The sequence below is a fragment of the Thamnophis elegans genome, chromosome 9, assembly GCF_009769535.1.
Source record: "Thamnophis elegans isolate rThaEle1 chromosome 9, rThaEle1.pri, whole genome shotgun sequence".
Taxonomy (NCBI): domain Eukaryota; kingdom Metazoa; phylum Chordata; class Lepidosauria; order Squamata; family Colubridae; genus Thamnophis; species Thamnophis elegans.
Genome location: NC_045549.1, coordinates 27258205 through 27546562, shown reverse-complemented (window position 1 = coordinate 27546562; position 288358 = coordinate 27258205). Strand labels below are relative to the sequence as shown.

At 39.5% G+C, this 288358-nt stretch overlaps 3 protein-coding genes and 1 non-coding gene across 14 annotated transcripts; all 4 read left to right on the top strand.

Annotated features, from left to right (window-relative positions):
• The first annotated feature begins 79796 nt into the window (after positions 1-79796).
• On the top strand, positions 79797-130826 carry TRIM2 (tripartite motif containing 2). Of its 2 annotated transcripts, none has more exons than XM_032224697.1 (12): positions 79797-79930; positions 99046-99224; positions 102362-102599; positions 106300-106451; positions 108852-109032; positions 110691-111414; positions 113628-113731; positions 114877-115044; positions 116713-116881; positions 122802-122872; positions 125285-125425; positions 126335-130826. In XM_032224697.1, the coding sequence occupies exons 2-12, from the start codon at positions 99091-99093 to the stop codon at positions 126485-126487; spliced, it is 2235 nt and encodes a 744-aa protein (XP_032080588.1). In that variant the 5' UTR covers positions 79797-79930; positions 99046-99090; the 3' UTR covers positions 126488-130826. The 2 variants fall into 2 exon arrangements, with proteins under 2 accessions (XP_032080588.1, XP_032080587.1); XM_032224696.1 differs by having other exon boundaries at positions 99043-99224.
• A 7453-nt stretch (positions 130827-138279) lies between these two features.
• Positions 138280-177675, top strand: MND1 (meiotic nuclear divisions 1). 4 transcript variants are annotated; one of them, XM_032224537.1, is made up of 9 exons: positions 138284-138416; positions 138526-138628; positions 142574-142639; positions 143766-143871; positions 145803-145951; positions 161016-161090; positions 162734-162848; positions 175058-175102; positions 177449-177675. In XM_032224537.1, the coding sequence occupies exons 3-9, from the start codon at positions 142616-142618 to the stop codon at positions 177553-177555; spliced, it is 621 nt and encodes a 206-aa protein (XP_032080428.1). In that variant the 5' UTR covers positions 138284-138416; positions 138526-138628; positions 142574-142615; the 3' UTR covers positions 177556-177675. The 4 variants fall into 4 exon arrangements, with proteins under 4 accessions (XP_032080429.1, XP_032080428.1, XP_032080427.1 ...); XM_032224539.1 differs by having other exon boundaries at positions 138285-138416; positions 143814-143871; XM_032224538.1 differs by lacking the exon at positions 138526-138628 and having other exon boundaries at positions 138280-138416; positions 143814-143871.
• A 16075-nt stretch (positions 177676-193750) lies between these two features.
• Positions 193751-280184, top strand: TMEM131L (transmembrane 131 like). Of its 7 annotated transcripts, none has more exons than XM_032223749.1 (35): positions 193751-193998; positions 194918-194988; positions 201684-201727; positions 222818-222886; positions 223617-223740; positions 227209-227325; positions 231673-231783; positions 234085-234162; positions 236204-236354; positions 236462-236520; positions 237308-237416; positions 238791-238887; positions 240482-240635; positions 241423-241593; positions 245980-246049; positions 247110-247227; positions 258656-258794; positions 259096-259205; positions 260983-261055; positions 262121-262251; positions 263190-263332; positions 263716-263902; positions 265258-265443; positions 266107-266253; positions 267610-268226; positions 268810-268964; positions 269883-270007; positions 270575-270714; positions 271566-271745; positions 272490-272568; positions 273095-273180; positions 275614-275731; positions 275976-276046; positions 277942-278084; positions 279758-280184. In XM_032223749.1, exons 1-35 carry the CDS (start codon positions 193875-193877, stop codon positions 280034-280036), a joined length of 4776 nt encoding a protein of 1591 aa, XP_032079640.1. In that variant the 5' UTR covers positions 193751-193874; the 3' UTR covers positions 280037-280184. The 7 variants fall into 7 exon arrangements, 6 of the variants coding, with proteins under 6 accessions (XP_032079640.1, XP_032079638.1, XP_032079639.1 ...); XM_032223747.1 differs by having other exon boundaries at positions 262103-262251; positions 269886-270007; XM_032223748.1 differs by having other exon boundaries at positions 262103-262251; positions 273098-273180.
• LOC116513608 lies at positions 233257-233387 on the top strand. Its single transcript, XR_004256013.1, has one exon. It is a non-coding gene; the product is annotated as a small nucleolar RNA SNORA66 (small nucleolar RNA).
• Positions 280185-288358: the final 8174 nt, after the last annotated feature.

The window sequence follows — 288358 nt, the reverse complement described above, 5'->3', positions numbered from 1 at the left end:
TCAGAACCCGAGACCTCCTTCTTCTTCTATGTCTTCTACCCTTCCGATGACGAGCCAACCACCTGCCGGCCGCCAACAAACCCCAGGATCCGCCTCAGGCCGGATGACCTGTTACACTGTGTCCACTCCAGGAACCAACGATGCCCGACTGGCAAACCGACCCGGCTGCTGCTTCATCGTACGGCGGCCAGGGTAAAATGCACCTCCGCATATTACTTGCAGGCCGCCCCTGCACGATGGAGCTTGATACAGGCTTAGCCTGCACCATAATATCCTGGGACACCTTGAGGGCACTTATACCAACCCTCCGGCTCTCACAATTGAGTCCCGCAAACTGTTTCCTACGGGACTATCAAGGACATGCCATCCCTATTCTGGGTTGCGGCACATTCCCTGTGTCCTTTCGCAAATTTCAGGGTCGTTTACCTATCATAGTGGTCAAACCCCCATTAGCCTCATTATTAGGCATGGATTGGTTTAGAGTCCTAGGGCTAGGAATCTCTGGCATAAATTCCTTACAGGTAGCCCCTCCCTGGAGTCCCTACTAGCGGAATACAATGACGTCTTTTCAAATGCCTTAGGGTGCTACAATGGCACCCCCATTACACTAAATCTGGACCCCTTGGTGGCGCCCATCCGTTTGAAGGCCAGACGGGTTCCCTTAGCTCTGAGGGATTGCGTGGATGCCGAGCTCGACAAGCTCGTCATGCAAGGCGTCCTAGAGCCCGTTGACCACGCCCCCTGGGAGACACCCATCGTTCTACCCCTCAAATCCGACGGCTCACTTAGGGTGTGCGCAGACTATAAGGCCACGCTCAACAAGGCTTTGCAAGCCCACCCTTACCCCGTGCCGGTAGTACAGCATGTACTGCATTCCTTGGGCCAGGGCCAGACTTTTGCAAAACTGGACCTGGCCCAAGTTTACCAACAACTGCCAGTGGACGAGGCGTCCGCCACCGTACAAACCATTGTTATGCACAGAGGCGCATTCAAATGTCGCCGCTTCCAGTTTGGGGTTAGCGTCGCACCAGGAATTTTTCAGGGCCTTATGGAGCGAGTGCTCCATGGCATCCCCGGGTTCGTCCCTTATTTTGACAATGTCCTGATCGCCGCTAAGGACCGATCAGGACTCGTCAATACACTAAGGGACGTCCTCTCCAGGTTCCGCGCAGCCGGACTGCACTTAAAGCGATCTAAGTGCAAGTTCGGCATCCCTTCAGTCAAATTTTTAGGCTTTTTGGTGGATTCCAAGGGAATCCACCCCACCCCCTCCAAGGTGGAAGCCATCGCTTCCGCTCCTACTCCCAGACTGCGCATGTGCGAGAACGGAAGATGGCGCCCAGGCGTTTTGCTCCAGACGATAAGGAGAGCAAACGCCGGAAAAACATCTGAAAACTTTGAAATTTATGCGCCCGAAGAAGGTCCCGGGGATGTCCGGAATCCAGGGGACCCGAGGAGCCCAAACCTTTGTGGGGGTCGCCATTTCTGAGCGACCCTGGACAGTGCGATCTCGAAGGTCTGTGAATGGCGAGCCGCCCGCGTTATCCGACAGTGGGGGGGGCGGCGTCGTGTCAGCGTTTTTCGATCCAGGCGATTTCCTTTGGACTATTGAGCCACAGCACTGGGGTTCTATGGGACTATTGCCGCCTTGGAAGGAGAGAAAATTGATAGGACCAGCCCAGCCCCTTGCAGGGGTCGCCGTTTCTAGACGCCCCCGGGCTTTACAACTTTGGGGTTTTGGGCTCCGCAAGTTGTTTGCATTACTTGGCGGTGGGAGGAGTAACATCACGCCGGCTGCAACGGTGGTGGCTTTTCGCCTTTCTACCTGGCTTCTCTGCCTGGCTTATCGAACTTTTTCTACCAGGCTTATTGAACTGCCTCATTGGGGCTGTGTGAGACCATCATCATCTTGGAGGGAGAGAGAACGTATCGGAGCAGTGGGGGGACTGAGCAGAGTGGATGGGTGGTTTCCCCCGATGCTGCACCAGCCCCTCCGGATGGCCCCTTTCTCCATCCAGCCTTACTTCCCTCCCAGCATTGCCTCCTCCCTTCTTTATCCCTGCCCAGTCAGGTGGCTCCCTGGACGTATTTTATTTCCTGCCTCCCTTTGCTTCGGTGAGGCTCTGCCTTGTGTCTTCCACGTACCATCTGTCGCCCCCTTATGGTGGGTTACTAACCTCCAGCCACATCTGATTGTGGTGTTTGGTTACCCAGACTTGCTAGCTAGGTTCCATCTGCCTTTGGTCCTGCTATCTCAGTTTCATCTGGCTCCAGACCTGCTAGCTCAGCTTTATCGGACTTTGAGTACCATCAGTAACATCACTCACCACTATTATCCTGGGAACTCTATTTGGAGCAGCACTGGTGGAAGACTACCTCCTATCCCCTTTATTTATTCCAGACTCTTTGGACTTATCCAGACCAATAGAAGAGGGGAATACGATCTACCCCACCGTATACCTTCTTCGGACTATAACTGGACGCTAATCACACCACCTATTTTACTTACTTTAATTATGGAGAGCCATTTGGCTCTATCTGGACTCGCTTTTTAACAACGTAATAAGTGCGCAATTCTATTTTTTTTTCTCCCTTTTTCTATCTTTCTATCTTTTCTCTTTTTTCTTACTGTGTTTGGGATATGTTAGGAGTATGTATGAGATTGAATGAATGATCCCACTTTTATCATTATTACTGTTGTATTTTTTGTGTTTTAATTACTATGTGGGGACTGTTTGAGTGAGTGAATGAGTATGTATGATTCGGAGGACCTGGTGGGATTTGCGGGGGCCACCGGGGTGGTTGGGGGAACTACATCCACGGGAGAGGGTCGGAGCATTGCGGTCATAACAGGGAGGGGCAGATACGGCGGGGACTTTAGGGCTGGCCATTACCGGGGAAGGAGGGTTCGCTATATCACAGAGATCCCTCCTTCCGGCCCTATGAGTCCCACTCCAAGGTCAGATGGCGCGAGCAGTCAGGACCCTGGTCTCAGGCTGCTGTCGCTAAATGCCAGGTCTGTTGTTCACAAGGCTCCCCTCGTCCGGGACTTGATAACAGACGAGGGCGCAGACCTGGCATGTATTACTGAGACCTGGCTGGGCACAGAAGGAGGAGTCCCCCTCGTAGAGATGTGCCCAGACGGATTTCAGGTGCTTCATCAGCCGAGAGCCCAGGGAAGGGGTGGCGGTGTGGCTATTGTAATCCGGGAGTCTTTAGTACCTCGTAGGATCCCTGCTCCGGAGCTTGTCGGGTGTGAGTCCCTACTGGTGACGCTGGACCTCAAGGGTCAAGTGGGTTTGCTGCTCACGTACCTGCCTCCCAACTGCGTTGCAGCAGCCCTCCCCTCGCTCCTCGAGTCAGTAGCCGAGCTGGCAGTTGAGTTCCCTAGGCTTATGGTTCTGGGGGACTTCAATTTGCCTTCGCTCGGTGAACACTCTGATGGAGCGCAGGAGTTCATGGCTTCCATGACAGCCATGGGCTTGACCCAAGTAATTCGAGGCCCAACCCACTCAGCGGGTCACACGCTCGACCTCGTATTCCTCTCGGAGCAGTGGAGTTATGATCTTGGTCTGAGGGGAAATGAGACCATTCCCCTGTCGTGGTCAGACCACTGCCTACTGAGGCTAGACTTCCGGAGGCCAAACCCCCACCGTAGGGAGGAGGAACCAACCAGGTGGTTCCGCCCCAGGCGACTTATGGACCCAGTAAGGTTCCAGACAGAGCTTGGGGTTATTCCAGATGCTCTCGCCCACAGTTCGGCGGAGACTCTTGCTGCTGCCTGGCACTCGGCAGCATCAGAGTCTCTTAACCGGATTGCGCCACTACGGCCCCTCCGGGTCAGCGGCCCACGGAGGCCTCCTTGGTTCACCGAGGAGCTCCGTGAGACAAAGCGCCGGAGGAGACGCCTAGAGCACCTGTGGAGGTCTGATAGGTCCGAGTCGAGCCTGGCACTGTTGACAGCTTGCACCAAGGAGTATATTCGGGCTCTAAGAACAGCCAAAAGATCTCACATTGCCTCCTTGGTAGCGTCCGCCGAGTCCCGCCCAGCCGCCCTGTTTAGGATAACCCGCTCCCTCCTAAATAGGAGGGAGACGGAGAACCCTTTACAGGGTAAGGCTGAGGAATATGTACAGTTCTTGGCGGACAAAGTTGCTCGGTTTCGATCGGACCTGGACTCCACTCTTGCAGATCCAGCCGAGACACAAGGGAATGATCTGGCAGACCATCTCTGGGTTGAGTTTCAGGATGTTGCCTCCGGGGATGTGGACAAGGCTATGCGAGCTGTGAGCGCCTCCACCTGTATACTGGACCCGTGTCCCTCCTGGCTGGTTGCCAACAGCAGTGAGGTGACACGAGGCTGGATCCAGGCGGTTGTTACCACCTCTCTTCGGGAGGGACACCTCCCCACCGCGCTGAAGGCGGCGGTGGTGAGACCCCTCCTGAAGAAACCGTCCTTGGATCCAGCAATTCTTAACAACTACCGTCCAGTCTCCAACCTCCCCTTTGTGGGGAAGGTTGTTGAGAAGGTGGTGGCCTTCCAGCTTCAGCGTACCTTGGAGGAAGCTAACTATCTTGACCCCTTCCAGTCTGGCTTCAGGCCCGGTTACAGCACAGAAACCGCTTTGGTCGCATTGACCGATGATCTCTGGAGAGCCAGAGATGGAGGCCATGCGTCCATCCTGGTTCTCCTTGACCTCTCAGCGGCTTTCGATACCATCGACCATGGTATCCTTCTGCGACGACTGCGGGAGGTGGGAGTGGGAGGCACTGTTCTGCAGTGGTTCTCCTCCTACCTCTCGGACAGGTTGCAGTCGGTGTTGGTGGGGGGGCAGAGATCGTCCCCGAGGCCCCTTACTTGTGGGGTGCCGCAGGGTTCGGTCTTATCCCCCCTGCTATTTAACATATACATGAAACCGCTGGGCGAGATCATTCGGAGGCACGGGATAAAATACCACCAATATGCGGACGATACACAGTTGTATCTGTCCGCCCCGTGCCAACTCAATGAAGCGGTGGAAGTGATGAACCGGGGCCTTGAGGCTGTTAAAGACTGGATGAGAGCTAACAAACTGGTGCTCAACCCGGAAAAGACCGAGTGGCTGTTGTGTTTTCCTCCCAAAAATTTGGTTAATGTTCCATCAATCAGGCTGGGGGGACAAAATTTATACCCCTCAGACAGGGTCCGCAACTTGGGAGTCCTCCTGGACCCACAGCTGAGTTTCGACCATCATTTGTCAGCTGTGACCAGGGGGGCATTTGCTCAGGTTCACCTGATGCGCCAGTTGCGGCCCTACCTGAACCGGGAGGCTCTCACAACAGTCACTCGAGCCCTTGTGACCTCTAGGCTGGAATACTGCAACGTGCTCTACATGGGGCTGCCCTTGAAGAGCACCCGGAGACTTCAGCTAGTCCAGAATGCGGCCGCGCGAGTGATTGTGGGCGCACCACGGTTCGCCCACATAACACCGATCCTCCGTGAGCTGCGCTGGCTACCTGTTGATCTCCGGGTGCACTTCAAGGTCCTACTTACCACTCACAAAGCGCTCCATGGTAGTGGATCTGGCTATTTGAGAGACCGCCTTCTGCCAATTACCTCCCTGCGTCCCATCAGATCGCACAGGGTAGGCCTCCTCCGAATCCCATCCGCCAGTCAGTGCCGACTGGCGACTACTCGGAGGAGAGCCTTCTCAGTTGCAGCTCCGACGCTATGGAACAATCTCCCCGTGGAGATTCGCACCCTCACCACCGCCCAGGCCTTCCGCACAGCCCTCAAGAACTGGCTAGCCCGTCAGGCCTGGGGATGAAAAATCTTAGTTTGTCCCCTCCCGAATGATGAATGAATGTTGTGCTCTATTTTTAATATTATGTATTGTCTTATGTCTTTTGTCTTTGTACCCCCTTTCCCGTGTTTTGTAAGCCGCCCTGAGTCCCCTCAGGGAAAAGGGCGGCCTATAAATTATAATAAACATTCCAAACATTCCATTCCAAACACTACCAAACAAGAGCTCCAGGCTTTTCTAGGCCTCCTAAATTTCTACTCCCCATTCATCCCCCACAAAGCCACAGTGGCAGAACCTCTACACCGGCTCCTGGACACATCTACCCCTTGGGTCTGGACAGACCGTGAAGCTCAAGCACTCGCGGCTGTCAAAGCACTATTAACCAACGCCCCGGTGCTAGTACAATATGATGAGCACTTACCCCTACTACTGGCATGCGATGCCTCCCCCTACGGGATTGGAGCCGTCCTCAGCCACTCATACCCCGATGGAACCGAAAGACCCATCGCCTTTTACTCCCGCACCTTGTCCAAACCAGAGCGAAATTATAGCCAGTTGGACAAGGAGGCCCTCGCAGCCGTAGCGGGAGTAAAACGGTTCCACCCTTACCTATATGGCCACCCCTTCACACTGGTAACTGATCACAAGCCATTACTAGGCATAATTGCAGGGGACCGCCCCACCCCACCCATCTTGTCCCCTAGGATGGGTCGTTGGTCGGAGTTTCTCTCCACATACTTCTATACCCTATTGTACAGACTGGGCAAGCAGCTAGGGCATCCTCCCGTGCCAGGTGACGGGAGGGGCTGGAGCAGCCGACAGCCGATTGGCTGCGACGCACCTGCCAGCTGGAGGGAGACGCGCCGATCGTCTATTGGCTGGCCAACTGACAGCTCGAGTATATAAAGAGCTGTCAGTTGGTCCGAAGCTGTCCATGTTCTGAATTCTCCAAGTTAACAGACCTGTTCATAATAAACCGAGGAAAACCGTTACTGTTAAAGATGACTCTCGCCTCGTTATTTAAAAATTATGTCCAGCTATTTGTTAAATAACATAGAATGATAATGAAAATATAATGAACTATTTGTATGAATAAAAATTTTAGATGTATTTATGTGAGGGATTAAACTCTTGCAGACTACTATTCAGAACACCCTATTTTTAATATTTATAAGAGGATTATTAACCTCAGTATCTGAGCCTTTTTAAGACTGCTCCTTGTTTCAGTTTCATTTTTGTGGAATAAGTCAGATGTTCATGTCAGAGAAAAGAATGTAAAAGTTGCTTTATTATGCATTTAGTAAATATCAAATCATTTTGTCTCTTAACATAAATATTGGTTTTAGGTTATAATAGACAATTCCATTTATTGTCTATTTTTTTCTTTCTACCAATAAAATTTAACTTGTTTTTCCATGGTAATTTGTCTATTCAAGACTGAAATGTATGTTTGATTATTCAAATACATTTCTTGCGCACAAGTAAAACTTCCACCTAACAACTGCTAGCAATTTTCCATTGGCAATTTATAAATCCATTTTTGCATACTTTTTCATGATGTTTGCATTTTAATGCACAGTGTTCCTTAACAGCACACATTTTCTCCTGCATTTTAAGTGGAAAACTTCATCAAATTCTAACTTCTGATTTCATTGTGCAATTTTGTTTTGGATTCCTTTCTACTTTGGGAAAAAGGGCTGGAAGATACATTTGAAGGAAAATAGGAGATTTGGCTATTGCAGGTTCTGAAACCCTCATTAAAGATGTAAACCATGTTTTAACTATGGTTTATTGAGTGAATCTAATTGGCTGAATCTGTACAACATGCTGAGGAATAAAAAACAAATTACAAATACAATCCAAAGTGGATGGGTTCAGGCACCATGATAAACCCAAACCAAACTATTTCCATTTTTACCTATGTATCTAAAGTATGAAATCTACAGGTAGTCCTCCACTTACAACAGTTTGTTCAATGACTGTTACAATGGCACTGAAAAATGTGGGTTATAACCATTTTTCATAGTTACAACCTTTGCAGCATCCCCATGATCATGTGATCAAAATTCAGATGCTTGGCAACTGGTTCATCCTTATGATAGTTGCAGTGTTCCGGAGTCATGTGATCAACAAGTGTTTCACTTAACAACAGAAATTTTGAGCTCAATTGTGGTCTTAAGTCGAATATTACCTGTAGTGTTTCAAAAAAATAGTCTCAGTATAATTTGGGAAGGAGGGGTGCTAATGACACTATCAAGAATCGCACTTAATACAGACTCTGACAGTCCTGGAAGCCCATCTTGGGCATTGAATTGTCAGGCCTGCAACATTTAGTCTGTGGGAAACTGGGAAGGGAGATTGTATGGAGCTGGGGTCCATACAATCCTCCCTCCCAGTTATATATAGTCATAATAACATTCCTTTCCTCGAGAATCAAGGACATTCTGCCCTGCACCTGGAGGGGTATGACTGGGAGGCATCTCCAGTTGGGATGATGCCCGATTGGGCCATGTGACAGGTGCTGGGTAGGTGCTTGGACTTTCTTTTGGGTGGTGAAAAACTTTCAGATTTGGGTTTTCCCAGATGTGCCAATATGACATCTCTAATAAAATAGAACTTCAAGCCTCAGAGTATTCTTTCATTAGGGGTATTATTTGGAACCCTGACATTTTCTGTCCCATTGGCCAGGACTTTATGCCCACATGAGATATCACTGTATTGGAGTAAAACAAATGTTAGTCTTGCTTTGCATGGGACATTTATGTTATTGGCACTACATTGTACCTTTCAAAGCTATTTCATCAAACCACATACTTGCAGGCAGTCCTTGACTTACAACCACAATTTATGTTGCTAAGTGAGAAATTTGTTAAGTGAGTCGTACAACTATTATTGTCACATTTGTTAACTGAATAGCTGCAGTTGCTAAATTAGTCACATGGTCGTTAAGTGAGTCTGGTTTCTCTTTTGACTTTGCTTGTCAGAAGGTTGAAAAGGGGATCATATGACACCCCCCCTCCCCATGACACAGCAAACATCATAAATAGGAGCCAGTTGTCAAGTATCCAAATATAAACCATGTGACCATGGGGAAGCTGCAGTGGTCGTAAGTGTGAAAATGGTCAAAGTCACTTTTCCAGAGTCATCGTAACTTTGAACAGTCACTAAGTGAACTATTGTAGGTCAAGGACTAACTTATATTTTCCAAACGTGACCCAACTCCAAAAAGTTTTACATTAACTCACTAGCTATGGTGGGGTTCTGCCTTTGTTTTGATTTGTGAAATGCTTAAAATGTTGTTTTTGTAGATTATGTAGAGGGAGAATTATTCACAAAGCCAGAGATATATTTGTGGATATCACACAACCTGAGGAACAACATTCGGATTGTTGTAGGCATCACTCTCAATGACAGAACACTTGGGCGACAACTTTTAGGCAAGACTGTGCGAGCCTTTCTCCTCAGCTTCTCTTTCATGTAAAAACAAACAACAGTGAGCTGATTGACAAGTTTCTGTGGGAAATAACAAATGTTTTGTTCACTTCAATTCATGCTTTTTATTTCCCTAACACAGTTGTCTGGTCTATCCAGTCATTTTTTAAAAAAATCTGTGTTGCTGCTAACTTTGCTCGCTCCCTCCCCGTCTTTTACTTCTTTGATTTTGCTCGTGTTTTACCTATCCCTTGTCATAGTCTTTTTTCCCTTCACTGATTTTTTTCCCCTCATTTCCTATGCGCCCTTAGGTCTGACACACTTGTACAAGCAACTCCCAAGACCTTTGATGATTGCTGCAGAGATGCTCCAGAAATGCAAAACCAAGTTTCCTGAATCAGCAACCTACAGTCCTGGCACCAAAGGGAGAGAGTGTCCAGCGAAGTCCTTAGGGAGTTAAGATACGCATGCAAGCATTTTACACACCTAGCATTTCATGTGTGCACGCTGCATACATTTTATAACATACAGTTGCGGCACAAATATTTGTTAAAGAGCTACTAAACATCTGAACGTATATAAAAAAAAGATCCATTCAAAATACTCCTTGCCTGTTGATGGTTTTAGATCTGAAAATGGGTAGGATCATTTTTCAGGATTAAGGGCTCACTTCATAGTATTGAATGCCATGCTGGCAGCTACATTCCACAAAACCATGTGAAAGAAACTGGAGGGCAAAAATTAAAATTGATTGTATTTCATTTGCATTGATTTAAAATTTAATTAAGTCTAGGCAGTTAATAATTTTCAACTTACAATTCAGTGGCACCCTGTAGTACAGCACTGAAGAAATGTTTGGGGAACTCCATGAAATCTTGAACCCTTAAGAAGGGAAAATTTGTAACACAGACATAAGCACACTGACACTATTAATGGGCTATAACTCGTATCAGGTAGTAGTTCGGTAAAATCTAAAGATCTATCAGTATCCTAATTACTTAGTCTAAGGATTTAGTAAACCAGTTTCTTTTTAAGATACATTGACTAAAGCTCCTGATGTGTACGTGCTTCAAATTAAAATGTAATTTGAGAAATAAAGAATGCCCCACTAGGCAAGCCAGCATGGTGGATTGTGAACCATGATTTCTAGTTTAGTTTAGTGTAACTAGAAATTACACTTTTAGTGGAATTTAGTTTAGGGCATAAACCCAGGTGGTTATAATTTCAATAAACTAATATTAAACAAAGCATCTCCAAGCAGTTTTTAAAGTCACAATAAAGACATAAATAAAACATTTATTGTTCTTAAGTCTAGATTACAAGCACATGTGTAAGCAGGATGTTTCTTCAGCTGATTAAGGGTACTATGTGAAAGACAATGAAGGAAAACATGCTAGGGCAAGGATCAAGGCAGTAAAAGACTGTTTCGTGTGCTGCATCTGGCATAAGGGTTGACTGCTTTATGGATCACCAACCTCCACATCTGCACTGTGTCAGAGAAAGGTTGATCTCTTTAATATTAGCAAAGCTGCTGCAATCCAATTCTTCCAGAAACACTTCAGTGCAATCAAATAAAACATGGAAGGTTCTTATCCCATAAAGGCCACTTCTAAGCATTTGAAGGGTCTTACTAGTTTCTTGGCCTCCCCAGTCACTGCTGAAGCAGCTGTAGAGAAGTGAAGGATTGGTGACTGGTGGATGGATCATCAAGATTCCTTGATTTTTATCTACAAAGAAAAGGCAGAAGAAGTTTACCTGCTATTTGCACCAGCAGGACATTTAGAAAGTTATCCTTATGATCAAAAGAAATCATATTGCTCTCTTCAGTGTTGGTTAAGTGGCCTGCTAAGAGAGCTAGTATAACTAAACAAACCCCTTATTGACTTAGTTCCAACAGAGAAAATGTGACAGTTTGATGGTTGGCTAATTCCCATTGTCCCATTATCTGTTCAATCCCAACTTTTCCACTTTGGGTTTACCCTTAAACAACTGGAGAAAAATATTTAATTACCATCTGAGTGAAGAGACTGTAATCTTTCTTTTCTTGAAAGTTAACATAAAAGTGTTCCGTGGAACAATGACGAGTTGCTCTATGTAGTCCAGAGCTGGAATACTTGGGCAGTACAGTGAATGACACAAGTTCCTGATTGCACACGATTCCAGCAACATAGCCACTTTTTATCCAGTGATCTACTACTTGTATTTACAGTTGAGTTGGGTGAAGTTATGATTGCTAATTCTCAAGATTAGCAAGGTTTTCACATAGTTCCAAGCCACAGGATGGGTTTTCACAGCTATAACCAAACTCAATCAACCATTTTAGCTACTATATTATGGCAGAACCCAGCCTGAATGTTTAATTTATGGTTTACTATATCATATAATAACCCATGGGTGACAAGTTATTTGAGAAAGCTATGTTTGAGTTCACAGTATATAAGTGAACTATGTACATAATGGGTGTCAAACTCGCAGTGTCATGTTGTCACATGACATTTCAAACATTTTCCCCCTTCAACAAAACTAGGATGAGTGTGGGCTATGCCCATCAAATAACAAATATCACCTATCAAAATTTGTGAGTTTGTTGGAATATTTTATACATTATAGTATTAGAAAATTCACCTCAGCATTTACACTTTTATTAAGCTCAGAAACCATGTATCCTTTTGTTGACTTTAAGATTTATTGGCCATCTTACATTTTATTGTTCACGGACAATTGTTCATTCGCTGGCTGGGGAATTCTGGGAGTTGAGGTCCGGACATCTTCAAGTTGCCAAGGTTGAGAAACACTGACTTGAGGGGCTGATACAGAGAAGAAATGGTCAACTTATTATCAAAGGCATCAGAGGGTAGGATAAAAAACAGTGGATAGAAATTCATTAAAGAGAAATACAACCCAGAACTAAGTAGAAATTTCCTGACAGTCAGAAAAATTAATCAGTAAAACAGCTTGCCTAACATCTGTTGTTTTTGTCACAATCACTTTTGCCCATGATCCACCCCCAATATTTACAATTTTACATTCTGCATTTCATTTTCATATTCTCATTAATTCTCTTAATCTTTCATCATAAACAATCAAATCAATTATACGTATATTTATATTCATTTTAATTGATTAATTAAACAGCCATGAATATGTATAGATTTTTAGATTTGAAACATTTTTATTTTCTAAGTACTCTCCTTTATTACTGAATTTCCAAATTGCCTGATTTTTCTGTAACCTCTACTTTTTTTCCTACCTATTCATTCATGTCACTTAACAAAAAAAAGCTTTTTTGTTCTGGAGTGCATTCACTCAAAATATTGCACATTTTTTTCTGAAAATTCTTATCTTCTTCTTCCATTATTACTGGAATTCAAGTATATATTTATCACCTACCTGTTGTTTCCTACTTTTATACATGCTCAAAGGGACCACAGTGGCTCGTGTAGTTAGGATGTCTGGCTGACAATTTGCAAGCCTGCGTTTGAAGCTGGAGTGCAGCTGCGTGATGGGGCAAGCTGAGCTTCTGTCATTTGCTCTACCTGCTGCCCACCAAGCAATTCGAAAGTATGCAAATAGATAAGTAGGTACCACTTTGATGGACTCATTAACAGGAACATTAAAAGAATGCCCAACTGGGCCCTTGGCAACAGTGATGTCACTGGTTAATCCTTTCATCACAGAAGTGCTTCAGAAGTGCTTCAGTGCACAGAAGTACACTGAAGTGTAATATACATATTCATAACAGTCTAGATAACACCAGTTCATAGTTTCTGGCATTTTATCTTTTTCTTTCATAATTATTTTTATGTGTTTATCAACTTTACTCCACATCACTTTCAAACAGATGTAACACATTTTCTTCTTTTCCCTTAGTTTCACTGGTACAACATACATATTATTTCTTTCATTTTGTTAATTCATTATCTTTAACAATTATTTCTCTTATATTCTAAGTCATAATCTTTCATGTGCATAGTCATCAGCAGATGGGATCATAGTTATCTACCATCAACTTGTTAAATCAAGGCTTTGGGGGAAAGTAGAGAAGGCATATTAAGTAGAAGTATAGTCATACCAATGACGCATGCAGCATTCCCTGGCTAAGACCAGATCCACAGTTCCTGTTTGCCCCACTGTCAGTACAGGCCACCCACTATTTCATGAGCGCAGGAACAAATGATCTCATCTTTCATTCATATGCACTATCTGTGTTTTGATGCTTTGCTGTTTTTTGTCTAGAGCTGTCTAAGGCCCTTCCAAGTGTTTAATCTACTGCGCTTCATTCCAGTCTAGTGCAGGGGTGGTATTCACTTATCTTCGCTACCGGTTCACAAATGTGAGCGCATGCGCGGAGCCTCAATAACAGAATGTGATGATGTCCAAGTGGATGGGCAGAGCATCCTGCCGCTGCCTGAACTGGATAGAACTGGCTGAATAGCACCACTGATCCTACCTCTGATTGTCTATAACATATCCCCTCTTTTCCAGTTAATGATGACTACCCAACCTGGGGTCTTCTCAGCTGATTAGCAGCTTCCTCTTTCTTTTCTACTTGATTCAATAACTCTGTAAAGGCCAAGCTGTCCAGAAGAGTCCCAAAGGTGCTTTTTCAAGAGGCAACTTGACTTTCTGTTTTTCTTTGAAGATGTTTTGCTTCTTGGATGAGAAGTGAAATGTCTTCAAAGGAAAACCAGAAAGTCCAGTTGCCTCTTGTAAAAGCACTTTTGGTGCAACCATGACCTGGATGACTGAGTATCTCCATAGATGTCCAGAAGAGTGCTTTGGCCACCAAGTTTTTCTTACATTTTTTCAGTGAGCATCCTTTGGATTTCTGCCTGGCCTGATGAAATAATCTCCTTTCTTTCTCACCATATGCTCACTATACTGCAATGGTTTCATCCCTCTATGATTGCTGTTCCTTTGCTTCTATTAACCTGATCTATGAATTCTTCAAAGCCACGTAGTGAAGTTCTACAGAATAAAGGAAAGAGGGAGAATAACATGATTAAATCACAATGTTACAATGGGGGAGAAGGAAGGGAGGGAGGGTGGGTGGAAGGAAGGAGCAGTTAAGGGGGAAGGACTGGTTAGTTTCAAATGAAAAAAAAACACACAAGAATGTGAAGGGGATCTGTGTGTCCAAATAACCAGGAAACCAAAGGACAAGGACAGGGATTAATGAGAAAGGAACATCTCTAAAATTAAATAAATAAATAAATATAGTACTGATAAACTCACTCACAGATAGAACAGATAGAAAGGCTTTCTTTTTTGCATAGAGGGGAAAAAGCAAGCAAATGACTAATCAAAGTTTATGGTTACCATAATCTGAACTGATTTCCTGTCTAGCCCCATTGCTAAACCATTGCAATGCAGACTGGAATTCAACTTCAGGTACAACTAGGAGAAGAGTTCCTGCTCTTAAGTCCCCAATTAATTTTTATGAGTTTGGCCATATTTTGAGCAATATACCACAAGGGCAAGCAAACATCCATTTTTTATTTTAAAACTACTCTATGCAAATTAGAATGTCTAAACTAGAAACTATCTTGCAAGCCAACATAGCTCACATTCTACTAACTAGGAAGTATGTGGAATGTGCTTACGCACCCTTATGGTGAATGGGAGTCCTTATTCATCAATATTTTGCTACCAGAAAGTGGTGCATTTTCTTTTCTTTTTTTTTCATTTTACTTTATTTGTATGCCGCCCTTTTCCCTGAAAGGGACTCAGGGCGGCTCACAACTCAAGGGAGGGGAAAAACAGACAAAGTTACAAAACATAAAGACCATACACAGTTAAAAAAAAGCACAACAATCATACCATTCGAAGTGGGGCTGCAAGTCTTTAGCCCCAGGCCTGTCGGAACAGCCAGGTTTTAAGGGCTATGCGGAAGGCCTGGAGGGTGGTGAGGGTACGAATCTCCAGCAGCCAACATTGCAGCTCATTGTTTAACTATTGAGAGCAAAGATAATACATTAAAGAGTGATTTGTTAGAGGTGGCTGTGTGCAATTTCTAAGAAAGGATAAGAGGGCATAATAATTTTTGGAAAAGATGATACAGCTGAAGAGCTTGAGTCCAGAAAGTGTCAAATCTTCTTTCCTACTGGATAACCTTCTTTTTGGTATAAGCCAGAGGTGGGTTCCTACCAGTTCGCACCTATTCGGTACATGGGTACCGAACTGGTTAGAAGAGGTTCCACCAGTGGACCTGGAAAGCAGGCCACACCTATCGAAGAGGTTCCAAACTTTTTTGAAACCCACCACTGGTCCTTGGATATGATTATTCTACACTATCATGCATATTTATAAAACTCAGTGCCTCTGTGAAAGGTAAGGACGACTACTGCGTTTGTGGTGCAATCAGAACATTGCGTGTGTTGAAGTTGTTTTAACGCAAACCAAAGATGTCTTTTAAAAAACAAGTTTACATCATATTCTTATGCATGCCAGGGCTGTGTGTGAGGTAATTTAAGGTGATTCTGACAAGTGTCGTTGACATCTTCATATCCAGTCACATGGGTGGCAAGCCACTCCCATCCAGTCACATGGGCAGCAAGCCACTCCCACAAAGGAGGCCACACCCACAGAGTAGATTCGAACAATTTTTGAAACCCACCACTGGTATAAGCCACTTGGAAACAATGGTGTCTCCACCAGCTTTCTATTGTAACTGTGTATATATGTAAAAATATGCAAACATTTACATATAACTTGAGAATGCTCCAACACTGGACATTTTTATGAAGATGTTGAATATTCATTTGTCTGATATAGGGTTTGCTGCCTAAGCAGACGGTTGGACTAGAAGACCTTCAAGGTCCCTTCCAACTCTGCTATTCTATCCAATTATATCTTATCTTATTTTATCCTATCCTATCCTATTCTATCTTGGCAGGTGAAAAGGTAGAATAGGGATGGGGCAAGGCAAAGGGATAATATAGCTAAAAACATTTAGATCATTTATTGAGCCATGATTTCCTGAAAGATGCTGCAGTCACTCATGCCCTCATCCTTTCTCGCCTGGACTACTGTAAACAAGTTATATGTAAACTGTAACGCTCTCTTCATGGTGCTGCCCTTGAAGAGCACCCGGAGGCTTCAACTGGTCCAGAATGCGGCTGCGCGGATTATCATGGGGGCACCTAGGTGCTCCCATGTTACACCCCTTTTAGGCGGCCTGCACTGGTTGCCAGTTGTCTTCCGGGTGCGATTCAAGGTACTAATTATGACCTTTAAAGCGCTCCATGGCTTAGGCCCAGGGTACCTGCGGAGACCACCTACTGCCACCGGTAGCCGCCCACCGTCCAGTGCAATCCCACAGAGTTGGCCTCCTCAGGGTGCCGTCGGCTAGACAGTGTTGACTAGCGACCCCCAAGGGGAGAGCCTTCTCTGTGGGAACGCCTTCCCTCTGGAATGAGCTGCCTCCGGAGCTTCGTATAATCCCCAACCTCCGGTCCTTCCGACGCGCCCTAAAAAGTTGGCTTTTCCAGCAAGCCAGCCTGGCCTAAACAAAACAAAATTAATTATTGATCATTGTTAATTTTAATTTGAATTTTTTAAAAAATGTTATTGTCAATTCTAATTGGGTTTGTTTGGGATATTCTATTTTTTTTTAACTTTTGTATTATGTGTTTCTTTTACTGTTGTAAAAGTCCTTGGGAGAAGGGCGGCATATAAATCTAATAAACCAAACCAAACCAAACCAAATTGGTCAATGGACAAGCAGTTATACGTTGTTCCCTGGAAGTAGTCTGTATTTACAGATCTTGTACAACTGTTTGCCATGTACATAAATGCAAGTTAAAGTAGGGTTAAGTTCACAATCTTATGATCTATGAACGAAAGTTCCTTAGCATTTATTTGAAGTAGCATACAGGGAGTGTGTCACACGTTACTCCATTAGGGTTACAGAAGTCTTTCTCAACCAGGGGTCCTTTATATGATTAAGACTGTTAACTCCCAAATTTCCAAATCTGAAAGTAGAATAGACCTTACATGAAACAGAGATCACAGTTATTACCTATTTACTACAGGTTGGAAATATGACTGAAGCTAGAATGTAGAAATATGCTGCCACTCATCTTCTACCTGAGTAGCAGAAAGGAGCTTTTGTAGTTCAGAAATTACTGTTTGCAATTAGACTTTGAGGTTTCACCTCTACTTACAACTAGATTGTTATATTTTTATGGTATAGAAAAGTTCTTTACTCTGAAAAATAAATGATCAGAAGAAGTTCAGTCTGATAACTGATGGGTGGCCAATACATTTTATAAATAGTATAACTCCGTGATGGTGAACTGGTGGCACACAGAGCCATATCAGCTGGCACATGAGCTGTCAGTTCCAGCGTGCATGCGTGTGCCAGGCAACTGATTTTTGGCCTTCCAGAGGGCCGGAAGAGGCCAATATTCGCCCTCTCCAGGCTCCGGAGGCTTTCCTGAGGGCCCCCTGGAGGAAATACCAAACTCAGCTTGGAGACAAATAGTGCAGCACACATGGGGAGAGAGCGTATGGGTGGTTGTGTGTGCATGCGCATGTGGGGGTGCAATTTGCATTATGGGTGCCAGTACACGCATGTGCTATCAAGTGCGCACCATCACATTTTTGGCACGCAACAACAAAAAGGTTAGCCATCACTGGTATAGCCTTTATTGTCATCGTACATCATGTATACAACGAAATTGGTTAAAATAAATAAATAAACAACAGCAAGGGGAAATGGTAGAAAACACCTTTTCAAAAGAAAGAGGAAAACCAAGGAAAACGTTACACTTAATTCCAAATGCTTTACTTACGTTCTATTCTGAGTTCCCTTATTACGATTCCAAAACTGAACAAACTGAAGCATAGTTCCTGAAACTGAAGGATGGCATTATTTTCTGAAAGCAACAATCTTTTGTTCATATATTTAAGGCTGATTTTCATTGAAAGCAACTGAATTGATTTCTTAGTAGATAGGTGTCTCTCCTGCAATTTTTTTTCAGGAGCCTTACATGCTGACATGTACATTCTTCATGTGTAAATAAATAAATTGGTATGATAATTGCTACTCCCCAATCTCTAGGCATTCTTCATGTGTAGAAACTGGGTTTGTCTCAAATATTTTGCAATAACAATTAATGCTGTCACCCAGTGATCTGCAATTAGTGGCTGACAAGGCATTGCAATACCATTTGTGAACAGTAGCAAAGGTAAGAAAGGATCAACATCCAATAACTTCTCGGCAATTATTTTCCACATCTGTAAACATAAAGTCATTTTCACAACAAATAAACATTTTACTCACTTTAATACTTCTTAAATAAAAGCCAGTATTATTATTTTTCCTATAGGTAAGGGTTCGGGTTAAGTAAGCAAAAAGAACTTAAATAGTTATTTAATTAATTCATTGTTACACTAGTTTTAATCTATAGCACCATTCTCACTAGTATTTAAATCTTTTACCTTTTACTCCAATAATTTAGCATTTATTAAAAATAATTAGGCAAATTAGAGAAAGCAAATTAAAGATAAGACTTTAATTTCTCCTGTAACCAGACTAATGTGATTAACAAAAGTAAAGCTTCACTGAATTTAAGAATTGATTGAATTGGTTTTATAGTAACAAGACTGAGTAAGGTATGTTCAGTAATGTCACTAATACTGAGTGGAGTTGGAACACAGAGAGGGTCTTTGGACAAATCCAGACAACCATATAGGAAGTTCACATAGGGCCAATGATGGAGGTTCTCCACTCTGTATTTCGTAATATTTCTTCTTCCAAGCACATGTTTGATTATTATCAAGTAAAAGTTATATTCTTCTATATGAAAAAGCTCATCAAATATCACCTATCAAAATTTGTGAGTTTGTTGGAATATTTTATACATTATAGATTAGAAAATTCACCTCAGCATTTACACTTTAATTAAGGCTCAGAAACCATGTATCCTTTTGTTGACTTTAAGATTTATTGGCCATCTTACATTGTATTGTTCACCAACTTTGAAAGTACTTTACCAGGGAAGTGAGTGGGATAAAGTGTACATTCCAAGGGTAGAGTCTCCTTAGGTAAATATTCTCAAGAAACCTAGAAGACCTGGCAAAGAAGGAAGGAAATCCCTTATATGGAATGATGCGAGGAGGGATATGAGTGTTTGGTAAAGATGGTGTTGAAAGAAATGTCCTTCTAGGTTCAGTTCCAAGTGGGGAAAAAGACACTTGAAACATGATGGCTGCTTGGAAATATGGTTTAATGGTGAACAGGATCACGTAGCTTGAGCTTCTCATTTTGGAAAGGGGGGTACTACAACTAAAATCTTTAGAGGTATTAAAAGAGGAGAAGGTAGTTCAAACATGGTTCCAGTATGGGCAATTACAGGCCAGGTGGAAAATAGATCAAAAAATTGGTTTTATCCAAGTTGAGGATAATCTGTTTAAACAAATAAGAGATCAAAGCTTAATGCATATAAAGAGGATATATAATGTATTAATATAGATGGATTCGGAAACAGAATTAGTTAAAGATTGTATGATAAAGTGGGCTCAAAATATCGAAGAACCAATAATGTTGGATACATGGGAAAGAATCTGGGTAAGAAATGTGAAATTTACACAAGCTCAAAACCTGAGAGAAAATTTTTATAAGATGTTCTATAGATGGCATTTAGATCCTAAAAAGTTGGCTTCTATGTATCCGAATTTACAGCCTAAATGTTGGAGATGTGGTTCTCTCGATGTTACATATTTTCATATATGGTGGACCTGCCAAAAGATTAAGGCATTTTGGATAAAAATATGGTGGATTATGCAAAATATCTTTAAAAGAAGGATAAAGTTTACTCCTCAGTTATTTTTTACTAGGTATAAGTACTGACTTTACAGTGGTAGGTATTTAGGTATTTAGGTATTTATTGAACATTTATAGGCCGCCCTTTTCCCTGAGGGGACTCAGGGCGGCTTACAACAATGAGGGAAGGGAGTGCAAGACAAGACATAAAAGAAAAACGTGAGTAAAAAATTAACCATAAAACACAACATTCGGGCGGGGAGAGAGTAAAATCCTATCCCCAGGCCTGACGGGATAGCCAGATCTTGAGGGCCGTGCGGAAGGCCTGGACTGTGGTGAGGGTGCGGATCTCCACGGGGGAGGTTGTTCCATAGCGTCGGAGCTGCAACTGAGAAGGCTCTCCTCCGCGTAGTCGCCAGTCGGCACTGACTGGCGGATGGAATTCGGAGAGGAGGCCTACCCTGTGCGATCTGATGGGACGCAGGGGAGGTAATTGGCAGAAGGCGGTCTCTCAGATAGCCAGATCCACTACCATGGAGCGCTTTATAGGTGGTAAGTAGGACCTTGAAGTGCACCCGACGCTCAACAGGTAGCCAGCGCAGCTCACGGAGGATCGGTGTTATGTGGGCGAACCGTGGTGCGCCCACGATCACTCGCGCGGCCGCATTCTGGACTAGCTGAAGTCGCCGGATGCTCTTCAAGGGCAGCCCCATGTAGAGCACATTGCAGTATTCCAGCCTAGAGATCACAAGGGCTCGAGTGACTGTTGTGAGGGCCTCCCGGTTCAGGTAGGGCCGCAACTGGCACACCAGGCGAACCTGGGCAAATGCCCCCCTGGTCACAGCTGACAAATGATGGTCAAAACTCAGCTGTGGGTCCAGGAGGACTCCCAAGTTGCGGACCCTGTCTGAGGGGTATAAATTTTGCCCCCCCAGCCTGATTGATGGACGTTAGCCGAATTTTTGGGAGGAAAACACAACAGCCACTCGGTCTTTTCCGGGTTGAGCACCAGTTTGTTAGCTCTCATCCAGTCTTTAACAGCCTCAAGGCCCCGGTTCATCACGTCCACCGCTTCATTGAGTTGGCACGGGGCGGACAGATACAACTGTGTATCGTCCGCATATTGGTGGTATTAATCCCGTGCCTCCGAATGATCTCGCCCAGCGGTTTCATGTATATGTTGAATAGCAGGGGGGACAAGACCGAGCCCTGCGGCACCCCATAGGTTAGGGGCCTCGGGGACGATCTATTCCCCCCCCACCAACACGACTGCGACCTGTCCGAGAGGTAGGAGGAGAACCACTGTAGAACAGTGCCGCCCACCCCCACCTCCCGCAGTCGTCGCAGAAGGATACCATGGTCGATGGTATCGAAAGCGCTGAGAGGTCAAGGAGAACCAGGATGGACGCATGGCCTCCCATCTCTGGCTCTCAGAGATCATCGGTCAATGCGACCAAAGCGGTTTCTGTGCTGTAACCGGGCCTGAAGCCAGACTGGAAGGGGTTCAAGATAGTTAGCTTCCTCCAAGGTACGCTGAAGCTGGAAGGTAGAGACTAACTTGATTCTGCACCTAATAACGGCAGCAAGACTGTTGGTGGTGCAATACTGGAGAAGGAAGACTTGCCTACAACTCAAGAATGGACATTGAAAGTTACAAATTTAGCCGAGATGGCTAAAATATCGGCATATCTTAAAGATCATTCAAATGAGAGATATAAATGAGACTGGAAAAAATGGATTGACTATATACAAAACAAATATGGGACTAAGAAATTCCAGATAGCCTATGCTTAAGATCAGGAATGATTTTAAACTGTTCAAAGTTAGCGTAGCAAGAAGAAGCTAAGATCACTGTAGAGATGTTATTAACCCTTTTTTTAATTTCTTTTTTCTCAATATATTTTAGACTGTGTTTGTTAAAAATCTATACCGTGTATGGGCTCTGGGAAGTCAGGGGGGGAGGGAGGTGGGGTGTTGGGGGGGGAGGGTGGGGGGAGGGAGGGATATATACTAGGTTAGATACGATGTGTTAGATTTCAATGTAATGGGACTTCACATGTATACTGTTTTTCTTTAATTTCTCTGTAAAAATAGGATAAGTTAAATACATTGACATATAATGGAAATACACTAAGGGGAGGAGGAGTGGGATAGAAGAAAGATGGGTAGAGAGGGCGGGGGAGAGGATGGGAGGGAGGGTGAGAAGGAAGGGAGGGAGTGGATCGGGAGAGAGGAGTGGTAGAGGGGGAGGGGAAGTAGGGTATGAGGGGGATGATGGAGGGAAGATAGAAAGTTGGAGGGGGTGGAAAGAAAGAGGTATACGGAGAGTGGAAGAGGTATATTGGGTTTCTATTTTGGGGGGGTATTGTTGACAAGAGGAATTGCTGCGATTATTGTTTAATGGTTGTATGGCTCCGGCTATGCACAGTATATATGTGAGTGTATGAAAATGAAAAAATGGAAAATAAAAAATGTTTAAAAGAAGATGTGTTGGCCATCTACATTGTATTGTTCACCGACTTTGAAAGTACTTTACCCAGGGAAGTAAGTGAGATAAGGTGTACATTCCAAGGATAGAGTCTCCTTAGGTAAATATTCTCAAGAAACCTAGAAGACCTGGCAAAGAAGGAAGGAAATCCCTTATATGGAATGATGCGAGGAGGGATAGAATGTTTGGTAAAGGTGGTGTTGAAAGAAATGTCCTTCTAGGTTCAGTTCCAAGTGGGGAAAAAGACACTTGAAACATGATGGCTGCTTTGAAATATGATTTAATGGTGAACAGGATCACGTAGCTTGAGCTCCTGAACAAAAAAGGGAGATCACCTGCTGCAAGATGTTGGATGAAGAAGAAAAAGAAACAGAGATGCTGAAAATCCCTGGTTTTACGCCCTCCCTGGGCTTTGAACCTGAGCTTGTATTCTGATTGGTTGTCAGACACCCATGGGGCCATGCAGGGGAAACTCTGTAGCCTGTGTTTTGAGTCCAAGTTTGGTTGAGCATTGCTTCTTCCCAGGTGCCCTGTGGTGAGATTGGTAAAGGGCTAATACTATCATGCCTTAATCCCATCACCATGAAGCTGAAGATGGAAGATCTTCATTATATAGAATAGACTGGCTCAGGCCTTTTAATGGCCCATTTGCAAAGATGGGGGGTATTAAGAGTATGTTTCCTGCCTAAAAACATGTTTTTCCATTTCTTATCCAGGAAAATATAATATTCTGCCTTTTCAATATTTCCTCGTATATTTCATTCTTCGGGAGAGGGGTGGGTACTAATTTCCTACAGTGGCATTCTGTATGAGGGACTGATTGTAATGAATATAACCTGTGCAGGATGGCAGGCATCTTTGGCATCACCCACCCAACAGCTTATTGTCATGGCTATTGGGTGAAGAATAAAGAATTTAATTTCATGCAACTGCCTGTTTTTCTGATCCATCTCAAAAACAAACTTGCTAAGGAATAAATATTCCAACAGGTTGTACAGTTATGCTAAGGAGGGCAATTTCAGTAAATTTTCCTGTATGATTTTAACTTAATTTATTAGATATGCTGGTAGATGAAAAGAAAGAAGGGGTAAGAATAAGTGTACCAGAAGGATTAACAGCCAATTGATGCTGCTTCCTTCAACCCTGATGTTCTTGATATGGAATGAAAACCATTCACTCAGTCTCACCCACACTTACAAAATTCACAGAAGAATGCAAACTTGCATACAAAATTTCAAGTGAGACTGCAATGGTGATGTAAAAAAGTTAAATTTCTGGCTGTCAATTTTAGATCCTAATCCAAAGGCAAGTGGACCCCTGTTATATTTGGTAGGAAAATTAATCAATGAGGGGATTCTATGCATGTTTGAATATCATTTGGCCCTGATCATATTGGCAAGATTCATAGCAAATTCATCATGTGATTTAGATATCATATTTGACTTGGACATAAGCTTAAGGTGACCAGATTTTCAGATTGGAAAACGAGGGACGCCCTTGACCCCGGGGGGGGGGGGGGGGGCTTGATTAAAAAAATTTTTTTGTCAAAAGGTCACCCCAGGACACTGAAACCAGCATAAATACGAATCTGTTGCCAAACAAAATTTTGATCACGTGACCATGAGGATGCTGCAACGGTCGCTAAGTGTGAAAATGGTCGCAACGGTCGCTAAGTGTGAAAAATGGTCATCAGTCACTTTTTTCAATGCCATTGTAACTTTGGTCACTAAATGTTTTCCCCCTCCTCGAGACTCCTCACTTAGCGACCATCAGAAATACGAATCTGTTGCCAAACATCAACATTTTGATCGCGTAACCATGAGGATGCCATAACGGTCGCTAAGTGTGAAAATGGTCGCTAAGTGTGAAAAATGGTCATCAGTCACTTTTTTCAATGCCATTGTATCTTCCTGATTATTAAAAGTGCAAATTCACTCAGTGTCAATCATGACTCCTGAGTCCATTTCAAAGTATTGTGCATAGAAATTTTTAAAATGGCTTGTTTCAATTTATTTGGATAGAATCTTTTTTTAAATAGTCTAAGACAATTTAAAAAAAGAATCAACACAGAATACCACTATTTTAAAAAATCATATGCACAATAAATAAAATATTATTTTAAAATACATTGAGCCTATACTCCTTACAGTAAATGACTCATCTGGAAACAAGCCAATAGCAGTTTTGTGCTTTAAAATTTACAGATTTTCCAAAATCAGCTTAAAGTCCAAATATTTAAAGACCACCCCCCTCAAAGCTATCTTACCAGAGCTTTAAATATCTTCTGGGGAGGCCCTGCTAGTAATCCCATTCATGACAAAGGTAGGGCTTTCTCAGGAGGAAGGTCTCAGCTGGTGCCCATCCTTTGGAAACCTCCTCCAGAGCAGGGAGCCCTAACCTGCTGTCCATTCAGGAAGGCTGTACAAATTATTCTGTCTTCTAGAATCTAGAGCCATTGGGATTTAATATGGTTTTATCACTGGATTTTCTTTTTATTGTTTTTGTGGAATTGTTACAATGATTTTATAATAAATTTTATTTGGCATTTTTGTTCCTGTAAACTGCTGAAAGCCCCTGATAGAATACAAATTATTTAATAATAAATTAGGAAATGTGTAGCTGTTTTCTACACATTGGTTTGTTTGAACAGCTGAAATCAAGCCTGTTCACCCAAGGCAATTCTAGAGTAACATATGCTTCAGGACAACCTCCCTCTTAGACTGCTTTTTAAAAATGAATTATGCCTTGCTTTTCTATATTATCTTCACTGACACTGTTAGTTTTATTGTTTTCTTGAAGAGATATTTTATTATTCTTTTGTAAATCCTTTTGGATTTTTTCATGAAGAATTCCAGTATAAAAAAAAACAACACCATAGAGTAAGCTATCTTTTTCAAATACACTTGCAGTGGCAACCTATTACATATTACCTGGCAAAAGAAATCAGTGTTTCTTAAAATCTCTCCTTGGAATCCAGAGGGTCAGACCCAATCAAGGGTACTCAAAATTCAAATTTGCCAGCCTATGTTGAAATCCCATCAAACAATTGTGAGAATCCACAGTAGCAGTGAATACTTAGATTTCAATATTTAATGCAATACATATTGATAAATATAACCCATACAAACAAATACCATTTTGGGATCCTGAGAGAAATTTTTTAAAACAAAGACAGTAATATAGATTCAGGCGGCTAACACATACAACTGTAATGTTTTGAACATATTTTTCTCTCTACACTATACAGCCTTCTGATGCATGAATGAAACTCTTACTCTTAACTCTATAGGCACACAATCTTTCCAGTAGTTCACATACTAGTTGGTAACATCTTAATTTAAGGCTTGATTGGAACATTATACAGTTATTGAAGACAGTAAAATGGACATCACAATCTCACACCCTGCTCAAAGTTGTGACAGCAAGTTTAAATTTTTGACCTTAACTATCAAGAAAAAAAACAATTTTAAAACTGGCATGTCAGTGACTTCTTAAAAGTCAGGATGCCTGGTCAAGATTAAATTGCAGGTAGATTTCTTATCACTTTCTAAAAAGAGAAAAATTCAGAACATAACAAATAAAAGGTTGTGAATTTCACAGATGAGACAGAAACCACAAATGGGCAAATATGACCTACAAAGGCCATAAATGGGAATCCCATAACCCTGCAGATGTTCATAATGAAATTATATTTAACTATTTGGGACAGAAAGACAACACAGACTATTTTTTTAAAAATTCACCAATATCACACCATAAGATTCTTTATCTTTTCTTTGCAACAATTCCTAATGGCACAAGAAATCTCCATCAATATCTATCCCCAAGAAGAAAACTCTTCTTTAACAGCAAAATAATGTAGAAAATTACAAACAATAACTCTTTTCAGCTTTATGCACCCCCCAGTAAACACAAATGTTTGATCAGAAAAATATGTCCAAGATAGGAGCAATAAGCTATACACCATGATTTAGGAGTTTGATTTTTTTCAAAAATAAATGCTAAAATACTAAACTGTATATATGCACATTTAGGTAAATAGTGTTCTGTATACCCTCTCGGAGGCGGCGATGGATCCCAATCACGAACGGACGCCGCCAGCAGATAACTTCCACGCAATTCAGGGCTTCTGCCAGGCGGCGGGACCCCCGAAAGCGAGAGGAAATTGTCTGCGGGCGGCTGGCAGCGCCCCAACCTCTCCTCCTGCCGCGCGGATCCATTTTGATTCACGAACGGATTCCGCGGCGGTTCAGGGGCTTCTGCCAGGCGGCGGGACCCCCGAAAGCAGAGGAAATTGTCTGCGGGCGGCTGGCAGCGCCCCAACCTCTCCTCCTGCCGCGCGGATCCATTTTGATTCACGAACGGATTCCGCGGCAGTTCAGGGGCTTCTGCCAGGCGGCGGGACCCCCGGTGAGAGGAAGTTCCGGAAGCGAGAGGCTGCCCCGGCGATCGATCCCAATCACGAACGGACGCCGCCCGCAGATAACTTTCCATAACTTTCCGGGCGGCGGGACCCCTGGCGAGAGGATGTTCTGTGCGGGCGGCAGCCGCTGCGCCCATGCTCTCGGAGGCGGCGATCCCATTCACGAAGAGGCAGCTCCTCGTGGGCGCAGCGGCTGCCGCCCGCACAAAGTGAATTCAATTGGGATCGCCTGCGGCCGCGAGGACCCTTGCACAAATGGATTCCTCGCGGCCGCAGGCGATCCCAATTCACTCAGCCGGGGCGGGCAATTTCTGCACGAACGGACTACTCCTCGCGGCCGCAGGAGGAGAGGGAGGAGGAGGGGCAGCCGAGCCACCGGCACAGAGTGAATTCAATTGGGATCGCCTGCGGCCGCGAGGACTCCTGCACGAATGGAGTATTCCTCGCGGCCGCAGGCGATCCCAATTCACTCAGCCAGGGCAGGCAATTTCTGCACGAATTGCCCGCCCCGGCTGAGTGAATTGGGATCGCCTGCGGCCGCGGAATAATCCATTCGTGCAGAAATTGCCCGCCCCGGCTGAGTGAATTCAACTGGGATCGCCTGCGGCCGCGAGGAGTCCTCACCCGCAGGCATCCCAATTCACTCAGCCGGGGCGGGCAATTTCTGCACGAACGGACTACTCCGCGGCCGCAGGAGGACAGGGAGGAGAGGGGCAGCCGCCCGCAGACAACTTCCAAGAGGTTGAGGGGCTTCTGCTGGCGGCGGGAGCCCCTGAATCGCGTGGAACTTCTCTGCCGCGGCGGCTGCAGCTGCCCCCACCCTCTCCTCCTGCCGCGGCGAGCGGAAAATTCTATTAGAATTAGATTACTCACCAGTCAGCGCAGCTGCAACCTCTTTCGTCTTTTGTCGAAAGGAAATGGAGACTCGCGCAAGCGTGCTGAAAATTTCCCATCCCAGCCAGCTCACTGATTGGCTGGAGTCCAGGCCAATCCAATCAGTGAGCGGCAGGCTGGGCTGGCTTAAATTTGTAGGTAGTAGGTAAAGGCTAAAGCACGCTTTTTTGGCGCTCGCAGCTCCCGCCCATCAGCTGCTAGCTTGCTGGGCTGGCTCATCTGGTAGGATAGAGAACAGAACGATGAGCCAGCCCAGCAAGCTAGCAGTGATGGGCGGGAGCTGCGAGCGCCAAAAAAAGCGTGCCTTTTAAAAAGGTGGGCGGGACGCGGGAAAATGCATTGTAAAGCGGGTGTCCCGCCAAAAGCGGGACGTCTGGTCACCTTACATAAGCTTCATGTTTAAGCATGCATTGTAATTGCTACTTCCACCTGTAAAAAAAACACTTTAAACTGCAAGTTCAGACATGTTTTATGAAAATTGGTTTGTGGTGCCACCAACTGGAATTATTCTCTCATGACAAGAGCAAGGTACTAATGAGAAGAGATTTAATTATTCACATCTAAAAATTAAATAGCCACAATTAAATAATCCTCATAGTATTAAAAACCTTGCTCTCTACTGTTCTTAAAATGACAAGAACGTTATATGAAATATTTAGAATTAGAACTTTACTAATTAGCTCACATTGTTCATGTTTGTTTTCCAGATTAAATATGATTGCTGGCCCTTAGCCTAGACTATTCCTATATCTTTAAGAATTTTGCCCTACTTGCTGCTTTCTAGATATGCTGGGCTATGGTGCCAATCATCCTAGCCATTTTAACTATTATTTCTGGAAATAATGGCAATCGGGCAAATTTTGAGGTCATTAGATGGGGCAAGAGAGCTGTTAATGTTACAGTGCCTCAAGAGATGCCGTTTTCCTGAATTATACACTTTATCTGCTCATGAGGCACTTCCTTTGCTCACTTCCTTTGTTCTAGAAGTGGTTTCTGTGGTGTGGGAGCTGTATTGTTGGTCTGGCAATAAGAGGCTACAGGAATCAAGTGATGAAGAAAGCCTATCTATAAAGATCTCCTTTTTTTAAAGCTTTCTCATATTGTAGCCTGAAGCTGCTGTATTCCCCTATGCAAACTGGTTGGAAATGAAACTGTCTTAAATCCCTTCCTGATTTCAACTCTTTCTGCCTCTTTGGCTATGATAATGGACTGATATTCTGCTTGGACCTCATTGTCTATAGTCCTGATTTTGAGTTCCTTTCTTCTTTACCCATTCTGAACTGAACAAAGAAGGAATTATCAAACTGTTCTGACCTAGGCTTCCTGATACAGTAAAAAGCACACACTTAGTCCCAAAAGCCCTCTTTTTATTTCAAAGGCTGTGAATTATGTTCATCCACAGCCCATAATGAGTCACAAATAGTTTGTAAAGAGTCCAACAGAAGTCTGCCAACATCTTTCAGGATAAGGCTGATAAGCACCCACCTTTATCTACCCTGAAACACTGCCAAAGACCTAACTGGCAATTAGCTTGGCAAGGCCACACAGAGCAAAGAGTCAAAACGGAGCTTCAGAATGTAAACTGACCAGCATGAACAAATTTGCTTCCTGCAAAGGCTCACATGCCTTTGCTCCTCCTTTATGTCCTATGGGAGGGGCCAATCACCTCCAAGCCTTACTCCTGAGTCATCCCTTTTGTTCTTGCCTTCTGGCAGTTCTGCGCAAGCGCACACTGGGAACTGGCTCCCCCTGTTCCTCTGCCTCGCTGATGTCACTCTGGAGGCTCCGGAGGCAGCACATAAGTAACTCCCAGTTGGTCCTGGCTCCCTCTCTGCCTCCGATGCAGAGCCCGCCTCAGAGTCTTCCCCAGACTCCAGGACTGGCCCATGTTCCTCCCCAACCTCTTAACTGTCTGACTCTGCTGCCAGCTACGTAGGCTGCCGGTGGACCACAGCATACACTTTTACCATTTGGGTTGCCAGGACATTTCCCCACCTCCCCAATTTTTGTCTCTTTTTTAAAAAAAAATTTTTTTAATTGTTTTAAGTAAATTTGTAAGACAACTGCAGCTACATTGTTTCAGTTTAATTTCTCAAAAGCCAAACATTCCTAACCCAGCTTTTCACTATTTGACTAGTAAACCTGTAAAACAAAATGGCTGTGAAAATGTTTGTGAAAGGCAATATAGTCAATGACTGGAAGGGAAGGGCAGTTCCTGCTACAATGCATGGCAGCCAATTACAGGGAGAGGTTTGTATAATGAAGCAGAGCAGATGCATCGCTTAGCACATTTGAGCCAGTAGAAGTCAGAAAACTTCTGGCTTTTGATTTGTAGCAATAAAATATAGACATAGGTTGCCTTCCCTGTAGACTGATAATGAGAAAAGGTTATCATTGTGACCAGATCCATTGTAATCTGTACTTATTCTAGAGAAAACATAGGGTAAGGATTTTACATACTATTTATTCAAAGACAGGAGAAATAAACCCTGTGGCCAATTAGAACAAATCTCTTCAGCATAATAAGTTCCATTGCTAACAAAATATGGATAGGATTGCATCAAAAGGTAAATTCCATTATGCATGTTCTTTCTAGTTAAGTAAAAGCATATTAATACAATACAATAATACAATAGCAGAGTTGGAAGGGACTTTGGAGGTTTTCTAATCCAACCCTAGGCAGGAAACCCTATACCGTTTCAGACAAATGGCTATCCAACATCTTCTTAAAGACTTCCAGTGTTGGGGCATTCACAACTTCTGGAGGCAAGCTGTCCCACTGATTAATTGTTCTGTCAGGAAATTTCCTCAGTTCTAAGTTGCTTATCTCCTTGATTAGTTTCCACCCATTGCTTCTTGTTCTACCCTCAGCTGCCTTGGAGAAGTTTGATTCCCTCTTCTTTGTGGCAACCCCTGAGATATTGGAACACTGCTATCATGTCTCCCTAGTCCTTCTTTCTATTTAACTAGACATGCCCAGTTCCTGCAACCGTTCTTCATATGTTTTAGTCTCCAGTTCTCTGATCATCTTTGTTGCTCTTCTCTGCACTCTTTCTAGAGTCTCCACATCTTTTCTACATCGTGGCGACCAAAAGTGAATGCAGTATTCCATGTGTGGGCTTACCAAGGCATCATAAAGTGGTATTAACACTTCACGTGATCTTGATTCTATCCCTCTGATTATGCAGTCTAGAACTGTGTTGGCTTTTTTGGCAGCTGCTGCACACTGCTGGCTCATATTTAAATGGTTGTCCACTAGGACTCCAAGATCTATCTCACAGTTTCTATTATTGAGCAAGGTACCATCTATACTGTACCTGTGATTTCATTTTTATTGCCTAAATGTAGAACCTTACTTATTGAATATCATTTTTTTAAAAAAACACAGCCAATTGGAGTAACTTATTGCCCTCTGGTTCTCTCACAAATTGAACTTAAGTTAATAAAAATATTGATCCTACAGTCTATTTTGCATAACTGAATTGGCTAAGACATTGCCGTGCTACAGCCACACAACAAACTACCTACATTATGGCACCGGCAAATCGTGCAACCTGTCATGTGGAAATGTCGCTTCAGTCAGATGTGGTCAGACATGTAAGCCTTACATTATTGCAATGATTCAATTGTATGTCCACTTTACAGAGAGCGTACAACTTTTTTTTTGTGCCAAAAGAATAATAAATCATTTAACATAGTATGATTAGGTTTGGAGCAGTTTTTGATTAGAACTTTTAATTGTAAAATGCTTTGTTTCCAGGAATAAGCTTGACAAACACAGTTGTGCTGTGGTGCATGTCACTTTTCTTTTTTTTAATATATATATATATATAATATAATATATATATTATATTTATATGTATATGTATATGTATATGTATATGTATATGTATATGTATATGTATATGTATATGTATATGTAGTATGTATGTATGTATGTATGTTGTATGTTGTATATATATATATATATATATATATATATATATATAATATATATATATATAATATATATATATATATTTTTTAAAACCAACAAAAACAAAACAACACATATAAAAAACTTTCCTCAATTTCGTCAAGCATGTCATTTGGTTACAAACTTTTGTGCATCCGTTTTTACAATTAAAAATAAGATCACTGGTTATCCATCAAACATAACTAAACATCATTATCATTGAGCATTATGTGTTCACGTTACTGCTAATATTAATCATCCATAGAGTATACAATACTTATAGTGTGGCATATTCAACTGCAGAAATAGTTTCCCATTGCTAATCCAAGTAGTTATTGAACATTTCAACTCATATATGTATCAATTATTCATTACATCGTCATTAGTCCATTTAACATATAAAAATCTTTCCAGTATAACATGGTCAATACTTACAATTATACATAGGATTCAAATCATCCCGTTCTTATACATTGAACACATTATTGTCCTTTATATATCATATGATCAAACACTCTATTTCATAGCAAAAAAAAAAAACTTTCATAACAATGACTATAACTTTCTGGTAGTACATTAATAAACAATTTCATTTCCAGGATGTCACTTTTCTTATCAATCCTTTAGCTGTATTTCAAAATTTATAAGTTCGAGCAAGAATGATTGTTCCTTTGCTTACCTTTACTAATGATCCAGGATTTGGGAGCATAGAAGTGGTTGTAGAAGTCAGTCTGATCTTTTGTACATTGATGATGCAAGATTTGGAAGAGCCAGGCTAGACTAAGATGAATGACAAAAATATTGTTCTGTTCAAACTCTTGGAATGTTGCTGAATGACAGCAAAAAATCTTGATATTTTGGTTGATGAAGGAGTCTAAAGAAAGTTTAGACTCATAAAATTCTAAAGGAATAAGATCATTATTGCTTGAGATGTATTAGAAAAAGTTGAACATCTGGAAAATGTAAAGTCAATAAAACCATCTTGATTTTTATTAGAAAATATGCAAATTGTAGAGTAAAATTATCTATTTGTGACATTATAAAATTAATAAAAAATAGTTTATCTGGTCTCAAATCAGTATCAATATGGGGTTCACACAGTCACCTGCAGAAGGAGATAACACATATTTCATTCACTTTCTTCCACTTCTAATTTTTCATTATTATATTTGTTAAATTCTTTTCTTATTAATAATTCTTACTTGTTTTTTTATTTTCCTTGGCTTCTCTTCTGATTATATATCTCATGAAATCCCAGGATATAGTATGGATAGATTTTAATATTACTATTTGTAATATAATTCTTAGAACAGGAAGAAAATTTACATAGACTCCACAGAGTTTTGGAAGAAAGATATATTTAATTATTATCCCATTTTATGTTCAATGTATGCAAAATTCCTTCTCAAACTTCAGTGAGTGCTTTATCACTAAATTCTAGTCTAAATATTTGTTTTACATATTACTTTTAAATGTGCAATATATATCTTCTGAAGAAAATTTTACTAAATTTGTCTTCTCTTTAGAATATTTTTATTAAAAATATAGTACTTTAAGGTACTATTTTACAGTGTTAATAAATTGATTCCAATAAAATATTAAATTTATGAACTTTGGTATTGCTTATGGATTCCAAACTAGAATTAGGCCAATGCACCAGTAATTGGCACCAAGCTATAAAAAGCATCTATTTACAGTTATTTCAAGCTTGTTCTGTGAGCTAAAGTAGTTTGCCTTGTAGTTTAACTAATTAAGTGTTTTATAAAATGTTTTGAAGTAAAGGTTACATATTTAAGTGTTCTTGGCATGGAGTGCTTGCTCCTGGCAGATAGCAAAACTTTTCATTTCCATTTGTAATGGGAATTTTTTTCCCTTTTTAATTGAAAAGTATAAGTATTTTTTTAGAAGCATAGATGAACAAACTTAAAATAAGGGAAGGGGGAAAAGAATAGAAATGATCTGATGGCACGCTTTTTGCCTGGCATTGCATAAGGATACTTAAATATTTGCCTGCATTTAATGGATTTAGTGTTCTCAGCTCCTGATTCCTGAATCTATAATTTTCTTCAAAATATAAAGTATTGATCAGAAATCAAATCTAAGATCCTTGGAATCTTGTCTTAATTAAAAACTACTGTATATGGTAGAAAGAAACAAATAAATACCAATACTATATGTAATTGTAGCTATTCTTTTGGAAGTCAAAGATTCCAAAGAGATTGAAATTATATAATAAAATCTGTGCATCAAATATAGCAATATTAATCTCATATGAAAATGAGATTAATCTAGGACAGGACATTTTTCATAACTTTAATATATATGCATTTTTCAGCTACAAAAAAAATTAAAAGCCAGTGATTTTAATTTAGTTATAAAAATAGAATTGAGATAGAATCCTAATTGAATAGAAAGTATTATGGAATATGCTGGCATTCCATCATATAAGCATTGCTATGTGACACAACTCATACGAGGGAGAGTGAAATTATGACAATAAGCTAGTATTTCTGCAGATATATTCGGTTCCATACAATAAAGCAAATACAATATGTATTGAAACACCTAATTTTGGTTCAAAACAATAATTCACATGGTTTTGAAACTTTTGATACACAATTGTCTCTACATTTGTATTCATATTTGTATGTATGTGCCCAAAAATATGTTGCTCCTCTTCCATTCCGCACATCTATTATACATATTAGTTAATTTAACGATAAATTTACTGTTTTAATTGGGGGCTAATAAAAGAGTAAGATGCTTATATTTTGATTGCAATTATATGAGCCTCCCAATTACTGTGTTTTCTACATTAGTAGAATTTATTACTTCTAATAAATTCAGAAACAAAATTTTAAAAAATTAAAAGTATATAAAGTATAAGAAATATTCCTTGCTTGTATCCCACCTGTAAAAAGAACCTGTATTTATCCAATTATATGCTCAATTGTGCCTTTATCATTTGGATAAAAGAATAATTGAGCAGTGTTGATTACTGCACAGATTTTCTTTCAAATCATGAATACCAAAACAGTGTTGTCTCATTGGTGATAAGGCTACCAATTTATCCTCATGGTACATGTTTTGATCTCTCTCAGCAGCATCCTGATTCATCATTACAGGAATCCACATAATGGATGTTTTAGGCTCACCCAAATATATACCATATCACATGGCAATATTTCTCAACCTTGGTAACTTGAAAATGTGTGGCCTTCTATTCCCAGAATTCTCCAACCAGCATGGCAACATATCTTCAAGTTGCCAGGGTTATCAAACATTACCATATGAAGTTCCTTTTCATTAAACATCACACTTTTATCCTTGTGGTTAACTTGGAAGTTGCTTATGAGGAATTACAGATCTGGTGACCTTGCCTTGGTTGTGTTGGTATTGTGCAGTTTATCAAGTCCTGGTCATGAATAGGTACAGACATTAATAGCATTGCATGTTTGTGCCAACAACAAAAAAAAAACCTTATCATAATCAAGTCATACTTTCCTGGTTATATCAAGACTATTTTCTAAAATGTGTAGAAATAGATGGACCAGTGCTTGCCTTTAGCAAAGGACCAGACCTTTATTTCCACTGATGATAGTTTTTAGTTTATGCTAACAAAAATGATTCCAGACAAGGATTTTACTTGCACAATTCTTCTGCCTTATTCAGAGAATTCCAGCATTGAATTGAGATGATTTATGCCTGTGTTTGTCATTTACAATTATTTCTTCTGTTATTTTCTTCCATGAAAAACGAATGGCATGGCCTGGCATGGCAGGGCATGGTAGGGCAGGGCAGGGCAGGCAGGGCAGGGAATAGAATAGAATAGAATAGAATAGAACAGCTTTATTGGCCAGGTCTGATTGGACACACAAGGAATTTGTCTCCATTGCGTAAGCTCACAGTGTATATATAAACAGCAAGTAATAGGACATAGGTCATAAATCGTACTTACAATCATTAATCATAAGTTACCAACAACAATTGGGAAATCATAAGAAACCAATAGAAGATACTGGTAGTAAGAAAGTAAGTAGTAAGATACTGGTGAGAAAAGATGAGAAATGAGTAGTGCTGTGGGAATTAAGTGTTCAGCAGAGTGATGGCATGCAGGAAAAACTATCTATGTTGTTGTTTTGGCATGCAATGCTCTATAGCGGATCCTGAAAGGAGACATTGAAATAGAAGTTGAGGATGGAATGACTGCAGAATGCCTTTGAGTATCTAATATCAGGAAGTAGAGCCTGGGGGGAAATTTGGATAAATCTTTTAGCTGGTCCTTAAAATGACAAACATCTTAAATATCTCACATAAAAGTATAAGGGAGCTGAAAGAGAAAAAAACAAAAACAAATGAAGATATGTTTATGGTTGGGACACATGAGGACAGAATGGAAGGAGGATGGAATTGGTTGAGAACATTTTTCATTACCCTGTGATAGCTTTCATCTTGCTTGCCATTCTGATGAGCAAGGACACAGCTTGCTTTATTTGATCCCCCTTCCCCAAAGCAAGGCTGTGATAATCTCATTTTGGAGCCAAGATGTAGGTAACTAGCAACTGTTTCTGCAATTTTGTATGGTGTGCAATGGCAGCTGTTTCAAAGTCTTGCTTCTCAACTTGTCGCCTTTCCTTTTAATTAGTGTTGCTCTATCGTGTGTGTGTGTGTGTGTGTGTGTGTGTGTGTGTGTGTGTGTGTGTTTAAAGTCAATTACATGAAAGCTCTGCTTGCCAAAAGTGAGACAATAAATATTTAGGTTGGTAACTAAGCTGGGCAAGTGCTCTTTGAAGTAAAACATGACTTTTACTTGTTTGCTTCTGTTGTACTCAGTTTTAACTTTCTTGGTAAGTTATATAACTGTTCCCTTTGGCCTGTTGTCAAGGTCTCAAATTAATGATAGCTCTGCTGCACATGGTTGAGGAATGACACATAGGGTGCCCACGTGCCAATTCCCAGCTACAGAATATTTTGTTAGCTAAGTGTATCTGTAGAAGAAGGTGGAATACTCTGCATAGAGTTGTAAGAATACTCATGAGGAGGCCATTACCTAACATAGAAAATAAGGGGTTTTTTTGGGGGGGGGTGTTTAAATTTTAAAAAGTCACTTTGCACCATAGCAGCAGGAAGAAGGTACTTTCTTGTAACTCAGTTTGCTTTCCCATCTCACTGAGGACCCTGCATATCTCCCAGCATGTCTCTGTCTGGCAGCCTTCGTCTCTGAGGAAGGGCAGGGTGGAGAACCGGCAGAAGAGTTCATCATTGCCGATACTTTCTTGCATCAAAAATATTTAGTTGCATCTTTCCTTTTATTCATGCATTGGCACTCCCATATTTGCCAATAACATAGCATAAGCCCTGAAGACATCTAAGACAGAAAAACTATTTAATGTCTGTCTAGGTGACTCTGGACACATGATCTTAAGTTACTTTTACTTTATTCCTGGATGAGGTGGATTCACCAGAAATACAGAACAGGTTTGTATTCAAGCCAGTGGTGAAATTCAATTTTTTTTTACTACCGATTCTGTGGGCGTGGCAGGGGAAGGATACTGCAAAATCTCCATTCCCTCCCACTCAAGGGGAAGGTTGTAATATGTATTTGTTTTTAAGAGATGTGCAACATAGTTGGTTTGATTTCCTTTCTAAAGGCTTTATACACTCATACACATATTTATTGCAAGTAACTTTTTAAAAGACCAACAAAACTTGAAATATTACTGCTATTATTTATCATATAATCCTCATATTTAGGCAGATATCTGAAATATAAATTTTCCTTTTTGTATGCAACTGCTACATCATCTCAATATCCTTTCTTCATCCCCTCTGATTTTTGTAAAACCTTAAATTGATTTTTGTTTAAATATCACTGATTGCTAGTTAGTTCATCTCACCAAATTATCCTTTAAAAAAAAACATTTTTACTCATTCTGTTTGGCAGCAAACTGTCTTGAAAAGCACCTTGATAAATGTGCATTTTCACCCCCCCCCCCCCAGGCACTAAGAATAAATTGCAGATACTTTTCTGAGCCACATAATGTGGGGGGGAAATTGCTGATACCATTGAGGCACATGACGCGGAAACAATTTGCTGATATGTATTCTAAGATCTGATAAATGTTAAACTTGAGCAATCTGTATGGAATTGGAAAGGTATTCCATAATCTTGAACAAGGTAAATATATGGTTAAGTGCCAAGAAGTTAAATCTCTATCTAACATATGCTTCAGAATATGCTTGCATGTGTTTATAAGCTTTAATTTAATTCACAGGAAATCCCATTATCTTTTGATAAGCATTGCATGAGTCAATTCATGTTTCACCTGTACTAGAACTATTCAATCTGTGTCGTATTTTTTTCAATCTTTAGCTAGAATAACTCTCTCCACCACCGTCTATTGAAATAATGTCTACAACTCCTAAAATTTCCAGACACGCTCTGCTGGCAGTGCTCCTTGGTTCTATATAAACTCTAGCAGGGGGTGGGATTCTGCCGGTTTAACAACTGGTTCGCTAAGCGCACGTTTCGCTTCGCTCGCACCTGTTCCTGACATGCCTTTTGCGCACTGCGTACACATGCACAGTTCACAGGAAAACAGCTGAGGTGCAGCAATTCACTCTGCCCACCAATCAGCTGGGCTACAAAATAAGGAAATATAGGTGAGTATAAACCAGGGGCAGGCAGGTGGGCCCACCCGAAGGTCAGAGAGAACCGGTTCACTTTCAACTGATCTTTGGAGCTAACGGTTTGTCCGAACCAGGCCGAACTGGTAGAACCCCACCGCTGAACTCTATGGCTGCTAAACTATAATTCGGTGCCATGAATTTTCTTTTGGATGTTGAGTGAATTTAGCTTTGTTATTTAAAATCCATATCTTAGACCAAAATGGGAATCCAGCCCATATTTCTACTGAATGTTTTGTGAATTTCTATTCCATTCCCTTCCTTAGAAATTTTTGGGTTTACACAAGATGCAAGCTAAAGCCAAACTGTAAAAGATAGGTAACGTTACAGAATAAAAGTTGATCTCAGGCCAACCTCCAAGAAGACCTGTATTTTCACACTCTAGCTTTGCTCTTAGATAGCAGCTGGTAGTTCCTATCTTTCAGAGACTGTATACCTGAAATCCTCCACTAACACTTATATAGGAGAATCTTAACCACTGCCTTCCTGGGATTAAAAATTTAGAGCATAATAGTGGAAATAATTTCTACAGTGTCACCTGCTGGTCAGGGAGTGTAGTTGCAGGAAATATAGAGGATTAAATTTTCCTTCAAACCTTTGGGAGATAACCAATTTTGCAAAAGAAAAAATAATTCTTTAAATGCAAAAGATATAAATTGCAGAACTGCCCAAACTAATTTTTTTAAAAAAAATGAAATACAAAAGAAAAAATACTCTTATTCTATTATAAAATGGTGATCATCTACTGTAAATACAATATTTTTGAGTACTTCTATAGAAATATTTGAGAGAGAGAATACCCAGCATTATTACAAATTTCAAACACTTTTTAAACTATCTACACCAGTATGGAATAACAGCTGACATTTCAAAATTCCTTAACTTAAGGAATAAAAGAAATAAGACATATAAAAGGTGTCTTTGCCCTGTGCAGCAAACAATTGTTGTGAAAAACAGTAAAACCATAGCTTTGGTCCAGTAATGCATGGTTCTTGTTTTAAAATTACCAAGTTTTTAAAAAAAATAATACTGTGTTTCCCCGAAAATATGACCTGTCCTGAAACTAAAGCCTTGCCACATTTTTCGCATGGGCAAAAATATAAGTCCACCCCCGAAAATAAGCCCCTTGGACAATCCCCCCCCCCGGCCAGGCATAGCACCACTCACCAACCTAGTGGTATCCCAAAGGCGCCAAGCCACGGGAACGAGGTGGGGGGCAAAGGCACTCACATTACTTGGTGCTTTCAGGGTACCGCTAGGTCGGTCAGAGGCGCTGTCCCCAGCTGAAGATGGGGGGTTGCCAGCAACTGCTCTCTTGCAAGCAGGCTCCCAAAGAGCTGGGCACAGTCTCAAGTTCGAATGGCTGAGTTGCGCTGTTGCAGCAGCAACACAGCAGCCATAAGGTGACCACGCTCACGAGCAGCTGCCCAGCAACCCCCCTTTCCAGCTAGGCACAGCACTGCTGACCAATCTAGCAGTACCCAAAAGGCACCAAGCTCGCCACCCTCTGCCTCCCATGGCTCAGTGCCTTCGGAATGCCCCTAGGTGAGTGAATGGGGCTCTGCATGGCTGGAGCGGGGGTGGAAGCCACAGCAGAAGATGGATGCCCCTCTGAGAGTACACTCTATGGTTATATGCTCTGCAGCCCACAACCATAGAGCGTACTCCCAGAGTGGCATCCGTCCTCCGTGCTTTGAAAGCCAAAAAGAAAACCCAAGCGGTGGGCGGCACCAGCAACGGAGATGCCCTGGCTCTGCAGGTACTGTAGAGTTAGCCAAAGGCATCGTGAGCCTGCGAGTCATGCGAGCGGGGAGTGGAAAAGCTGCTTGAGCAACCCCCCTCTCCAGCCATGCAGAGCCCCATTCACTCACCAGCGGTATTCCAAAGGCACTAAGCCACAAGAGGTGGGGGGTGGCGAACAGGCGCTCACAGATTGCTGGATGCCTGCTGTGTACCGCTAGATCGGTCAGTGGCGCTGTGCCTGCTGGAAAGGGGGTTGCTGGGCAGCTGCTTGCAAGTGTGGTCACCTCATGGCTGTGTGTTTTGCTGCAACAACGCAACATAGCCATTCGACCCTCACACTGTGCCGGCTCTTCGGGAGCCAGGTCGCAAGGGAGCAGCTGCCTGGCAACCCAAAAACAATAAGCCCTCCCCTTTAATAAGCCCAAGGCCATATTTCGTGGGTCAAAAAATATAAGACCCTGTCGTATTTTCGGGGAACATGGTAAATCCAGCCTGAAGGGAGAGAAGTTGTGACAAACAACCTCCCCCCCACCCACTCTCCATTGTATATAAGTACCTCTTTATTTTTAAATGAAACTTGCAGCCTGGCAGCAGGCTACAATCACAATAGAAATAAACAATATCATACTTTAGTATGTTCTGAGAATTAAGTTTATGTTTAGTATAGTGTATATTTGATTACAAAAATCCACTTATTTACTGAGTTGTTCTCTTAAAAATAATGATATGCAAAAAGCTCCTTGAATTATCTCTTGCTGATACTAGAATCAATGTTCGGGTCGTCTCAGTTACAGTACAATCGTCTTGGACAAAAAGGCACGTGTTTGATAAGAGCTGACATGACGTTGGTGGCATATAATGAATCAATGTGATGCCGAACTATGGTTTTCTTTGACTCAAACTTTTACCTGTAAAAGAACAGAACATAATAACATCGGTTAAGGTTAGTAGATATGAGTTCAATCCATAGAACAGTGTCTTTCAAAAAGATTTTTTAAAAGCCACACGATCTCCACTAGGGATTATAAAAGTTTTTGAATTTGTCGCACAGTGACAATTTAGTTTTTGAATTTGTCACACACTGCATTAAAATTGATAAAAGGAGTATTTTAGCAGTTGTGCTGAACTGCTCCTTTTCTTTAGGTTTTTGCTCTTTCCATATCCATAAAGATTGCGTGTAGCAAAACCTGTGACTTTCTTAGCATTAGTGGTTACACCTACTTCTGGTGTGGTCCTGTAACTGAGCTTTTGGCAACCACTGTCAAAAATATTTATGTTTATGTGCAGTTTGAGGTCTAAACCCTCTTCCTCAAGGCAAGAAAGGCCTTCAGTCTAGTTCTATAAAAGCAGGCAGTAAATAAATTTTCATGATGTCTCTTCATTCAAATATAAATCAGTGAAACTTCAGTTTATGTACACTTTGCCTGCAGCTGGTAGGAGCAGAACAAAATGTTACCAATTATTATTAAGGTAAGCTTAACAGAAGAAAGAAATGGGAGAATATTATTATTTTTATATCCTAATGAACATTCCATGTCTCTTAAATTGCATGGTTTTAGTTAGTAGAAGAATTACCTATACACTGGTCAATCAACTACTTCCTACTTAAGCTCTGCGCACACAATTCTCACACAATTTTAAAAAAGGCGTTTATTTGCATTTGATGAGTATGGAGATACATAGTTCAATTCAACAGACTGACTTTGATGTTTGATTATATTAGAATTACAATACCTCTGATGTTCATTTATCAGAGGGCAATGGCATAAAATGGAAGTATTTATTAAGATCTAAGCAGTATCAACTTGGAATATATATATCTTATATTGCAAGGAACCTAAGATTGCTGCCTATAGTATGAGAAAAGCTTCGGGTAAATATCAGTGTCGTTATATCCCTATATTTCTAAATTCATGTATTTACTTAAGCATCTTTCAATTAGCCTGTTTGGTTTCTTGACCTGATCTGTGTGACTTCTAGCAGTGGTGGGATATTGCCAGTATAACAACTGGTTCGGTGAGCGCATGCTTTGTGCTTGCACGCACCTAAAGCACTTGCATGGGTTTGCAAGTTTTGCAAAAAATTCACTCATGTCAGGGTGTATGCTTTCTTTTAATACATTGGTTTAATTCGGGGGGCAGCATCTAGAGAAGTTCTCAGAGTTTCATATTTCTTGTGATATTTTTAAAAACCCTACTCACTTGATTCTTCCGCATGGAAGCTAGTTTTCCTGTCCAGTCTGGCTTTCAGTTTTGTTCTCAGTACTCCTGGTACATGCCCTACTGATAATCTGAGAAAGATCACAAATACCATGAAATATATTTAGGTATCTGTCAGCATTCCAAATAGCATGCAGAATTAAATCAGAGTCCAAGGCAGAGCTATCCTTAAAGTTCCAATTTAATAAGACAGACATGTTGGCAACAAACTGTGGAATCCCAAATCTAAAAGCTTCCTGGGATTCCACCCAGTTGAAAGTTCATGATCTTATCCCCACACCCATAAATCCATCACATGGTCCAATCTTCTTCGTGATATGTATGTGTGTGGTATTTTCTCTGTGAGAAAATATAATTTTTGTGACTTTTCAGAGGTTTCTATAACTGAGATGGTTCTTTGAACATTTCATATTACAATTTTTATAGCATTTAATTGTTATTTTTTAAGGTTATTATTTATATCTTTTCTTTTTCTGTTGTTTATTCAACGTGCTAATTTTTTTTAAATGTAGCTTAATAGAGATGTGCCTTGATTAGAAATTGGGTACGAAATCATTAAGTCATTAATAATGTATTAGAATATATTAGAGAATACAGAGCTGTGGTGGCGCAGTGGTTAGAATGCAGTACTGCAGTGCAGGCTACTTCTGCTGACTACCAGCAGTTCGCCAGTTCGATTCTGACCGGCTCAAGGTTGACTCAGCATTCCATCCGTCCGAGGCTAGTAAATTAGGACCCAGATTGTTGGAGGCTGTATGTTGACTCTGTAATTGTTTGGAGAGGGTTGTAAAGCACTGTGAAGTGGATATAAGTCTAAGTGCTATTTGGAAACTTCACATTTTATGATTGTTCAAGAATTGTTAATTTTCCAGCTGTACTTCATTGCAGATATTGGTTTAAAATAAATACTTTAAAAATACTGTATAGAAGGTATTTCCATTACAAATTGAGTACATACTCACCCACTGTGCCTATTGGGTCTTCAGTATAAATGTTTGTTTATTGGGTAATGGTCTGTCTTAGGTTTCACTCTGATGCATTTTATTAGATTGACCTGTGAACACCAACCACTTCAAAGTATCTAGGCTGCCAGAATCCAGTGGAGTTTTCCGTATTCATTACATCTTTATGTATCTGGATTTTTTCATCCAGGATTTGCTAGTCCTATTTGTATGATATCAGAAAGAGAATACAAGTTGCTGTGGCAAAAAGATTCATTGATTGTTGCCCATACAATAATTATGCAGTATAACGGTTTTCAAAGTGTTGCAAGAGTATACAACTTATTTCTGGGTTTACATGCACATTCATGTTTATATAATATACTAGCCGATAACCTGGCATTGCCAGGTATTTATTTATATATCTATATCTATATCTATATCTATATCTATATCTATATCTATATCTATATCTATATCTATATCATATCTATATCTATAATCTATCTATCTATCTATCTATCTATCTATCTATCTATCTATCTATATATTATATATATATATATATAGTGTGTGTGTGTGTGTGTGTGTGTGTGGTGTGTGAGGAGAGAGAGAGAGAGAGAGAGAGGGAGAGAGAGGAGAGAGAGAGAGAGATATTGTTAGATAAATCATGAGCTAATCTCAGTTTATAACTCTTAAGTTAGTTTCAGTTTGGTTATTCCACAGACTTCTGACTGAATTTCAATGGATTCACTTTTCCCCCCATTCATCATGACCAGTTTTCAGAAACTCCCTGGATGACTCCCTGCAGTTTTCCTGTCAGGTTTTTAGAATTACTTTGCCATTGACTCCTTCCTAAGGCTGAGAGATAGTGACTAGCTCAAGGTCACCAAGCGGGCTTTGTGGAACTAGAAATCAGACTTCCTGTTTCTAGCCTGACTCCTTAACTACTACACCAAATTGTATCTCATGACTACTTTATTAAATCCAAATGTAAACCATATGGAATACTGAATTGTTTAGAATTATTTGCTATCAGTTGTTGGATGTCTTTTGATTTCTGCATTCTTTTTTTCTTTTTCTTTTTTTTTCTTTTTTTTCTTTTTTTTTTCTTAGTTTTAAGAAATAAAATATCTTCACACTTTGGATATCTTGAAAGCAGACTGTTCAATGTAGAAATTGAATTTACGATACAAAAACTTTTTATTGTTTTTGTATCGTAATTCAATTTCTACATTGAACAGTCTGCTTTCAAGATATCCAAAGTGTGAAGATATAAACATCATCATAATCATTATAATCATTTCAACATGCAAACAGTACATTAGTATATCAATTGTTATTAAAAGTATACTGTCTTTCATATTGACATCAATTATATAACCTTCCAAGTATTTACTTATCAATTTTTCTTCCCATGTAGTCCATATTTTCACATATCCACTCATCTAACTTCTGTATCTATCACCTAGCCATCTGAAAAAATTCCCATGTCATAAAATATTCCACGTCTTCTTCTTCTTTAATTTTTAGAGTTAACCTACCCATTTCTGTGCATTCCAGTATTATTTGATTATATTGTCATCAGTAGGAGTTTCTTTCATTTTTCCAGGATTACTTATACAATCCTGGCTGCTATTAAATTGCATTCTTGAATGAAAAAAAATGTAAAAATAGAAACTTAAATGGGCATTTAAGATTAATAAATTATGCTATCCCAAGTATTGTTTACTTAAATTACTATAATATACAGCTTTATCTCATTTACTAGGCATTCACAGAATTCCAAACACAATATATTCAGTTAGCTGAATGGAGTTGCTTTTTCCCCCCATAAATTATGACATAACCTTCTTTATTTCTATGTTCCTTCAAATGTCATCAGCACCTAGACTGAATAGTGCCAAAATATGTTTGTAAACATTAGATAATGGAAATGTATGAAACAGTAAAAGCTTATTCATGCCTGAGCAGATCTTTTGCTCATTTGGGCACTGAGGTATTTGCAGATATAATCAGAAGAGAGTGAAATATGAAATTCCATCTCTGTAAACACACAAGTATTATTCAGAGTTTCAGAACTTAGTTACAGAACTCCAGATAACATGGACTCCTTGCAAAATCAAGATAAAAACCTTGTTTGGAATAGCTAATACAAAATTAAATTCAGTTTCCACCAGAGGCACCAGAAACTGCTAGTTCAAATCAATTCCCACTTTTCTTACTTAAAGGCATAGAATCATAGAATCATAATGGCTGGTGATTAGGGGCTAGTCATTCTGTCTCAACCCATGTGGCAAGCCAGTCAGTCAATTCAATATTTTGTCACAAACAAATGGATCAGCACTTAGTTGATTTGGGGGAAAAGTAGACCTTGCACTTTTGGGGAAACACTAAGAATAAAAAAATTGGAGTAGTAAAAATACAAAAACATCTCAGAAAATAACTTATTTTTTTCTTTTATTATATATTTCTATATTGTAGCATCAGTCAACCTTCCTTCCAATTGGCAACTTTAACATATGCAATCAATAAATAATAGAAATGCAGGAAAATAATCAAATACTTAATATATGCCTCCATAATGAACAGAGAATAAGATAAGGATGTGTGAATATCCCTTTGATTTTTTAAAACATATTAATAAACAAATGTATAAGACATGCTTGTAAAGTTAGAAATGTTGATGGAGATATGAACATGGCATACAATTTGCATGCAGATGATACCATATTGTTGGCCGAAAACCAAATGTCATGATGTAATGATGAATATAGAATTGAAATTTAATTCATAAAAGACTAATATTATTGTGCTCGACAGGAAAAATTGGAGTAAACAAGTTATACTTAAATTATGAAAAATAACAAGAGGTGGATGAATTTGGATATTTTGGAAGAATGTACATTAATGGATAGAGGAAATGGATAGAGAAGTATTAAGTACTTATAGAAAGATATATGGTAGGATGTGGCCTATTCCAAGGAATGGTTTTTTGTTTAAAAAATCAAGAGTAGCTACCTGAAAATGAACGTTGGATTTCATTTTCCAAACTGAAAATAAAGCATAAAAGCAAAGTAGAGTGTATTTTGAAAGAGTTATTTAAGAAATGAGGCAGAGGTGGTTTTAAACAAGAATTTGGATCAAAAGTGAATATGAACACAGTTTGAATACAAAAGAAACCAGGGTGGAAGGTGTGCTTTGAGACATTTTCATCAAATATTGAACGAATAAATCCCACAACAAATATATGAAAGAAAAATATATTGTTCAAGAAAATGATATGAAAATAATTTGATGCATATGAAGGTCAACATTGGCTAAAGAACTGTCAGTTATGATCTCACATTGTTGTGAAATAATCATAAATATATAATAAGTCCTGATGGGGCTCGACTTAGCCTTCCATTCTTCCGAATCGGTAAAATGAGGACCCATATTGTTGGGGGCAATATGCTGTAATATGGTAATTATAGCATATTGCCCTCAATATGGTAAACCACTCAGAGAATGCTGTCAAGCACTGTGAGGTGGTATATAGGTTTAAGTGTAATTGCTATAAATAACATAATATCAATAATACAACAATGATGCATTGGAATATCTGAAAGAAATACTATTTTCCTGAAAGCAGGAACTGGTAAGAAAACAAAACAGACCAAGTAATAGGAAATGAAGAAGATAAATGCTCTAGGACTATTCTTTCACAAAATCTATTTATCTTGCCTTGGCTTGCCTTGCCCTTTTCTGCCCTGCCCTTTTCTGCCCTTTTCTGCCCTTTTCTGCCCTGCCCTGCCCTGCCCTGCCCTGCCCTGCCCTGCCTTGCCTTGCCTTGCCCTTTCCTGCACTGTCCTGTCCGCCTGCTGTGTCCTGTCCTGCCTTGTTTTTGTCTTGTCTTGGGATAGACAAGGTGTAACAAAGAAAAGGATGGGACTTCCTAGTGTAAATGGAAGAGCTTCTTGTGTAGATAGGTAGTAGAGGGATAGAGAAAGAGAAATAGAGAGATGGAGAGAGAAATATAGTAGATAGGGAGGGAGAGGAATAGAGAGAGTAGGTAGGTTGGTAGGTAGAGGGATAGAGAGAGAGAAATAGAGAGAGAGAAATACAGTAGATAGGTACGGAGAGAGTAAGTAGGTACGTAGGTAGAAAGAGGGGGAGAAAGAGAAATACAGTAGGTAGTTAGGGACAGAGAGAGAGTAGGTAGGAAGATAGAGGGAGAGAGAGAGAGAGAGAGAGAGAGAGGTACAGTAGGTAGGTAAGGGGACAGAGAGAGTAGGTAGGTAAGTAGATGTTTCCAGGTGTATTTATCTATGTGCTGGAGAAGAAAATCGTTGACAATCTGCAGCATCTAAGACTTTGTTTCTGCTGGCACAGCACTTGATCAATGTAATTTTCGTCAATTAGTTAAAAAGCTTTCCAAAAGGAAAAAAAAATGTTTTGCACTCTGTAAACCTCCCAAAAACGGCGCGTTTTTTTGTCAAAAAAATTGCATGCATAGCCTTATGGAGGCTTATAGAGTGCTGCTGGGGACTGGGGGAGGGAGACAAAAAACGGTCCATTTTTTGCTCATTTCTGCCCTCCCTAGGCCCCAGGAACTCTCTGAAAGCCTCCATAAGGGTATGCACGGCCATTTTGAGGAAGGGGCGGGGCTTTGGGAGGCTAAAAATGCGGTATTCGATTTATAAGACGCGCCCAAATTATGGAGGCTTTCATTCTCCCTAAGTTTGGTTGTTTGCTTGCAGACATTTCATTACCCAACCAGGCAACATCATAAGTGCCATCAAGGCCAACATATATTATGAAATTGTGAATGCTCCAACACTAGGAGTTTTTAAGAAGAGATTGGACAACCATTTTTCTGAAATGGTATAGGGCTTCTTGCCTGGGTGGGGGGTTGGACTAGAAGACCTCCAAGGTCCCTTCCAAATTTGTTACTCTGTTATTCTGTTATTACCTAATTGGGTAATGAAACATCTACAAGTTAAAAAAACAACAAGCTGATGGAGCACCAAGAACTGCACAGTTATAACATTTACATGGGAAATTGCTGGGAGTCTGCTTAAAAACTAAAGTCAAGTTAACTGGTTTTGGTTATCAGATTTGAATTTTATCAAAGCTAACATATGTTTAACTACTTATAGAAAAGAAATAAAATTGTTCTTCTTGTTGAAGTTCTGATTTAAATGTGGCTTTACATGGCAATATCTGATGCAACATGCATTTTTAATTGTTATATTACAAAAGCATTTCAGTAACATTACTCTCTTAATATGTTTGCTATGAAACCTATACTTACTTATCTCATATTTATGGCATATACTCCATTGCTGAAATTCATTCTGAAAGTCGCTAGGCTAGTTAATTTGTATGTGAGGAAAATACAGAATGTATTGTCCTAACAGGGATAAGGAAAATAAGAGAAATATAAATTAGTTGTACAGTCTGACAATGATCTTGTACAACAGACCAATTAAAATCTTTTGATTTTTTTGCCAAAGAATGCAGAACTTCCACAAGCCTTCAGTAACATTCTTTAGATGTTGTTGACATAATTTAAAAGAAACTCCTAGATAAGGTTTAATTATACATATTTCAAGACTAGTCATATATTGGTGGCAAAAAAATAGCTTTTGATTAAAGTATGTGAATAACAATGAAAGACAGTAAGTGGTAGTTGTAATTGTAGTTATAGCCTTATAGTTGTTATACTATTAACAAACATTTAATTCAGGGGGAAGCATTATTATTCTATGGTGGCAAAAAAAATAATCATAAGAATTCTGGTAGCATCTTCTCTGACCAAAAAAGACAAGCTTTTATTAAAGACAAGCTTTTGTAAGCTACTGCACACAACTGATGAAGTATACTGCAGCTAATGAAAATGTATGCTTTTTGGTAACATTTATTAATAAAAAAGGTACTACCAAACTCATTCTGAATTAACTCTGACAATTAAAGATAGTTCTTGTTTAGCAACTGTCCCATTGAGCAACTGTTTGCCATTATGATGATAATGGAAAACTAACTTGGTGAGCAATTCTTACATTTGCAACCATCATAGTTCAGTAAAGGCAAGGAAAGCTGAAGTAAGATTATAAGCATAGTTGTGATTTCATTTAGCAACCATTTCATTTAATGACCAGGTTGTTTGTTCCAGTTGTGGTTGCTAAACAAGTACTATGTATAAATGAAATTAAAGATATAATAGTCATTCCATAAAAATACTAAATCCGCACTGTATATCAGACATTAAAACAATTGAGCTAGTCCAGAGATATTTCATAAGAAAAGTACTCCACTCCTCTGCTCACTATAGAATACCTCATGCCACCAGGCTTGAAATTTGGTCTTGGACAACATAAACTATGGTCTGACCTAAGCATCGTATACAAAATTATCTGCTACAACATCCTAATTGTCAATGGGGCTTCAAATCATGAGCACACAATAGATACAAACTCAAGGTAAACCACTCCAAACTCGATTGCAGAAAATATGACTTCAATAACAGAGTGATCAATGCCTGGAATGCACTACCTGACTCTGTTGTTATATCCTCAAACCCCCATAACGTTAACCTTAAACTGTCTACTGTTGACCTCACCCCATTCCTAAGAGGTCACTAGAGGTGTGCATAAGCGCACCAGTGTGTCTAACGTTCCTGTCCTTGTGTCCCCATTTATTTGTACCCATTTCCTGTGTTCTTATTCATTTATTCTTATTCCTGTTATCTTGTATCATTTAATTATTGATAAGAGCAGAATTGATGGGAGCAACCCTATGTACATTTACCCAGGTACCAAATATGTTCAAAAGTATTTATTTAGAGTTGCAGCATAAATTTCCAAGCCCAAAAATTTTCTAACTTCATTTGTAAGAAAGATTTTGTCTAACTGATCAAGAGATAGAGCATCAAAAGGCATGTATGCCTTTCTGAACATAGAAGTCAGCAGCTACCCCAAGCCAAAACAGATGTCACTTCTCACTCATGCTTCACATAATGGCACCGGGTGCTTAAGCTGTTTTTCAACCCTCATAATCTGTGTGGCATTTGAGATTCTTGGAGGCATTCTGCTTGTAATTATCTAGGCTGTATTACTGAAACATTCATCTTTTCAGTTATTAGTACCCATAAATTTTCTGCATATCAAAACAAATCAAGCATTATCTACATATGCTATATGTACTAATTACTTATTATACTAATTACTTTGCATTCCAAAGATCAACCAGATGCACCATAGTGCTGTCTCATAAGCCCAGGGAAATTTTTCCCAATCACCTGCTTAGAACCAAGTTAGTTTTTTTTATCTCTATAAAAATCAGTTATGAACATAAATCTAAAAGTGAACAGATAGATATTTTGTCCATGACAATAGATTGATGTTAATGTTGCCTGCATACAGATCACAAATAATTGTTCTGAGCTGAAAATAAGATCTAGTATTGTGTAGTGGACTTTAGTAGGCAAGAAGCAGACCAACATAGACACAACAGCATTTATTGATTCAAACTTGAACTGAGGAACAGCAGGCAATTGCCTATAATTTATACTCTGGGCCCATAGGGCCTTAACCAATCATCACACATGAAAAAGCCCGCCCAAATATTAATGTTCAAAGTTTCCCTCCAAAACAGTTGGAGTTAACAGTTAGGGTCATCCAAAGGTTAGTTTCACTTTAGATAAAGGGAACAGTTCCCCTCACACATATGTGCTAATCATTCCCGACTCTATGGGGCAGTGCTCATCTCCGTTTCAAAGCCGAAGAGCCGTTCCAAAAACATCTCCGTGGTCATGTGGCCTGCATGACTAAACGCTGAAGGTGCACAGAACCCTGTTACCTTCACACCAAAGGTAGTCCCTATTTTTCTACTTGCATTTTTAGGTACTTTCGAACTGCTAGGTTTGCAGAAGCTGGGACAAGTAACAAAAGCTCACTCCGTTACGCAGCGCTAAGGATTTGAACTGCTGACCTTTCTTATTGACAAGCTCAGCGTCTTAGCCACTGACCCACCGCGTCCCCAGTTTCACTTTAGCAACGAGTTAACACAAATGTATGTATGTATGTATGTATGTATGTATGTATGTATGTATGTATATTCAATATATAACTTCTAGCATATAGTCTCTCACATGAGTTGGTATCACTATGACTTGGGACAAGTCTATTATGATAGGAATACATTTGAAAGCTTCTCCTTATCTCCTTTCTTCAAGACGCAACACTAAAATATCCCAGTACACAGAGATTTGAGGAATACTCCCATGCAATAACTTAACTAGGAAGCTGATTGAGCAACAATGGGTAGGAACTCCCAGCTTAACCCAAATATATACACTCCTACTAATGCTTATCAGGAGTTTTTAGCTCTGTTTTTGAATGCTTATGTATACTAAAAAACCATTGCAGAAAAAAATTAGATATTGCAAAATGTTTCAGGTCTGCTTTTAGAAGATGTGTAAGAAAAAAAGAAAAGTTGATTCCTAGCTCCAAATCCAAAGTTAGGGGATGCACAAAATAGCATATTAAATCAGTTTATAGCTAAAAGTAGTTATTTTCTATCTTTCTATCTAAGAAATCAATTGTGGCCCTTTTTTTCTTCCTCTTCATCAAACAACAGAATCAACAAGACAAGGAAAAATCATTTGGACCAGCTTAATATTCTTTTTTGAATAGTCTATACCTAAAAATATCTAATTGAACTGGAAATAATGATAAGAATAAGTATTTTAAATATACGGTAAGTTTTCCTATTTTCCATCTTTCTTAGACTTTTGAGAACAGATTCTTATTCAAAGAGAAGATTAATATGAAATCACTCTCCTCTCACATTAGAGAGTGGCTTGCTTTCATTGCTTTCTTTATTTAACTCCTTATACTATAGAAGTTACATAAGACACGAATCAAGTTCTATAGTAGCCGGAGGCTATGACACACAGGGCATGTAGTCAAGTAGTAGTACATTTGATTACTACGTATGTATTTAAACAATAGCCATGTGTTTATTTAAAAAATGAACTTCAGAAATTAATCTACTATAACAATTCTGAAACTCATGGTATATCTTCTGTAGTTATCTGCTTTTGGATTTTAAAACCAAAATCAAGGAATCTGTCCTTAAGTAAGGATGCACAATCCCTTTGAGAAGGGAATGATATCATAAAGAGATGCCAAAATAAGAATATGTTTGAAGTGGAGAATGAGAGATACTGTAGGCAGTTACTAAACCCCCTCCTACAAAAAATGAAATAGTCTAGGAAATATTGAAAAAGGCAGAATATTATATGTCCTGGATGAGAAATGAAGAAACGTGTTGGAAGAAATGTCCTTCTGGGTTCGGCTTCAAGTGGGGAAAAAGACACTGGAGACACGGAGGCTGCTAGGAAAGATAGTTTTAATGGTGGACAGGACCTCATGGCTTGAGTCCTGAACAGAAAAGGTGATCACATGCTTCAATGTTGGTGGAGAAGAGAAGGGAAGGCAGGGAAGGAAGAGAAGCTGAGTTTTATGCCCTCTCTGGCCTTTGATCTTGAGCTTATATTCTGATTGGTTGTCAGACTCCCATGGGCCCATGCAGGGGCAACTCTCTAGGCTGCATTTTGAATCCAGGTTTGGTTGAGTTCTCAGATGCCATGTGGCGAGTTGGGTAAAAGGGCAAATATTATGCCTTAATCCCATCACTCTGAAGCTCAGGCTTTAATGGCTCATTGACAAAGGGGGATGGGCAGGAAGCTGCAGGCAGCTATTCTGTCTTTTAAAACATGTTTCTTCCTTTTCACATCCAGAGAAATATTCTGCCTTTTCAATATTTCCTAGGATATTTCATTTTTCTGGCAGAGGCCTGGGTGATAACTTCCTACACATGTTTTTTTAAGGCAGGAAGCAGACTCACTCTTAAAAGCCCCACCATCCTCAGTAGCCCACAGCAGATGTCAGCACTTAAGAGATAAAGAGATAGCTAGGTCTAATCATAGGCAAATGCCCTTAGCCAAGATCCAACAAAGGTAGGATTAGCCCGTTACCCATCTCACCACATGGAACCTGGGAAGATTACATCATCATCCAGCAAGGCTCAACCAAGCTTGGGACTCAGGACAGCCTATAGAGTTGCCCTTGCATGGCCCCTGGGAGTCTGACAGCCAATAGGATACATTTCTTGTACAGGAACAGGAAACTAAGGCGGAGCCCAAGAGAGTGTATAAATATATCCCTCTCTCCACTCCATGTGCCTTTTCCCCCAGGACCTTAAACCATATGGTTCTGTCCACCATTAAAAAAAAAATCTTTCCAAGCAATCTCCATGTTTGCAGTGTCTCTCTTCCCACTTGGAACTGAACCCAGATGGACATTTCTTCCAACATTCGACAGCACGGGGTTAAGTATCATCAGTATATCTCTCTGCCCCGTGCCAGCTCAGTGTAGTGGTGGACGTGATGTGCCGGTGCCTGGAGGCTGTTAGGATCTGGATGGGGGCAAAAAAACTCGTGCTCAATCCCGACAAGACTGAGTGGCTATGGATGTTCCCCCCGAAAGACAGCCCACATAGTCCATCCTTGATCCTGGGGGGTGAAAACTTACACCCCTCAGAGAGGGCACGCAATTTGGGGGTCCTCCTGGATTCACATCTGACACTGGAACATCATCTGTTGGTTGTGACCAGGGGAGCCTTTGCCCAGGTTCACCTGGTGCACCAATTGCGGCCCTACTTGGATCGGGAGGCACTTCAAACTGTCACTCATGCCCTAGTCACCTCAAGGCTGGATTACTGCAACGCACTCTACATGGGGCTACCCTTGAAAAGCGTTCGGAGACTGCAACTAGTCCAGAATGCAGCCGCGCAAGCGATATTGGGTGTACCTAGGTACACTCATGTTACACCTATCCTCCGCGAGCTGCACTGGCTACCCATTGGTCTCCAGACGCAATTCAAGGTGTTGGTTATTACCTTTAAAGCCCTACATGGCTTAGGACCAGCATACCTGCGAGACCACCCACTGCCACATTCCTCCCAGTGGCCGGTAAGATCCCACAGGGTTGGCCTCCTTCAGATGCCGTCAGCCGGACAATGTCGGCTGGCGGCTCCCCGGAGGAGAGCCTTCTCTGTGGCTGCCCCGACCCTTTGGAACGAACTACCCCCAGAAATCCAGACCTCACCCACTCTCATGGCCTTCAGAAAAGCTGTCAAGACCTGGCTTTTCCGGCAGGCCTGGGGCTGTTGACCTCATTGTTGAGGTCCAGCCCCGACTGAAATGAATGTATCTGTGCCTTATTTTTTATTTTTATTTTTTATTTTTCTTTTTTATTTTTCTTTTCCCTTCTGTAAGCCACCCAGAGTCCTTCGGGATTGGGTGGCCTATAAATAAAATTAAACATACAAACTTACAAACTTACAACAATACTATGAGAGGACTACTTAACTTTATAATTGGGCAATTTGAACTATATGTTTTATGGAGATATTATACAAGGTTCTTCTGACAAATCTTTTCAAAAGCAGCCTCAAGAGACTTACATTTGATCAAAAGAAATGAAAAAGACTCCTTGTTTTTCTGAGGAGTGTATTTTATGCAACAAGTCCCTCCACCTATCGCTTTTTATTTATTGTATGTTTTCCACTGTAGATGGAAAAATTGTTAATAGACACGGTGCAACTTACAAAAAATGTGGTTAATCAGCTCCTCCATTTCTCTTCCATTATGATGAATAATACTTCAAAGCTGCTTCTCATTAAATGAAAAAAGGTATTGCAGGAAAAATAATAGTTATTTGACCATCAAGGAGGAGTATGGACAGGCTAAATACATGCTTTATGTATTTGTTTTCTGAGACATATGCTTAAATAATTTTCACAACATTTCAGTCATGTTCACATTTGGGTCTGGCTTCCAATAATATGTAAACAAATTTGTGGTGGGAATCCTGGTTTTGAAATGATGCTAACACAGGTACGGTGGATTAACAAGTTCCATTTCTTTTTTGTTTCACTAATCTCTGCTTTTCCTCTTTGTCCCAGTAGTTCATGCTGCTGAGCAGCTTTTATGAACAATTGCTAAAGAATTACTCAGTAACTGACATAATCAGTTTTGCATCTTGGAGCGAAGGGAAGGGGACGCGACAAGCGGGTATGCAACAGCAACCTTTATTGAGAACAGAGTGACTACGATTCAACGTGGCGTGGTTCGCGCCAAACATTTATACCCCCGGGTTTGAACGAGGAGCCAATGGGGCGTCGAATAGCTCGACCAATCGGGGCGAGGATTGAACCGGCTCCACCCGGGAACCAATCAGAAGGGGAGTCCTTTATCCCCGCGCTTGTATTTCCCGCGCTAGTATTCAACACCCCTCCCCCCCTAGTCAAAGAGTTCCCTTAGGAAGGGCAAACATAGTCTTGTAGATAGGTGGGACGGCGACGTTCTCGTCCCGACCTTCGTAGCTCCCCGGCGGTTGTCGTCGGGGGGGGGGGGCGCCGGCGGAGGTGTGTCTGTGGCGGGGCGGTGAATCTGCGATGCGGCCTCGTGAGATGGCGCTGGCCCCGGGACCCGTGCCCAATGTCCATTTATCCGGGGTGGCGTCTCCGTGGCAACAGGAGTGTCCGGCAGCGGCCCCGCGCAGTCTGGTTGGGGTGTAGGTTCAGAGTCTCGATAAGGGCTTCGAGGAAGGGAGTAGCCGGGTGAGGCGCGTCTGTCCGAAAGGTTCGTATCGGCTGGTCCCCCGTTCCCCGGGTGGAGGCGGTCCGTTGGGGGGGAGGTCATCGAGGGTGGCTCGTGCTGAGAGTGGGTGTCTGAGAGGCTCGGGCCGTCTGTTTCCGTGGGGAGGCGTCGCCTTAATTGGTCCACGTGGCGCCTCCATTGTGTTCCGTCGGCCAGACCGACCCTGAAGGAACAGGGGCCGGTCAGAGCTGTGATGGTTGCGGGAACCCACCGAGGATCCCCAGAAAAGGAGCGGGCCCATACAGGATCCCCTAACTTAAACGCGTGGGAAGGGAGGGCCCCCAGGTTGCTCGGCAGATCCCCTGCGTAAAGTGGATGGAGCCTGTCTAGGGAGGTACGCAGTCTCCTACCCATCAAGAGCTCCGCGGGACTTTTATTAGTCGTTGGGCAGGGTATGGAGTGCTGGCTCAAGAGGTAAGCTGCCACTCTTTCTTGCCAGTCGCCCTGGTCCATGCGGCCCAAGGCTTCTTTGGCTGAGCGAACTGCGCGCTCCGCCCGGCCGTTACTAGCTGGGTGATAAGGGGCTGTGGCTGCGTGTCTGATTCCTTGTTCGGCCAGGAATTCTTGGAACGTGTTGGAGGTAAACTGGGGCCCATTATCTGAGACTATCACATCCGGTAACCCATGGGTGGCGAACATCTTACGAAGGGCCCTCACTGTACTCTCTGCTGTGGTGGAGGTCATGATTACCAGCTCCACCCACTTGGAGTAAGCATCGACTACTATCATGAAGTTTCGGCCGTGGAAGGGGCCGGCGAAGTCAATGTGTAAACGGGACCATGGGCCTCTAGGGATTTCCCACTCCCGGGGGGCGGCTGTGGGGGGATTCGGCCTAGAGTTTTGGCAGATCCTGCAGCGGCCTACGTAGTCTGCAATTTCTGAATCTAGCAAGGGCCACCACACATAGCTACGGGCTAAGGCTTTCATTCGCGCTATGCCTGGGTGGTTTTTGTGGAGTGCGGGCAGGATTCGTGCCCGCAGGGCTGTGGGGATCACTACCCTGTCCCCCCAGACAAGACAACCCCCGTGTAGGGCGAGTTCTGCTTGTCGTGCTTTAAATGGTCGGAATCCTTCCGCTACCTTTTCCGTGGGCCAACCCCTCAAGACCCATGAAGCTACTTGGGATAGGACGGGGTCGGCCTTTGTGCAAGGTGCGACGTCCGCGGCAGAGACGGGGAGGTCGGATTCGGCGATGGACAAAATAGAGAGAGCGGGCACGTGGGCTGTGTCCGTCTCTGGCAAGGGGCAACGGCTCAGGGCGTCTGCGTGCCCTAGCTGCTTACCCGGACGGTATAACAGCGTATACGAATACGCCGTTAGGAACTCCGTCCAGCGTGTCATGCGGGGAGACAAAATGGGGGGGGTTGGCTTGTCGCCTGCCAGTAGCCCCAGGAGTGGCTTGTGATCCGTGACAAGGGTGAAATTCCTACCATAGAGGTAGTCATGGAACCGCTTAATGCCGGACACTGCAGCCAGGGCTTCTTTATCGATTTGGCTGTAGTTCCGCTCCGTGGAGGAGAGTGTCCGGGAATAGAAGGCTATGGGGGCCTCTGAGCCGTTCGGGAGGGCATGGCTCAGGACCGCCCCTATGCCATAGGGAGAGGCGTCGCAAGTCAGAACTAGGGGCATCCTGTCGCTATATTGAATTAGAACTGCCGACGAGGTCAAAATGTCTTTTATAGCCGCGAACGCGTGCGCTTCACGGCTACCCCATTGCCAGGCCGCTGACCGGTCAAGCAGTCGGTGTAGCGGCTCAGCTAGCGACGCCTTGTGGGGAATAAACGGGGCGTAGAAATTTAAAAGCCCCAGGAACGCCTGCAATTCCGCCCTAGAGGTGGGTGCAGGTGCGTTTTTGATGGCGGCAACTTTGGAAGGAGTGGGGTGGATGCCTTGGGCATCAATGAGGAAACCCAAAAATTCTACTTTGGGAACAGCAATTTCGCATTTGCTGCGCTTTAGTTTCAGTCCTGCCTCCCTAAAACGTGTGAGGACCTCCCGCAGTATTTTCAGGAGTTCCGAGTGGCTGGGGGCTGCGACCAGGACGTCGTCGAAGTAGGGAACGACGCCTGGGAGCCCGTGGAGCAACCGCTCCATGAGGCTCTGAAAAATCCCCGGGGCAACCGAAACGCCGAATTGGAGGCGGCGGCAACGGAAGGCCCCGCGGTGGGTGACGATGGTCTGGGCTGTAGCCGCATCGTCGTCTACGGGAAGCTGCTGGTAGGCCTGTGCCATATCTAGCTTGGCGAAAATGCGGCCTTGCCCTAAGGAGTGGAGTAGGTGTTGCACTACGGGGACCGGATATGGATTTGCCTGCAGGGCCAAATTGATGGTCGACTTATAGTCGGCACATATTCTCACCGATCCGTCGGGTTTGACCGGGAGGACTATGGGGGTTTCCCAACGGGCGTGATCTACGGGCTCGATTACCCCCTGCTCTATAAGCTTATCAAGTTCAGCGTCTACCTTTGCTCTCAATGCGAAGGGGACCCTGCGTGCCTTCAGCCTAATGGGAGCGACCTGGGGATCGAGGCAGAGGGAAATGGGGGTGCCCTTATAACAGCCCAATTTCCCATCGAACACATCTGCGAACTCGTCTAGAACGCTATCTACGGTGAGGGGAACTACTCTGTGCACCCCCTCTATGGTGAGGCCCAAGGCGGGAAACCAATCCAACCCAAGGAGAGCGGGCAGATCGTTCCTGACGATTAGAACGGGGAGTTTCCCCTTAAAGTCTCCGTATTCCACTCGGATGTGGAATATTCCTGCCGTGGGAATCCCCTTTCCCTGGTAGTCTAGGAGGGAGACCCCGACGGGGCGCAATTTGCTCTGGGGAACCCCGGGACAAAGGCGGGAAAACAGGGCCCAAGATAGGAGAGAACGGGAAGACCCGGAGTCCACCTCCATTCGACAAAGCTGACCTTCGAGACGGACGGCGGTGCTGATTTTGCGATCGCCGGCGGGAACGTGGGAAGCCTGGTAGACCACGCAGTCGGCGCTGGAGGGCTGGTAGGTTGAGTGGCAGTCCTCAGCTCGCCTCGCGGGACGTGGCTGTTGGCGGCGTTGCGGTGCCTGGCGCTGGTCGCTGGGCTGCATGAACGATGGGGCTGGCACGAGAGCCCGGCAGACCCTGGCGAGGTGTCCTTCTCCTCGGCAGCGGCGGCAGACGGCAGAACGGAACGGGCAGGATGTGCGGATGTGGCGGCCGCCGCATCCGCGGCAAGGTGCGTTTGAGGCTGGCTGAGCTGGCGTCGGTGGTTGCTGGTGTGGCCTCCGCTTCGGCTGCGTCCTCATTTGTCTGACGGTTTCCTCCTCCTCGTCTTCAGCAGGAGAGAGGTCGTCGACGAGGTTCGTCTGGGTGGAAGGCCCCGCGGCGGGTTGCGCGGGGGTTTTCAGCTGGAGGCGTTCGATGTCGGCCGTGGATTGTTCGGAGAGCTCCGCTGCTCGCGCGGTCTCCACGGCTTGCACCAAGGTGATTTTGTGGTTCCGGAGCATTCGGCTGCGCAGATGCGCGTCGCGGACCCCGCATACAAACTGCTCTACGAGGTTCTCCTCCAGGTCTGCAAAATCGCACTGGGCGGCCACGGTGCGCAAAGCCTCTAGAAACTGGCTGATGGATTTGTTGGGCTTCTGCACTCGGCGGCGGAAGGTGAAGCGGCGTGCGATCAGAGAGGGTGAGGGAGCGTAATGGTTCCTCAGCCTGGACATCAGCTCGTCCCACCCGAGTTTGTAGGCTGGCCTCGGGGCGGCCAGGGCTCTCGCAGAGGCGAACATGGAGGGCTCACAGCAAGACAAGAAGAAACTGCATTTCTCCTCGTCGGTCTGTGCCTGGTTCCTCGATGCGATTAAGTAGCACTCGAAACGCTCCATGAAGCCGTCCCATGATTCTCCGGCGGATCCGAATGGCGCGAAAGGAGGAAGTGCCGATGCCATCGTGGTGTGGAGCCAGAGAGGGGGGAGGAAGAGGGCGGAGAAAATTTTGCGTTCGCTGCCGGAGTTCTCAGCCTGAGGTAACGTTCGTGCTGATTCAGACGCGGTGGCAGCTGGCTTGTTCTACTCCGTGGTCGCGGGAATCGGAATCCCACCCTCGTCGCCAGTTTTGCATCTTGGAGCGAAGGGAAGGGGACGCGACAAGCGGGTATGCAACAGCAACCTTTATTGAGAACAGAGTGACTACGATTCAACGTGGCGTGGTTCGCGCCAAACATTTATACCCCCGGGTTTGAACGAGGAGCCAATGGGGCGTCGAATAGCTCGACCAATCGGGGCGAGGATTGAACCGGCTCCGCCCGGGAACCAATCAGAAGGGGAGTCCTTTATCCCCGCGCTTGTATTTCCCGCGCTAGTATTCAACAATCAGCATCAAACATACCAGGGCTTACAAATCTATTTATGTAACACAGTTGTTTTCTCCACAGTTGTTTTATTCATGTGGCAGCATGTGGGGTTTATTGCAAAAACAACAAAGTCGGGGGTTTCTTACAATTCCACAGCTGAAATTTGATATGAAATTTGTCCTTAATAGGAAAAAGCAGATTCCACAATGGATGCAGTAGTTCCTATTCAAGCTTTTGCTAAAAATTGGAATGCTCTGAATGCTGCTTAACTAATAATATTCTTGTCTTTTTCTTGTCTGAATTTATGTCTGTTCCACTAAAAAAAAAAAAAAACAACTGCGCTGAGCAGTTCAGCTCTTTCAAAGCATTCCAAGAGATTATTTTCTAATCACTTTTTTCCTCTTGCAAACAGCTGTATTTTAAAATCTATACTCTATAAATTAATTCAATGCAGATTGCTTCTATTGGGAGAAACAGAAAAAAAATGACATTAATGGAACAAAATGTGCTTAGGTCACATCCTCAGTATTTTCTAATAGTTTATTCTTAAAGACGATCATTTATGTTAAATTCCTTAAATAATTCAATTGAAAAAGGAAGGTTAATTTATCTTCAATGCCTTCATATCAGTGGTGAAATTCATTTTTTTTTACTACTGGTTCTGTGGGCGTGGCTTGGTGGGAGTGGTGTGGCTTGGTGGGCATGGCAGGGGAAGGATACTGCAAAATCTCCATTCCCACCCCACTCCAGGGGAAGTTTTCTGCAAAATCTCCATTCCCACCCCACTGTGGGGCCAGCCAGAGGTGGGATTTGCCGGTTCTCTGAACTACTCATAATTTCTGCTACCAGTTGTCCAGAACTTGTCAGAACCTGCTGGATTTCACCCCTGCTTCATATACATATATTTATTTACATAACAGTTATTCCAATATATTTTAGTAGAGGATGAGCAGCTTCATTGTAATTATGGCTTGCACTTTATTTTGCTCCTAAAAGCAGCAGAGTGGTCAGGTTCACATTGCTTAAAAAGAGCAAAGTCATGTTTTTCAGCCAGTTTTTATTATAATAAATGATGAGGAAGATGATGATGATGATATCCATTCAGTTGAGTCCAACTCTTGGCAACTCTATGGGCCCGATTGCCACATCTTTTTAGTAGAAGAAAGATTTAAAGGAGGAAATCGACCTCTTACAATATCAAAGATATTTTCCCCAAAATTCATACCCAAAGTGCCATTCTGCTTTCATTTTGGAGCTAGAGAAAGATATTGGGGTTGCATATAATCTTAGGTAACAAGCTCCCATTTATGACTTAATGGACCTAATGGCCAGGTGTCTACAGTAGATCAACTGTCAGAGAGCACTATTCTATTTAAGGCATTGTGGCTGGCAAGAAGATGCAGAAAGCATCAAGGATGAGAAGGAACAGTTAATTTTTCATAGCAAGATGGAGGCTGTGGACAGGACCACATGATTTTAGGTCCTGGAGAGAGAGGGGGGAGGAAGGGAGGGAGGGAGAGAGGGGGGCTCTGTGTCAGAGGCAGAGAGGAAGCTAGACAGCATTGAGGCAGAGGAACAGCTGGAGCCTGTTCCCAGTGTGCGCATGTGCAGAGCTGAAAAAGCAGGGTCGACTTGGGAGTAAAGCCATACCTTGGAGGTGATTGGCCCCTCCCATAGGAAATAAAAGAGGAGCGAACAGGGAATGGGCTTTTGCAGGAAATAATTCATTCCTTCAGTCCTTTCAAGAGTGGAAAGTTTTGTTTGTGACTATAACAGACTCTGTGCCAAATGTTGCCTTGCCCTGCGTTTGGCAACTAGTTCTGGCAGCTCTACAAGCGAGATAAAGTTCGTGTTGATAAATATTCCTCTGAAAGACTGTTTGCCAAGCATTGCTGACTGTGAATGAAAGGAAATCACAGCCATGTAAATAAAAGAGGTTTTGCCAGGATGAAGACTCTGTTTCATGCTTTTTAAGGATGCCTAGGTCAGAACAGCTGAGATTGTTTGTGTCCCAGCCTTAGTTGAATCTTGCTGGATGATGCAATGAAGGGCAATTTCCTATTGTGGCTGAATGGCTTTGCCCTGAAGGATAATCCCATCATCCTGGAGCTGAGGTCTTTTGTTTTGTAGACAGACTGGCCCAGTCTTTTCTCTTGTATATAAACTGGCATCAAAATATCTATCTACTTTCCCTTCCTTCCTTTCTTCCTTCTCTTTTCCTTCATCCTTCCCTCCTTTTCTTCCCTATCTACCTTCCCTTCTTTCTTTCCTTCCTTTCTTCCTTCCTTCTTCTCCCTCCCTCCTTTCCTCCTTCTTTGCTTCCCTACCTTATCTTCCTTCTTTCCTTTCTTCTCCTCCCTCCCCTTTTCCTCCCTTCCTTCTTTCCTGCTTTCTTTCCTTTTCTACCTTACTTTTTTCCTTTCCATTCCTTTTCTTGCCCTCCCTCCCTTTCTTCTTTCCTTGTTTCTTTTCTTCACTACCTCCCTACCCTTCCTTCCTTCTCCTCCCCTCCCTCCAGCCTAGAGGAGAAGCAGCTGCTTCTGGAACTTCCTGAGAAGTTTCCTTGCCTGCTTTTCTCCTTCTCAAACGCCTTCCAATGACTGGCCAAGTTCTCCTCCCCGGAGTCTCTTTCTTCTGCCTGGGAATGGAATGGGTGTGTGTGTGTTCTTGATTAAAACTTTTGCCACCCGGCGCTGCGGCTGAGGTGAAGCTGCCAAAGCTCCCGCTAGTGCCCCTGCCCGTGGCAACGGCGCCTCCCCCTCCGCTCGGAGCACCTGAGCTGGGCACCGCATTACCCTTGCCCCCTCCTCCTCCGCCATGCTTTTGAGGAGCCATGAGGAAAGCGGCGGGAGCCAGTAGGAAGGCAGCGGAGGGGGTGGGAGCAGGAAAAAAAAGGCAGCGGTGGCAGGGGTAATGCGGTGCCCAGCTCAGGTGCTCCGAGTGGAGGGGAGGTGGTGGCGCTGCTGCCACGGGCGGGGGTGACAGCGGGAGCTTTGGCGGCTTCACCTCAGCCGCAGCGCCGGGCAGCAAACGTTTTAATCAAGAACACCCCCCCCCCCCGGTCAATGGTGTCCCACTTTACAAATGTTAAAATCTGGTTACTTTAATTTAGAAATATGTTTCTCCTTTAGGGAAGGCATAATATTCTGCCTTTTTAAATATTTCCCAGAATATTTCATTCTTCTAGGAGAGGGTGGGTAGTAACTTTCTACAACTGTAACACTGAAGAGTGTGTTCGGGTGACGAGATGTTATGGAGATCCTGTAATGTCCAGAGTGAGCATCCCTAGGAGAAAAAGTAGCAGGAATGATTTACCAGAGGAACTTACTACCTTTCCTGCCAGTTTCCATTGCTTGTAGGAAGTCCGCAGATGAAGTCATAAATGGTGGTCATGTGATTGTTGGAAGAAATGTCCTTCTGGGTTCAGTTCCAAGTGGGGAAAAAGACACTGGAAACATGGAGGCTACTTGGAAATATAGCTTATTGGTGGACAGGGTCACATGGCTTGAGTACCTGAACAGAAAAGTGGGATCACACATGCTTCCAGATGTTGGGTGAAGACGAAAAGAGAGTGAAATGCTGAAAGTTCCTGGTTTTATGCCCTCTCTGGCCTTTGATCTTGATCTTCTGTTTTGATTGGTTGTCAGACTCCCATGGGGCCATGCAGGGGCAACTCTGTAGGCTGTCTTGAATCCAAGTTTAGTTGGCATTGCTTCTTCCCAGGTGCCCTGTGGTGAGATGGCTTAAAGGGCTAATACTATCATGCCTTAATCCCATCATCCTGGAGCTGACGGGAGAGATCTTTGTTATGTAGAATAGACTGGCCCAGGCTTTTTTAAATGACCCATTCACAAAGGTAGGGGCTATTAAGAGTGAGTCTGCTTCCTGCCTAAAACATGTTTCTCCATTTCTGATCCAGGGAAATATAATGTTCTGCCTTTTCAAAATTTCCCAGGATATTTCATTTTTCTAGGAGGGGGGGGGTTAACTTCCTACATGATGATGAACCTTAGAGATCCCTATAGTCATAGTAAACATCAATATTTGCAAAAAGAAAAATCTAGTTGGCAAGGGTCAATTCTAGGACTATAGAAATAATTTAAGTTGGTGTTCTTCAGCCTGTATATTGATCCTTCTTTGTGTGAATAATACACAAAATGGGCCTTGTTTTATAGAAAAACTATTGCTTATAAGGATCATCTAGAACACAATGCTTTCAGTATTTTAAAGGAAATAAAATAGAAGTGTTATTTTTAGTTATGCATAACTTCTCAGAGAAACTAGCTTGACAGCAATTTATTTCTAGAGAATGTTAACTTTTTTTTTTAAAAAAAGAGCAATTATCTCTGCTGCCAGCTGCCCATTATCTGTTTTATTTATATCCTGCCTTCCTGCCAGGCCATGACTTCTCACCAAACCATCTGAACTCTTGATTGGTTAGTTTATAGTCAGCATCATGTGGAAAAACAGCTATCCTTTTAACTTGCTTGTTCACTGATTCTGTTAACATGTATTATGCATGTTCCCCTGTGACTTTAGTTTAAATTTTTATATACATATTTTAAAAGTGTTGGAAAGCTACCATGAAAAGGAAAAACTGCAACCTCTCATTGACATTAGTGACCTGGAAAAATATTATAGAGGGAAATATTAAGTTTTATGTGACAGAGGCTAACAACAAACGCCCAGTCTGAAGATTAAATTTCCTAAATTGGGAAATTGAAAAGGCATAACAGAAGGCAGTGTACTCCAGCACCAGTTCCAGGATTGTAACATGTACTCATCATGTGTACAATGATCATATTTAATTGGAAAAAATAAAGGACAAACTTAAAAAGGGGTTAAATTTCTAGGCTCATAGGGATCTTAAAAAAGTATTTTTCTGGTCATATTTGCTTTACAAAGGAAAATTCAAGAGCAAAACCAAGAAAAGAAGTAATTAAATGGAAAGGACAGTTTTCTGAAATAAAGGACATATGGTCAACTATAATCAGGAATCAAGCTTAATGGAAAGATTTACCTGTCTGTGTGCATATGTATGTGTGTATGTATGTACATGTACATGTTTGTATGTATGTACATGTACACACATAAACACCTGTGGCCCTCCATATATATATATATATGTATGTGTGTACTCCATATGTATGTATGTATGTATATATGTGTGTGTGTGTATGTATGTGTGTGTGTATGTATGTATGGATATATATATGTATATGTATATGTATATATATATTAGGTTGGTAGAAATAAAGTGCTAATACATTCTAGTATTTAAAACATGAAGGGATAATATAAAGCCCCTCCAAATGTCTATGAATGACAGTAAAATCTTCCTTTGTCAATGCTTGATTAAGAATGATGGGAATTGGAGTCCTATAACATTTGGAGGACCACAGGTTTCTCAGGGTGTTTTTGTAGTGCAGTTTAATTGGTAAGAGAGATTTCTTCATTTCCTGTTGTTGGAAGTTATTATCCAGCCCTCTCCCAGAAAAATGAAATATCCTAGGAAATATTGAAATATTCACTGGATGTGAAAAGAAAGAAACATGCTTTAAAAGACAGAATAGTTGTCTGTAGCTTCCTGCCCATCCCAGTTAATGGGCCATTAAGAAGGCCAGGCTAGCCCACTTTACATAATAAAGACTTCTCTGCTGCAGCTGTAGGGGGAAGGGATATTACTCAACTCTCCACATGGCATCTGAGAACTCATCTATACCTGGACTCATCACAGCCTAGAGAGTAGCCCCCTCCATGGCACCATGGGAGTCTGACAACCAATCAGAATACATTTCTTACACAGGAACAGGAAACAGAGAGGTGGGACTAAACAGGGTATAAAAAGCCTAGCAAGCCCCTTCTTCAGCCCTTCTCTTCTTCTTCACCTACATCAAAGCATGTGATCACCTTTTCTGGTCAGGGCTCAAGCCATGTGGACCTGTCCAACAATAAACCATCTTTCCAAGCAGCCTCCAATGTCTTCTTCCCCACTTGGAGCTGAACCCAGAAGGACATTTCTTTCAACACTGTTTATGAAAACACTGGAGTAAAAGTTTAATATAAAATCTTCCCTTGTTATATATTTAAAAGTCCTCTGAACCAAATCCTGTTACATATATTCAGAAAAGAATATAATGTGGACACTTTTTAAGGAGGGACATGAGACTGAAATTCTTATTGATGTAGTTCCTTATTGTTGCTTTTGTTACAACTACATTTCATGTGTCGGTAGTAAGGGGAAAAAAACCATGGCTAGTTTTCATTATTTCCCCCCCCCCCCTTAAAGCTTAGGATGCAAATGTCACATCTGCTTCAGAGGAGACGCCTTAATCTGGGACATGTAGATTATGCAATGTTTCCATGGCAACAGTTGGGGAGAAATTCAGCGCTCTGCAGTTTCCACAGAAACTGCTCCCTGCAGAGCCAGGTGCCTTGGAGGGAAGGGAAATGAAATGGGTCACGTGGTCGCTGCAGCCCGGAGCCGGCGGGTGAGCGTTTGTATGCGTGCTGTTTTCCATGCAGGGAGCGGGGTTTGGTCCTTTGCCTGGGCCTACATGGAGGCGCTGTGGTTGGGAAAAGCCGCATTCCGGCAGAAATCTGATCTCGAGCGCGCCAGCTGTTAATTTGCAGCAGTTTTAAGAATAATTTTTACATGGAGACATTCTATCGGTAAACTAAAGCGCCTTGTTTTACGCTTTTTTTATTTTTTATTTTATTTTCCTAAAGAGCCAGCAAGTAAGAGAAAGAAAGAAAGGGCTATTCGGGACAGGAGATTCTTCTTTTTTAGTGGCTCTTTTGCATTCGTGAATTAAAATGCATGGTTAGGAATCACATCTATGTAGTCGGGAGAATTATTTGCGAATGGCTTTGTTCTCGATTAATATAATGCTTAATTTATTTATTTTCTTAACGTTTCCATTCAGTCTCGAGTGTATTTGTAAGATGCAATAGCGTGACGCTTTTATTTAAATCAGGCAGGATTGTGGTTTCATTTGGTCCAGTGCTCATCAAGAGGCAAAATGTAGCATTTCACTAAAGGCGTAATGCTGACAGATTAATGCACTAGCTATTTTTCCCCATCATTTTTATGGGAAAAACCTCATAACGCGGTTGTTAACTCTTGACAGCTGTTTGGTGCACGCAAAAGGAAAAGCAGCAGGTAGAGAAGAGGGAGGATGGAAGCAGGTAACATTGAGTGGCTTTCAGATGGCGACCTCTTTTTTCCCATGGCTTTGGGCTTATAAAAAGTGGCTTCAAAAGACCTTTTCTCCCTTTTGTTATTATTAATCGCCGGATCAGTGCACAGATCACGCAAACAATTGCAAATGTAAGTAAGTGTTTGTGGTTTCCTTGCTGATTTTTAGACTGTTAGTTAAGGGTAGTATTTTGGTTTGGAGTCCTTTCCCCACCCTATAATGTAACCAAAGTGTTCTTGTTGAAAGAGCAGTGTGACATGAAAGCTGAAGAGAAAGCAATTTTCTTAAAAGGAAGTACTGACCCATCTTTCAATGGAATGATTTGTGATGCGGAAAATTTTGGGAGCTCTGCAGAAGAAGTAGTGATGTGCGGCATTAATAGAGAGCAGATTTGTTGACAGAGGTGAAATTATGAACTGGAGCCATTACTTTTTTTGAGAAATCTGCAAGCAATTACTTATTCCATTGAGCAGGAATGAATTTGTTAATCTAGTTGCCTGGTTTTAAAAAAACAATGAAAATAATTCACAAGTGTTTCTGAGAAAATTCCGCAGGATCTTGTGGAAAAGCTGCACAAAATGGGCATTTGTAAGGGATTGTTAAACCCGTATGAGAAATGAAAAGAACAATGCCAGAAGGATGGTGAGCAGTGCTTTTGTTTTGTTTTTATAATGAAGCCTTTTGTAATTTTATAAAGGGAGGATGATCTTTCAGAGCCTCCCAAGCCTGAATGCCTAATGGTGCTTGGGAAACAGAAAAGTTGTTTTTTCTCAGTGATTTAGACATGTATTTTAATGGTAAGAATTTTAATCTTTTCCGAGAGATAAATTTCTTATTTATTACAAACTGAAATCAAATATGAATTTCTGGCATATTTAATAGCACTCTTTTTTCTTGTTTGCTGACTTTTGCTTTTGTAATATACAAAATATATTACAGCTATATCAATCTGTGATTTTAGAATACACATCTTTCAATATCTCATTAGAAACAAAGCCTGTGTGTTTGAAGTGATTATTGTATTAAATATATTTGTAATTGAAAATTACTCTCAATGCTTATAATTTCCTGTATGAAAATTGTAAAGAACAATACTAGAAGAATGGTGAACAGTTTGCTCTAGTTTTATATCTTGTTTATTTTAGGAATTCGTTATTTATTGAATATCCATCCACCGCATCCTGTTTCTTAGCTATGTATGATACAATTTCTACATGGCTATTAAAAGAGGGATGCATGAGATGACAAGAAAGCAATAAAGTCACAGTTTGATCGAGTGAAATGTGCAGTATAAATTTGAAAATATGCTATAGACAACAATTCAGAGTTATGGCAGCACTGAAAAAAAGGATTTATACCAGTCCCCAAATTATGGCCACTGCAGCATCCCCTATGTTCAGAATCCCTGCAGTTACTTTGGATTATAACACCACAGCAAGATGTATTGTGTGATCATTTCAAACCTTGCCTGCCAGCCTCCCATAAGCAAGGTCAATGGGCAGCTGGCAGGGAGGGTCTCAGATTGCTTTTTCTCCCAAGGGCCATATGTTTTAAATATTCCCCATTGAGGAATAAATAGCTGAGGTGAGCGATTGCTGAAACACGAACTGCTTTAATAAACAAAACTATGGTAACAGAACAGAGCCGTCCAGTTTGACAGCTATTTATGCAGGAAGCTGTCAAACCGGAAATCAATTAGAACACGACCTTTTCCCGCCAGAACCCTCCTTTAATTTCAGCCAATGATAATCAACCTTATCCCTGATCGACACAGAAGATATAACACCACTTTCCCCCCAGACTGCGCACGCGTAGTTTGAGAGGTAGGCTGGCCGTTGCCTGCTCCTTTGAGAGCATCGAAGGGGTTGGACTGGCAACTGTGACGTAATTGGTGAATTCAGTACTCGTCTTTCTTGATGACTGTCCGCGGGACTCCCTGGAGACTTGACCCTTGCCATGGAACTTTGGTTGCCAGGTGAGTCGGCCGTCGAGATGTCGTCTAGCGGGAACGGCATGCGCGGAAAGTCTGGTGGAACATTTGGCCAGCAGGCGGCACTGGATGTTTCTGGGAATTGTCTGTGTTCCATATCGGCTGTGGCCTCTGGGGCCTGCGCATCGTCCCTGTCTCTTGAGTCGGAGGCCCTAGGGCTCCGTGGTGCATGCCGGCTACGTAGTTGGTCTATATGTTGTCTCCACATCCGACCATCAGTGAGTAGGACCCTGTAAGAGCAGGGTCCCTTTACTTCTATTATCTCCCCGGGCACCCATTTTTGAATGCCTGCAAAATTCTGTGCGAAGACTCAATCCCCTTTATCAAACCCTCGCTTGCACACTCCCTCCACCTGGCTATGGGCATTTGTCACATAATGAGGTGCATTCTGTCTAGTGTCATCCGGAGCTGTCGGCCCATTAGCAGCTCCACTGGACTTTTATTAATTAATGGACAGGAGGTTGAGTGTTGTAACAGCAAATAATCAGATATTTAGTCCTGTAATGGCCCATTCCCCATTCTACCAAGTGCCTCCTTTGCGGAGCGGACCACCTGTTCTGCCCTGCCATAACTGGCCGGGTGGAATGGGGACATCAATGCTTGGTGTACCCCAAGGGAGGCCAAGAATGTTTGGAAACTTGCAACCGTCCATTGCGGGCCATTGTCTGAGACCACCACGTCTGGGATTCCATGACAGGCAAATATACATTTCAGTACCCTGATTGTTGCCTCTGCTATGGTGGAGCCCATGGGCACAATCTCGACCCATTTGGAAAACGTGTCCACCACCACCAAGATCATGGTTCCCTGAATGGGTCTGGCAAAATCCACATGCAGTCGGGACCATGGGGCTGGGGCGTTTCCCATTCCCTAGCCTCCGCCATCAGTGGCACTGGCCGAGACAATTGACAAATATTGCATTGCCGTACCCAATCTAGCATTGCTTCATCCATTTTAGGCCACCACAGGGCACTCCGGACCAAGGCTTTCATATGGACAATGCCGGATGCCCCTCATGCAGCCACTCCAACATTTGGTAGCGCAGCATTTGTGGAATGACCACTCGATTGCCCCACAGGAGGCACCCTCTTAGCTCAGACAGTTCTGTTCGCCTTCGGATGAACGGCAGGAACTTTTCCCCCAACTGACCCAGAGGCCAGCCTCTGCGGACCCACTCCAGGACCCTCAGAATTACCTTGTCCTTACGTGAGTGTGCTTCTATACCCGATGCAGTGATAGGGAGCTTCAACTCGTCCAGGGCGAGTACCTGACAGGCAGGAGCTGGGTCCTGCACTGGAATGGGTAATGGGCAGTGACTTAGAGCATCAGGATGCCCTAAATGTTTCCCAGGCCATTACTCCAACCAGTAGGAGTAGGCAGCTAAAAATTCGGACCACCGTAGCATCCTAGGTGATAAAATTAAAGGCATCTGGCAGTTGCCCGCCAGAATGTCCAGAAGTGGCTTATGATCGGTGATAAGAAGGAAACGGCGGCTGTACAAATAATCGTGGAATCTCTTGATTCCTGCAACAGCTGCAAGCGCCTCCTTATCGACCTGGCTGTAATTATTTCTGTGATCGATAAGGTGCGTGAGAAATAGGCAATAGGAGCCTCCTGCCCATCTGGCAACCTATGTGCTAGAACTGCCCCAACGTCATACGGTGATGCGTCACAAGTGCATGAGGACAGCCGCTGACATCAATAGTTATTTCACAGCGGCACAATAGGCTTTTGGACGCCCCACCTGCCCAGTGGATTTTCTTCCAGAGTAAGCCTCATTTTATTGACCGGGGCTAGGTAACAGGGCTCGGCACACACCTGCCAAATGCCCTGTTTTCCCGCATTGGCGGCAGGTGGCCGTTTTGAAACGGCAACTTGATTGATTGTGGTTGCCCCCACAACTGAGGCAAACTTTCTGAGGTAATTTGGTGGACCATCCACTTCCCGCTGCCCTGGCTCTCAGACAGGCAACCTCATCGCCCTCATTAGATAATTCCTCCTCAGGAATTTTTTGCTGGTTCACAGTCATTGATTTGAGCCCTGTGGGAGCGGCTGCTATATATCTTTGAATTTGGGCGGTTGAGTTCTCGGCCATCTCGCTGGCCCTGGCCTCATCAACCGCAATTTGGAGGGTGAGTTCTGCTTTAGCCAACAGCCTCCGCTGCAGTTTCAAGTCCCGAATACCACACACAAATTGTTCCATAAGCGCATCGTCAAGTTCAGGAAATTGGCAATTAATGGCTTCTCTGCGCAGCGAGGCCACATATTGTATTATGGATTCACCCACCCTCTGAAGGCATTGCCTAAACCCGTGTCTTCTAACAATTTTAGACGGGGTCGGAGCGTAGTGATTTTTTAATTTGCTCAGGAGCACAGTATTCACAGACTCTGGAGCCGACAGCGCTCTGGCTGTTCCAAACATTTCCGGCCCGCAGGCACTAAGGAAGAATCCTTTCTTCCTTTCAGTCGTCGCCTCAGTAAGATCGTTGGCTAGAATGAAGCAATCAAATCTCAATGAATGCTTCCCAGGATTCTTTTTCTGCGTTGAAGGGTGCGAAGCTCGGAATGGCTGCCATTATGAGACTATAATTACATAGTATCTCGGGTGGCTGAAGGTAGTATCCCACCTTCATCGCCAGTTTTAAATATTCCCCGTTGAGGAATAAATAGCTGAGGCGAGCGATTGCTGAAACACTAACTGCTTTAATAAACACAACTATGGTAACAGAACAGAGCCGGCTGGTTTGACAGCTATTTATGCAGGAGGCTGTCAAACCGGCAACCAATTAGAATATGACCTTTTCCCGCCAGAACCCTCCTTTAATTTCAGCCAATGGTAATCAACCTTATCCCTGATTGACACAGAAGATATAATAATATGGATCTTGCATTCTGTAGTATCCCTGCCTATTCTCCCTCCATAGTGCCAGCTTGCCTGTAGCACTTATACACCTGTGCGCCCCAGCACTCCTTAATGGAGACTCTTGCCTGTTCCCACCTATGTGTCCTGGAGTTCCCACCTATGTAACCTGGGGTTACAACAGAAACAAGGATAACTGGGATTACTTTTGCAGTCAATTGCCTTTGTGTTTTATATCACTTAGTGATGGCAACCCGGGTTCCAGTTGCCTTTGTAATCTCAGGGTTATCCATGCAATTAGTTGGGTTTACAGTTTATGCTAAACCAACCCTTTTGAAACATAATGGATGGATTCCTATAAGATTCAAAATCAACCAAAGTTACGTAGTAGATTGTTTGAAATCTATCTAAATATGGATACAATTCAGGAGAATAGTTGGCTCTATACAGCTTTTAGACTTTACATATTCAGTCTGAAGGTAAATGTTGGAAGGATGACATATTAGGTAATGATAACTTTATCAGAGCTTATATCCTTTACTATATTAAATAAAGACTGCTGGAAGTATTGCACTAATCTAGAATCTAAGGTAGTAGTTGCACTTAGACTTATATACCACTTCACAGTGCTTTACAGCCCTCTCTAAGCGGTTTACAGAGGCAACATATTGCCCCCAACAATTTGGGTCCTCATTTTCCCAACTTCAGAAGGATAGAAGACTGAGTCAACCTTGAGCCGGTCAGAATTGAACTGCCAATCTGCTGGCAGGCAGTAGTCAGCAGAAGTAGCAGCACTGCATTCTAACCACTGTGCCATCATGGTTATATAGGGGAAGTCTAAAAAATTGAGCCTGCAAAAGCTTCTGGAAAGATAAGTAGAATCAAGCAATAGAGGGGTTTTTCCTCTAAAATTGGGAAGTAAAATAAAGTGGAACACAACTATACACAAATTATTGTTGTTGAACTCTCAGAGTTTGAATTATAAGGCTTCCAGAATCATTGACAGAGATGGGCAGATATAGAAACTGAATAAACAAATAAAATGTTCCAGGAGTCCAGTAAATGGAAAAGTATGTCATTATTACAACACTAATGATGGAAATAACTTTCATGTCATTGGAGTGAAGACTTAAATTACACAAATGACATTACTTGATGCAAATGTTGCAATTTGCTTAACAATGACATGCAAGATGTTGGGAAATGACACTAGAAGGGCACATGCAGACAAAGGAGAAGACGTTTGGTGTAATTGTTGAAGCATTAGGCTAGAAACTGGGAGACCAAGAGTTCTAATTCTGCCTTAAACAGAAAGCTGTGTGACCTTGGGCCAGTCATTTTCTGTCCGCCCTAGGAAAGGAAGAATGGCAAAAAAAATTCCAAAAATGCTTGCTAAGAAAGCTGCAGGGACTTGAAAGCTCAAAGAAAAAAAGAAAGAAAGAGAGAGATACAGATAGAAGTGGTATTCAGCAGGTTCTGACCAGTTCCGGAGAACTGGTAGTGGAAATTTTGAGCAGTTGGGAGAACCAGTAAATACCACCTCTGACTGGCCCCCACCCCATCTATTCTCTGCTTCCTAAGTCCCAGCTGATTGGGAGGAAATGGGGATTTTGCAGTAACCTTCCCCTGTGTTGTGGTCTGCCAGCGGCTTGCGGAGCTCACAGCAGAGTCAGACAGTGAGGAGGTTGGGGAGGAACATGGGCCAGTCCTGGAGTCTGGGGAAGGCTCTGCAGAGGGCTCTGTGTCAGAGGCAGAGAGAGGGCCAGGGCCATCTGGGAGTTATGTGCTGTCTCCAGAGTCAGACAGCAGTGAGGCAGAGGAACAGGCTCTTCCTGTTCCCAGTGCATGCATGCGCAGAGCTGCTAGAAGGCAAGAACAGTTAAAACAGAAGGGACGACTCGGGAGTAAGGTTTGTAGGTGATTGGCCCCACCCATAGGACATAAAGGAGGAGCAAAGGCACATGAGCCTTTGCAGGAAGCAACTTGGTTCATGCTGGTCAGTTTACCTTCTGAAAAAATGTGTGGACTCTTTGCTCTGTGTGGACCTCAGAAGGATGGAAGGATGAGTCAATCTTGAATAGTTTAGGATCAAACTTCTGGTAGTGGGCAGAGTTAACCTGCAATATTGAATTATAATCACTATACCACCATGACTTCTTTATTTTACGTATAGTTTATTATTTTAAATATAGTTATTATTAAGTTGTTAAGTGAATCATTGCATTAGTAACATAGTAACTAAGTGTTAGATGAATCTGGCTTCCCATTTACTATATTGCTAGCTAAGAACACAAATAATTTACAATGAATATGAAATTCTGTGATACAGTAAGGACTATAGATCTGAAAGTTAACGTATTAATGGCGGGATAGTTTTGCTTGGCTAGAAAAAAAATAGTACTTGCAAGTTATACTTGAATACTAACGAAGTAGATCACTTACCAATTCTTCATTCAGTGACCATTTGAAGTTACAATAGTGCTGAAAAACAAGACTTAATAACTGGTCCTCAGAGTTGTGTTGTTGTAGCATCCCCAGGGTCACATAATTGCGATTCAGGTTGTTGGAAACTAGACCATATTTATGATGGGTGCAGCATTCCATAGTCATCTGATTGTCATTTTCAGTCTTCACAGCCAGATTCTCGCAAGCAAAGTCAGTGGGGACACTGGCAGAAATCACAAGTTGCAGTCTCATGACATTGCACTTAATGGATGTGCTCCTTAGCAATGGATTTAACAGTCCCTAGTGTGGGAGTAAGTAAGGATTACCTGTAATGAATCTGTGCATCTTGATATTATGCTGAGTGAAAAATATTTACAATGGCATAAAAGTGATAAATAGTACATGGTTTCTTGTGAGGACTGTATGTTAAAAGAGATGACAGGGTGATGCATATAGGCATTCTTATATGTCTGTTTGTTATAAGGAAGTACAAAATTGAGGAATTTGTGAAATGAGCATTTAGAAATTTAAAAAACAAAAGGGAAAATAATAATATGGATTTGCTTCTATAGAATTTGAATAGGCATTATAAATAGTTTTGCTTTATTTATAGTCTATTTTGTGCCTTAAATTTCAATACCTTACTCTTTTTTTATTCTGTTATATATGATAAGTATTGCTTATCCTGAAAGAAAGAAATTATTTATGTGTTATACAGGTACAGATAGTCCTAGAAGTTAAGATGGTTCTGAAAAAAGAGCCCATTGCGGCATCCCCACAGTCATGCGAACAAAATTCAAAAGCTTGTCAACCAGTATGTATTTGTAATGTTTGCTGCATTCTGGGATCACATGATTGCCATTTGGGACTTTCCTAAGGCGCTTTTGACAAGTAAAGTCGGGGGGGGAGCTGGGTTCATTTAATGACAATGTGTTTTGCTTATTGACCATGGCAGTGGTGGGATATGACCGGTACGCCCTGGTATGGGCATACTGGTGCCTGCTGGGAGCACCAGGTACCGTTCTGGTATAGTGCTCCGGAGGGCCCACCTGCCCGCCCGTCCTCCTTACCGGTATTTGAGCTGATGGGGGCTTACGCACACAGAGCAGCTGGTGCGTTGCAGGCTGTAAGTATGCATGCGCACGCTGTGCACGTGCTGCATGTGTGCATGTGGTGGACGCCCGGCCCCATTGCACCCTACCAGTTGCAACGGGATCTGGAACCCACCACTGGACCATGGCTAAAAAGACTATAAAGTTTATTCACATAACAGCATTGCTTAGCAACAAAAATTATGGTTCCCATTGTGGTCATAAGTCGTAGCCTACCTGCATGTATATGAAGTTTCTGTAATTGAAATATTCCAATTTCCCTCAATGTGGAAAATTTATATCTGAGTCGTCCCATATAATTATAGTTTCCTAAATCCAAAGGACAAGATTTGATTTGGAACAAAAAAGCAAATGTTGAGGATTACAAGTCATCCTTTGCTAATTCAGCATTGGCTATGCTGGTCAAGAGTACTGGCCTTATCATCCTAACACATTTGGATGGCATAAGATTTGACAAGGATGCATTATTTTTTTCAGCTTTACCAAGTAGAAAAATAAACTTTTTTGATATTTTTAAAAATCTGTTTTGAGAATGTATCATCAAAATTACATAAATGCCTGGAATTACATGTGATATATCATAAATTTTAGAATTTGAAATGATTGGGCTCTTGCTAAGTCTGAATCGTTATAACTGAATTAGTTCTCATTCAAAGGAATTGCAGTAAATAGTAGCCATTCTTCTTTCTGCAGGTAACAATATCTGGAAGAGAAGAAAAAATTATGTAGTGATAAGGAAAAAAAGCTAACTTCTCTTTTCTTCTGTGTAGCTGCAGTTGAAATAATTTGTATTCACATTTTGTTGTATTTAGTAAGATTGGAAAAAATGGCAAGTTTTTTAGAAAGTCCCATATATATGATTTTTCAGTTTGTTTTCCAGTGGATTTTGCAATTAGTTAACAGTTCTGTTGTTTTGTGCACAAAGCACATATCTAAATTAATACTTATGTTAATTAAAGATGTCCAATGCTGCAGTAATAGAAGTTCAACTGAGCAAGAATTAAAAACAAAACCAAATGTCATGTGGATGGCACCAGAATCTTCCCATGACATTTCACAAAAATCTTTGCTGAAAGATTGTATTGTTGTAGCTAACAATTGCTGATCCTTAGACAGGCTGAGCAATGGTACTTCCAGTAGAACAGAGCCAAGTGGAGCCTCTCCCTGCCCTGACGGTATTGCTGCTCCCCCTTTTCATGAACACAATAAGCTGCCATCAAATGAAGAACTCACCCACATACAGAATGAAAACCAAAACTATAGCTTTGGTGTTGTGTTTGCAAAATAGCCTTTCAGAAAGCAAGTAATACATTCTGACAGAAGTTAGGGCAATGGAAAAGATACGTCAGGACATATTCAGGCAGTTTACCAAAAGTATGAGTTCATTGTATATGCTGCTGATATAAAATTACAGTTTAATTGCTAGTGGTGTTATGTCAGCTTCCCCAAAAAGTCAGCAAACCAAAATTGTTAGAATAGCATCTATCGTATATTTCAGAGTATAAGACGCACTGGGGTATAAGATGCAACAAGGTTTTGAAAAGGCAAATTAAAAAAAAAGTAGGTAGGTAGATAGAGGGATAGAGGCGGGGAGAGAGAGAAATAGAGATAGAGATAGAGAGTGTTGGTAGGTAGGGAGAGAGAGAGAGAGAGAAACAGAAAGAGATAGAAATACAGTAGGTAGATAGGGAGAGAGAGAGTAAGTAGGTAGATAAAGGGATACAGAGAGAGAGAGAGAGAAATAGAGAGTGTGTGTTGATAGGTAGGTGGTAGAGGGATAGAGAGAGAGAAATAGAGAGAGAGAGAAATACAGTAGATAGGTAGGTGTTTCTGCTGGCACAGCACTTGATCAATGTAATTCTCATCAATCAGTTAAAGAGCTTTCCAAAAGGGAAAAAAAAAGTTTTTGCACTCTGCAAACCTCCCCAAAATGGCCTGTTTTTCACAAAAACGGGCCCGTTCCTCCCCCCCAAAAAGGCATGAATAGCCTTGGGGCTTGCAGAGTGCTCAAGGGGGGGGCATAAACGAGCAAAAAATGGCATGTAGCCTTATGGAGGGTTATAGGGCTGCTGGCGGCTGGGGGGGCAAAAATGACCCATTTTTTGTTCATTTCTGCCCTCCCCAGCCCCCAGGAGCTCTCTGAAAACCTCCATAAGCATATGCACAGCCATTTTGGTGAAGGGGCGAGGCTTTGGGAGGCAAAAAATGCTGTATTCGATGTATAAGACGCCCCCAGATTTTCAGCCTCTTTTTTGAGGAAAAAAGGTGCGTCTTATACTCTGAAAAATATGGTACTTGTTCATCGTATCTAATTTGGTACCCAGAAACCTGATGAAATATGTGAATGTCCTCTAATGAGTCCACCAGAAACCCTTGATTGATTTGAGGAATGTCTGCTTTGTGAAGTCACAGTTATAAAACAGTCATTTATTCTAGTCTAGGAAGTATTTCAAGTAAACCACTAGTCCTAAAAGTATCAAGATAAACTCTATCCAGATAAAAGCTCTGCATAATATTTTTATTTCACTCTTTTTTCAGAATGTAACAATATTCTATTCTCTTTATAGAGAATGTAACAATATTATGTATTATCTGTGCATATATATATATATATATATGTATGTATGTATGTATGTATGTATGTATGTATGTATGTAATTTGTGTTTAATGCCCACCGTTAGAAAAAACAAGGTAACTTGGCAACCAAAATGCATTTACAATCTTTTCAGGTCAGTAAGGGAAAGGAAAGCTGAAGTAAGATTATAAGTATGGTCATGGTTTCACTTATCAACAATTTCATTTAATGATGGAGTTGCCAGTCCCAATGGACTACCTATATTAGGAGTTGATAATCAACCTATAGTCTATAATATATATTTTGGACCATAAATCTTAGCCATATTACAGCAGTGTGCAAAATATTGAGAATTCAATCTATTTACATACAACTGGGGGAATAAGTGGGCTTTTCTCAGCTTCACATTATCTTTTTAAGACTGTATTTTAATCAATCATTAACCAAAGAGGTTGATCGTTGGCTGGAACTGACCCATAATACACTGTCAATAATTACAAAGACTGTTGTAATCATTTTAGAAATGTTTGAACTTGAAGCAGTGTTTTGGGTTTGAAATGCTTCCAGACTTATAGGGACAACCAGTCCCAAATGGGAAACCAAGCCATTTCAACTTTGAAATGTTTTACAGAATTCCCTGAATGCTTCCCTGATCATTTTTCCTATTTTTATTGGAGAATTCCTCTAGTTCAAAAGTGAGCAACTTGGGCCCTTTTATTAACTGTGAATTTAACTCTCAGAATTCCTGAGCCAGCATGTTCATAAAAGGCCATAGTTACCCACCCCTGCTCTGGTGGAAGGCTAGTTTGAGAAACAGTGGTCAAAGTCACGACATGGAATTTGTTACCGAAGTTTTGGCAATTTAAAGCTCTAATCTAAATGCTCTGGTAATTTTCAGTGCAAAGCAAAATGTCCCACAGTCTATTTATACTTTCAAAAATCTATTAGAATCATAGAAAACATTACAAGATGGCCTGCCATGTAAGAGTTATAGCTGACACCTTCCATAGAATGATGTGTATTTTCCCTGTGCAAAGCATTTTTAGCTCCTATTCATTTACGAGCACGCTGGCACCGTTTATTCTTGTGGGCTTTTCTCATTCCCCCACTCTCCTTTTAAGAATGAAACACTATATCTTAACCAAACAGTTGCCAAAGAGACTGATCATTGGCTGGAACTGTCCCATGAGATTAAGTCCCACCTCTTCGGTTGTGCTGACAAGCTGTTTATGTTTTTGCAAGGCTACTCTTTAACTCAGCCTCATGATCGCTATAATGGGACCAATTGTCTGAAATGCTGCTGGGAGCAAACTCTTTCCCCCCAAAGAGACTGTATTTCAATCCCTGGAAAAGACATAATGGAATGCCTGTAAGTAAGCTTTGAATTATCTCTCTCCCTTTCTCTTTCTCTCCCACCCCCAACACTACTTATTTCTTCTCTCTTTCTTATATACTCCTGGGATTGGAAAAATCCTAAAAATATTTTAAAAGCTGGATGTGACGTTTGTGTTGGTCTGTTCCGGAAGGATCTCTTAAACTGGAAAAAGAATATTACTTTGTGTTCAATAACATGCTTGTTAAAATGTCCATCAAACAACTGTGAGATTATCTTGCAGGAAAGCAGTAGGAAAAACAGTGACGTAGGTTTAATAGGACACAGTGATAAAGATAGCATTTTAAAAGAATTATGAAAATAATCATAAGGAACTTCTCTAAAGCCTCTAAGAGAAAATATATTGATGGATATCAAAGGATTGTTCTGGGCCTATGCTGGGATGTGGGCATAGATTAGGATCAGAAATTAAATTCCACTAAAAAGAACTGAGTTTTAACTGTGGCATTATATGACATACAGTATTTCTAACATCAAATAGCTCATAATATCTCATATCTCACATTAATTCATCCCTCAAAGTTTATAAAACATTGTTTGGATTCTTATACTCTGAATAAGTTTAAACTTTCCTAAACATTTGGAATAAGAAAAACATTTCTATAATTTTACAAAACAAAATGTGGGTTCTTACAGAGTTATAAAGTTAACACAATACATTACTATTTTATAAACTTAAAATCTTTATTTAAAAAAAGGTTTCTTATCAAAACACTTTGATGAAATTATATGTACAATATATGATAATAGTACTCTAAATTAGAAAATTGATAATCCGTAAAATCTAGATTAAGTATTGTTCGTAGTTTATGAAAACCAAATTCCCAAATTGACTCCGCATATAATGATAATTTACTATCCAGAAATGAAATATACACCACGGATAAATAACTTAGAAATTGTGCCATCTCATATTGAGCTGAAAGTATATGCAAGTCTATATGAGCCTTATATTCTAAGCATATGAATTGAATTGCAAAAACTGGCCTCAGCATCACCTCAAAAACATGCCTAAAACACATCCCTATCTCCACAAACATATACAGCTAATACAAAGCCCAAAGGCCTGTAGAAAAGGAGATAAGGAAACTCTTGTATTTCCTGATGTTCTGTACAAGTTTGCAGCAGTGTCAAAACATGACTTGCCTGTATGAGTAAGGATTTATTGGAAAATAATTTTCAAAAGAACACAACTTGTGCTTTAAAAAAAACCTTTCTCTTATTTCTGTCAGAAGTAAAGCAAATTAATCATATTAATTTTCTTCTAATAATGCCTTCAGCACTCCCTCTCCTCTGACTATTATATTTTACTAGGGATGGTTACATCCAAGTTCTGGAATCTTTATTAAACATACAAAGCTATGCATTTTGCAAATTGAATTAAAGCCAAATGCTTTTGTGAAAGAACATATATTATGTACATGTTGAAATAGAACATTACTTTTAAAAATGCCAAATTCATTAAGAATGTATTTGGCAACAACATACTATCTGATGAATAATTTCCACAGTCCATATGACACTATCACTTAATAAAGCAGGCTGAGATGATGACATATAATCAAAATTAGAGAGAGAGAAAATTTTCAAAGCCCCAGAGAAGCACTATACCCCAGGTTTATAATCAAGGGCATTGAACAGTTCTTCCATTTTACTGTCTGTTCACAATTTACTTGCCTTTTATTTCTAGCCAAGATGAGAGAACTGTGTACAGCCAGAAGAAATAAAGCAGTTTTAATTGCCCTTAATAAGGGACGTGGGATCTGAAGCATATTAGGCTGCACAATAAACTTTTCATGGGCAATCTGAAGCTACTCTGATAAGCATTGGCACACTAAAGTAGAAAGCAGTTAGAATAGCAGTGCCTTATAGTGCCATTTAGTTTCCCAGAATACTTCTCATTTAAGGCCACTCCAGGACACTGAAGAATTTAAATGGGACTAGATGTAATTAGGATGTGCTGCTTGGCACATCTTCTTTTATCATTTTTTAAAGATTCATGCTCTGATACTTGAATGCAAGTATCTATCTGAGAACATTGATAATGGTGTTGGCTATAGTTGTGCAAAAGCAACAATTGTAGGACTGAAAGCTTCTGATTACTGAATTCCAATAACATTCAGCTGTTTATTGTGGAAAGCAGGATATAAGTTCACCAAGATATAGTTTTAGTGGCACAGAACAGAAACTTGGTGTACAAAAGTTTCAGATTCAGTTTCTGGAATTTCTAGGCAGAATTGAGAAAGGTTGTTGAATAAAATCTTGGAGAACCATCACCATTCAATACAAATTTAAGTTCTAAGTTTGGCTGTTGTTGTGAATTCATGTCCGACTCATTACAAGCCCATGAATAACACTTCTCCAGGCCTTCCTTTCCTCAACCATCCTCTGGAATCCCTTTAAGCTCACGCCTACTGCTTCGGTGATTCCATCCAGCCATTCCATTCTCTGTCATCCCCTTCTTTTGCCCTCAATCTTTCCCAGCATGAGGCTCTTCTCCAGTGAGCCCTTCCTTCTCACTAGGTGGCCAAAGTACTTGAGTTTCATTTTCAGGATCTGGCCTTCTAAAGAGCAGTCAGGGTTGATCTCTTCTAGGACTGACCGGTTTGATCGTCTTGCAGTCCAAGGGACTCGCAGGAGTCTTCTCCAGCATCATCGTTCAAAGGCCTCAATTCTTTGGCGCTCAGCCTTTCTTATGTTTCCTTCTCAGTTTGGTACCCTTCCCCAATGACTGTCAAAGATGAATAAGAAAAGCTCCCAAATATTCTCCGACATCTGTTTTGTAACTTGAGTTCTTCGCTCTTTGACAATTCTCAGAATTAAAGCTGTCTATGTGTTAAATAATGCAAAATAGTTGAAAACCATGTGATGCAGGCTAGAAATTTGGGGAATTGTAATTTCACATATCTAATAGGTGATCAAATTGGGAAAGTCTGCTGATTAGTGTCAACAGACCTGATATAGAGTATAAAAAATACAAAGCTAAATATTCTTACTTGTGGCTTGGAGTGTGACATTAAGGATATTTTAAAAATTAAACTGTTGGTTTGACTGATAATTGTTGGTGTTCGTACAGTAAAATCAAGTTTTGTTATAATTCTTCACCTGAACCAACTGTCCTGTATGTCTGCTAAATGTAAGGCTAAATCAGGTTGCTACAAATGCCAGCTCATTTAATTCCGCTTATTTTTTGCATTGTACCATCTGTGATAATTTTTCCAGTCTCTGATCTGCCTTTTACATTAATGACAACCACCTGGAAATCAGCAGCCCCTAATGATCCTATGTAGTTTACTTGATTGCTTTCATACATCTGCATATAAACCTAATTGGGGACTGGTTCCTTTTGTGGCTAAATTCTACAGAATTGGGGCGTGGGCTGTTATATTTCATGCCTGCTTGAATATTCGAACAGAGAGTTCTGCCTCTTGACAGTCTTCATGCCATATCAGTCAGCTATTGTCATTCCAGTGAATTGTGTGATATACTAAGGATCGGGTCCATCATTTGCATGCTTTATCCTTTTCATGATTACACAATACAGCAGACAGATATTCACTGATGGGTAATATTATACTACTACGACTCTCAGCACGTGTCAAGTGCATCCCATGTCCCCCGGTTTCTAGCTCTGCTTCAAACTTTGTGCTTTCTGACTTGAGCTATCTTTCATACCAGATGGTTTCTAACACTTTTTGTATTTAATAACAGCTCCTGCTCCAATTTGCTGTAGCATTCCCCCTTCCTAGCCTAACCTTGTACAGCCTATCTTGGCTATGTGTTTTTTTGCTGGTTGGCAGTTAATCCCGTGATAGCTGTTATGATAATGAAATGTTTCCAACCCAAGAGGCTCATGCTCCATTCAATCCTTTCATCTCTCTGTGGGCATTCTTTAGTTTCTCTCTAGGCTGGGTAAAGCATCTTTCCCTTGCTTTTCTACATCCTGTCTAAAGTTCAGCAAAATTTCCTTTCCTTTTCTTTAATTTTTAAGCTACAACATGGCACATTGTTCTTTGTTCAAGTGGTAGCTTATTCCTTGGATTTATGGCATAGAAAGAACCACCATTGATTGCTTTGATTAAAAACTTAGAAAGGTCTGCTTTAGTGTCAAAGAGTAATATGTAAGAAAAGGGGGTATGTGTGCAAACATCTAAAAAAGCAAAGGAAAGTTTTACAATTAGTGAAGAGGAAACAGATCCTAAAGGGAAAAAGCTGGCACCAGTGCATTGATCCACCTAGGAGCCAATCAGTGACACCCAAGAGAATAACCAACTGGCATTGCCCTGAAGATAATCTGGACTAAGGACTAGTCCAGTCCTGTGGCAACCTCATTGCAATTCAGCAGTGGAATTTATGAAGTAGACTTAAGAAACACATATACCTGTTGTGGCCTGTCGGCCATTGGCCCTCCAGCAGCCCAATCAGGTGAGGAGGAGGCATGGGAGTCAGGGACAGCATCAAGGCAATCTGAGAGCTCCGAAGGGGAAGAGGGAGTGGAGTTGGAAGAGAGAGAGGCGGAAGCGGAACTTGGGCTGTCAGGCAGCCCTCAGATGGAGAATCAAAAGCCCCCAGGTCTGGAGGTGGCTGATGAGGAAGAGGAGGAACAGTTGGGTCCAGTGCCTGATGCGCGGATGCACAGAAGGTAGAGGAGAGAAGAGCAGTGGAAATCTGTGGGCCGATCCTTGGGAAAGAAGAGCCACTGCTGCTAGCAAAGCCCCACCTTAGCTCTGGGGATAAAAGGCAGGGGGGGGAGATAAATAGATATGGCAGACAATTATTCATCTCTCTGCCAGACAGACTTATTAGCCTGTGGTGAAAGAGAAACTTTTTGCCAAGGCTGCTGGCACTCCTAATAGAGGAATCATTGCTTCAACTACAGAGGATTTGTTGTGTTTGGGGAGCTGGGTCAGAACAAGACCATGGAAGAGAGGCTCCTTTGGCTGCAGTGTGGAATGGTCCTGTATATAAGATCAACTGGACTGATGCAGGATTTAGCTTTTACTTTAAATATCAGTCATTTCAATAATAATTTGAGCAATCTAAAAGAAGTGGTGTATGCTAGAGGAGGAGCCAACGTCGCAATGTTACATTGTGCGGATTCGACTGTCCGAATCCGCCGATGACACTTTTGCCCCTGGATGGTCCAGCAGGACCTAAACCATCCCGAAGAGATGGTGACCGGGAAGACAAGACCTTGCTGGTCGCAGGGACATCGCAAAGTCCCTGAGTGACCCAAGCGAAGCGCTTCCAACCGGTGGCAAACAGGCAGCCCCCCCCCTCCGGCTGACATAGTTGGAGACGGCTCCAGGAAGAGAGAAATGAAAGTGTTTCCATCTGGTGAGGTTTTTTTTTCTTTTCTTTTAGAAGATTGCCCTAAGAGACTCTTTTCTTAAGCTTAATTAGTCCATTAAGCAAGAAAAGTGGTGTATTTAATTCCTATTGGACTGTCTTAGAAAGTTTTTTGCTCTTGCCTGTAATCTTTTGTGGATTGAGTGATTGCAACGCTTTCCTTTTTTCCGCTTGAGGTGAAGGGATCTTTTTTTCCCTATTTCCCTTTACTACTTTAACTTTTTTGGCTTAAATTAAAACTCTTTTTACTTTAATAAATTTCTTCTTCTACTTGTTACAGTATTATATTAAATATACTTAAGGAAAGAAGTTTTAAAAGAGTTGAATCTGCCACTTGGAAGCCCAAGTCTGAAGCTTTTTTTTCCTTTGCTGTTGTAACAATGTTTCCTTTGTTCACTCTTATCTGACTATACTGACTGTGCAACAGAAGGGTTTGGAACGTCTCTTTAAAACTTGATAAAGACCCAAGGTTACAAATAGTGGCTGTGTGGAAAATATTTTGGCAAGAATTGGAAAAGGAAAGAAAAACTTTAGAACCCTTCTTCTTTGAAAACCATAAAAGAATATTTGTCTAAAATAAAAATAGATATATTCTTCAAAATCTGTGACAGGCTAGAGTGGCAGATAGTATCAAATTATTCTTCTTGCTTTTTCTTTATATTTTTCTTTACTCTAAAAAATGAAGCAATACTCAGATGAAGAAAACTTGTTAATTCAAAACATTTTGGCTGGACTTCAAAACATCTCAGAAGGACTTGAGAGATTTGACAAGAAATGGGACAGACTATCGGGTATCACAAAAAAAGATGATGGAGTTACAGCCCCAGAAATTAAAGAAGTGAATGAAAATACAGAAAACAAAGATAAGAACTCAGATGAACTTATAAATGGAGTAAACGTGAGTGAAAGTGGAAAGAAGAGAAGCTTGAAAAGTGACTTTGATAATTTGGTGTTCCACCCCAAACTCCAAGATGTAGGAGAAAAAGAAAGAGCGGAAAAGATGGAGTTAATAAGACAAATTTATTCAGAAACAAACCTGACAACCAAAGTTAAGCTTACATTAATAACAATTCAAGGGCAACAAAACCACATGAGGGATCATTTAAGCTTCAAAGTGCGGAGAGAAGTCTTAAACCCTGGAAAGGTTCTGGATAGAGAATTGACACAACAACTGGCGAGAGATGAAAGGCCATTTTGTTACTGGAAAGATACTGGTTAATAATGCCAATTGATGGAAAAAAGCTAGTTAATTTTTGATGATTATTAAGTAGAGATTTTAGTACCTTATAGACTGTTTTAGATTACCATTGAATGTTTATCCGTTAACATAAATTTACTATGATACTAATAGAGAAATAATAACCCTAGTTAGAATAAATAACCAGGCCATAGAAATGCTAATGTACATTCTGGGTGATTGTTAAGTAGAAATGTTAATATCTCTTAGATTGTCTTAGATGTCTAATGTTTATTTTCTTAGCACGTAATTAACTAATTTGGGATTGAGGGAAAAGTCCTATAAATCTTATTAATAAATCATTGTTTAAAGACGGTTATAAAGTTATAATATTGTGTGGGCTTGGAGAGGAGAGGTGAGATAATCAGCAAATAACCTTTAGTTAACTACAATAATAACAATGAAATGTTAATGGACAATATTTAATGATACATACAGGTGTGTTACGGGGGGGGGGGATGCTTAGATATCTTACTTAACCAAATTAATTTTAGAACATGTCATAAAGGTGCAATGGTGCAATTGGAGATCTATTGAAATTGCAAATGAACACCAGTAGATGGTTGTGTCTTCTAATATAAATGATTCTAGATAAAAACATGTTTAAACAATGGTAACCAAATTAAAATTATGGTACAGGGATAGTAAAATACATAACTTTTCTTTCTTGACTTAAAATGTACAACATGATTTGAATGAAGTATATGTAAGGACTGTGGAAGAAACGCACGGAATATATTTGTAACCAATCGATACGCTTTCAACAAGATGTAACGAAAGATGATTTTTTTCTTGTTTTTTTTTGTTTAACTAAAACAATAAAAAATTTTCTCAAAAAAATAAATAAAAGAAGTGGTGTATGCTGTGTACTCAGTCGGGTTCAGCATTGATTTCACTGGATATTTTTTAGATTTCACCTTCCTTGGTGAGATTTATAGATAGTCCTTGACTTACAACCACAATTGAGCCCAAAATTTATGTTGCTAAGTGAGACATTTGTTAAGTGAATCACTGCCATTGTTATTTCTGAGAATATCTTTTGCAGACTTAAAGTTTCTTTCTGCTGTTGAAATTGTGCCATTATCTCCAGCTAACAAACACTGCTGCTCTAGCTTAGAAGGTTAACAAAATTAAGCATAGATTCACAATAATGTTTTAATTTCACTTTTCTCTGGTTAAAGATATACTTCAAAGGGACATCTGTATGCTTTTCTTCTTATCACTCTCTATAAGCAAGCAGTGAGACCTTGAAGTGCCAAGCCAGGATAATGAGTGAGAAAAGTAAAAGTGTTTCGTTCCCAATACACAAACCTTCCAGCCTCCGAGTAGCAGTGTTATTGTTGCAATTTTCTTTGTTTCTTTTTGTATCTTTTTTGTATTTCAAGTGAAAAAAAGTCCGATTCTTGAATGAGTTAGAAGAACATCCACAATAATGAAAGGAGAATTTTAGTCCATAGGTTACAAAGAATAATAAAAGAAAAAAAAAAGTAGTAGAAGAAAACTTAATCCATTTGTTTTAAAAGGCTTGCATAAATTCCATCCATGAAGATAGCATTTAAAAAGTAAAATAACCCACTGTCCAAAACCATTCAAAGCTTAATTCTGCCGCTTGTTTCTTCTGTTCTCAAATTTAAATTAACTTTAAATTTTTTATAGGCAGTCTCTTTTAAAACGGCAAAAATTCCTCACCAGCTGGAAACACTTTCTCTTTCCGTATCCTTCCGTTTTGGAGCCGCCCCGATTTTATCAGCCTAATGGCTGGATTTTTTGTCATCATCTTGAAGAACTTCTCTTCGATCCATCAGGGACTTTGCGATGTCCCTGAGATCAGCAAGACGTATTCTTCCTGTTCACCGTCTCTGCAGGACGGTTTAGGTCCGATTTGACCACCCAGTGGCAAAAATATCGGCTGTGGTCTCGGAGCATCAAGACTGCACGTCCATATCGTTGTGATGTTGGCTCCTTCTCCACTGCCTCCAGAGTGTAAAAATATGGCCCTACGGGCAAACCGGAAGTTTGGAAACGGACTTCTGGTTTGCTCGTAGGGCTGGCTTAAGCCCTCCAGAAGCTTCCCTGAAGGCTCTGGAGGACTAAAAATGGTCCTATGAGCAAACCGGAAGTGCTCGTAGGGTCATTTTTCATCCTCCGGAGCCTTCAGGGAAGCCTCCGGAAGGCCCCTGAAGGCTCCGGGGGGCTTAAACCGGCCCTACAAGCAAACCGGATGTCCATCCCCGAACTTCCAGTTTGCCCATAGGGCCGGGTTTTTGCACTCCGGAGGCTTCAGGGGGCTCTGAGGGGGTGGGAGAGGCTGTTTTCGCCCTCCCCAGGTTCCTATAAAGTCTCTGGAGCCTGTGGAAGGTGAAAAAAGCATGCAAAATATGGGGGTGTCGTGCCTGTCATGCGTGCATGTACGCTGGGGGTGTCGTGCATTGCATTATGGGTGCAGCATGCCCATGCATGACCTCCCTGCGCTGCCCCCGCTTATGGCATGCGAGCCAAAAAAGCTTTGCCATTGCTGTCCTAGAACATTGAAACCATCACAAACATGAATTAGTTGCCAAGCATCTGAATTTTGATCACATAACCATGGTAATGGTCATAAGTGTGAAAAACCATCATGTCACTTTTTTCAGTACCATTGTAGCTTGACATGGTCACCAAGTAAACTGTTATAAATTGAGGACTACCTGTATAAGTTCATTCATTTGAATTCTAGTCCAGTGATGAAAACAGGTTGTTAAATGAAAACTTACTCCTTTTTAAATTGATTGAAGAAATATTAATTTACACCATAAGATTCTGAAGTTACCTTTAAGATACTTGAATGTGGTATCATAGTTTTAAAAATAATTTCCAATTAACTGCAGGTGGAACTGATTTTTTAAAAAAAGAAATACTATTTCGTTGGGGAGAACACAATAGCTCAGCATTTAAGGATGCCAAGCTTGCCAGCTACAAAGCTCACAGCCCAGGTTTGAGAGTCAAGTGCCATGCGATAGGATGAGCTCCCATAATTTGACCCAGCTCCTGCTCAGCTAACAGTTCAAAAGCATGCAAATGCAAGTAGATAAATAGGTACCACACCAGTAGGAAGGTAACAGTGTTCCGTGAAATTTGATTTATAGTCATGCTGGCCACATGAACACAGAAATGTTTTTGGACAACGCTGCCTTCCTAAGTTAAGAAATAGAGATGAACTATTAGCATCTACAGTATATAGAATGTATATCTGTGATTCTCTATTTGGTTTATAAAAAATAAACATATGAATGGTTTGAAAGGGGAGGCAGGGAATGTTGTCGGTCTCATCCCCTAAGGAGAAATACCTGATGAGACCCAGAAGAAGGGCCTTCTCTGCAGTAGTCCCCCCCCCCCCGGAACAATATCCCCCTAGAGATTAGAATGGCTCCATTCTGGCACTCTTCCAGAAGGCGCTGAAAATCTGGTTCTGCTGGCAGGTGCCTGGGGAACCCAGAGCAGGATGGATGTGCTGTCTCTGGGCGGGGGTGATTTTATTATATTAATTTATTATATTACTCTTCTTTATTAGTTTTATTGTTTTTATAAGGTTTTATATTCTGTAAACCACTTTAAGTCGCCATGTACAAATAGGTGGCAATATAAATTCCCTAAATAAAATAAAATAAATAAATAAAGCTAAAATACAATATCGCTTTCACTTAAACACGTTCAGTTATATGGCTTTCTTATTCTTGTTACATATTATTAACATGTGTTCAAGCAGAGGAAATAGTTATATGTTAAGTCTTACAGCTTCATTGCTTACGATAAAGAATTTTTTTGATATTTTGCTGATTGCATTTTGAAAGTGACGTAGCTAATGTTCTTTTTGCCATTGCTTTTCTAAACACTGTAAAAGTTCTTTGCATTAATTTTCACCAAGATGCCGTATATGAAAGTGTTAAAAAAACACTTCTCTTGAGATTTCTGACAGTAATTCTGCCAGGTTGTGAGTGTGAAATATGAGATGCAGACAAAGACAAGAAAATGTCATTCCTCCAAGCCTGGCTTTTTGAGCTGGGGGAGACAGATTGTTGCCCTATGTGAGGTCAGAAGAAACAAATGAAGGATAAAAAACATTTTGTATGACTAGAATAGATCAGAATTTCATTTCATTTTTAAAAAAGAAATGCTCATTAACTCATTTTTGCACATTCCTGTAGTTTAGAAACATTTTTTCCAGAAATACAAACTCTTAGTAGCTTGGATTCTCTTCAGAGTGAGGCCAAGATCTTAGTACCTTCCAACCTGTGTCTATACCAACACAGGCTGATGGGAACTTAAGTCAAAAATTGGAGGCATATTGTTGCCATTGCAGATAGTCCTCAACTTACGGCAACGGTCCAAAGCTACAATGGCACTGCAAAAAGTTTCAGTGACTAATCCTCATATTTACAACCACTGCAGCATCACCAGTGTCATGTCACGAGGTGCTTGGCAGTCAGCATGCATTTACAATGGTTACAGGATGTGTCCGTGGGAGGGGGTTGTCATATGATCGCCATTTGGTGCCTTCCCAGGGTTTTCTCACAGGCAAAGTCAATGGAAGAGATTCATTTAGTAACTGCATGATTCACTTAATAACGGCAGTGATTAACAACCATGGCAAAAAGGTCATAAAATTTGAATGTGACTCAGTAGCTGCATCACTTAGAGTTGTTGTGGGGAAAATAGGAGGAGGACTGTAAAAATTATAAAGGTGGTGGGGTATAAATAAATAAATGGGTACCATAACAATGGCTTCAGTGGCAGTTGTAATAAAATTATAGTAATTGAGCCCAACTGTACAATAATAAGTATTACTCAGTAGTTTGTTCCACTGTATTTATCATAATTTGTTCTCATATGTTTTTGTACTAGATTAAAAACAGTAGAGATAAAGCGCTTAGAAGTCTATCTTTAGTTTACATTCTTAGTTATCGGCATACCGCACTTCCTGCAATAAACTTAGCTTGTTGGAATCAAACCACAGCTGATACCAATGTTGTCTGCTTCCATTAAAATTAAAAAGCTACTACCAAGTGATGGAGCTGACATATGAGCAGCTCCCTACATCACCATCTCACTGGAAATCCCAATTAAGCACACTATGTTGCATATTTGTTGATTAGCTGCACATTTATGTGCATATAAAGGGGAGCTGTTACAGAAAATGCCCACTATCAGACCACCTTATACCACAACTCCTGATAGATGGGTACCCTAAGTAGGTGCTCTGTGAATGTCTGGATGGGGTAGGCAGGGATTATTGGGGATAGTCGTTCCTAAAATACTCAGATCTCAAGCCATAGAGAATACTATACGTAGCAACCAGCATCTTGAATTGCACTTGGAAACCCAGTGGTAAATGGTGCAGCTCTCATGGTAGTACTGTAATCTTGCTACATTCTAGATTAGCTGAAGTTTGTGGGTGATATTCTCCTCATGTACAGCAAATTATAATATTTCAATCAAGAAGGCAGGTCATGAATAACTTACGTCCAGTTTATTCTGTTCCAGGCTGCAGCTGAGGCACTAATCAGAGCTAGGCAAAATTCCTTTTGGCCACAGTTTTCACTTATTTTTGAGGAGGAGCTTTGAGTCCAGAAGTTCCAGATCCAGAATACAACCCCGTCAAGACCCCAAAATACTGTTGTCCCTCTGGATCAACAATTTCTACATTTTGCTTGGGTTGAGTATCAGCCGTTTCTCTCATCTCATGGCTTGTGCTCCTTCCAAAAATCATATGATTTATGAGCCTATGTGGAGATGTATGTCATCTGCATGTACAACCTATCTCATTCTTCCATGTATTATAGGAAGTCCTTGAGCTATGACCACACTTAGGACCAGCATTTATATCGCTAAGCAATGTGGTTGTAAAGCAAGATGTCACATGACTGCATTACTTTTATTTGTTTATTATTATTATTTGCTGCCCATCTCACCTAGAAGTGAATAGTTTGTTCCAATGTATTTGTATAATTGTATGTATAATTATTTTGTGATTCTGCCCGAAATACTATTCGGTAATCATCAAATCTTATCTGCATTATGTCCTGCAGGATATTTTTCCCCAGAGGTTTACCACATTTCCTGTCATGCTATTTCATTATTTAATATCTTGGTATAATACCATTTCAGAGATGAGAAATTTAGCATTTTTAAAAAAAAGACAAAAACTTTTCCACACCACTGTGCGATAGAGAGACACAGAGAGAGAAATGCAGAGAAAGAATATTATAATGAATTAGGGTACAAACAGTTAGGGTCAGGTTACACTATATTAATATGGTACTCATTGAAAAAAGAGCAAGAGTAAGGGTGATTATCTCTATTGGAAGCAATGCCTCGGTAAAAGCAGAGTTAAAGAAATATTACATGTATTGTATTAGAACATCAAAAGTAGTTCTAGATCAAACATTTAAATGTCCATCCCCCCCATCATACCCTGTTTCCCTAAAAAATAAGACCTCCCTGGATGATAAGCCCAAACGGGCTTTCGAGTGCATGCCCTAAAATAAGCCCTCCCCCGAAAATAAGCCCTCCCTGAAAATATTGCAACACAGCAGCAGCCATAAGGTGACCAACCTTGCCGCCTCCGACACTTCAAAAATAATAAGACCTCCCTGAAAATAAGCCCAAGCACTTATTTTGGGGTAAAAAGAAAATATAACCCTGTCTTATTTTCGGGAAAACACGGTACTGTTTATGACACCGGATATTTTGTTTTACTAGTTTTCCACATACACTTTTTTTTTTTTACCGATGCTGCATGCTGTTAAGGTTCATATATTATAAAGTGGTTTAATACATGATTTTAAATCACAGTCATGATTTACAACTGACATCATGGCATAGTGCAATATAGAAACCTCCTCGTTGACTGTATTCAGAAATTTTAAAACAATCCAGAAGAAAGTAGTAGCAAATCATTTCTGAACACATAGACACAGTCAGCAGCTAGGAGTCAAGTTTGGCTCAAGTCCTTTTTTAATAAATCCAACAGCACCCTGACAATTCTTTCTCTGAATCAGTTCATTCAGCAAATATTAGAAGTTGGTTTTTTATTTAGTATGAATAATAGCAGTTTTAAAGCTGTTTAGAATTTATAGGTGGTGTGTATAATGTGCTTAGCTTTTCACTATACAAAATAATTTGATGGTATCATCTGAAAGTCTCAGCAATTGGCAAGAGCTATTGTAGCTGGCTGTGCTTGTATTTGGAAGCTAAGCAGGGCCAGACCTCACAGAGCAGGATCCTAGATAAGAAAGTCCGGACATACAGCAAACTATTTCCATCCTGTTGACAAAAATACTGAATAGATAGTTCATGAAATGATCACAAGTCAAGTTCCTCTCAGAGGAGACAGGAGGCCTTACATTTTTACATTGAGATTTTAACTTCCTTTCAAGTTACTTGGATTTCCACAATTTTAGTTATTTTCTTTTCAGTTATATATTATGAACAAAATACATAATGCATTAATATATTTCATTTATATAATTATGAAATAGTTTAATATTGAAATTAGTATAATTTAGCCTCTGAGATGCAGATGTTAATTATTCAGGGAATTAACAAATTTGCTTCTAAAAAGTTTCTTTTAAAGAAAAGATAGGCAGATCGTGGATTGTCTAGATCAGGGCTGTCAAAGTCATGGCTCGCGGACCATATGCATCACACTGGCCACGCCCATGCCCAGTTTAGCGAAGAGCAGAAAAGTCGTGATACGTCACATGACGCTGTGAAGATGCAAGTTTGACGCCCCTGGTCTAGATTGATTGGGCTGGGAGAATTGATCTCATTCACTGTATGCACATTCATTGATTATTAGTTACCATATTAAACAGGAGGTTTATCACAGAAGTTGATCAAAGCAAAAGTAGGGAAGAGGATATAAATTTTCTCACTACTTCAGCATTACTAATTAATGTTTTCTTAGATCAAGAATGTTTTATTCCAGAGCCACGTGATGAATTAGTATTTGAGTGATACTTTTATTTATTACTTCTAAGACAGTCCAGTTGCTGCTTCTGTCTATTAATTTGCACTCAAATTCTGCAGGCCAGCACTGAGATTGAAACAGCTGATTGCTGAGTAGGGAAGGAAAAGCAAAAAAGAAAGAAAGAATTCCACCCAGCAAATCTCATTGCAGTTCTATGCTGCAGCTGTATCCCACAATCCCTTTCACCATTTGCTGCAGTCTTTCAGCACAGATTGAGTGAGAAAGATGCACTAAATAAAGATTGATTGGCTGGAATCCTTTAGGGGTCTCCCACTTGTCTGTGACCTGAAGAGGAGGAAAAGAGAGAGAGAGAGCCAGTTTGATTGGGCCTCCTTTTTTCATTAATTTTCTCCCTGGAATGGAGCATTGTTATCTGAAGCAGGAAATATGCTGCATCTTCAGTAATGACTACAGACGTAGCAAATTTCTAACAGCTTTAAACGTGAGACTTTTAAACTCTAATATATTACTGTAATTATGATTGGCTCTTTTGGACGACTGCAAGAGACAACTGCATCCTGGAAAAGATTTCTTAGTTGCTATTGCATTGATTAAGCTCATTTTATCATGAAGATGGGTATGTCTTGAGCATTTATGGTTATTCAGCTAGCATGCTTTTTGCCCCCGTCTTATATATTCCTACTCTCTTTAAAAATAATACTGCATGGTTTATAATTATGTGTTCTTTAAACAAAAAAGGGGGGTTATAGTTATTAAAAACAATATGGAAAAATATTTCTGGAAGGAAGAAACACCTGTGTCTGAAGATGCTTAGAATTGTTTTCTGAGAAATCATTTATATTTTACTCGTGGGTTCATAATATTTCTGGAAAGGAAATTTATTGATTTGATTGGGTTTTTTTTTCCTCTTAAGTAATAGTGTTCGAAGTGGTACATTTGTGGAATTCTACCTAGGTCATAGCCTGATTTCTGAGCCAGTGTTCATATTGTAAAAATCTCGTATTTGCCTAGACATTTATGTTGTAAATGTTGCTTCCAGAAACCTATTCATGCATAATATGTGGTTTAGAATTTGAGTTTTGTGAATGATTGATCTGTATGGTTGATTTAGTTTTCTCTCTCTGAAAGCTTAAAGGCAGCACCAGTTGGGCGGAGCCCTGCTTTTATTTGAAAATGCTGTGCAGTTTGAGCAGGCATAGCTATTATTTTTATAGGTTTTGTTTCACTTGATAGAATCATAATTCTAACATACGTAATACATTTTGCTGAAATTTATAAATATTAATTACTTGGGTCTTCATTGTATCTTCTGTTTCAGATGGGTGTGGCCACACACAATTTCTTTCTTTGTGATTATTAACAAAACAGTATTTTTATATGGATTCTTGCATCATAGTCACCAGCTTTTTATACCTGTAGTCTTTCTGTGTATTAAAATCTATTTTGATAAGGAAGTATTCATTTAAAGCAAAAAGCATGATGTCATTTTCTGAAGTGGTTTTGATGCTAACACTAGATCCTTATCAAAGGAATACATTATATTGAAGGCTATACTCTAGAATTGGGTTAACAAATTTTATTTTGTTTACAGTTTAACAACTTTATTTAAGGGCAGTTACTATTTATACAAAATTGTGAAATTTCATTTTTTCTCTTTTTAAAAAAAAAATCTAAAAGGAGCTTGTTTGCCAGTCTGTAAGAAACAGATTAGTTCAGAATTATTTACAATGCGATCATACAATTGCTGGATATTAAATTAAAAATATAATCTTTTAAATATAAAAGATATGACCTTAAAGGGTGTACTTTTACAAAATAGAAGTTCTATAAGAAATCATTGTGGCATAAGAGATTGGAACATGAAGATATGCATTATTTTTTCAAACACATCAGTTATATTCAAGTCTTCCAAATCACATCTCAAACTGTAGTTAAACCATTCAAAATAAACTAGGATTTGATTCTAATATGAAAGAATATGTTAAATTTTACATATTAAGGAAGAAATAATTGCTTGAGGACATGGTTTATTCTTACAATCAGATTTGTTGGACGAATGCAGTTATTAGTCACTTAGTCATAACTGTAGTTTAGTGCCAAGGGGTAAAAGTTAGTTATTGCTAGCAGGCATGCTAGCAGGCAATCCTCACTTAATGACTAATCATTCAGTGACCAAAGTTATGACATCACTGAATGAGTGTACTTAGGATCACTCCTCAAAGTTTCAGCCATCACTTCATCCTGATCATATGATCTCAATCACTCTAGTAAACCTCTCCACTCATTTGGCAGCATCCACCCCCAGCCCCAAAATTGTGCATGCCACGGCATTTGCCTCTCACCTAGCAGTACCCACTTACCTGCCTTCTAGCCTGCTTGTAAACAATCTGGGGATCAAACTTCCTGCCAGCTTCCTCACTGACATGATTGTTGGAAGCCAGCCAGACATTGTGAGGAGTCCTCACTTAAATGACCAATGAACCTTGCTTAAGAATAGCATTGGGCACTGCCAGGACTACTACTACATTGTACTCTATAGCCACATAATTATTGACAAAAGTCCCAATTACCATTAAGTGAGGACTACCTGTAAACTTCTATTTGGAATAATACTTAATAAAAGCACATTCAGAAGGGGAAAAATCATATAAACCTATAAATGAATTATCCAGTCAAAACTAGCACTGGTACATTTTAGTGAGGTTTATTTGTATTCTGTATCAATGAACATTAAAGGAATGAGTATCTAAGATATTTTTTTTCCCCAAAGGAGGCTTTTTCATAATTATTTCATGCAATCCTAAAACAAAAACTACAAAAGCAAAAATTGCTAGTATCCTTGCATTTTTCTGTGTTTTTCATACTAAAAGGGGCTTTATTATACTATTTTATTCTGTTATATAGTTTTCCACAAGTAATTATTCCTGTGCTAGGATTTGCTCTGTTTGAATTCAATAAGTCGACTTCTCCAGTGTGCTGAGTAAAGATTCTCTCTCAGCACACGGAGAAGGAGTATGTCAGGTAAGACCAACGCCCCTTTTGTTTAAAACTAACCAGTTTAATTGAAAAAAACTTTTGTGGGGCCTAGTTTAGAATATTCTAGGTTGCCTGTTCCTAATGTCACTCAATGATCTATTGCCATTGTTGATGGATACGGAGTACTGGAGCAATGCTGGATTCATATATTTGTCTAAGATAAAAAAAATACAAAGGTGTATTTACCAAGTAATGCACAACCTGTTCCATCAACCTGTTCTTTTTCAACAGTGTTCTGATACTAAAATTGTACTTGGCAGTGGTATGGAACAATTCAGTCAAAGAATATATGGCAAATATACAGCAAATTAAAAATAAAGCTGACAAATTGTGACATGATCTATTCGCTCCCAAAATGGTGATTGTGGCTAAGTTATAACAATATAGGGCATTGTATATTGTTTGAGCATTATACTAGAAGACTCTGGAGTAAGACCAATTTTAAAAAGTTATGCCAAATTTAGAATATTAACAATTCCTCTTCCATTAAGCATAATAACTTAGGACAAGTGTATCTATTTTTATTACTTTAACTTTATATATGACTTTATATATGAACTTTATGTATGATTACTATTTGAAAGTATTACAATTAAATCAATAAAATTAAATAACATTGAACACCTGGATAAACAGATCTGACTTTTTCTAAATTTCTCAGATGATAGCAAGCATGTATGCCTAGAAAGAGCCTTCCATAGCTTTGGAAGCCACATCTTTGCTTTAGCAATAGCACTTAGATTTGTATACCGCTTCATAGTGCTTCTACAGCGCTCTCTAAGCGATTTACAGAGTCAGCATATTGCCCCCAATAATCTGGATTCTCATTTTACCCACCTCGGAAGGATGGAAGGCTGAGTTAACCTTGAGCCAATGAGATTTGAAACTGCGAACTGCAGCTAGCAGTCAGCTGAAGTAGCCTGCAGTACTGCACTCTAACCACTGTACCACCTCAGCTCTTTGAAGGACTACCAAAGAAAATCAAGTGATCATTTGAGAGTAGTTGCTTTAAGAACTTATTGGCAGATGCTATATAAATCCTCCTGCTAGTTTTAATCACTGGCATAACTCCTTTATAGGTTGTTGCTGATAGTTCCCATTATAGATGCTGAGATTTGTATTTAAGTGAATGGGTCACACTTTTATTTCAATACATTATTTCATGCAGTTTTTCTGGCACTGCGGCAATCTATATTTTGATTTTTTTAAACAAAATTTCTATATTAATTTCTAGAGGAAAAATTGCTTCGGGTGACCTCTTTATGCAGACTACTCTGAGATTGTTTTTAATGTAATGCAGTTATTAGCAGCTGCCCAGATTTTTGATAAAAGAATGGTATAGTTGTGTGCTGCCTTACTTCTAAAGGCAAAAAAGAACAACTGTGCCCCATGTTGCAGTAAATAATTATTCAGTCAGGATAAAGAGGTTTATTGTTAGTAGGAATTACATATTTATTTAATTTTAAACGCCTTGTCATTTTAAAAAAAATATTTCAGCAGTGTGCAGGGTGAAAAAGAGCAAGATCCATATGTCAGTGGTCTAGGATGGCCAGTGAAGGCTCCAATATCCCAAGTCCTGTCGTGCGTCAGATTGACAAACAGTTTCTGATCTGCAGCATATGCTTGGACCGTTACAAGAATCCCAAAGTGCTCCCATGCCTGCATACTTTTTGTGAGAGGTAAGTTTCCAATCCATCCATTGAATCTGCCTGGGTTGCCATGTCAGTGACTTCCCAGGGTTTTAGGTTTATCTTTAATACCGAAATAGTAAATTGTCAGGGCAATAGAAAGGTTTTCCTAAAATTACATAAAGTAATAATAAATAAAAGAATAAATGCTCCTTGGCTCTTTTTAAGTTATCATTCCCTTTTTGTTGCATTTTCATGATGCCATTTATCCCTTGACCATTATAAGTTCCTTGACGTGAAATAAATCATACTTAGTTAAATAAGACCGTAGAAAATGACTATTCTATCTTGGAGGTCAGTTGCATTGATGGTAAAGTTTGTTTTAGATACTTAGAAATGAAGCCTTGGCAACTGTTTTGCACTTAAAACTTAGTTTATTGTCAGCGTACAGTACTGTTGTTGTTTCTACCGTGTTTCCCCGAAAATACGACAGGATCTTACTTTCTTTTTACCTACAAAATATGACTTGGGCTTTATTATGGGGGGAGGGGTTATTCTTTTGGGGTTGCTGGGTGGCTGTTCTCTTGCGAACGGGCTTCCAAAGAGCTGGGCACAGCCTAATGGGCGAATGGCTGTGTTGCGCTGTTGCAGCAGTGCAACACAACAGCCATGAAGCGACCATGCTTACGAACAGCCACCCGGCAAACCCCCCTTGTATCCGGGCCAGTGCCATTCACTGACCTAGGGGTATCGCCAAGCCACGTGAGCGCCTGTTCACCGACTCCTGGCTCCCACGGCTTGGCGCCTTCCAAATGCCAGTGAATAGCGCTCTGCATGGCTGGAGAGGGGGGTTCCACGAGCAGCTATTCTGCTCTCGCTCACCCACCTCCCAGCCTCACGATGCATTGCCCAGCTCTCATTACGGAGCCAAGGCACCTCCGCCACCGCCGCCATCCCAGGCTGGCTTTTTCCGTGGCTTCCAACCCGAGTCTTTCGGCAGTGGCCACTCTGGGCACACGCTCTATGGTTGTGGGCCAGCTGCCTGCAGAGCATACAACCATACAGTGTGCACCCAGAGCGGCCACTGACGAAAGATTCATGTTGGAAGTCATGGAAAAAGCCAGGCTGGGATGGCGGCGGCGGAGGTATCCTGGCTCCGTAATGAGAGCTGGGCCATGCATTGTGAGGCTGGGAGGGGAGGAGCGAGAGCGGAACAACTGCTCGCGCAACTCCCCTCTCCAGCCATGCAGAGTGTAATTCACTGGCATTTGGAAGGCACCAAGCCGTGGGAGCCGGGCAGTGGTGAACAGGCGCTCACGCGGCTTGGTGATACCCCTAGGTCAGTGAATGGCACTGTGCCCGGCTGCAAAGGGGGTTTGCTGGGTGGCTGCTCATGAGCATGGTCGCTTCATGGCTGTTGTGTTGCGCTGCTGTGACAGCGCAACACAGCCATTTGCCCATGAGGCTGTGGCCGGCTCTTTGGGAGCCCACTCACAAGAGAGCAACCGCCCGGCAGCCCCCCTCTTCAGCTGGGCACAGCATTGCTCACCAACCTAGCGGTATCCCGAAGGCACCAAACAACGCAATCACCTTTCCCTCCCCCCAGGTTCCCGCGGCTTGGCACCTTTGGGGTACTGCTAGGTTGGTGAGCCGTGCTCTGTCTGGCCGGAGGTGGGGGGGTTGTCCAGGGGGCTTATATGTGGGGGGGGGGGCTTATATTTTTGCCCACCAGAAAAATGTGGCATGGCTGTATTATGAGGACATGTAGTATTTTCGGGGAAACACGGTATGTTACCTGGAAATGAATGGTGATTTTCTTGCATTAATTTCCATACAAAGAAAAGCTACATCTAAATCATCATACTGAGAATATTGTGAGGATATTGTAATTTTAGCTGAAAATGGAACTAAATATTTTCTAATCTTTGTGTGTTTCATCTACAAGGTTTGAAAGTATTTGCAGTTTTTAAACAATGAATACAGATCATATGTCGAAAACATAATTTTTCTTCCTATAATATTTAGAACAGTCTCTGCAATTTGCGTTGTATGATACGAAATCTGTTCAACTTTAACTGTATGCCTTTGGCTATCACAGGCAGATTTTAGCTTTACCTTTAGCTACCTGGGCCAATTTTTACCTGTGGGAAGGAAGAGGATTTAAGCCTCTTTGTGACCCATGGTAGACTGGGAAACAATGCAAAAAGGTTTAGGCTCTAAGGCAGCTTCTCTCAATCTGATTATATGCAGGTGGTTGGCATGCTGGCTGGAAGCTACGAGACATCTCAAAGGCACTTTGGAGTATGTTCATCTTTTGAACATTATGCATGTGTGGATATGGCTATTAGAAAATATTTATCACACAAAAGCACAGGAATATCATAAAACGTTAATATGAGTTCTTATATACTGCAAGGATACCCTAAGTATAGGGTTGTTACATTTTTAGGACTTTCTTTGGAGTGCAGGAAATCTGAGTATATGAAAAATTATTTTCTTTGATTCCTTCAAAGACACCTGCCTTCTGTTTCACCTTTTAAAGGTCTGCAGTATTTCATTACAGGTAATCCTCAGCTTCTGACAGACCAGAATCACCATCATATGTTGTTAAAGTTGTAAATCAAGTCAGAGTCAGTTTTACAACACTTTTTACCATGACTGTTGAGTGAATCACCATGGCGGTTAAATGAGTCACACGGTTATTAAGTGAATCCAGCTTGCACAGTGAGCATTTTTGGCCACAAATTGGTTCAAATGACTTCAGGATGCTGCAAGGGGTCATGAACCAGTTGCCAAAACCCTAAATTGTGATCATGTGACAGTGAGGGTGATGTGACGGTCATATGTATGAGTACAGGTTATAGCTTTTACCCAAGCCTTTTATAACTTTGAACTATAGTTAAACAGTCATAAGTTGAAGACTGTCTGCGTATGTTGTCAGGGAAGTACAAATGTTAAATGGTGAAGAGTTTGCCTCTTTTTGAGATGAATTAGAGTACAGGTGTCAAACTCACGTCGCCATGGCAGCGTCACATGGCATATCGGGACTTTTCCCTTCTTCGGTAAACCGAGTGTGGGCGTGGCCAGCACGTGATTCATCTGGGCCGGGAGTTTGACAGCCCTGAATTAGAGATTGGTAATATGAAGCAATACTAATGATTATTAATTTTTTTTGTTATCCTCACTAGGTGTTTACAGAATTACATTCCAGCGCATAGCTTAACCCTTTCTTGCCCAGTGTGCCGCCAGACATCTATTCTTCCAGAGAAAGGGGTTTCTGCACTGCAAAACAATTTCTTCATCACCAATCTAATGGATGTCCTGCAGCGAACTCCAGACAGCAGTATTGAGGAGGCTGCCATCTTGGAGACTGTCACAGCTGTAGCTTCAGGAAAACCACTTTCCTGCCCTAATCATGAGGGAAATGTAAGTGGATTTCATTCCTGTGAGATTTATTGTTGAAAAGAATTGGCATGAGTGAAAAATTATTGCATTATATATAAAATAGATGGTATTAATATTTTATGTTCCATTTTGGCCATATATTTGCAGAGATACAGATATTAAATGATGCGAGTAGGAAGAATTGTGTGCATACACATGAGAGAGTGTTATATGAATAGTTTCGGAATATAATCTTGATGTTTTCCTGACAGATAGTCCTCTTTTAGGTAGTGTTTCATTTAGCAACTTCACAATTACAGAAATGAAAAAGTAACTTGAATAGCAATCCTTGCATTTATGTTTCTTGTGGATCTGGAAAGCAAAGAAAAGCTGAAGGAAGACTGCAACCACCGCTGTGGTTTCAGTTAATGACAGCTTTGCTTAATGACCTAGTTACTGGTACAAATTATGACTGCTAAACAAGAACTACCTGTATATTTTGGTTTTATAAATGCTTATTGAAAAGAGCTAAGACATTAATGAAATGTTTTACTAATGTTCTTTAATTGCTCTTTAAATTAGTAATTATATAACTCAATTAATTTGCTTAACCTTAGTGGAATAATTAAATGGATTAATTAAATGCTAACACTAATTAAATTCTATTGATTCCAAAGATGAATTACTTTCTTTATATCTTTATTTCATAAATTGCTGTATTTATTGAAAGACAAAGTCCATCTCCTCCATCTCTGGGAATATTTTCATACCTTTGGTCTGGATCATCATTGTTCATAATATATTTACAGAATTTTAAAAATATGCATACACAAAACCTCATTATATAACTGTTGCAACTAGGTATGGGAAAATAAATACAATTTCTTTCTCACTGTATCAGTAACTGTTCTAACACTATATCTAGTATTTCTGATAATATTAGTAAGAATAAAACAAATGCACATATAAAAAAGGGACTCTGGCTCTAAGTGAATTATCTGGACAGTGTGTTATTTTTATGGTTCCACTTGAGCTGTCAGACTGGTTTTACTGCAGATATATTAGCCAGCATAATATTGCATGCAAAATGTGCCAAGGTAATATAAACAATAGGATAACCTTGCTACACAAATTGGAAGACATTGAAATCTTGGAAGTCCTTGAAACTATAGCCAAGTGTTTCAGCCTTGGCAATGTCAAGCTAAGTGGGCTTCAACTTCCAGGATTCCCTAGCTAGCCACTGGCTGGCTGCGGGAATTTGGGAGGTTAAAGTCTACTCATCTTAAAGTTGCCAAGGCTGAGAAATACAGCTCTAGAGCTACTACAATATACTTGTATTCAATAACAAAGGCTGCGATTTCAGAGATAAAAATAGAACATTTCTTGTTTCTTTCACTATTCCAAACACTTCAGTTATTTATCATTAGGCACTACCTTCAAGCATCACTTTACCTTCTAGATGTAATTCATAGTACTCTGCATCTCTCCACAAATAAGCACCCTGATGTGCTTCATTGGCAAAGATGTTTTAAACCATCACACAAATTGTGAATTGGAATTCTTCATACCCAGCTTGATGCCTCTCCCCAAACTGCTGGCATATTTCCTCTTCGCACTGGGTAGACCGGGCTGAAGCCACGCTGGCCTGATGTTTCCTCTTCGCATTGGGTAAACCGGGCCGAAGTGATGTGGGCTGCCCCTTTACATTTTCCAGAATGGCCCCACGGGCCGATCCGACCACATTGCAGGCCGGATCCGGCCCACGGACCTTGTGTTTGACACCCCTGCTGTAAACCATCTTAGGGATGGTTCATCTGAATTGTTCCTCTGTGGCATTTAGAAGAAACAAAATATTTTTTAAAAAAATTCTGTACGTGACATGACTTTTAATGCCGCTTTACTCATTATAGTTCTTTCTTTTTAAGAAGGTTAAACAAAACTGCATTAATATGAACTACTGTAAGCATCATTTTGATAGATGAAATACTTGTTTCTTTTTCTATTGAAGTGTGAGAAAATCTTGGCAATACTGGCATTCCCACTGGTGTAGTTTATTTTAATCTGCTCTTGCCTGATAAATATGGGAATTGATGCACACATTCTGAATCTGATAAACTTTAAAATGTCAACCTAAGCAGTTTATATTACTTTGCCGTTAAATGTGTTTGTGCCAGAAATATGGGCCTCATTAAATGCAAAGCTGATACCATTCTGATTTGTATTGCAAAAGGTAGCAGTAATGCTTCAGGAATTTATGAAGTAACTTAATACTCCTAAAGTGCAAGACATAACGGTTTTATTCAAAGCTGAAGAATGGAGAGAATAACTCACTGAAGAGTAATTTGTTATGCTTCAAATAAGACACTCTTAAGATTGTATTTGTATTTATATGTATGGAATAATTTTCAATATTATTGGATGTTATTATGCATAGCTATTTCTATATAGTTATGCTAACTATGCTAGGAATGGTAGTGGACCAACAAGAAGGGGCAAGCAAAGAACATGCTGGTGTGATAACATTAAAGTTAAACATCAAACAATGGGGGAAAAACTGTGCTTGAAAGGATAGCATGGAGAGCATTTGCCTATAAAGTCTCCAAAAGTTGGACACAACTAAATGGTTAAAGCAACATACTACTAAAACTCCTGTGTCTCCGTGTAACATTCAATTGGGTAAAACAATGCGTCCATAGAGCAACATTTTTTAATCAATGTATCTCAAATGCAGGGGTGAAATCAGCAGGTTCTGAAGAGGTTCTGGAGAACTGGTAGCGGAAAGTTTGCGTAGTTTGGAGAACCTGCAAATACTACCTCTGGCTGGCCCCAGAGTAGGGTGGGAATGAAGATTTTGCAATATCCTTCCCTCAGGAGTGAGGTGGGAATGGAGATTTTGCAGTATTCTTTCCCTGCCACGTCCACAGAACCGATAGTAAAAAAAAATTGAATTTCACCACTGCTCAAATGGTGTAACTTAAATAATGTATCCAAAATCCAGGGCCTATGTTTCCCATGAGGTTGGAATTTGGCAAAGCTATGACTGCTTCAGTCAGTCATGGTTGTCTCTGATGTCTATGTGCATTGACCTATGCAGCATAGCTACAGTATTATTTATCCTTCTTATTTTCTTTAGTTTACCCTCTTATTGGTATTATGATGATTATTCTTTTGCTATACACCTACATTGAAAGCTTCTGCACTGCAATGATTGAAAAAGAACATTCCATTTTCAAACGCTTTGAGGATGTAGTATCTGAAAGAACTGACATGATTAAACCCTCCCAGAAAATGCTTCTCTGCCCCAGAAGAAAAAGAGGAAATTACTTTAACTAAACAGTTGGTAAAAATTAATGATCAAATTAAAGCTCTGTAGCGTGTGCCCCAAACTCATGTTTCTTCCTTCATCCACTTTTAGCTGTGGACATCAGAACTGTTCCAAATATTGCCCACTGTAACAGAAGGAAGAGAAGATGACACACATTGCAAATTTTATTTACATAAATTAATTATAAATATATTAAAACTCATTCAGTTTGCTTTTTTCCAGGCCCTGCTTTTTTGAGTGTTCCTGGATGATGCATTCCTCAGAATTCAAGTGCAGCCTTTTGCTAGAGAAATAGTGCATGTCTTTGGTGTAAAGCAACTTTGCATTGAAATATATCATTCAAAGAATTAGAAATGTTTATTCAAACCTCAACACTGGCATTCTAATAAGAATACATGTTTCTTTATTTTTAATCAGTTGATGGAGTTTTACTGTCAATCCTGTGAGACAGCCATGTGCCAAGAATGTACAGTAGGAGAACATGCAGAACATCCAACAGTCCCTCTTAAGGATGTAGTAGAACAACACAAGGCTTCTCTTCAAACACAATTAGATGCTGTGAACAAAAGGTGAAATGGTGAAACATTTCCTGGTTATAGAATTGCATGTTTGGGCAATTTTCTTCAGCTTGAAACCTTCCATATGAGTAATGGTTATACTTTCCAGGGCATGTGTCTGGGAATTCTAAAAGTTTGAGTGTCACCTAAGGAGCATCATATTGGACAAGCCTTTTCTGAAACACAAAAACAGAAAATTATTTATGTCCGTTTGAAAGTGTTACTTGTACCTTCTTGGGAGAATGTTCAGATACTTTTACTTCCTAGGCTTTTCACTTTCATGAAGATTTTAAATGTTATAAAGTGCAGTAATAATTATCTGGCAGTTGAAAATGAAAACTATCAACCTGGATTTATTACACTTATTTTCCTTTCTTTGTTTAGAGAATAATCAACTAAATTCTTAGGAGACATTGGTAATAATGTTAGGCCAAGTTTTTTTTTAAAAAAAGTTTTAAAAAACCTCTTGAATCCTTAGGGTTCTCTTATCTACCCAAATTTTCTAATTGCAGTTTAAAATAGCAATGCACAAATTTAATTGACTGAAGGGTTGTATCAAATTTTGAGGTACATTCTAAAAATAAGTGGAAAAAGGCAGGACATGATCCAGAAATAGTAATTGATAGGTAAATAGTAAATTATAGTACAAAAAAGGACCAAACCTTTAATCCTATCTGTCGGGACCCACATAAGAAAAAACGATGGGCAACTTTTTGAACCCCTAATTTAAAAGTTTGTCGCAAAAAATGCAGAAGTTTCATAAACAAGCCAGCATATTGTAAAACATATTGGCTACCTTTATATGTAAACATAGACCAGAATTTTTCAGGATTTTGGCTCATTGGGAATGAGCAGCATGCTGTTGTTTGCTGCATAGTTATTCCCTTTGGTTTCTGTTAGCAGAAGTAGATAAACAAATCCAGATGGTTTGATATGGGAGGACAAACCAGATTTCCTAGTTCCTTGTAATGATATGTCACAGGCAGAACTATCTGTTTTTGTTTAATTTCCATGCTGACAGGAAGAGGCCAGTGGAATCAATTATGTATTGTGTCAGTGTTCCAAATACCATGCAGAGTTAAATCAGAGTCGAAGGCAAAACTATGCTTAAAGTTCCAATTTAATAAGACAGGCATGTTGGCATCATGCTGTGGGGTTCCAACTCTGGAAATTACATCAGAATCCCACCCAGTTAAAAGTTCATGATCTTGTCCCCACACCCACAGTCCATCACATGGTCCAATCTTCATCTTCCACGCTGGCCTCTCCACCCAGCTGTTTCCGGTCAGGTGTGAACGAACGGAGACAAAGGATGACCTTGGCTTCTAGTAAAGAATGAAAAACAATACATTGCACAATCTCACTCCTGTCTATTCCCCCCTCCCATCAACTATACTAAAGAAACAGCATAATGAAATAAGAGAAAGTGTGGCAGGCCAAAATTCTAAAAGGAATATAAATGCCGGCCTGACATATTGAGCATAAGGGTGCTTCTTGTGCTAAGTTAATGGAAATTTTAATGAATTGTAGCTTACAATTGCAAGTGAAATAATTCAAGATTCCTTTAGAATTGACAATATTTGTGTTGTCTGAAAATTATACTAAGAAAATTTTAAAAAAAGATGTGTATATAAATTTGCATTGTCCTGAAGGTCACCAAATTTTTTATGCTTCACATTTTGCTCTAAGCTACAGTTTACTGAATGTTTACACTTAATAGATACTAAGGTTTAATCAAACAAATTTTGCCTTAGAATGATTTGTAAATCCAGCTAATGTTTGTGTACAGCTCTTAACATGGGAAAAGTCAGCATCCAAGTTACATTTATATCTGTTTATTGATAAATATTATATATTACTCATGGAAAAAATGATATTTCTCACTAGAAAGAATGGAGAAGCAAATATCGAAAGATCAAAACTGTAATACAGATAGTCTTCGACTTATGACCACAATTGTGCCCAAAAATTATGTTGTTAAGTGAAACATTTGTTAAGTGAGTTTTGTTCTATTTTACAGCCTTTCTTGCCACAGTTGTTAAGTGAATCACTGCAGTTGATGAGTTAGTAACATGACTGCTAAGTGAATCTGGCTTCCCCATTGATTTTGCTTTTCAAAAGGTTGCAAAAAGTGATCTCATAACTTTGGGACAAAGCAACGGTCATAAGTATGAGCCAGTTGCCAAGCATCAGAATTTGAATCACATGAACATGGGGAATGCTACAAAGATCCTTAGTGTGACACTTTTTTCAGTGTCATTGTAACTTTGAACAGTCACTAAACGGGACTGCTGTAAGTTGAGGTCTACCTGAACATTGCATTCAAATATAACATTTAACTATACATCTTATGAATGTTGAAGGGTAGTTGTAGCATTGATATTTGAACTGTTAACTGCTTGTTTTTAATAGGCTTCCAGAAATAGATACTGCATTGCACTTCATATCTGAAATTATCCATCAACTGACCAACCAAAAGACCAGCATTGTAGATGAAATTCATTCCACTTTTGATGAACTCCAGAAGACGTTAAATGTTCGCAAGAGTGTGTTGCTTATGGAACTGGAAGTGAATTATGGCCTTAAACATAAAGTAAGAGTTCTGTTTTCATCATTGAACATTTTACAATACAATACAATACAATAGCAGAATTGGGAGGGACTTTGGAGGTCTTCTAGTCCAACCCCCTGCCTAGGCAGGAAACCCTATACTATTTCAGACAAATGGCTATCCAGCATCTTCTTAAAGACTTACAGTGTTGGGGCATTCACAACTTCTGGAGGCAAGCTGTTCCACTGATTAATTGTTCTAACTGTCAGGAAATTTCTCCTCAGTTCTAAGTTGCTTCTCTCCTTTATTAGTTTCTACCCATTGCTTCTTCTTCTGCCTTGGAGAATAGTTTGACTCCCTCTTCTTTGTGGCAACCCCTGAGATATTGGAACACTGCTATCATGTCTCCCCTAGTCCTTCTTTTTCTCGGTTTCTATTGACTGTATTACATCGTTTGGAAAAATGACTGAAATTCGTATTTCCTTTAATGAAGGAAACCATAGAAAATAGCAAATGTGTCATAAAAATAACCATCCCAGGGAAATTTGACTTTTTCCAGTTCATTGTTATTATGTAGAAATAGTGTCTTGTACAAATAAACAGCTTCAGAAACATTGCTCTAATATTGCTTTAAAGGAAGCAGTAATTGGAGATGGCCTTAAATGAATATTTTTGTTGGATTTTCAGGGTTTATGTATGGCTGATAATTTTGAAAACCAAAAATTAAAGCATTTACCCAAATGGTACCAATAGTTTATAATCTGATTTCATTATATACAGTGCTTTATAGCACAAAAAATAAAAGCCAAATGTGTTTTATAATTATTTTGAAGACAAAAATGATAATAAGTAAGCAATAGGTCTTGAATATTGGAACAATATGTCTGTGTTTTCAATCCTTAGCATGCATTAAAATTTAACGATATGTAAATAGATATTTTACAAGTATTGTAAAATTGTATTGTATTGTAGAGTCGAATTTTTCCTCTCCACTTAAAAAGGCGGTTAGTACATGTTGAAAGGATGCTAACGGCTGTTTAAAAATACTTACTTGGATGTCCATTCCTCTCTACCACTTAAATATTAATTCTTCTTGCTTGCATATGGAACTTCCAGTTGGATGTAGTATTGTGGCTGATTACATAAATTTAATTCAACATATATCTTCAAATCATGGGAAATAAAGAAATATTTGCATTGCTCAACAGATTTTCATTATAAATATGGAGAAATGCTATTAAACACATTGTACCAAAGAAGATATAACTCTTAAAAGTAGTTTGAATGTGTGTTTAACTTGTTGACTTGTATGGCTTGTATACTAAGGGCTGCAACTGACTTTTCCTGGGTTCAGACATAAAAGTAATTATGACTATAAGGCAAAATTGGTCACAAGTCTACAATTTTTCCTAAGTGGATAAAAAGCATGTGAATGCTGAGCAAATCTAATGAGAAGTTTCCAAATTGGTTGGTTGTTGTTTTTTGGGAACTCTTTTTTTTAACCCTGCTACAACACAGATTTTTTGTGATACTGTTATTTGGTGTGTTTTTACATTGAGACCAACAAATATGATGTGATTTTATCCAGTTTTGCCCTATTCGATATTTCTCTGAGATACTGAAACTTGCTGATAGATGTGGTTGTTTGTTTTATTACTTGGAACTTCAGTGAAATAACCATAGTCTTTGCTTTTATCAAGGTCTTGCAGAATCAGCTTGATACTTTATTGGAGGGACAAGAAAATATTAAGAGCTGTAGCAATTTTACCGCCCAAGCTCTTAGCCACGGAACTGAAACAGAAGTGTTACTTGTTAAAAAGCAGATGAGTGACAAGCTAAATGACCTGGCAGACCAGGAATTCGCTCTTCAGCCCCGTGAAAATGATCAACTGGATTTCATAGTAGAAACAGAAGGATTGAAAAAATCCATTCATAATCTTGGTACTATTTTAACCACAAATGCAGTGGCTTCTGAAACAGTGGCCACAGGTGAAGGACTTAAGCAGACTGTGATAGGGCAACCGATGTCAGTCACCATCACAACCAAGGACAAAGATGGTGAGCTCTGTAAAACTGGAAATGCTTATCTCACAGCTGAGCTGAGCACACCTGATGGAAGTGTGGCCGATGGAGAGATACTTGATAATAAAAATGGCACTTACGAATTTTTGTACACTGTCCAGAAAGAAGGGGACTTTATTCTGTCTTTGAGACTGTACGAACAGCATATTAAAGGCAGCCCATTCAAACTCAAAGTAATTAGGTCAGCAGATGTATCTCCTACCACTGAAGGAGTTAAGAGACGTGTTAAGTCTCCTGGCAGCGGCCATGTGAAACAGAAGGCTGTAAAGAGACCAGCCAGTATGTACAGCACTGGCAAGAGGAAAGAGAACCCCATTGAAGATGATCTAATCTTCCGAGTAGGTAAGAAATGCCTGTTTTAAATTTTCATGGACTGCTGCTTATAGCTGCGAACAATGCCCATAATATTATTTATACTTGTAAGGACTTTGTCTTGTTACAAGGATTTCCTTGCTAGTTGTCCATTGTAAATAATCTTTTCTCCTTTCATTCCCTTTGGGCAGTTCCACCTTAGTACTTTGGATCAGTTAATGATTAGTTTTGTGTATGATTCTTCCCATGATATACCATATTTTTTGGACTATAAGACCCACCGGAGCATAAGATGCACCTAGATTTTGAAGAGGAAAAGAAGGCAAAAATAGCTCCCTCTGTTCTGTTTTTGCCCTCCTCAGCTGCCAAAAGCTCTCTGTATGCCTCCAAAACCCTCTGCACGTCCTGTTTTTGCAAAAAAGGGTTCGCTTTTGGCCTTTAGAACTGTCCACATTTCCTGTTTTTGCCCTCCCCAGACCCCAGGAGCACTCTGTAGGCCTCCTAAACCCTTCACATTAGTTTTCGCAAAAACTGGCCTGTTTTTTGGCAAAAACAGGACATGTGGGGGGCTTCAGGAGGCCCAAAACAGGGCTGTATTCGGTCTATAAGATGTACAGACATTTCCACCCATTCGGGGGCGGGGGGGGGAGTATGTCTTATAGTCGGAAAAATACGGTAATTTGTTCCTGAGGTTAGATAAATGTATTTCAGATGCTGCTCAAATTCAGTGAAATTACAACAATGTTGGTATTTCATTTACTGCAGTTTTCAACGCCTTTTAAGCGGTCTACATATCCTTTGGCAAGAATTCTTGCCATACCATTTTTCATTGTGAGCTCAAGCAAACTGTTATATTTTATATATAATTTTTATACGTAACGTAAGTTTAGTATCCTGTTCCTGAAATTTACGTTTCTCTTTGAATATACATTACTTAATATGTGTCCCTTGTCCTTTACAACCAGCCTATGTAGCAACCATGAAAAAGAGTTGTTAGTTGCAGAATTGTCAACAAGCTATTGTTAACAACTTCAGGAGTTTTTAATGAAAGAAAAGAATAATAGTATGGCATTTGGAAAGCCTTTGGGAGATTTCAGTATAGGTGGTCCTCACTTAACAATGGCAGATGCGGCCAGAATTTCCATCACTGTTACATCATTGTAAAGCACAATGTCACATGACTGCACCACTTGCTGACAGAAATTCTGGTTTCTGTTAAGTGAATCACTACAGGTCATGAAAGGAGGACATGATGTAATCAACATTTGCAACCTTCTGCCAGCTCCCCCATTGACTTTTCTTGTAGGAGGTCAGCAAAGAAGATTGCAAATGGTAATCGTGTGATCACAGTATCCCATGTTAACCCATAACCAGATGAGTGTGGTTCACTGTTTGGCTATAAGTATCATTCATTCAGCACCATTGTAAGTTTGAACATTTGCTGGACAAGTAGTTGAGTTAGGACCACCTAACAATTTTTGTTTACATTTTTAAATAATGACCTTTCTCTCATATAACTTCCCATTATGGCACAGCCTCTCTGAATTTTTTTCTCAGATCTTACAGAGGCACACAAACACATAGGAACTTAGTTGTTGGAGTAGAGAAAATATTAGAGATTGGGTTGGCATCGAATGGGATGACATTAGAACAGGGGTTTCAAACTCAAGGCTCGGGGGGCAGATTCGGCCAATGGAGTGCTTAGATCTGGCCCTGGAAACAGCGAAGGATCGGGCCGCAGTGCCTCTGCCAGCGCAAGTGGAGCTTGTGAAGGCTGCATGTGTCCTTTTGGGCTCTGTTTTTTTTTTGCTGGCAGACAGTTGCAGGAGGCCGTCACAACTGAAAATGCCGCTCGGAAGCCTGTTTTCACTGGCAGAGCGCTCAGGCCACCAAAGGTATACATTACTTACTATTAATATGACTTACATGACTTACAGTATTTTTTTACACTTATGACCATTGCAGAATTTTGTGATCAAAATTCAGACACTTGGCAACTGACTCACATTTATGATGGGTATAGTATCCCAGTGCCATGTGATCACATTTTGCAATCTTCTGACAAGCAAGGTCAATGGGAAAGCCAGATTCACTTAACAAGCATGTTACTAACTTAACAATTGCAGCGATTCATTTAACAACTGTCACAAGGAAGAGTGTAAAATGCAGCAAAATTCACTTAATTACTGTCTCACTTGGTAAGATAAATTTTAGGTTATCTTTTCTATTTTGTTTTGTTTTAGGTACCAAAGGGAGAAACAAAGGAGAATTTACAAATCTTCAGGGAGTAGCTGCATCTACAAATGGAAAAATATTAATTGCAGATAGCAATAATCAATGTGTACAGGTTTGTTTTTGGTTTGTTTCTTCATTAAAACTTTTTTATTAAACAGACCTGATAACATGTATTAAAGAAATATATATTTAAAGTACCAAAATTGCAGGGATCATGGTTGTTGATACTGTGGAATTAATAATTATGTTAAATTTGAAATATAAGTTAAATTGGAGGTACACATTAAATTTTGCTGAATCCCAAGTGTAACTAGGCTGGTCCTGGCCAATATGTAGAATTACAATATATATTTGCTGTTCTATACAGATAGCCCTCAACGTATGACTGGTCACTTAGACATCCAAAGCTATGTACCACAGTAGCTCTGTATCACTTACTGAAAATCCAAAGGCTTCAATCTAGTAGTTTCTAATAATATAACCAGTTTACACAATACTAGTATCTTCCAGCACATGTCCTTATAACAATAAACAATATATACGTAATGGTGTAGGGTTTATTTTTGGGCTGGACATAAATAGCCCGCTGCCATTGGTACCAGACTTGCAATTGCTCCTTGCTAGATTAACACAAGTTACTGCATATCATTAACTTTTCATTCAACCCACTCTTGGATCACTCATTGTGTTTCCATCTAATCTACGTCATGGGCTGTTACTGTGAGCTTTGTAAAGAAAAGATGGATATAATGTAATAAATATAACTTACAACAAAATATAGTTGTGTGGCATCTTGTTCCCTAATTTTCTCCCTCTTCTCCCCCCCCCCCCTCACACACACACACACATACACACATGCATATTATTCAGCCTGCAGTGATCACTAAATATGCTCAATCTTGGTTAGGTTGTTTTGGGGGTTTGTGGTCCCATTTGTCTCTTTAAAAAGTTGTACTTTTACAAATTGTAGTTTATCTCCAAACCCAGTGACAGGTTGACTGTCTAAGCAACAATACTTATTGTATAGACAAAACCACAGAACATATTCATACACTTTGTAAATGTATGAGCTTCCTCTTTTCTTAAGGCAAATTACATGCATGTTTGGAGTATTTTCCTAATCCCAAATGGTAAGAGGAAGCAGAATTCCATATGCATGTTAAAAGCACATCAATGTTTCCCATGTGTTTCAGTTTAATAACGAAAACAGTTGCATTTTATATGAAAGATGCTATGCTTTTTTCAAACAAATCATAGATATTTTCGACTGATGGCCAGTTCAAGAATCGTTTTGGTGTACGGGGAAGATCTCCTGGTCAGTTACAACGACCTACTGGGGTAGCTGTGCACCCTTGTGGCGATATCATTATTGCAGATTACGATAACAAATGGGTTAGCATATTCTCCTCTGATGGAAAATTTAAGGTAGGTTTAAAGTCAAAATGTAAAATCTAAGGAAATGTATTTTCCTTTTAAAAAATGAATAGTTAATGGCAGGTTGAAGCTGATAAAGGGATATAAATAGCAAAATGAGTATTCCTCATGTATTGATTGATGAGTGAGATTGCAGCTGTTTATTGTAGGACTAAGGGCAAAATGAATCTAGTAATTGTCAGGGTCTGATTTGCTGCTTTTTATTGTCTCTTGCATTAATTTCAGAATCTTCTCCACATACATATGCTGCTATGAATACTTAGTTTGTCCTTCCTAGCATTATGAAAACACTTCATTTGAATTGTAATTGTGATCCTACATATATCTGGTAGTGATAGCAGTGATACAGCAGTGATGTAGTGATAGCTACATCTGAATAGGAGTGCACAGTTAAAAGATTTCTTTAATACTGCTCGTTTGTGGCATACATAAAAGTTTCAACACAATGAAGACTAATCTCTCACAAAGGGTTTAGGAGACACATCCTTTATTTTTTTTAAATGCCAATATTCTGTTTTTGCTTGTGATACAACACAATGAATTGAAGTTGTATATGAAGCTGCCTCCTCTCCCCCTTCCCCCCCGTGTTTTCCAAATGTGATTAGTCACTCTAGGAATTCTAGAGTGAATTACCATTCAAATACATACATAACAGTGAAGCCAGGATATTTGTGCCCAACATTTAGTGGTCTAATGGCAGATTCATAATTAGTGAGTTGCACATCATGTTAAATGAAAAACACATGCGAACCACATTTTAAAACATGATAGAAAAGAAGCATGATCAGAAACCTCTGTGAAATTGAGTATTTTGCATGTATAGCAAATTAAACCCTGTTTAAGTGTCTTTATAAACAGGACAATAAAGAATGTAGACCTTTGATATAGTCCAGATTTTTTTAATGCATTCTATAATAGTCACTATCTCTTACCCCACCCTACCTCACAGGGGTTGTTTTTGTGGACAAAATAGGACAAGGGAGGAATATTAGATTTGCTTGCATCTTGAATTATTTATAAAAATTAAAAAGGCAGGATTTTAAAAATCTAATAAATGAATAGGTTCTTTATCACTGACACTAATTATGAAGAAACTGTCCTTCAGTTCTGATGTCAATAATAAACAGCTTTAAAAGTCAACACTAGTTTAGAAATCAATGAAAATCTAACGCAGATGTTACGTCTTTCAGAATTTTATGCTCTTTACAGGTAGTTCTAGAGAATAATTCCCTATCACATGTTGGACCTGCTGAAGTTTCTAGACTTTTTTCAAAGGTTACAAAAGTATGCAAGACTTTTTCATTTGGACTTGTATACAAAATAAGAAGTTTCTCAGGCATGTATGTGTTCCTGAGAGTAGATACATTTATTGAAATAACAAGCGCAGCAACACTATTATATGCAGAAAGTTTGAATGTTCTGATTTTACTGACAATAGAGGAATGAATAGTGATGATGATGGAATTAGTTGCAATGGCCAAATTAATTAGACATGAGACTTTGTCTAAATTTACTGTTGCTTAGAAAACTCCTTATTGACTTTTTGCAGGAAACAGAAAAAAGATATGATGTATAATTCTGAGAATTAGAATAAAAATAGTAGATTATAGAGAAAATGTAAAAATAAAATAAATTTAATCTCTTTCTTTGCTTCCTTAGGCAAAAATTGGATCAGGAAAACTTATGGGGCCAAAAGGGGTTTCTGTGGATCGCAATGGACATATTATTGTAGTGGACAACAAAGCATGCTGTGTATTTATCTTCCAGCCAAATGGGAAAATAGTAACCCGATTTGGAAGCCGAGGCAATGGAGATAAGCAGTTTGCAGGTAGCAATTGTTGATTGATACATAATATTGTTTTACGTTTTTCATATGGTTTAATGGTGTTGAAACCTAGAGAGAACAAAGCCGAAAGATTCATTCATTACATTCTTAAAAATGTGGAACAATAAAGGCAGAAAATAAATATAAAGAATAACAATAATAGATATAGTATGTTGTGATGTAATATGGTATCTGCTTTAAATTATGCATAGCAGCCTATGGTTTTAGGCTGCTTTGCTTACCAGGCTAAGATTGATAAAGACTTTAACCATGTAAAAATCTGTCCAATACAAAAACAGGTTGGAATGGAGAGGGTAGCACCTTTGGCCCAGTGGTGGGCTCTGGATTCCGTTGCAACAGGTACGGTGCAAAGGGGCCAGGCATCCACCACATGAATCTGTGCAGCGCACGCATGTGTATTTACCACCTGCGATACTCTGCAATGTCTCTGTGATGCTCCAGCTGTTCAGTGGACAGTCATGCAGGAGCCGTACGCTCCGTGCGGGAAGCCCCAAAAACTTCAAATACCAGTAAGGAGCATGGGCAGGCAGGTGGGCCCTCCGGAGCACTGTACCGGAACGGTACCCAGTGCTCCTAGCAGGCACCTGTACACCCGTACCAGGACGTACCAGTTGTAGCCCACCACTGCTTTGGCCATACTTATTGAAGATACCCTACATTTCTTTAAGCAACACCATTTAAGTATCTTCCCACAAACCATATTAATCCATTCAGATTACAGCAGTATCGAATGAATGAATTTCTCTGGTCTTGAGTAGAAAGGACCAGTTGGAAACTAGCCAGGCCACTATCCCATGGTCAAGCTTTTCTCAATGCTTTTTACTATGTCACTACTAATCATCAACAATGGACCTTCTAACTGGGACTTAAACAAATGACTGGAGCCTTCAGATTTGCAAAGGAAATCTGTTTTATTGTTATGTTCTCCAAAGAGATATGATTAATGATTAAAACCTGTTTCTGGGCCATAGTTTACTTCCAGAGTGGGAGGCATGAATTTAAAAGGTATAATAGTAGCTTTCCCAAGCTGGTGAATTATAATTGAATACTACAAATGTTTAGTAAGTATCCAAGAAATAAGTGTCATCCATCTTGTTAGCCATATATTGAACTCTCATTATTTTAAAATCCTGATTATTCAGTATACAAATATGAGATAGAGTACAGTTTAATGCTTGCATTTTCTGCTTAGTATATTCTTGTTCCTCATACTATAGATAATGTTTAATCATCTGGGGAAATAAAACAGAGTTCTGTGCCAAAAACATAACCATCTTGATTAGGTAGCTTGAAACTGTTCTGGCAACTATCATACTACATCAGAGTTTTTATTTTATGTCCTGAAATTTTGGATATTTTTCAGTGGGTAGTCTTTTAAGTTCTTGTATGTAAAAAAAAGCTTACTGAGAACATTATGCAAATATCTTGTAAAGTCCACCACAAAGTTGTACAAGCAATTGCAAGATGAAATGGTTAAATAGTAGAGTTCATGTATTTTATTTACATTTATTGAAATTATTTTTTCAAAGTAACTCACTTTTCTATCACTATATCCCTAGACTCTTTTAAATCTCAATAATAAAAGTTACATTTAAATCACATTAAAATAAGTACTAGTAGTAAGAACATTTGTGGATACACCACAGTCTCTTTTTTTAATCAAAAAAACAATTGAAGTTTAAAAAATGAGAAGAGGAAAGTTGGTATCTCCAATCTCATTTGGAGGGTGAAGTAGAAGTTAAGGATGGCATAGAAGTATATGTTATGTGTACATTAGATTTTAGTTTACATCCATGATAGAGTTATACAGATCAGTAACTGTAAACATTTGATTTATTTTTGGTGAATTTTTGAATAAAATATATTGCTTAGCCCTAGAATTTTAGTGCATTTTTGTCTCCAGAAAAAATATGTATATTTATTTGATATGGAGGAAGAAAAACAACTATATTGGCAAAACATTTTTTTTTACATTTTATTACATATTTTATGCAGAACAGGGATGTGCAAGTGTGTTTCTGCCTTCTTTTTCATGTCATTGAGTGGACAAAGCTTCTGAAAACTTTACACAGCTGGCATATTGTGCTTTACTGTTAAATACTATTATTCAACTTACTTTGCCAAGAAATGTCCCTTTAAAACAAGGTAAAAAATTCTATATAAGATAATTAAAAAGAAAGTTCCACAGTTTCAGTTGATTTAATATGGTTTGAAACATGTATAGCATTAAATAGAAAAGGATTCTAATTTTTCTTCCAACTTCATTAGTACCGTATATACTCGAGTATAAGCCGACCCGAATATAAGCCGAGGCACCTAATTTTACCCCAAAAAGCTGGAAAAGTTGTTGACTCGAGTATAAGCCTAGGGTGGGAAATGCAGCAGCTACCGGTAAATTTCAAAAATAAAAATAGATACCAATAATGTTTTTGAATATTTATTTCAAAGAAAAAATAGTAAACTAGCTCTGTAAGATAAATAAAGATATGAAATTAATCAAGTATTGCATTTATTTTTCAAAATGAATGTACAATTTTTTTATTATTTAAGTTTTGTACCCCATCAAGGTATTCAAAGCAGTTAACAGATTTTTTTAAAATTGAAATCTACTTAAAAACTGGTGTTAATTTAATTCAAAAAGCCTGGCTAAAAAGGGAATTATCCTTTTCTAAAACCCAAAAAGAAAGAAGAACTGCCACAGGATTGTATTCCATAGTATTTAATCAATGCATAGCTTTCAAATGTAATCCAAATTATATATCTAAACAACATTATAAATCATTTAAATATCAGAAGATTCGAGCATTGTTTTTTCTGATCTCTTGGCAGAAAGAATTTGTACTGGCATTTTATGGAATTTAAAATGATTAAGTCCATGACACAAATTGCACAATAGGAAATCCAGGCCAGAATGCATTTAACTCATTGTATCACCAGGGACTAGAATTTAGCAGGCCCAGGAAAAAAAAGTACCGTAGGTAAAGCCACTTTATAGCTAAATTTGATACCATTAAAAATTAAATAGGATTAAAATCTGTGGTTTATAATTTACCAGTTGTGTCCACCCCACTCCTTTCACCGGCGTTAGCCCGCTGCACCAAGGGGGGCACGTAAGAGGAAGGGGAAAATACAAGAGTGGCCACAGCTAAGCACGCGGCAACCTCGACGTCTAAGTGGGCAAGTTCACAGCATGCGCGCCCGCACGTCTGAGACAGGGCATAAAAAGGGAAAAAAAGGCTGATTGGACCCAGCTCTGTTTGGGGCGCAGGCGTGGCGCGGAGGACTTTCTTCCAACCAGCGGAACCCCCTGGCGCAATTGGGCTACGATCGGCGGCCGTCCCTGCTACAATCCACGCCGCCTGCCGCATCAGCGGAATCTACCGTAGGTAATTCAAGAGATCTTAATTTTGACAGCGTTGTTGGGATCTGCGGTGAAGAAATTACTTTAATCAGTGAGGTAAAGTTCTTTCTTTCGCTCGCCCGAGCTCTGATGAGGGGGAAAGAGAGGACTTTTCTTACGCCTGCATCAGAGCTGCGGGGGGGGGGGGGGGGGAAGAAAGGACTTTACCTCACTGATTAAAGTAATTTCTTCACCGCAGATCCCAACAATGCTGTCAAGATTAAGATTTCTTGAATTACGGTAGATTCTGCTGATGCGGCAGGCGGCGTGGATTGTAGCAGGGACAGCCGCCGATCGCAGCCTGGCTGGGCTGGCAGGGACGGGCTGAGGGGACGCCCAGCAGTTTTTCAGGCTGCTCCCAGATGGGAAGGGAGGGGGATTGTAAACCCCTTCTACACCCTGGCTCCTCCTCTTCCAGAGTTCAGGCTCTCTTTCTTTTTTTCTTTCTTTGAAAGAGAAGCCCAAATTAGCCAAAGGGGGGAAAGCGAGCGAGCAAGGGACCCCAGGAAACTAGACTCGCTTGGCTGGACTACGTACGCTCCTTGGCTTAGTTGCTTTCCGCGCGCCTGTTAATATATTCACGGAAACAAACCGCGGCAGTTTTCCCCAAGGGCAATGCCGAAGAGCAGAGCCCGGAGAGAAACCAAGGAAGTCACGGAGGGCATTTGCCACTTTCTCTAGAAGGTGATACGAGCTTCCCTTTCGAATGGGAAGGGACGGGGGGTTGGCTGGGCTCTTCCCAGCAGGAAAGGGGGTTGTTTGAAACATTGGGACCGGGGGAGGGGTTGGTTTTGTTTTGTTTTGAAAGGAAATCTCGACCTGTTACAATCGTCCTTCCCAAATGAGCCGAGGAGGACAGCGGCGAAAAGTTTTCTCCAACATTTAGGGGAAAGTCGCGAGCAGCATTGCCCTCACAACTGAGGGGAATAACGCCTTTCCACTGGGGATCGTGGCCACCTTTCAGAAACTGAGCACAGTTTTGCGCCCGGTATTCTTGGAAGAGGTCCCGTTGGAGCCAGAGGGGTTTTTATACGAAGAAAGGAACTGCAAACAGTAAACGTGACAGCCCCAAGGAAAGGAGAGGCTGAGCCACGGGAACGAAAAGAAAAAGGGAGGGGGAAAAAACCCGCCCTCTTCCCCTTCCAGGTTTTCTTAAAAAGCAGGCAGCGCTCCTTGGCCGCAGGGCTTCACAGGGACCTTTCCCCCTCCCACTGCTTCGCTCGCTCGCTCGCTTTCCCCCCTTTGGCTAATTTGGGCTTCTCTTTCAAAGAAAGAAAGAAAGAGAGCCTGAACTCTGGAAGAGGAGGAGCCAGGGTGTGGAAGGGGTTTACAATCCCCCTCCCTTCCCATCTGGGAGCAGCCTGAAAAAACTGCTGGGAGGTATGTGGTTCCTAGGTCAGCGGCGTGTGGGATCAAACTAGGAAGAAACTGGAGGTGGGGGGGAGCAGTTCGAGAGACTATGGAGAATATGGACTTCAGAGGCGGACCAGAAAGAGGTCCCGACAAAGATCCGAGGCTGAATTTGGCAGTGTTTATGGATCAGGGTCAGCCCCACCAGCTGGCGACAGGAGAGCAGAGAGGAGCGGACGGAGCAGAAGCAGCCCCAGGGCTCCACTGCCGCTCCCCGCATTTTCTGGACGGGGATCCCTTGGAGAGGGGATTCCTTCCTGCGAGACCCCGTCCAGAAAATGCAGGGAGCGGCAGCGGAGCCCCGGGGCTGCTTCTGCTGCGTCCGCTGGACTGTGGGGCTTGGAAGGGGGCGGGAAGAGCGGCGGGGCTGGCGGTGGCCGGCGGTGGCAGGCTGGTTCGCCTCCTCCTCCTCCAACAGGCAACAGCACTGCCGGATCCAGTTGTAGACTCGAGTATAAGCCGAGGCGGCTTTTTTCAGCCCAAAAAGTGGGCTGAAAAACTCGGCTTATACTCGAGTATATACAGTACTTTGGGAAAGATAAAGGAGCAATCACTCGGATGCAAGCTTACTCTGATTCTTATGGCTTGGGGCCAATTCCCTATGGCAATGGAAGAAACAATCTGATACTTCCTTGTTTATTAAATTTAAAAATCCCATGAGTTTGAAATTGAATTTTACATAACTTTGATTTTAAAGCAAGTTGGTTCAGCCATAAGTATTAGTAACAATTGATGTAGTAGTACTACATCAATATTGACCCCTGGTGACCCTGCATTTTTCTTTCCAAGATTTCAACATGTTCATCTAGCTGGTTTTCATGGCTAAGGTGAGACTAGAACTGAGTCTCCTGGTTTCTATCCTGATGCCTTAACCACTACACCAAACTGGCTCTCTTACTACTACGACTATTCTGTCAAAATAGATGGAGGAATATTTTAGTCTAAAATTATGCTTATCTGTCAGATGAGATCGATGTGGGTTTTTTGGAGGGTCGGGGGGGATGTTTCTGCTTCTAAGAAAATAGTTCCTACCATCATCTCATCTTTCTCTTATTATACTTCTCTTTATTTACCTTCCCATATTTATTGCAGGTCCTCATTTTGCAGCTGTCAACCACAATAATGAAATTATTATTACTGATTTCCACAATCATTCTGTCAAGGTATGATGCTACTAGTTCTTTGAACTTTTTGTATTCATTGTTTTAGTCTCAAACTGATAAAGAACTTTTTATTAAAAACTGTTAACAAGAACAAAAGCAAAAATGGTACTTCAGTTTTAATTAAATGTACAGTTTATATTAAAATACTCAAGTAATTACTATATATTAAATAACCAATTCTTCAAGGGATGATGTGATTGATGTTTTTATGTTTAATTATGATGATACATTGTTTTAGTTCCAAGAAATACAATGAATATTCCTTAGATACATTTTGCACAATAATTATTAATAAATACAATAAATATTTATTCTTGCTTAAACTTAAATTTGTATTATACTTATATAGTTTTAATCTATTTGCATACCATTCAGGGTTACTCTGCAATTTGTATATATGATAGGTTGGTGGGTGGGTGGATGGATGGATGGATGGATGGATAGATAGAATTCTGATATATTATTTTAGAGTGATTTTAATGCTTAAATGGCCCCTATATGCTTAAACCATAATGAGATTCAGTATTTTTTTGTCTTCCTTCTGCATCCCCCTCTCTATTTTTCTGTTATTCGTCTGAGGATGCTTCTAAACGGAACAGTAAAATATAGCACTCTAAATGTAATAATAATTGTAAGAAACACAAATATCAGTTCTATGAATGAGAGATTGTGTTGTAAGAGAAGACTACCCTGTTTCCCCAAAAATAAGACCTCCCTGGATAATAAGCCCAATGGGGCTTTTGAGCACATACGCTAAAATAAGCTCTCCCCTGAAAATAAGCCCTCCCCGAAAATATTGCAACACTGCAGCAACCGTGAGGTGATCATGCTCGCCACCTCCAACTCAAAAATAAGACCTCCCCGAAAATAAGGCCAAGTGCTTATTTTGGGGGGATAAGCCCTGTCTTATTTTCGGGGAAACACGGTATTATCGAGCTCCATTAAGCAATATAACTGTTATTTGAAACTAAATAACCACTGAAGAATCTAGACGGTTCTTCATTGTCTTAGAAAATTAGGCAGGAAATAATTGGTTTTTGATTTGGATTAAAAGAAAAACATTGAATTACGAGAGCAGACATTGAACAGGTTGCTAGTGTACATTACTCAGCTGGAGAGCAATGTTGTTGACAACTGCATAATGTTAGAAGCAGCAGTTGTTTAGTTGTGCAGGATTTCCTCATTTGAAAAGAATGGTTGGGTATATGGCCAGATTCCAACACAAGACAAAATAAAGAAAGGTAGATAATTGTTTGAAAAATCAGAATGTACTAGTGTCAATCCATAATTAGAAGAATGCTCTAATCAATTTTCCTGTGTGGCCTAATCCCAAGGCTTTTTGGTACTTTACCAATTGTGCCAATAAACATTCTATCAGTTCATGCCATAATCTTTTAACTTAACTTTACAGATCTTGACAATTTTTAATCTTCTACTCTTTGTCTTCTACTCTATTAGCCCCTGGTTTTGCCACATCAATTATTCATATTTTCTTTTTAACGACAGTTAAATCTGGTGTGTTATGTTCCACAAATCCCACAGTATTTTAACTTACTAATTTTCAACTACTTTTTCAATTATATGATCCCACTAATTTTTCATCACTAGTACATGATCATTTTTGCAGATGTTCTAGTAAATAATTTGGGCCAATGTGTTAACAACATTATTTATAATCAGCCCGTGTGATCTTTGTACAAACTGAATATATATTTTTTCTGCTTCTTTGTCCAATCTGTAGTTTGAATCTTTTTATAATCTTCAATTCTGGTTTTGATTGGATTAGTTTGAATTTGTTGCAATAAACCTTTGTCTCCATTTCTGTGGGGCAGGTATAACCATCAATATGTCATATGGGAAACGATATCCATATATCAAAAGTTCAATTAACTACTTCATTACATGGTTATTTCACAGAAATCTTTCCAAACTTGCAGTTTGTACCAGGATCAGATTAGATAATGTTAAGTGGCATTTAAAAGGTTAGACTTTTCCCTCTTGTGTGCATATAACAATTTCAGGTTAATTTTCTGCTTGACTCCTTACCCTGGCTCAGCCATCTTTATCTGACACAATATCACTATAGAAATGTAAAGCATAGAGAATATTCATCAGTATTCTTTTTTTAAGGCCAAACTGTTTTTGTCCAGTTAAGAATTAATTATTGTTTCATTGTTCGAGTCCTTCCCAAGGAAATAAGATAGACAGATGTTGTTTGATGATGTTAAAGCTGCCTTTTGCAATTGACTGATGATAATTTTGTCATTGCCGGTGGTCAATGTTTTTATTATTTCAATATAATTATTACTATCATAATTTTTAAAAACTCATTCATGCAAAGTTACTATAATTTTTCCTTCTACAGATAATTTGGATAAAGCTTCTTAAGTGTTTTGTTTAAATGTCATGCAGGTATTTAACCAGGAAGGTGAATTCTTGCTGAAGTTTGGGTCTAATGGAGAAGGAAATGGACAGTTCAATGCTCCCACTGGAGTAGCTGTAGATTCTAATGGGAATATTATTGTAGCAGATTGGGGAAATAGTCGAATACAGGTAAATAATATTTTCCTCTTAAGTACTAACTAAGTACTTACTAAAGTTTAATATGATATGCTTGTGATGCATTAAAATTCAAGCCTCTAGAGCAGAGGTGTCAAAGTTGATTTCCTTGAGAGCCACATCAGAGTTGTGCTTGACCTCGAGCTGGAGGGGGTGTGTGGCCAACGGGGGCATGGCCAGCTCAACATTACTCATGTCGGGGGTGCCTCTGGTGGCCCAAGCGCTCTGTCAGCCTAAACTGGTTCCTGAGCTGTATTTTTGGCTGCGATGGCATCCTGTAATGCTCTGCCAGTGGAAACGGAGCCCGGGAGGGCCACACAAAGCCCTCCTTAGCTCCATTTTTACTGGCAAAGGCACTGTGGGCCAATCCTTGGCTGCTTCCAGGGTGGCCCTATGGGCCAGTTCTAAGCACCCCGAGGGCCTTGCATTTGACAGCCCTGCTCTAGGGTGAAACAATGTTATAAGTATCATTTTTGTTACCAAGAAAGCCACTGAGGTCTGTAAGATAATTTTGGTCTTTCTGCTGAAGAATTTTCTCTCTCTCTCTCTCTTGTGTGTGTGTGTGTGCATGCACACACATACACTATTCAATGTGACTCAAAGTGATTTATAAAGAATTAAAATCAATTTAAAAATACCAAAACCACAGTTTAAGAATAATAAAATATAATAAAATTCAGGTAGTCACTTCCATCAGTAACAATCAATACAACCACTGCACAGGGTCTACTACACTCCCAGGTCCCCATATCTTTTGGTAAAACCTCGTTTTCAAGGCCCCATGAAAAGACAGCAGAATTGAGGCCTATAGGATTTCCAAGGAGATAATATATGCACATTAACTACAGCATATAAAATTATATTGTTCTTTGACTGACCACAGTCTTTTAATCTAATTCACAGGTTTTTGATGGAAGTGGATCTTTTTTATCTTACATAAATACATCTGCTGATCCACTTTATGGTCCTCAAGGTTTGGCTCTTACTTCGGATGGTCATGTTGTTGTTGCAGATTCTGGAAATCATTGCTTCAAAGTCTACAGATATTTACAATAATAGTTGGAGTTGGATCATGTTTAAGAAGTTACTAGCTGCTGCGAGAGGCCAGTGTAGATAATATTCCGCTTCTTAAATATTTCTTGTGTTTCTTATTTAAAAATTAAAACTGCAGAATCTCCAGTATGTTCATTCTTTTATTTTATTCCAGACCTACCTTGTTTACATAGAACTTGCATAGAATTTATATGCTCTGCACTGATCTTATCATAAGGATTAATAAATGAGACCCTACTTCCTAGTACACTGCCCCAACTAAGTAAAACCTTCACAAAGCCACTGGAATACTAGAGATATAAACTGTGACTTGTAGAGCAGACATTTATAGATATATAAGTAATTGGATATACACATGAAGGAGGGAATTGACTCAAGATGGTACTTGATTCAAAAGAATTTATTTAAGTGTGAATGGGAGAAGTTGTTTAAATTCTCACATTTGAAAATTCTTACTAGTAATAACATTCAATCCAGCAGGATGTCTGGGAATTTTCTAGATCACATTACTATTGTAGGTATTTCACTTACATTAACATTATTCAGATTTACTTAGTAACTTTAAGTAGTTTGTTTTAGTTTTAAAAGGATGTGAGTAATCCTTTCTGTTAATTGGCAGACCTAACAACTTAATTTTTAACATTATAAGAACAAACACATATTTTCTGTGGTGCGTGGATTGATGTACATATCTAGCAACTTTTCTATTCTTCAATATGTGGATTTTCTTGAAACCTGAAACTTTACTCTGGAAATGTAGGATAATATAACTGCTGATAGTGCATAGAATCAAGTTCCAATTAAGTTCTAATTCATTAATTAACCCTAAATTGGTAACTGTTATATCAGTTTAACTAATTTTAAAACTGACATTTATACATTCGTATATCTTCCTACAATGCTTATGAAAGCAGTCAATTTTATTCAGTTGCTTGTTTTTGCACAGGAAAACAAGTCTTACGTGTATTCTAGTAGAAATCTTGTATTACCAAAGGAAGTTTGGGTAGGTGACAAATTTTGAGGTGGAAGCCAAGGGTTACCAAAGCAGGGTATTTTTTTTAATTTCAAAAATTTTATTGTCTGTGGTAACTGTACATAAGTGGAGGATATTGAAGATACTTAATTAGTGTGAGGCTACGTTAAGATTCCAAAAAAGCTCATAATTTTCTTCATTACAAATGTGGATAATGTGAACATTAAAAAAACAATTTTGACTATAGGCAATTTTGATGTACATGTTTTTTTGGTGCCCTTTCTTGAGGTCTGAAATTTTACTTTTAGCGAAAGTTTCTTCTCTTATGCCTCCTTCTTGGTACAGGTCTTGTGATTTCCAGTTAATTGGGTTCATATCAGAGTGCAAAATATGTTTCATTTTGATTTCCAACAAAGGGATAATTTTGAATAATATTGAATAATGTTTAGACCAAGTAAGAATAAAACTGCAATCAATGGCAAATGTTGTTTGGCACTAGCTTTATGTAAGCATGTACTTAAGAGTGTTGTCAACATTTGGAATAATATTGAATTTCCTATTTCAATCATGGCGCTCTCTAAATATATTCCATCTACACTACTGAATAGGTGGAGCCCGATATCTTATTTAAAATACTGACATGACAGCTCTAATTGGAAGAAAATAAAGAAATTATATAGTTAGTACTGCTTCTAGTTAATTGCCTATATTTTGGAACATGACACTATTAAATTTGAAAGAAAGAAAATGATCTATCTAAACTAATGATAAATATTGTTTTAATACTTAGCCAATAATTTCAAATAATGTTATAAAATAATTGTCTTAAAAAGAATATGCCAAGAATCTAATTTAAGAGTTCTTGGGTAGACAAATGTCTGCAAAGGCAATTCACACTAGATATTATCTGTTCTAAACACTGAACCAATTTGAAAGCTGTTTGAATTTTAAGGGGGACCTGGATTTCCTATTTATGATTTTATGAATATTTATTAATCAAATGAACAATAACAAAATTGTAATTGTTAACTGAGTTTCTGATATAAAAAGGCATTTACAAATTAATCCAAATGTTATTGTTAGAAACATGATTCAAGGCACATTGTCATACCAATCTGGCTTAAAAGTTTGAGATGTGAATACTTTTGTAAAGATAATCATATGATAAATACAAATATTTGCTTGTGTTTTTAAAAAGAATACCAAGCCAAATCCTATAGTGACCTAAATGGAAATGTTTCTAGTAAAAATCTGGGGTATTTATATTCATTTTAATGAAACTTACTGTAGTTTTCTGTTCATTATATAAAGGATAGAATAGATGCTAAATTGTCCTAAATTAATACATATATAGTATTTGATGCATGCAGGCATGTCCATGCATTCCTTAAAACACTTTCCTAAAATAGTTCCTCAGTTCTAATCAAAAATAACTTAGTAATGCTTAGCGATATTTGATTAAAATTTGAATTATCGCTTCTTTCCTTTGCAACTACGCTATCACTTGTTAAGGCAATGTGGCCTTCCCTTTGATAATTTTTTTGTTATGCATGTTACTGTAAATTGACTGATGCTGCTAGAGATCTGTTGAATACTTCTCTTGATCTTAGCTAAAAGGCCAAGGAGTGAGGAGGCCTGTTGAATTGTAGATCCTTGCTAGAAGTTGAAAGTATAGAACAATGATGGTGAACCTTTTCAGCACTGAGTGCCCAAGCCAGAACATGCATGTATGCACGAGCACTGGACACCCAAAGACTAGCTGGCTAGTGCACGCATGCCTGTTTTTTGGCCGTTTTCCAGCAAGCGCAGAGATCATCTGGCTTGCCGGCATATGTGCATCAGAAACCAGAAGAGCAGCTGGCGATGGCATGCGTGCCCACAGAGAGGGCTCTGCATGCCACCTCTGGCACGCGTGCCACAGGTTCACCATCAAGGGTATAGAAATAAGGCTAGATGAGTCTACTCTAACATTGAGTGTTTGAAAAATGCCTAGTCAAGATTGGATTGTTTCTTGCTCATCAATTTTCCAAAGCTCACTACTAAAGCATTTGTGTCCTGACGTAAGAGATTACTGTAAAACTTGCAGTATTGCAGAATTGCAAATACAAGAAACCAATTTGGATCCAGATAAACATTTACCAGAATATAGGCATTTAGTCTTCTAAATTAATATTCAAGAGTAGTATGTGTAGATTCAGCCCAAATATATGACTCTGCCAAACCAACAGTTACTTTTTAAGGTATATCTGTACTGCAAATGTGAACTGAATTAACGGAATCTGGGAGGCTGAATTGTTTTAGTTTATATTTGCGGAACAGACATCCCTCTTGTATCAAGTGGTGCTGCAGTAATGAGCAATGCATATGTGTTTATTCAATGTAAACACTTGCTTGATATGTTTTTTTAATGTTAATTCATTTTTGGATAAACTTGCAAAGTGTATATTGAAAGGTTTTTAACTGTAAAAAGCTGTTAAAATTAGTTAAGTTTTTACACTGATTTAAAGTTTCAGCAATGTAATGAGAAAATGTTCTCCATTATTGTTGACCTTTGTAAACATTACAGGGCTTTCAACTTTACAGCTACTTTTTCTTTTAATATAACTGAAGATTTAGCATTGCCATATGAAAAGAAGTGCCCATTAAGTTTTGCTTGTTGTGTGAAGAAATGATACCGGTAGCAAAGAACAAAATGATGCTATCCATTGAAAATGCTGTTAAACTGTGAGCAGTGAAAAACATGTGTTCTGAAGAATGTATGAAAGATACTCTTTTTCCTATAGTGTAGAATGATTCCTAGTTGTTGATAGCTTCTAATGAATGTACAACATTGAACTGGATGTGTGCACAGCCTTAACCTCAAAAGTTTGATTCCCCACCCCCCTTTATGACATGGGAATGTTCCATAATAAGTAGCACATATTCTTATATCCCAATGCTTGCAATTGAATTGTTCCACACATTGTATTCTTCAGGTTCTTAGAATAAATTAATTTTATTGATGCTCTGAACATTCCAGCTTTGTATGACAGTTTCATCCCTATTTCATTTTTAGGTACATAAAGTTATTAAGTTTCATGTTCCCTGGAAATAATACTGAAATTGTAGGACTTACTTTATTTGTTATACTCCCTTATCAGTTTTAATGGATGTATAATTTCTATCTAGTTAAGGCTGAGGATGAAAGCTGTTCATTGAAGAATGTCTGTAGGTAGATTTAGCTTCATGTGTGCCATGGTATTTTTATGGTTTATTCTATGAAGAGAGCTTAAAAAACCCTTTCACCTTATTTTGGAACACTAAAAAAAAGTCAAATGTGTATCTTTTATCATGCACAACCCTCCCCCAAATAAAACTGAATGAAAATTGTTTTGTGTTGTTTTTCAGAATTGAAGATGTTTGGGTTGCTACATTGTCCTCATTTACCGTTATTGCTCATTTTCATTTTTAATAGGGAAGGTGTCAAGAAGTCTATATAGTGCATACAAAATAACTACATATTAATTGTAAATCAGTATTTCAGAGCATATGACGTCTATGTAGTAAAATAACTCTATACATCCAATGCATGAATTATGGTGCATGATTTTGCTTTCAGTCAAACTCAACTGTGAACTGTCTATAAAGATTCTCAATCATCCAGGTCATGATCGTCTCAAAAGTGTTTTTTTTTAAAGGCAACTGGACTGATTTTAAAAATATTTAATTTAAATTTTATTTTCCTCAAAATAATCAGTCCAGTTGCCTTTAAAAAAACAACAACCCACCTTTGAATCAACTATGAACTGTTATCCTTCTTGTTTTTTCTTGTTTTTTCTTTTTGCCTTTTTTTTGCCTCTAATAGAGAATGAAAGCATATCTGAAGAAAAAACTACAAAATAAATTTAAAAAACCAAAAGTAAAATAGAGAAGCGATATACAATTTAATCATTTTTGGATTAAACTATAATTTCATATAAAATGATCTTTACAACCTTATTAATTTGATCTTCATATTATTATTGGAATGTCAAGTCAATTTAAATAATTAACAAAAAAGGAAGTACAATAATCATCACTCAGCATAAACAACAGTATAAAACAGCAGAGCACATATATTAAATAGCCTTAAATGTAATATTTAAATTGCCTTAAATAGAAACTCAAATTATGAATAGTACAAGTCCGTGTGCAGAATACAAATATTCAAATACAAATATATTTTGACATTAATGTACATTCTCAAAGCTTAATCCATGATTCTTCTATAGAAGGAATTATGTGTGATTTCCGGTAAAAACTATAAAGTATGCTAGCAACTGTTAGCTATATCGAAGCTAAATCTGTATACTTCATAGGAATGTAAAGTTTGGTGATGTTTAGTGGAAAGATAGTTGTCAAGAAAAAAACATTGCATTGCTTAATAACAATTCCCAGCAATGAGTGTTACTGTTATGGAATTTTACTTTATTTATTTAAATAATTTATTTGGTTATCCATTTCTCAACAGTGATTCTTGTCACTATACAAAAATTAGAGGCCAACAATTAGTAGCCTGAAATAACATGTCTTCCAGGCATAAAAGCACATGAACAACAAGGCTAGCCTAAATTCCTGGCCCAAATGCCTAAGAAAAGAGACAATTATTTCATTCTGTTCATTCGTGTAGGACAAATGAATGGCAGAAGAAATAAAGCATCTCAAAACTACTGAGACCTTGGGCTGAAAGGTGAAGGACCCGAGAGTGCAGTAACAATCTGTTAACTCTTCCAGTGAAGAGCCTTGAAACCAGTAGTTAATCCCTGAAGGATTTGGCTCCCTTGACCATGGACAGTGGTTTAATGAAGGATTCCTGTCAAGATACAGGCTACATTTCACAAAGACTGGAAAATAGTCCGCATGTGTCTCATAAGAAAGGCATTTAGAGAAAATAGGAAATCAAATAAACTTTCAAGAAGTGAAACTAATAACAGGAAGGTGTTGTATGAAAATAGATACGAAATTTAATAACTACGGAATAATGGAATAACTTGGGGATATCACTTCAGTTCTCAATATATTACAATGCAAAAATGCAGGATATGGGAAATGGGGAGAACTTACCTATGATTAAGTACAAATTCTTCAAGGAAAAGACTTAATAGAAAAGAAAGGGGTGTGGTAACTGTTGTGGCCTGCAGGAGCCGTTGGAGCTGTTGATGGACTCCGATAGCGAGGACCCCTATGAGTCAGCTATGGAAGATGTGGAGGACCCTGGGCAGGGTTCAGACTCAGAGCAGGGACCAGAGAGGCTGGTTGGCCACCAGGAGGCACCTGAGGCATGGAGCAGTGGGGAAGATCAAAGAGAGTTTGTCCCTGATGCCAGGCAACGAAGGGCAGAGAAACGGAGGCAGCAGTTACAGAGACAGACTCATAAAAGATAATCAAGCCCAGGTGGTTGTGGTTTGGCCCCTCCAAAGAGAGTATATAAGAAGAGACTTTGGGAGGAGTCCTTTTGCAGGACACAACCATTCGTAGTAATCTGGAGAAGTCCTTGCTGGTCTGCCTTGTGTTCCTGTATCTGTTGGAGTCTGGGTTGCTGCCAATGTCTTGCCAGTGAGTCGTGTCTGGGCTTTCAGCCAACAGGATTATAATTGCTGTGAATAAAGAGTGGCAAACAGCTAAGCCTGTGTCTGCATTCATTACCAGACAGAGGGGGACCAGAACAGGTAACTAAAAAAATACTATAAATCAAAGAAACAACACAAAAATCCCATTGACAATATTTGCACAAATTAAAGAAAATCTAAATTTATATTGTTGGAATTTATTATAAGACAGCCTGGACAATCGAAGGATATTAGTGAGACCTCTCTGTTAGATTGCCAAACTTTCAGAGAAATGCAATAGCAAGGTCATTTCAACTGCACCACCACCACCTGGAAATCTTAATTTGCTGAATTCAGAAGTAAAAAAATTCTAACAAGAACAAATTGATTGAAGAAACTAAGAGATTATTGGAATCCTGCGGAGAAAATGTAATCTTTGAGGCCATACAAATTATTGGAATCCTGCGGAGAAAATGTAATCTTTGAGTTCATGCCAAAGGCCATACAAATTAAGAATCAGATTTGTATACTGGGATTAAAAAGAACAGATTTTGATGCAATCTGTGGGAATATAGGGTGGATTCAGTGCCTTGAAGTCAAGAGGCAGAGCACAGAATCACAATTCCTACCTAGGAGAAAAGAGAAAATACACAAGATACAGTTTATATAAAGTGATGAAAAAGAAAATGGCCTGTATATAGGAAATGAAAGCAGGAGTGTATAATCAAAGAAAAATGACAAATAGAAAGAAAAAAGAAAAGACAAATACAGAATAGGTGAAAACATGCAATGCCTTTAAACACCAAAAAAAGTATTGTATTGTTTGGAGTATAAGATGCACCTCCACCTCGCCTCCAAAAAAGTGGGTGAAAATTTAAGTGCGCCTTAAAGACTGAGTAGAGCCATTTTTGGGCTCTCAAACCCTCTGTGGCGTGTTTTCGTCCTCCCAGGCCCCAGAAACACTTTGTAGGCCAAAAATAGATGTGTTTTTGGCTAAAATGGGCCAGGCCGAATACTGCAGTACGCTTCTGGGGACCTGGGAGGGTGAAAACATGATGCATGGAGGCCAGAAACTTTTTTTCTTTTTTTTCCTCTTGTAAGTTAGGTGTGTCTTATGGTCCGAAAAAATACAGTATCTTATGGATTTACTAGGTACAAAAGGAAAGGCAAAAAGCTGTAGATTGGTGGCCAGAAGAAAGTGGATTTTTAAATGGTGACAGTGAAAAGGCAGAATGTTTTAACTTGTACTTAACATCTACTCTCTTTTAGAAAGAAATGAAACCCCGACTAACCATCATGCTATGGGAAAAAGAGAGAACTGCCATTTAGGACAGACAAGAAAGAAAGCTAATGTAAATGGGCTAATCCTTCAGCATCAGATGCATTACATTTAGGTTACTGGAGCAACTAGTGGAAGTGTTTCATTAATCCTTTCTCATTGGTAAAATCCTAAAATATGAAGTAGGTAATAAATAGAGCTTTTACCTTGATTCATAATTTGCTAAATGTAGAGAATATTCCTAATAATTCCACTTAAGCTTAGAAAGTACAGGTAGTCCTCGACTTACAACAGTTCATTTAGTGACCGTTCAAAGTTACAATGGCACTGAAAATTTTGACTTATGACCGTTTTTCAAATTTAGATCCATTGCAGGATTCTATGGTCACGTGATCAAAATTCAGATGCTTAGCAATTGGTTCATATTTATGACAGTTGCAGTGTCCTGCAGTCATATGATCAGCTTTTGCAACCTTCTGACAAGCAATGGGGAAGCCAGATTCAGTTAACAACTGTGCTACTAGCTTAACTGCAATGATTTACTTAACAATTGTTGCAAGAAAGGTCAAAAAATGGAGCAAAACTCACTTAACAAATGTTTCACTTAGCAACATAAATGATGGACTCGGTTATGGTCATAACTCGAGGAGTATCTGTAGTGGAGTGGAGTGCCAAAGGAATGTCCTGAATTCTGTGTTATTGAACATTTTGTTATTGAACATTTTGTGTATTTAATATTTTGTTAATGACGTTAAAGAGAAAGTAATTATTAAACTTAAAGAGCAGAAAGAGGAGGAGCGGCTAATACTTTAGAAGGAATGTAATGTGTTTAAAAAGATTTATACAGATTTGAATGTGAGCTGAAATGTGTTGGATGAAATGTAAACTACATCTGGGGATAAAAAATGAAAACACAAGAAAACAGAACTGGCTTGATGGCTGCATATGCGTGGTTTTAATACATCATAGGTTGAAGAGGCTACTTACTGAAAAAAGTTAAATGCAACTTTGGGCTATATAAAAGAGCATAAAGTCCAAGTCACAGGAAATAATTGTCCCACTTTGCTTTGGTCAGTTCTGGGAACTCCAATCTAAAAAGAACATTAGCAAACTGGCTGCCAAGATAGTGAGAGGACTGAAAAAAGAAAGTTACTCGACCCTGGAATCAGTAAATATTAGCAGACTTAACCAAAGCGATATTTTGAATGCCCAATAGAATTGGGTAGAAGCCATTATAACAGCAAAGTTGCACAAAACAAAGTACTGGCAGGGAAGGGAATAAGCATTAAGGAACACGCAATAGTAAGAAACAAGTTCTCTTTGTCCTGAGAGAGAAAACCAGTATAACTATATACAATCAGTGGCAAGGCTGTTCTTTTCCTAAATCAAATACGTTTTGGTTTGTTCCTAATAAGGTATGCAGAAAAAGGTGATGCAACCTGTATAAACTGGCTGCATTATAAACTTTTGCCTTCTCTGAGAAAATCCTGTAGCTAGAGGAATTATGGTGTGTGTGTAGATAGATAGATATTTAGATAGATAGATATTTAGATATTTAGATATTTAGATAGATAGATAGATAGATAGATAGATAGATAGATAGATAGAGAGAGAGAGAGAGAGAGAGAGAGAGAGAGAGAGAGAGATAGATAGATATAAATAACTAAATGGCGTTTCTCCTAGACTCCTGTTTGGCTCACATGGGATCAATGGTTGGCCACTGAATTAACAGACAACACTGCTGTTTTCAGCAGGTTTTTGCCTCAGTGTTTTGCCCAGAGATTCCAGGATCTAAGGGGCACGCTCAGCTTGTTAGAGATAAAACCAACCTCAGCAGAATTGTAGCATTAAGTATACAAATACAAATACAATAGCAGAGTTGGAAGGGACCTTGGAGGTCTTCTAATCCAACCCCCTGCCTAGGCAGGAAACCCTATACCGTTTCAGACAAATGGCTATCCAACATTTTCTTAAAGACTTCCCGTGCTGGGGCATTCACAACTTCTGGAGGCAAGCTGTTCCACTGATTAATTGTTCGGTCAGGAAATTTCTCCTCAGTTCTAAGTTGCTTCTCTCCTTGATTAGTTTCCACCCATTGTTTCTTGTTCTGCACTCAGGTGCCTTGGAGAATAGTTTGACTCCCTCTTCTTTGTGTCAGCCCCTGAGATATTGGAACACTAAGTAAGTTTAGTTTAAGGAAGAAAAAGAGATGTGCTAGTGGTCTTCAAGCATACAAAGGCTTGTCATATATAATAGAGACTGGACCTGTTTTCTCTTACTCTGAAAGACAGAACCAGTGAGTTTACAGATAAGTAGACTTAGATTAGCCATTCAGAGGAATTTGCTAAATGGTAGGAATTGTTAAACAGCAAACTGTTCAACAAAGTATGCTTCCTTTCATTGGCTATTTCATCCAATGGCTTTCATTGGATGTATTCAAGTAGGCTAGTAAGTGTTTGTGTGTGTGTGTGTGTGTGTGTGTGTGTGTGTGTGTTTTATTACAGTTCTGTGATCCACTATAAACCTGTGTGGTGACCTAGTGGTGAAGACGCTCACCTCCCATTCGGAAGGTTGAGAGTTTAATGTTAATTAAACTAATTAAGATAGCGGTAAATGTTTCTCTCCCCTAGGGTGTAAAGAAAAAATACCTGCTGCAAACTCCATAGGCATCAGGAAGAGCATCTGGCCAGTAAATGCTCATCTCCAACCAATTGCTGTGACTCTAGGGAGTCTATCATATATCGTAGGTTTAAGCTACCTTTATAAGATTAACTGAGCAAAGCAGTTAAATCATCTTTAATGTATGCTGCTGCCCTGATTTGCTAGTATATCAAATGGGAAGAAGTTACGTCCTTTACTTTAAAACAATTTTCAAATAATATTTCTACACTGTACTGAAACAATAAGCACATGTAGAGCCATTTAACCCACCACAATAGTGGGTTATATAAAAGTTGTGTCAATGAGTGAGTGGATAGAGATGAACCTGTCAATATACTGTATACCTGGGTTTTCAAAACATTTATAAAGTTCTTTTCTCTTGAAGCTTTTACTGAATTTGTTCATTAACATTTCTTCAAAAAATGTAGAGTTCATGGGAATTGCTTAATTCCTCACCTCATCCCAAAGAAGTCAATAAACAATTATAAGAAGCAAGGATATGCTTGGAGTCAGCTTTTAAGCTTGTTCATAAATGAACTTGAATTGAGAGTAAGAATAAACTGGCCAACTTTAAGAATGATCCCAAGTTATCTACACTGGTGAAACCAAGATTGTGAAGAGCCTCAGAAGAATCCTTTTAAATTATAGTTCTTATGAAGAAAAACAACGATGATCCTAAGTGAGGATGCAAATTTTTCAAAGCAGGTGTTAATTTCAGACAATTGCCCGAAATAGATAACAAAGCAGGCTATTTAATTGCAAACACCATAGATAGGTGAATTCAGAGTGAGATCAGTCTTAATAAGTGTAGCAAATATTTTGAAACTTCCTTCCCATAGTTTAGATAACTTTTATCCTATTTAATATTCGGGTTTTTTTCAGTTGTTTTTAATAAACTGATTAGGAGCACTTGAAAATAAAAGTAGCACAAAAGATCAACGTTATTTCTGACTATGGTTTTAATATTCCTGTCCGTATTTCGGATTAAAAAGTATTTTCATTACGCCGATTGTAGGAGTAGAAATTAAATACGTAAACCATGCGCTAATATTCCCAAAATAATATTCTCCATACGCTACTCCACGTATGAAATTAAATGCATAAAGAAAGAACGCACGGTTACGCGCTTAGAACCCGTGGGCGATGCATTGAGAAGTATTATTTGCCTTAACGGGGAAAAGGAGAAAACAGCCGAATAATTACCGAACGTGAGCGAGCTCCCGTATACGCGTGCACATTTTCTGCACTCTTCTTTTTTCTAGCTCTATAGGGCACTGCAAAAAAAAAAAAAGCAAGGGCGTGGCCAATTCAACCGTTGCTGCGCTGCAAATACAGCTGAGCGCCGTCAGGCGGCACTTTCTCGTCAAAGGAGGCGGGATGGTTTGCCGCCGCTTTTCCCGCGCAAATCCCGTTCCCGCCGTTTGAAGGAAGATCTGTGGCGGACAGGAGATGGTAAGCCGTGTCCGCAGGGCTTGCGAGTTTCTAAGTCGCTCCCATATAGCGGGCTGTGAAGGCTGTATATACGATCGAGTGATGGTGTTATTTCCCCGTTGAACTACAGCTCCCATCATGCCCAACACCCGTTGAGGTACCTGGGGAAAGTGGGAAGTGGAGTCCAACGCAGGGATGGAAGAAGCTGGAGTAATGAACCTCTTTTCCTCGAGGTTAGTCGGACTTGTAGGAAATTAGGTTTCTCGCACTGGATGCCTCCTGACGTGCTTCAGCGTAACCCAGTTATCTTCAGCTAGCGGGTCGGTGATGGAGGGCTAGTTGTAGGCAACATATTTGGAGAAGTCGCAGACAGCCAACTCGCCTAGAAGTCTTTGAACTCCATAAGGCTTTCCCTCTAGGAAGAGGGCACTGACAGAAAGGTCAAAATAAGAGTGGGAGACGATAGTCCCTTTATGATTTGTAGACTTCAACTCCCAGAATTCCTGAGCCGGCCATACTGAGCAATGCTGGCTCCAGAATTCTGGGAGTTGAAGTCCACAAGTCATAAAAGGCCATTGTCCCCCATGTCTGTCTTAAAGTAACTACCCTCACCCCATATAATACATAAATTGATCAAAACAAAGCTCTATATTTTACTTACACCTTCTCTCTTGCATTTAATCTTTGTAACGATCTTTTGAGATGGAATCAATATAGAATCACTGAGCGAGATTGACCATGAATTTAGCATTTATAGCAGTCTCCACTTACAATTATGTGTATTTCCAGCCCTCCCTTGCTCATACAGAAGCCAAGTAGATTTCTGCTTGGGAGAGAATGGTGAGTGTTTCCCCACCTTCAGACCAGTGTATCGGGGGTGAAATTCAGCAGGCTCTGACCAGTTCTGGAGAACCTGTAGCAGAAATTTTGAGTAGTTAGAAGAACTACTGGAGAACTGGCTGGCTCCAGAGTGGGGAGGGAATGGAGATTTTGGATCCATTAAATACAGATAGTCATTAAGTGTGGGAAATGGCCATAAGTCAATTCTTTCAGGATGTTGTAGCTGATCAGTCATTAAATGAACTGTTGTAAGTGAAAGACTACCGGTACATACAATTCATACTCTGGTTCTGAACACTTTCATTATTATATCTAGTAATCCCAACATATAGTTGTAGTTAGTTTAATAAAGTAATGGTTTAGTAGTAGTAGTGGTAGTGGTAGTGGTAGTGGTGGTGGTGGTGGTGGTGGTGGATGAAAAAGAAGACAATGGCGAAGACCTACAGAATTTCCAAGAATTGGAAATGTCTGAATGCATAACATCAATCCCAAAGTATAGGGATTTTGCTGTGTGGGGTAAGTAAATTGTTTAGAATAAATCTCCATTTTTTAAACTCTTGCCGGAGTTCTGCCTCTGCTTCAGGTTTTGCAGAATTAGCCATTAGTATTTAAGAAATCCATAATAGTAATTGTCATTCCTTCTCTTTATTATAGAATAGAATAGAATTCTTAATTGGCCAAGTGGTCACACAAAGAATTTGTCTTTGGTGCATATGCTCTCAGTGTACATAAAAGAAAAGATACATTCATCACGAATCATAAGGTACAACACTTAATGATAGTTATAGGGTACAAATAAGCAATCAAATCATACTAGGAAACAATCAATATAAATCCTAAGGATACAAGCAACAAAGTTACAGTCATACAGTCATAAGTGGGAGGAGATGAGTGATAGGAACGATGAGAAGATATAGTAATAGTAATAGTAATAGTAATGCAGACTTAGTAAATAATTTGACAGTGTTGAGGGAATTATTTGTTTAGTAGAGTGATGGCATTCGGGGAAAAAACTGTTCTTGTGTCTAGTTGTTCTGGTGTGCAGTGCTCTATAGAGTCGTTTTGAGGGTAGGAGTTGAAACAATTTATGTCCAGGATATGAGGGTTCTGTAAATATTTTCATAGCCCTCTTTTTGACTAGTGCAGTATACAGATCCTCAATGGGAGGCAGATTAGTAGTAATTGTTTTTTCTGCAGTTCTAATTATCCTTTGAAGTCTGTGTCTGTCTTGTTGGGTTGCAGAACCAAACCAGTTATAGAAGTGCAGATGACAGACTCAATAATTCCTCTGTAGAACTCTATCCTTGGGCAGTTTGAGCTTTCTGAATTGATGCAGAAAGAACATTCTTTGTTGTGCTTTTTTATGATGTTTTTGACGCTAGGTGCCCATTTTAGGTCTTGAGATATTATAGAACCTTATTTGTCCAAGAATTGTCTTTATGGTATCATGAATAACGGCTGTTTAAAGATCTCTCTTGTGAAAGTGAGTGGGATATTAATCCTGGAAATTTTTAAAAAACCTATTTTTTTAATCCCTAAATAATACTAATCTTGTACAGAATATGTTTTGATTATGTTTACAAATTATTTCCTTTGCAATTCTGTTTACTACACAGCAAAGCTTGTAACCAAGGAAGAGAAATGCATGTAAAGGTATACAGTGTGTCTATACACCACACCTTAAAAACATAGATAACTTGTAGTGCATTTAGCTGTGAAAATAACTTGGAGCAAAGCCAGTTAAATGAGGGTGGTAAAACACATTATTTTAAACAAATAATTTACAACTACTAGTCTTAAAACCTGTTATTGAAAGTTGAACAAATGTTTTGCTATTGAACTTTTGAAACTTGACACCTGTTACTGTCCACACTGTTTAATTGATTATAATAGGTTAAAGATTATGTAAATAAAAGCATTGCCAGGAAGGGTAATAGTATCTTCTGTAGTAAATATTGTATCTACTCACAACTAAGCAGACTGATAACCGTAGGAAGAAATGGGTTGCTTTATCATAGCTGTCATTCATGACACTACTATAATAGGTATTTTGGACACTAATTCTTTCATAGTGGCTTTGGACTTTCTTTAGTGCATTTTTTCTATGTTGTGTTTCCCAAAACTCTCAGAATGACAAGCCGCATAAACAAGCAGGTATAAAAATAGGGTAGCACTATAATTTAGCAATAGCACTTAGACTTATACACCGCTTCACAGTGCTTTACAGCCCTCTCTAAGCAGTTTACAGAGGCAGCATATTGCCCCCAACAATTGGGTCCTCGTTTTACCCATCTCAGAAGGATGGAAGTCTGTCAGCTTTGATAAGCTCTGGTAAGACTCGAACCTCCAAACTGCTGGCAGCGGCAGTCAGCAGAAGTAGCCTGCAGTACTGCATTCTAACCACTGCACTACCACGGCTCAGTATATGAATTTGTGCAATAATTTGCTAGAACTTGACAATGATACTCTTAGTTGGTCCTAAAAAGGTATTGCTATAGTATGGTGTAGCAGCAGCTGTAGGCAGACTTTCCAAATGATCTTATGAAGCAAATAGCAGTCTTAAAGAAAATGCTTGTTTATTGGATAGCCATGCTTATTTATTTCCTATACTTTTATGTCACACAAAATGCAGGTTGTGTGTGTTTGTGTGTGTGTACATTCAGTATAGAACTATTAAAATATATAAAAAATGTATTTTGGGCATCAGAAGAAAATATTGCATTCATCTTTGAAAAAGCCCTGTAGTTCATTTTAAAAATCTGTTCATTTTTGGAGTTGTTATGAGTTGGTTTTATACATTTACTTTGTAATTTATAAATATAGTTTATGAATCAACCAAATGTTTGATTATACATTGTTTTGGGTTAAATTATTTTATATTTTCATTGTGACATGCATGTAGACAATTATTATGGAATAATATAAATCAGACAAAAATATATGATTCTACAGTCAAGACAATATTTCTTGTATTTTCAAAAGAATAAATGAAACAAACACATCAGAAACAAGTTTTATATTTGAATGTCTTAATAGTTTTGAAGTAGTCACATATACTGATACTTCCGTTGAAGAAAAAAATACATTAAATTACTATAGGTAGTAAAATCTATGCAAATAAACATATAAAACTAATTTTATGACTGAAATCAGATATATCATCTTTTGAATAACATCTTATATGTAAAACTGCAAATAAATTGTGTGGGAAGTTTCCACAAAGTCTATCAAAGCTGATGCCCATTAGGCTCTCAGTGCAGTCCTTCATTTCAACTAACGTATCTAAGATTTTTGGTTTTGAATGCAGTCGTTTATGTAGTGTGGCTTTTCCTACTTAGTCAAAGAAAAGAGGTCTGAGCGTTGAAGAGAAGAGAACTCGAATGATGGAAATCTTTTTTGAAACAGTAAGTAATATTTGTTGTCGCTTTCTATTACTTTGGATGTTTTTAAACAAATTGAGAATCTGATTTGAAAATACAGAGTTGCCAAGAGGACTGGTTAAAGGTCCTTGCTATATACTATGGTTGTAGCCACTTCCATGATGCCTAAGAGTAATTTATCATGTAAACTCATGTGGAAAACTGATCATTCAAAAAAGCATACCAATTTTAGACATTCTCTATGATATAATGAAATCATCTTGAATTCTACTCTCAATCTAACAACTGACCTTTGATAAATTGCCTTTTAATGTAAAACATTCCAAATATTCTAAGAAATTTATATAGTGTTTTATATATTTTATCTTAATTTGAGGAAAACTATTTTAGTATAGATAAAAAGACTTTGATGAATCAGGAACCTATAATTATTAAAGACATCCTAATGTTAGTCTACTTGCATCATGAATGGTGGAGCAAGAAGATGCATACATGGATAAATGTCTCTTTAATCTGGAATATTATATTTTTATGTGTAGAGTTTTGAGTCATATAATATTTCAGTGCTATAAAGACTATTTTTCATGTTAATATTTGTTTTCTTTGTATTTTATTTTGAATTGCATATGAGATTTATAAAGTCTATAAAAATATTTGGCTATAGAATGCTGAACAAAAGAATTTCATTTGATTTAGTGCTTTCTAAATTTAAAAATGAGCCAAACTAAAAGTTCTTACCTCACAAATATTTGCTTATTATTGTCTACTTTGGGTGGTTTTTAAAGATATTCCTTTACATGATCCTGCAGCAACAGTTCCATCTAATTTTATGTCTGAAAAGGATAATTTTAGAACAGAAGCAAAATACGCATTAGCAGTTACTGTCTAAAATGTTAGAATAAATGAAAAAGAAATACAGTAACTAGTATTTAGTAAATAGCAGGATGCAAGTACTTTAGAAGCAGAGAAATGCATGTGTCCTTTGAGGAAATGCAAGTGATCCGATGGTTTTTTTCATTCTTATCAGAAAATGTCTTCTAATAGTCTGGTTAAATTATTTTTAACATAATTTTTCTTCTTTTATTCTTGCAATACATTTAGTGAGAGAATTTAGTGAGTTCAGTAATGTTTCTGTCCTTTGCTATAATAGGAACACATTACAAAACAAACTGTTTTCTTCTCACTTTTTTGGTATCAGAAAGATGTATTTCAATTAAAGGATATTGAGAAAATTGCTTCGAAAGAAAAAGGAATAAGTGAGTACCTAGACTTGATTGTTTCTAAATTTGAGTCATAATTCCATTTGAAGGGTTTTTGTTTTTTCCAAAGACATCATGTTCTTACTCTCACAGAAGTCTGAAAATTGGATCTAACCAGGTTTGATAGTTTAATTTAATATTCATCCTATTTTCTCACAAGCACAACCCTGTGGGATGAATTGAGCTGAGAAAGAGTAACTGGCCCAAAGTTAACTCATCATTTTTCATGTCAAAGGTGGGACTAGAACTTACTATCTCTCAGTTTCTAGACTGGTGCCTTAACCACTAGACCAAACTGAATCTAGGTAAGACATTATTATAATTAGTTGTACAGTCAGCCAAATGTTTAAACTCAATTTGACATTTTTAACCACCGATCAAGTTGTTCCCAAGGACCTGGAATTGGCAGATGTTTTTGTTTGATGGTGTTAAAAATATTGTCTCAGGATGTAAGATGTTCCGAGTAAAGCTGCCTTTTTCAACTGACTGATTATGATTTTGTCAGTGCTGACAATATTAAAATGGTGCTGCAGATGTTTTGTGCATATAAGGCACCTATTACTATTCACACTATCTTTGCTGCTGCTTCTTTTTTTTGCCAGTCATTCTACTTCTATTTGCAGATGTTTACAGTTTGTGATTTTTTCCAGTTCTTCCTCTTCTATTATTCTATCTCCAAGTACTACCGCATCCACTATCTACACTAATTTTTATATTCACAACAATGTAAATTGCAGCTGCCAGCTCTTTAGCTGCCAGCTGTAATTTAGCTCTTTAGCCCTTTATTCATATCAAGTTTGTCTTAAGAACCTAGGACAGTGATGGTGAACCTTTTTTGCCTCGGGTGCCAAAAGCACACATACATGCGCTATCATGCGTGCTTGCAGGCCCACCCCCATAATTTAATGCCCCCATTGTGCCCCCTGTGCATGCACCCATGACCACCCCACTGCCCTGTGCATGCATCCACAGCTTTCTTGGAGCCTGAGGAGGGTGAAAATGCCCCCCCCCCGGAAGCTGGAAACAGCCTGTTTTCTGACTTCTGATGGGCCTGGTAGGTCCGTTTTTCACCTTCCCCAGGCTCCAGAGGCTTTCTAGGAGGATCCAGAGGCTCCCCAGGCTCCAGAGGCTTCTTTGCCTGGAGAGGGCAAAAAAACGGCCCAACACACAAACCGGAAATTCGGGAATGGACTTCCGGGTTGCCCGTTGGGCCATTTTTCTCACTCTGGAGGCTTCAGCCTTCATATTAGGCTTCCCTAATATGGTAATTAGGTAATTAGGTAATACATACCTAATATGTATATATATATTGGGCTGATTTCATAAACCTGACTTAAATTTTCAGCGTGCAGATTCATTTCTTCTTTATTTGACTTCATATATTAAAAAGTGTTCTGATCTCAGGAGATGGGAAGGGTAGATCCAAGGGAAAATCAACTAGTTCAGAGGAGTAAATCACGTTGGATACATCAATGGGAAAAGTGATTTAAAACCAATGTTTCTTCAGAGTTCTTTTAGAGAAATAATAATGGACTGGGAAGAATTTGAAATTCCTCTGGATCTATGCCGAAGGTTCCTCTTGATATTTATTCTATGTACTAACAGTATTGGAATTGCCCCATTAGTATCTCGTTGTTCTGTTACAATCTAGTTTCTTACAAGAAAAAGCTATGTAAATTAATCTTTTTTGCTATTTGCTAAAATCACCGTGGCAGTGATTTTAAAGGAACTCTGTGTGTTGGGTTGCTGTACACGTAAGTAAGCCTAATTTACCATCTGCTATTTGTGGTAATTCGCAAAGGAATTGTTGACAATTTCTCAAAGGACATTCTGAATCTTTATTATTCTCTCTGATGTTTTAATGAATAATAGTTTCCCCTAATCTTTATAAGTTTTCAAAATAATAATTATGATTATTTCTTTGACAGCATCTATGTCAGTAAAGGATATCTTACAAAGCTTAGTTGATGATGGTATGGTAGACACTGATAGGATTGGAACGTCAAATTATTTTTGGGCCTTCCCAAGTAAAGCATTGCACACAAGAAAATGTAAACTGGAAGAACTGCAGAATCAGGTAATTCTACATGCTTCCTATTATGCAAATACAGTGATCATTAAATAACAATCTATTTCCAAATAAGTGTTTTCTCATTTAACTTAGTTGTGCTGTATCTTCATTTTGTTTAAGTATTTTTATTAAGTATTTTACTATTTGTATTGTTTGAACTTATTAGTGTTTTTTCTCAAATATTTACAGTTAGTAGTGAGAGTTTTTTGTTCGTTTTGAGTCATATATACAGTATAAGCTAGTGACTAAATTTTAGATATTTGTAAAAGCTGTTCATTTAATAGCAGGCAAAAGACATATTTTACACAATTACTTTGTAACTGTAATGGTTTGAAGGGTTTAAATTTGGTTTGCACATTCTATATGTTTTATTTATTACATTATTTTATTTTTAAATTTATTTATTTATATACTGCACATCTCGCTGTTTATTACTTGATTCCGATAGCCTTCACTATAGTATACTTTTTGGATCTTTTTATCCATTGCCACAGTTAGCATTAATACATGTATTGGAATTAACTGTAGGGAAGCAATAAAGGAATGGTTCCCTTTCAAAAGTTGTGCCTTAGAGGATGAGAATGTTTACATTTAAATTAGTCATCTTCATTGAGAGGATTTTTAAAGCAGCATACAGGTAATCCTTGAGTTACAACCATAATAGATCCTGCCCATTGCATTTGAAAATTGGGATGGCATTAAATGAACTACCTCACTTAAGGAGTCCCTATCCCTGTTCTCTCCAATGCACTTATTAAATGAATGTCCAGGTGTTTAGGTGGAATATGGGGTGTCTTGGGTGGGGTACACCCTAGTTCAGGCACAAGCCACCTGCATCCAGTCTCCCGAGGCCCCCCCCCCCACTGAGATACTCTATGCTCCACATCCTGCCTCTTGGGATCCCATAGCCAGTTGGAACTCCTCTGCACCCTACACCCATCCCCCCAATCATCCCAATCATTTACCTTTCAAAGATCTCCAGATATCAAGATGTTGGGGTACAGAAGGATTATCTCAAAGTTTCATTTTTCTCAAGCTTGTTAGAGTGCCATTAATAAAGTTGAGGTACAGTTTTGCTACTTGTTTACATTTGTGGTAATTTGTAATACTATAGAAATGCAAATGCAGGTAGTCTTCAACTTTCAAAGTTATGACAGACACCTTCCTCAAAAGCTACTTATAACCTGGTTTAAAAATTACAGCCTCTGTAGCACTCCTGCATCATTCACCTTTAATGACTGATTGCAGGGATGTTGTAGCATTCAATCCCTCTGCCATCATCCCTTCAGCCATTCATCCACCCAAGGGAGCTCAGGCCATCTGCAGTGCACACAAAGTGGCTTGCAGGCCTCAAACTTCCTTACCACCCAGCCACCCAGGGACTTACAGGACGCAACCTGTTACAGGGCCCATCAGCACACAATTTGCCAGTGGGTGTTTTTTTTCTTTGCAGCTTCTGACAGAGGTGCCTGGCCGAACATAGGATCAGCTTTCTTACACAGGTAGCTTCATGACAAATTGTGCTACTACATTTTTTAAGCAGGCTCTAGATGCATCAGTGGGCCTAGCCAGCCAAAAACATCTAGACATGACAGGACAGGTAAAAGACCTAAACCTCTCAACAATGGAGGGGGATGACGAGGCCTGTACACCAGTGGAAGCTTAGGGACTGTCTCACATTCTCCCCAAACTGCCTGTTCCCTCCCATTTCTGCCCTTTTGGCTGCCCTGCATCCTGTCTTGTGGGATATTACAGAATCACATAGCTCTGGAACTTCTTGCAACATTGCAGTTCAGGGGCTTCTTGGCATGCCATGGTTTTGATGCTGCAAAAAGCCCATTAGCCTCTGTGCAGCAAGAAGCCCAGGGCAGCAAAGCAGCACAAAGCCACAGCTGCCCTGGGAAGCCAGAGCTGCCCCAGCCCAGTCCCAGCTGCAAGCAGCCTCACCAGCTTCCACTCCAATCCTACTGCTGCCCTCCACTCCACCCACACCCCCTCCCCAGCTGACCTTCACTGTCTTCTTGCTTCTGCTGCCAATAAAGTATGCCCAGCCTGGCTCTTTGGGAGGCAGCTGCTGGCCACAGGAGGCCATCTTACCCATGTTTCATGAAGAAACTGTCATGCGCAATCTGGGAAAGAAAGTCTTGTGTGGCCAAAGGGTCAGGGTGGGCATGCTTGGAGCAAGAAGATTGTAAATGTCAGCTGCGGCAGTAGGGACTGCAAAGTGTAGGGGGCCCAAAGATCAAAATGGGAGAGGACATAGGGAAGTGAAGGTAGTTGAATTTCCCCTGCAGTCATAAGTGCAGGGTGGGCGGCCAGGCTCTTTAATTTTCACCATTTGAAAAATGGTCAACATCTGTGGAGGGGTTGCAAGAGCCATAACTTTGCGGATTGGTCATAAGTCCATTCACTGCTGCTGTAATAATTGAACAAATGGTCCTAAATTGAGGACTACCTATTGCAGATTTAGTGTGTGTGTGTATATCCCTCAATCTGCAAACAAAGTATGTGCAAATAAACCCTTGGCAAACTCCAATATAATCCTTGAGTTAGAGCAGGAGTCCGCAACCTCTGGGCTGAGGCCCACTAGTGGGCTTTGAGCTGTTTGCAACTGGGCTGCAAAGCTGGAAAGGTTGGGGAACTGAACTAGAGGATACAGAATTTTCAACTGTACTCTTTTTAATCCGCAGAAAATGGAAAGCCCATGCCTCTTTCACCAAATAATATTATAATTCAAGCAGAACAATTTGGCTTAATTCTGCTGTGAAGTTCATTATGTTTCCATTGACCTGTCAAAATATGCTGAGCCACACCTATAATAGTTTGGGCTAGCAGCAACATCTGACTGTCCCTGTCAAGAAAACAAGTCTCTTTGGGCTGGTGTAATTTAACTTATTTTGAGTAAAGTTTGCATGCTAACTGTGTAGTGGACTGTCCTCTTGGAGATACCTGATCATTTGACAATTGTATTGACCATAAGAATAATTCTTATGTAAGAATGATTACAGATGTTTAGTAATGTGTGACTTTTCCCTTATCAAATACTCTAATAAGACATTTGTACTGAACAAGTTTTAGTAGCTTTATTTTGTTTCTCTAACCATATTCAAAAATGTGTTAGTCTCTTTCAGGTGATTTGAAAGTGATTTGGCTCTAGTATCTTCTTACTGGCAGGCAGATATCTTCCATACTTTATTATTATCATTTTATTAAACATTAAGAGTTAAAAAGATAATTAATACAAACTAAAACATAGAAAAAAATAAAAGGTGCAGAACATGATGCAGTCTAATTTGATGATTGTCTTGTTTGTAGACACAGGCTCCTGCATATACATATTCACACTACATCAGTGTTCCCCAACCTTTCCGGGTTGGCGGCCTGGCACGGGGGGAGGGGGGGAAGAGGAGATGGTTTTGTGTGAGGGGCAGGTATGTGCACATGCAGACTGATTTCTTTGAGCGACAGGCTCACGCAGCCCAATTGCAAATAGGCCACAGCCTAGAAGTGGGCAGCAACCCACTTCTTGGGTTGCACTTGTACTACATTACACTAACATTTTTAGAGGGTTTGATCTGTGTTACACACTGATGAACATGGGAATATGAGAGAAAGCCTTGGAGTGTCAGGTTCAATAATCTTAATATCCAGAAAGCTTATTAGGTTGCCTTAACAAAACTGAAACGTATGTAAATAAAATGCTGAGCTGCTAGTAGATAGAGGGAGTTTCTTTATTGTCATTTTGTATAAGTAATGAACTTTTATATAAGTAATGAACTAATGCAAGGGCTTTAAGCACCATTAATATCTTTATGAAACAGAGACCTGAAAATGTAGTTTTTATGAATGCCACTTATCTTAGAGAAATGAAAATTGGACAACCAGATACAAAGCTGTATTTGGATATTACATGGATAATTTTAAAAAGTTTGCAAATATGCTTTTTCTGTCTACCTAGTTGCTTTGCTGCCCTGCTCCTCTTAGTACAAAGAAAGAAATATTTTTCCTTAGTTTTTCCTTTATAAAAACACCAGTATAAGGATTATTTTTTTACCACATGCAAATTACTAACTAACACATATTTTTTCTGCCATCTAGTTATCGAATGTTTCTTCCTGATCCTTGAATTTATTATTTTTTATTGGTTGAGTAGTGCATTGCCTTCATAAGAGACAAATGCTTTTCTAGTGTCGTTTATTTCATTGCTGCTCTATGCTGGGAGAAGTTCACCTGTGCTATTAAGACCTCTGGCTGCATTCCAGTTGTTAGAGGCCAGGAACTCTTGGTTCCTTGATGGGAAGGGAAGAACCTAGAATGTTTAAAGGTTAATATAGATTGCATCAAGGCTACTCAAAATATGCACAGTTTGATTTGCAGGAACAGTATAGCTGCCATTTCAGTGAAAATTGGTACAGTGTAGAGAAAAAGAAGGAATCATAAACAAGATCAGAGGAAGGAATTCTAGGATGACAGAAATATTTTCAGTAAGTAATATAAAAATGAACAGGAGCTCTCTAAGATTCACATATGAATAAAATAGCTACATCTGTGTTGATTACACAGATGTAAGAAGGAAAAGTGCTTTGTTTAACTCCAAAATGAAATGGAGCCATAGTAAAACAATGAATATAAGAATCTTTTTAAAAATATGCTGAGTTTATATTTCAAAAGGTAATTTTAGCTATGCAATTTATTATGAATCAAATATTGCTAGTTTCATCGATAATAGTTCATTGCACTAGCATGAAGTACATATTATTAAATTACATCTGGCACTATAGACATCAAAGCATCACTGCCTATGTGCTATCTTTAATGTTATCAAATATGAAAATAATCTTTAGTGTTATCAAATATGAAAATAATCTTTAGTGTTATCAAATATGAAAATAATAAAACAAAATTTTAAAGTAAAAATAATACTAGGCAATAAGATATTTATATTCCTGCTTAAGATGATGTAAAATTTTAGTGATATGTGAAGTCACACAGAATACTTTGAATAGAAATATTGTGATTTTTTTTTAACATTTTATTTTTTTAAAGATTAGTGCCCTGAATCTAAGAATTAGCTGGCCCTTGATTAAATATTTGCTGTTAGGATTTAAAAACTTGGTAAAGGCTAGCCTACCCTAATAAAATTCTAGGGCAATGTAACTGATTCATGTTCTCCAGTCTATAGAATAAATTTACTATACGTATGGTACTATCAGTATGGTACAATGACTGAACTGGGGGGTGGAAGCCAGCTGGAGGTTCTGGACAATCACTTCTTTCCACCCTAATCAGAGTTAGACTATGTATCAGGCCAGCTGATAAACAAAGCTTCCTTGTTGCTTCACACATAATTTTGCAATAATAACTATGTAACAACAATGCAAAAACAAGCAGACACTACAACTATGAAGGATGAAGGTAAAAAGGTGCTAGGTTTTTCTTCTTACAGTGCGATAATAAGATGCTTACCAAATATGTATCTTTGATACATTTTAGACTGTTCACTTCTATTAGTAAGCAAAAGGTCAGACTCTTCAAATTTAATCATTAGGAATGCCCTGCTTTTATTACAGAAGAATTGTCTGATTGTAAATGATAAATATTATGTATATAACTTTCCTTTGGAAATTGAAATATAAGTCATATGGAAGGAGGAGCCAATGCCGCGACGAGATGGTTGTGTGGTCTCAATGCTCTGAGACCACAGCCAATACTTTTGCCACTGGGTGGTCCCAATGGACCTAAACCATCCCGAAGAGACGGTGAGCAGGAAGATTACGTCTTGCTGATCTCAGAGATATCGCAAAATCCTCAAAAGAAGCAAGAGACAAAAGCCGGTGACAAAAATTCCAGCCACAAGGCTGACAAAGTTGGGGCGGCCCAAAATGGAAGGATATGGAAAGAGAAAGTTTTTCAGATAGTGAGGAATTTTTATTGTTTTAAAAAATAGTCTGCCTATAAAAACTCAAAAACCAATTTAAATTACAGAATAGAACCAAGCGGTGGAATTGATTTTGGAATTGTTTTGGACAGTGGTTATCTTACTTTTTAAATGTTATTTACATGGATCGAATCTATGCAAGCCTTTTAAAATGGATGAACTAAGTTTTCTTCTCTTTTTGTGACTCTCTTAAAGTAGTAGAATACTCTTTGAATATTCAAAACGGAACGTTTCTTTTTTTTTTTTTTCATGGATTGCTGACTTGGCACCCTAAGGCTTTGTTTTGGCTACACACTGATAAGAACACAGATGTCCCTTTGAAATTTGATCAGAGAGGATAAATCCTTTAACCTTGTCAAGAATGACACAATACCCAGAAAAAATAGAGGTCTTGACTTTGCAAGATATACTTTCAGAACTACAGAAAATATTAAATAAAGAAGAGAAACAATTGGAATACTTAGAGCACATAACAAGAAAATACGATGAAAAAATTCAAAATGTTCATCAAATGCAAAACGGGGTGATTGAAACTCAAAACACTGAAGTGGAAAATGAATATAAAGAGACCAAACCTGCTGATATCTATGGTAATTGGTTTGTTCATGAAAATGAAAAGAATGGAATACAGAAAGAGGAATTAAATGGAAAGGAAATCTACTTCAAGGGCCAAAATATAGAAGAAGATAAAATTATGGACTTAAAGAAATTCCACTAGCAAAAGTTTTGATAACACTGCTGACAATCAAAGACAAACTGAACAAGGAAACAGAAAGAGGGCATCAAGATTATATGAGAGATCTTATAAACAAGGAGTTGCTAAGAGAAGTCCATACAAAGCTGATCAAGAAGATGACTAGAGGATTGATACCACAAATGGCAGAAGATATGAGATTGTTTTGTTATTGGAAAGATGCAGGTTGATAGATGGAAGAATATAACTTAAAACTAGTTAAACTTAGTGAAACTTAGTAACAATAGATATAATTAAATAAATAATTGATAATGATAATAATGTGTACAATGTGTTGTGTTATGATAAGCAATAATTGGATATGAATAGTGAATGGTACTCATGAAAGGAGGATTAGAAATCCTTTTGTAGTATATACAAAGGTTAATAAAAAAGAACTAAATTAGATATAGTTAAGTTTTGATTATTAGGGGGGAAATGTTATGATACAGGCAGGATATAGTCAAAGGAGGGATAATGATGACAACCTATATATATGTATGGGTACAATATAAGGAAACTGGATGAAAATTGCAAAAAGTGATCTCGGAAGGAGGATTAGAAAAGTTTATTACTAAATATTATGGATGTTTAGCTAGAATAGGATATAAGGATTCAGTGTTATTGAAGGATTTTAGAAATATCAAATGAAATGCCAGTATGTGGTTATGTATTAAATTTCGGTATATTTTATGATGAAGGACGTTTAAATAATTATAGGCAAATATAAATGGAGGTACAAGGGTAACATATATAAATATTTGAGTTAAAATACTTGTTAATATGAATTATGTTTGATGACTGTGGAAGAGATGCACGAAAACCTTTTGTAACCAACTGATACACTTTCTACAGTATGTAAGGAAGGAAGATTTTATGTGCTGTGTTTGTTTTTTTGGGGGAAAAAAGAAATATAAGTCATATGTTTGGATAGAATTCAGCTGGCCAGATGCTGAGAGGAAGAATGACTAGTTTTCCACATTGGCCCAGTTTGTAACCTTTTGAGAATTCTTGTAAGTGTAAGTAGGGAACAATTGTAAACTATGCATGCAGGGCTTTTGTGAAATGGAAAAACTCTGAAACAAACATACCAGGTTTCAAAAGTTTTGCCAAATGATTCGATAAAGGCTGTGGTCTGGCCAAACCCAAAAGACTTTGGAATGACTTTATTGATCTAAGAACTACATTTTGTCAGCTGTCCTATCCCAGTAGCTCTTTCTTCTCCTTCTCCTTCTCCTTCTCCTTCTCCTTCTTCTTCTTCATCTGATGTACTTGCAACATTCCACATTTTCTGGTCTTCCTATCCAGGACTTTTAATTCTGTTTAGTCCAGTCCACTATTCCAGCTGTGTAGCTAATGACTATAATTATATTATTGTTATTATCATCATCATTCTGTTGCTTTGGATGTACATTGAATCTTTCTATACCAGAGACAAATTCCTCATGCATCTAATCACACTTGGCCAGATAAGGTATTCAAACTTCATCATGCTTATGCAGGATTATTATTTTGCAAGATTATTTGATTTTTTTTCATAGTTGAAGTATCTCACAAACTTCAGGAATTATTTCAGGAATAAAGTTTATGAGTGTACAGTGTTTCCCTGAAAATATAACTTACCCTGAAAACAAGCCCTACCCCTATTTTCACCCCTGCACCTAATATAAGCCCTAGTTAAGCCCCACCCATTGTCTGGTTGTGCAAGGTGGCGCGAGGGGCCAGTGTAAAAAGCTAGGGCGGGAGGGGGGGTTGGAGGTACACCATGCACCCGCTTACCTTAGGACTGCCGCAGCCAGGCCTCCCATAGCCAGGCCTCCCATACCCCAACATCTGCCATGCCACTGCCCAACTTATGCAGCCACCGTTGGAACCACTCGTGTGTGCAATGAGACAACACACCACACAGCATCTTGTTGCAAGCAGCTTCACCGGTGCGATGAGCCTCACGGGGTCATACACTAAATGGCTCCACCGATGCAACGAGTCTCACAGTGTCCTGCCAAGAGTGGCTCCACCAGCGTGACAAGTCTCATGGCTTTCTGCCATGAGCGGCTCTACTGGTGCTGCAAGACCTGAACTCCAGTGTCTCAGCAGCAGCAGGGTCAGCAGGCAGGGAGGGTGGAGATCAGGGCACGCTGAGAGTTTGGTCCGTTGCAGCCGCAGGCAAGTAGACAGTGGAAGAGAGGGTGGGCCTGGTGGAAGCAGTGCTCTCACTCCTGTCGGCCACCATGCTTACGCTTCCTGTACATCAAAAAAATAAGACCTCCCCAAAAAGAAGTCTGGGTGCTTACTTCGGGGCCTAAAAGAAAATGAGACCAGGTCTTATTTTTGGGGAAACAGAGTAGAAAAAACATTGCTTAAGATTTAGCTTCATTACTTTGAAATGGTTAAGGCTATATTTTTACTACTGTTACTGACTAAATAACATTACTAGATTGTGAAATCAAATCGATTTTTATGAAATATAGCATTTGAAGTTTTTTACCTTAAAAGAAATATGGGGGTTCAGGAAACGATCCTGTATGTAAAAATTATACATGATGAAAGCAAGTGAACACGATTATCACGCTAGGCATGGTTACAATCTTAAAATCTTGAGCACAGATATTAAGGAAGAACTTTTGCATAATGCAAAATTGTGTGAATTTGTTGGAAATCAACTTGGGGCTTTAAAAGGAGAGCAGCATTTCCATATGCCAAAGCAGAAAGTTATACATACTACTGGTTGTTGGAGAACATTAGTAAGAAAATGCCAAGGCCTTCAAGTTTTATTTATGGTTTACCAGAAATGCCTAATAGATAATTATGTAAAAATACTGATATTTTACTGGCTGTTTTATATCCTATTAAAGTGATTATAAATATTTAGTCATAAGTTCAGATAAGTTAATTTGCGTAGTATCATTTCTGCAATTCAGAAAGATTTGCTAAACTAAGCAATTCTATGTTGAAAGAGATTTTTTAGGAAGCTGATCCAAGATTGATTTTTCATCTTTGCTGCAAAAATGAAAGAGTTGCTGTAAAATATATTGTGTACAAAAATACCTTTTGAGAGGATTTTCCATAAAAGGCAATGTGGATAGAGTAGATTCTACAATTTACTTGTCAGTGAATCAACAAAACAGAACCTTAGTAATATAGTTTATATGTTATGCTGTGGACCATTCTAAGTTTTAGATGGAAATCCAATCATAAAAATTGGTTTATTAGCAAACATTTCAGAGACATTAAAAATACAGTAACTCATCTAATAAGCTATGCACTTATAGATATTAAAAAGACATACTGCTGATTATTCATATCCTTAAGAAGTTAAGAACATATAAAATATTCAGATTATAGTGCTTTTTCTGTATTTATTATATTCATGCAGAATTTATATCTTTTGAAACTTTTAAAAATGTTTTTGTAAGCTTATCAGCAGCTGCTGTTATCTACGAAGTTAAGATTAATTCATGGAAATTAGATATTAAGTGGTAAAAGCAATGAACTCTTGTGACATCTTAAAGTACCACTTCCCAAATTTCATTGCCAAAAATATCAAAAAGTTATTTTTACTACTTATCAGAATGTCCTTATTTAAATGTGGTTTGTGTATTATTACCCTTTTACCCAATTTTAGGTAATTTACATAGGTTTGAAAAGAACTGTCTTAAAACCTAACAAGCCACTGAGTGTGTTCTGTTGCTGTCAATTAAACTAATTATCTCTCTGAAAAACCATTTGATAAATTTAATGCACGTACACTATGCCACCTATATAACCACATTTTAGGTATGTAACGTGTGCATACGCACATATAGAATATTGTATGTTTCTTTACAAATATCTTGCATTTTTGTCATTCAATATGCAAATTCAGGATTATCTCAGCAACACTAGAATTGGAAACTGGTGAAAATAGCCATCCAAGGACATAAACTGATAAATACACTTATCACAGTCATTCATGGCTTAGTCATTTTTCAGCTGCTGTACTGTACATAGGAAGTCACAACTATATACAAGATACTGTACATAGGAAGTCACAATGGACGCAGAATGCAGTAGTGTGCACTGTTCTAGGTTCTTGCAGTTTATCCATATTATAGTCCTACTGTGCAAAGTGTTAAGTGTCTTTCTCTCCACGTATTTTTGCATTATATAATACTGTCTGTTATCCAACATAATCATACCATAGTTTTCCAGTAAATGGATATTTTATCATAATTAATAGCCATCTTATGAACTGGCATATTTTGCAGTGGAAGAGAGGGAGTAGTCATGTATGGGTATTCTCAAAGCCTGATTGGTCCAAAGACTGAGAGTAAACTTCTTAAATACTCCTGCCTTCCATTCTAGCCCAGTTTCCTCTCAGTCTTCTTGGTCCAAGCACTGTTGAGAATTGTTTCTAGGTAGGAAATCTATTTGTTCAATCGGATCGGTTATTTGGTTTAACTGGGTATTTTAAAACTTCCTAAATTCTAAATTTGCAGCTGTGGCCCCAAGGGACAGTCCTCTGCCTCGGGCGGTCGGGAGGGGGGCTGTGGGCATCTATCCTTTCCCCCCGTGGGCCCGGAGCCTCAGCCCTATCCTCGGGATTGCCGGGGTGCCAGCTCCATACTCAGCTGCAGGAGAGGCAGCTTTCCTTGAGAGGATTGGCGAGGGAAGCGGCTTTGGCACCACGAGGTGCACACGAGCCGCCCACGGAGCCACCACTTGATCCGGGCGGCTGCCGCCCTCTTCAACTTTAATAGCCGTTTGAGGAGGTTTCTTGGGGGGGGGGAGTGCATGCCTGTGTGCTGCGTGGCCCCCTGACGTTTACTAAGGCGGCGTTGGCTCCTGGTAGCCAGGCAGAGCCACTCGTAGTTGCCCTCGATCTCTCCTTCTGCGCAGCGTTCCGGTGGCCATTTTATCTGCTGCCACATGCACAAGGCCCTTTCTTCTTGCTGCATCGATTCGGGAGGCCAGGCTGGGGACGTTTTTGGCCTAGTCCCTCCACACAATTCCAAAGGCCCAGGTCCCGGCGGGGCCTAAAGAGGCCTGAATTCCTTCCTCCTTCACTGGACATGTGAGTGGGGCAAAATGGAGGAGGGGTCGGAAATTCCCCATGGCCAGTGCAGGAATTCGAGCCAGGGGTTCCCTCTCCAAGACATTTCGCTGCCCAGCGCCCTTCTAGATCCTCCACAAGGGAGGAGGCCAAGAGGCACAAGGCCATTGAAAAGACCTTTGCCAGGGCAGAAAGACAGGCCAAGGTTGCAGGACCTACATCCAGAGGCAGGTCCTGGTCTCCAATCAGGCCCCTTTCAGTACACTCTTCACCTAGGGGTTCAGCCCTTCTTTTCCCTCAGCCTCCCTGGACAGGTCCCACTCCTATTCCAGGCGGAAGGGGTCTCCCTCTCCTTCCGTCTCTCCAGGTTTGACTAGGAGGAGTTCTGTGGATCCTTTGGAGGGTACGTCCAGGGAACCTTGTCCTTCGCGCAGGTTGGCTCCTCAGAGGCCTAGCTCTCCTTATGGAGATAAAAATTTACCTTACCTTTTCCGCTGATGCTACCCTGGACATGGTTAAGTTTGCATCCAGTACCTTGGCCACTTTGGTTACTTCCCGCCGGCTTTTATGGCTGCGTAACTGGCAGATGGATAACAAAGCCAAGTGGAATCTAGCGGCTGCCCCGTTCAAGGGTCCTAATCTTTTTGGGAAGTCTCTCGACCCCATTCTGGTCGAGAACAAAGACAAAAAGAAGATTCTCCCATCTAATGCTAAAAAGCTGGAGGCTCAGGCTCATCCTTATCGTAGGCAGTCATATAGGGCTCCGGACTACAACCATAACCAGCATTTCTCCTCTTTCATATCTGACAGGCAGTTCTCCAGGTCGTCCTTTCAGGATAGAAACTGGTTCCAGCACCAGTCCCAACGGCCATTTTGTGGCAGAGGCGGTCATCCCTACCGCAGAGGGAAGTGACTTGAACTTGAGTCATCCCATAAGCGTCCGCCTGTCCCTCTATGCGAACCAATGGGATGAGATCACATTGACGCTTGGGTCAGGTCCACAGTACGACACGGTCTCAGGTTGGAATTTCTCTTCATCCCTCTGAATCTCTTCAGGTTGTTCCCTCCATCTCGGAGCCTGGAGCGCCGCCACCTGATGGATCAGGCAATAGCTCACCTTCTCAACATTCAGGCGGTGGAGGCAGTTCCCCTGGGAGAATGGGGGCTGGGCCACTACTCCAACCTGTTTGTGGTTCTGAAGAGCTCGGGGGGGCTGGAGGGCAATTCTGGACCTCAAGTGCTTGAACTGTTTTCTGGTGCACAGGCGCTTCAAGATGTCCTCCCTCAAGTCTATCCTTCAGGGCATCCGAAAGGGGGACTTCTTAGCTTCGGTAGACCTTACAGAGGCCTACCTACACACCCCAATGCTGCCAGCTCATCGCAGGTTTCTGAGATTCTCGCATGGGAGCCACCATTACCAGTTCAGGGCTCTCCCCTTTGGGTTGGCCTCGCCCCCCCGCACATTTACGAAGGTACTGGCGGCGTTGGCGGCTCATTTGCATTCCATCCCGATGAAACTCCAATGTTACTTAGACGATGTCCTAGTTCAGGCAGGGTCCCTTCCTCAGGCAGTCTCAGACCTCCGTCTCACCATCTGGAGTCTTCAATCTCTGGGGTTTTCGGTAAACTTCCCCAAGAGCCATCTCTCCCCCTCCATGCACATCCTTCACCTAGGGACAGTCATAGACTCCATGTTGGGGGTGGTCCGTCAGTTCTAGGATCATCAGAAGAGCCTGCGCCAGCTCGCAGAAAACGTTCACAAAAGTCGGTTTGTTTCAGTCCTCATGTTGTCACAGTTGTTAGGCAAGATAGTCTCTTGTATAGGGATAGTCCCGTGGGCCAGACTCCACCTCCAGCCTCTCCAGTGGGAGCGCATCCCTTTCCAGATGGAAAGGATGAGCAACTCTCTTCGGACTCTCCGCCTCCTGGCGGGGGTCCAGTCCTCTCTCAGGTGGTGGCTCTCCCCACCGATTCAGTGGGGCTGCTGCTTCTGGAAGCCAGACAGGGTGACCGTCACCACAGACGCGAGTCTGTTTGGGTGGGGGGCCCTGGTGGACTCTCGCTTGGCTCAGGGCAGGTGGACGGATTCAGATCTCCAACACAATATAAATTGGTTGGAACTGAAGGCTGCCCACCTGGCCCTGCAGCACTTTCGGACCTCCGTGGAGGGACCTCCTCCTGACAGACAATGTGGTCACCAAGGCCCACATAAATCGTCAGGGGGGGACTCACTCTCGAGCTCTCTGGCTGGAGGCAGTGAGGCAGTGAGGCTCGGCACCTGGGCGGAGAGACACCTGTTGTGTTTGGTGTCGGAACACATCTCTGGTCTTTCCAACCACCAGACGGATTGGCTGAGTCGGGCGACTGGACAATGGCGAGTGGCAGCTCCACCCGTCATTTTTTCGGGGGATCTGTCGGAGGTTTGGCACTCCTCTGGTGGATCTCTTCGCCTCTCCAGCGAACTCACAACTCCCACAGTTTTTCGCCCGTTTTCAGTCCCGGTCTGCAGAGGGCACAGATGCTCTCTGGAGCAGGTGGCCTCCGAGCCTTCTTTATGCCTTCCCTCCCATTCCCCTCATTCCGGGGACCCTCAGGAAAGTGGTAGTGGAGGGGGTGCTGATCATAGTCGTGGCCCCTTATTGGCCCAGGAGGCCCTGGTTCACGGATCTTGTCCAGTTGTCGGTAGCTCCTCCATGGAGGATTCCGCAGGAGGGGGTGGTCTTGCGGCAGGGGATGCGGCTTGGGTGTCCCCGATGCCATTCATCCGGCATTATCGTCTGGATGCATTCGCCTCAGCAAATGCTTCCTTTGGTTGGAGGGTTCTGCAGAAGGTGGCCGTGGATGCTCCCCTTGGACCTTAGTTGTTGGTTTTTTTATCCTTCCCTGGGACTAAGCTTGGGTATGTCCCACACGTGACCACTCCCTCTCTTCCACTGGAAAAAAAATGTTGGTCTTACCTGAATGTGTCTTTTCAGGAGAAGAGAGGGAGTGGTCACGACCCACCCTGGTTTGGTTATCGGGGACAAGGGGAGGGCCAGGTGGTTCCCGGAGTGTTTGTTGTTGGTTTTGTTGTTTCAGTTCTGTCATTCGCCTTCGAGGGAACTGGGCTAGAATGGAAGGCAGGAGTATTTAAGAAGTTTACTCTCAGTCTTTGGACCAATCAGGCTTTGAGAATACCCACACGTGACCACTCCCTCTCGTCCCCTGAAAAGACACGTTCAGGTAAGACCAACATTCTTTATAAAAATCTAAGCCTGCTTGAAATGAAATATTATTTCTTAAAATGAAAATGAAATTGAAAAAATGAATATTGAATATAAATATTAATGTTTCTGTAATCTGACATTTGCTTTTTCTTTTCTTTTAGTTCTCAGACTATTGTCAGAAGAAAAAGGATTTAGAAGAAAGTATCACGCAATCAAAAATTGGGCGGCAAGATACTGTAAGTTTTATTTCAGAACACTGCTTAGCAACCAATCAAGCCCCATTTGCCATGTGTAATTTTGTGTGGTGGCTCAAAGGCCCTAAAACAATTACTGCATGATAATATCAAATCTTGTGACATTTTTGTATTCTTTTAAGGTGCCCTCTGAAATAATGTTTTTTAAAAAATTGGTGGTAGTGGGGAATACCATGGCATCTCTATTTTGCCATGCCCCAAGTCCAGATGGAATTCCAATTTGAAAATATTACAGTGATCAGGATGAAAGGATGGGTTTTTTGTAACTGACTGCTGTAGAATGCAGGGTTGTCTGTGTTACCTAAAATACAGCTCTGTAATAATACTAATATTATTGTTACATGAGGGGAGTTTCTTTGAAATTCTACTTCTAAATATATTTTAGAAATAATTTTATTTCTAAATCCTTTCATACACTTTCCTTTATAGTATTCATATACTAGATCATGAATGTGGATTTATAAGGACTGCAACTAGAGATGCATTCTAATAATCTGCACATAGTTGAATCGTTATTGCCAAAAATACACATGCTTTTGCACTTAGCCTTGAAATATATACTGTATTTTTCGGAATATAAGATGCACCAGAGTATAAGACGCACCAAGGTTTTGAAGAGGCAATTTTAAAAAAAAGGTTTTGCACTCTGCAAACCTCCCAAAAACTGGCCCGTTTTTTTTTCTTTAAAAAAAAAGGGCATGAATAGCCCTCAGGAAGCTTGTAGAGTGCTCCGGGGGGGGGGGCCGAGCAAAAACGGCCCATTTTTTGCTCATTTCTGCACTCCCGAGCCCCCAGGAGCTCTCTGAAAGCTTCTTAAAAGCTATGTACAGCCATTTTGGTGAAGGGGGCGGGGTTTCGGGAGGCAAAAAATGCTGTATTCAGTGTATAAGACGCACCCAGATTTTCAGCCTCTTTTTTGAGGGGAAAAAGGTGCGTCTTATACTCCGAAAAATACAATATTTAACAGATATAACAGTATAAATCCTATCTAATTGTTGCCTCCCTAATTTTTGACTGTAAGAGATGCAAAATCTAGTTCATTTGCCAGGTTTATACTATACTTTTATACTTTTAGCTGCCCTGTTGAGACAGTACATTGCCCGAGGTATACCATTGTGAAGGTAGTCTCTATTTCATACCCCTTCAAATATTTCATTGTTCAAGAATGTCCCCTCAGGAAATTATAAGGTACCTGGGATGACCTCCCTGCAGCCCCACCAGAAGCAGTTAGATGGTTAGCTACCTTAGATATCGAATTATAACATTTATCCCATTAAAATTCCATGGCTACATATTACAGTGAATTTATTCTAGTTTTATTTTAACTTAACATATTATCTCCTGTACTGTATTGTCCGTATATTAATTATAATATTGAGACTTTATTTAAACTAAATTTACATATGCTGAATGAATAAAATAAAAATTCTGTCTCACTGTATTACTGTCGTAATTATATTGTGTTTGTGTGTTATAGAAAAAAAAATGTTAGAATGCACCAGTTTTATCTGCTACATTTGAAAGATATTGGATTATCTGTATGCACAATGACCAGAAAACATGATACATTTTAATGATAATGATGATTATTTTATTTTGGATTCTCCCAAATTAAATGTATTCAGGCAGAACGTGCAGCACTAATAAAGGAACTTAGTACCTTACAACAGAAGAAAGACCATCTAAAGACAGAAGTAGATAAATACAAAGAATGTGATCCAGATATTGTTGAAGAAATCCGTAAGTTTTGTCTAGTATTATACTGATTTTTTCCCCCATGACTTTTCGTAATAATCCCATTTTCATAGCTTTCAAACAGTGGTATTTTCATTGATGATTGTTTAACTCTTGATACTTCCTTCCTGGTCACAATCACTATATACTTCTTTTTTGGTGTGGGTGTTGTATGCTAAGAGTATGAGTGCAAAATAGAAGGTATGTTTTGGAAAACGTATCTAAATTGTGGGTTGGATTAAGATGTCATATCTGTCATCTTTCTTATAGTGTGATATGACTTCTTGTGAAAGGATGGGATAAATCTATGTCAAAGATAACTGGAGGTTAGTGTCTATAAGGAGACAGTCAAGTGAGATAGAGAAGAAAGAACACTAGAAAACTGGTTCAGCTGGATTGGTGCATGTGTGAACATTGGATAAAACAACATCATAGTGGCAATGTAGTCAGTGAGATGTGGTTACTTTTGCCTTTTTTGCTACTCCTGCTTGAGTCAGTATATGATTGTGATTACCACCATTTGGATGACTAATGAAAATCAGGGCAGCCACTATTTGTAGATTAGGCTTTTACTTTGAAATCAATAAGGCTGTCTTAGAACTTAGTTGTTGAAACGAATGATGTTGTAACCATGTTAGAAGATGCCTGCTAAGAAAAGGAAAAACTGTTTTTCTTGCATCTAACATTTAGATATGTTGACAAACAGATAGAGGTTAAAACCATTCAGATTGGGTGTGGAATCCCTTTTTACAGAGGAGACAGCCTCAGCACAAAGGCTGTGGTGACAATAGGATTTAGTAAGGATAATAGGTGACTGACTACAAAAGTTCCTTTTTGTAGCTATTTATAATAGGTTGATTTGAATAGGACCTGATAATAGGCAAGATTTGTTGGCAAGAGCACAGTTTCTTCCTATAGAAGTGGAACAACTCGAACAATTTTCTGTTATTTTCCAAATGACAGCCGTTCAGATGTTCATTTCTTCAGATATCATGTCTTCCTGTGGTTTTCTTTAGAGGGACTTCCAAAACTCCAATTGATTTTTTGTTTTCCCTCCTTTCATCAACTTGGTTGTTCTCTAACCAGAGTTCAGATTATTAGTGGGTTTCATAATATATGGTGCTCAGAACTGAGCACACTATTCTAAGTACAGTCTGACCAACTAAGAGTAGAAGGAATAAAGACTTTTCTTCATCTGAACATTGTACTTTGAGTGATGTAGTTTAGAATCAGTCCTCTCCTCTTTTCTCCACTCCTCCCCTCCCTTTCCATTTCCTCTCTTCTCCTGCATAATACACCTGATTCATATTCAACTGTGATACTCCAAACCAGGTAGATCATTTTCACATATACTTCTGCCATATATGTTTCACCCTATTATCTTACATTCCTGTCTTAGATTAGGTACTTACTTGCTTCTTCATTAAGTCAAGTACAATTTGTTATCACCATCCCTATCATTTATAGAAAATAACATTTTCCCCATGTTATCTTATCTCATCTCTTATCTATGAACAAATTATAGACACTCATAATTCAGTCCTAGTTAGCAAAAGTCCCTAAGAGTTACCAGAAATAACAAGAAACATGTTAATATATAATCAAATAGATCAGTTTCATATTCCTTTACTTTTAACAGTATTATCTTTTTCTTTAAAAATACAAAACACTCTCTTCTTCCTGTATCTTTTATCTATAAACAAATCTTCAAAACCTTATCAGTCAGACCCAGTCAATAAAAATCCATTAACAGTTACCAAGAACATATTAAGAATCTTTATTTAAAATCCAAATCCAAAATAGCCTGATTCTCCAACAGTATCTTCTTCTTCTTTTAAGAGAAATTTCCTAGTGTTATTTCCCCAAATATCCTTGAATTCTTCCAAACTTAAATAAGTTCTCCATTCTGTACTAGTGGGTTTCTTTTTTAGTTCTTTTTTAGTTCTTTCTAATTGCCTCTAGTGTTCAGCCTTCAAAGTCTTCTCTTATCATGTTTGTATCTAACCCATAATATTTTTTCCATCGAAAGCTTTTTAAACTTAGATTCAAAGTGTTGTACTCTTTTTAACAGAGTTTTAAGCAACCCATAAGAAAGATTCTAATAATTAATTTCAAAATATTATTTCAGATCCAGTTGGCTCATTAGTCCATTTATAACTTTCCACAACACCATTCTAATCTCCCTTTTGCTTCAGGTTTTTTAAATTCTTAAAACTTAACACATTAAACTTTTTTTTTTTGCTGAGGATTGAAGGAGAATCCTCTAGTACAGTGGTCCCCAACCTTTTTATCGCCGCGGACCAGTCAGCCTTTGATAATTTTACCGTGGCTCGCTGAGCGCGCGCAGGGGTGGGGGGGCGTTGTTCGCGACGACACATTGATTGCGTACCTGCGCGGGGCTCTCTTCCCTGGAGCCTTTGCGCACGGCCCAGGAGCTTTTGCGCATGGCCCAGGAGCCTTTGCGCTGCAGCGATCATGTCCCCCGGCCGCTGCAGCAATCATGGCCCCCGGCCGCTGCAGCGATCATGGCCCCCGGCCGCTGCAGCGATCATGGCCCCCGGCCGCTGCAGCGATCATGGCCCCCGGCCGCTGCGCGGCCCGGTGCCAGGTACTCCGCGGCCCGGCACCGGTCCGCGGACCGGGGGTTGGGGACCACTGCTCTAGTATAATGAAACTTGTTGTGTCCAATGTTCTTAGTATCTAAAAGCACTCAAGAAGCAATTTTGTAAAGTGATTAAGAAAGAAAGTGAGCGAACCCAGTATACATTTGAAGTCTCCAAACTCGTGATTTGAGCCAAGGTGACTTTTCCTCAACTTTGAGAGCTCTAAACCCTGGCAGTGACCACTGTTTGTCTCTTTGTGGGCAACTTGTTTGGAACATGGGGCTGCTTTAGTAATATAAGTATTGAAATTAAGTTTGCATGTCAGGAATAAATGCATTCAGTTGTTAACTGCATGTTATTGGTAATAAAAACACTCAAAGATATTTGTAGATAACACAAATACTGAGAAGTCATCACTTAAAATATATTATCTAATTTGCTTTCAGGGTAAATTGGCTTCTCTTTTCCTTTTGTATAAAACTGCTTCTTTAGATTTACCATTTACTGTATTTTTCAGAGTATAAGAAGCACCTTAGTTTTTGGGAGGAAAATACGGGGGGGGGGGATTCTATCTACAGGTATTCATCTGGCTAGCGTCCTTCAGCACAGCTTCAACTTCATTACTTCACTGGTTGTGAACACGGGCATATGTGCCTCATTGGGGCTGAAAAACAACTTCTAAAGCACAGCTGATCATCACAGGGAGCTGCAATTAATAAAGCAGGCAAAGTGCGGAAGAGGTAAGAGAAGGCAGCACCTGTTCCAGGTTGCCATTTTGGGCTCTGCGTCTTGCGTTTTCAGCTTCCAAATGCTCTGATCACCGCCCAAAAACACAACGCACATTGGCGGCGATGTGCTCTGGCAATCCCAGCAGCCTTGAACAGGTCTCAAATGGAGAGTTTGGAGGCTGAAAACGTGAGGCACAGAGCCCAAAAATGCAAGCCATTGTCTGTGGCAATCTCTGCAACCAGAAAGAGGACACTCGGAGGCTGAAGGGTGGGTGCCAGCAGGTGGGTGGGGCTACGTTTGGAGTATAAGACGCACACAAATTTTCAGCCTCTTTTTTGGGGGGGGGGGAATGTGTCTTATACTCAGAAAAATATGGCTTTTACTGGGTGAGTTACAATAAGTCCTTTGTGAAAGGAATATTTTGGATGATTCTGTTTGCTGTTTTCCATGAAATCATTAGTTGCATGTACGTAGGGAAGCATTATCTCTTCTTAAACATGTATTATGGATTTCTCTTAAATTGTGAAAATGCATAAGCAAAGCCACATCTGCCTTTATGCTTCAGAGCAAGAAATATTAAAAGTTAGCACATATCTAGGCCTATATGGATCTACATTGTTAAATATTGGGTCTTTGAGTATTAATCAACATGCATTGTAAAATATAATAATGCCAATAACATTGTTATCAAAAATATAATATCTCTTTTACTTAGTTTGTTGAGCACTTTGTATTCAGCAGTGGAAAGTGATCTGGAAAAATTACTGCTGTATTTTTCAGTTTTACATAACCACACAGAGCAGTTCCCAGTCTTCCACCCCCTAAATATCTGGATAGGAAGCAGCTTGTCTTTATTATTTCCTATTAGTGCATATATTACAAAAGTGGAAAAAAGAACAGCAAGCAAATTCTTCCTTTTATCAGCTGTGAGCTAGCCATTTGTTTCAAGTTTGAACTGATACCATCAGTTCATCTCATAAAAATATTGCTAATTATTCAAGATTTCACTTCATATGTAGCTTAATGATAGTGCAAAAGTGTGGAAAATAAAGCACAGAAGGTCTACCAAGATTTCCAGTTGATATATGATAAAGGGTGACCTTATGGCAACCTTATGAGCAAAAGTTCATAAACTTGTTCTGACAATTATATTGCTCTTGCAGGGACTTTCCAAGGATTTATTTGATCACTACTATCCACTGTATCCATTGACTTTCCTTTTTGCGTTTCTTGCCAAGTACAATAATTCTTTTTAATCCATCATGCACTTACATCAAAGTATTTAAGTTTCTTCTTGCTGATTCTTGTCTCAAGGAAGCAATTAGCCTTTGTTTGATCCAGAACTGATTGACTGTTTCTTCTTGCAGACCCTGGTACTCTTTGTAATGACCTCCAGGTCCATAAATCCAAGGTGTATATTTTTCAGTCTTTCCCAGTGCCCAGTTTTCACAACAATCAATTACTATTAGAAAGACTATGCTTTAATTATTCTGATCTCTGCTGTGATTGAAATGTCCTTATTTGCATGGTCTCTTCTAGGTTTCTTTACAGTTATCTTCTCTATATTTCTCTGACACACTATTTCCAACTATTCCATCTATTTTCACTGTGAGAAAATTCTCAGCATTTGTCAGATATTTGTCTCAATTTAATTTGGAATTGGATTTTGGCTAAGACACATCTGAACCCTGTAATCTGGGAAAAGCTTGAGCCAGTTTATTTGGAAGAAATGAATAGAGCTATTGCAACTGTGAGCTTAGTTACATGTTCTAGACCAGCTTTGCTGGCTGAGGAATTCTGAGAGTTGAAGTCCACAAGTCTTAAAGTTGCCAAGGTTAGAGACCCCTGGCCTAGTCCTATGCCCCTCCTCATTAAAGCTTCTTGGAGGTGGCACATGGCTGGGTCCAAGTGGTGATTAATTCCTTTTGGTGGGAGGAGGTATACTTCCTTCCCTGAAGGTGGAGATGGTGCACCTGTTTCTCAAGAGGTCTTTCTTGACCCAGCCTTGCTACACAACTTTTGTTCAGCCTCCAACCATTTGGGAAAGATTGATGACAGGGTAATTCTCAGCTTCAGAGAGCCATGAATAAAGCAAATTATTTGGCCCCTTTTCTGTCTAGGTTCAAGCCAGTGTATAGTACAGAGATGGGATTGGTTGCATTTGCTGATAACCTTTAGAGGAACTGTCTAGGTCCCAGGTATCTAACTCACTGCAAATGTCACGTTCGTGACATTTTTTCCATTGTAGAACTGGGGTGAACGTGGCCTGTGTGTGACACATCCGGGCTGCGGGCCACCAGTTTGACACCCCTGGTTTAGGTTCTCCTGGCTCTGTCAGCCGTTTTTTTATATCATTGACCCTGATTCCATTTTGGTCTGGCTTAAGAGTTTGGAATTTGGAATCATTGTTTTCTGGTGGGTCTCCTTTTTTCTCAGTGGCATGTTCCAGTCAACGTTGGTGAAGGAGTGAGAAGCCCTTGCATGGGGCACCTCAGGGCTTAGGTATCTCCTGTCCAGAGGTGGGTTGCTCCGGGTTCGGCCCGGATCAAGTGAACTAGTAGCAGCAGCGACAAGAGGCTCTGCCCACCTGCCTGGATGCTTCTGCGCATACGCGCACTAGCGAACCAATAGTAAAAATAATAACCCTCTACTATCTATATGTGGAGACAGTGCGGATCTGGGAGGAGTTGAGCTGACTTCAGGTCAATCCTGGCAAGATTCAGTACCTTTGGGGTTTTGATCCCTCAAGATCTGGTGCCTTGCTGTCTTTATGACATTGCACATCCTCAGACTGAATTGGTGTGCAGTCTGAGGGTTCTCTGGGATTCAGCTGCTGTTAGAGAGGATTTTGCATGGATTTGTCTTGTGCAATAGTCATACCCTTTCCTAGTTCAGGAGCCTTTGCTAATGGTCCCTCACACCTTAATCAGTTCCCGTTTTGATTATTGCAATGTGTTTTACATGAGCCTGCCTTAGAATACCCTTGGAAGCTACAAGTAGTCCAAATGCAGCAGCCCTCACAATACTGAATATTCTTAAGTATGCCCATGTTACACTTTGTTGAGCAAGTTGCATGGGCTCCCAATTTCCTTCTTTGCAATTCAAGGCACTGGTTATCACTTTTAAAGTCCTGCATGGTACAGAAACAGGTTATTTGCAGGTCTGCCTGTGCCTAAGATTACCCACACTTCTCATGAGATCAGGCAAGCTCCAGATCCTTTCCCTGAAATCTTGCCACCTAGTGGTAACTCACAAGGGTGCCTTTTCTGTGGCTGCCCCTTACATTATGGAACACCTAATCCCCAGGTGATTTGGCAGCCCTCTCTTTTAGCCTTTCAGAAGACCATCAAGAGCTGGCTTTTTACTCATGTGCTGGGATAGAATCAGGATATCGAGCTAGTTGTGGGGCATCCCAAGGTAGAATTGGGCACAGGCTTTTTGATTTGATTTTATGGTTTATGGTTTTATAATTACTGGGTTTTATTGTTGTTACACACTGTCCAGAGTAGTGCTCAAAATAGGCATGGGGACCTTTTAAATAAATAAATATTCTGGAGAATATTTTGGGCTTAATTGCGGTTGTAAATCGAGGATTACCTCTAGAGCAAAACATAATATTTGCATGACACAGAGAAGCATATATGCATCAGTTATGCTACCATCTCAATCAATAGCCTTCTTGGTAGGTTCTTGCATTATAGGTTAGAAAATCCTATACTGCACTAATTATAAAAAACGTACTTAAAATAGCATTTTAATTGATATAAATCAGCCTTAATTTAAATGGGATGTATCTCTCTTTAAATAGAATGTATTTCAATTATACTGTATAATGCACCAATTTTGGATCCACCCTTTAAGTTCAATTTTACAATTTCTGCTATAGAAGCAAATTTGTGTCTTTAAAAATAAAAAATATTGTACTCTAGAATTCACCACTTTTTATTGTCAGCATTTGAATAGGGTTTTGCCCCCAGTAGGTTACTCTTCCTAGAGCAGTGGTTCTCAACCTGTGGGTTGGAACCCCTTTGGGGATCGAACGACTCTTTCACAGGGGTCACCTAAGACCATCAGAAAACACATATTTTTGAAAAAATACGGAAATAGTTGGGGTCACCACAACACGAGGAACTGTATTAAAGGGTCGCGGCATTAGGAAGGTTGAGACCCATTGTCCTAGAGTAACAGACCCAGACCTATAGAAGAGTCATTGCTTTTACAGTAGCTGTCTCATTAGTTAAATACAAAGAATTATTCTTTCAGAAAAGTACATAGCTGCAACTCAGGGCGTCTATCAACGATGATTTTGGAAGGTACTGGAATAAATGAAGCCAAGCCAAAGATAGACTAGCGTTACAGAAATGCTTTCTTTTGGATGGGGGGAGGGGAAGATTTATCGTATACTGTGTTACTTGATAACTAAGTGGAAAGTGTTTCAGAGTATTTGGCTATTGTTGACTGAAAAAGAAACTCTCAAAATTGCTTGTTGGTGGATATTTGCAAGCTGACAACTCATACTGGTCCAAGCTACTTCTTGTTTTGTAAATTCAGCTGTGCATGCTTGATGTTTTTTCAAGGTCAAAAGTTTTTTTTTCTTTTTTCCTTTTTCCTTATTTCACTACATTGCTAGTATATTCTCAATGAAAATTCAAGTTATATTTATTTTTTATTAAAGTAATAGTTTGTTATTTCACAATACTCCACACTTTCTAAAATAACAATTTCATTAAAAGGTTCTAATGCATTTAAATCTCTTTTCCTGTTCTTTCCCTTTCCTCTTTTGATTATAATAAAACCAATATTAATACCTAAAATATAGTATAATCTTAAATATAACAGCAGCATACATACATTTTGTCTTGTTAGTTGCCTTCCCACAAAGTATTTTTTTCTGTTGAGTGCTATTTCTAAGAAAAAAACTACTCGAAGAATTTTGAATGTCTTACAATTTAGCTAAAATGTCAAGTTAATCCAGAAATTTATGATTGGAACTATATATGTATAACTGTATTATATCTACAGTTGATCCTTCATACTTTTCTCAGTTCTCAGTTAAACAATCAGCGACTGTTCAAAGTTGCAATGGCACCAAATGAGTGATGCTCAAAGTTCCAACTGTCACATCATTCTTTTAGTCATTTGTTTGTGATTCAGGCACTTGGCAACCACCTCACACTTATGTGGTTGAAGCAGTGGGTGGTCACCTGATCCAAGTCAATGGGTAAGACAGAAGGTTGCAAGCTGGTCCCATAAATTGCCTCTGCCATCTTTTTTTCTAATGAGCTCGCTACAGAGTACGAGATTAGTTGCATCTGCCACACAGCACACTCCTCACCTGCAATCTGTAGAACATGCACATCTGTCCAATATTTGCAGAGCACTAGAACAGCACTTTCCTTTTGTGGCTGCACTCATTAGCACTCACCCATCTGCTGGCCTGCTTGCAGGCTGCACAGAGCCTATGACTTCATTCTGGCTTCCCCATTGACTGCTTGTTGTAAGACAGCAGTTTTCCAAGATCACAAGTCATGGTCACATGAGGTCCTCACTTAATAACCTGCAAACTTTGCTTAATTATAACAAGGATTACCAAGATTTACCATCACTAAGTCATGCAGCCATGTGACATCGCGCATGATAACCAACATCACTTCCTGTTGGAAATTCCAGTCCCAATTACTATTTATTTATTTATTTGTCTTGTATGCCGCCCACTCCCGAAGGACTCCGGGCGGCTCACAATAGATAAGGGAAAGGGGATAAATAGACAAAGACAGACCTTTGTAACTTGAGCACTACCTGTGTCCTTGCCCCCACAATATACTTCTTGATGTGCTACCAAAACGAGGCCAGTAAAGCTGCTATCCTCAGATGGAATCAGGACTACACTTGCAGGTGACTGCTGCCTGTAAATTCAGAGATAAGAGCAAGTGCAGAGAACAGAAGCCGGGAGGGAGGATAAAGGACGCCTGTCTCCTTAGGAGTTTTTTCTATTCTACAGAGGCTTCTAGTTGTTCTGCTTCCACTATTTTTTCTATTCTTTAGCAAGCACAGAACTTTTCCAAGCAAAGAAAAAACAACCTAAAACACCCTTTGGTTGCTTGGGTGGGCTCTCTCTAGCAAAAAAGCCCAAGAGATCCTAGAGCCTCAGAGCCTCGTGGCTAGAGAATGAATGGTCTTGCATCAGGGCATTTTGAAACCTGCTGGTCACTGATCTCCCTCAGCGTCTGGATCAGAATGTTGGTAAAGGGGATTGTGTTGCATTTTCTAACAGAAAACTCCATTTGCCTGTCAGATCAACTTGATTTAGCTTTAGCCTGCCTCACTGGAACAGAATCAGATAGAAACTCCATGTGATGACATGTCCTGAACAAATTTTTAACAGGTCTTCATGTCCTGAGAGCAAGGAGGATGTCTTAATAACACCATTAAGCAAATAACTGTTTGTCATAGATAGTTGACAAAATTGTTGCAAGTTATTTATGTGTCTTCTGCAATAACAAGTCAAGTGTTCTGTCTTTTAAATCAATAGAGTGGTGCTTTAAAGCAAAATCTTGTTTCCTTCAGCTATTTCAGGCTTGTTGAAATTAACTCACGAGATGGAACATTGGTTTAGTCTTACTCTGTAGTCCTATTTTAGCCAACATTGGTAAGATTGTTAACATTAATTTGGATGTATCACTATTCAGGATAACTAAATTTGTCTTAGAATTGTGCATTTTGGGGTCCTGTGATCTGGCTAAAAATATTATACAATACTTGCAGTGGAAAACTATAGCTGACTTTCAGCAATTTTATTTATTGTCTTATCAATATTTGGCAGAGGAGCAATTGTAAATTTTAAAGAAATACAATAAAAGTTTTTAAAATTCTATTTGTATAAGAAGATTTCCGAGCATGTGGGTTGCAAACCCTCATGTACTATAAGACCATCTTTTTACAGACAGAATTGCAGTAGAGTGTAAGAAAAAGGACTATGAAGAAGGAAAAAGTAGCACGAATGCACAAGGGACTCAAACATTAGGCTAGAGAGGAAAGAGAAAATGGGCTGTGGTTGTTATCACACTCTGTCTGCATGGGAGGAAAGAGTGAAAAAATAGTTTAGTTTTTTGCAAGCTGCAGGCATTTTGAAGCAGGTTTTTTTACTTCTCTTTTTTTTCCTTTGATTTCAGTGAATAAGAATGGCTATGTACAAAATAAGACCCAAATTTCAGGAATTATGCAAAAGCAAGCAAGAACACTCTATTACAAATGGTGTTTCAAATTTTAAGTATTTTTGCTTATTTCCAATAAAACAGATTTATAAAGTTATAAAGTTTTATCATTAGTTTGTTTGATATTTTGATTAAAATATGATTATTAAAAATAACAGATTTATTTTTGATCCTATGCTAACTACAGTGAAATCATACTGTAATATTGATTCATTTTATCATTTCAGAGAATATGTATCATTTTAGATGAGAACCTGTCTTTGTAATGTAATTTACAGGATACTTTTTTCTTATACCTTCTTTTTCCTTTCTTTTATTTTTTTTAAATTTATGATGATTTTTAATCAGAAGTTAAATTTTATTTACAGTTTAGCATACTATGTTTCATTTTAAAAACATTTTTGTTTTATATGTCATGGCAAAGCCAAAAGTATAGAAGCTTTTCTAAGTATTTGCATTTTTTGTTTAAAGCAGTTATATGATCTCATCTACAAGTTTTAAATAAAATAGTTCTTTATGTTAGAGGCTAGGACCTTGATGGCGAACCTATGGCATGTGTGCCGAAAGTGGCGCGCAGAGCCATCTCTCCAGGCAAGCGAGCCATAACCCATTGCTCTTCTGGGTTCTGGTGCACTGACCAGCTGGTCTTCACTCATGCCGGAGCATCGGAAACCTGAAGAGCAGCTGCCCAGTGCACATGCCAGGAAAATGATCTGCTGGTTTCCAGGGCGCACATGCCACGTGGTCTTCTGGTTTCTGGCACACATGTGCACACAAAGACCAGGTGGTTGCTGCGCATGTGCACCCCAGAAACCGGAATATCATCTTCCCGGTGTGCATATGTGCAACCCCATGCACACCCCATGCATGCATATACAACCTCCACATGGGTGCATGCATGCATGTCTCCCACATGTGCTCTGCCCTCTGTGCATGCGTGGCAGAGACCTGAAAATTGGATGTTCACCTTAATCAGTGTTTCTGTTTCTATAAGCAAACAAACTCATTGGTGTAGATCTTTGGATACAGAAGCTTTCAGCATACCCTTATGAACTTTACTAGCTGCAAATTCCCATTTTATAAATTGTTCCATAGCAGAGGAAAGTGAATAACGAGAATATATGAACTGGCACATTAAGAATTTGCCCAAATAATTTCTAACAAATGAGCAAGGGATTTTTACTAAAGGGGCAACATTCTGTAATTCATCCATGTTTTTTTTAAATAAATGTATTCATCTTTGATGAAAAGTACAAATGAAAGCATTGTTTCAAATAACATTCTTCATTATGCATCACAGAATTCAGATATCCTAATTTTTAAAATTTTGTACAATAGATTGTTTCTTCTTAGAGCATAGCCTTTTGTAATTCAATGAAGCACTAAATGATTTTTATTTTCATGTAGTATAGCCAGATATATGTCAAGAATTTTCAGTTGTAACTGATAGAAGGCATTACTTCAGCATGTAATTTCATTTTGATGTAACTTTACTAATCTTTGAGGATTGGTTGAATATTAACTTCAAAGGAACAGTAAAACATTTTCAAGCTATTTAAAATGCATAATAAGTTTGAAAATATAGTTTTATTCTTTTGGGTCTGTTCAGCTATTGATCTAATGAATTGCTTCTATGGAATTTTATTTGTTCATTTGTTCTTCTTTTTAGGTCAAGCAAATAAAATAGCCAAGGAAGCAACCAACAGATGGACTGGTGTGTCTGCATTATATTATTTTACAGCATTCATTCTTTTGTGAACAAAAATAAATACATGGAAAAATACAAGCTTTAACTTAAGATTGTAATTATTATTATTTACATAAAATTGATTTATTTTTGAGGCAACAGATTGCTGAAAACTCATTAAATAACTATTACTGGTGAAGTTTGCCATTACTTGTAATATAATTTTTGTGATTTCTGATTCATACGTTTTAATATTTTTGTTTGTTCTTATACATTTTTGCTAGGTATCACTTATTATTTGGGTATTAAGCATTTTACACACATACACACACTCAGTGTGACAATCTTCAAGTAATCTGCAAATAATTTTGGTTGGTAGAAACTAACCAAATATTTGAATGGAAAGCAGTAAAATGTGTAAATTAATTTGAAGTTACTTATTTGAAGGATTAGAGTGCACAGTAGTATATGATTCATGGTAATCATACAAAGCAGCTGACACAATAAATTGGCTTGCTCATTGTAAGATTATTGTGAATGTTGATATGAATGGTATATAATTTTACATTGTAATTACAATTTCATCACATCATATTAAATCATATTCCACATTGGGACAGTTTTCCAGGAACAGTCATGTGTAATCAAGTCCAAAATTATTGGTACTTAATCATGTTTCAGCATCATCAATTTTATCACTGAGAAGTAAATTTGCATATGTTACCTAAAATGAATCAATAAAACTGCATAAATAAAAAGAATTGTCTTCTATATGAAATTTCTAGTTCATTGAAATAGTTTTTAGAGACTCTTCCGCAGAAGTTTAGAAGTAGCCAGCTGGGAAAGACGCTTTTTGATTATAGAATTGCCATTTACTAGGTAGTCTTCGACTTATGACCATAAATGAACCCCAAATTTTTGTTGCTAAGGAGTTTTGCCCCATTTTACAACCTTTCTTGCCACAGTTGTTAAGTAAATCATTGCAGTTCTTAAGTTAGTAATACAGTTGTTACGTACTAAATCTTGCTTCCCCATTGACTTTGTTAGAAGGTGATCATATGATTCCAGGAACACTGCAACCATCATAAATATGAGTCAGTTGCTAAGCATCTGAATTTTGATCATGTAACCATGGGGATGCTTCAACTGTTGTGTTTTTTCAGTGCCATTGTAACTTTGAACAGTTACTAAATGAATTGTTCTAAGGTGAGGACTACTTGTATTTAGGATTGCGTTTGGCAATTTTTTTATTTTTCAAGACTTTATTTTAAAGTCTTGAAAAGCTTAAAGGTTTATTTTTATTTTAACAATTTTTTCCCTATAGTGTGAATTTATTCTTTTGAATTTTCTATTTCAATTGCTAGTAACTGAAGGATAAAAAATAACATTGTTTGCAAGCAAACGGAATACTTGATTTCTTTCCTTGTGATTTTCCATCTCTTTGTAACAGTTTAGTATCAATTGTCATGTGGGTAACTCCTGTTGTAAAATTAACTTATACTAAATTGGAGAAAAATGTGTGCTAAATATATTATTTATGTCATCATATACTTACTTATTCACTTCATGACATATGCACCCCTATTTTATTGTACACTTTCTCAAAAACCTTTCTCCCTCACTGCTTTGACCAGTTCTTTTGAACAGTCAAGCTTTATTAAGTGCAATTCTTTCAAAGTTATAATCAGTTTTATAATTTTTGTATCTGTTTGATACTAAATTGGATGCAAGATACCTTGCAGGAAATACTGTGACACTTAAATCAACAGGAAAAATCAAATCAAGGTTAGCATTATAAAATCTAGATGCTCATAATTTTATTCTATTGGGTTGTCGGCAAATAGATTAGTATTTCAGTCTTCTATTTCAGCGTAGAGAGAGGGAAGGATTAGTGTCTTTTTTAAAATTCCTGAATTTTGGTTAAAATCTAGATAAGAGTCTAAATAAACAGGAAAAACTGGTGCTTCCCAGTGTAGAAACCCCCAGAGACATAACTTTTCAATCACATATAACTCCTCAGGTAAAGTGTGTACGTCAAGTTCTAAGCTCAGTAGATTTTGTGCTGAACTGTTCGCCCTGTGCCTATGGCGGAATCAGTTGCCTTTCAGATAATTATTACTGCTGAAGTCTCATACACAGAAAGGGATTTCAGTGTAGTTCTTAGCCTCATCTCTACATGAGAATTGGAAATCACAAAATAATCACTGTTAGACGTTGCAACCAAATAGGTGATTTATGTCTGAGGAAGGGCCTCAGGATAACAATTTGTAGATCTGTTAATTATCTTTAAGCACTAAGGGTCTTTTATTATGATTATCATTACAAACACTTGAAGCCCTAATATCCATTGTTTTTCATTTACCTTATCTACAGATAATATATTTGCTGTAAAATCTTGGGCTAAACGGAAGTTTGGATTTGAAGACAACAAAATTGACAAAACATTTGGTATACCAGAAGATTTTGACTATATTGATTGAAAGTGTTTAATAAAAAAAGATGCCTTATAACTTAATATTGTTCAAGATGCTTTTATTTTAAATTGTATTTCATTCCTACCATTACTAGTACTGTAATTAATAAAATCTGAAAACCCTGAAGTCATATTGCTTTCTTACACTTTGATCTTCCTGATAATTGTCTGAAACAGAAAAGTTATTTGCAGACTCTGTGCTTTAAAATCTGTGGTACTAGTTGCATGATAAAAGTAACAAGCTAGTCCTTTACAAAACAATGAAAAAGGACAGGAAACTGTTTAATTATCTAGAATTATTTGAAAAATTAAAAGGCATTAAAGGCTTTTAATGATATGAAGTGTTTTACCTGGAAGTTGAGTTGAATATATTATCTTGAGTATCTTTTCCACATATTTAATTCAAAAAAGCCAACTTCAACTGTATAATTAAATAGACTGGTTGTTTTATCCGTTTTGTTAAATTGAAGTGAATAATACTGAACTATTTTAAAAAGTGAAATCTAAAGAAAGCCAATTAATATAGTTTAGTGGAAAAAAGAATGTGCAATGATATTAATTTGCTTGCTTCCTATTACTGACATTTGATGAAGACCTTGAAGGTTTCAGTTCTTATTCATTAGAGCTCATAGCATTTATTTATAGCATCAAATCCATTTATTCATACAAGGGTACAAATATACAACAAAGAAGGAAAAATGTTGCTTTAAACACTCTGGAAATGTTTAATATATTAACATATGATTAAGTTTAACTCAGCTTATTTTTTTCTATGAGCCTCTTCATCAATAGCAATTGCAGGAGCTCCACTCTGGGTCCCATTGTCAACTTCACCAGTTCTGTGCTTTGTTTTGTTCTAGCTTGTATTATTTCAATTCATATTCAGTAAGCCAGTTTAGACCCTTGCTGAAGTTAAAAGATAAAAATATTTTTATCTCTTGCTGACAATCACTTATACACAAAATGAAAGTCCACACAAATGAGGAAGAAGAAAACCCCCACTTTGTACATAATGAGAATGACAATAGTGTTCTGACAAAATACAACTACAAGATCTATGCCTGCCAGGCATGCTTACCTATGCATGGAGGAAGAGCCACATAATTCATTGGAACTTATTATAAGGTGAGCATGAAAGCATTTCTTTGTTCTTAGCATTTAGCACTAGCTCTTACTGGTGAACTCATTTCTGTTTTAAATAGGAAGTTCAAAATAATTAAGTAGCCTTAGGATCCCTTCACTCCCTTAATTTTCATTGCAGATTACATGGAATACAATTTTTTACTTAAAAACAGGTTGCATTCCAACAGGCTGTTCATAAGTCAATTTTAAAACAATCAGCATATGTGCAGTGCAGCGTAAACTATTTTTTTCTGTCTTCTAGGTCAGAGGTTCCCAACCCCCAGTCTGTGTACCCACAGTGGTCTTTGGCATGCCAGCAACTGGGCTGCAGAAACAAGCAAAGCATCATCCGTGGGATGCAGGTAGCAAGTGAAACCACGCCCCCTCCGGTCCACGGAAAATCGTCTCCCCAAGGAAGCAGTCCCTGGTGCCAAAAGGTTCGGGCGGGACTGTTCTAGGACCTTCTAGGTTGGATTGGCAGACAGCTTTGTTCATAGCGGTGGAAGTTCATAACTTGAAACTGCAAAAGAGGACTTTATGTAAATAGAACTAACCAGGGCATAGCAGCCTATATGTACTTAGCCAAAGAGTAAGTCTAAATGAATTTAACAGAATTAATATCAAAGTTAGTATGCACAGCTTTGTGCTTGCTGAGGTCAGATTTTCAGTTGGTCTGCTTGTTTGTCTTGATTACACTTTCCTTGTATCTGTACAGAAGGAATGGTTTACATGTTTGTATGTAGATGTGGACCAATTAATTTTGCACATGGAATGTTTTATTAAATATTTATTCTCATGACCTTGTTGATTTTGGAATGAGGCCCTTAGATAGAAATGTACATATTGTAATTATAGGTACATATTGTGTCATGAAGACATTAGTTGGGACAAGAGTATCTGATATTGTTCCACTAATATTTGACAACCATAGTTGACAAGGAAAGAGCTGAAAAGCACCACAAGTTTTTGCATGAACTATAACCATTTTTGGAATCTTTTTTTGAGATGGAATAATCTTAAAATCAAATTTTTTCATAAATTAATTTACAATAAATTAGAATGGATTCTGACCACATTACCCTAAACTAAACTACCCAAATTTATTTACTTTGGTGTGCCTGTTCCAAATATATAATTTTTGCAGTTTTCCTTACTATGATGTATCTTTGTATATCATTTTCTTAAACATGCACTATATGCGGACTTTTGCCTATTTTTAATTTTGCCCAGTTCTCTGTATAATTTTTTTCTTTAGATGTCAAGATTAGCTTGCAGCAGGTCCAGGCATGTTATATATCTAGTTTGGTCTTGATCTAAATTTCATTTATTTATCTAGCACAATGAACTTAATATGAGGAATGTTGGCCTTTGATGGCTAGACATAGTGTGTTTAGATTGTGTCAGCCTTAAAATTAGGCTGTCTAACCTTTTCAAAACAGGTTACCAATATCATGTCACCTCAATGAACTAGTGTTAACATTTTTATAAAGTGTATGTGAGTGTAGGTGAAATGTGTTATGAGTTATACTGCATATATAAAGAGTTAAGGGATTATGAAATGCATTTATTAACCAATATTTGCCTTTTGTTTGTATTAAACATGTGATGTTTGCAAAGGATTTAATCTCCTGACAGTTTTCAAGGTATATTCTTAACACAAAGGCAACTAATACCTTCTGTAGCATACATCAAATACCTTATTGAAGAAAAAGTGCCATGTCCATTTTAAGGTTTTTAAAAATTAAGACTGACTGAATAAAGAATTAAAGTCAATAAATAGAATAAAGTAAAGGGTAAGATTGGCACAAATAAATAGTAAAAAAAGATTGGACATAATGATGAATTAAGAGTTACAGACCATATTTACTGGAGCTATCTGAATGAAATATATTGGAACTTGGATTTTACTCAGTGGGTTAACAAGTGAAACAGTAAGGTCCAAAAAGTATACCATGTTTTCCCGAAAATAAGCCCTAGCTTGATTTTTACGCGTGGGCCTAATAGAATCCCTACTCACAAAATAAGCACTAGTTAAGACCCTGCCCACTCCAGGGTGCACAGGATGGGGCGAGCACATGGGTAAAAATCAAGCTAGGGTAGGGATGGTGGGGTGGAGCTGTCCTACTTAACTTCAGACAGTTGCATCCAGGCCTCGCACACTTTGACACCTGCCTTGCTGGCCCACTTCTGCTGCAGCCACTTGCCAGAGGTGGGGAGCGACACATGCATACAGCATCAAGAAGTGGGCCAGCAGCAGGCTCCTGATGGGTGGGGCTGTTGGTGCCACCACCGCGAGGTGTGTCAATGAAAAATAAGACCTGGTGCCTTTCTTGGTGGTTAAAAAATATAAGACCATGTCTTATTTTTGGGAAAACATGGATAGTAAAATTATTATTATTTGACAGCTAACCACTAAATGAGTAGAAATTTTTGTGAAGTTTGTGACTCATAGAATATAAGACATGGAAGGCTTATAGATATTTAATCTAACAGCTCCTCAGTGCAGGAATTCCCATTACAGCTTCTCCAAGCTTCTCCAGCTTCTGTTTAAATAATTCCAATGAAGTAATGCAGTAATCTCCTACCTGCTCTTTCATTAATAGTTACTATTCAAAATGTGCAAGTAAACTCTATTCTTCGTAATTCAGTCTTATTATTTCTTGCCCTACCTTCTGTAAAAACTGAACAATTATTCCTTGTCTCTTTTACATACCTGATGACAGCTATCCTGTCTCAGTGTAGCCTTTTCTTTATAGTCTAAACATATTCAATCACCCAACCATTCCTTGTCAGGTTTCTTCCCCTTATAATCTTGGCTTTTTTCACTGGATATTTTCAGTTCATTAATATTTTTCTTAAAATGGTGTAAGAATTGGATGGCGTTATCCGTCTAATACACCATATGGAAGAATTAAGAACAAGCTTTAATTACACATTTCAAGGATAAGCAACAGACTTTTTTTAAAGCAGGAGTTTGGACTACTCAGCTGCTAAGATGTATATCATCAGTTTCATTGCAACCATTGTGTGCAAAGTATGAATCAGTATTTAGTTGAGAGAAGGATTACATGAAGTGTGGAAGGTTCATTCAACTTAGAGACACACCTACATCTTTTTCAGACTCACCCAATGTATATTTTGAGGGATTGAAATAGACAAGGTAACCATTTGCCCATAGATGGTGTAATTACTACAACCTGAGTTAGCACTGGAGGCATAAGAATGAGGTATGGACTAGATTTATGCAATGCATATATAAACTATTAACTATATAATAGTATTCTAGTCCAGAACTTCATGCTTCGTTACAAATTTACTATTTCATTAGTGACATGATTCACACACGTATCGACGATCAGCTAATCATCTCCTTTTACCAGAAGTAATTAGGTCTTGGATGTCTCTTTCACATAAATATCAACTGTATAGTATGGTTACCAGCCATATTTCAGAATGTTTTCAATCAGTGGCTGCCAAAAGTTGTGAAAATGTAAAAGCCATTTTGATGATAGCTTAAAAAATGGCAAAGAGTTTTGAAACAGGTCCACTAAGGGTACCTCATTTTCAAGATCCAACTGCTTTTTTCTGTTTCTGTGTTTGTATTGTCTGTGTGTGTGTGTATATGTATATGTATGTATGTATGTATATATGTATGTATATATGTATGTATATGTGTGTGTGTGTGTGTGTGTGTGTGTGTATGTATGTATATGTATATGTATATGTATATGTATATGTATATGTATATATATATATATATATATATATATATATATATATATATATATATATATATATATATATATATTCTTGATCATCCAACAAGAAATCTCAAAAGAAAAATAAATCACTGTTGTTGTTTTTTTTCTGAAATGTTCAGAAGTCATTTTTAGCACTATTGAGATACGATGTAGGGTCCTGGCACACTTTATGCTTTCCATTATGAAGTTATTTGTATTCATATTTCTTGCCTAAAGTAACCCATAAGTTAAACAACTGATAAATAAATAGATCTGCTTTGCAGTGATCCAGCTTAAAAAGCAGCATATTTCAAACCACACTATAAAGGTTCAGTTTGGTGCTCACGGAAATCCTGATAGTCATAGTGGTTAGGTCTGCAAGATCTGGGAATATTCTAAATTCCCATCCTTATCTGGGATTGCACTTCCGCATTCGAATATAGTGTACAATTGGAAGTTCTCCTGGAAACAGTTCCTGCTCAGTAAGGAGGTGCCAGCTGTAGCCAGAAATATTTTTGACCAACTTCAACTGGTATGCCAATTGTACTCTTTCTAGATTAGAGAGCTCTTCAGACAGTTACTCATGCCCTGGGCACCTCATGGCTTGACTACTACATTGTGCATTGTGTGTACCACCCACACCACCCCGAAGCTTCAATTACTACAGACTGCAGCAGCACAAGCAGCAATGGGCATATCTCGGTAGGCCTGTGTAAGATATCTGTTTTGTGAGTTGCACTGGTTGCCAATTTGCTTTCAAATGTGATCCAAGATGCTGGTGGCCACCCATAAAGAACTATATGGCTTATGTCCTGGTTACTTGACAGATTATCTGTGTCCCATTGTATCTGCCTGGCTAGTTCAATCTAGCAGAGTTGGTGTGCTCTGGATTCTGTTGATTAAACAATACAATCTGTCAGGACCCTGGAAGCATGCCTTCTCTGCAATAGCATCTACCCTTTGGAGTGAAATTACACCCCCCGCCCCCGTTCAAATGGTCCTCACCCTACTGCTGAATAACTGATTCTTCATTAGGGCTTTTGATAAAAATAACCAATAGCCTTTTTTTTTGTTGCCCTTCAGATTTTTTTTCGTTGCCATTGTTCTGTCTTGTGCTATTTTTTATGCGCGTGCCGGGGGGGGTGGGTTGTTTAAAACATTTTAAAATAGAAATAAATACAATTGTAAATCATCTATTGAAAGACCACTCTCCATGGGACAAGAAATGCTGGAACAGAATCATTAAAGGATGCAAAAGGAGGGACAAAATGAAATGTGAATGACAAAAATTAAAATAATTTTAAAATTATTTTAAATAATTAAATTGAACTGTTCTATTGTCCTGTGGTGAATTGTCTGGGAAAGTTGGCCACGTGAGTTGGCTGTGGCGAATGTGCTGTGGTGAGTTGGCCAGGGCAAATTGGCCACAGCAAGTTGTACCATACTGGTTTTCATTTACCTCTAGAAGAGTTGGTCTCTAGTGAATCATGAATGATTCCAAATATATGTTGTATTGGAGATGATGAATTAGAAAGCAGTTTTAGGCATGGAGTTGTTTTTGAACTTTCCTTGTACAGAGAGATAACACTGCAAAAATCTGATGCCCCAATTTAGTATCCTGTGAACAATGTGTTCTCCCATAGCATCCTCCAGAAGACTAGATTAGAAAAGGGCTCCAATATCTCTAGAATAGCTCTATGAAGCTCCCTCACAAAATGTATGCATACATTTTTTCAAGGAGTAGAGGCACCAAATTAAAGAATTCCTATTAATGTCATGAGTTAAGGTTTTCTTCCAATTTCCCATTTTCAGCAGCAACTGTAAGATATTCTTCTGTTCAACACTGATCTCACAGGACTTTACATCCCACAGTATTCATCTCTTGAATCTTCCAATAATCCTGCCTGGTTTTAAGCCTAATCTCCCACACAACTGGATAGAAACCCACATTCTTGGAAGCTGAAAGTGCCTATGCTTTTTTTAAAACACAAAAACACTTTTTTTTACAGGAAGGAAGTCCAAATTTGGGCAGTATGTCATAGTACCAGTTTGAAAACTCACCTCCTGTCAGCCAGAACTTACCAAGCTAATTGTGGGCAATGCTTTCCAGACTTTCAAGAATAAAAATGAACTACATATTCATTGTATTTATCTTATCCTTGCAGTATTGTATGTGAATATGTGTCTGAGCATGCATGTTTCATTTTCATTTGTTAGAAAAATGGCTTATGAAACATTCCCTGATTTAAATAGCTTGGATTTGATTGTAAAAACATTTTATGAATTTTTAAATTTTTTTTATCTCTTAAATGTCTATGGAGATTCTCAGACATCCAGGTCATGGTTGTCTCAAAGGTGTTTTTTGCCTAGAAGGTAACCAGAGTTCCTTTTTTTTCCCTGAAGAAGAACAGAAGAAGCTTCTTGGATGAGAAGTAAAATGTCTTCAAGGAAAAGTCCAGTTACCTTTAAAAAAATGGGATTATCTCTTAAACGTACCTGGCATAATAAAAATGTGAATTCTAATAGATGACTTGCTATTGCAAAAATAGAGAGATTGGCTATTATCTTTTTGCTTACTGTCTTACTAGACATGCTGTATTCTGTGATATGAAATTGAAAGACCTGATGGAACATAGGTTTTGGCAAGATATTTTTTTCAATTTAATAAAAGTAATTTGCAGAGCAATGCGTACTTTAAAAATGAATCAGAAGTACAAGTGTGAGCAGAACACTAGGTCACTATTTTAAATATCACATTGAAAATATGCTACTTTAATAACATGAATCATTAAAACTGGTGTTTCTGTTGGCATTTCAAATAAGTCTGAAAAATGATGCATATTTTGTGATGAGTAGAAGATAGGAGGTGGGCTTGTATGAAGCCTGAAATACTTCTCTGGACATTTTTCAAAGTATGCACAGCCCTAATAAAATACTATTGTGATTTCACGCTGTTTCAGGTTAGTGAGAATCAAATACATAGAGGAGAGTTGCCATTTAACACAGGGGTGTCAGACTCAATGCCCGGCAGGCAGGGTTGCAGGAGGCCGTTGCAGCTGAAAACTGAGCTCAAGAGCCTGTATTCACTGGCAGAGTGCTCAGGCCACCAGAGACGCCCCAAACATGAATGATGTCAAGCTGGCCACACCCACCCGGTCCCCTGAGGTCAAACAACCCTGATGCGACCCTCAATGAAATTGAATTTGATACCCTTGATTTAACATATTCTGGATAGTATGGTTCCAGCTTTGATTATTGTCATTCATACAGAATATGGGATTTTAGAGTATTTTACTTTGTACTTTACAATACCCTCAATATGTACTGTATTCTAGAAAAACTAGAGAGTCATGCTTACCCAGTAAGTTGGAATTATTAAAATATTGCTCCCATATGACTGTGTCACTGAGTTGCAGTGCAGAAGCACGTAAAAGCATCTGTTGGAACAGCCCATGTGCTTGCTTGATATTTTTCTTAGCTTCCTTAAATATTAAATGAAGTGAGGTTTTTTTTTTAAAGCTTTTGGTAGATCATAACTGAATTATTCTGCAGTGGTAGTGCTGCTTTTCTGTTTGGGATTGGCATTTTTTGTGTTTTTAATAGAAATATTTTAATGATATAGGGTATTTTGAATGTTAATGAGAATGTAGAATGGGAAGGACAATCATTTTTATAAATATGCTTATTATTGGAGAGAACACGAGAGACCATGCATTGTATATCATGCAAAGATCCAAAGCTATGAAGAACAGGTGAATTTGGCATATGACAGTAAAGGAGCCTCCCATAAAATGGATTGTTTTATGATGATAAGATGAATCAGTCATGTGACTGATTTTATGAAAAATTTTCTTGCAGCAATTGTTAAGCAAACACCATATTTGTTAAACAAACCAATGATTTACCATGGATGTGGTTTGCCAAAAACTGGAAATTCTGGTATTCAGCAAAGCCACAATAAAATGTGGTCATGTAACTGTGGGATGCTAAAAACAGCCGTAAATGCAACCGTGTTGCCAAATATCTGAAGTTGGGTTTTGTGGTGCAGAGGCAGCCCAATAGTTGGAACTTCAAATCTGGACCATAAATGCCTTTTTTTTTGTAATTTTGAATAGTCACTAAGTGATTGGTTGTAAATTGAGGACCTGTAGTAATAATACCCAACAGCTAATGATAGGTTTGGAGTGTGGACAATCTGGTTCAAGTCCACCTTCAGCTATGGAAGTTCCTTTCTAGCTAATATTAGCCAGTGCAACATACCTCTCAGGTTTCTGTTGTCAGTATAAACAAACATGTAAGCTATGTTCAGCTTGGTGGAAAGAAAAATAGAAACATAGAAAACTGACGGCAGAAAACGTGACCTATTGATCAATCAAGTCTGTCCTTTGGAGTTTTTGGAATTATTATTATTATTTGGTTAATCTTTGGTGAGATTCATAACCTTTGGGGCTGGTAGGTAGCTCAACAGCTCGAGTCTTAACCAAGGACCTAGGAACTGTTAAGGTACCATCAGAGGATATTATTATTATTATACAATTGTATCACAGCGGCCAGTTGTTTCGCCGGATTTGGCATTGGTTACTAGTCGGGCCCCACCCAGGGGCCTAGGACGTCGTAACGTATTTTTGTAATATGCGTGCAGATCCAAGCAGTGCAGCTTTTTGCATTTGACTGATGGTGATTTTGTCAATTATTATTATTATTATTATACAATTGTATCACAGTGGCCAGTTGTTTCGCCGGATTTGGCATTGGTTACTAGTCGGGCCCCACCCAGGGGCCTAGGACGTCGTAACGTATTTTCGTAATATGCGTGCAGATCCAAGCAGTGCGGCTTTTTGCATTTGACTGATGGTGATTTTGTCAATTTTTAACTGTTTTAAATGTAATTCCAGTGCTTTTGGAATAGCACCCAGTGTGCCAATTACCACTGGAACTACCACTGCTGGTTTGTGCCATAGTCGTTGAATTTCGATTTTTAAGTCCTGGTATCTTGCGATTTTTTCATGTTCCTTCTCGGCGACCCTGCTATCACCTGGTATTGCAATGTCTATGATTGTGACCTTATTTTTCTCAACCAGTGTGATGTCTGGTGTATTATGCGCCAGTATTTTGTCTGTTTGTATACGGAAATCCCACAAGATCTTGACCATCTGATTTTCTGTGACTTTTTCAGGCTGATGTTCCCACCAGTTTGTTGCTGTTTTGATATTATAATTTTTGCACAAATTCCAATGGATCATTTGTGCTACTGAATTGTGCCGCAATTTATAATCAGTCTGCGCGATTTTTTTACAGCAGCTGAGTATGTGATCAACAGTTTCGTCAGCTTCTTTGCAAAGTCTGCATTTGGCATCATCAGAGGATTTTTCGATTTTGGCCTTAATGGCATTTGTGCGGATAGCTTGTTCTTGCGCAGCCAGGATTAGTGACTCTGTTTCTTTCTTTAATGTACCTGTTTTTAACCATAACCAAGTTTGTTCACTGTCCACTTTATCATTTATTTTTTCCAGAAATTGACCATGCAGTGCTTTGTTCTGCCAACTCTCCATTCTTGATTTTATCACATCTTTTCTGTATTCTTGTTTCGTCTGTTGGGCCTTCAGTAGATTTTTGTTCTTTACTTCGATTAATAGATGTTCTTGACTTTCTTTTAAATAATCAGCCAGTGCATGTTTTTCTTCTTCAACTGTTTGCTTCACTTGTAATAATCCTCTGCCACCTGATTTTCGGGGCAGATATAGTCTATCAGTATCACCACGTGGATGTAAACTGTAGTGCATTGTCATTAGTTTCCTGGTTTTTCGGTCCAAAAGGTCCAAATCAGCTTGTGTCCAGTTAACTATGCCAGCTGTGTATCTTATAACTGGTATTGCCCAGGTATTTATGGCCTTGATTGTATTTCCACCATTCAATTTAGATTTCAAAATTTTCCTAACTCTGTTGGTGTACTCTCGTCTGACAATAGTTTTTACTTCTCCATGCTTGATGTTATCCAACTGCAGAATGCCTAAGTATTTGTAGGCTTCATTTTCTTTGCATTTAATTAGTTGGCCATTGGGCATTTCAACTCCCTCAGATGCAGTGATTTTGCCCCTTTTTATGGATACAGTGGCGCATTTTTCCATGCCAAACTGCATTGAAATATCGGTGCTGAATACTCGGACTGTATTTGTCAATGATTGGATTTCTATTTCTGACTTTCCATAGAGTTTCAAATCATCCATATATAGTAAATGCGAAATTTTTTCAGCTTTTTTGGCTGTTTGGTAGCCTAATTTCATTTTTTTTAAGATTACTGATAGTGGGATCATTGCGATGATGAAGAGAAGAGGTGAAAGTGAATCACCCTGGAAAATTCCTCGCTTGATATTAACCATTCCGTAGCTCTCATTCCCTACTGCCAACTCAGTTCTCCATTGTTTCATTGCCTTTTCAGTAAAGGATGTAATATTTTTGCTAATGCCAGTTGTTTCTAAGCATTTTATGATCCAACTATGTGGCAGTGAGTCAAATGCCTTTTTGTAATCAATCCAGACCATATTCAAGTTCGTTTTTCTGTTCTTACAATTTTCTAATATCATTTTATCAATTAGAAGCTGATCTTTTGTGCCCCTGCTCCTTCTTTTGTTGCCTTTTTGCTCTACTGGCAAGATGTTGTTTGTTTCCAAATAATCCATCATGTTATCTGCAATAATGCCTGTGAGTAATTTGAAGGTTGTTGGCAAGCATGTTATTGGTCTATAGTTTTCAGGTGTTGTTCCTTTAGTTGGATCTTTCTGAATCAAGTATGTTTTTCCAGTTGTCAACCATTCATCAATTTGGCCCTTTTGTAAAATTTCATTCAGTTGCCTGGCCAATATTGCATGTAAACTGGTCAGATATTTGAGCCAGAAACCATGTAATTGGTCCTTTCCAGGTGATGTCCAATTCTTTACCTTTTTAACTCGATTTTTGATCATCTCAGTTGTTATTTCTAATACTTGCATTTGTTTGTTGCTAATGCTTTTCTCAAAGTCATGTATCCACTTTGCTTCCTTGTTGTAGTCCTTTGCATTTTCCCACAATTCTTTCCAGAATTCAACTGTGGCCTGCTTTTCTGGTTTTTCACTTTTGGTGTCACCATTCACATTAAGACTTTGATAAAAACGCCGTTGGTCTGATCGAAATTGCTGATTTTGTTTATATTGGATGATTCGTGCCTCATATCTTTCAATTTTTCTAGCTGTTGCTGTTATCTGCTGTTTTACAATCTCTACAGCATCATTGATGTTTCTTGTATCCAATCTATATCTTCTGATTAGCCGATCTATGATTTTGTTGTTTTTAAGTCGTTGCTCATGCATGTTCTTTAAGTTACTAGCATCTGCCCTTAATTTTTTGATTTTTTGTTCTAAACGGATTTTCCACTTTGGCTTTGGTGCTTTTTCTGTTGTGTGACTAGGTACTTTAATTTTAATGCCTAGTTCATTAGTGACTATTACAGCTGCGCTGTACATTAACTGGTTTGTTTCCAAGATGGATCCCGGTTCAATTGTTGAAAACACTGCATTAACCATTTTCATGATAGGGGCCAAAATTTTCTTAGGCACAGTTTTTAGTGATGGTAAACATTGCCTTTCTTCATTAAGCAGAAAATGTTCCATGATCTTATCCTTCAGTTCTTTTTGTTTTTGAGTTAGTTCATCAGTTGGTTCAATGATAACTGGTTCTAGTGGTGGTGATGTTATTTCCTCCCCGAGAGCTTCTTCTGGGAGTTCTACTATAGTGTCTTTAGTTGTGTCTTGAATATCAGTTATTTCCGCTTGTGATATTGTTTTTTGGGTTTTGCAATTTGCCTGAATTTCCTCATGTTCAACTTCACTAAACACTTTATTCCATATAATAAATCGCCTTTGATCTGCTAGTCGTTGTTCACTAACATTTGAATCTGGATATTGTTGTTTCCATAATTCATACATTCGCTTTAAATATCCTCTTTTTTCTGGCTCTGAGTTGTAGTAACAGGCCATTATGGCACGGTTTTCATCTGCACTATATTTTTGTCATTTTGTTGGCTGGTCCACTTGTAGCCCACTTGTCGACGGATGTCCAGGGACCTCAACATCCGCCGCGGCCCTTGTTAACCCGCGCGACGACCGATGCGGTATGGAATTCTTATTCGTTTTTTTCACCATATTGTATGGGTTGGCGGGGTTTTTTTTTACGGAACCAGATGCCAACCTGATCCCAACCTTCCTCCTTTCTCATCCGGGCTTGGGACCGGCAACGGCGGAGTTTTGTCAATTATTATTATTATTATTATTATTATTATTATTATTATTATTAATTATTTACTTTATTCATTAAACATGAAACTCAGCCAACTGAACCTACAAATACCAATTACTGGTGCTAATGGTTGATACTGTTTGCTGCCAGCGTCCTAGGTATCAACCAAGTAGCTTCTTAAAATAGAAGATGTTCCAAGTAGCGCAGTTTTTTGCAGTTCCGCTGGTGTTGTTGCAGGAAGCTGCAATTTGTTGATGTATATTGTAAAATTGTTGGACATGGTGCCAAGTGCCCCGATGACAATGGGTATCACTGTTACATGCTTCATCCATAGTCGTGTAGTTTCGATGGCCAGGTTGCGATATTTCATTATTTTTTCTAGTTCTTTTTCTTCGACTCTGGCATCTCCAGGAACAGCGATATCAATAAACTGTACACTTTGGCCCTCTACAATCGTGATATCTGGTGGTTTGTGCTCCAAACGATGATCCATTTGTATTCGAAAGTCCCACAAGATCTTCACCTTCTCATTTTCAATTAACTTTTTCCACTTTATGTTCCCATGACTTTCTGGATACAGGTAAATCATATTATTATTTATTACTTTTTTTTAGTTTTTGTTATGTTTATCCCAAGCTCAGTTATTGATGACTTCCAATTACCTCCATTGAAAATTGGTTCTAAGCTTCTACTATTATTCATTTGAAGTAATACTTTCTAACATTACTTTAAAGAAGAGATATTAAATCTAATAATAATGCCATCAATAGACAGTATGGTAATTATTTCTAACTACTCTTGAAAAATGGGTCACTATCTGCATAGTTTATTTCCTTTCCTTTGAAGCAAAGAATTTATATTCTTTGACATGTCCATCATACCATAGTTAAAGTGTCCTTACTGATCTCACATGAAACTGGCAATCATGTACCAGCTACCAGACTGTTGCCCCTAAAGCATCCCTTTACTAGCATACTAAATGGCAAATCTCATTGAGCCAATGGGAACCTATTACTTGTATTGTACTCTTATATTTGTATACATGTGCATGTTCCCACGTAATGGCTGTAAAGATTTTCATAGACAGATCAGTTAGCCTCATACAAATAATACTTAAGGGCTAGTAGCCTAAACTTTAGTTGCTTATTTCCTAGTCTTCTAATTCTGGCATTAGTCTACAAGTATAATGCTACATTATATCTTTGAACTCAGGGAAACCTATTCTTCATATATAAAACTATAGTATAGCCAATACCTGTAAAAAAACTAGATTTATAAATTATGGAAAATGTATTTATATAGAACACAGATTCCAAACAACTCTCCTAGGCACTTGCTCTTCCAGTGCAAATAAAGAGAACTAATATATTATCTAGAGCTGGTTACCATCTGGTTACACTGTTATTTTTTGCCAACATACTGATTAAAAAGACTTAGTAGCCCCTTAAAAGATACAAGCTTTTGATGTAGAGTGGCTTCTTACATACATATGTTATTGTACTGTATATGAAAGGAAGTGTATTGGATACACTATTGCTAGATCTTTTTTTTTAATGTAGGAAACCAGGGGTTGTGACTTAAATGTCGCATGTACCAAAGCTTCATTTCTAAAATTCTGCATCTTAATCTTTCAGCCTGAGCAAGTCCCCAGAAAGCCAGGAAGGAACCATACTGATCAGAATGCTAGCCTTGAATTTGACACAGGTTCAAATCTAATTTAGCCCTACATTTCAGATAGTTAAATGTGCCACCAATCCTATGGTTTTAAGATTGAGAAGCCAGAAGATTAAAATGTTCATTTGAATTTCTCACATTACTTTCCACTGTATTCTGCATCAGTTATTTTTTTCTGTTTCCTTTCAAGTGGAGAGTGCAAAGAAAAACTCAAAATAATTTTAGCCTTTGGGTCATTTTTCAGCAGATGGTTTTACTGACTTGAAAGACAGGTATTACTATACTCTACAATAATTCTAATAACAAAGCATGCTTTTAGGGGTTCTCCATTGTGTGAGTGGCCTCCCTCCTCCCAAAACTCAGGCAGGATTTTTGTCCACCCTACTTCACAGATAAAATGTTTGGAAGAAATGTCCTTCTGGGTTCAGTTCCAAGTGGGGGAAAAGACACTGGAAAATTGGAGGCTGCTTGGACAGATGGTTTAATGGTGAATGGGACCACATAGTTTGAGGTCCTGGGGAAAAAGGTGATCACATGCTTCAAGATGTTGAGTGAAGAAGAAAAAGGGCTGAGATGCTGAAAGTTCCTGGTTTTATGCATTCTCTGGCCTTTGATCTTGATCTTCTGTTCTGATTAGTTGTCAGACTCCCATGGGGCCATGTAGGGGCAACTCTGCAGGCTGTGTTTTGAGTCCATGTTTGGTTGAGTATTGCTTTTTCCCAGGTGCCATATGGTGAGATCGGTAGAGGATTAATCCTACCTTTCTTATGAAGAGTAGCCTAGCTCATTCCTTAATGGCTCATTCACAAAGGTGGGGGCGGCTGTGTTTCTGCCTCTCTTGAGTTTCTACTTCTCTTTTTAGGGGAAATATTCTGCCTTTTTAATATTTCCTAAAATATTTCATTTCTCTAGGAGAGATGCGTGCTAACCTCCTACAAATGGATGAAGGAAATCATTAAAAAAAGGGGGGGGGTGTCAGAAAGACCTTAAGAGATCATCTAGGGCGAGTTTCTGCTCCAGGCAAAACACCCACCACTTCAGCAGCGAAAGCTTCTTCCAAAGAGCTTGAACAGGTGTGGGGAACAAGAAGAAAGGGGGGGGGGATGCCCGCAATGCCTAATGCCAAACTGAGGACCAACGGTTTATTCTGCAGCTTAGAACGACTGGCGGACCAGCCCTACCTTTGAGCAAACAGACGGCCTGAATAAAGGAGCCCAGAGTCGGGGCCTTGCCCGTCCTCTCCCTTCGGTGCCCGCTCGGTTTGCCTTCCATGTGCTCTGGGCGGCGGTAACAGCAGCCGAGCCACCGCCTCCGGGCGGAGCCCCAGCGAGGAGAGGGAGGGGGGACTGTATTCTTATACTCCACCGCCCTGTGCCGCGCAGCCTCTATCTCTGCCGCACACGCGCCTGGAGTGGGGGAAGGGGAGGAGGAGGAGGCGGCTAATGCTGCTGCCGCCGCCGCCACAGCTGTAGCTCCGCCAGCCAGCTCGGGCAGACAGGAAAGCAGCCGCCTCAGCAGCATGGCGGGGCTGCGCTACCCGTCGCAGAGCAGCTACTGCCGCGTTGCCACGGTCATGAACCTCCTGCTCGGCGTCTTTCAGGTCCTTTTGCCTGGCTTCCGTCTGGGAGGAGCGCAGGGCCAAGGTAAAAAGGAGCCTGGCGAAACACTCGAGGGGGGCAGCGCCGATCTGCAGCGGGAGGTGAAGGCGGGGGAGCTTGTGTGTGTGAGGGGGGATCAACCAGAAGAGGTCCGGGTCTGACAAGGGCAAAGTCTCCCCCCACTCTCTCTCTCTCTCTCTCTCTGCCTCCCTTTGTGCAGCAACCATTGCGGCTGCTGCCTTCCCGGGCGCCCAGAAAGGGGGGGGGGGAAAGAGCGCAGTTCCCCTTCCTGCCTCGTTTCTTAAAGCTTCACAAAAAAAAAAAAGCAGGGGGGGGGGGAAACGAACGCTTGTTCGGAGCTCCTTTGCACGAGGCGTGTGGCAGATCCGTCAATAAAGTGTGGGTGGGGGAGCCAAACCGTCGAAGGCGACTTCGCACCCTCTGAACGTGTGGACGCCGCTTTCACGACTTGCCACCGCCGCCCACTCTCTCTGTTCCCGCCCTGCTCGGGCAACACGCTGCTGCTGTTGCTGCTGCTGCTGGGGTTCGCCTGGCTGAGAACGCTCTCCCCCTTGTGCCTTCCCGCCTCATAGAAGGAGGTGAGTGGGTTGTTCGGACTTTCTCCCCCACCCCACCCTGCGCGACTTGCTGTTTTAAAGCATAAAAGACCAAAGCGCGCGCCTTGGGCAAGCCGAGTCGGCCTCTCCCCACTCCCCTTTTCTTCGCGCGTGGTGTCTGCAGCAGCGTTCAATATGGAAGCGCCTCTCAGCCTCGAGCCCGAACAAAACAAAAGCCTGACCACATGTTTGGGCCGCTCTGAAAGGCCCCGTCCTAGAACATAGGGACTCGCCACCTTTAACTATAGGAAGATCCAGGTCACCACGATTCTCCCTTGACCTGGTTAGAAGTAATTTGGCACTGATTGAGGTTTCTACCTCTTCTTCTCCCCCTCCCCCCAATCTAGCCATTGATCCTATTCCCAATGTGGTGGAGCTGTGGCAAGCAGAAGAAGGGGAACTCCTGATGCCTGCTAAGGTAAGGGGAACATCTGGGAAGAGGTAAATAGCAGGAGGGATATATGGGGTGGTAGCACCTATAGAATAAGATCATTCTTCCCCTTAGAAGAGGGGGATTAGGTGTCTCTGGGAAAACAAATAATTTCCATACATTGCCAGTGTTTTCCTCCACATTGTTCTGCAAGTCATGGTGGCCTAAGATTTAGAGATGGTGGTGGCTGTGGCTGGAAAGCTATTCACCCCATGTTCGTCTTAACTGGATATCAGCAACACTGCAGGGTCTATTTTGCCGTAATTTCAAAGTAAAACAATGAAGGTTATGTACCAGCTTCTGCAAGATTTTAAAATCTGATTGCACCTGATAATTTTGTAGGGTAAATCCATTGACATATGATGGCAGTACTGCTGCTTATAAGGGAAGGTTGCTGCCAGCAGATCTCATGAACTTTTAAAGTGTTTTTAAAGCCCACTTCTTTAGGAAGAACATTGTATCAGGCTATGCTTATAAAGATATTTTTCTTGTTACAATGTAATACCGATTTCTGCTGCCCTCCCATCCCTGTTAAAGTGAGGGAATCTAGCCAGTTAAATTGTGAGGATATTCACAATGTATTAATTTTAATTATTTTAAAATTCAAACTTTTAGAAAAATTCTTAAATAGAAGGTTTTCCTTCTATTAGTTTTTAATAGTTACAGATGTATTTTCTTTAGCAGCTATCTAGGTTTGCATTTTCCCCATATTCTGTCTATAGTTCCAAACATTCATGAACAGCACAATATTCATGATTATGGATTTCTGTAATCATGTCTTCTAATTTAGGTATAATCTCAATGAGCTGAAAAGAGTTTATTTCTAAGCACTAAAAGAGCTTCCCTGGTGCTGCCCAGATGGGAAAGGTTAACTTTTCTCATCCCCAGCTGCTGCAGAAGTTCATATGGTAGATGGAGGCCTCATATGACAATATAGCTTAAGGCCTCAGGATTGGACTAACTTTTCCATATGATATCTTCCATGGCTACCAGAAAAAATACCATCAGAAGAGGATCTGGCATGGAAAGAATGTATTTGGGGAATTTATTTCAGTTTCTTAATCCCAGAGTGATCATTTGCAGAGCATGATAGTTCCATCGACTCCCTAGATAAAATGAACTCTTTGAACTTAAATATCTATGGTAAAAATAAAGTATGCATGAGCATTCTTACTGAGACCATTTCTTACTATGCAGGGGCGACTTTTTTAAAAGTAGATTTATGTGAATTGGTGTTTGTGTGCTTATGTCATTTAGTCTTATGAAAGGTGTAACTCCTGCAATGATCTTGACTGCAAGTTCCAGATACTTGAAAACTTAGTATGTTTGTTTTCTGGTTTAGTTTTTAATTGATGAAGTACATATTCATTTGTTTTATCTAAACTGAAGGTGGTAAAAATCGCATGTTTTTATGTTTAGTTATAATCATGCATTAACTTAAGAGTGTTGCTGCATTTTATTTATACTAGTGTTTTAAATTATGGCATTATTAGTGACTGTGTTCTGTTTAGAAAAGCAAAGGAGGGTGTTTTAAGTAAAATTGTTGGTTTTTCTGGATTGTAAATCAACTAGCTAAAATAAGTTTAATATTGTGCATTATGCCAAGTTATTGTTTGTCCAAAGTCTGTGTGCAGACAAGGACAGCACAGTAGCTGAAAGCTTATTATTATTAATATGTTTAGCATAGTTTACATCATCTAAATTAGTTGTATATTATATTTTCATGGAGCATATAAATAAATATTATTCTAAATTATTATGCCATCAGTTAATTATGTACAACTGAACCAAATGGTCTTTTGTTTCACAATGCTTTTTCTGCCTTCCTTTATGAGCAACAGTGCATGTTGCATGCAAAGTTGACCTTTGTTTCAGCCATGCGTAGCAAGGTGAAGCAAACCCTCATTGGTGCATTAGTTTAACATGCAGCAATGATTATCTTGATGAAGCAAATAAGTTTTGAAAAAAGCTGATTCTCAGTTTTGTGCAATTGGAAATGTTCTGTAAGCAGCTCCCTATTTCTCCTATCTTACATTTATAGTACGTTTGTTTGCTACTATCATAATTCCTAGGCGTTAAAACAATGGTTTTGGCAGTTATAGGAATGATTGTCTAATAACTCTGAAGGATATAAAAATGAAGAAACTGTCTGTAAGCCTTGAGTGGAAAGATAATAGAAACATTTCTTTCTTTTTTATGGGTGAGGAACAACAGAATTTTTTTCCTATAAAATTATGCTTCAGATTTTTTTCCCAGAGATAAAGTTTTTATTAATATGACTTCCTAGTCATATATAAATTTTGCAGGCACTAGTATGAAAATAGATCAGTTTCAGTATACTCACAGCAGGTTTTAAAAAGCAGAAGTGAATTTAGAATAAAGACTAATAATTTCTTTCTTTGTCTACTGTGAGAAAGTTTGAAGTAGATTTTAGAAGAGCTGGAATGTTTGGGTACTTCCTAAATGCTTTCTAAACAGAAAATTCAATTTCATATTGTTCAGTTTCACTGTCGGGCCTGTAGTTTAAACCCCTGCATAGAGTTTAGCCTTTATGCAAGTCTGATGCCAATATTAAGTAGAAAGTGAATTAAGAGTTTCATTTTAAATTCTCAGTTATGAAGTAATGATACTGATGTTCTTATTTTAGAAACTGGTAGAATCTCAAATTCAAATTTTGAGTAACTTTGAAATGCTCATAAAAAGAATAGTTTTCCCCCAATATTTTTCAATATGCTTTTTATAATATTTTTCAAGAATAGATAAAAACCATAAAGCAAAAGTGATGAAGTGCTGCAATTCAAATGCTGCTTTGTTTATAAATTCTTAATTGCATTTTCCCGTATTATACTAATGTCATTTCTTGCTACAGTATATTGATTTCTGGGAATCAACTGCATTAATGCTTGTTCAACTAATGACTTATAGATAATCAGTTGCTACGGGCAATTGTACAAGTTACCATATTTTGTGCCCATTATGGTTTATAAATAACATGCCCATTATGAACTGGAAAAGATACTGTGCCTAATCTCCTATTTGTCCATAGCTGTCTTAATTCCTACATAGGAACACAACTGAAATAAGACTGATTTTCCAGTGAATATTTTAAAGTCTTTTGTGGGTGCATTTGTTAACTCCATCTTGAAGGGAATAGTATTTCCTCAATTTTATGGGACACATAAACATAGATTAAATAAAACAAAGGGAGTGTAAAAGTATTCCAAAAAAGGAATCTTGCCCCATTTGTGTACATTCTCATATCCTGTTTCCCCCAAATAAGACCTACACATATAATAAGCCCAACTGGGCTTTTGAGTGCATGCGCTAAAATAAGCCCGCCCCTAAAAATAAGCCCTCCCTGAAAATATTGCAACACAGCAGAAGCCATGAGGTGACCACGCTCGCCGCCACCTGCACCCCAAAAATAAGACCTCCCCAAAAATAAGGCCAAGTGCTTATTTCGAGGGTCAAAAGAAAATAAGACCCCATCTTATTTTTGAGGAAACAGAGTAGATGTCTTAACTAAACTATACATATATTTAAAGTATTTGTAAGCAGTCCTCAACTTACGACCACAATGAGCCCAAAGTTTTTGTTGCTAAGTGAGAAAGTGTTAAGTGAATTTTGCCCCATTTTATGATATTTCTTGCACAATTAAGTGAATTACTTCAGGTGTTAGGTGAATCTGGTCTCCTCATTGACTTTGCTTGTCAGAAGGCTGCAAAAAGAGATCACATGACCTTGGGACACTGCCACCGTCATAAATATGAGTCAGTTGCAAGAATCTGAATTTTGATACATAACCATGGGGCTGCTCCAATGGTAGTGTGAAAAAATTGTTCTAAGTCAGTTTTTTCAAAGTGCTGTTGTAAATTTGAACAGTCACTAAATAAATTGTTATAGGTTGACTGCATGGATTTGAAAGAAATTATTTTTAATAAAATTTGCTTTTGAAAAAAAAAAACTATAAAGACCAAGTTAATGCAGTTACAACAATAACAATAGTACTTCGACTTATGTACTGCTTCACACTGCTTTATAGCCTCCGCTAAGCAGTTTACAGAATCAAACTATTGCCCCGATAATCTGGGTTCTCATTTTACCAACCTTGAAAGGATGAAAGACTGAGACCACTTGAACTGGTCAGGATCGAAGGAATCAAACTTCTGGCAATGTGAGCAGTGTTAACATTTTGCCTTCTAACCACGGTGCCATCACGGCTTTGGTATATTTAAATATGAATGCTGAGTCAGAAACATGATAAAATTAATGCAAAGGATGCTTGCTGATTTGAATACTATATTTTGTTATAAAGAATGATGAAACTTGATGGCACAAATCCTATTTCACTTTAGAAGATACAGGACCTTTGACTGTATCTTTCAAGTATAAAGGTACATATGTGCTAGTCGCTCCCGATTCTAGGAGGCAGTGCTCATCTCCGTTTCAAAGCCAAAGAGCTAGCACTGTCCAAAGACGTCTCTGTGGTCATGTGGCCGTCTTGACTAAACACCAAAGCTGCACGGAACACTGTTAATTTCCCACCAAAGGTGATTCCTATTTTTCTACTTGCATTTTTACATGCTTTCAAACTGCTAGATTGGCAGAAGCTGAGACAAGTAATGGGAGCTCACTCCATTACACGGCACTAGGGATTTGAACCGCCGAAGAATTGCCGACATTTCTGATTGACAAGCTCAGTATCTTAGCCACTGAGCCACTGCGTCCCCATCTTTCAAGTGTGCCCACTTAGAATTCTGGCAGTTGCATTCATAAGAAGTTATCTTCCGGACTGCTGTTAATTCTGGGAGTTCTAGTGCTAATATATTTTGAAGGCATCCATTATTTCTTATATTTATGGATTGGATGTCAGAAGCACAGATTATGAGCTAAAAAGTGTTTTGCTTCAGGTTTTCAGGTAGTATTCAATGAATAGTATAACAAGGTAATTTGTATCCAAATAAGCAAGCAGTACTCTTGAGTGTTTTAGGATATTGCTCCCCAGATCTGTGGACAAGGCTGTAGGTTATAAAAAGAAAAGACATTTGTTTTCTTATGTGTTTCCCATGCACTTAAGTGTGTACTATGATATCATAAGAGCTGGATGCATTTTGCAATTAGAATGAAATTAGAATTTTCATTTTCTTTGTCTATATTAAGGATGTGGCATATGTGAATGTGGGAAGAGGAAGCTACATTCTATAGTCAGAAATATAGGACTCTTACAGTCTTGTTATTTCCCTGCCAAGGATGATAGAAAAAAATAATCTCAAATGGGAAAACTTTTAGAAATGTGTGTATTAAGCAAAGTCTATCTATTGATACTTCTCAGAAGGGAAATGATATGTTTAAGTTTATTTGAGTGTTACTCAGTGGATAATATGAACAACAGGCCTGCTTGCTATGGGATTTTGAGATACTGCTTTCCCAGGGCCTAATTTATGGAAAAGAAATGCCATTTGTCATGTATTATAGATTTCCTGGACTTTCCCATGAGTCTTAATGCAGCTATTAACTGTTGCTGCTAGTCTGGCTGTTGTCCATCTCTTTGTCTAGTGCTTATTATGGTTCATCACACAATCAGCCAGATGTTCACACTGGATTTGGCATTTGTGTCTACCCATCAAGTCCTTTCCAAGGACCTGGGATAGGCAGATGTGGATGTTTGATGGTGTTAGATGTATTGTCACAGCATGTAAGCTGTTGAGTAAAGCTGCTTTTTGCAATTGACTGAAGGTGAATTTGTCATAGCCAGCGATGTTCAAATGATGCTTTAGTTGTTTTGAGATTGTACCCAAAATGCCTGTTACTACTGATACTATCTTTGCTTGCTTTTGCCACAGTCGTTCTATTTCTCTTTGTCTTTTGCTATCTTCTCCAGTTCTTTCTCTTCTCTTCTGCTGTCTCTTGGTATTGCCTTGTCCACTATCCAGACTTTGTTGTCTTTTATATCAACAGTTTTTAAGTCTCTCTTGTTATGTAGCAGGTGCTTGTATGTTTGAATTTTAAAGTCCCAGAGAAATTTAGCTTTTTCATTTTCTATGACTTTCTCTATTTTATGGTTCATCACATAGTAAGCCAGATGTTGAGACTGGATTTGGCATTTTTGTCTACCTATCAAGTCTTTTCCAATAACCTGGAATGTTGATGTTTGATGGTGTTACAGATATTGTTGCAGGATGGAAGCTATTCTGAGTAAACTTGCCTTTTGCAATTGACTGATGGTAAATTTGTCAATGCTGATGATGTTCAAGTAATGCTCCAGTTGTTTTGAGATTGAACACAAGCCACAAGCCACATATTTTTATTGGTACTATCTGTGCTTGCTTTGGTCACAGTCATTCTATTTCTGTTTGCAGATCTTTCTATTTCTCCAATCTTCTAGAATATCTTCTATTCTGCTGTTGCTCTCTATATTGTTATTGCTGTTATTATTTATTTTGTTACTGTGGTCTTGTGTTACGTGTCTGAAAATTTAGGCATTTACTTGAAAAAGTTTAAATTTTGCTAGTAACATTTTTTAAAAATTGGCATGCAAAAGTTAAAACATATTGCAGCGTAGTAGCTTAATTAACATGAAACATCACTGAGCAGTTACAATACTGGCTTTGCCGAAATAAAGTATATGTAGGAAATGCACGTTTGTTGCTGAAAAGCTTTATGGTGTTTTCTTTGTTTACTAGGCTGAATCAGAGGAGGACCTGGAGGAAGATCCCCAAGAGCAGAGGTAAGCAAAGTCAACTTCCAATAAGTGCCTGACCAATTGGTCCAGCTAATCTTCAATTATCAGTTCTTTCTGGCAGTGACTACAGTAGTTAATTAGAAAAATTAGTTGTTTCAGTTAAGAAAATTCCCGGCTCTGCTCTGCAGCTATGGCAGATTCCCACTGAATTCATTCTGTAGTGTTCATCACAGTATCAATGCAACCGATACTTTAATGTGTATTGCTTTTTACTAGAGAAATGCAACACAACTATAGTATAATTTGACTTATAATAATAGCATCCATAATTGTCTTTAAAATCATTGACATGTTCTTATTCTTATTTCTCTGAGAAATGTAATTTTTCAAAGAAGCAATATTTTCAAGGGAGCAATATTTCTAAATGCAGTTCAATGCCGATCTCTTTTACCTTAGATGAATTTTATATAGAAATGTAATCTTACATAGGCATGGTTCTAGAAAAAATAATATAAACAATCTTCTTGTTATAAAAATAACATTAACATTATTACACAGTCTCCGTTAAAATACTATAACATTGTAGTAAAATTTTATAGATAAAATATAGCTACTTCTTTCCAAAGTATACATGTAAATGTTTTAAATAATGCAGAAACTTTAAAATTTAAAACTAAATGCTGGTTTTAATATTCGTAGTTATTTCAGTATCCTTACTAACATTAGGGGAAAAAATACTTTTACCATGTCTTTTGCAAATGGTTGAATCATCTCTACCACAAGTGATAATTCACTGCTCCCTCCACTTGTTCTTTTTCTCAAGGAAAATGAAGATTTTAGTATTATGCTTAGTTGTAAGTTGCTTCATTAACTTTCCAATCAGGTACAGATATCTATATGCTGATTAATGGACATACATATTTGAATTGTTCCCAATATACTGACAAATATAAAGTTTTTTCTTTAATTAGTTAGCATCCCTTCGTTGGATCTGATTACACTTGATTTTTGTAACTTTACTGTATACTTCTATCTCGACCCCTTCCAGTCAGGCTTCAGACCCGGTTACAGCACAGAAACCGCTTTGGTCGCATTGACTGATGATCTTTGGAGAGCCAGAGATGGAGGCCATGCCTCCATCCTGGTTCTCCTCGACCTCTCGGCGGCTTTCGATACCATCGACCATGGTATCCTTCTGTGACGACTGCGGGAGGTGGGGGTGGGAGGCACTGTGTTACGGTGGTTCTCCTCCTACCTCTCGGACAGGTCGCAGTCGGTGTTAGTGGGGGGGCAGAGATCGACCCCTAGGCCCCTAACATATGGGGTGCCGCAGGGTTCGGTATTATCCCCCCTACTATTTAACATCTACATGAAACCGCTGGGTGAGATCATTCGGAGGCACGGGATAAGATACCATCAATACGCGGACGATACTCAGTTGTATCTGTCCGCCCCGTGCCAACTCAATGAAGCGGTGGACGTGATGAACCGGGGTCTTGAGGCCGTTAAGGACTGGATGAGAGCTAACAAACTGGTACTCAACCCAGACAAGACCGAGTGGCTGTTGTGTTTTCCTCCCAATAATTCGATCAGTGTTCCATCGCTCAGGCTGGGGGGTCAAATTTTACACCCCTCAGAGAGGGTTCGCAACTTGGGAGTCCTCCTGGACCCACAGCTGACTTTTGACCACCATCTGACAGCTGTGACCAGGGGGGCATTTGCCCAGGTTCGCCTGGTGCGCCAATTGCGACCCTACCTGAACCAGGAGGCCCTCACAACAGTCACTCGGGCCCTTGTGACCTCTAGGCTGGAATACTGCAATGTGCTCTACATGGGGCTGCCCTTGAAGAGCGAGTGATTGTGGGTGCACCTCGGTTCACCCACATAACACCTATCCTCCGCGAGCTGCGCTGGCTACCTGTTGATCTCCGGGTGCGCTTCAAGGTGCTACTTGTCACTCATAAAGCCCTTCATGATAGTGGGTCTGCGTACTTGAGAGACCGCCTCCTGCCAATTACCTCCCTGCGACCAATTAGATCACATAGATTAGGCCTCCTCCGAGTTCCATCTGCCAGTCAGTGCCGACTGGCAACTACACGGAGGAGAGCCTTTTCAGTAGTAGCTCCGACCCTTTGGAACGATCTCCCCATGGAGATTCGTACCCTCACCACCATCCAGACCTTCCGCACAGCCCTTAAGACCTGGCTAGCCCGTCAGGCCTGGGGACAAAGATAACTGTCCCCACCCGAATGATGAATGAATGTTGCTTACTATTTTACTACTATGTATTGTTTGTGTCTATTGTCTGTATACCCCCCCCCCCTTATTTTATGTAAGCCGCCCTGAGTCCCCTCAGGGAAAAGGGCGGCCTATAAGCATTAATAAATACCTAAATACCTAAATACTGTATATACTCGAGTATAAGCCTAGTTTTTCAGCCCACTTTTTGGGCTGAAAAAAGCCGCCTCGGCTTATACTCGAGTCAGTGAAAAATTTGCCCGAAATGGAGGAGAAAAAGGGGCGGGGCCATGCCGCTGGGTGACACTCGTGAATGGCCCAGTGCCCCTGTGAGTTTCCCCTCCCTCTGTGTCAGTTTGCCGCGCAGCGCGCACCGCACCATCCCCCCTCCTCACGTTCTAATGTAATGCAGGGCTGTCTTACGATTCCCCTTCCTCCCCCTCCTGCCGCTCTGCAACGATGTCCCACCTCCTCCTTGTTATGGCAAGCAGCCACATAGCGATGTCCCACCTCCTCTGGTACAGTGATCCAATGATAGGAATCACTGTGCCGTGTGTCATAGGAGGCGGGACATCGCTCCCGCGGCTGCACGGGACATCATCATCACAGCGGGACATCAGCATCATGAGGTGAGTGAAGTATTTCATTGAATACACCGCTAGTTTACTGTTTTTCTTTGAAATAAATATTCAAAAACATTATTGGTATCTATTTTTATTTTTGAAATTTACCGGTAGCTGCTGCATTTCCCACCCTAGGCTTATACTCGAGTCAATAACTTTTCCAGTTTTTTGTGGTAAAATTAGGTGCCTCGGCTTATTTCGGGTCGGCCTATACTCGAGTATATACGGTACTTGCATAACCTTAATCCGATCAAGTTAAATCTAGAAATCACCTTGAACTTTTAATAAATACTTTATTTTATTTACCAATGAATAGGAAAAGATTAATATATAGCAATTTCTAAAGTATTGATAAAATATCCATAATTTGGAACAGCATATAATATAGCATGTAATACCTGTTTCTTTTAAAATTTAGATTTAATTTTAAAAATAATTGGTGATGTGGAATTCTTGTTATATACTTTAGAATATCTTCATCTTGTCTTTTTCAAATACGGTAAAGTGAAGATGAGGAAATTTTATATTTTATACAACATATTATATCAGATTATTTTGTTCTATATGAAAGAGAATGGTTGGATGTATGAAAAAGATTCTGTGGACGTGTTCCTTTCTAAAAATCGATAGGATTTAATTGAAGGTCAGAAAGCCATATTAGTGCTGATTGCTCTCAAAGTCATATATATCTTGCCTCCTCCAGCCCCTTATGTAAAATAAACGCAGTGTTTTTGTAGCTTATTTTAATTTTTTAAAACTGTTTCTTTAAAATTGAAGAATAATTGAAAAAGCATAAGTACATTTTTTGATATATATTGTAATACAAATACATTTCCCATTACTTTTTCTTATCTTTTATTAGTTTTATAATCTTTCCTAGAAATGTTGTTTCATGTATTTGTTTTATTATGCCTACTAGTTCAATTGCAAATTTGTGAAATGAAAAATTTTAAATTAAAAAAATATACTTAATAAAATCCATAAATAGACATAGTGCCTGGGGATCTTTCCCTATACAATACTCATTGTGTTGGATTGTAGTTGCTAAGAAGTATATATTAATTTGCCAGGAATGTTTTGGGTCAGTTTTCTCTATTTAGTCAACTCTGAGTAAAATTCAATATGCTTTTTTTTTTAGTTCAGATGGGAGATCATTGATTGACTATAGAGATATTCAGAAATTCATAATGTTTAGGAGCATTGCCATTGTTTGCATCCATATCTTTCATTATTGTGGACTTCTGTGCAATGAAGCCACAAGATGAAGCTTACAATAATTGTTGCAATAATATTGCACATTTCAGGAAATGGAGAGATGTTTCAAGGGCTGTTAGTATGTGCTCTAGTTTTACGGAAGATGCTGTTCTGAAAACAATTCTTGTGCAAACGATATGCTTTAATAGATGTGAACCAGGCAGTATGTATAAAGACATTTGTGAGACTGGGCTTAAGCTGCCATACTAAAGATGAACAGGTGTATAAGAAGAGTGGATAAAAAAGCCAGGAATTGTCTAAAACAGTGTTTCTCAACCTTGGAGGCTTGAAGATATACAGACTTCAACTCCCAGAATTCCCCCATTTCCTTACGGAATAGATAAGAAGGCACCAAGTTGTTAAGGAAAAATGTCACCTGAACCAGAGAAAAGAAGTTGGACCCTGAAGTTCCTGAACACCTGGAAACACCTTTTCTATCAACTGCTACCAGATTTTTAAATGAACAAGGCAAGAGTAGCTTCCATTACTGTAAATTAACAAAGCAAACACTCGGGGGGATGAAAAGGGTTCTGAAGCCTGCATACTCTTTGCGTTGTCTTTGGATCCAGAGTTGGCAGCTTCTATCCCTCTGGCAGATTGACGATGGCAGTTTAGATGAGAATAATGTGGGTAGGTGTGGATCCAGGTGTGTGTGAGAGAGAGGGGGTGGAGAGGGAGAATAATAAATTTACATTGTTATCAGTAAACTGTAACTTTAGATTCATTGGGTCTCTTGTGTATTCTTTTGGAGTGAATGAATGTCAGTCTTTGGTTGAAAGTGATTTGAGTGGCTGTTGATCAGTAACACTTATGGCCACTTACTCACAGCCCTGATCAACAGCCACTCAAATCACTTTCAACCAAACACTGTTGATGGGATATGTACTTTTTTTCACACAGTATATACTGCATACTTAGCAGATTTTCCCTTGAGGGATACATTTTAGTAAAAGAAAAATAAAAACACTGCTGAGAGGAAGAACCTGCACAGAAAAAAAAAGTTTTGCATTCTTTAAACTTGTATTGATTAAAAACAGGCAATGGAACTGTGATATTTAAAACATTCTTATGAAATTTGGTATAGATGCTTTTATTCGTTTGCATTCCTGGCATTTATACAATGGGAGGGAGGCCCACATGCTTCATACGCTGTCCCCAATAATGTGTGGTTGTAGTGTTACCAGAAATTTCGACTTTATCACTGAATTTCAGCACTACCATTTGTCTGCAAGCTCCAAGCATTAAGTGAAAGAAATTTACTTTTCTTTTTACTTACATTTTCATTTTTTCCTTCTGAATTTGTATAGGCTAAATAAATAACTAAATAAATCTAATGTGGAAGGATTCTTGCTGCATCCTGTGAATTCCTGGAAAAAGACAGAAATAATTAAAAGTAATGACAAGTAGTCCTTGAGTTACAAATGTAATTGTGCCTGCCCATTTCATTTATACCTCGAGGATTTGTGGGAGTGAATCTCATACCTTGAATGAGATCACTCCCTGCTTTCACCCATACATTCGCTAATTTAAGTGGACATGAGGTATCTCAAGGTGGGTCCCCCAAGTCCTCCCCAACCCACTAAGGCACCTCATGCTTCTCACTCCTTGCTGCACCGGGCTCACTTACCTTGCAAAGATTTGTCTCCCCTCTGCCGCAGTTTCTTTTGCTTTGAGGGAGAGAAGAGTCAGTGGAAGAGTCAGCTCCTGGGGGTGAAAAGTGTTTGCTGCGCCTGTCTCATACTCCTCCGCCACTCCCCAACTCCTTACCACCACCACCAGAACACTTTTCACCCAGACACTTCATCTATGTGCAAATGGGGCCTTTGAAAACAAAGGAATTCACTCTCTTTTGAAACACCCCATAGGCATCTATGAGGCCTTTCAAAATGGAGGGATTTGCTCCATTTTGAAAGGTCTCATAGGCATCTATGTGGCATTTGGATGAGGGAATAAATGGGGAACTCATCAAATATGCAGATGACACCAAGCTGGCAGGAATAGCCAACACTCCAGAAGATAGGCTTAAGATACAGAAGGATCTTGACAAACTTGAACATTGGGCACTATCTAATAAAATGAAATTCAATGGTGAAAAGAGTAAGGCAAGAAAAATGAAATGCAGTATAGATGGTACCTTGCTCAATAGTAGTAACTCTGAGAGGGATCTTGGAGTCCTAGTGGATAACCATTTAAATATGAGCCAGCAGTGTGCAGCAGCTGCCAAAAAAGCCAACACAGTTCTATGCTACATAAACAGAGGGACAGAATCAAGATCACATGAAGTGTTAATACCACTTTATAATGCCTTGGTAAGGCCACACATGGAATACTGCATTCAGTTTTGGTTGCCATGATGTAGAAAAGATGTGCAGACTCTAGAAAAAGTGCAGAGAAGAGCAACAAAGATGATTAGGGAACTGGAAACTAAAACATAGAACAACTGTTGCAGGAACTGGGTATGTCTAGTTTAATGAAAAGAAGGACTAGGGGAGATATGATAGCAAGTGTTCCAATATCTCAGGGGTTGCCACGAAGAAGAGGGTGTTGCTCAGATTGTTGCTAAGGAAATCCAGCTTCACGCATTGGCTTTGCCTGTCAGAAGTCATCTTGGAAGGTTTAAAATGGTGATCACATGACTACAGAATGTTTCAATTATCGTAAACCTATGCCAATTGTCAAATTTTAATCACGTGATCTTGGGAATGCAGTAACAATTGTAAGCTCAAGTACTAATCATAAGTCCCTTTTTTCACTGCCTTTATAACTGGTCACTAAATGAATGGATACAAGTTGATTATTTCATTTTTCATTTCATTTTCATTTTATTGACATTTATAGGCCGCCCTTTTCCCTAAGGGGACTCAGGGCGGCTTACATTTCATAGGAGGGGAGTGTAAGACAGGACACAAAAGAAATGTGAATAAAGAAAAAATAACCAATAAAACACAACATTCATTCGGCATTCAGGCAGGGCGAGATTAGGATCTTATCCCCAGGCCTGACGGGATAGCCAGATCTTGAGGGCTGTGTGGAAGGTCTGGATGGTGGTGAGGGTGCGAATCTCCACGGGGAGATCGTTCCAAAGCGTCGGAGCTGCAACCGAGAAGGCTCTCCTCCACGTAGTCGCCAGTCGGCACTGACTGGCGGATGGAATTCGGAGGAGGCCTACTCTATGCGATCTGATGGGACGAAGGGAGGTAATTGGCAGAAGGCGGTCTCTCAAATAGTCAGATCCACTACCATGAAGGGCTTTATGAATGGTGAGTAGCACCTTGAAGCGCACCCGGAGATCAACAGGTAGCCAGCGCAGCTCACGGAGGATCGGTGTTATGTGGACGAACCGCGGTGCGCCCACAATCACTCGCGCGGCTGCATTCTGGACTAGCTGAAGTCCCCGGATGCTCTTCAAGGGCAGTCCCATGTAGAGCACATTGCAGTATTCCAGCCTAGAGATCACAAGGGCTCGAGTGACTGTTGTGAGAGCCTCCCGGTTCAGGTAGGGCCGCAACTGGCGCACCAGGCGAACCTGGGCAAATGCCCCCCTGGTCACAGCTGACAAATGGTGGTCAAAAGTCAGCTGTGGGTCCAGGAGGACTCCCAAGTTGCGGACCCTGTCTGAGGGGTATAAATTTTGACCCCCCAGCCTGATTGATGGAACGTTGGCCAAATTGTTGGGAGGGAAACACAACAGCCACTCGGTCTTGTCTGGGTTGAGTACCAGTTTGTTAGCTCTCATCCAGTCCTTAACGGCCTCAAGACCCCGGTTCATCACGTCCACCGCTTCATTGAGTTGGCACGGGGCGGACAGATACAGCTGTGTATCGTCCGCGTATTACCTTGAAGAATAGCACAAATTTACCTTTCCTCCATGTTTCATTGTACTTCATTTCCCCATTGCTCTGCTCACGGTAAAGGCATGGTACAGAGAGTGGAGGCTTGTTGGGAAAAGAAAAAAGAAAAACAGCACAGGATTCTGGCATTAGCAAACTTCCAATTCTTGATTTAGACCAGGAGGGGTGGCAACCAATATTTCATGAATATTTATCTTGGATTGTGGGCAAGCTTCAAATTAAAGCACAGTATTTATATTCATGGATCCAATTAAGCACCTTCGGGAAATAAGCCAAGAAAAAAAAATGAACTGAGGAAATACCAAATATTCTTGTGAGGAAATATTAGAGTGCAATGTCACTGAATACATTTTGGGTAAATGTTTTGTCGTGGCCTTATCTATGGTGGCAATCATTTTTAGACCATTTTCAAAAAATTTTTTTAAAAAAAATAAAAGGTTGCTTTAGGCATGTCAAATTAAGAATAATTATCAGTATGTCTAAAATGTCATAAAATATGAGCAGGTTCAGAGTATGTCTTTGCTTTAAATTAATATTAAATTAATATTAATAAAATGAGCCACGGTGGCTCAGTGGTTAGAGTACTGCAAGCTACTTCTGCTGATCACCGGCTGCCAGCAGTTTGGCAGATTGAATCTCACCAGGCTCAAGGTTGACTCAGCCTTCCATCTGAGGTTGGTAAAATGAGGACCGAGATTGTTGGGAGCAATATGCTGAGTTTGTAAACTGATTAGAGGGGGATGTAAAGCACTATGAAGCAGTATATAAGTCTAACTGCTATTGCTACTGCTAAAATGTCCTCCAAATAAAAACTAAGGCAGCTAGGTATAACAAAATAACAGAGTTGGAAGTGACTTTGGAGGTCTTCTAGTCTAACCCCCTGCCTAGGCAGGAAACCCTCTATTTAAAAACATCCTGTTGGAGCACCCACAACTTCTGGAGACAAGTCATTCTACTGATTAATTGTTCTAACTGTCAGGAAATTTTTCCTTATTGGAGTCTCCAGTGCAATTTGAAGTTAATAAGCACTTATATTATAGACTTAAACATTCATGAACTATTAAAAGTTTATGAAACTAAGTTTGGACCAAGATCAAGGCAAGTAATATCCTGGGAAATCTCAAAGAACTCTGGGTTAAAGTCTAAGGAACTAAGGAACTTTCTCACAATGGCCAATGTCAGTGTTCATGAAGAACACTGAACAGCACTGGTGTGCAAGACAGAATTGCAAGGAAAAAGACACTATCCAAAAAAAAGTAGTGCTGACAATTTTCAGTTTGCAAAAGATCATGTGGATAAGTCAGAATGCTATTAGAAAAATGTTCTTTGGATGGATGAGTCCAAAATAGAAATTTTTGGCTTCAATGAAAAATGTTATGTAGGGTAAAAGGAAACCACTACATGAGAATCTTATCTCATATGTTAAACACGGTGGCCCATCCTATGCCATGAAAGCAGTTTCATGTTTTTGTCATGAAAGCAGTCAGAGAGGCCAGGAGCTTGCCTTCTCGGTGACTGTCCAGGCTTATGGGATTCCTTACTCCCTGATGTAAAGATAGTCTCCCCTCCCTTTGAACATTAGAAGAAAATGAACATAGTTTTTCTATTTCTGGGTTTTCAGAACATTTTAGAAATGTTGTTAGCATGCAATTCCACTCGGGTTTATTGGTTTTAATTTTTTAAAATGGTATTGGGGTTCTTTAAGTATATGAGTTTCCTAGAACCTAATGATTGGGATAGAAAACATGTAAGCTTAGTAAGTATATTTTAAAAATAGCAATTGGGATACCAATGGAAGTAAGAGTTAAAGGTAAAATACAAATTGTTTCTGATAATTGGTTCATTTGGATGAATGGTTCATTTTGTAGTTCTGTATTAAGATGATTTTGGTTTTGTTTTCACTTTGAAATGAAATTTGGCTTTGAACAAACTAGGACTACACATCTATTCTTCCCGTGCATAATATTGATGTGTTTGTTTGTTTGTTTATTGGATGTATATGCCGCCCTTCTTCCAAAGGACTCAGGGCGGCATACAACATTAAAAAAAAAACATATTACAAAAGTAAAAAAAAAATAGATAGAGTATCCAAAAAACAAACCCAATTAAGATTAACAATAACATTTTAAAAAATCAATTAAAATTAACAATAATCAATCATTTATTTTATTTTGTACAGTCCAGGCCGGCTTGCTGGAAAAGCCAACTTTTTAGGGCGTGTTGGAAGGACCGGAGGTCGGGAATTATACGAAGCTCCGGGGGTAGCTCATTCCAGAGGGAAGGCGCTTCCACAGAGAAGGCTCTCCCCCTGGGGGTCACTAGCCAACACTGTCTGGCCGACGGCACCCTGAGGAGGCCAACTCTTTGGGATCGCACTGGACGGTGGGAGGCTACCGGTAGCAGTAGGTGGTCTCGCAGGTATCCTGGGCCTAAGCCATGGAGCGCTTTAAAGGTCATAAGTAGTACCTTGAATCACACCCAGAAAACAACTGGCAACCAGTGCAGGCTGCCTAAAAGGGGCGCAACATGGGAGCACCTAGGTACCCCCATGATAACTCGCGCAGCTGCATTCTGGACCAGTTGAAGCCTCCGGGTGCTCTTCAAGGGCAGCCCCATGTAGAGAGCGTTACAGTAGTCCAGGCGAGAAAGGATGAGGGCATGAGTGACTGTGCACAGAGCATCCCGATCCAGGAAGGGGTGCAACTGACGTACCAGGTGAACCTGATAAAAGGCCCCCCTGGTCACGGCCATCAGGTGTTCTTTTAAACTAATCCGCGTATCCAGGAGGAGTCCCAGGTTGCGGGCCCTCTCTGAGGGGGCTAAAATTTCTCCCCCTATCATCAAAGATGGAACAAGATGCACAAATCGGGATGACGGAAACCACAGCCACTCAGTCTGTGGGATTGAGGGATTGAGCTTGAGCCTGTTCCTCCCCAGCCAGATCTGCACAGCCTCCAGGCATCGGGACATCATGTCGAGGGCATCATTTGGGTGGTTTGGGGTAGAGATGAAAAGTTGGGTATCATCAGCATATTGATGATACCGTACCCCAGAACCACGGATGATCTCACCCAGCGGTTTCAAATATATATTGAACAGGAGGAGTGAGAGAACCGACCCCTGGGCCACCCCATAAGCGACGTGCCTCGGGGTCAATCCCTGCCCTCCAGTCAACACAAACTGCAACCGATCCGACAGGTTGGAGGAGAACCACCGTAAAATGGTGCCCCCCACTCCCAAGTCCCTGAGTCGTCATAGTAGGATACCATGCTCGATGGTATCGAAAGCTGCTGAGAGGTCTAATAGGACCAGGACAGAGGAGCAGCCCCTGTCCCGGGCTCGCCAGAGACCATCGACCAACGCGACGAATGCCGTATCCGGGCCTGAAACACGAGTGAAACGGACCCAGGTAGACAGCTTCATCCAGGTACTGGGGAAGCTGACGTGCTACCACACTCTGGACAACCATCGCTACAAAGTGAAGATTAGAGACTGGACGATAGTTGGCTAAAGAAACTGGTGTTCCTTGTATCAGTTAGTTTGTCAGCCTGTCATTCTTCTTTTGAGCTACTTTGATTCTCTTAAGTTTCTTTTACTCTTTTCTCCAATTGTCTTTTTTCCCAGTTTCATCTTTTGGAGCGTTGTGAGAGTGGTTTCAGTTCAATTTGAAGATTCAAATGTAGAGCATTTCTGTAAAAGTAAGAATCTATTGAAACTGGATGTGTAGTGAATCATAAAAAGAAAATATTGAGACGTCTTGGTGAGGTTTACATCTGATTCTTTCAGAGTTGGGGTGACACTAGTTTCATTTTGATAGTAGTGATAAGCAAGTATTCCCTAGTAAGAGTTTTACTAAGTTTTAGGAGCTGTGTAGGGTTTAAAAAAAAGAGTAAAGGGTTCCCCTGCCAGTTTAACTCAAGGGGGCAGTGCTGATCTCCACAAAAGCCAGTGTTGTCCAAAGACGCTTTTGTGGTCATGTGTCCAACATGACTATGCGCTGAAGATGCATGGAACACTGTTCCCTTCCCACCAGTTGGTACATATTTATCTATTTCATTTACATGCTTTCAAACTGCTAGGTTGGCAGGACCTGGGGCAAGTAATGGGAGCTTGCTCCATCACATGGTACTTAGATCTTGCACTGCTATCTTTCAGGTCAACAAGCCCAGCATCTTAACTGGTTGGCTGCCGCACATGTAGGGTGCACAGTCCAAATCATAGTAAATAGTGGTCCAGGAAAAGTATTAAATTAAAATTTACATTAAATTAAGATTATAGAAAGAAAATATCATTGCTGTTCATTCCTATATTAAAGAATGTTCATGTTCTACTATGTTAAAAATTGCACTTTGGCAAATAATTTATTTCCAAATTGATTTTTTTTAAAAATGCATTGTTTTAACCCCATTCTTTGTAACAATTAATATTACATGGATATCTGGTAATACTTTTAACCATTTATTAACAAAATGCTGAATATAAAAGGAAGCATGATAAAGAAGTGAAAAGACTCAAAATCTGTACAAACATAAATTTTCCAAAAAAAGCATGTGAAAATTAGAACCAGTTTGGTCTAGTGGTTAAGGCATGAAGCTTTATTTGGTTAATTATGGACATTAAGCCCATGGAGAAATAAAATGGAAATTTCTGCATTAAAAATTAGTCTAGAATCCCAGGTTTTTCTGGCAGTTTCCATCCAAGTACTAACCAGGCCTGACTCTGCTTAGTTTATGGAGTTGACCCTTAGTTGACTAGATGCTTCCATCTACCTACCCTAATTTGTAATGCAAACTTTTAAATATCAGAACTGCTGTCCACAGAGCCCTGTTTAACTTTTAAATTTCAGTAATTTAAAAGTGGAGGCAAAGTTTGAGTAAAAGTATCCTTAACTGAAGGATTCTTAAAAAATGGTGTTAAAAATGTTCAGATAGTACTACTTTCACACTTTCAAAACTGTTAATCTAAAGGAAGATGCATGCTTATTCTCCAATGTTTGCTACAGTGCAAAATTACAAATATTCAGTTAATTTGATCTGTTGTGCTATTTTTCCAGTCACCTCCAATCTTTGGATTTAGTAGCTTGAAATATTGACTACTGAAATGCAGAATATCTGATAGGTGCTAGGTTAAAAAAGATTGTCTAACTATTGGTATACAACCCTTCCCAGGGATTCAGCAGATGATTCCTGGAAAAGGAACAGACTGCAGCAGTTGAATGTATGTAGCAGAGATCTATCATAAATGTAAGCAGGCTTTTACAAATCCACTAGCCAAATAACTTGGGACAAAAAAAGAGGGGGAAATGTGTCTTGCTGTGCCAGAACACTCAGTATTTTAAGAGGATATTTTAAGAGCAAATTAGACTTCCAGAGCTCTTTTGGGAATGTCGTGCTGTCATTTGGTTAGTTGGTGGAAGGCTGCACCATATTTGGTGTTCTGATGTTCAATATTATTTTTAGTTTTCTTCGTCTCTGTTGCCCTATGCAATATCTGCATTATACCCCTTACTTTATGGAGATGTTTCTCAGTTTAAGATATTCCTTCAAAATACTTTCCAGTTGCTGTTGACTTCATTCCAATATTGGTAGATATTTAGAAGAACAAATGGAAAGTTTGATTAGTATATCTGCTGACAAGACAATTCCCAAATGTCCTTTTATTTTACTTGTAATGCTGACTTGCTTCATATTTGATCTCAAATGGTCTTTCTTTAATCCTCAGCTCCATATATTTTTTTCCACCTGTTCTTCAATGATAATGCAAAAAACAATTTAGAAAGAGCAGAAATTAAAAAATGCTGACATAACCTTAGTTGCTAAATAAATCGTTTGATGTAAAAGACCCTTCCCCATACATTTTTTCCATCCTTCTGTTAAACAAACCCTGAAATTATTTGTCCATCTTTAGAAATGGACAAATTTATCAATGTTATTTTCTCTCAGTTTCCAATATCTGATTTTTATATCCCAAAACTGAACAAGTTAGTTTTCATTTTTATTTTTTAGAAAGCACCAAACCACATATATATAGGATCATGTCTATTTCTGCTAGTATAACAAATTCATTATCTGTTTTTTCTCCTACTGTTGGACATAGAGCTTTTAAATATGGACAAAGAGCAATTGTTTTCTGGTTGCTGTATACATTTTGGAAATTTGTATTAAATTGTATATTTTTTAAAAAATCTTCCAATCCCCCACTAACTTTAAGGGGTTTTTGTGGAAGCCCTCCTGGCAAGCAAGCCTTCTACACCTTGAGGGATTTCAGAGTCAACTGAAGGACAGATAGTCCATATCTAAATTTCTGTCAGCATTGACTCTGAAAGGAGCAGAGAAGAACAGTAAAGCTGAAGGCTGAAACATATGGATAAATGGTTACAGGAACTGGGTATGTCTAATTTAATGAAGATAAAGACTAGGGGTGACACGATAGCAGTCTTCCAGTGTTTGACAGACTGTTAAAAAAAGAGGGGGGAAACCTATTATACACATGAGGGCAAGATAAGAAGTAACAAATTGAAACTTATCAAAGAGAGATCCAACCTGACTTTAGAACACCATTTGTCGGCTGTGACCAGGGGGACCTTTGCCCAGGTTTGCCTGGTGCACCAATTGCGACGCTATCTGGATCGGGAGGCCCTTCAGATAGTCACTCATGCCCTTGTGACCTCAAGACTGGATTACTGTAACATGCTCTACATGGGGCTGCCCTTGAAGAGTGTTCGAAGACTTCAGCTAGTCCAGAACGCAGCCGTGCGAGCGATCGTGGGTGCACCCAGGTACACCCACGTTACACCTATCCTCCGCGAGCTGCACTGGCTACCCATTAGTCTCCGAACTCGCTTCAAGGTGCTAGTCGTCACTTATAAAGCCCTACCTGAGAGACCGCCTCTTGCCAATTACCTCCCATAGACCGATCAGATCGCACAGACTAGGCCTCCTCCAGATTCCATCTGCCAGCCAATGTCGGCTGGCGACTTCCCGGGGGAGAGCCTTCTCTGTTGCAGCTCCAGCCCTCTGGAATGAGCTCCCCATGGAGATCCGGACCCTTACTACTCTCCCGGCCTTCCGCAAAGCCACTAAGATTTGGCTGCTCCGGCAGGCTGGGGGCTGTTGAAATAGCCAGCCCCACGGTAACTATGAATGTTGTGCATTTTAAATTGCTGTTTATTTAGTGTCAGCCTTCTGTTGCATTCGTGGACTGCAAAATTGCAGTACTACATTTTTAGTTAGGTTAGAACTTCGTTTTGGATTTTAGATCTTGCTTAGTCTACTAAGACAAGAAGAGATTAACATCAAGTGTCACTTTTAAAATATGTGCCATCTTGAATAACACTGGGTTGAAATGCTTTACAATACTGTATTTGCTATTTTCAAAATTCTGTTCAAGACAAGTAGCAATAGACTGGATTTGAAAGACTTGTGGTTGACCAATTCTTTGACCCATGACATATATATTTTGTTGCCATTAACTACTGTTCTTCAGTGCCAGTTTTATTTCTGTTGCTGTGTTTCCATTTATAGAGTTTTCCCTCACCCTTTTTCTATAGTCTAAGAGTTTCTGATCAGAAGGATTACTCTTTGTAATCTATTTCATTCAAAATTAATTTGTTTTGATCTATCTATAAATTCTGTTTAAGATGTAGTTGACTTTAAACTTATAAAATGACATATTTGCATAGAAGTACTGGTTTTATATTAGATGGATTAGAACAGGGGTGTCAAACTCAAGGCATGCAGGCTGGATCCAGTCCACAGGGTGCTTAGAACTGGCCTGCGGGGCTGCCCTAAAAACAGCGACGACCCAGCACACAGTGTCTCTGCTAGTGAAAACAGAGTTTGAAGGAACTGCATGCACCCCCCCCCCCGAGCTCCATTTTCACTGGGAGAGGGTGGCAGGAGGCTGTTGCGGCCCAAAATGGAGTTCGGGAGCCTGTTTTCACTGGCAGAGTGCTCGGGCCACCACAGATGCCCCCGACATGAGGGACGTCAACCTGGCCATGGCCACCCTGGATACGCTTACCTTTTCCCCAGAAGTCCAACACAACCCTGATGGCAGCTCTCAATAAAATCGAGTTTGACTTTGGATTAGAGGATTGTTAAACTCTTTCTTATGTATGTATATACATATATGCCCATCAGTCAAATGTATGACATAACGAATATCACAAGAATGTTTATAATTATTTACTTCTCTATACATGCTTATTCTGCTTACAAGTAAGGCCATATCAATCATGATTTGTTAAACCAAGCTTCTTATGAAAGAAAAAGAGTTTTGTGTTGATTTTAGCTAGAAGAATAGTGAAAAATACTGGCTAATGATTTTATAGTTTTATTTTTTTCTGAATGAAAGATACAATTCTGAATTATATGACTAGTTGTGTGATGATAGCCCATTAGCTATATTCAATTCTAGTGGGGACTGTAAGTTTGTACATGTTTTTCATAAAGTTAGAGGGCATACTTACATGGATTTCTCCAAATGGCAATTATACTCCAGAACACATTTTCTATGTATGAAACTTTTGCTCCTATTTTTAAATAAACATATTTTGAGAGAGTACCATATTGCTTTTCAACCTGCAGTTTACTTAAACTAATTTTATGTAGCAGACCATAGTTGCAACATAATATTATTTTGAAAATATTCAATATATTCATTCAGTTCTGTGATTAGACTTCAACTATTCAGGTTATCTACATTGACAGATCCTTTATATCAATGATCTCCAACCTTGGCAACTTTAAGACCTGTGGACTTCAACTCCGGCAGTTCCTCAGCCAGCTTTGCTTTATATAATTGCAAAATCTAATTTACATTGTTTATTTAAGACTAGGAATTGGATTGTATTAATGTATAATGTATATATAACCTATACAAATGTGGCCGGTTGTAATGACATTTTACTTCCTATTACTTCAAATTGCATTCTTCCCTTCTTTAATTGCATTTCCCCCCTTTATAACAGAGATATCCTCCGTGCACATAGAATAGGGCCAAACTCTTTTTTTTTTCTTTAAAGTAACCCTTTTATTTGGAGAGTATTTATGACTATTTGGATCTAGATTATCCCTGGTCATTCCATGGGGATGCATCTGTGAATTAAAAACATAAGCCTTTGTGTTACCAAACAAAGGTTAAGATGGATTTGCATATACAATCTCCTTTGGGATAAAAGCTGTCAATGCAGATTGCATGGACTTTTGACCTAAGTGCTCCACATATAGATACGGTTCAGTATATAAAATATTCAGAGAATGGAGCAAAGAGCTGGCTTCATGCTAATAACCCCTTACAACATGCTGATGCTAATAAAAGGTATTCTTGAAATTTTATTTTTAAAAGCCTGTTAAAATTCTATCCGCAGTTAACTTGTTTATATGTGTATGTGTAAAGTATATTGTTAGTATATTTTAATGGATTTCATATATAGATTTGTTTATATAATAAGTTTATTTTGTCCATAATTTTGGGATAATAATAATCTCACGCTAGGGTTGGTTTTCCCTTTGGATCGACTGTTCTTATGACCTGGCAGCTGATGACAGGGGCAGCTCCAGTTGTGACAGAATATTAATTTTATAATTTTATTTCAACTTCATTCCTCTAAATGGAAATAACCCACTTTGTTTTGGATATCATGTTAAGATAGAGTTAGGTAAAGTTACAGCTGTGGGTCTCACTGGATTTGCAGTTGCCACTGTTGGAGCCTGTTAGACTATCTATTCCATTTCAATTTTTGTTGTTCCTTTGTGTCATGTTTTGACATGTGGCAATAGCTTAGAATAGTCCTGCAGTTTTCATGGCAAGGCTTTTTGTAAATGGTTTGCCATTTCTCTTTCCTAGGACTAACAGTGACTTGCCCATGTCACCCAACTGGCTCTGTTCCTAAGGTGAGACTAGAGCTCATGGTCTCCTTTCGTTTCTAACGTGATGCCTTAAGGACCACACCACACACGCTCTCTAATTCCTGATGTGTGTCTTGAAAATTAATTAATTTATAATGGACATGGTGACTCTGGGAAGTTTACAACATTAAAAAAATCTAAAGTATAAAACTCATACAAGTCCAAGATCACATTGTAGAAAATGGTTGGCTTTGTTCTATTTTAACTTAGAACTTTCATATGAGCAGTTCATGGTCTGTTCCAGTCAGCCTCTGGCCACATCTCTGTTGTTGTAACTAAATTCTTCTATCCCCTTTTAGTAGTAATATAGTCTGTCTGATTTCTTTGTGTTTTATGTGATGATATCTTATGTGTGTAGGTGTCATTTTTGTTGTTTGAAGACTGTTAGCATCAGAGACGTCATTGAATTGGCAAAAATGGATAAGTAGTTTTCCTGTTTCATTTGCTTGCTATAGATACAATCCAATAACATTTTTCCTTGTTGTTTTCATCATTGGCATTCAAGTCCCCAAGCACAAGCAGAACATCTTACTTGCATGTTCTGTCAATTTCAGATTGAAGTTGACCATAAACCTTGTCAGCCTCTTCTGAAATAGTGATTAGAGCATAAACATGCCCAACCTGTCACATCAACAGGTTGTCTGAAAAACCTAACTGATTTTATTCTATCATTTATTACTGTACCCAAATATTGTTTTTCTTTATCTTTTATAACTTTGAAAACAGTGCAATTACTTCTTTGCTTATTATCTTTTGAATAATAAGCATCATCTAACTTAAAGTGTTCCATTTCAGACCATTTCAGTTCTCTGATGCAAAGATGTCAAAGTGTAGTAAATTCATTTCGTCTTTCACTGTGTTGACTTTTCCTGTCTTTAAGCTGCTCACATTCCATACAGTACTTCTATATTTACAGCTTCAGATTTTATTCTCTTTAACTTGCTATCTGGAAAGTCACACTATAAACATTTCTGAAAAGTTCTCAGCTCTTTTTAGTAGCATACCTACTGCCATCTGACCTGAAAGGCCCATTGTCCAACATTATATTGTCAATAGCTTTATCTTTTTTTCCATGTAGTTTTACCATTGTGTTTTTCCTGACAAATAGAGAATTATGCCTTTGCCATTGTCAGTAAAATGGTCTTTATCACTATATCTCTCACACCACCACCACCACCATCATCATCATCACCACACTGCAACATAATATAGATATCTGCTTCTTTTAGCTGGTGTCAGCCTTCCAAGTAGGCCAGATCATGAAATGGAAAAGAAATATTGGGACTCTGCTTTGTTGTTATAATAACAGAATCTTGAAAGCCTGCAGCATTTTTCCTTCCTTGATCCAGAATCAAGGCATCATTTCTTCAGATTTCTGAGTATCACTTTCTTTCCTTCCCAGGGTTGATTCATGTTTTTCTGTATCATATTGTTACTTCAAAGTCGTCTCTATAATCTTCTAGAGCTGGGCAGCTGTTTGAGCGTCATGCCTTGGATAATCCTGATGGACATACGTATACTCCCAGTGCTTTTTATTCACTCCACTCAGCAACATCCCTCACCCTGCCATAGTGAGGCAGAATAGCAGGCCTTGGGGTGATTACCAGCAATGTTGAAGTCAGCAAATGAAATGGTTGCCTGTTTTGCAAGGAAAACATTCAGTTTAGGCTTTTCACTGCTCATATTCTTATCTAGCCATACAGGTCACTGCAAAAGCAGATATATGTGTAACAATTGGATCTGTCAGTCTAAGTATTATGAAATACAAGATCAGAAGAATTAAGGTTTTAGACCAATTCTGTTAATATGGGCAAAGTTATATGGCAACTATGACAACAAAACAGATTACAAATATAAGAGCAATTGTGTTATGCTGAATTTTTATGTTACATCTGCTTTGAAATGTACTGTCTGCATCGGTACCATATATTTATATGATTAAATTTTAATAAAGTTGTGCTGTTGATTGCTTACATTGAATTTAATATAGCTGTAGGCTTATGTTCTTAGAAGCTGATTCATAGACAAAAACCGATTCAAAGGTGTGGCAAAAGCTGTGGGGAATAGATATTATGCAAATGAATACATGGGAGAAAACTAAGAAACTTGGTAACATGTGCTGCCTTCGGCATTGTGATTAAGGCTAGGTCCTGACTTCAGTGTAAATTTTTGGATAAGCTATGTACAATTAAAAATTATTCTTTATCTGAAATAGAAGTTTCTGAGAGTTGAGCAAGTTTTCTCATGTGAAGATAAAAATAAGATCACATATGCATCCCCCTGCTTCTAATTAACAAGTCATATATATAAACTTTCAAAAGTGTCACTTTTTGAGAGATGTAGAGAAGTAAATATCAGAATACGGTGCTGACACTGCTGAATGGGGGTTACACTAGAAACTGATGAGGCAGGTGTGCAGAGGTTTGGTTACTCTCTTGAACCTCTACTATCTTGCTGATGAACCTGGAATGTCTTTTTGCTGTGTACCAAGTTGAGAGGCTGAGAGTCAGTATAGTTCAGTGATCCCCCCCCCCCCCCCCCATGATAAGGTTGATAAGTCCTAAAAGAGTAAATGTGTAATGGGGAAGTCACTGTGGCTGCAGGAAATAACATTTCTGGTGTACTAGATACAGTCTTTCTTGCGACACTTAGATTTGGTGATAGTTATCGATGCTATTGTTACTTCCTGCCTTAATCATTGCAAAGCACAATATGTTGGGGCTACAATGAAAAAGTGTATATATGCTAGTGCATTTTGTTCAAACTGTGTCAGATTTGTTTTCCCAATTTCTAGGAATTCTTCACTCGGTGGCCCTATAGGTTGTAATATTAAGCTACAGATGCAGTAATGTTCACTGTGGGCTGACTGGAATAAACCTGCTTAGGAACAACCCCCCCACCCCAAATGTTTAATCTAGCAAGCCTCAATTGCATAAGACTAACGGCAGGGTTGACTTCTGAATGATGGAATGCCAGTTTTCCTTATGTGCCCTCCATATTCTCAAACACTTTTAAATTAGCCATTACAAAATAGTTTACATGTAACTGAATTCTTGAAAAGGTTTTATTACATTTGTATAGAATATTCTGAAATTTAGTATCCCAATATCCAGAATTTTATATAGTTTAGCAATGCAGAAATGGAATTACCAAATAAACAAAGCACTAAAATGGCATGCTAGACATTTAATTGAAGGGGTGTTTATGTGTTCTCTTTATCTAATAAGATTCTATAGTTATTCCTATATTCTTTTTCAGGTTTTCTGCAAAAATGCCGGATGGCAAGATTCTTCATTTTCATCCTTCTATTCTCCATTTTGGAATGCAGTGAGTATTTTGCAATTTTTCAGAATAAAGGCAAGAAGTTTGTAATACAAAAATAATATTTTCAAGAAAAGAGCCTTTTGTCTATTTGCATTTCTCATTACAATTATTATATAAGATGTATCAAAATTTTCAGTTGATTATGAAAATAAAAGTAAATAATGAACAGATAACAAATATATTTTTTTAATTATGAAAGAAGCAGCACATTAGCTAACTTTTAAAATAATTACAGCTCTTAAGAGGAGTATGTAAAAGAGCTATATTAACTTGCTTTATAATCTAGTTTGTTTACCTACTTATATCACAGATGTAGTGTTATATCAAACCATCGTTTGTTACGATGTGATCAAGGCAAGGCTCATGTATTGTTAATATGTTGAGTCTCTGCTAATTTCAGCCATAGTTTGTCCTTATCAGCATATTCAAGCAATACTCTTCTTGTTTGATTTTGCTGTGAAAGGCAAATGAAAGCAATATTTGGATAATACATTGAAATCAACAAATATTGAGAGAGCCACAATACTAGGAAAGAAGTATTTGTGTCATTGTAAAACTATGGCATTGATACTATGTCTTCAGTTATTGCAAAATTATCTTTTTTCAAATTGTGTTGAAAATAATGTTATTTTTGTGGAAGGTAATTGTGTAGTGTTGAAACTGAATTGGAGCAAAAAGAGTAATCTATTGTTTTAGTACTATCTTCCTATTTCACCTTTTCTTGTTTCCTTAGGCTACTGGGGCTGCCCAAAGCTAAAATGCTCTATGCTTACAACCCTAATAAGGATAGAGACATTCTAGTGAATTCAGTGTTTACAACAACTAGACATTTTCATGTGTCCCCTGCTCATAGCAGAGTGAGTATTTTAATGTATTTTTAACAATTATGTTGCAGTAGCATGCAAGTTTTTGCCAAAATGGAAATGCTTCTGTTTATAAGCACACGATCAATTTATAATTAACAAATGAAGTGACATCCATTCATATCGAAAAAGACGGTCACATTGACTTGCTGTTTTCATATTTTATTTATTAAATTTTATTTTATTTATTAAACTTTATTCACTGGTATCTTACCTCTTGGTGGATTACAATATTAAATTGGAAGAGGGAATGCATTGAAGCCAATATATAGATTTCATTCCTTGGTAGAAAAAAATAGAGCTTGGTAGAAATAATACCTCCTTTCTATCATTCGGAATCATCCTATCATTTCTATCATTTTGCCTGAAGCAAATACTTGCAAAAGAGAGCAAACGTTGCTTGTAAAATGCAGAGTTGCAAATAAAATGTTTTATCTGGTATACAAAATATTCAAATATTATTCTTTTATATTTTACTAAAGCATGTGTCAGGGTTCTGTATAAAAATGTTAATAAAGCATTTAGAATAATCCATTTATAAGAGAAACTTTGGTCTAGTGACTTCTAACAAAAATTGTTATATCACAATAATTTAGTCACTTTTCTGGAAATCTAGAATACCAGTCATTTAATAGCAAATGCATAATCATAAATTCAAGCCAGTTGCCAAGTGCCCAAATTACAATCACATGACTGTGGGGGTAGTGCAACGGTTGTAAGTGCAGGTTTAGGCCATGTCACTTTTTCTGCTGTAACTTTGCCAAACAATCGTAAATCAAGGATTACCTGTACAATGAAGTCTTCATGCATTAGTGCTATTTTATCATACTGAAACACCCAAAATCAGTCTGAATTTTATGTCTCCTGAAAATTTCAATCCCCAAACTGCACTCAGACTGTAAGTACAAAAAGTTTCTAATTCAGTAACAATACAAATTCAAATTGTAGCTATAGTACCTATGTGTGCAAAAACCACATTATTAAAAGCTGAAGTTCTAACTCTTTCTTTTATGTGTGCTGTTTGCACAAGGCTATCACTTCCTTAGAATCCCTTCCCTTGAAGACCATTTGAGGCTCTGGTGGTTAAAATACTGACTCAGTCTTCAGACAGAAAGTTGTGGCTTTGGCTCAGCTTGTATTAATAAATAGACACACTCCCTTGTGAAACAACTGAAATATTTCTGATTTTAAACCTGTTAAAAGATACCAAAGTAACCAAGAAGTATATTTATACATTTTTGTTACATCACATCCTTTAAAAAATAAAGGGGAGTTGACAACATGTTACTGGATTCTGTCTCATTTGCGGGAATATACCACAAAGTCCCTCCCCTCCTTTTTGTAAAAGTTAATATTTTTCCTATTATAAAGTACATGGTGTGAATGCACACAGAATGTCAATAGTAAGTTTGAAATGTGATTCAAGCCTTGAAACGTAAAGCAAGTTGCACATGAAACTGCAGAGCTGATGTGAGATCAAGGTCTATATATCTGTAAGGCTCCTCCTTTTATGCTCGATGGTCTTAAATCTTAACAGAAGCTGATAACCAGCTGCTTGAATGAAATATTTAAAATATGGTTTGCCGGGTCCACGTTTTCCTTTTGCAAAATAAAATTTATTTTTCAATTTATGCCTCCTTTTTTTGAAGCCAAACTAATCTGGAACTTCCTCTCAAAGTATAAGGAGTGCAACCATGATCAGTGTGAACATTGAGGTATACTTAAAATGCCTTAATTTTTTTTCTACAGTACTTCCTCCCTTTTTTTTATTTTTTATTTTCTTTTTATTTATATGCCGCCCTTTTCCCTGGGGGGACTCAGGGCGGCTTACAACTCGAAAAAGGTGGGGGGAAACAAACATTTAACACGTAGGACAGTACGTCATTAAAAACACAACATTCATACCATTCGGGTGGGTTACAGTCTTTAGCCCCAGGCCTGACGGGATAGCCAGATTTTGAGGGCTGTGCGGAAGGTCTGGAGGGTGGTGAGGGTGCGAATCTCCACGGGGAGATCGTTTCATAGGGTCGGAGCTGCCACCGAGAAGGCTCTCCTCCGCGTGGTTGCCAGTCGACATTGACCGGCAGATGGGACTCGGAGGAGGCCTAATCTATGGGATCTAATAGGTCAAGTGGAGGTGATTGGCAGTAGGCGGTCTCTCAAGTACCCAGATCCACTACCATGAAGGGCTTTATGGGTGACAAGTAGCACCTTGAAGCGTACCCGGAGATCGACAGGCAGCCAGTGCAGCTCGCGGAGGATAGGTGTTATGTGGGTGAAGCGAGGTGCACCCACAATCGCTCGCGCGGCCGCATTCTGGACTAGCTGAAGTCGCCGAATACTCTTCTCCCTACCCCCATCTTGTCACAAATTACTCTGAGATTGACCTGATTTCAAGGGTAGTTTGTTATGTTGCAGGTTCAGTTGCTGTTGAAGGGCATAAGTCAACATAAACTAAGTGTGAAATGTGAACTTATTTCTATAGAGGTTTTCGCATCACATCCTTAATGTTAAAATGTCATATCTGTCTGTGTGTGTACGTGAGAGGGAGAGATGGAGAGAGAGAGACTTCTTTTCATCAAAAGTATAAATAATTTCAGTAGTTTATCACATATTCTTAAAATACAACAAATGATCTCTTTTTCCCGTATCCCATCTCTTATCCATTAACAATTCTTATAGCCGTATTGTTTCAGTCCTGATCAGCAAAAGTCTGTTAAGGGTTACCAGAGGTAGCAATGTATCTCTTTTAACCTCAATCAAATAAACCAGCTTTATACACCTCTTTAAATTATTAATAAATCAATCAGTCTTGTGTAACATCTTTTTCCATGTCATTTTAAATCCATCTTCAAATCACTCTCAATCAAGTCAGCTAATAGATGTTCCTTTTCCATAGTATCTTTTAAACAGTCTGTTTGTAGAGGCTGTCACTCTTAAAATCAACTTTTCAGAACATTGTTCAAAAATATCCTTCAATATGTCCAATGTTTAAATATTTTGCTTCTTTCTGTATTTGTAAATTGGGATTGAGTCTTCTTCTCTGTTAAATGTAATTTCTAGTTCCTTTTAGTTGTAGCTACACTGATTTGTGACAGATCGACAAATCTGAGTCCTCATTTTACTGATATCAAAAGGATGGAAGACTGAGTCTTGAGCCCATCGGGATTAAACTGCTGGCAGTCGATAGAGTTAGCTTGCAATACTGCATTCTAACAACCTTGCCACTATGACTATGACACCTAGAAGACAATAATTTTCCTATGGGTTGTAGAAGAACAATGTCATACTTCTGGGAGTTGGTTCTAGATTTGATGAAGTGATATATAAATGAGTATATCTTGGCTAGTTTTATCATAGTAGAAGAAAGAAATAATGACTGTCTCTTTGTAATTTATAAGTGTAATAAATCAATGGCAATTTAATATATTGAATATCAGATGCTTTTTACTTTACTTGTAGGTGATTCCAGCAATGGGAAAAATTTATTTCAGAGTACTTTTTCTTCCAATAGAAGAAGGCAGTTTTGAAAGTTCATTATTTATAAATACCTCATCTCATGGAATATTTTCATATCAGGTAATTATTCATTTACCATCTTGAGACACAGAACATTCTTAATTTCAAATGATGGTGTAGTGGACCAACAACAGAAAGCTGTCAAAGATGTACGGTCCAAACAAATACAGTTTGCAGAACATTACATGCTATGCAAGAGGTTGATATTTATAGGTATCTGCTGCTCTAGTCATTGCTATCATGAAAGGGTTTTGCATGGATATTAAAAGAATAAAAAGAATAATCTTTATGAATTTTTTTAAAAATCTCTTTTAAAGGACAAGTAACCTTGTTGGGAATTTTATTATTTTGATATTCATCTCACATAATTTTAAACTCTGTTATACTATTTGGCCTTGATTTATTTTTGCAAGGTATGAGGACACAATCCAGGCTTTACATTGGACTCATTCTACAAGCAGTCGTGATGCTTCATTTTTATGTTTAATTGCAGAATTGGTCTTACTGGGTGTCAGAAGCTGGCATGAGAAAGGCATGTGTCTGTAGTTTGCATAGATGCCTCTTTAATCAGTTCTATGCTGGAGCAAAGCAGATACTCCTTCCTCTCTTTCTTACCAGGTGTTCTGACCTAGGCTTCCCCAGGAGCATGAAGCCAAGTCCTTGTCCCGATATTTATTCAATTTACAATGAATTCCTCTCCAGCAAATACCCAGCCCACAGTCTTTCAAGATAGTTCACAATTACCCACCTTTATCAGGCTTGGAGAGTGGCCAGGCCAATATCTTTCAGACTTCGCAATACTTGGCAAGAATGCAGGAATGAACCAATTGTCTCCTGCAAACACTCCTCCCCTTTCACTCTTCTTTTATTCCCTATGGGAGGGGCCATTCACCATCCACTTGTGGCCTTATTCCCAAGACGACCCTTGTTCCTTAGTTGGCAACTCTGTGCATGCACACACTATAATGAAGATCAAAGCATCATGTCATCTAAGAATATAATGCTTTTGTTACAGCCCTAGTTTTTATACTAGCATGGAACTTGGGTAAAGACAGCCTCCTTTTTGAACCCAGCTTCTCGGACAAATTTATCCTATTTTCCTACTATTTTTCCTTCTTTCTGAAGACAAGTGCTCTCTTTATAAACTTGAGCTGTCTTCAGAGTGCCTTTGGAAAGACAGCACAGATTTCCAAAGATACCACAGCTTTTGGAAAGTTGCGCTATCTTTGGAACAAGTCATTCTGGAGACAACAGATTTCTGAAGACAGAAGCTAGAGAAGTTGGGTCTGAAAAAAAGACAGCAAGAAGTTAAAGGTCGGTGCATGGAACTTGGAGAGAAGATAGCTGGGAGAATGAAGGTTTTCTGGCACTTTTGGGCCAGCTTGGGCAGCTACTTTAGATGTGGGAAATATTTATGGGAGAAGCTGGATTCAAAAAGGAGACTGTAAAGACAGGGAGGTGTTTCTGCTTTGGCCATGGGAGCTGAATGTAAAATGTGAGAAGTGAGTGTGGGGAACTGGGAGAGAAGGCAGCTGAGTGAATGAATGGTTGCTGGGATATCTGGAGCTTCCTGGGACACTGTAAGCAGCCATGGAACTCTGTGGTTTTGGGACCCCTTGCCACCCTGCCAAGCAGCCTGCAGGGCAGCCAAAAGGGTAAAGATGGCTGGGGGGGGGAGATAGATGAGTGGGGTAATTGGAAGCAATTCATTAGTGAGCCCTGGGGCTGGGAGGAGCCGAGCCTGGAATGACTTGGGTTGAGGTGGGTTCTGCCTTAGTGATGTGTGATTCTCTGTTAACAACAACAGTGTGGAGTGCCGAAATTGTTGTCGTAAACTAATGTGGTCAGATGATATTCACTTTATGACCACACTGATTTAAGAAGGCATTCCCATACCTGTAGCTTCTTCCTTTCAAGAACCCTGTTTGTAGTCATATGCTTATATACCATAGGAAAATTTCCTTTATTTTATATTTTTTTTCTGTAAGTATTCTTTCTAGACTCTTAAAGAAACAAAGCAACTCTGTGACAGAGGAGAAAGCTATAATTTTATTTTCATCCTGATTTTAAAAAGGATAATAACCATGCTGGCATGCAGAAACATTTTCTGTCCATTTATATTGCATTCCTTTCAACTTGTCTTCAGGTTGTTTTTGTTGTTGTTAATCTTAGGGAAGAAGCTCTTTTTAAAATGGACCATATTTATTTTTAAATAGGACATCCTATTTATCTCGGTACCAATAGTTTAAATCTTACCTGTTTTTCAAATTGCTTCCCCCCCTCCCCCAGGAATCCGTCTTACAAACTAAAATTCTTTTTGGACATTTTGTTTTACTAGGCGTATTCAAATATATATTTATCTTTAATTTGTGGGGTCAGCCTGTTTTTATCTCAGGGTTGTCCTTGTCAGACGTTCTTACCCTGGAGACTGCCTATATTAATAAAGTATCACTTCTTTCCCCAATTTTATATCAAAATCAAACACATGAAAAACCAGGAAACTAATGACAATGCACTACAGTATACATCCACATGGTGACACTGATAGGCTATACCTGCCCCGAAAATCAAGTGGCAGAGGATTATTACAAGTGAAGCAAATAGTTGAAGAAGACAAACATGCACTGGCTGATTATTTAAAAGAAAGTCAAGAACATCTATTAATTGAAGTAAAGAACAAAAATCTACTGAAGGCCCAACAGACGAAACAAGAATACAGAAAAGATGTGATAAAATCAAGAATGGAGAGTTGGCAGAACAAAGCACTGCATAGCCAATTTCCGGAAAAAATAAAAGATAAGGTGGACAGTGAACAAACTTGGTTATGGTTAACAACAGGTACATTAAAGAAAGAAACAGAGTCACTAATCCTGGCTGCGCAAGAACAAGCTATCCACACAAATGCCATTAAGGCCAAAATTGAAAAATCCTCTGATGATGCCAAATGCAGACTTTGCAAAGAAGCTGATGAAACTGTTGATCACAAAATCAGATGGTCAAGATCTTGTGGGATTTCCGTATACAAACTGACAAAATACTGGCGCATAATACACCAGACATCACACTGGTTGAGAAAAATAAGGTCACAATTATAGACATCGCAATACCAGGTGATAGCAGGGTCGCCGAGAAGGAACATGAAAAAATCGCAAGATACCAGGACTTAAAAATCGAAATTCAACGACTATGGCACAAACCAGCAGTGATAATTCCAGTGGTAATTGGCACACTGGGTGCTATTCCAAAAGCACTGGAATTACATTTAAAACAGTTAAAAATTGACAAAATCACCATCAGTCAAATGCAAAAAGTCGCACTGCTTGGATCTGCACGCATATTACAAAAATACGTTACGATGTCCTAGGCCCCTGGGTGGGGCCCGACTAGTAACCAATGCCAAATCCGGCGAAACAACTGGCCGCTGTGATACAATTGTACAATAATAATAATAATAATTCTCTCTCTCACACACACACGCTCACTCTTGTGGGAAGAATAAGAAGAATTAGTATGTTCACTGCTTATTTATAAAAATAATGAAGGTGAAATAATAATAAATAAATCCATGCCAGATCCAAATTCATGCTAGACCCTTGAATGCCTCAACTCTAAATATTGCTAGATTCATCCCTATTAAACATAAAACACATTTTATGCGCACGCACACACACAAAAGGGGGGGCAGCATGAATATGTTCAAAGCCTGATATATTAAGGGTTTTTAAAAAAAATTACAAATGAACATATTTGCAGGTAGTCTGGTTAAGAAAACGTGCCCTATCTCTGTCCTATACTTAGGACTGCTTAATTGTTGTTTAGGGGAGAGTAATTGTGATGTTCTAAATAAAATTTGGTTAGTTGAATCTGAAGTTTCCTGAAAGAATATTTTATTTATAACATCTATAAACTAGATGTTTACTGCAAACAGTATCTTTTTGTTTTAATTTTTGTTTTAATACAGCAACATCTTGTTAAAATAGCATTATATAAAGTGTGTGTTTGTTGGGACATGGTGGCTCAGTGGCTAAGATGCTGAGTTTGTCGATCAAAAAGTTCAGCGGTTCGAATACCTAGCACCGCGTAACTTGCTCTGTTACTTGTCCCAGCTTCTGCCAATCTAGCAGTTTGAAAGCATGTAAAAATGCAAGTAGAAAAATAGGTGGGAAGGTAACAGTGTTCCTTGGGCATTTAGTCATGCCGACCATGTGACCCATAGAGAAATCTTCGGACAGTGCTGGCTCTTCAGCTTTGAAATGGAGATGAGCACTGCCACCTAGAGTCAGTAATGACTATGACATATGAGCGAGGGGAACCTTTACCTTTACCTAAAAGTGTTTGTAAAAGATTGCAGTTCTTTATTACATTTATTGTTGGGAATATTTAATGTAACATGCTGTTTTGCACTAGGTATTTGGAACCGGAACTTCAGAGGCCATTTCAGAAGATTCTAGAGAGGAGTTAGCAAACACTTATTTGCTGCTTCCACATATCAATAGTATTCAGATCTCACAAACACTGGTACTGTATTCCTTTAAATATAGATATAGATATATTACTCTTAATGTCCTGTTTATTATTAAGTACAGTATTAACTGGAGTTTTAAGTGTGACCTGGAAATTGAGAATGGTTAATCTACATTTGAAGATTCTAATAATGAATTAGTAAATGGTGGGAAAAATAACCCTATTGATGAAGTAACCGATAACTAAAGGCTGTGGTTTTGCAGACAAGTGTGTTTCCGTTCTGCTGAGGTTTTTGCTCTAAAAATAAAGCTATCTGTTTTGCTTTCTCATGCATCCATGCTTTGACATAATTCTCATACACTTTCACCACCTAATTTAAGCAGGCAAAATTTCTGACATGCAAATCTGCTTGGTACATAACTCTTAAATAAGATACTGTCAGAGAGAGAATCTCTTAATGAGATTTTAAAAGTCTTTTTAACTTGCTTACAAAGAAATAGTGTTAAGGATTTTATTACATTGATTGCTGCTGCTACTTATTCATAACAACATTGAGAAAGTTAGATCATAATTATTCTAAAGCAGTCTTAAGCTCTTTTACATAGTATTATGTAATGCTATGAAATACACAATCTGATTTCCTTAGCTGCATGCTTCTAAACATTGTAATATGTAATGTAATAGATGTAGAGAAATAATTAAATTCAGGACTTGGGTAATCACATAATATTTAATTTTAATTAAGTTTAAATGCAAATAATATTTAATTTGTTTAATAATTTAAACAATATTTTTAGAGCAATGTTTCTCAATCTTGGTAACTTTAAGATGTGTGGACTTCAACTGCCATGTTGTCTGGGGAATTCTGGGAATTGAAGTCCACACATCTTAAAGTTGCCAAGATTGAAAACACTGTTTTAGAGTATTGTTTGGTGGTTTGTATTTGAGAAGCTAAGAGTTAACCTCAGCTTGGAAAGAAATATGGATCTTTCTTTGTAGCACTTATCTACTGAAGCACTATATTTGATCTGTAGTGATTGGCCATTTTATAATGGATTGTTATCCAGAACTGAATTAGTTGAATTAGCATACTGACTGACCACCTTAGAGCAGGAAAAACAGCAATGTGAATTTCAGCACACAAATCGGTGTGTTTTCCAAGATTTTCTCCCCCTATTTCCATTTGTGTCATTGTCTTTAGAAACTTTGGGCAGAATAAAAATGGATTGAAGTCTGTAGAATAAAAATATTAGATTTATATGTGAAAGAATATAACTAAAGGGTGTGATTTGCATGCTAAGGGCTGGGCTTCCCACTTTGCAAACAGGAGAAATTTAAAATGGAGCTAGAACTATGGACTGCTATGTTAACTTTTTTTTAAGTTCTAGCTTAATGAGGAAAAAGGTGTTTTATTGACTGCTTTATGGATAAATTTAAAGTGTATGTTTTATACACTTTCATATACTCTTAATAAACATAGAAAAAGGACAATAATAAGTTTGGATTTTATTTTAAATAGAAAAAATCATGCAAACTCGATCACTGGCTCTGCGTGATGTAGCAGAAGCAAGGGGAACAGGTTTGCTAAATTAAATGTGGTAGCAGATGTTTACTAGCCTTAAATATAGCAAGGCTGCTTACTCTATACCATGACAATATAAATAGTTCCTAGTTTATTAAAAGATGCATTGATTGTTTCAGTTGTTATGCTACTAGCGATACTGATTTATTAAATATTTGTTTAGTGTATAAGTGTAGGTCTTGCTGATTCTCCTGCACTATATTTTAACAAAGGTGCTAATAAACACAAATTTGGACCTTAGGTATTAATATTTCCAAAAAATGTAGTGCTTATAGAAAGAATTTAAATAAGATCTTATAGCTCTCCCTTGTGGAAACTTCGAATGTAAGAATGAAATGGAATGAGCAACAATGCTATTTAAATCTATTAAATATTATATTATGTTTTTATAATTTATATTTTGGATGCAAACTCTTCAATAAGTACATCTGACAATCTGCTTTTACAAAATTATAAATACTTTTTCAAGTGGTTACTTATTATTTAAACACAAATAACATAAATTACAATATTAAAAAGCATACATGCCATTTTATCTTCTTAAAATATCTGAAGTACATTGTATACAGTATATAATGGAAGGCTTCTATGATCAGCAGCCTTTGGTCCAGTAATTAGAGACCCAGCCCAAGATTTTAATACAGAAGAAAGTACTTCTCTGTACTTTGACCAAACCTTTTGTTCTACAAATATTATCGGTTTCTCCTTATTTTCATCTAGATTTCAATTTCTTGAACTATTTTATAAAACTACTGGTTATGTATTTTTTTCAGGCAGAAACTAGGAATGTCAGTCATGTAAAAGTTCGCCTTGAATGCAGTTTACATAACAAATTGTATCATTATTTTAAGGTATGGCATGTATGTTTGCTCTTAAATTTGCTTTTACAAATATAAGCATTTTATCTATGAGCAGTAAACTAAGCTGCTGTTAATGTGATTTGAACCAGTTCTGAATCATTGCTCAGGTATACATTAGCATGTACACTAAGGTTATCTTTTCAAAACTAATTTTCCCTTCTTTATCTTTATCAGGTCTGTTTCAAGTTATATATGGCTTAAATGCCCTTTTTGATATTTATTCATGAACATTATTAGAATTATTTAATAATTGCTCTTAACATTCTATTCTGTGAATAATTAGCTTTGTTAAACAGAATCACTTTTATTCTATATTCCTTTTCTTCAACTTTAAGCAGGTTTCTGTGCTGTTTGCTATCCTGTCTTCCTGATTCTCTTACTATATTGGGGGTCTTAAAAGGGGGTAGACACCATAATTTCTGTTATTAAAGTGATTCTAAGAATGCAAAATGTGCCATTTTAAATTCTGGGCTGTTCCAATCCCAAGAACAGCTGAATGGGTAGTATTCAGAGGAAGAATGGAACATTATAAAATTATCCAGAATGATCCTTTCCCAGAATCAGCACTTTCACATGTATCTATTAGTGTTTAGAAAATACTAATTTTGTCATGTTTACTACTCCATCTATGGAAAAAAAATAGTTTCAAGAACTCTTTCTTCCTGGATTACTTTTGTGGAAGGAGAAGACAACATTGACAGCTAATCTCATACTAGTAGAAGGTGCATTTGGAGACTAGCTTTCATATCCCTTTATGGGGTCCTGACACCCTTTACACATCCAATAAAATGTGGAGAGGTTACAGGTAGTCCTCAAATTACAACCACAATTGAGCGCAAAATTTATGTTGCTATGTGAAACATTTGTTAAGGGAGTTTTGTCCCATTTTATGACCTTTCTTGCCACAAGAAAGTGATTTCATTGAGTGATCCATTATAATTGTTAAATTAATAATACAGTTGATTGAATCTGGCTTCCCTATTGACTTTGCTTGCCAGAAGATCACAAATACTGTTCACATGACCTCATGACACTGCAACCATGTTAAATATGAACCAATTGCCAAGCATCCAAATTTTTATCACGTGAGCATGGCGATGCTGCAATGGTGGTAAGTGTGAAAAACGATCATGCCCCTTTTTTCGTGTGCCATTGTAACTTTGAATAGTCACCAAACAAAGTCTTGTGAGGACTACCTGTTCTCCTGAATAATGGAGGACTTTGGAAGTTCTGAAGTGAATGGCAGTTAGCTTCCAAAAATGTCCTTCTACCAATACAATGTTGAATATCAAACAAAGTTTTTTCATACTGTTAAAGAAGTTAAAGTTAAAATCAGACAACAAGATGGAAATCAGTCCAGAGTTTTGAGGATATGAAACATTCAGCATTGGTCATGAGATGGCAGATAAAGGCAGGAGAGTAGTTTAAAATTTGCAGGGCAGGCTGAGGGATTCATAACACCATTCTCAATAACTAGAAGAGACTAGCAGTGGGATGCTACTGCTGCCCTCTTCATAGTTCAGGCATGTAGAGCTTCAGGTAACTGCTTCATTCTGTTCATTCATTCTGTTTATTTAACATGGTCAAACTTTTTAGTTCCATTTCAGATTTGCAGACTGACTTCTAGATCTAGTAGTGGATTTAGTAACACTGCATCATCAATAGTGATATTACTACCCCTTCCATGGTTGTCTAATGATATGTAAATTATAAATTCAATTTACATATAATCATCAGATAGACTTAATTAAACTTAAACTATTTACATGAAAGCAACGTAATATGTATGATACTGCTCTTCTTTGGGGTATCCATGCCAAAATAATAATAATACTAATAACAACAACAACAACAACAATAATAATCACTGAGGTAGTGCATAGCATATAAGAAGAATGCCATCAGAGAATCCCTTTGCTTGAGGCACAGTTTTGTTTTGGTGTGGGAAACGCCCACTTTTAAGACTTATATTTATAGGCTTTTAATTATTCACCTGTGGTCATTTTTCGATTTTCCTTTCGTTTTATATTAGAATTGTTGCTTTGCATCCAATGACCTACTGCTAGAAATAAGTTTAATGGTCCGAATGAAAAATGTGCAGCATGAATTTGTGGATCTTAGACAATATTTACTGGAGAACCTTTTTGTAGTTTATGTAGCAATGGATAAAACACAGACCTCAGGTAAGGCCAAGATATATTACCACGTTAATTTTAATTTTTTTTAGACCATGGTATAGTGTCATAGTAGAGAGTTTACATTTGCTTCTGGTTTTGTTCTTTTTGTATAGATGGTTCTTCAGTAATCTTGTATGTATTACATTCGGGGAACAACCTTTTATATGTGCAGGTAATTTTTAAATATATATACATTATATTTTTATGTTTAATATTATTTTTGCTCTACACCTTTATGTTTAATAAATTGCTCACAAATTCTTGTTGATCCCGTCATGCTCGGGCAGTTATAATACAACAAAATGTGATTTTATTGAAAAAGAAATTTGAATAGAAAATCCTTAATTCAAGGAACAAAATGCAAACAGAATTGTTACCAGCATGTTTATGATGCTGAACAGAACATTCTTTATTTCCCAATTTGGTTTTAGAAATTAATTCAGTTTTTTGGTACTAGTCAAAGTATTAGCCTATGAAGTTAGAAGTGGAAAGTTGTGTTTGATTTTCAGTAGATCAAGGAGAATGGGAAATACATATAAGTTTTCCATTTGGGGAAATGTTTTTTCTGTTCACTGTCTTTATGCGTAATTAGACATTTCAACAACCTCCTCTCATCTCTTATGAACAAAGGTGAACAATCAATCACTTCCAATGAGTATTGAAAAGCAGATTAGGACATACTTTTGGTGTGAATTGTGCATGAAAGAATTTACACAAGTAGGGAGTGGGGAAGTGATAGTTTAAAAAGTTCCAAAAGAAATTTGTAATTCTGTGCTAATTCTTAGTATAAAACTATGTTAACACTGTAAACTGTATTAATAGATTTGTTCAATAGTAGTAGTTCAGAATAAGAATGGCTTGATGGGACAAACTGCAGGGACTTGAAACTTTGCCTTTTGTTGTTTATAGCAACTATGATAGAAATTAATGATGTAATAGTATAATTTGCTTTTTTGCAGGATATAAAACATTTGACCCAGGAAAAAATATTTTCTTTGCTTTTTGAACCAATATTGCTACCATCGTTGACTATGAATTTCACAAAAGTAGCTTCTATTATTTGTAAAGGTACAGTATTTTCATATGTTGTGTAATAAGAAAAACTGATATTTTATAAGTCTGTTTTTGTTCAGAATGAAAAACTATTTATTTTCCTTTTAACCATTTTGTCTACCTTTCTAATAAAGCAGCAAAATGTATTAATCTAGACTGTATAATTTGGTTTTTAAAGAACATTTCAAGTATATATGTTATTAAAATTCATGGTCCTTTTGATAGGACTATTAAACATAAGTCACATTATATTAAATTGTTTCTACTGTTTCTTGTCCTGCTTTTGGGTGCTTTGAAGAATAGGTTGACTCCCTCTTATTTGTGGCAGCCGTACAAATATTGGAACACTGATGTTGTGTCACCCCTAATTCTTATTTTCACTAGGCTAAACTTACCCAATCCTGCAACCATTCCTCATATGTTTTAGGGTCAAACCGCTAATCTTTATTGCTTTTTGCTGCAGTCTTTCTGGAGTGTCAACATCTTTTTTATATTGTGGCGACAATATGCAATATTCCAAGTGTGATCTTACCAAGGCATTGTAAAGTGATGCTAACATTTCATGTGAACTTGATTCTATCCCTCTGTTAATACAGCCTAGGTTTGCATTGGCTTTTTTGGCAGCTGCAGCACACTGCTGACTCATAAAAATGGTTGTCCATTAGGACTCCTAAATCCCTCTTGCAGTTACTGCCATTGAGCCAGGTCCCACAATTCTATTGCTATACATTTGGGTATTCTTACCTAAGTGTAAAGCCTTACTTTTCTGATCACTGAATTTCATTTTGTTAGATAGAATCCAGTCAAATCTGTCAAGATCCTTCTGGTTCCTGAGCTTGTCTTCTGTGATGTTGGCTATACCTGCCAGCTTAATGTCATTTGCAAATTTGATGAATTCCCCTTCTATTCCCTCATCTAAATCATTTATGAAGATGTTGAACAGTACTGGGCCTAAGACAGAACCTTGGGGTATACCACTGCTTATTTCCCTCCAGGTAGATGCAGTTCCATTAAGGACTACACATTGAGTGCAGTTTGTCAGCCAGTTACAAATCCAACTAGTGTTGATCTGTCTATTTTACATTTTTCTAACTTACTAAGAAGTAGATTGTACTTTGTCAAATGCCGTACTGAAATCCAAGTATACTATGTCTTCAGCATTTCACTGGTCCACTAATTTTGTCATTTTATCAAAGAATGCAATAACATTTGTTTGACATGATCTGTTTTTGACAAACCCTTGTTGGCTTCTGGTTATAACTTTGCTTGCTTCTAGGTGTTCGCAGATCTGTTGCTTGATTATCTTTTCCAGGATCTTCCCAAGTATTGATGTCAGGCTGATTGGTCTGTAGTTTCCTGGATCCATTTTTCCCCCTTTCTTTGACATAGGTACACTATGTGGTCATGAAAGCAACCAGGAAAGAGTTAATCTACTGGATAGAACAACTTTACTTAAGCCGTGTCTTTTGCATCCAGTGATAGAAGGGTGAGTTTTTAATGCAAATTTGTAACAACATACTACAATGCAAAATCCTCAAAAACAGAGGAATGCATATTCTATAAATTAGAATTAATCCAGATATCATAGTCATTTGGCATGATTTAAAAACAATTTCCAGAGGGATGTATTGATTTTAATGACATTTGGACAGGTCTTAGGTGAAGGACCAGACAAAATTTGCTCCACAACTTATTCAAACATGGTGAATATGAGAAAAATGAAATTTATGTTGGCTGAACCGTTGCCTGGATTAACAAGGGTTCTGTTGGATGCTATCGCTCCTCATTCTGCGCAAAATGAGCTACAGGGCTCAGCTCCCTCTGCTAGGCAACTAGGGCATGGAGCTGACAAGCTACTAGAAGAAAAAGCGAAGACTGTGGAAGAAGAAAGACACATCTTGAATGATTACATCCAGAAAAGTGAAGAACCAATGATTAAGGAAGTAAATAAAGGAGGCCTTTTGAAAACAACTAAGTCAAAAGCTGAATATAAGAAAGAAGTAATTGAGAAGCGAGCTGAAAATTGGAAAAGCAAAGCTACGCATGGCCAATACTTGAAAAGTATTGAAGGCAAAGCTGACCAAAAACTAACTTGAAACTGGTTAAGATCAGGAGTATTGAAAAAAGAAACAGAAGGCTTTATTTTGGCAGCTCAAGAACAAGCCTTAGCCACAAACTGCAAAGGGAAAAAATCAGCATGTTAACACCAACAGCAAATGTCGCCTCTGTAATGAGAAAGATAAGATAGTCAACCACGTGATCAGTAGGTGCAGCAAATTTTCACAAATTGACTACCTATAATGCCATGACCGCGTTGCTAAGATCATTTACTGGAAATTGTGCCAAAAGTTTGGATTTGAGTACATCAAAAACCACTGGGACCATCAGGTTGAGAAGGTTTTAGAAAATGAGAAAGGCAAGATCTTGTGGGACTTCAGAATCCAGATTGACAGGCACTTGGCCTACAACACACCTGACATAAAAATAATTGAAAAGAAAAAAGTATGGTTCATTGACATTGCAATACCTGGAGATGCACGAATTAAAGATAAACAGCAAGAAAAAAAATCACAAAATACCGGGACTTGCAAATTGAAGTTGAGCGACTGCGGAAAAAGAAATCATGTGTTGTCCCGATTGTAATTGGAGCCCTTGGAGCAATACCCAAAGGGCTACCTCGCTATTTGGAAATTCTAAATTTATCAGACTTGAACATTCTGATTCTACAAAAAACCGCCCTACTTGGAACAGCTTATATCCTCCGACGACGTTACCTTAACAGTTCCTAGGTCATTGGTTAGGACTCGAGCTGTTGAGCTATCAACCAGCCCCAAAGACTGTGAATCTCACCAAAGATTAACCACACAACAACAACATAACAACAATAATAATAATGTGGTAATGCTACATTGGGAGGAAGGGAGGGAGGAAGCAGGCAGTTTCCAGATTTTTTCTTTTTTATTATATTTTGAAAAATATTTATACATTGTATTGTTTTGATATAGATATATTCATACAATATTAATTAAAATTATTGACAGTCTTCGCATTTAATTGTGCATTTAATTTTATCTCTGTAGGTATTTTGGCATTAATCCATTTGCAGTGGTATTTCACATAGAACCACATCACAATATTTCAGCATTTTGGTCTGTGTGGTTTACAAATAATTTCGATTTTAGCATTATGCTAAATGATGTGTATGTATCAAGGCAAACTAAGGATATTCTAAAGGTAATTTTTTTTATTTCTGGTCTCCTAGTTCACTTTTCTGCAAATAACCATCTATATAATAGTGCTTTCATTCAGCTCAGTCATAGCTCTTTTTCTTTCTGCAATTTGTGTATATATCTATATTAGTATTCATTCATTCTACATAAAATACTGATACTTATCCGTCACTGGTATAAACTATGAACACAGCAATAAACAAGTGTTTATTGCTGTGTCATAAAATATAACTTTCAAATTCAGTTTAGTCCATCCTAACAACATTAATGCACAGTGCAAACACATCATATCGAACCAATGTGAGGCTCTACTGTGATTTGGATATTGGGTGATAATGAGTACAAGGCCACTCCAAAGGACTGCTGAGTAAACTAGAGTGATCCAGTTGGGGCCTTCCCAGTTTATTTTAGTATTTGGTAGCTGTGAAGTAAGCTGTTTAACTTTCTTATTCTGAACAGTTTCTAAAATGCCACTAAGCATCAATGCACATTTTAGAAATTATCCTACTTGTGACTGAATTTGTGAGACGCCAGTGAAATTGTAAGGATATTAAATGTTGAATTCATAATCAAATTTCACTTTGGGCCAATATATTAGAAGAACGATTGATAATCTTCATAGTTTTGGCTTTATGGAATGTCTAGATACTGAAGGAAATGGTCTTGCTGCAGAGAGAAGTAGCAGGACAAATATAATCCTTGTTTGCTGTTTTATTTTCATATACACTAGGATTAGAATCAAAAGACATAAAACCCAAATAGTATTTGTATATCTGAGTTTTTGCCATTAGGTTCTGAACTTCACAGGAGCCCTGATTCTACCTCCTGGCTGTTGGAATGTGTTTTCCTTGAAGTATCACATACAGGAATCTGTAACAAGTTTATTTTCCAGTATTTTTGTGACTACAAATGTTGGAGTGATATTTGAGATTCCACTACAGATTTATTCTGCTTTGTCTCAGGTACTATATTGCTCTAAATGTATGACTACAGAATGCATTGAATAGTAATATTATTACAAAAGTGGTACTGTCTCTTCTACTTGAAATGTGTTGTCTATGAAATTATTCTCCATAATATGTAAAGACAGGAAAACTATTAATGAACTAATAAATAGGTTCCAGATGTCACTTTCATCCGGAGAAATCTCTCTATATAAAAGCCAAATACCACTCACTCATCATGAAATTCCAGAACCATAAAGCCTACAAAATTTGTCATGTATGTTTCTCTTGGCTTCGAGGTGCTCGCTAAGAAAGGATTTTTTGAAATGACCATCAGATCATTAGTATTTCTTATACAGTAATTATAACACGTTCAGATACTAGGGAGTTCTACTCCCCCTCCCCACCTGAAAAGAACTGTGTTCCAACTGCCAGTTGCCTCACATTCCGTTACCTCAGTTCAAACTGGCAGACTTTCCACTCCTTCACTTAGGAGCAGTCTCGTGCGCCTTACACTACTAAATGTTGGTACCTCACCAAAATGTCTATACCTTCCACCTATGAAATTGCTTCCGGACTCAAAGCGGCAGGAGCAATATTCCCTTATGTGTTTCAGTCACCAACCACCAACCACCAATGAGCCAACAGATTGAACAGGAGTGAATCGGATTTCTACTGCATTGCCCAATCACATAGTTTCATTGCAAAGCAGGGGTACCCAGCTACTATATGAATAAGATTTTTCTGGTCACCTATTAATGTTTTGGATTTTAACTGAAATTTCATTTCTTTTAATTTATTGTCCTCTGTAGTCATAATGTTTGAGTGGGGCAGTCATATAAATTGTATTTAAAAGATTATATAAATAGCTGAGAGGAGTTTTGATGAATATAAATAAAACACATAGAAATAAGCAAGGGTTAAAACGAACAGAACTGGAAGAGGAAATTAAGAGAAAAGAGCTGGAGTTAACAATGAACCCAGACGATACAAAGGTTAAGGAAGCTATTAACATATTAAAATCTCAATTTGACATGTTGATCTCTGACCAGGTGGCTACTAATCTATTATATGCAAAACACAATACTTTTTGTAATGCAAACAAACCTGGCAGATGGTTAGCTTATCAGATTAGGAAAAAAAGGAAAACTCGAAATATATCTAAACTGATTTACAGAGGGAAGGAGGTATTTCAACAGGAAGAGATTCAAAAGGCTTTCTGGGAATTTTTTACAGAACTGTATAAAGGGGATAAAATTAATGGTTTAGACATAGACAAATATTTAGACAAAGAGAAAATACCTTCAGTTAGAGAAGAACACAGGCAAAAATTGAATCAACCAATAACCTCGGGGGAAATCCTGCAGGTAATTAAGCAATTAAAGTCAGGGAAAGCACCAGGTACAGATGGCTTGACAGCGGTTTACTATAAAAACTTACAGTTAGAAATGGTAGAACCTCTTAGAGAATTATTTAATATGATTCAAATGGAAGGTAAAGTTCCTCCATCTTGGAAGACAGCGTTTATATCTTTGATACCCAAAGAAGATCAAGATACTACTCAACCCAAAAATTATAGACCTATTTCATTACTGAATGTAGATTATAAAATTTTTACTAAAATATTAGCAAATAGGTTAATGTTGGTCATTCAACAATTGATACATACGGACCAAACAGGTTTTATACAAGGGAGACAGATGAAAAGTAATGTTAGATTAATTATTAATGCATTAGAATATTTGGGAAAGAACAACCAGATTCCAGCTGCGTTTATATTTTTGGATGCTGAGAAGGCCTTTGATCGAGTTAACTGGCAATTTCTGTTGAAGATACTGCAAAAAATGCAGATAGGAGATAATTTTTTACAGTCAATTAAAGCAATATACCAACAGCAAACAGCACAAATCATAGTCAATGGAAGTCTAACAGACTCTTTTCAAATTGGAAAAGGTACAAGACAGGGCTGTCCTTTGTCCCCATTATTGTTTATTATAACTTTGGAAGTACTGTTGAATAAAATACGGGGCTTGGATGGTTTAAAAGGGATCAAGATTAGGCAGCAAGAATATAGAGTCCGCGCTTTTGCGGATGATTTGGTCATAATATTGGAACAACCGCAGGAATCTAGTATGGTTTTAATGAATATGATTAATCAATATGGTCAAGTGTCGGGCTTTAAAATAAACTTAGGAAAAACCAAAATATTAGCTATAAATATGAATATTAAACAAAAGGAAGAATTAGGAGTGATGCTAGGATGTGAGGTAGTTAAAAAAGTCAAATATCTTGGAGTTAACATTTTAACTTCAAATGGGAAATTATATAAGCATAATTATGAACCACTTTGGCATAGTATACAGACAGAGATGAAAAAATGGGAGAAATTGCACCTATCTTTGCTGGGTAGGATAGCGGCAGTGAAAATGAACATTCTACCAAAATTTTTATTTCTCTTTCAAATGTTACCTATATTAAAAAAAGATGCGAACCTTTTAGAATGGCAGAAAGGTATCAACAAATTTGTGTGGGCAGGAAAGAAGCCGAGGGTAAAGATGAAAATAATGCAAGATGTACGTGAGAGAGGAGGATTGAAACTACCTAATTTAAAACTATATTATGATGCAGTGGCATTATCTGTAATTAGTGATTGGATTCACTTAACCAATGATAGAATATTGAACATTGAGGGACACGATCTGCTATTTGGTTGGCATGCTTACCTGTTATTCAACAAAAAATTGGATAAGAACTTTAAAAGTCATATTTTAAGAAATGCTTTATTGCGGGTCTGGAAGAAATACCAATATAAATTAAATGACAAGATACCCATGTGGGCAATTCCTAGACACGCAATTGAAAATATGAATACAGCACAAAAACAGGACAGAATTACCTACAGACAGCTTCTTACCTCGGAAAGGGGGGTATTACAATTAAAATCTTTAGAGGTATTAAAAGAGGAGAAGGTAGTTCAAACATGGTTCCAGTATGGGCAATTACAGGCTAGGTGGAAAATAGATCAAAAAATTGGTTTTATTCAAGTTGAGGATAATCTGTTTAAACAAATAAGAGATCAAAGCTTGATGCATATAAAGAGGATATATAATGTATTAATACAGATGGATTCGGAAACAGAATTAGTTAAAGATTGTATGATAAAATGGGCTCAAAATATTGAGGAACCAATAATGTTGGATACATGGGAAAGAATTTGGGTAAGAAATGTGAAATTTACACAAGCTCAAAATCTGAGAGAAAATTTTTACAAGATGTTCTATAGATGGCATTTAGATCCTAAAAAGTTGGCTTCTATGTATCCGAATGTACAGCCTAAATGTTGGAGGTGTGGTTCTCTTGATGCTACATATTATCATATATGGTGGACCTGCCAAAAGGTTAAGGCATTTTGGATAAAAATATGGTGGGTCATGCAAAATGTTTTTAAAAGAAGGATAAAGTTTAGTCCTCAGTTATTTTTACTAGGTATATGTACTGACTTTACAGTGGTAGAGACCAATTTGATTCTGCACCTGATAACTGCAGCAAGACTGTTGGTGGCGCAATATTGGAAGAAGGAAGACTTGCCTACAATCCAAGAATGGACATTGAAAGTAACATACTTAGCTGAAATGGCTAAAATATCGGCATATCTCAAAGATCATTCAAATGAGAGATATAAACGAGACTGGAAAAAATGGATTGACTATATACAAAATAAATATGGGACTAAGAAATTCCAGTTAGCCTATGCTTAAGATCAGAAATGATTTAAACTGTTAAAAGTCAGTTCAGTAAGAAGAAGCTAAGGTCAATCTAGAATGTCATTAATTTCTTTATTTCTTTTTTCTCAATAGATTTTAGACTGTGTTAGTTAAAAATCCATACCGGGTACGGGTTCTGGGAAGTCGGGGGGGGGGGGGGAAGGAGGAAGGGGGTGGGGGGGTGGAGGGAGGGAGGGGTACACACACACACAAAAAAAAATTGTACTTCAATGTCTTAATGATTGACAAATGATGACATATTTGTGTTTTTTTTTTTAAAGAAAAAATAAAAAAGTTCTGTCTCAAAAAAAGATTAAATAAATAGCTAATTGAAGCAGTGTTTCCTGAATCTGAATTAAATAAGACACATCATTTTCTGGACCATTTTGTATTTTAGTGACAGAAATAGAAAGTTTTAGATCACAGGAATGTACAATCTCTATGCTTCTTTCTATTTTTTTTAAAGCCAGACACACAAATTTTAAAATTATGTCATTTAATTTGTATTCTATTTGTATTTTAAAAATTCCTGAAACACATAAAACATAAGAGTAAATTATAGTGCAAGCCAGCTTACATTTAGAAACTTATTTTTGCAAGATAATTTTGCTTAACCATTTTTTTTCCAATTATCTTTCAGCAAGGAGAGACTCATTTTGAAGCCATAGCACATCATGATATGTACTGTTCCTTAAGAATGTCAGACAAAGGTAAATGTAAAAAAAAATATGTTTGAATCTGTTATCAAGTAAAATACAATAACTAGCATTCATTTCTTTGCAACACTATTCTTTATAGATCTTAGCAATATTCTGCCCTTGCTGCTTAACATTTTGTACTACAGAGGTTTAGATGTATATATTCTTTTTGACAACAGGAGGAAAATAGGGAAAGGCAGTACATCAGAGGAAAGATAAGTCAGATGCCACCTCCAGCATGAGAAAGAGAAATAATAACATTTTTTTTTTGCATAAGTCTTCTGTATTAGGTAACATTTGTTCTTTAATTTTTTTAAAAAATATAGATCCGTGATGGCAAACCTATGGCATGTATGCCACAGGTGGAACGCAGAGCCATTTGTTAGGGCACGTGAGGCGTTGTCATGTCAGCTCCAGCGCACATGCATGTGCTGACCAGCTAAGTTCAGCCTTCTTTTGAGGCCGTTTTTTGCCTCCAGAGCCTCCGGAACACGAAAAACCACCCCTACAAGCAAACCGGAAGTTTGGGAACAGACTTCCAGTTTGCTTGTAGGGCCATTTTTCGCCGTCAGGAGCCTTCAGGAGCCTTTCCTGAAGGCTCAGGAGGACAAAAAATGGCCCTACAAGCAAACCAGAACTTTGTTCCTGAACTTCCAGTTTGTCTATAGGCCCATTTTTTTTGTGTTCCGGAGGCTTCAGGAAAGTTCCTGAAACCTCTGGGGGAGAGGTGGAGGCTGTTTTCGCCCCCTCCCAGGCTCCTAGAAGGCCTCTGGAGCCTGGGGAGGGTTAAAAAAGCGTGCCAAAAGTGGGGAGGAGCTGTGGTCACACATGTATGCGCGCGAGGGGAGGAGCACATGCTTGTGCGCTAAACTTGAGCACATAGCATTATGGGTGTGGCATGCCCATGCACAACCCCCCTGCGCTCCCCCCATTTTTAGCACATGAGCCAAAAATGGTTAGCCATCACTGGTATAGATTTTTTGGTACTTTCCTAATGATGCTGATCAGAGAAGTTTGAATTAAAATAAACATTGTGTAACAGTGCAACTGCGTATTATTATTTTCATTTTAGCAAACCTCCTTTGGGAAAGAAGTCTTTCTCTCGACAGCTCAACGTGGAATGTGGATTCTGATCTTGCATATGAACTCCATGAAAAATGGCAAAAAATTAAGCAGAGTGAAATTTGCAGGTTTGCATAATAAATATATATATATATATATATATTCTTTTAACAATTTTGTCTGCAACTAGAGTTGTAGTTTATGATTAAATTTCTGTTTGTAGCAAAAATAATGATAACTCAAATTAGGATGAAAAAAAAGTTGTTCGGACTCACTTATGGGTAAAATGCCGGCTATAGAGTGCAACTTAGCTTTTTTCTGACTAAGCTGGCCATAGACTTGGGAGGAAGGGCTTGGAAGACAGTCTGGAAACAGGTTCCCAATTGGCAATTCTCCTGTGCGCTGCTTGGGGAATCCAAGCATGGGTTAACTTTGTCCATTAGCCTAGAGACTGAGTTACGTAATTGTTGGCCACGCCTCCTCTGACTGGATGGATAAGTTTTTTTAACTCAGTCCAGCCTAAAGAGACGTATATCAATTTTCTCTAGACTAATTGACAAATTACTCAGGATTCCATGGATTCTTTTTCATTATTTGGATGTGTAAGTGACTTTTACTGATAAACCTTAAGGCACGGAGTGGAGGTGTCGACAATTCATTGTCAGTCACAGCACTCACAGCGTTGAGAGCGTTCTCTGCGATTTTAACATCGGAGAATTCGGCAGCGCTGGAACCGAGCCACCTATTTACTTCCGCAGCTTCGTTCGGGAGTTGGTTCGCTGCTCCTTTGGCTGCCACACGTGCTGGGGATTGGTTCGCCCTTCTGCGCCACTTGCAATGGGAACTACCCGCCCTGGCTGGCATGGTCTAATTTCCTGATTTTCATCGCTGTGACTTTTCCGGACCGCTGGGCTTGCGGCAAGTTTGCGGAGCTGGCTACGGCTGTGGCAATTCAAACAGTGTCTTTTAAAACTCCCACCGAAATTGCGGCCACAATTTTGGATGCCTTGTTGCATGTGTGCGCGCGCTGGTCAGCTACAAGGGGCGTGTCCTCACTTTCGCACCCAGGTAGCAACGTTGCGTCAACGGCTCTCACCCTCGTTCCATTTCTTGCCTGGTCATTCGGCAGTGAGGAGGTTGTGCGCAGCAGCTTCTCAGTCACACGAGGCATTAGCGAACAGAGCGAAATCGGCCTTGGAGCTCCAAAGCGCTTATTAAGTTGGTGGAGATTGAGCCTTTTCACTTCTTTCCGTTTAATACCATGGCAGATCTACCTATCTCCGGAGGTATTGGGGAGACCAGTAATGCCCCTCAGCCCCCTATTGAGGTTGAAGCTACCCCACGGGCTAGCAGGGCCACCACCAGAGCCTCTACCCAAAAGGTTTAGGTTTTAGGTTTTTAGGTTTTATTTGCATTTGTAGGCCGCCCTTTTCCCTGAGGGGACTCAGGGCGGCTCACAGAAAACCAGGGAAGGGGGAAATACAACATTGAGACAACAACACATAATAAAATAATGGGCAACATGCATACAACATTCGGGCGGGGTAGGAATCCTTATCCCCAGGCCTGACGGGCGAGCCAGTTCTTCAAGGCTGTGCAGAAGGCTTGGACGGTGGAGAGGGTACGAATCTCTACGGGGAGCTCGTTCCAAAGGGTCGGGGCCACTGCTGAGAAGGCCCTCCTCCTTGTGGTTGCCAGCCGACACTGGCTGGCCGATGGAATGCGGAGGAGGCCTAATCTATGGGATCTTATAGGTCGTAGGGAGGTAATTGGCAGAAGGCGGTCTCTCAAGTATCCAGATCCACTGCCATGTAGGGCTTTATGGGTGATCAATAGCACCTTGAAGCGCATCCGGAGATCGACAGGTAGCCAGCGCAGCTCGCGGAGGATAGGTGTAATGCGGGTGAATCGGGGTGCACCCGCAATCACTCGCGCGGCTGCGTTCTGTACTAGCTGAAGTCGCCGGATGCTCCTCAGGGGCAGCCCCATGTAGAGCACATTGCAGTATTCCAGCCTAGAGGTCACAAGGGCCCGAGTGACTGTTGTGAGGGCCTCCCGATTCAGGTAGGGTCGCAACTGGCGCACCAGGCGTACCTGGGCGAATGCCCCCCTGGTCACAGCCGCTATATGATGGTCGAATGACAGCTGTGGATCCAGGAGGACTCCCAAGTTGCGGACCCTCTCTGAGGGGTGTAAAATTTGACCCCCCAGCCTGAGTGTTGGATTATTGGCCAAATCTTTGGGAGGAAAACACAACAGCCACTCGGTCTTTTCTGGGTTGAGCACAAGCTTGTTAATCCTCATCCAGTCCATGACGGCTTCAAGCCCCCGGTCCATCACGTCAACCGCTTCATTGATTTGGCATGGGGCGGACAGATACAATTGAGTATCGTCCGCATATTGATGGTATCTGATCCCGTGCCTACGGATGATCTCTCCCAGCGGTTTCATGTAGATGTTAAATAGTAGGGGGGATAAGACCGAACCCTGCGGCACCCCATATTTTAGGGGCCTTGGGGACGATCTCTGCCCTCCCACTAACACCGACTGCGACCTGTCCGAGAGGTAGGAGGAGAACCACCGTAACACGGTGCCTCCCACTCCCACCTCCCGCAGTCGTCGCAGAAGGATACCATGGTCGATGGTATCGAAAGCCGCTGAGAGGTCAAGGAGGACCAGGATGGAGGGATGTCCTTCATCTCTGGCTCTCCAAAGATCATCCATCAATGCGACCAAAGCGGTTTCTGTGCTGTAACCGGGTCTGAAGCCTGACTGGAAGGGGTCTAGATAGTCTGCTTCCTCCAAGGACCGTTGGAGCTGGAAGGCCACCACCTTCTCAACAACCTTCCCCAGAAAGGGGAGGTTGGAGACCGGGCGATAGTTGTTAAGGACAGCTGGATCCAAGGATGGTTTCTTCAGGAGGGGTCTCACCACCGCCGCTTTCAGTGCGGCGGGGAAGTTCCCCTCCCGAAGGGAGGCGGTTACAACCGCCTGGATCCAGCCTCGTGTCACCTCACTGCAGTTAGAAACCAGCCATGAGGGACACGGATCCAGAACACAGGTGGAGGAACTCACAGCTCTCATGGCCTTGTCCACATCCCCGGGGGTAACCTCCTGAAACTCAACCCAGAGCTGTTCTACTTGGTCCCCCTGTGCCTCGGCTGGAACTGCAGGTGTGGAGTCCAAGTCCGTCCGAAACCGAGCAATTTTGTCCGCTAAGAATTGGGCATATTCTTCAGCTCTGCCCTGCAAGGGTTCCCCCGTCTCCCTTTTGTTCAATAGGGAGCGGGTTATCCTAAACAGGGCGGCTGGACGGGACTCAGCGGATGCGACCAGGGAGGCTATGTGTGATCTTTTAGCTGCCCTAAGTGCCCTAGTATATTCCCTGGTGCAGGTGGTTACCATTGCTCGGTTCGAAGCGGACTTATCGGACCTCCAACGGTGCTCTAGGCATCTCCTCCGGCGCTTCATCTCCCGGAGCTCCTCGGTGAACCAAGGAGGTCTCCGGGATCCGCCGCCTCGGAGGAGCCGCAGTGGCGCAATCCGGTCGAGGGCCTCTGACGCTGCCAAGTGCCACGCAGCAGTCAGAGTCTCTGCCGGACTGTGGGCGAAAGTGTCAGGAATAACCCCAAGCTCTGTCTGGAACCTTGCTGGCTCCATAAGACGCCTGGGGCGGAACCACCTGGTCGGTTCCTCCTCCCTACAGTGGGGGTTTGGCCTCCGGAAGTCGAGCCTCAGTAGGCAATGGTCTGACCACGACAGGGGTATGATGTCACTCCCCCTCAGACCAAGATCACACATCCACTGCTCCGAGAGAAATACGAGGTCAAGCATGTGTCCCGCTGAATGGGTTGGGCCTCGGATTACTTGAGTCAAGCCCATGGCTGTCATGGAAGCCATGAACTCCTGCGCCCCATCAGAGTTTTCACCGAGCGACGGCAAATTAAAGTCCCCCAGGACCATCAACCTAGGGAACTCAATTGCCAGCTCGGCTACCGACTCGAGGAGCGAGGGGAGGGCTGCTGCAACGCTGTTGGGAGGCAGGTACGTTAGCAGCAGACCCACTTGACCCTTGAGGTCCAACTTTAACAGCAAAGACTCACACCCAACAATCTCCGGAGCAGGGACCATACGAGGAACTAACGACTCCCGGATAACAACGGCCACACCCCCACCCCTTCCCTGGGCTCTCGGCTGATGCAGCACCTGAAATCCTTCTGGGCACAGTTCTACAAGGGGGACTCCTCCCTCTGGGCCCAGCCAGGTCTCAGTAATACATGCCAGGTCTGCCCTCTCGTCTAAAATTAAGTCCCGGACGAGAGGTGCTTTATGTACAACAGACCTGGCATTTAGCGACAACAGCCTGAGACCAGGGTCCTGACCACTTGCGCCATCTGGTCTTGGAGTGGGACTCCTAGGGCCGGAAGGAGGGATCTCTGTAATGTAGCGAACCCTCCTTCCCCGGTAATGGCCTGCCCTAAAGTCCCCGCCGTATCTGCCCCTCCCTGTTACGACCGCAATACCCCGACCCTCTCCCGTGTCTCTGGTCCCCTCAACCACCCCCGTGGCCCCCGCAGTTCCCGACAGGTCCTCCGAATCACGCATACTCATACACTCCCCCAGACAGTCCCCACGTAAAAAGTTAAAAAACACAAATTTACAACAATATAATCATAAAAGTGGGACATTCATTCAATCAAGCATACCTCATGCATAGCCCATACAAAGGAAGAAAAAAGGTGTAAGGAAAGAAAGAAATTATAGATTGCGCAAAAAGTTAATTAATGTAAAGTGCGAATAGATCTGGGAGAGTCCAAAAAAGTCCAAGGTGGTTAAGGAAAGGAGAGAGCCTCCTATATACTGTAGATACCCCCACTCGTCCAGTAATGATGTTATCTGAAGTAGCAGGTCCAGGGCGGCATCAGGCACCAATAGCCGTGGCAGATGAAAGTGCAAATAAAGGAATAGATGAAAATATAATCCAAAAAGTCCAATAGCCGCATTCCGAGGGGAGTCTAAGCTCAACCAGCAAAAGGGCCTGCAATGGCAATGGTCCAGTGGAGGAAAGAATGCCCCAACAGGGGAGGCCAAGCCGAGGGGAGAGGAATGGGGTTGCAATCGTAGCAGATAGAAACCGCCTCCCATTCTCTCCCAGTACTGTCCCAGGCTAACCGTCTTCTCCTTGGGGCGAGAAAAAGTAATAAAAGGGGGTGAGGGGGGGGGATTCTCTCAGCCCACTAGAAGAGGGGGGGTCAGGGCTCTCTTCAAATCAGCCGGGTCACAGCGGACTCCAACAGTGCTCCAAGCAATAATTACCCAGCGTCTCCAGCCGAAATGGGCCGCAACGGCTTCCAAGCGGCACCCGGGCAGTATCTTTAAACGCCTTCTTGAGAGACCGCCTGCTGCCAATTACCTCCCACAGACCCATTAGATCTCACAGGGTTGGCCTCCTCTGGGTGCCATCTACCAGCCAATGCCACCTGGCTATTACCCGGGGGAGGGCCTTCTCTGTGGCAGGCCTCATCCGGGCCTCATCCGGGCCTCATCCGCGGCCCCAGATAAGGCACATAAGCGCAGGTCCAAGGCATCAGACAAGGCCTCTGGGACGGCTAGCGGTTCACCTCCTGTGTTAGCTCCTCAGTGGATCTCTTCCGCTTCTCCCCTGCATCTCTCAGGGAACCAGGTTGGCTCTTATCTCTGATCTCCCCTTGCCCCCAGTGCCTACTTCAGAGGAGGGGGCCCCAATCCCCCTGAGTCTCTCGGAGATAAGCCTGGCTTCAGCCCGTCCGCCTCCATGTGCTGGGCCTTCAGCCACCTTTACCCCTACTGCTGCACGCCTCAGGCCTGCGGAAGGCCAGGACTTGGGCCTTCCCCCAGAGTTATACCACATGATATCTGCAGCAATTTCCAAGGGTGTGGATGCAGAGCTAAATCGCAGGGCTCAGGTGCCCCGGCCTACTGCTGGGCCTACAGAGTTACCTCAGGCAGATCCACCTTCGCCTCTTCCCTCAGTTTACAGTGAGGATTCAGTCTTGGTGGAGGAAGGGGAAATATTAGACATGGATTTTTCAGACGATGAAGGAATGGCTCAGGACCAGTCCACTTCTTCTTGAGAGACCGCCTGCTGCCAATTACCTCCCACAGACCCATTAGATCTCACAGGGTTGGCCTCCTCTGGGTGCCATCTACCAGCCAATGCCACCTGGCTATTACCCGGGGGAGGGCCTTCTCTGTGGCAGCTCCGGCCCTCTGGAATGAACTCCCCGCAGGGATTCGGACCCTCACCTCTCTCCAGGCCTTCCAAAAAGCCGTCAAAACCTGACTTTGCCGGCAGGCTTGGGGGTGATGAGTTCCCTCCCCTCTCGACATGTATGGTTGTGCGACTGTTGTTTACTTTTATTATTTGTATTTTGTTTTTATGTTCCCCTTTTTCCCCCTTGAATTGTTCGCCGCCCTGAGTCCTCCTGGAGAAGGGCGGCATACAAATAATAAAATTCTATTCTATTCTATTCTATTCTGGTTTATTCTTACACTATTTAAGTCTCTGTTGTATAAGGCGAAAGCCACCACTAACATGTGTGGAGCTGCCACGCAGGCCAGCACCGCAGTTGGTCTGGATGCAACAGAAGGTTTATTTGCTGAACAGGTTTCGGAACAGGAAGTTATTCCCTTCCCCCAATTGTTTCTTGATATTGTTCAAAAGCAGTGGGCGCAGCCGACTGCAGTTACCCCGCCCAGCAACGGGGATAAGAAATTGTACACTTCCACCCCAGAACTGGAGGGTATCTTCCAATTTGTGGACCCGCCCTTTGCCGCCCTTGCATCACCAGCATTGATCCCTTCAGAGATTTCTGAAGGGTTGAAAACGGAAGACCATAAGGCTGAGTTGGTCATTCAAAAGACTCATCAGGCTGCGGCCTGGGCCTTATGTGCTGCTACTGCGGTATCCTTCTGTAATAGGACATCCTTGGTCTGGTTCAGGCAACTGCAGGGTAGGCTTGGCCCCAATGACATGCGCCTTCACCAAGATATTACCAAGTTGATGGCAGCATTGGAATTCTCTGCGGACGCTACTCTTAATGCAGCGAAATTCGCATCCCGGGCTGTGGTGTCCAATGTAGCATCCCGGCGATTGCTATGGCTCCGCCATTGGCAAGCAGATGTCCGCTCCACATGGCGGCTCGCTTCCACTCCATTCAAGGGTGGGACACTGTTTGGGCCCGCACTTGACCCAATTCTCATTGAAACTAGAGATAAACGCAAAATGCTCCCATCTACCAGTAGGCGCGCTGACAGGAGGCAACAGCCTTATAATAGACGCCAGCCCTTTTGTGCAGGGGACTCGGGGTTCACTACTGCCCCCTATGTTCCCCAGTATAACAGAACCTTTACCCATCCTCAGGACAGGGGTCAGGATTGTACGGGAGCCAGGGATAGGGGTCGCCAACAGAACCAGGCACAAACCCAGGTGAGGCAGCCATTTCGTGGAGCCAGCAACCGGTCCCTTCGGAGGTACCGATGACTCACAAGGGGAGGGGCCTATTGGCGGACGCCTTCTGGACTTCGCTCACCAGTGGACGGAGACAACGTCTGACGCTTGGGCCCTCCAGGTGGTGAGGCTGGGCCTCACTCTAGAATTTCCCTCCATTCCCCCGAGGCAATTCATCAAGTGCCCTGTATCCAGGTGCCAAGTGAAAAGGCGTCTAATGGACTCCGAGATACAACATCTCTTATCCATCAACGCTATAGAGCAGGTTCCAAAGGGACAGGAAAAGGGCTAGGTTTTTATTCCATCTTATTCCTAGTGCCCAAGAGCTCGGGGGGATGGTGGGCCATCCTAGATTTGAAAAGGCTCAATCTGTACATCAAGTATCGAAGGTTCAAGATGCAATCCCTCAAAAGCATCTTGGCATCAATCCGCCAGGGTGACATGATGACATCAGTCGACATCAAGGAAGCATACCTCCACGTGTCCATCCATTCAGCACACCGGAGGTTTCTATGCTTTCATTTCGCTGGATGCCACTTCCAGTACTGGGCCTTACCCTTCGGCCTGTCGCCGGCCCCTCGAACGTTTACCAAGCTCCTGGCAGTTGTAGCGGCATTGCTTCGCTCAGTCCCTATACAAGCGAATTGTTATTTAGACGACATCTTGGTCTTGTCTCTATCACGGAACCAGGCCCTCCAGGATCTGCATTGCACAATGGACACATTACAGAAACACGGGTTCGTGCTGAACCTCTCCAAGAGCCACCTGCAGCCGACCACGTCGTTGCTCCACCAGGGACCATCATCAATTTCGTGACATGCGAGGTGTCCCTGTCTCAGGAAAGATGACAGAGCATTCAGCACCTGGTGAGTCAGGTATCATCTCAGAGACTCTTACCACTGGCAACACTTTCCCAACTACTCGGGAAAATGATTTCCTGTATAGACATTGTTCCCTGGGCCCGGTTCCATGCTCGCCCACTTCAGTGGTTCTTGCTTCCCTTCCAGAGGGCCCACACCAGCCACTCTCTGGTCAAGGTTCAGCTCCCGCCCAAACCACTCAGGTCTCTTTGATGGTGGACGTCCTCCAAACTCCTCAGGGGGCGTCCATTCAAGGAACCGGACCGAATCCAAATTACAACAGATGCCAGCCTCTTCGGGTGGGGAGCCCATGCCTGGACCAAGTCACACAGGGCCGCTGGTCGGATCAAGAACTGAGAAACAGCATCAATTGGCTGGAGCTCCGAGCCATCCATCTAGCCCTCCAAGAATTCCGGGACATAGTATCAAACAACCACATACTGGTCCTGACTGACAATGTGGCCTTCAAGGCCCATGTCAACCGCCAAGGGGGCACCCACTCCAGGGCCCTGATGTTGGAGGCGGAGAGACTACATCACTTGGTGGAGAGCACACTGTTGTCGATTCGGGCAGAGTACATCTCGGGCGTTTCCAACACACAGGCAGACTGGTTGAGCAGGGCCACCGTGGATCAAGCGGAGTGGCGTCTCCACCCCGCCCTCTTCCAGGAGCTCTCTCGCTGGTTCGGCCAACCTGAGGTGGACCTGTTTGCACAGCCTCACAACACGCAACTACCATGATTTTACACCAGGTACCAGATGCCCAGGGCGGAGGGTGTGGATGCTCTCTACAGTCCATAGCTTGGCGGCCTTCTTTACGCCTTCCCACCTCTTCCGATCCTCATGCTGGTCATTCAAAAGATCCTGACGGAGCAGGCGGAAGTCCTATTGGTTGCCCCGATGTGGTCCCGGCGACCCTGGTATGCAGACCTCGTGCATCTTTCAGTCTCACATCCATGGAGGATTCTGGACAACCAGATCCAGCTCACCCAGGAAGCTCTCATACACCCAAACCCCCAGCTGCTGCAGTTAACTGTGTGGCACGTGAGCGGGCTATTGTAACCGGACTGCACTACTCAAGTAAGGTAATTGACACTACTCAAGCAGCCCGTTGTCCATTCACGACTCATATATATGAGGCCACCTGGCAGGCCTTCTGCAGGGTACAAAACTGATAGGGTCAGTACCGGTGCGGTACTGACCCTATCAGGGCTTCGGTGCCCCAATTATTTGACTTTTTGCAGATGGGACTTGACAAAGGCTTAGCGCCCAACACACTTCGCCGGCAGGTAGTGGCCTTGTCCATGATGATTGGAGGCGGCCATGGCCGTCCATTGTCTCAACACTCACGGGTCAAATCCATTCTAAAGGGAGCAGCTAACCTCAGACCATGCACCGCTACCTGACTTGGGACTTGACTCTGGTACTCAGGGCTCTCACAACTTCACCATTCGAGCCCATTCAATCCATCAGCCTCCGGTTACTCATACTTAAGACGGTGTTCTTGGTAGCTATCACATCAGCCAGGAGGGTGTCTGAGCTAGCGGCGCTTTCAGTTCGCACGGACCTCTGCATATTTCACCCCAACAGAGTCATCCTTCGCTTGGACCCGCCCTTCCTTCTAAAGATCAACACCCTGTTCCACAGGGCACAGGAGCTCATCCTCCCGGATTTCTTCCCATCCGCAGGAACGCCAGTGGCATCACCTGGATGTGACCAGGACTCTTTGGTGCTATGTGAAGCACATTGCATCATTCAGGAGGTCAGAGGCACTTTTTGTATCCTTCCAGCCATCATCCATGGGGCAGAAGTTGTCTTCCCATACCATCGGCCGCTGGTTAAAGGCATGCATCGCTCTTGCTTATGACAGCCATTCCGGACCGGTCCCCAGGCGTATCACTCCTCCACTTCTACCAGGTGTGCGGCTACCACAGCAGCCTGGGCTACGCAAGCCTCAGTGGAAGAGATTCGCAGGGCAGCTATCTGGTCGTCGCCATCACCATTTATTAGACATTACAAGGTTGACATGTATGCCTCAGCTGAGGCTCCTTTGGGTGGCGAGTGTTGCAGTGGGTGCTCTCTTCTTCGGAGGGACCTGACCAGCCTAGCTCCCGCCCTGGAACTTAATTGCTTTGGCATGTCCCATGCTTGGATTCCCCAAGCAGCGCACAGGAAAACGACCATTGACTTACCTGAACGGTCCTTCTATGTGCGCTGTGAGGGGAATCCAAACCCGCCCGCGGCTTCGGCTGGCCAGGGCTAAATCAAGACTCTGACTCGATGACTGACTTTACTCTGACTTGATGACTTGACTTTACTCTGGACGTGACTATTGATACCTTTTTTCTGGGCTACGGCCATCAATGACATTGCTACACATCTTTTAACGGCTGACCTTCGTACAAAACTGACCCATCCAGTCAGAGGAGGCGTGGCCAACAATTACGTAACTCAATCTCTAGGGTAATGGACAAAGTTAACCCATGCTTGGATTCCCCTCGTAGCGCATATAGAAGGACCATTCAGGTAAGTCAGCGGTCGTTTTCTTTATCTCTAATCCCATTGTTATCTTGTTCAGCCACTGTCAAAATTAGTCTTAACTTTTTTTTCTTAAAAATATTATAAGCAGTAGAGTAAAACCATTGACAAGGGTCCATGCTACTTGAGGCACCATCTCATTCAACTGGAATTGGCCTGTCTCACCCGTGCTGGCGGATGAGGCATGCTGCAGGCCCTGTCAGCCTGATTATTCTGGCTCGTGGGGTCCAGGAGAAGGACCTTCTCTGCCATTGCATCTGGCCGCTGAAACATCTTGCCCCTCGATGTGAGGTTGGCCCCAACCATCCTCAGTTTTCATAAGAGCCAACCTGGCTCTGCCATTCAGTTGGGTCCCCAATGGGGGCATCACATCAACCATGGAGGTGGTTGATCAATTAACACCCACCCACTCACCCCATCTGTAATTGGATCATAGCCTTTGCTTGTATTAATTTATGTATATTTTAAATGTATATGTATATTTGTTTCCTAGGATTGTAAGCTGCCCAGAGTTACCCTGTGGGTGCCCAATAAACTTAATAAATAAAGTTTTTTTTTAAAAAAAATGAGAATTAATTTCACAAATATTCCCACTCAAAAGTATGTAATTGATATTTATATAAAAACATTAAATTCATTGACCATTGTTTTATATGTATTATCTCAACAGAAGAAATCTTAGGGAAATTATTCAAGCTGCTTATCAAAAAAACCCTGAAGAAGAATCATCTGCATTATCTTTTCCCCATTTGGTGTCAGAGGCTGGTCTTACTCTGAACTTCAGTGCAGCCGCACCAATGAATAGCATGGTGAGATTATATATTATACTAGGAACTTGAAAAAAAATGTGTAGCTATTGCATCAATTTAAAAGAATGTTGACATCAGCTGTGTTGGAAAATTGTAAAACCAGAGTGAAGCCAATAATTTAGTGTAGCACATTGCACATCCATTATAATTTTTAAAAAAGATTTATAATCATATAGAATATGCCAATTATGTATAATTGTAAATACTGGTATTTGAGGCAAAGCATTAAAATGTATAACATTCCAAAAATGCCTTAAAACTGTATATTGATAACTTGAATTCTTGTGTTTTAATTGTTTAGGTAAAATATTTTACGCTAAGAAACCCTTCATATTTCCCAGTTACATTGCAACTCCTGCCTTTATCTTTCTATCCTGATCCTCAAGCTCCACTGATTCTACTCAGGAAATGGTAATTCACATTTGAATATGGCTTTTATTTTATTCTCATTTGAACCCATACAAAAAATTCCATCCATATCTTTGGTACTCAATATGTGTAGTTAGTGGGAGGGATGTGATGATAGCCATTAGGCCTCTATTACTTTTATACTAACTTGAGGTCACTCTGGAATAGAACAGATTATAAATAAATAAACTGTAAGTTTATTAAATTTATCAAAAAAGTGTGAAAGCAATAGAGAAAGCGGAAGAGACGGTATGTGTGCATGCATGCTTTAGGTCATGGGTGTTAAACTCAATGCCTGGGGGCCGGATCGGGCCTACAGGGCTGCCCTGGAAGCAGTGAAGGACCAGCCCGGACTGCTTCTGCCAGCAAAAACAGAGCTCTGTTTTCACTGGTAGAGGTTGTAGGAGTCTGTTGCAGCTGAAAACGGAGCTCTAGAGCCGGTTTTCACTGGGAGAGCGCTCGGCCCACCATAGGCGCCACAGACATGAGTGACATTGAGCTGGCCTTGCCCACGATCCTCCCCCCGAGTTCAAACACAACCCAGATGCGGCCCTCAATGAAATTGAGTTTGACACCCTATCTTTAGGTCTTCTGTGTTCTTAACGAGCTCCAATTTCCAGTTGCTTTTGCTTCCATGGAAAAGAGCATACATGGAACATGCAGAGGTTTGAATAAATGATAGCAGATATGATCCTGTACTTTCATTCATTGGTTCTGTCATTCGCTTGTTTGTTTGTTTGTTCATTTGTTCATTCATTCCTCCTTTATTATTTTACAAGGCAGCAAACATATACAACACACTTCCTTATCCACAACAACAACCCTGTGAGCTGAGTTGGGCTGAGAGAGAGTGAGTGACCCAGTGTCATTCAGCTGGCCTTTATGACTCGGGCAGGGCTAGAACTCACAGTCTTTCCCACTTTCTAGTTTAGTGCTGGGATGTCAAACTTGCGTCGTCACGGCATTGCCACATGACGTATTGTGACTTTTCCTCTCTTCGCTAAACCAGGCATGGGTGTGGCCAGCGTGTGACACATCAGGCCCATGGCACCCCTGGCCTAGTGCCGTAACTACTAGACTAAACTGGTTCTCATGATTTGCAGCAATAGGCTGGAAAAGTGGGGACGGTAGAGAAGCAGAATGACAGAACTGGCATTGCAGTGACACCTTCATCTCTTTTGCACAGGATGACATGGCCCTGCTTTTTTCAATTAGACAAAAGTAGCAATCTCTGGTGGCTATATTGTGTAGGAAAATCTGTCTAATTGTCTCAAAATTCTTAATGGTGGCAATATTATGTCTTCTGGCAATAAAATTTATAATATACCTTTGAACTGTGTACTATCCTTTCTTACAGTACAATGACAAGAGCAGTATTTCAAAACGGCCAATTAAAAATCTGTGGGTAGTGCATCCCATGTATTTACCCTGAAAATAAGGCCTCCCCAGATAATAAGCCCAATCAGGCTTTTGAGTGCATGTGCTAAAATAAGCCCTCCCTGAAAATATTGCAACACAGCAGCAGCCATGAGGTGACCACGCTTACTGCCTCCTGCACCTTAAAAATAATAAGATCTGCCCAAAAATAAGGCCAAGTGCTTATTTTGGGGGTAAAAAGAAAATAAGACCCTGTCTTATTTTCAGGGAAACAGAGTAACATTTTTTCTTCAAAACAAAATATTTGAATTAAATAGAAACTTAAATAACTTAAGCTTTTTAGTTATTTCTCTGCTGTATTTTGTGTTTGGGAGTATAACCATTTTAATGCATTTTGATGCAGGTTTGGTGCAAATATACAATCTATTAATTATACAACCACTGAATTCAGATTGACAGAAGAGTATACTTACCGGGTAAGTTATGTCTTGTGTTAAAGTGATGTAATACATACAAATATAGGGAATTTAAAAATAGATCTGCATTAAATACATTCTCTAGCAACTTTTTTCAGAATGTGTTGTTTATATACACAAAAGGCACTCAACTATTCAGGGTTATTATTTGCTATGAAATATTGAATTAACTTTTACATGATTTACAATATTTATTTATTCGTTTAAAAAAACTCATTGTCTCTATTGCAGGTTTTTCATTTTTATGGAACAATCAAATAATACAGGTTAGGTCACAGAAAGACAAACCCTATTATTAGAGAGTATACATTAAAAGAGCAAAGTTTAATTAGAATACAGACTTTAATCAGTCAGGATTAAAAATTGAAAGAAAAACTGGCTCTACCACTGAATAAAATGATTACCACAGGTAACTAATGACAGGAGTTAAGAAAAAAAAGTTTGGTAGAAGCACCTCCATATTTTTAAGTGTTATAGAAGATTGCTTCAGTGCAAATGAAGAGAGAAAACCTTGAAGAAAGATTCACTTGCTAGTTGTAGTCAGTTTTTATTTATTAGATTTACCATATCTTAGTTGCTGGGTGATAGCAAAAAGATACAGAAAACTGGTTATTTGATGCTATATAATGGGTATATGCAGTTGTTCAGTGGCTGAGATGCTGAGCTTGTTGATCAGAAAGGTTGGTGGTTCGAATCCCTAGTGCCACGTAATGGAATGACTCCCATTACTTGTCTCAGCTTCTGCCAACCTAACAGTTCGAAAGCATGTATAAATGCAAGTAGAAAAATAAAAACCATCGTTGGTGGGAAGATAAGAGTGTTCCATATGCCTTCATCTCAATAACATTCATTTCTTAGTAAAGAATTTGAAAAAGAATTATTTTCTTACAAACTTAAAAGGGCGTCAGAATATTTTGTTGAGTTTATAAATTTTATCTTATATAATCTTACTAATTTAACTTATTAAAGATGCTCTATACATATCAATGCTAAGTGATGCCCAAAAATACGAATATAAATAATATGTTGTTATTTTTATTTTTATTGGGGGGGGATGAACCACAGGAAGGCCATGATTATCGCAGGTCTACTTCTGAGATGCTTCATTTGAAATTGCAGCCTCTAGAAATGAAGAGAGTTGGTGTTGTCTTTACACCTCTTGACTACAGGAGAGTAACTTCCCTTATATTAGTCAGGTAGGTCTACTTTTTACTTAGAGTGATGCTAAAAAGTTCATTGCAGATTTTTTTAAAAATGCTTCACATCTGAAATGATATGAGGTGATGTAAACCAGTGATCATCAACCTTTCCAACCCCATGGACCGGCAGTGGCGGTAGAGATGGGATGATTTTGCATGCACTTGCCTGTGGCTTGTGTGGCCCAGTTCCCAACGGGCTGCAGATTGGGTCCAGAGCATGGACTGAGACCCCTCATATAAAATATATATATAATATTTTATGTTATATACCTCCAGTAATCAGTTTCATGCAGAGAAATATAATGTTCTTAGCTTTCCATTATTGAAAACATCTTTTCAACATCTTGAAGCCAGTGTTAATTCAAGGTGTTCCTATCCATGAGGTCTTCAGAATAAGTTACTTCATTAGGATAAGTTAATTCATTACTAATACCATGTTTTCCCCAAAATAAGACAGGCTTTTATTTTCTTTTAACCCCTGAAATAAGCACTTGGCCTTATTTTTGGGGATGCCTTATTATTTTTGAGGTGCAGGAGGCAGAGAGCATGGTCACCTCACGGCTGCTGCTGTGTTGCAATATTTTTGGGGAGGGCATATTATCCGGGGAGAGTTTATTTTCAGGGAAGCAGGCTAAGTGGGTTGCTCCCGGTTCGGCCAAACCGGTAGTGGCGGTGGTGGGAGGCTCCATCCACCCACCCAGACACTTCTGTGCATGCACAGAAGTGTTGTATGCACGTGCAAGCAAACCGGTAATAAATCAGTTAGCAACACACCACTGGAAACAGGGTACATTAGGAAAAGGAATTATCATTGCATGTTTCCAATTTTTTGCTTTGAGATATATTGCACATATTGTATGCTGTTGGGTGATTTGTGATGGTGCTAATATTTTTTGTTGTTAAATTTGATTTAAATTTTCCTTGATTTATTACAGGAATAATTTGACAGTTCTGGATATGGTTCATGTTGAAGGCATTGGAGCGAGAGAATTACTGAAAGTAGGGGGAAGGTTACCTGGGGCTGGCGGATCTCTTCGATTTAAGGTGCCAGAGTCAACCCTTATGGACTGCAGAAGACGTGAGTAGAAAATTTGTCTGTTGATAAGGGATTGAAAGGGATTAGTTTCCAGTTTACAGATATGTATGGTTAAAAGAAAGGTGTAGAGACTAGGTTCATAACATGCAGATATGTCACATATCTCTGATTCCTGTTGTGGCTATTTATGATCATAAATATATGCCATAAATGCAACAATGTAGTACTGATATTTTTTGCATTACTACAGGGAAAACTGTAGTAGAAGAGGCATTGCATATCATTGCTATTCCCACCTAACTGTCTTGCCTTGCATATAAATGAATGTATCATAGCAGCATTATTTGAAGATTTGTTAGCAGTATAGGACATTGAAATAGATAGACTGCTATAAAAATACAATATATCTATTTTATGATTTTCAGAACTGAAAGATGGCAAGCATATTCTGTCTATCACAAAGAACTTTAAAGTCGAGAACATTGGTCATCTTCCTATTACTATAACGTCTATGAAAATTAATGGGTACAACTGTCAAGGATTTGGGTTTGAAGTACTTGACTGCAGGGAGTTCTTTTTGGCACCAAATTCTTCACGTGACATTAGCATTGTGTAAGTATTTGTGCTTTTATTAATAAAATTATTGTTTCTTACAATTGTCTTTAATTACTGATAATGAGCAGAACATTCATGCCATAAAACATTTTCATAGAAAATACTATAATTCCCAAATTCTTTCTAGTAAGGATTTTAACAAATTTTTACTTCAGTAACATATTCTGTAACTTGCAACATTATTTTAGATGTTGAGATCTTTTAACAAGACATAGTTTGCTTTGCTGGCTTCTTAAATCATTATTTATGGTTGGGGTTTTTTGGCCTAGTTATCTGTAATAATAACAATAATGCTCTAAACAGAAAAGTTCCATTGGCTAGTTAAGATCTGTGAGTGTTTTAGCCTTCCTTATCCTTCTAGCAAAGGTGTTTCTTGTTACGGTATTCTTTCCTGAACTGTTTTGCATTTCACATGTATTAGTTGTTAGATAAGAGAGAGGTTGAAAGAGACTGCAACAAATATATTAGAATAAGATTATGCATTCAAAGCATTTTTTCATTCTGTGTTGGAATGATTACACTTTTTCACTATTCATCTTTCTGCTAAAAATGGAAAATATTCCTTAGAATCCTGTTACCCAGGGTTTTTACCATTTTCACTTTCTTTGATACATGTCTATGTTGGTGACTCTTTGGCACTACTCTTGACTAGAGCAGTTAATGAGGCCATCATGTGTTTATATAGCTTCAGAATGTCTCCTCCTCAGCAGAACAGTTTGTTCATAGTTTAAGCCTGTGTGTATATGTGTGTTTGTGTATGAGAGAGAGGGTGGAGGGAGGGGAGAGGGGAGAGAGAGAGAGAGAGGGAAGGAGTGACTTCATAAAAGTATTCTTCCACAACTGAAAAACTGACCTTCGCCATCTTCTTGCTCTTACCGCTGACAAGGAATACCCAGCCTGGTCCTCCACAAGGCAGCTTTTGACCACGTGAGATCTTCTTCCTAGTTCTCACAAGGAAACCTCGTCATACATGCTTCTCACAAGCATGTATGACCCTGGCAAGAAAGCCTTGCATATATCTCTTCAGCAGTAGGAGCAAGAAGATAATGAAGGTCAATTGGGTGGTGGAGCACCAGGGATAGAAAAGATAGGCAGGTAAAGGGAGTTGAAGCATGCCTAAAGTTATAAGGTGATCAGCAAACACCTAAATTTTGAACATATGATCACTGTATCTTAGAAGAGTAGGGGTAAGTACCACTCGTTCAATGCTACTACAACTTTGAATGGTCACTGAATGAATGGTTGGAATTGGAGAACTACCCATAATGATCTTGTTCCTAGCAAAAGCAACTATGACAGAACTATTTAAAAAGGTCCTAACTTCATTGTCTTGGTTTCTTTTTCTGGTGCAGTTTTACTCCAGATTTTACATCCTCTTGGGTTATTCGTGAGCTGACTCTGGTTACTGCTGCTGGCATCGAGTTTCACTTTACACTCAACGTGACCCTTCCTCACCATCTGTTACCCTTATGTGCAGATGTGGTACCAGGACCCAGTTGGGAAGAATCATTCTGGAGGCTCACAGTACTCTTTGTAAGGTAAAGCAGACTCTCAGGATGCTTTCAGTGGGGTCCTAAGGAGAAATAAACTCTGTAATCATACAGGAATAATTGTTAAATTATTTTAACAGATGTGGATTTTTTTTAAATCAACTGCCACTAATCTTTTCCTCTGGTCGATTTTTAAATTTCATCATAAAAGAGGATGAATATTGATGAATACAAAATTCTTACAATTACTCATACAGATAGTTGGTCTCAACGAAATTGCTTGGTATCTTATCAGGCATTGAAGAACATACATTGGAGAACATTATCAGGAAGAGGATAATCTCAGCTGTAAAACAGAAACTAAAATATGTGAAGGTGCTGCTACTCTGACAGCCCACTTATTCTGGTGGAAAAAAATCCTACATCCCACATACTGTTCCTTAGTGGGATTTGCATTATGCTAGGCTCAGTAAATTATGGAATCTGTCAGGATCACAGATGACTTTAAAATAGTGTGGATAGGATACATGCCATGCATATTGAACCCCTTGCCACACAAAGTTTAGGATATGGCAGCTTTTATAATGGTAATCATTCTTTGACTATAACTTCTTGGTGCCTTCAAATGTATTTTATTAAATTGAGATTAAATGGACTTTCATTTTTGCACATTTTGCAGTACTGTTTCTATCCGTGTGTTTGCACTTGCAGTTTGTCCTTATTTGGTGTGATCTTAATAGCTTTCCAGCAAGCACAGTATATTTTAACAGAATTCATGAAGTCAAGACAGCGGTCAAATCATAATTCTACACTGCAAAACAACAATTCTGTGGATATCATCAGTTCTGAAACTTACAAGTAATGCCTTTTATCTTTCTATATATAAAATTCCTGGAAATCTTATTTAAAAATTATAGATTGTGGTATAGATTGGTATTCCTAAGATCTTAGTTGGGATGACTGCTGCTTTATACTAATAAGACAAGTTTAAAAAGTTTGGATACTGTATATACTCGAGTATAAGCCTAGTTTTTCAGCCCACTTTTTGGGCTGAAAAAGCCGCCTCGGCTTATACTCGAGTCAGTGAAAAATTTGCCCGAAATGGAGGAGAAAAAGGGGCGGGGCCATGCCGCTGGGTGACACTCGTGAATGGCCCAGTGCCCCTGTGAGTTTCCCCTCCCTCTGTGTCAGTTTGCCGCGCAGCGTGCACCGCACCATCCCCCCTCCTCACGTTCTAATGTAATGCAGGGCTGTCTTACGATTCCCCTTCCTCCCCCTCCTGCCGCTCTGCAACGATGTCCCACCTCCTCCTTGTTATGGCAAGCAGCCACATAGCGATGTCCCACCTCCTCTGGTACAGTGATCCAATGATAGGAATCACTGTGCCGTGTGTCATAGGAGGCGGGACATCGCTCCCGCGGCTGCACGGGACATCATCATCACAGCGGGACATCAGCATCATGAGGTGAGTGAAGTATTTCATTGAATACACCGCTAGTTTACTGTTTTTCTTTGAAATAAATATTCAAAAACATTATTGGTATCTATTTTTATTTTTGAAATTTACCGGTAGCTGCTGCATTTCCCACCCTAGGCTTATACTCGAGTCAATAACTTTTCCAGTTTTTTGTGGTAAAATTAGGTGCCTCGGCTTATATTCGGGTCGGCCTATACTCGAGTATATACGGTATACATAATCTATATTTCCATATTTGCATATCAGAGTATATGTGTATTTGCTATTTTGCAGTATCTCTAGTGGAATTGGGACAAAAATCTAGGCAAGATGGACATCATATAAGTTTAATAGATAAATAAAGTAAAAAATGAATATTCTTGTTATGACATATAATAAAGGAGGCAGGAAATATAAAACTGAAAGACATAGCAAACACAGAAATTGTTTTAGAAGTATCAACTAAGAGCCATGGTGGCAAAGTGGTTAGAGTGTAGTACAGGCAGGCTATTTCTGCTGATCACTGGCTGCCAGCAGTTTGGCAGATCGAATATCACCAGGCTCAAGGTTGACTCAGCCTTCCATCCTTCCAAGGTCGGTCAAATGAGGACCCAGATTGTTGGGGACAATATGCTATCTCTGTAAACCGCTTAGAGAGGGCTGTAAAAGCACTGTGAAGCAGTATGTAAGTCTAAGTGCAAGTGCAACCATGCAATCCTTTTTTTATAGTAAGCCTTATAATTTTATTTTAAAATCAGGAGTAGCTGCAGAGCGTTCACTGAGACTTACAGTTCTTCTGACAAAGGAAAAGGAAAAGGATCCCTTTTGGTGGGCTCTGCCACCAGTCGGAGCCAAAATGCTGCCAAGAGGAGTCCGGCAACATACAGCCATTCTCAGAAGAAACATAAATGTTCTGTATACTACGGTAAACAAAAATCAAGCACAACAACTAGCAGCAACATTCTGACAACAGATGATAAGCCGAACCAGTCAATTGAAGATCCTATTTCATCACCAAAGGAAGACATTTGTACTGTTAATGAAAACTGGCTGAGCTTGAAATATGCAAATAGCGTAAACATGAACATGCAAAAGAACTTAACACATCCAGGGAACTTTGTTGATAAAGACGAAAGTGCATTGAAAAGTGCAACACTTATGAAAAACATTTCTTCAGATTGCAATTTGAAGGAGGGTCTTCAAACAAATATGTTTCCTAAGGAAACGAATCTTAAGACTTCAGAAAATTTAGCTGATCTCAAAGAACCTGAGTTATGTCCTTCAAAGTCATCAAAGAAATTGTCTGAGAGTCACTTTCCAAGATCTTCACCTCAACAACAAGCAGAATTTCAAGAGAGTTCCCGGAAAAATGGAGGTATTTTTAAAAAAATCAAAAAGGTGTTGTTTTGAATAAACTCAACAGAGAAATATGCATGCAGAGAAAATAGTTTTTGTTAACTTCTAGAATTTTGAAAATAATGCTAGAATTATGGCCATAGAAGCTGGACTATGTCAAATATTTTAGTAATAGTAACATTATATTGCAACCCAAGTATTTTAATACTTTTAAGAAGTGGCTTTTAATTGGATTTTCAGCATTTAACAGAAAAGATATACAGATATGACACAAAGTCTGCAATTTTAGGCATATTTACTAGGATTAAGATGAATTGTAAATGAAGAAATTCCTTCAGAGAAAGTTTTATGTGATTGAAATATAATATTAGTTTTCTTCACATTTATTTTACTTTCCAGAACGAAAAGGGTTTTGCCAATATTTTATTTATCTAGTCAGACCCAAATATTTTTTCTAAAGAATCTGATGAAAGAATACGTTCAGCTAAGAAATTGAGAATTTAAAATCCAATGTAACATATCACTAACCTTTACTATAAATTTCAAGTAATACATGGTTTATTAGTGGTTATTATAAAGTACATGTCTCTTTATTGCTTAAGGAAATAGTCAGCAAGTGCCTCTCGGGAATGAAACAGGAAACTCTGAGACGTTGCAAAAACAGGCAAGCGATCAGCTTTCCACAGAGAAGTTAGAGAATAAAGGACTTAAAGATGAATTACTGTATTCTGGAAAACGGGAATTGATTTCTGCTGAGGTTTGTTTTTATATCTCTTCTTTGCAGTAATTACTTTTTTTAAAAAAGCAACAACAGCCACAATATGATAGATTGCGGGTGGGGGTTAAATATAATCCAATTTGGAAAGTTTTATCAAAGCTAATAAAAGCCCAGTGGTTTCAACAAGATGAACTTTATACAGTAGCCATATTTCAGTTCTTGTTTCATACTTTTTAACAATTGTCTATCAGTACGCCCCAGACACTATGTGTGTGTGTGACAACAATTGATATTACTAGCAATAAAGTACAAGCAATCATTATAAACAATTGTTAAAAAGAAGAAACTCTTTCAAAATATGAAGATTGGTTGAAGTGGATTAATGAGCTCCATTTTTACAAATTAATAAGTTTAAATGATTTAATTAAAAAGAATTGTTTCAAAGCTTTCCATAGTCTCTTAGATCAAATTAGATGCTGCATACACTACATGAGGTTATTTATATTCTTTGATTCACTTTAGATTTACAATTTTGTGGTCTTAACACCAGAACAAAATATGCATGCATGAAACTTACCTTTAATTTTCTCTTTGATTAACCCTGGCTGCAACTATATAATACAAAGCTGAAATAACTTAAGGAAACTTTGAACCTCAGTGGAACAGCAATGTGAGTGAGTGAATGAGTGAGTGAATGAAAAAAAAAGAAAAACAAGAAAGTAAGTCAGAGGGAGCATTTATAGTAGATCTGCTAATAGTGATGCTGACCTGGTTTTTGTCAAAATTGTACTACTTATTCTTGCTCCCATTCCAGCCCTTTCTAATTCAAAACAGAATAAAAGTATCAGAGAAGAAATAGAAAAAAAACTTTACGCTAATATATTCAGTATCATGAAATGGTAATCTTTCAATAGTCGGTTATATTGAATGTGGTTCTAGCACATATGTGTCTTTCAGCAGGAAGAAGTTCACCGAAAAAATGGGTCTCAAGAGAAAAAAGATGGACACACGCCCAATACGAGCTGGAATAGACATAGGACAAACAGAAAAAATAAGAAGAAGCATATAAACATCTCTTCACGGTATGCATCACTACCATCACATATTCACATTTTAAAGTTAGAAGATCAGCACTGTTTCTACTACTTTAAATTTATTGGATGTGTTCAGAGAGTGCTAGCAATCTTTGAGTGTATTTTTATTCTGAATGTCCCTGTCTATAGAAGGAAGGACTTTTTCCAATCCTTTCCTCTTCTTCCATTACCGCTGCTGCTGCTGCTGCTGCTGCTGCTGCTGTTTCTAGGGGTTTCTGCACTATTTTAGAATGAATGCTAAAAGGACTCTGAGGAGAGAGAAAACGAAGAAATTGTTTTTTAAACAGAATTGTTTGGCTGGATCAGAAACCTTTGCCAAAAAGGAATAGTAATTCTGTGTAAGAACGGGAGAGTTTGGCGCCATGTATTATTTTATAATTATTTCACTCGTTCTCTTGCTAACACATAACATTTGGTGTTTCAGTTGCTGTTCATGTGCTATTTAACCCAAGCATCTAATCTTAATATGCATTGTTGCCATTTATTCATTCACTGATCAGAGTGGAAAGAAAAAAAAATAAGGCTTTTCTTCTTGTTTGGGGTACATTTTTACAGGGTTCCTGAACAGGCTGAACTGAAGCATGTGTGCAGTGAAAGACATGAACTTAGAACTACTATTAACATAAGAAATTGGTGTGCTCAAAGCAACGGGGAAACTTGCAAAGGAGATGATAAATCTGCGCACAGGGAAGCAGGTAGGTAGTAAAATGTAAATGGAAGGCAAACAATAGTAACCAGTTTTTCATTTGAAATCCTTTTTTTGTTATCTCAATCCTCAAATCAAATCCAAGAAACAAAAAAATGATTTGATTTGATGCTATAATAAGGAGAACATTCTAGTCTTTATATTTGACTTTTGATTAGGACTGTGGTGGAGAACCTATGGCACATGTGCCGGAGGTGGCACACAGAGCCAGCCCAGGGATGCATGGCATCTCTGGCTCCTTTTCCGCTTTCCTGTGCACAAACGTGTGCCGGCCAGCTGGCCTTCTCGCATGTGGGAGCCCTGAAACGGAAAGAGTAGAGTTCTAGCATGCATGTGCATAACGGCACCTGAACTTCCAGGTTTTTGGTGCATGCATGCACAATGGCCAGCTGTTTGTCAGGTGCATGCCCGCACCGGAAACTGGAAGTTTGTGTGCCGGTGCGTGCCAGAACACTGCTCTTCTGAGTTTTGGTGCTCCTGCACTCACGAAGGCCGGTGAGTCCTCACATTCCAGGTGGGATGATTCTGCATGCCAGTTCCAGCACGCAGGGCGGAACGCGGTGACAGAAAGGTTAACTATCACTGGATTAGGAGAATGGAAACCAGTGACAAAAAAAAATATTTATAAAACCTTGAACATGTCTAATCTTCAGGGATAGTCCTAGTTTAGAAATGAGCTCTCTCTTAGTCTGCCATTTGTTTAAATTGCTTAATCTTTCTGTCTAACAAAAGATGGAATAGAAGAGAAAATCTGATATCCTGGTAGTCACATGTTTTCTTATTTGTGAGAATGCAATGATGCAAGTGTTAACATTTGGTTTTGTTAACTGCTTCCCGAAGAAGGTTTCTACCAGTGGCCTAAGAAGAAGTGCTTGGAGAGGTTTTGTTCAGACTCAAGTTCAGATTGTGGAAGTTCTTCTGGAAGCGTCCGGGCCAGTCGGGGCAGCTGGGGCAGTTGGAGCAGCACTAGCAGTTCAGATGGAGATAAGAAGATTCCTAGCAGACATTTATTTCCTTCAAGTATGTGGGGTCTGGACACATGTTCTTTCTCTTTTCTGTTTTGGGAAAACATCATTGCATTACATTAAACTCCTGACTACCCCACCCCCCTTACTACCTATATAAACAATCAAGTATTTTCATTAGCAATTCCTATTTGCTTTTCTTGTTAATCCTTATTAAATTTATGCATTAAATTTAAATGCATTTTAATAGTCTCATGAGTTGTTAATAGCATAGTTTAAAGGAACATTGAAATGTATTATTTTTGAAGGCAAGGAGACAAGTTTATTTATATAGTTATTTATCAAAAGAGCCATGGGGGTGCACTGGTTCGAATGTAGTATTGCAGGCTAGTTCTCCTGATTGCCAGCAGTTCAATTCTCCCATGCTCAAGGTTGACTCAGTCTTCCATCCTTCCAAGGTAAAGTGAGGACCCAAATTGTTGAGGGCAATATGTTGACTCTGAAAACAGCTTAGAGAGGGCTATAAAGCAGATATAAGTCTAAGTGCTATTGCTATCAAATTTGTACATTATGAATTAATTGTTTCTGGCATTGTGGTCTTAAATGCTAGTTCTGGATGGGAGAGCTATGTTTATTCCTCAATTTTTTTCCCTTTTCTGTGACTTTTGGGAATCTACAGAAAATCTCTAGAAAGATGCTAAAAGTCCTCTTAGGGACTGCCTGTTAAATCATATAGTCCCAAAGTTAGTATATTGTATTTGTTATTCTAGTCCCTGATTCTTAATTTTGCTTTGTGCAGGGGAAAGTATTTCATGTAATGATTTTTCACCTGATACGGCCATCACTTTAAATCTTTCCCACAATATCTGCAACACCAGGTAAAGACTTTTAATAGTTCCTCTTTTGTATTGCTCAGTCACAGACCAACTGTTTCAAATATAACTAACAAAGAAATGAAAAGCAAATATTCTAATTCTAAACTTACTAATACATTTGATAATACTTTTAACTGTTTATTTCATATAAAATATTAATGTACCTCCTTTTTGGTTTAACAAGATAAATATATTTTTAAATTCTATGTCCATGTTTTGGGGAGCCATATAGCAGAGGTTTGCCATAGCCTATGGGATGATTTCTCTCTCTCACTGTAGTTAAGTCTTAGATTTTCTCAATAATATTAATCAAATCTGACTGCTTTGTATTTTGAGATCAGACAAAAAAACATGTTGCCATGCAAATATTTTTATCAAAAAACCTTTTTTTACTTGGTTACATTAGATATCATGCCTGGAATATATGTGCATATATGTCTATTTATGAACATAACCATGGTTATACTCTTTGCAGTGGAAAAGTTATGTTGATCATTAAAAATATAAATATATTTATATTTAATTTTAGTAGAGAAGTGAACAGTATCACACAGTATCCAGAGAATTTGTGTCCCAGCTTCACTGATATAACCACAGATCAAGACAAAAATGAAGGTTGGTTATTTTAAAAAGATCTGATATGGTAACTAAATCATATCAGAATTTCATGCACAATTTTTATTGTTTGTAATATAAGGCAGATCATCCAAGCAGTCCTGCATTACTCATTTTCTTTCTGATATATCCAATTTTATATGACTAATGATTAACTTATCTTTAATATAGTTTCACTATGATTTATGTAACTCAAGTGAAACTAGGTAGATTATTTAGGATGAACGGTTGCTTAAATTTCATTAACTTAACAGGAATACATTAGATATTAAAATTCCCTTGTATTCTTTCTGTTTTTCCGCTATACTTATACTTAATTTCTTATTTACTGAAACTTTAATTCAGAAATCTGAAGCTGCATTGAATGCATCCACCACCATGCCCCTTTGACAAAATTGGATGGGATCTACAGGCAGTATCCATTTAAAAGAAGATAAAAGTCTAGATGAAATCCTAGTCAAATAAATAAGTGGAAAGGAACTTTTTAAAATGTAATTTTTAAATTGATAAGTTACTAAAATTGTTCATATAAGTTGTCCTCAGTTACAAAAGCAGTGTAGTGGGGAAGCCAGTTTCACGTAACAATTGTGTTACTAACTTAACAACTGCAGTGATTCACTTAACAACTATGGCAAGAAAGGTCATAAAATGGGGCAAAACACGCTTAACATCTGTTTTGCTTAGCAGCAGTAATTTTGGGCTCAGTTGCAGTTATAATTGGAGGACTACCTGTATTTTTTGATGAAAGAGGAAGTCATTTCTTTATATATTTCTCTTTTCTTGCCTTACTATATTCTTATTTTTCCTTGTTTTTCTGCTTTTTTCTGCTTTTGTCTTTTCTTCTTCATTTTTACTTTTTATTGTTTTTTAGATTTGCATTAATTTTTATTGTTGTAAATTGCAATCTTTCATAAAAGTACTATAAAAATTAAAATGACGTTTCCCACAAAAAATAAGAACTGCTGATCAGCTTATTGTTCACAAGAGATCAAAAATAAGTCTGATGAGAAGTTTTGTTAAAGCTAAAATAAGTTTGCAAATGCATTTCCTCCTCTGAATACCTTAAACCAAGAATACCAACTTTCATGTAAATAGACTGAGATATTGCAGTGAAGGAATTTACTTAGCTTTTTATGGGCAGATATTAGGAAAATGGCAGAAATTAGATACAAACATGCCAGATAGAAATAAACGAACAAGCAGATTAAGTCTCTTTGCTCATTTGTTTGTCTAATTAATTGTCATCTAAGTCATAAAATGAGAATGATGAATGGGAGCATAAAGTAGTTAAAGCAGAAGGACTTGCTTATCCAGCATTTTCAGAAAAAATATCCACTTCTCATTCTTCCATTTCCCATAGACTCCCATTTTTAAATATGCCTGCTTCTGGAAGGCGCATTTGAAAAGACTGGAATAGTCCTGTGAATATAATAATTCAGCATCCTCCTCTAAAATTTATTGGTCTCAAATGGACATGGTTACAAAAGGAGAGCTGGGGACTAGCTTATCACTTTCTGCAAATATATTATCTTTCCCAGAATCTCTAAGAATTCAACTTTCGTCTATAGCAGGGCTATCAAACCCGCGGCTCACAGCCTGGATATGTCATGCGCTGGCCACGCCTCCACCCAGTTTAGCTAACAGAAAAAAAGTCATGATGTCACATGACAAAGTGTATCTCCTGAATTTGCAGAATTTGATACTGGCTGAAAAATCATAACTCAAATTCATATGATGGATGATCTTCAGCCTTATGCCCTTCAAATATATTGTACTTGAACTTTTATATCAAAACTGTATAAACCTCAGCCAATTAAGTGATTAGAATGTTGTATATGATAAAATTTAATTTGTTTGGGTGGAGATACAGTGTTGCATAGTATTGTAATGCTGATGCTTTATATATATATAGTGTTATATAAACCCGAATAACTATATATATATATATATATATATATATATATATATATATATATATATATATATATATATATAGTTATTCGGGTTTTCTCCCGCGTAGAATTGGAGATGTCTTGGCGACGTTTTGATGTCGCGACGTGTCACAAACTGATCACAAACTGATGGGGAGGCACAACCCAGAACCAGAAGCCAGACTGCAAAAGCACAATTAGCCTCTTTAAAACCCCTCCTACCCTTACATGAAACACAACCCCCCAAACAATCAGAACAGAACACACCTCCACCAAATAAGGACACACCTCCACCCAATCAAGACACAGCCAAGCCCCCACCCAATCAGTTCAAACCCCCACTGGCAGTTAAAAGGAAGAAACAGCCGAGATCTCACATTACTCCTGGAAACACCAAGCCTGAAGTAGCCTGAAGCAGCCTGAAGATGACGAATGAGACTTCGTCGAAACGTATATATAGTATAAATATATAACATGCTATAAATTTTATTTGCCTTTCTAGGTCTCTATCCAGCAGATCTGTGGTCACCCCAGCCTATCTGTCTGACAAATAGCATGAATTACAGTCTTGAGAACAATGTATCGTGCCTGATCCAGGAAAACCCTTCATTACATAATGGGCAGGTTTATTTATTTTTTATTATTGCTTGTATATTTTTACTAAGATCTTCATAGTCTGAGATTGTGTGTTGGAGGTGGGAGCTGGGAGTTGTCCTCTCATATCTGGGAGAAATGGAGGGATCCCGATTAGGCTGTTTTATGAGAAATATGGGGGGGGGGTTTGTGACGTTTAAGCCAAGGTATTGGTTTTAATTCAATCTTTCTAAAGTTTTTCTTACACTTTTTTTTTAAATCTTGCAATAGCTTTGTTGATTGGAATTCACCCTGTGATGGCCAGCTTAACATGTACTGTCCAGTAGAAGTGAATGAGTATGGTAAGTCTTCTACAGAACCATTAGTATTTTACATGGAAATAGGTACACTATTTACCTAATAAGGGCTAAGACACTGACCTTGTCGATCAGAAAGGTTGGCAGTTCGGTGGTTCGAACACCTAGCGCCATGTAAGCTCCCGTTACTTGTCCCAGCTTCTGCCAACTTAGCAGTTCAAAAGCACATAAAAAAATGAAGGTAGAAAAATAGGGACCACCTTTGGTGGGAAGGTAACAGCATTCTGTGTGCCTTTGGTGTTTAGTCAAGACGGCCACATAACCATGGAGACGTCTTCGGACAGCTCTGGCTCTTTGGCTTAGAAATGGAGATGAGCACTGCCCCCTAGAGTCAGGAAGGACTAGCACTTGTGTGAGAGGAACTTTTACATTTACCTTAGGTATACTTAAATAGGCATTCAGAATTCCATTGAACAGCTTTGGTTGTTATCCTAGCTTGTTAATGTGCTTTTAAACTCTATCCATATTGCACTGTCCCCATACTCTCTCTCTCTCTCCCTCTCCCTCCCTCCCTCTCTCTCTCTCTCTCTCTCACACACACACACACACACACACAACCCTGGAAAATATCCATACTAAAATCACTTTCAACCAAATACCAAGGCACAATTGATTCTTTAGAATACATGGAGACTTGGTGACTGTAAAGCAACAGTAGAACTTTATTGATTACAATAGATATATATTTGTGCTTTCTCATATACATTCACACTGTTCCATGTTTTTCTCAATTAGACTGGCAGGCACTAGACAGATGGACAGAAGCTTCAAAAACAACTCAGAGTCAGGAGCCCTTTTATTTCCCAAATCCTTGCATCTATTGCTTTGTTGATTGACAAGACTAGCAACTACTCTTTCCTTGTTGGCCCAACTTCTGTTGTCTGTCATTTTTTCCTTTGTTTCTTTAACAACTTAGTTCCTTCTTATCTATCTCCCCAAAGTGATCTTTTAGACTGGATTCCTGGCTTTTATCCACCCTATTTAGTTGCCCACTTCCTCTTTATGTATGGCAGCTTGCCTCTTTCAGTCTCCTTCACCTTTAGTATCTGAGAAATGGATATTGTTCTTCAGTCATCCAACCTATGTTGTTATTTAGTGTAGACCAGGCGTATCAAACTCGAATTCTCTGAGCACCAAATCAGGATTGTATTTGACCTTGGAGGGCTGGGGAAGGTGTGACCAGGGTGGGCATGACCAGCATAATATCATTCATGTTGTGGAGCGCCTGTGGTGGCCTGAGCACTCTGCCAACAAAACAGGCTCCCAAGATCTGTGTTTGGCTGTGATGGTCTCCTTCAACCCTCTGCCAGTGAAAACGGAGCTCGCGAGGGCCACATGTGGCCTTCCCGAGTGCTGTTTTCCTGACAGAGGCATCACAGGCCAGTTGCTGTTTCCAGGGCAGCCCTGCGGGCCAGATCTAAGCATCTCATGGGCTGAATCAGGCCCCTGGGCCTTGAGTTTGACACCCCTGGTATAGACTGTCTTCTCCTCTCCCATACAAATGAACAAAAAACAGGATGTAAAAATGAAATCTACTTTTAAGTTCCAATATATTTATGATGGATTATACAGGTATATCAATAGCAATGGGAAGTAGTTTTCCGCTGCCTTATTTGGGGAATTTAAAATTTTCCCAAATAGCCATAGAGGCCTCCCATGTGAATACTAATCTGGACTGACCCCTTTTGGTTTATGGAGATTAGCCAGAGTTCATTATGTGCTTCTGTCAGCTGGGCATACAAGCAGGATTCATATAGTGATTATTCAGATAGCTAATGTAAATAAAGAGCACTATATATGTTTATTCATGCAATATATAGAATTGCACTTTGATACAAAGTCAACTAATACTTAAAACCCTTCTGTCTCCTAAAATAAAGAAAATATGAATTACCATAATGGATTTCCGTGCACAGAAGAAATTCAAAATTCAGGCTTCATTGATCACAGCTGTCAGTCTTCATGGAACACCCCACCTAACCTTCCTCCAACATGGGAACCCACCAGTTATGTCAACCCAACAGTAAGTGTTATAGGTGGACTGTTTCATGCATTCTGTTATAATAGTTCAAATATAATCTTTTGGGGTTGTCGTTTACATATTAGGTTTCTTTTTTTAAAGTGTGAGGTATTTAACATTCACATTTCAAAATTTAGGTGGCTTCAGTTTCGATTGTAATTTTGGCACATTTAATAAGACACGTTCTGGGTTGCATAGATTTTATTGTTCAGTACGTATTTAAATACACATTTTCATTATGCAGGTGATGAAATGAGTAAAGGAAAATGGAAAAATGCTGGATTATTTTTTTCTGGATATAAAAATAGATTTATAATTCTGGCACAGTGATTAAGGCACAGGAGTAGGTTTTGGGAAACAGAGTGTTCCAATCCATGTTTACCTGGAGAACATGCTTGGATAATTTGGGGCTGTGAGGACATAAAGACTTTGTTAAGGCTGGTCCTTAACAATGATCTAGGAGAGGAATATGGGAGGCAAGTCAAAAAGAAGCATAGCAATTAAAGTATTGAAGCGGGCAAGAGACGATGGATAGATGATATATTTTTATTGGTATTGTTCTGATTTGCTTTTCTTTTTCTCCTTCTCTCCTTTCCTTTTTTAGATGGGTGACATGACTAAAAGTTAGGTAGGATAGAAAGAAAACGTCTTTTAATAAAGAGTGACATAACTGAAAGTTAGAATAAGAGATAGAAAATGGGGAAAGGGGAATATTAATGTATACGTTTTATATAATAAAATAAGAACAATAACAAGAAAAACATGAAATAATTGAATAATGACAGATTGCAACTTAATATAATTATGTGTTACTATTAGAAATATATAAGTTGGTTGAATGTAATCATTATGATTACTGTATTTTTCAGAGTATAAGAAGCCCCTTTTTCCCTAAAAAAAAGAGACTGAAAATCTGGGTGCATCTTGTACACTGAATACAGCATTTTTTTGCCTCCCGAAACTTCACCCCCTTCACCAAAAAACCTGTGCATAGCCTCTAGGAAGCTTTTAGAGAGCTCCTAGGGGCTGGGGAGGGCAGAAATGAGCGAAAAACTATCTGTTTGTTGCTCACTTTTACCCCTCCAGCCCCCAGGAGCACTCTATAAGCTTCCTAAAGGCTATCCATGCCTTCTTTTGGAGAAAAAACCTCTAGGAAGCTTTTAGAGAGTTCCTGGGGGCTGGGGAGGGCAGAAATGAGCAAAAAACGGATCTTTTTTTTGCTCATTTTTGGCCCCTCCACCCCCAAAAGCACTCTGCAAGCCCCCTAAAGGCTATTCACGCCTCTTTTTTGGAGAAAAAACAGGCCTGTTTTTGTGAAAAATTGGCCTTTTGGGGGAGGTTTGCAGAGTGCAAAAACATTTTTTTAATTTGCCTCTTCAAAACCTTGGTGTGTCTTATACTCCGAAAAATACAGTAATTTTATTAGTTTTATTCGTATTTGAACATATGACATCCAGGTGCCACACTGTTCATGCATTGATATGTTTGTAAAAGGAAAAGGGGGGGGGGCTGGTCCTTCAGCAAAATGTGCATAAAAATAAAATGTTTATTTTCATTTTAATTTAATTTTCAGCTTAGCTTGCTTGCTTCAGTATCTCAAGTGCTAGTTAATTGCTTTGTTCCTGGTAACCAGACATTTTTTGCACTTCCAGTGATACCTTCTCTTTGCCTTTCAGTCCTACCTCTCGAGCACCAGGAGTTTGTCACCCATGTCTGGCCTCTTCGGTTCCATCTGGGCCCCTCAGAATGATGTCTATGACAACTGCTGCCCCATCAGCGCTGCCACTCAGCATTCAGCCCAGGTGGAGAGCCAGGCGGTCCTATGTAAGCAGGAATGTTACCCGAGATTTAACCCATTCCGTGCCTACATGAACTTAGATATATGGACTTCAGCAGCTAATCGGAATGCAAACTTCTCTCTTCCTAGGGACTCGGGTTATTGTGGAAACGTGTGAAAAAAAGAATGTCATTTTTAAAATGTGAACTTAAAAAAATGCTTTTTCTTTTGATTACTAGAACGAGCTGTTGGTTGAACTAGAATTCAATGTTGGTCATTATTTTGGCACTTTTGTATGGAAAATAAACTTTTTTTTTTTTACCAAGGCATCTGGAAGTTCTCTTTTCTGATAAAATATGTTCAACAATAAGACAAACAATGGTGTTAAAGAAATCTCAAGCAGCGGTATCGTGCTATTGATTCCATAACTGCTTTCTCTTTTCATTTTTGGAAAGAAGAAAGTTTTAAGTTTGTCTTGTTTCGAGATGAAAAACCATCTAACCAGCATTTTCTGACTTCATTAACTTCTATTTCACATATTTTTATTTATCAAGTTTATAGTCTGTTTTTTATGATGCTTTAAGGCAGTTAAGAGCAATAAATAGAAAAAAATAGCAATAGAAATAACCAAGAGCAGTACAGATAGGCCTCGACTTACAACAGTTTGTTTAGCGACTGTTCAACATAATGGGGCTAAAAAGTGACTTATGACTGTTTTTCACACTTACAACTGTTGCAGCCTCCCCATGGTCATGGGAACAAAATTCAGAGGCTTGGCAACTAACTCATATTTATGATGGTTGCAGTGTCCCTGGGTCATGTGAGCACCTTTTGTGACCTTCTGACAAAGTCAGTGGTCATTCATTTAACCGTGTTACTAACTTAACCACTGCAGTGATTCACTTAACAACTGTGGCAAGAAAGGTCCTAAAATGGGATAAAACTCACATAACAATGTCGCTTAGCAGCAGAATTTGGGGCTCAAATGTGGTCAAGTCGAGTAGTACAATTAACTGTGTAAAAGCCAAAGAAAATTTAATATCCCCATAACCATGTCTTCAAAAATTCTAGCAGTTTTTGATCAAACAGCAGTTACCACAAAACATAATTCTGGATATAGGGCTATAGTTCTAAAAATAAAAACATAAATACGTGAAAATACATTAAAACGATCTTCTTCATCATGTTCTCTTCACATTAAAAACATAAAACGTTGTGAAAATATATATAAATGTTCTAAAGTTTGGTCTCTGCATATCATATATGAGTTTGCTACCTGCACAAAAATCTACTGGGATTCTTTATAGTTGAGATTTCTTATGGGAAATTCACTTCTATATTTGCATAAAGTGTGCTGTTCCATTCTCTTCCCTTTGTTTTCAATGAATATAGCAAGTGGCTGTGGAACACTTTTTGCTGAATTGTTGGTCTTACTCATTTTATACTCTTAGAACTAAAAAAAAAGTTATAAATAATTTCCCTTGTTTCAAAAAATGCTAACACGATGTGACATTATCATTTCTTTATGTCAATAAGCAATATGCTATTTATAAATATATAGTCATTTTAGAGATAGCCACATCCTCAGCACCTTCTATATCTTACGTAAAGTCCAAAAAGCAGACACACAGACAGACAGTAGAGATAGATGAGATAGATAATATAGACAGACAGACAGACATGATAGAGATAGATGATAGAGATGAAAGCTAGATGATAGATTATATATATATGATAGATAGATGGATGGATGGATAGATAGATGAAAGATAGATAGATAGATAGATAGATAGATAGATAGATAGATGATAGATAGATAGATAGATAGATAGATAGATAGATAGATAGATAGATAGATAGATGATAGACATGGATGATAGATAGATAGATAGATAGATAGATAGATAGATAGATAGATAGATAGATAATGATAGATTAGATATAAAAATAGATAGATTAGATATAAAAGATAGATAGATAGATAGATAGATAGATAGATAGATAGATAGATAGATAGATACATGATAGACATGGAAGATAGATAAAGTAGATATAGATAGATAGATAGATAGATAGATAGATAGATAGATAGATAGATAGATAGATAGATAGATAGATAGATAGATAGATAGATAGATGATAGACATGGATGATAGGTAGGTAGGTAGGTAGGTAGGTAGGTAGGTAGGTAGGTAGATAGATAGATAGATAGATAGATAGATAGATAGATAGATAGATAGATAGATAGATAGATAGATGTAGATGATAGACATGGTGGATAGATAGATAGATAGATAGATAGATAGATAGATAGATAGATAGATAGATAGATAGATAGATAGATAGATAGATAGATGATAGATAGATATAGATAGATAGATAGATAGATAGATAGATAGATGATAGACATGGAAAATAGATAAAGTAGATATAGATGATAGAGAGAGATGATAGACATGGATGATAGATAGATTAGATTGATTGATTGATTGATTGATTGATTGATTGATTGATTACCATCCTGGTACCTTGATGGGCTTTGTTAGATCTCCTTTTTTTCCTACCTTGGAGAGGCTATAACCCAAATTAATCACAGTAGCTCTTATCTATGGCTAGAGAGGGCCATGTTAAAAGCTAAATCAGAATATGTCTTGTTCCATAAACCTTTGCCTGAAGCACTTATCCTTGAGGCTTAGCATCAGTAATACTCCAGAAATATCACTTTATCAGAATTAAGGCTGTAATAATTAAATTTCAAAGCCTGGTTTTCTTTCTGTCTTTGGTTCTCCAAATGGAATATGATCAAGCAAAACAAGCTGTGAAGGACAGCAAGCGGATCTAGGAAAGGCCCCAGACTTGCTGCCATCAGCAAATATGAGATTTGCTGCCAGCTATTTTGCAGAGCTACAAACACCCAGCTGTAGGAAAGCTTTCTCCTCTATCCAACGTCGTGTTCTTCCTTTTAGTTTGGATGGTAAATACTGTATTAAAAGTAGCATTAGCCGAACGGCTTTGCCCTTGTGAGAATGGAAACCAGGAAACATGTACTTCTCCCTTCCTGAGTCAGATTTCTTCTCCTCCTAATGAGCAGATATCCTGATCACTCAGTCTCGGCATATGGCACATGGTTTCAGCCCACATTGTTAGGCTTTGTGCAGCATCTTATAAGATCCTGCAGACTTTGACAGCTGAAGTTCCTGCTACATATGTGTATCTTACTCATAGCCCAGACTTAGACTGCTTTGCTTTAATTTCCCTCAGGAATTCTAGTTGGGTGGTTTTATAGGTGTGTTTTAATGTTCTATATTTTTATTCACCACTTTCTTATACTATGCGTTTCATAGATGATTGCAGTTCACTTATGAACATATTTCTTGAAGCCACAATAAAAAATTGACTAAGATCGTAATTCAAAGGCAGCACTACATCACAAAAGCCCATCAGAAGTTCATTTACACCATTCAGTATTTCCATTTTAAAGCATGATTTTAAGCCTTTCAAATTAATGACAAATAATCTTTTTATTATAGGGTTTTCTTAGAAATCAACAGATACAGTTTTAAGCCACCCAGTATTGCTGTTACAATAATCTTTTAAAAAATAAATACACTAAAAGGCTCAGTCATTACTTCCTCCCAAATGTGGTTTGTGTCATACTACACTAGACGTTGGATATCAATTCCCATATTAACATGCTCTGACTGTATTGCCACATAATGCCAAATCTAAAGCTGTGAGGTTATGCCCACCCAAAAGTCTTTCACCTAGAGTGCCAGCAACATCTTTTCAAAATTGCAAATCTTCCTTTTAACCTATGGGACCCCAGCAAATGGCTGATATCTATCAACTGAGGGATTAAGAACATGATTTAATCTTTGCACACTTCTAACTTCAACGTGGCTTTATGAGGCACAATTCACAACTTACTTCCGATCATCTGAACTCTACTGAAATTGCACTGTGTTAAGTTAGAATAATGTTCACAGACTCTCACTGAAGAGTAGACAACACACTAAATCATTGTGCATGGCACTGTTTCTATAGTAGGATTATGCAGGATGTTCTAGTAAAGGTAAAGTTTCCCCCACACATGCGTGCTAGTCATTTCTGGCTCTAGGGGGTGGTGCTCATCTCCGTTTCTAAGCCAAAGAGCTAGTTTTGTACGAAGATGTCTCCATGGTCATGTGGCTGGCATGACTAAACCTTCCCACCAAGTTTGTCCTTATTTTTCTACTTGCATTTTTTACGCGCTTTCAAACTGCTAGATTGGCAGAAGCTGGGACAAGTAATGGGAGCTGTTACGCGGTGCTAGGGATTCGAACCGCTGAACTGCCGACCTTTCTGATTGACAAGCTGAGTGTCTTAGCCACTGAGCCACCTTTGGGATATTCTAGGAGATGCTTTTACTTCAACATGGTTTCCTCACTCCTAAAAACAAAGTAGACTAGACACATCACATAGAAAAACACTAATCAACAAACATTCCTCTGCAGCAGTGTTTCCCAACCCCTGCAACTTTAAGAAGTGTGGACTTCATTGCCCAGAATTGATGATAGGGAAAATTTTGGAAGTTGACACAACTACACAACTTAAAGCTGCTGAGGTCAACATACACTGCTGTGGATTGGGGGGTGGATCAAATTGTTCAAGTCCAAAGTCACAAGTAATCCAACAACCAGGTCTTGATGGTTTTGTGAGTTCCAGAAGCATATAGGGACCCCAATCCCCAGTCCATGGACACCACCTGACTGCAGCATGCCATAAACTGGGCCGCACAAGCAAGTGATTTGCAGGACGCAGGCAGCATGTAAAATCACACACACACACCCCAGTCTTTGGAAAAACCTCTCTCTACAGAACTGGTCCCTGATGCCCAAAAAGTATGGAGACACTGCTGCAGTTGTGGGATTCAAAAAATTTAGTACCGATTGTGTGGGCATGGCTTGGTGGGCGTGGCAGGGGAAGGATACTGTAAAATCTCCATTCCCTCCCAATCAACTGAGACTCAGGAGGCAGAGAATAGATGGGGCAGGGCCAGCCAGAGGTGGTTCTCCAAACTACTCAAAATTTCTGCTACCGGTTCTCCAGAACTGGTCAAAACCCACTGAATACCACCTCTGCACTGCTATAAGAGACAATGTAATATCCAGGAGAAAGTAAATGGTTTAGGATTAGAGAAGGGAATGTGTACTTTATTCCAGAGAGAGAGAGGGAGGGAGGGAGAGAGAGAGAGAGAGAGAGAGAGAGAGAAGGAGAAGAAGAAGAAGAAGAAGAAGAAGAAGAAGAAGAAGAAGAAGAAGAAGAAGAAGAAGAAGAAGAAGACATTCCTGATTGCTGGGTAATCAAAGGAACTCTCTCTCTTAAATCTGATCAGATAGGCAGATGCCACTGAGAGAAGATGTTCCCAAAGATAGCCATAGCCAGATCTGAAGCCATGATAGGCTTTAAGTGTGACAACTCTTTGAATTGCTAGAGTTCTGCAGAACAGGTCTTCACCATTTTTTTCCTACCTGGTTTCATTCAATTTATTTAAAACAATTTTGTTTTCCTTTTTAAAAAAAAAAGATTTTAGTGGAATTCAGAGGGTTTTTGTTGCTTTTAAACTTGTTTGTGACGATACTGTATTTTATTATACGATAACATTTAAAAGCAACTCTCTGCCCAGCAGTCTACACTTTCCTTGGTTTCTTGCATCCTCTTCCAACTGCAGCAGTTAATCAATCTCAAAAACAACATCAGAATAATATTCAGAAATGATTTTCAAACATCAAGATTTGAAAAACAAAAGACCCCTACAAGCGAGAAGGAATGTTTTGAGACACCTAGATTTGCAGATTTTGGCAGAGTCTTAGTATTGATCTTGCTACATCCTACTGATGAAAAAGGAGAAGCAGGGAACTCTTTCTGAATTTTGAAGGACAGCTTCAAAGTTGGGAAGTTGGAAGCAATCTGCCAGAATCAAATGGGTGCCCCTGTTGCTTCTCTAGTGATCAATGAACTGTGGCAAAACCCTCTTCCTGCTGACCTGCCTCTTGAACAAGGTATCAACAGAAATTCAAGAGGAATTCTCAGAACAAAGTCTACCTTTGTGGTCCATGTCAAAGGAGCTTTATAAGAGTTGTGATCCTGATAGCTCACACGATAAAAAGGAAAGCGCTCTCCAACCCATACAATGGCTGCAATCTGAGACACTGGGGTGGATAAGGAGGCCAAAGCATTGCTATCCACCCACCTTCCCTTGTCACTTCTTTTTCTTATTTGCTTTCAATTGCTTCTTTCATGACTTGCGTCAGGTTGGGCTTTCTTTGCGTGGGGGACAATCTGGGGAGCGAGAGATTTAGGAAGCCTGGGCTGGCGTGGGGCAGTTTCTTCAGTGAAGCGTCTGATTCATCCCCAGGGATGAGCGTTTTGCCTCTTCTCTGCCACGGCTTGGAAGCTGCAGAGAGGAAGCCTGCCATGCCCGGCGAGGGAGGGGTGGAGAAGAGATGGCAAGAGAAGCCACGTCTCACTCCATGTCTCTCATTCTCCTCCACCCCACCTGCTACCCCTCTCTGCTAAAGAGACGGTGCGGAAGGGAAGCAGCCTGGATTCTGTTAGCGTTGGTATGGGGTGGGAGGAGTTGGGCTGCGAGACACGCATCCTACCCGAGACTTGCAGCTCCATCATGTTTCTCGCTGTTTTGTCTAGGGAAGCACCCTGTAAAAAAAAATCTCGTGAGTTCAACTTCTCTGGACAAAAGCAATTTACATATGTGTTTATGTAAGGATGCAAACTAAAATATCTGAAGATAAACCTTCTGCAAACATTGGCCTACAAATAGAATGAAGGTAAGAGGTCAGCACACAGAAATAGTTTTCTGTTCTATTCTTTTGGGGCAACTGATGTTTGGTGTCTGCATTAAAACTAAAATAGCATTTGTTGCATTGGTGAAATTTTAATAGCAATTTAAGTATGCGGCCAAGTGGTTAATTATATCTACATTTTGCTATAATACAAAAATGTTGAACGAATTAGCCTGGTATTGACTGCAGAGAAGAAAAATAAAGATGATTTGAGAATTGGAGGATATGATGAACAGTTACAGGAACTGGGTACATCTTCTAGTCTAGTGAAGAGAAGGACTAAGGTGACATGATAGCAGTCTTCCAATATTGGCTGATCTGTCACTAGTGATCCTATATGGGACAACCCTTATAAACTATGCAAAAATTACCATTAGTTCAAAATTCAGAAGCAGGCATATTTTCCAGGTTCTGTCATTGGAAGCACATAGCACCATTTTTGTGAATTCTGCTTGAATCGTCAGTTGATTTTCAGGTATAATTTAAATTGTTCATTCTAACATATGTGAAGCCATTTATGGCCTGGTGCCTGGGATACGCAGGATCATCTACTCCAAGTAGAACTTCCAGAAGTTGCTACCCATTTATAATTTTGCAAAAAGAACACACACATATAAGTGATGCCTTATTCATTGATGCAATTAATATTTTTTTAAATTCAGTTAAATCAGCATCTGTTTTTGTCTTAATCCATTGAATAGTTTTGGGGTGCATTTATAATCCATGCTCTGACGCCACTTGTCCAGTTTGCAACTAAAATACCTCTAGGTCAGAGGTGATATTCAGCAGGTTCTGACCAGTTTTGGAGAAATTTTGAGTAGTTTGGAGAACCGGTAAATACCACCTCTGACTGGCCCTGCCCCCATCTATTCTCTGCCTCCTAAATTCCAGCTGATCGGGAGGAAATGGGGACTTTGCAGTAACCTTCCCTGCCATGCCCACCAGCCTTACCCACCAAGCCATGTCACACCTGACAAGCCACGCCCACAGAACCAGTAGTAAAATCCCACCACTGCTCTAGGTGACATTGTGTGGTTTGCATTAGGTGTGTGTGTGGGGTGGTGGTGGTCCTGAGTTGTTTTCTGTCCCAAAATAGTTTATGGATAAAAGTCATTTGTCCTTGAAGCTGCTGTTTGCAGGAACAGCAACTGGGCCAAGCCATTTTTTTTTAGCAAGAAACAGAGGGAGAGATTGAATCTTGAGGGTGTCATTCTTATTCCTGTTATTAAATAACAACGTACGTTCATTTTCAAAAAGCTCCCTCTCCCTCTCACAGGCAGGAAAATCTCCAAGGAAAATTATTTTTACCACTGGATGTCACCAAAAGCTTAGACTTCCATGGATTTTTTTTTTACAAACCAGTATTCAAGACAATCAACCCTGACTATTCTTTGAAAGAATAGTGAAGCTGAAAGCCAAATACCTTTCGGCCACTAAATGAGAAGAGAGGCCAGTGGTAGAATTCAAAAAATTTATTGCCGGTTCTGTGGGCGTGGGCATGGCTTGGTGGGGGTGGCAGAAGAAGAATATTGTAAAATCCCTATTCCCTCCCACCCCACTAACCTGCTTTCCAGCTTCGTTCTCCTGTGCAGGGCAACAGAAGAAGACCCAGCCAAACAGGGAAAACCCTGGGGAAAGATAGCAGAATAATAAAAATG

Excerpts from the sequence above, each read along its gene's own strand:
- TRIM2 (XM_032224697.1), top strand. The coding sequence starts at position 99,091 with ATGGCCAGTGAAGGCTCCAATATCCCAAGTCCTGTCGTGCGTCAGATT. Across the intron at positions 113,732-114,876 it reads GCAATAATCAATGTGTACAG|ATATTTTCGACTGATGGCCA; the intron begins GTTTGTTTTTGG and ends AACAAATCATAG. Across the intron at positions 115,045-116,712 it reads CCTCTGATGGAAAATTTAAG|GCAAAAATTGGATCAGGAAA; the intron begins GTAGGTTTAAAG and ends TTGCTTCCTTAG.
- TMEM131L (XM_032223746.1), top strand. The coding sequence starts at position 193,875 with ATGGCGGGGCTGCGCTACCCGTCGCAGAGCAGCTACTGCCGCGTTGCC. Across the intron at positions 271,746-272,489 it reads CAGACATTTATTTCCTTCAA|GGGAAAGTATTTCATGTAAT; the intron begins GTATGTGGGGTC and ends TGCTTTGTGCAG. Across the intron at positions 276,047-277,941 it reads AGTAGAAGTGAATGAGTATG|AAAATATGAATTACCATAAT; the intron begins GTAAGTCTTCTA and ends CCTAAAATAAAG.
- MND1 (XM_032224536.1), top strand. Across the intron at positions 142,640-143,765 it reads TGGAAATCTTTTTTGAAACA|GAACACATTACAAAACAAAC; the intron begins GTAAGTAATATT and ends TTGCTATAATAG. Across the intron at positions 162,849-175,057 it reads AGATATTGTTGAAGAAATCC|GTCAAGCAAATAAAATAGCC; the intron begins GTAAGTTTTGTC and ends TCTTCTTTTTAG.